The 234,071-nt window shown below is 39.3% G+C and overlaps 1 protein-coding gene across 1 annotated transcript; it reads left to right on the top strand.

Annotated features, from left to right (window-relative positions):
- Positions 1-1,058: 1,058 nt before the first annotated feature.
- On the top strand, positions 1,059-182,096 carry rxfp1 (relaxin family peptide receptor 1). Its single transcript, XM_055159625.1, has 18 exons — positions 1,059-1,107; positions 2,171-2,308; positions 80,522-80,605; positions 109,291-109,396; positions 117,826-117,897; positions 127,057-127,128; positions 132,605-132,676; positions 133,462-133,533; positions 133,659-133,727; positions 135,706-135,777; positions 135,927-135,998; positions 150,427-150,498; positions 153,502-153,573; positions 154,547-154,618; positions 161,251-161,480; positions 171,966-172,376; positions 173,445-173,663; positions 181,669-182,096. The coding sequence occupies exons 1-18, from the start codon at positions 1,059-1,061 to the stop codon at positions 182,094-182,096; spliced, it is 2,382 nt and encodes a 793-aa protein (XP_055015600.1).
- The last annotated feature ends 51,975 nt before the right edge of the window (positions 182,097-234,071 follow it).

Genomic DNA, 234,071 nt, shown 5'->3' with positions numbered 1-234,071 from the left:
ACATTATTATACACTGGTAAAATCAGCATATCGTGATTCACATTTTTTTCCAAGAAAGCAGCTGTATGCCCCAAAAAAAGGCATTTTCCTTGCCTACATCTCCTATTGGTCACCCTCAGAAATTCCCAGTGTGAGTGACAGGTGGATCTATCATCAATTGCAATATAGTATGATTTTTTTTTTTTAAGAATCTGATGACTTTAGTGACCTCTCCAAGGCAAAATAAATCAAAATCATGGACTGGCTCTAAGAAAATTTGAATTATTTTTGGTGCATCTCCCACCCCTGTAATAAATCCACCTATAATTCAATAAATACTTCTTAATTCTTAGGCAGAAACCATCACTAGTCCCACCCATTTCTTCTCTTGGCAACACGCTGGTGCCTTTTTGCTTTTATTTAAAGTGTATTGACAGCTAGCTGTGTTGAACTTTTGCTGGAGTTTGTGTGTTCACACTTGCACAAACGCCTCAATATAATTGCCACTAAATTAGGACTTCATCCTGAACTAAACCCAAACTAGTCTATACCAGGCCTAGAACAGGACCAAACCAAGTTTCCATCAGAATTAAGATGGGTTGAAACCAGGACCAAAAGCATGAATGCACCCTAACAACAAGAAATCAAAAAGAAGAATCAGATGCTATATTACTCTAGATTCTTTTTCAGACCAAAGTTTAGATTGTTTTCATACTTGACAGTTTCAACTGCTCACTTCTTCCTCAGAGTGGTCAACAAACACCGTTGCTGTCAATTGAAAGATGGAAATTTGCCCATGGTACTATAATCCGGGACAAGAGGGCTGTTTTACTCTCACACACCTGAAATACTGTATTAAAATAAATTATTGGACTAAGAATCAGATGCTTTCATTTGGATTTTTCATTGGGACTGAATTTGGAACTAATCCTACATAAAATTAGAACTAAACCAGAACAACTGAACGCACCCTAAAAATAATATGCTACAGGTTTGAACTCATGACCTCACTGAGCACAGAATGACTGAACCATGGGTTTACTCACCCTATGAACTGACACATACAATATGTGCGAAGTATGACTCATCCGCAGCTTGTCCAAAATGTGGCAGGCAGGTTTTTGACAGGTACAGATATCACATCACTCAATCTTCAATAATCATGACATCGCAAAGCCCAAGACAAATGGCCTGATTTAATTCGATCTCACCTTGCCTTACTTTATTTAGGGTCACTTTTATAAATAGTTGTAACTGTGCATCTAAAAGTCCCATGGGTAGTGTTTTCCACTGTTTGTAAATAATGCATTTTCTACATTGAAACATTTAACATATGTTGCTCAAAAAAATTAAAGGAACACTTTGAGAACACATCAGATCTCAGTGTGAAAAAATATGCTGGATATCTATACAAATATGGACAGGGCAATGTCTGAGGAACAAAAGGATGCTTTTAATGGAAAAAAAAAAAGTCAGCATACAGAGGGCTTAATTTTATGGACACCCTGAAAATCAAAGTGAAATAATGATGTGGAAGGCTAGTCCATTTTGCCAAATTATTTTCTACAACTCAAAATGCTTCTCAGTATTATGTGTGGCCCCCATGTGCTTATATGCATGTTGTCTGATGGACCAAAACATAATGTCCCAGAGGTGTTCTGTCGGGTTTCAGTCGGGTGATGATGATTGCCATCCAATATATATATATATATATATATATATATATATATATATATATATATATATATATATATATATATATATATATATATATATATATATATATATATTATTTATCTGGAATATAAAATAATGTGTTACATGTTGGTATAAACATACAACCATATAATGCTGTGCTGTTTCCACTGTTATTTATCAGTCTGTTTAAAAAGACATGACCCAACGGCACAGAGAACAGGGCAATAGGGCACTGAATATTGGTATTAAATATTGATATCAGCCAATACCGATACCGATACTGGAATCTATATATTGCTCATCCCCAGGTATTAACTATATACCTAACCAAGCACATCAAGGAATCTCCATTCAAACTGCAAATTACGCCATACCAATTTTGTCTGTCCTTCAGCTTCACTTTAAATTAGGCACTGATGACACATGAATGCAAATCTACTCTCATATTCACAGGCCTCTTACAACACCCTGTGTTGTGTTGTTGTGTCCACAGCACTCAACCTGACAGAGGAGAAGGTGCTGTGTCCTCTGGGGACCTTCCCATGTGGAAACCTGAGCGTGTGTCTGCCCCAGGTTCTGCACTGTAACGGCATCGACGACTGTGGGAACCAAGCGGACGAGGAGAACTGTGGTGAGGAGCTGGGACACTCGGAATCTGTGCTACTGTGTTACTGTGCATACAACAAGGAGGGCTACCTGATATTACAGAGTGAATCTTTTTAGTGCTCCACTGTGTTTTTATTATATTATATTATATATATATTTCACTCCATTTGTTAGAATAATTTGTATTATTTCAGAGCTGAAATGTTCAATCTCTTCTGAACTAAAGGTAAAAAGTACCTGATAACTTGAAATCCATTGCTTAATGACACCACAAGGTGGAAAAGAGCATTTTGAGTTTTAGAGATGCACTCAGTCCAGCTCCAGGCTTCAGTGTCGGATTGATTTTATTTTATTTTTGCGGTTTGACAGTTAGAGCAGGGCTCTTCTGTGCTGTTGTGTCACTGCCTTTGAAGCTGTACACACGACATCATGAGTTCCCCTGATAACTAACCATTTATTAGGGAAAAGGGAAGAACCCGGAGCTCTGCAGCACCTCCACTCATTTCCTTATTTCCTTATTACTTTTCCAGAACACTTCCAGCCACTGAACCAGCACTGTGCCATCTGAGCCTGGGGTCAGTGATACTGTGTTGATTAGTGGTGTGCAAACATATTGAAATATCAATATACTGTATTGTTTAATCATGGGCTGATGTATTGATATATTGACAACAGTACTTTTTTGTATATTTTATTAAATTATTTTATTATATTACTACAGTTTTATTACTTGTTTAGAGGAAGGAAACTCGTTTATGCAACACACTGTTTTGATTATTAAAATGGGCATGTTTCATATTAACTTTGCACAAGAAGTGGTTTAACAAAGACTTTTAATATCACAGCCATGATTTATCCATTATTTTTTTATTTGAACCCCATAGAATAGATTTAAAATATATCATATTGAATCAAAAACTAACTGTACTGAGATACGCTATCATGACCTATGTATCGAAGTATGTGTCACTTTTTAATGATACCCAGCTCTAGTGTTGATGGTTATTGACAAAATGTATTTTGAATGGGATAAAGTAGGATATATTGTATGTGTGTGTAACACTCTCCCCCTACGTACAGCCTAAAAGACAATTGTGCCCATTTTAATTTGCTTCAATACTGCTGAGAACCCCTGCCCCCCAAACAAGGCAAAAAAAAAAAACTCCCAAAAGGCCCTGTGTCCCAGGCCTTATTACTTAGTCCCCCAATAATAATTCTTTCAGCAGCTTGTGTAGCCTCTTAGATATTCCTTTGGCACAGCTAAATCATTCCCCAAAGTCCCCAAAAGTGGCAGATACAACGAGGCATGTAGTTGTGACTATGGTGTGAGGACTGTGCAGTTTCTCAAATTGAAATTGAGATTTAGTCATTTCTAATTATCCATGACGCTTGGTCTTTAATTGGAAGGTCCACAGGCAATCTTCTCTAAGTAAAAGCATGTGGTTTGGAGCAAAGATCAGGTTTTGGAGGAAAGAAATTCAACCATATTATAATACTGTTGGTAAGTTAATGCTACCCCCTACCCTATCAAACAGAAGTAATGTAGGTACTATCTATATATGTGTGAGAATCCAAGTCTAATCACATATGCTAGCTTTAGATCACAATGATTCAAATTCTGTGCTGCATTCAGTATGAGGAAGAAAATTATGTTGTCTTTTGAGATGTCCCCAAGCCTTAGAAAAAGGGTTTACAATAAAGTTTAAGCTCAGGATATCACAGCTGCATATATTATACAGTTGCTGAGCACTGCCCAACAAAACAGGTCTATATTATTCCTGTCTACTTTCAGTGAGCATGCATCTAACACCAGTGATTTGATCAGGTGTGGATACAATAGAATACAAAACAACACAATAGAAGCTGAAATACAAATTGCAGTATAATAGGGGAGGAGTTATACATGGCAGGCTGCTTTCAAGGTGCACTCCACATTAGGGATGGGCATGATTAGTCGATTAATCGATAATTGATCATTAAGAATTTCATCGATTACGTTCATTTTAATCGACAAACCGAATGTAGGTTGCTGTGCGTAGTGTGACCAAACGGGGCTTCGTACATGTCGCTCTCTGCACTCAGAAGGAGTGAGCAGACACAAACAGTAGGTCAGTCTTCAACGTAGCGAAGTGCATATACGTATTTAACTATGACTTGTACAAGAAATTCCACGCTTTTCGTTGTGTTCGGGACAAGTGTGAGGCCATGTGCACAGTGTACAAAGCAGCACATATGTTTCTGTGTCCAGTGGGAAAAAGTTTTGCCAGGTGAAAGTAGCACAATGTCGATGACGAGTCCCCACCTCCTGTCCTGGTTTTGACAAACGCAAATATGGTCACACTAACCTGTATTCCACTGAGTCATGTCTTTTAATCTGACAGAAGTTGAACCGCATCAGTGACACAAGAGCTGTAGTTTTTATCTTCGCTGAGTTTATGCAAATTAGTGATGCAGTTTTAAGTTTCGTTTCTGTGAGAGTTACGCAAACTGAATTAAACACATTATAATAAACGGGCTGATGTGGCTCTAGAGTCATTATGGTTTATATGTCGTAAAGTTGAATTTATTTATGCAGATTAGTAGTGCAGATAGTAATAATAATGATCATTTTAATATAAAAACATGAATGATTAATCGATAATCGATCGTTAATTCTTCCGACGATCGATTAAGAAAATTTCATTGAATGCCCATCCCTACTCCACATTCATAAGTGTAAAACTGGCACACAGAAGGATATTCAGACTGTGGTTCTTTGCTCACAAGTATTTTGATTGCAGTTATATTTGTGATTTATTTATAAAAAGTAGGCAAGGCAAGTTTATTTGTATAGCACAATTCGTACACAAAGTAATTCAAAGTGCTTTACAGAATAAGAAATACATTAAAATCATAATAAAAACAAATCAAAACATAAATAATCATGAAGATTTAAATTAAAAAAGAGAGACATGAATTGGAGAGAAGAATGCGGAATGAAAACCTTTCAGTTATATGCACAGTTAAACAGAAATGTTTTGAGCCTGGATTTAAACAGCGTCACAGAAGAGTCGGTCTCACATGTTCAGGAAGACTGTTCCAGGTTTTAGCTGCATGAACCTGAAACGCTGACTCCCCTTGTTTAGTCGTGATTCTGGGCACCAGCAGGAGGCCGGTCCCTGAGGTCCTCAGAGTGCGAGATGGTTCATATGACACTAACATGTCACAGATGTACTTTGGTGCTCGGCCATGGAGAGACTTGTACACAAGCAGAGCTGCTTTAAAGTCTATTCTCTGAGGCACAGGAAGCCAGTGCAGAGACCTGAGCACAGGACTTATGTGCTCGTACTTCCTAGTTCGAGTAAGGACCCGAGCTGCAGCGTTCTGGATGTTCTGGATGTTCTGGATGTTCTGCAGTTGTCTCACAGCTCGTTTGGAGAGACCAGTGAGCAGAACATTACAGTATCTAACCTACTGGAGACAAACGCATGGATAAGTTTCTCCAAGTCTGATTTAGACAGTAAACCTTTGATTTTTGCTATGTTTTTTAGATGGTAAAAGGCTGCAGATGTTATTGATTTGATGTGGCTGTTAAAGTTCAAGTCTGAGTCCATTATTACCCCGAGATTTCTTGCCTGATTTGAAGGTTTTAGAGAGAGAGACTGGAGGTGACTGCTGACACTGTCCCTTTGTTTTTGTGGACCAAAGACTATGACTTCAGTCTTGTCAAGTAGCATTCTCTTCAGAGTGCATGATGTAAACATCTCTAGGAGCATTAGATTTGAGAGAAGACTAACCACAGCCTAATCCAATACAAGAATCCCACATTTTGCAGGGGACATAATCTAAAAAAAATGATTTGCAATTCAATTTGTGGTTTTGAATACAGACTTAATGTAAAGTTGCTATCGCTGCAACCACACTCTTATTAGTTTATTAGTATACATTTCTAAAAGTATAAAAGACAATACATGTTAAAACATTTAAGGCAAAGCAATAACATTTCCAAAAGATGAAATGGTCAGAGCAAATTCTGTGAAGATCTGACTTTAAAAACAGAAATATGACATCATGTCTAATGTTTTTACAACTAAGAATATGTAATTAAAACATTAAAACTGTTATCAGTAAAAGCTATATTTGATTTGAACATGCCTACTTCATATCTGGGGTCACAGTTTGGCCATGTTTATGAAATTTAAAATAAAAATCATATAGTTTCCTTTGCAGAAAACACTGTGAATATGTTGTTGGTGACAATAAAACTATTCCAAATGTCTCCTTTCTGTCAGCCTGATCACCACTTTGAGAAGGTGATATCTTAAGCATGACTACACTTTTGTAAAAGGGTTCAGATGGATAATTTCTGCTTGGTACAAACCAGCAATTATGCCACTTTTTGACATTAAAACGTGACATTTTGCCAATTATCTATGTTGAATTCTTATTGAAATGGACAGGCATTCCGTCACATGTGCCCCCTTTTGTGCATGGACAACCTACATCCATCTTGCTCAAGGACAACCTGACTGATATTCAAAGTATTCTTTAAACATGTACATTACCGGCCATTCACAGCACTCTCAGTTCTATAGATTGTGTTCATGTGCTACATGTTTGATGGTGATGGCATATGGCAGATTTATAGTTTTTGGAAGAAACATAGTAAGTTATGATCCACAAATTCTGAATGTGATCATTAAAAGTCCTATATTATGCAAACTTGTAAGCTCTAAGCGATGTTATAATGCTGTTACATCCTCAAAAACATATCCAGAGTTGTGTTTTGTTTGAGAAACCTTCCATTATTAGTCTGTCTCTAGCTCCAAAGCTCAAAATGCTCTGTTCTACCTTGTGATGGCATGAAGCAATGCTCTTCATCTTAACAGCTACTTTTTATTTTTTGTTCAGTAGAGACAGACAGTTCCAGGGCTGAAATTATCCAAATAATTCTAGTGAAGGTGCATGGAGTTTAAAAATACAGCAGAGCACTTTCTGTATTCCTGGAACAAAGTGAGAAAAGAACCCAGTCTAAATATGCAGGATTTATGTGTTAAACGTGTTTTTGATGAGGAAACATTATAACATAGATCAGGAAATAATGTACTATAGGCGCTTTAATTGTTGATTGTGTTGTGATTGGTTCCACAAACTTGCTTTATAAATCTTATGCCTTAAAAATCTAACATACCCGAATTTGTGTTTCGTTTCATTCACCCATTTAACACATCAATCTTGCATATTTAGGCTGAGTTCTTCTCTCAAACAGGAAACACTCTCGATCATTGTGTTGATCTTGCGTTTAAACTCCATACACCCTCACTAGGATCATTTCGATAATTTCAGGAATTGCCAATCTCTATCCTTTAAAACTACCGCTTCATAACATCGCAAGGAGGTACGGAGAATTTTGAGCTTTGGAAATGTAGACAGATTAATAATAAAGGATTAAAGATTTGTTAATGAAACAAAACACAGTTTGAGGTTTGTTTTTGATGAGGTAACAATGTTCTAACATGGCTTAAATCTTACAAGAGTGAATATCTTTGAACCGCAACTTCTACCATAGAATTTTGACCTTTCCCAGCCTAAAGTTAAACCATAGTGATTTTAGAGTGTTGTGATGTGGTCTGAGTTTCAAATGGAGGGCAGGGGTTTATATAACTCAACAGACAAAGAAATATCAAAACTGAAATTCCACAAATGGGGGAATGATGGGGGCGCCACGTTCATCTTAGGTAATTTTGAAGTCATTTGTGTTTCTTTGTGCTGATAGAGAAGACACTGAACTTTGTTGCGCAATGGAATTCTGTTTCCTTGGGCAAGAACCTTCACCCACTTTATGACTGTAGCATGTGTGGGCAGGTATTGTCAACACTGTGAAGACCGAAATCTCCATGCACACTCACACAGGGAAGAAATAGGTGTTCATTCATTATTAGATTAATTATTAGTAGGGATGTAACAGTAACTGAAATATTGTGATATCGTGTTGTCAAAAGTCTCACAATAATATCGTGGCCTGTCACAATATATTGAATTACAAATTTCTTTGCTTAAATGCATGGCTTTATAGTAGCAATAGCTTATAAACATTGGGAACTACATATCCCATGATTCATTTCAGCGCAGACAAGGGATTATGACAGTAATAATTCACACCAAAATCTTGTCAGTGTATTTTAACAGCAAAAAAGTGTTTTATCTACAATTATATCAGCCTCTCCAAAATATCGCAATAAATATTGTCCTGTGAGATGCATATCGTGATAATATCATACTGACAGATTTGGATATCGTTACATCCCTGATTATGAGATTATCAACATGGTTTAAAGGCACACAGTGTATCCTCCCACAAGCTTGTCGCTATGGAGATCTCAAACTCATTTATGTTGTATTTACTCAATTATCAGTTCAATTTTACTTTAAAATACATGCTTCCCCACAGTGAGTGAGCTCACCTCTCCACAGATCTGACCTGTATCTTGGGCTGGAGGCACTGTGTCTCCATGGAAAAAGATAAGTGTAATGCCATACTGTGGGACATTCTAGACAAAGCAATAACATTTCCATGAACACAAGCAGGTGGAGGATAGCCAGGCTGGTGCCACCTAGTGCCTCCGCTCAATTTAATTTCTCTCCAGTGACTAGGTCAGGAATCGGAAAACACTAGACGGTTTGCAAGAACCCTAGAAGTTGTAGACCGCGCACTGGCCAATCAGCGAAGAGATGTGCGTGTGGTACAGCACAACAGAAAAGAAAGCAGTCGAGATGGATTTAGAGGAAGCCATACATTCTGTGTTGGCAACAATTCCCGAGATCGAGGATTTAAAGTCGGAAAAAAGAGAATGTTTGGTGAATTTCATCAAGGGGAAAGACGTTATTGCCCTTCTTTCTACGAGATTTGGGAAAAGCTTAATATACCAGTTAGCCCCGTTAGTGATGCATTACAAATGTCATGACCACATAGCAGTGACTGGTTAAATTAAAAAAAGTAAAAAAGTTAAAGTGCATGTTAGACTACACTTGTGTTAAATGAATGTTTAAAGTGCCAGAAAAAGTCCTTCCTTGTGCATTAATTGGTCCTGCATTTTGGATGGAATTTTGCATGTTGATTACATTAGTATAAAAGTATTTGATTTTTTTCAGGACTGAGCACTACTTCCTGTATTTTTGTCCTTTTGACACATTTATTTTGACTGACGTAAAACTGATATTTCCCACAGGTACTATCCCACCAAACCAATTCATTATTAGATAAACATGAAAACCATATGATTGATGTTAAAATATTGTTTCCTCATCCAAAACATACCTTCCTCAAAGCTCACAGAACTACATTTTTACGTTTGGGATAAGGTCAGGCATCTAGTAACGATGGTTAAGAGTAGGTTCAGTCTCCAGGAAATGCTTGTATCTTGAAAGTCGCTATCAGTAAGTCCAAGGTATTATTATTATTAATATAAACATCATGGGTTTGACTGTGTATAATGGTTTGTTACTCTAGCCAAGAGGAAGAGCCATCAATAATATACACTGCGACTTACTGTGCATCCTTTTCTTTTATTTATAGCAGATACTTGAGATTCACACAGTGACCTAAACATTCTACCTTACCTTACAGCTACGAGAAAAGATATTTTTGTTGATGTTTGTTTTTCCTCTTAAAGCTGCTCTAGGCTTTTTAAAAACTTTTTGTTACCTCTTATTTAAAGGGCCCATATTTTGCTATTTTCTTATCTATGGTTATAATGTTATTTCCTCATCGAAAACCTACCCTGGTTTAGTTGTTTTAGTTTTGTTTCAGTTCACAGGTTTAACCTGGTTTAGTTCACAAACCCTGCCTGGTTTATAGTTTTCTCAGGTTAATGATGGTTTTATGATGAAGGTGTGTGTTTGTGTTTGTGTGTGTTTGTGTGTGTTTGTGTGTGTGTGTGTGTTTGTGTGTGTTTGTGTGCGTGTCCCCTCATGTGGCAGGTCACTATAGGACAGTAGTGCAGACATCATGAGCCTATGCAGGTTGTTTTCACCAGTGACATTTAAGTTGTAGGCAATTTTATATTTGTTATTTTCTTTTCTATTTCACGTCGGGAGAATAATTTCCAAGACACGAATACGTTTTTACCTGTCGAGTCCAAGTCACGACTTGTAAATCCCCACCTCTATGTGGAGTGGGTAAAACTGTTTTTAGTGGCAGGATAACTATGGCCATTGACATGCACTAGTCTAGCACCAGCGACCTCTGCAAATACAAGGACTGGATGGAATATTTAAAAAAGTGTTTGCGCATGTCTACGAAACTACGAAATGAGACCCTATCTCCAAAATTCCTGCCCCTTTAACAGTGTTACTGGTTCCTCTGAGGATACAACACTTTATAATAAGATGCACACAGTGGTGTCATTTTGACACTAAGAACTGCTTTTACACTGTCTTTGTATTAGATCAAGACACTGTCACTTAATTACATAAAAGAATCTGGTAAAGCTCTCCATGATCCCTGACAGTTGAAATTAAGGATGGGAATAGGCAACGCAAGAGCCTTTTTTCTTCTTTCATTTCAATTCTTATTTCAAAGCATTTGCAGTTTGGAAACAAAATATCTGAACATAGGAAATTACATTCTCAAGTTTTAAGTTTCTCCATTTATTTGGTTCCTTTAAAGCACTAGTAAGTAGGCAGGAAGGGCATCTGGTATAAACGTTTTGTCACCAAAAACCACAATAAGAAGCCGATGGAGAAATGGCTTTATTCAACATGACATGTTCTGATAAAACAAAAAAAAAAGTTCCCACTATAAATATTTCGTGATTCAGTGAGCCAAGAATAGCTCTGCATGTCCCTGAAATCGTGTGTATAATATATTCAGTCCAGTGTGGTGAGAAAGGAACAGGCCCAGATAGAAAAAGAGATAAGCAGACTGGTCAAGCTCTGATTTAGTGCGTAACTTAATCAATCAAACTTTATTTGTATAGCACTTTTCATACGTTTGAAATGTAGCACAAAGTGCTTCACATACAACAGAAAAAATTACAATATTAAAAATAACAGCAACCCCCCCACCCCATTATTTCATGCATATATACAACAATAAAACATAAACATAAAGCTCCTAAAGGTTATAGTAAATATATAAATGGAGAGCTAAAAACAGATGGAAACTAAATAAAATATTAATGGTAATTTAATTAAAAGCAAAAAATAATAATAATAATTATTATTATTATAATGATAAAACAAGTAAAAGTTTCAGTTAAAAGCTAAATTACGTTTTGAGTTTATTTTTAAAAATATGAACACTCGCAGCGGACCTCAGATCCTCATTTAGACTGTTCCACAAACGGGGGCCGTAAAAGCTGAATGATGCCTCACTGTGAGTTTTAGTTTGAACTCTTGGGACAGTTAAAAGAAGACTACCTGAGGATCTGAGAGTCCGAGAGGGCTCATATGATAAAAGCAGATCAGATAAATAAATAGGACTAAGACCATTAAGAGCTTTATAAACCAATAAAAGAACTTTAAAATCTATCCTGAAGCTCACAGGAAGCCAGTGCAGAGACTTCAGTATTGGGGTGATGTGCTCTCTCTTCCTGGTCCTCGTCAGCAGCCGTCCTGCAGAGTTTTGAAGGAGCTGCAATGGAGCTGTAAAAGAGAGCATTACAGTAATCAACACGGTTTGTGATAAAAGCATGTATTAAAGTCTCTGCACTGGTTTGAGAGAGAAATGGTCTGACTCTGGCAATCAGTCTATTCAGTTTATTTGCAATTCAGTATTTGTAAATTATTCATTTTCATTATTACAGTCTTCAGAGTGGCCTTGTTCTGGGGCCTCATTTATAAAGGCTCACGTAGGAAGATGCGCGGAGATTCCATGCAAGGATTCACGTGGGTCGAAGGAACATACTCATGGCAGCCACCTTCACTATAAAGCGCTGCGGGAAACACTGTAATATGGTATTCTTATATATATATATATATATATATATATATATATATATATTTGGAGAAGTTAAGCAATTTCTTTGGCATTGTTAAAGCCTGTGTAATATTTATTCCTATCCTTCCAATTTGTTGAATATATCCATACAGTATATTATTCTATGGTACCCAACTGGTATTCTGATTCTGATTTCTCTCCAAAATGTAATTATGATTTTCATAATACGTGATTGAATATCTTTCATGCCAGCAAAATGAATTACGATCCAATGATGACTATGGCTTGATACCAAAAAGCATTTTTTTTTGCCAAGTGACCGTATGTGTGGGCACAGACTAGCGCTATCTATTCTCAAATTACTTCCGGATTAGAATTAATCTCATTCACATTTATTTTGCACCATAATAGAAGGAGCAACAGCTGCCTACAATGTTTTTTGCAGCTGCCATTCCAGAGCTTTCTGAAACTGAGAAATATTAAAGTGTTTTTTTTTTCATGTAGTTGAGCAAATTTTGTTGCCCCAGTAAAGCATGTATAATAGAGTACAGTATGTCTGCTGAGTGCTGGCTACATGTAATTGTAAAGTGTTTTATTGTCCGGTAGGCAGGAAGTGCATTGTCACCATGCTAGTTGTTGTTAGATTTACTGTGATGGCAAAACAGTTTGTGAAATGCACTTATAAACTCATTACTGTGAATAACTAGGATGCTTAGATAAGTGAAGAATAACTTGCAAAAAATAACCACTGCAAACTGTTTAAAATGAATTAGTTACATTTTTAAGATGGTAAAAATTAGGTACAGCACCTTAAATAATGCAAGTTGGATTTGGGAGACTGTGTAGCATGTGTACAGTGTTGGTGTGCTTTTGGAATACAGATTTAAAAGTTCCATGAAAGGCTTGAAATGAAGTTGCAATTTCTCTTTCGTTATTTCACGCTACAACTGTCCTGTCTAATAACGCCTTCGGGTGAGAACATTTTCAAAGAACAGAGATATTGCAATTTGAAGAACCCCACAACACTACTGTTCACATGTACGATGCCTAAGTTTGGTGACAACTGGCTTTACTAATGACCCAGAGAACTGGGTGGACACAGGGGGAGGAGTTACTTGGAGAACTATATGAGACATTGTAAGACATTGTTGGATCAGCATGGTTAGACGCTTGGTTGGGCTCTGAAAATGTTTTGTCACAATGCCACAAAGAGATAAGACAGCCACTGAGAAAAAGTATTATTAGGGCAAAAATGTGAAAGATCTTACACACATAAACGTGTAAACTTGCATTGCATTGCTTTGTAGTAATTAGTGATTTTAACTCATTTGATTTAAGATATTTGGTGCATTGTTTCAACTTTTCTGGTGGAATGTCGTCAAATGCTTTTCTCCATGGAGGTGTGATTGCTTTGTCTGGAACGTTTCAGTTACAGGTTAGATGTGTGGAGAGGTGACCCTGCTCACAGTCAGAATGCCTGTTTTTCTAGGTATTTTTGACCTACAAAATCACCTACAATTTAATAAATGTAAAGTAGAGCTGTTTGATGCCATACTGTGGAACATTCCAGGCAGAGCAATGGCATATCCATAGAAGCAAGAAGGTGACGAATAGCCAGGCTGGTGCCACCTACTGCCTCCGCTCAATTTCATTTGTCTCCAGTGACTAGGTCAGGAATCAGAATACACTAGACCAGGGGTGCTCACACTTTTTCAGCATGCGAGCTACTTACAAAATGACCAAGTCATAAAGATCTACCTAATACAAAGCCAAGCAAACTGCACTGAAACACTCTGTGGCCCTTTTTTTGGACCCTCACCCACAGTTTGAGAACCCCTTCTTTAAGAGAACTTCCTCTGGCACTTTACACAAAACTGTGAAAAAAGTGAAGGAAGACTGGAGTTGCATTCTTTTCTGGTTTTGCAGTGATATTTACCAGCCTCTGCACATTTACCAAACCAAATGCACATTGTGACAAACACAGATGCATTTGTGCACTTTCGTTAGGCAAACTTCAGCCAAATGTGGCAGTAGGTCTGTTCTGTAGGTCTGCTCTGTGCTGTAGACCTGCTTTGTGCCAACACTGTAACATAAATTTAGACTCGTTTTTGCTTCACGTTTCGTCTTGCTCTTCTAATCAGCGCGCACTGTGGAAGGAGCTTGTTTTTGCTGTACGCAGGAAGGAGCGAGAGAGTGAAAAAGGCGAGGGGCGGCGTGCTGACGTGAGGCAGATGGACAGGTAGGATGTTTAGGAAGTTTAACCTGCCCTGTGATGCACGCTGGTACACGAGGGCACACGCTGTTGCAGACGAGCCGTGCATAGGGAGCGTGTGTGTTTGTGATAGAGTCTCCGCGGGTTTCAAATGAGCGCACAGGCTGCCCTGAGATGCCCCACACGCTCCTGCACCCTGGTACAAGTTTATTACCAACAGCAGCGGCCGTAATGAAATATGATCGCACTTGTTGAGTGTCAGAGCTCGAGTGAGAGACAAGACCGAGTCCAAATGCAAGTCCGAGACGAGACACGGCGATCTACCCACACGACCTTGGCGATTGACTGGTAGATCGCAATTGACGTATTGAGCACCAAAGCACTAGACGGTTTGCAGGAACCCCGGAATTTGTCGGTGCACTGGGCCAATCAGCGAAGAGCTGTGAAGCCATGACGTCAAACTCAAGCGCCTGTCTGGGTCCCTTTTGTGGTACAGCACAACAGTAAACAAAGCGGTCGAGATGGATGTAGACAACGACATACATTCTGTGTTGGCAATGATTCCCGAGATCGAGGATTTAAAGCCGGAACAAAGGGAATGTTTGGTGAATTTCATGAAGGGGAAAGACTTTATTGCCCTTCTTCCTTGGGGATTTGGGAAAAGCTTAATATACCGGTTAGCCCTGTTAGTGGAGCATTACATACGTCACAACCAAAGCAGCGATTGGTTAAATAAAAAAATTACCCACCTACTGTTGAGCAAACGAATCCTAATGCCGGTTCAGGTCAGACAGTTTCCACAAAGTGAAATCAGCTGATGAATCCAGCTTGGTGATGAACCACCAACCAAAAAGTTACATCTTTAAGTAATGCAATTCTGTAAGCTCCCCCCTATTTCAGGGAAAGGCTTTGACACAACTGACTTAACAAAAGGTCTCAGAGAACCTGGGTCCACAGAGGAGTAGTTGAGAAAAAAGGAGAAAAAAAACAAAAAAAAAGATAAGATCTTTTCTCATTAAGGTGCAAAAAGATTATATGTCACTTACATGGTCCAATAGTGGATTGATGTTTCTTTACCAGTGAATTGATTTGGCTGTCGTCATCATTACAGTGGAATGTCATGCCATGTTTCCTGAGGGTAGAGCGCGGAGAATGGGAAAAAGCCAAAGCCCAAGTATTGATCTTTGTGCAACTCCATATGACAAGTAGCCTGAGGCGGAAACATAACAACCCAATTCAACATAAAGGTGGGTGAGGAATGATGGGAACCTTAACAGAACTGGACCACAAATCCCTTCACAGTGCTCCAAGCTGACAGGTCCAACAGCACCAGAACAAAAGAATCCCCAGCATATCATATCATGATGCAGTACTTCTGGTTTGGGGAGAGTGGATTTAACATGGTAAAACATGGTAGGATCTACAAGTTTCTTTTTGCATATTTACGCACATGTCCATTTCTTTATCACCTCAACTTCATTTTCCATAACCTCTCCAGATCACACTAAACCCAGACAAATCCTCCAGTTTTGTGGGTTCTGGTGGTCATGTGATCCACGAATAATTCGTGTGAGCAAGTATTCTCTGTGTATTTGAAGTGCTGTATGTGACTCATTGATTTTGCATTACTGTATTATATGTAATGTATATATAATACATTATAATGTTTTCAATGAATGTTATCTAATGTGGGAGGGGCAAACAGGGGTATACAGTAGGTGCTCTCTGGAGCTCTGCAGTCAGTATTGTCCAGGTTACAATGGAGGTAACTTGCGCTGAGTGGAAAGAGTGTGACTGACTTTTTTTTTTTTTACTCTAAATTGGATATTTTTAAGAAAGAACTACAACTATAAATAATTTTCATGCACATTTTGTACCTTTTTGCAATGTGGAAGAGCACGATAAACCACACAAAACACAGATCCCGACTGAGCCTGAGTTTCTTAAAGGATCCTGCCACAGTAACTTAGGCTCTAGAAAATCGATATGACATTTGGAGGCACAAGTTCCACTTGATGATATTTCCACTTGATGATATGAGATACATTTTTTTACATTACATTTTTACCTTATAGAAGTGAGGTAGTGAAGATTTGGTATTTTTATATATTTTTCGTAAAAACGCAGATTAAACTCAAAATTCATAAATTTAATTTGTCTTCACATTCTTTACATACATTATTATCGTGCAAGTGTAGGTTTGTGAGTACAGACTGGGTACTTAATCCTTTTGAGACCTTTTGCTCTGTCGTATTTTTACTTGACTAATCCATCTGCAGGATGTCTTTAGCTGACCAAGAATTTCTTTAGTTGACTACTACAGTACTTGTCTCTATCTTGTTAGGACTCTTTGTGGTGAACTCCTGACCCCAGGATGCTGAAGCTAAGTCACAGAGAGTACAGCAGTACAACATACAACATTGTTCCAAAGGTCAGGAGATATTTTGGGGAAGCCTGCTGTGTGGTGGCTACTTTCACTTTTGGCCTGAATAAGAAGAACTCACTCTCAAAGGTCAGCCGTGTCCTACAGCTGGTGACATTTGTACTTTTCAGCAATGGTGGTTTGATGGTTAGCTGACATGATCTTGGCATGATTTATGATATGCATGCATGCATCGTGTTATAAAGTATGGAGAATTTTATTTTGTGTTGTTTATATACTTTTAATTTTTTTTAATTAATTAATTTATTTGTTTAATTATGTAAAAAATAAAATCATGATTCAGGAACAATGGCATAGTGAAGACTGAAAAACTAACTATTAAAAAATTCAAGAGAACATGCTATTGATTTTCACTAGTGTCCGACCGATATATCGGTCGGGCACTTGGAGACATATCGGCTAACGGAGTAAATCTAGTTGATATGGGCCAATAGTCCATGTGGGCATGTTATACTTTGTTATACCTTGTTTGTCCATTTAACCCAATTTAAAGACAGATAAATGCCCCAGTGTGGCGCCGCATCAATATTTAGAATTTGTCTGTGTGTATAGCACCGTACTGCACCTGAATGCACCACCAGAGCCACATCACGTGATGCACAGGTTCTCAGCCTCCTCTTTGTGGCTGCACTGAGGCGCTGGCTTTAAATGCTCTTGTGTCTGATCTAAGATACTGACTATAAATAAAAGTTAATTTCCGTGCAGTTTAGGCCAGCAACAAAACTACAGCTTGTTTTTTTTTCAAAGTGCGAGTACTGAGCAGAGAGGACTGTCCCACAGACAGCAGACACACACAGCTGCTGTCAACATGTCAGGATTAAAAGGATATTTATTTGTGAAGACTTGTGATCTGAGAGGAGCCTGTATGAGTGGTGAGCGTTTGTCGGTTTTGAAGCCACTTTTCTTTCTCATTGGTTAGCACTTAGCTGCTATAAACTCCCACAGCCTGTTTTCTTACATTGGCCTCCTGTAAAGTGACTACAGTGGCTGTGCACATGTTACTGTACACACATTGATATGTAAATGAGCTGTGAATAGAGGTATGAATAGTCAGCATTTACTCTTATACTTAATTATTGCAGCGCTCACACATTTACGTTAGCTGCTAAAGGCTCAGTGTTTGCTGTTTGTGCACAATAATGTACCTACATTGAATGCTGAAATCAAAACTGTTGTATACAAATGTTTGAAGTGCCTTGAGGATTCACAAAATGAAATTATAAATGTTTTAATAATGCCTCAGCAGAGTAGTGTCAGGTTTACTTCCAAACTCTGGAGGCACTGGAGGAGCTGCTTATATGGACTATAGACCATTATTATTGTTTTGTATTGTGTGTCGATTTTGTTTTAAAATATTCTATATGGACCCATTGGAGTCTGAAATAAAGCTTGATTGATTGATTAAGCGATATTTTACTTAGACTACATTGTTTACAGGCTAGAATGACATGCAAAAATTCCATTAGGACTACCTACTGTCTTTAAATGTAAGTGTAAAAAGAAAAAATGTAACAGTAACAGTAAATTTAGCCTAAATAAACCCAATTTAAAATCCAATAAAGTAAAATCTAAGTTTTAAAATCAGTTGAAGAAATATATTGGCTGTTATACTGGCTATCGACAGCTCCAAATCCCCTTTTATCTGCATCATATCAGATCCAAAAAATCTATATCGGTGAGGCCCTAATTTGCATGAAATGTTCCAGTATGGCATTAAACTTATGTATCTCCATAGAGTCTGATGGTTACCTAATGTGATCCCATGATTTTACCTCTTTGATACAGATGCAGCCTGTGACAAAATGGGAAGAAAATTTGTTTTATTTTATTTATTTTTTTAAATGCTGTTTTTATACTTAGATTTTTTTAATATTGTAAAAAAAAAAAAAAAACCAAGATTCAGGAGCAGTGATATTAATGTTGGCTAAAAAACTAACTATTAAGCCCACGCAAGAGAAGATGCTCTGTGCTGACGATGAACCACCAGATGTTTCTGCTTCGTCTCCATACAGATGTTATTGATTTGCTGGTTCAGTAACATCTATATGAAGTTTAAATCTATACATTTTCAGTATGGATTTAAATGTAATGTTTAATGCCATACTGTGGAACATTCCAGGCAAAGAAATACCAACTCCACATAGAGACAAGCAGGTGGCAGATCCTCCACAATTAAGTGCGATAAATCTCCAATACCACCCTAATCAGATCAAATTGTACAATACCTCCAAGAAAATAACTGCGTATTATTATTATTTTTTTAATTTTTTCGATTTTTGAATTTTACAAAAGCGTAACCTCAACCAAGAAATTCCTACTTCCTGTCACCTGTCTCTATTAATCAAAAACGTTTCCATGCTGTGTTTCCTCAGGATAGAGCTCAGAGGGAGCATAGAACAGGAAAAAGCAAAAGCCCAAGTATTGATCCTTGGGGAACTTCATATGCCAAGTGGGCCGAGGAGGAAACATAACCAAATCCAACATAAATGTAGGTGAAGTATGATCAGAACCATAACAAAGCTGGACCACAAATCCCTACACAGTGCTCCAACTGAGAAAGAAGAATTTCATGGTTCATTGTGTCAAAAGCAGCTGTCTGGTACAACAGCCCCAGAACAAAACAATCCCCAGCATATCATGTCTCGATGCAGTACTTCTGGCTTGGAGAGAGTGGATTTAATGTGGTAAAACATAAACGTAGTAGGATCTGCAGATTGCTTCTTACAGACTGTCATTTCTCTCAACCAAAACAATCCTCTCTGAAGGTATTTTTATAATGCACATAAGCACCCTCTTGGCTCCAAGCGATGCAGCCCTTCTCCTCAGCCTCTCCATCGTCTCACCTCTGTAACAGCTGCAGGAGGGAAATTGTCCGTGATATATATGTCATTCTCCTGAGAGCATTGGTGACGTCAGCAAATTCACAACACAAAGGTAGTTTTCTTATCTGTTAATTGCCTTACAGTGCACACCAGCAATGATCATGATTCCTATATTGTTTCAGGTATGATTACCAGATTGTCACAAGGGTCCCTACAGGCATCATTACATAATTCCATAAGTAAGAGGTCGGTTCATCCACAGGGAGTGCAGTTACTATTCATAGCATTACCATTACTAGGTTACTTAGTCTAGTCTAATTGAAAAAATGGTATTGAGTCAGTTCTTTAACTACTTAGAAAGAGGAAGTACAATCACAGCAGAATCTGGGTTACGAGGGCCTTAACCTGCATATGAGGAAGCGTAGTTTGGAACCACTGTTTATGCCTGGATTTGCCTTTTTACATGCAAAAATGCACTGCTATCAATTGTTACTGGATACTGGCAGATATTATTGGCAGTCATAATATCGGAATTAAACACTGAAAGCTCAAAATAACTACCGCCATAATGTTCGGCAGGTATGTTACTCACAAATGCTTATCATTGATTAGCATTTTATGAATAACTGTGGCAGGGCTGTATTTAAAACTCAGGCAAGATAAAATTTTCCAAGTGCAGGTAGTTTTATTGTGCCAGTGTCCAAAGTGAAAAAATCCCAAAACAGTGCAAAGATATTTACATTGACCAAAAAATGTCCAATAAGTAGTGATGGCGAGATGAAGCCCAATGAAGCACTGAAGCGTTCCATCCATTTGCTCGACTCTTGAGCTGATGCTTCAAGGTGCTTCATTTGCTCCACTGCACCATCAAGTGGCCAAAAAATGTATAACAGGCAGAGTGATAATAATACAATCAACATGATCATTGTGGTTCTGATGGAAAGATTTATATTGAACAAATGAATGATTAATTATTTTTATTATGAATTTATATTATGATATAATGGTTGGGTTGTCAAATTTGTGTATTTAGTAATATTGTTTATTAAATGATGTCATTATTACTATATACCATATTAGGAGATATCAGCTCAAAATGTTCCCAAACAGGGGAAAAAATATTTTTTCTTGCTGGCTCCATCACAAAAAAAAACAAAAAAAAACAAAAAACAAATAGAATGTACCAAACTTGTAATAAGCCCAAACCACAAACTATGAGGGGGATTCCATTGCGTTTCACAGGTCCTTATGTTTTGAATCGCATGCCCGTTTTAATTCATGGAAAATCTATTCAAAAGCCTTGACATTTTTTGGCATTTCTCTCTACATTTGTGAACTTCTTGTGCCTATGGTCCTTATTCTGGCCACTTTTGTCTCTAAATGCTACTAAACCAAGCTTTCTTTATGGCAACACTTCTAATTAATAATTATTTAAAGATTTTATTGACACCATGTTAAAGGCTAAACAAATGAGGTAAATACTTCATCAGATAACACGTCAGTGTTTAGAAAGGGAGATGTTTGTGTGTCAGTGCTAACACTAATGCCAAGATTAGAGGATTTAAGGAAGCTACATATAAAAACAATCGTGTACTGTGCAATTTAATTAATTCAAATTTTAATACGCTGATCATTTTATAGTTCACGCTTTTTATAAAAGTTATCATTAGTTTTGAGTCACAGTGAGCCTGCTGCTCTGCACAGAGCCTATATCTGCCAGAGGTTGATATAGAGTGGAGTGTCCTTGTGCCAGTGTAATAAGAACATTTTGTGCTCATATTGTTATTATTTTGTGCTCATATTTGAACCTTGGGGGATAGTTGGAGTAGCTGTATTATAAATACACATTCACTTATTTAAAAAAAACAAAAAACTTTGTTTAATATTTTGCTGTCATTAGTGGTGCTTTCTCTCTGTGTCTCCATACTCCAAGTTGTGTTTCGATTCAGTGTTTGAGTAATCCTGAATTTTCAGTGCTCAGAAAAAAATACAGATAATGTGTCCTTGGATTTTGGATGGAATTTTGTGTATAATTATGAAATTATGAAAAAACAAAAAAACAAAAACAAAAAACAAAAACGGAAATCTGATTACACTGCTGTATACAGTGGAACCTGGGGGGGGGGGGGGGGGGGGTCACCTGCACGTTTCCATGGAGATAAGTAAAATATATTACTCAAAATTGACTCTTGTGAGCCTTAAGACATGTTATAATGTTAATGTTATAACCTCCCCAAAAATGGTTTTGTTTTGTTTCATTCATCCAGTTTCAGTAACCTAGCATTATTAGAGTTGACATCTCCAAAGCTCAGAATACTGTATTCCACCTTATGATGTCATGAAGTGGTAGTTTTCAAGTTAACAATCTTTTACCTTAAGATCAGTACTGATTGGAAATTCTACAGCTGAAATTATCCAAATGATTCTAGTGAAGGTGCATGGAGTTTAAAAACACAGAGTTGCACTTCCTGTATTACCACATGACATCACAAGTGTCAGCTCAGCCTAAATATGCAGGGTTTGTGTGTTAAACAAAATACAACTCCAGGTTTGTTTTTGATGAGGAAAACATTATAACATGGATCAGAAAACTGAGTAATACATGCCCTTTAAATGCCATACTGTGAAACATTTGAGGCAAAGCAGTAACTGTAGGAGAAAATTTGCACAGTGGACTTTTAAATGTGCACTTCTGTTGCTCATGGTACAAATAAAACTGTGCCGCTCCTCTGACTCAGCAGAGCCTCTACATTCACGCAATTAAGCACATTTGAAAACCATTAGCTACACCATTCTCCCTCTCAATGGATGCTCTTGAAGTCCAAATCCATTTCAGTACTACACTGTAACAAATTTCCTGTAAATTTTACAATAAACACCTGGCAATTTTGTTGCCAGGTGTTTATTGTATTATTTCAGTAAATTACTGTAAATTGTATTTACAGGTAAGAGCTGGGAACACTTTACAGGTTTTTGTTGGGGAATTTTTACAGTTATTCATTGGTTTGAAGTTTACAGTAAATAGTTGCTCTGCAGCTTACAGCAAAACCTTGTAAACCACATTTACAAGTATTACCTGGCAATTTTGTTGCCAGATGTTTTTTGTATTAATTTCAGTAAATTACTGTAAATCATATTTACAAGTATTACCTGGCAATTTTGTTGCCAGTAATTCCCTGTAATAAAAAAAAATACAGCTAATCAATATATTGTCATAAGAATAGACAGACTCAGAGCTAAAATGCATTCAAACATTTATTTAAAAAAAACAGTTACCACAAATACACATTAAAATACGTAAACAAAAGATGTAACAAAATATTTAACACATGTAACTGACAGTTGGACATGAGCTGATGTATAAAGTCCATAAAGAGCCTGAAGAGAAGAGACGTGAGGATCCTTCAGCTCTGTGTGGGCTGCACTCAAGTCCTTTAGGCACACAAAGGAACCAAAGGAATCAAAGGAGGTAACAGCAGTCTGTATTATTCTAATGTCATGCAGAAATGCTCACCTGTGAAGTGCAGTGGATGCAGTGAAGAAGTGAGTTGAGCTCAGACACAGAGCTGGAATGTGACCTGATCTTAACTGATCAGTGCTCAGTATAAACCAGGAGACCTAAACACAAACAATCACATTTTATTATTAGAATACACCTTTAATATTTACACTGAGAGGAGTGACAGAAAACAACTGAGCTTAATGTTATTAGAATGACCTCAACATCCCACCACTAAGTGTGTACATGAATGACATGTTCACCAGTCCAGTGTGCAGGAGGCTTCTAGTGAAGAATGCAGGCAGCTACAGAGATGAGGTCCTCAGTCTCCAGTGTCCACCTGGTCTGGTGACACCTAAACAAATAAATACATATTTTTTATTAAACATGGTGTTCATTATTACTCCTGCAATCACAGAACATTGTCTTCCATGTTTTTTGACATGTTTGGCCAATTCTTTAATTTAATCACAAGTTTACCTTTACTTTACTCCAGTGCACAATGGACTTTTATATCCGTGTAGAAGAGCCAGCTCAGCTCATGGTGAGATAAGACCTGGACCTGGTCTTCTTTCTTCAGTCCACCACCTGGTGTAGGCCGACTGCACTGACAACTTCACCTGAACAAACACATTCACATTTGTATCAAACATAGAAGTGTAAAGCCTGAACTGGCAATATGCTTTTGTAGCTCACATTCACAGTAAATAGGCCTAAACATATTCAAAACATTAATAGACTGACAAAGATTCCTTTGAAACACATCACGTGTGCACTGCTCCACTGCTCCTCCTGCCTGCTCCGGTGTGTCCGCGGCCCCGCCCCGCACACACCTCTTTCCCTCCATGACACATGTTCTACCGGGCTTGTACCAGAACCAGTGCCGCATTCACTGTTCACATGTAAAACAGCGGCTCAGTCCGCGCTCACCTCTGATAACCACTGACTCTAGTGCGATACGCCCCACAAACTCCTGTTCTCCCGGAGTTTTACGACGTCGCGGCCGGTGTCTGCGTTGTTCCCCGCACACTGTCGTATCATTCCGCGCTCTCCTCGGTTCACCGCGGCCTCTCGTGTGCGCCACACCCGCTCTACCGGAGTGTTCATGTGTCGCAGTGTTACCGCGGCGCGGCCTCGTCTGGACCCGGGTCCCTCCGGCTCAGCTCGGATCACCGACACCGCAGTGCCTCACGCGCCGCAGCAGCTCGAAAGATGAGCGGCACCGGGCTCGAGGGAGTCGGCCATTTTCCTCACGTGCTCATGTAAACAAGCCTATACCGGTCTAAATGCGCATGCGTGACCACAGATAACAGCGCGGTTCTGTTCCGTTTAATAGGCTACGTTTACGTGTAAGTGCTAAACTACTTACACAGACACAGAAACAAACAAATAAGCTATCCTACAAGCTGTATTACAACGGGGGGAAAAAATATAAAAATTACTTAAAAACAAACAAACAAGCAACAACAAAACAACAGGTTACTTACTCTTTTGTGGAGTGAATGGACCAGTGCATTATCCCGATGAGCTCCTCTTTGTCTCTGCTCTTCTTAACTGAATGTGTGCGGTGTAGAAACATTTGAAAATACAACATTTACATGTAATATCCTCCCATCTACAGTAAAGCACAAACTGATTTTAATTTACAACAGGCTGTTGTAGAAAAAATTCTTACTAACTGTATTATTTTTTTGTCCCACAGTGCATTGCAATCTACAGTTATGACATGTAATTTGTGAAAGCAAGAAGCAGTTGTAAAAGTTACTGTAGAAACTACAGAAATTTGTTAGAGTGTATTTATCAAAAAGTATGATGGTACTTCTATTCAGTTTGAAAAGCACTTGAAGGGCCCATATTACACTATTTTCTGATCTATCGATAATAACAGATTGACCCAGAGTTGTGTTTTGTTTCAGTTTAACAGGCACACCCTGCATATTAGGCTGATTTCATGTCTCAAACAAACAAACAAAACAAAACCAAAAAAATAAAACAGTCAATCTTGTTCTGTGTTTTTAAACTCCATATACCTTCACTCCACTCATTTGGATTGTTTCAGCCTCACGATTGCCAATCTCTTCTTAACAAAAGGTAAAAAGTACAGTAGATGTTGAAAATTACCATTTCATGACATCACACGGTGGAAGAGACTAATACTTAAAGTTTACTCAAACGTGCGAATGAAACAAAACAAAACTCTAGGTTTGTTTTTGACGTTCTCACATTCTTAAAGCTCACAAGAGTCAATTTTGTGTAATATAGAACCTTTAAAAATAGTTCTTCAGCTAAATAATACAGTCATCTTAAAAGGTTTTGGTGTAATTTATTATTAAATTCATTCTCTGCATATGAACTCTTCTTGAATGCCGCTAGGCCTGTCCGGAGCCGTGAGCATCTGCAGTTCAGCCTCAGCTCGACTTGGCTTTAGTTGGAGAATTTTATCGTTTGTTCTTGTGGTATGTGGTACCCCAGCTCTGATCGGTTTGTCCTTGGGTAAGACACATCATCCAAATTGCCTCTTGTATAATCGTAGAAAATTGTGGTTGTGATTGATGGTGGCCGGAGAAACCCTTGGCACAGTTTGATAGACTGGTATAAAACAGTGGATGAATATTGGCATACAGACAAGAGCACTTTATCTCTCCCAAATGAAATGTTAATTATGGTTATATATAATTTTTTGTCACAGTTCTGCCTTTTGTTTACATGCTTATTTCCCAGCCTATTCACATCCCTCTTTTACTACCTCCCTGATTTTTCTGCAGCTGCCACTCATTCTCCAGTCATCCCAGGGCAGTGTATATAAACGCCTCCTGCTCTTTGACTCTTTGCTAGATTGTTGACCAGTCAAGAGACACTCAAGCTCTGTGTCTGTTTGAATCCATTGTTTCCATTGTGCATTTCCGAACCTGTTTTCTGTGTTTGTACCCTGCTTATTTTCTATTCAAGGTTTTCCCAGTTTTGGAGGATATTTTAGTTCATATAATAAAAACACGTCTTTCTTACTTACATTTGCCTGTATTCTTTGTGTTGCATTTGAGTCCAGTTTACCTGTGTTATTTTTGTGCACCTTCTAAAAGGGGTGTCACAAATTACCTACTTATGTCAACATATTTCTTCCATAATCTGCTTCATCCTTTAGGTTAGTCAAATTACAGGTCAGATCTACTGTATAGAGAGCCTACCCTGCTCATTGTATGACTGTATGTTTTTCTAAGGTATTTTTGGGCTATTATAACAAAATAATTGAAATAATAATAATAAAGTTTAATGTCATACTGTGGATCATTCCTGGCAAATGAATACCATGGAGATACCATGAGCAAAGTTACAAAGTGCACCTTTAATGGTCCTAAAAGGTCCTATCTTACTCAAAATTGACTCTTGTGAGCTTTAAGCCATATTAAAATGTTGTTACCTCAAAAACATAGCTGGAGTGTTTTGTTTCATTCACACATGTTTGAATAATTCTATATTATTAGTCTGTCTACATCTCCAAAGCTCAAAATGCTCTGTTCCACCTTTTGATGTTCTGAAGAAGGAGTTTTCAAGTTAACAGCTACATTTTAATTCCAGAGCTTTTGCAGGTAAAAACAACAAAATATTTTATCGGAACTGCCTCTTGTTTAGACGGTGACAGCTTTTTTGGAGCTTAAAAACACAAAAATCTGAAACCAGTGTCCAGAGTGGAAAAGTTGAATACGCTCCACCGTAGTGTTTCTATCTACACTGCCTAAGACGCAAAACTCTGGTCAGATCTGCTCACGTCATGTGTGCGTTTACGTCACATACATACAGTACACAGAAACAAACATGTCAGATTATTTCCATTCGTCAGACCTTCAAGCTGCTCTGGCAGCTCTAATACACTTACAGGAGGCAACTCAATAAACGTACAGAATATGCAGAGATACTATTAGTGAGAATAGAACGATCTGCAATCACCTCTGTCAAATTCTGGATGCTCCAGTTCATCACAGGTGAGCCAGATGGTGATGGACGAGACCTGGGAGAACCAGTCGATGGTGGGACAACTTTATGGAAGGAGTAACTGATGAAAATGTGTGCCGTGAAAACTTCCGTATGTCCAAAGATGCCCTTGTCGCTTTAAGTACAAGCCAATCGAATTCCACACACTTTTGCTTCACCGTATGCATGTGGATTTCCTCCTGAAAACGCTTGTCTAAATACAGTATAAAAAGTGAAGACGCGATGCCAGTTTTGCATCTTCTGTTCAGTCATGATGTAAATGTAGCCTGATTCTAGTGAAGGTGCATCAAGTATAAAAACTCAATGACATCCCAGGGTGGAGCAGAGTGTTTTTGTTTGAGAGAAGAACTCATCCTATATATGCAGGGTTTGTGTGTTAAATGTGTAAATGAAACAAAACACAACTCCAGGTCTGTTTGTAATGAGGAAACAGTATTATAACATGAGTCAGAACACAGCTTAATATGGCCCATTTAAGGACATGGTCTTCCATTGGCATTTTGTTCTTGTACAAAACCTGGACTACTGTATAACAAAATATGTTTTATGCATTGAGAGCTAAGGCAGTCTATTTACTTGACAGAAGAAACAAAGGAGATGGCATCTCTGTGGCTGGTGGCTTTATTCCCTGTGAGGAGGTGTGTCTGAGCCACCCGTCACCACTCTGACAAATGGAGCCAAGCTGTCCCAGGGAGAAAGAAACACAGTAATAAAAGTGTCTACAGAAATGTGATCAGAGTGACACCTCCATCTGCCCATATGATCTTTACTTTTACACCTGGAAAGGAATATTGGCTCTCATTTACTAAACTGCCATAATGAATACACACATTTCAAACGTGAATATACATGAATTTCAAACAAAAGGCAAAATACACAGGAAAACGTTTAAACTGTACGAAATGTATTCATCAGTTGACACAATTTTTTAAAAGTGTGTTTTACTAGTTATATAGATTGTTAAGGCTACACTTTTAAAACCTTAAAACACATCCTGTTATCACCATAAACTCATTGCTTTAAATATAAAACAGTAGCAGCACAAATCTGGACACAAGTCTCTGCACATCAGCCTGGAGCAGAAGCACTGAGTTCAGGTAACAGCAGCAGTCAGCAGCACTAAAGACACGGTTGAGCTGCTCTCCGCTGGTTTAGGTGAGCCTATCATAGTGATTTGGAAGTTGAATTAATAAATAACAAATGTAGAATATTTTTAGGATTAAGATTTGTTTTATGCAAATCAGATTTTCTGCATTTTATGATGAGCAAAAACAAAATCACTTCTTTTTAATGTAATTCTTTGATTTCTCCTTCAGATAAAGGCAGCATTTTGCTGTATTATTCACCTTTTATGCTGTAAGTCCGGGGGGTGAGGTCACTTGAATGATGAATACTTTGGGGCGTTTCATTCAAATGATGCTGGTTTTCGCCCACCACATTTATCAGAATCAGAGCTCAGCACACAGATTGATAAATACCACGCGCCCTCTGCCATATGCCAAAGTATACACACAAATAAACACCCTTTTCACTGTAATGTTAGTAATTGGGGACCATAGATACACTGACCCAGAGGTCAGCAGTTTGATTCCAGCTACCAGATGTGAGAATGGGTGAGTGGATCCTTGATGTTAAGTGCTTTGATGTTAAACCTTGAAGGTGGAAAAGCTGTATATCAAAAAAATGTGACCATTTAGCATTTACCACCAGGACAAATAACGAGGCAGATGTGGAGAGGCAAGCCCACTCTCAGACATAAATACTGGAAAGATCACTGTGGAACACTGTGGAATATATTGGTAGATATTTTACTTACTGTTACATTTATTCTTAATTCAAGTAATTTAAACATAAGGTATTTAAATTCAGTTTCATTTATTCCCTTTCCTACTTAATTTGGTACAGTATAGTTAAACTGCATATGAAAGGTTAGACTATACATTTCATTAAATCATCTGACCAACACTCAGACACACACATTATTATATTTGTTAAAACAAAGCTCTCAGATTTAAAGTTTGAGAAATACAGCTTTGGATAGAGTAGGACCTTCAGTTAACGTCACACCCTCAGGAAATGTTGGGGGACATCAGCTGCAATGTATGCAAAGTTAAAAAAAAAAAATCACTTTTACTATGCAACACTTTATCTTAGCAATTGGCACTGCATTGACGCACAGGGGCTGAAGTGTCTTGCTCAAAGACACAGTAACAGCATGGACATGAACTGCACATCCTGAAGTTAATTTCTCTTTTATAGGATATGGATTTGTGTCCATGTTCACTGGTCCAAGTGTCAGTCGGACGTTGTTTTCCTCACTCGTCAAATGAAACCTCAAATTACAGCCTCTCCACTTCTGCAGCTCCAAAATGTCAGGATATTCCACTGCTCAAACTGAAGCAGGCTCATGCCGTCCCTGTGCATTTGTGCTATTGTGTGAAAAAACCCACATGTGTCAGTGGAGCTGTTTATGTGAAATCAATCTCTATGTTTTAAGTCAGGCATTTCACTTAAAAAATAACTTATGCCACACATTCTGTTTAGTTCTATTTATCCAAAACACATAATTCACTTGTCTTGCCAAATTGCTTCATACTTGATTACAACTTGATTACAACTGGATGTATCCACGTGTTACTGCTTTGCTGAGGCTGACCAGTAGGAGTGGGCAGTCACTTTTTATTATAAACACATATGAAATCCAACTTTACAAAACAGAAATTATACAAATTCTAAGTTTACAATTGTTTTTTTGAGAATAAGTATTTCTGCAGCGGATATGAATAATGAGATGTTTTGTGAATGGCTGTTGTGATTTCCAGCTGGGATTGTGCTTGACCAGATATGAGCTGAGAGGACATTGCTTTGAGGCCAACACCCTCTGGCTCCTCAGACATGTCGGATGTGTGTGGCAGCAGATCAGACACCCACACTCATGCATCCTTCAGCAGAGATGGGGATGAGGGCTATGGGGCTACGAGCTGGGGATAAGGGCTGGAGCTAAAGTTGATTCTGTTGGAAGTATCCTCTGCAGAGATGGCATGACATTTCCATTTCCAGGATGAAACGACATCAGTGTGCAGCTCCAATCTTCCAGTGACTCTATGGCACTCAGTGACCACCCACTCCAGTTTCAGAAGTAAATTTTACATACATTTTTCCCACAGATTTTTTGAAAAAATTAAATATTAATAATTCATTGACATCGTGGAGGCTAACCAGCTACATGGTAACCATATATGTATATAATATATATGCATATACGCAGATTTTTTTTGTCCAAAAAACACATTTAAAACAAACAACAAAAAAAAAAAAAGGAAAGTAAATTTGCTATTGTGTCCCTGATGCACTGGGGTTTGAATGTGTGGCATGTGTTGTATGTATTTGTTTTTCTTTTTACTTTATTATTTATAGATTGTGCAAGACCAGAGATGTGCGAACTAAATTGCCCTTTGGGATTAGTAAAGTTGTTGATTGATTGAAAATACTTTAACTAAGTGATTTATAAAGTTTGAGATTTTTTATAAAATTATGGGTCTTTTGGTCATTAGTCATCACAGAGCTGATTAGCCCTGAGCAAGCTTGCAAACTTTTAATATTATTTTTTGGAAAGTCTATGGAAAAAATGAATAAGAAATGTACTACTTTATTATTATTATCATCATTATTATTAACAACAACAACAACAAAAACAACTTAATGTATGCTTTTAATCACCTAGGAATCAGTATTTCACATTTTCTAACATAAAATTAAAAAAAAAATTAAAATTGAAAACGCAAGTTATAAACTACTCGTCCATTTCTAGTGATGTAGTTTGGTGTTAGAGCTCCCTCTGCTGTCAGCAACAGGAATTAACAGCTCTTTGGCAACATGAATGCTACGCTAATGGAGCCTTGCATTCGAGTGACTGGACTTTTTTACCTGTGACGTAACAATCTGGGCAAACAAGCGTGAATGAAGCAAAATACAACTGTAGGTATGTTTTTAAGGACAGCAATGCAAAAGTCAAATGTGCATAGTAGTCCCTTTTTAAAATGAACACAAACATTAGTAGTAAAAACAAAAGACAAAAATAAAAATAAAATAAAAAAACTAAGAAAATCGTTGTTCACCATAATGCATGCCTAAATCTAGCACCCATTTATCATTCAAATCTTCTCCACTTACAGCGACTTCTCATTGTAATTCAGCCATCCATCAAATTAACTGTTCCTCAATCTCAACGGATCATTTTTCTCCCATTTAACGCCCCTTTAAGCAGAAAATGGAACGCTCTGGAGGCTCCATTGTTGAATTTTATCAATACAGAAAATGACAACAAATTGCCCGCAGAATGATCCACACTCGGCCAGTCATTAATGCTAAAGTGGGCCGGTCAGCTGTCCAGGGGAAATGATGGACTTGTCACACTGGTGAAGGTCCAATCTAACAAGCTGTCTGAAAGCTCAAGTACTAGCCTCTGGGATTGACACGCAAACAAAAACCTGTTTCTCAGCAGGAACATGTACTTGGAAAACATTCATTGGAGGCTATAATGGGGGTTGGCAATAGGGTACAAAAAAAAAAAAAAAACTCATCCTCATCCCAAACATACCTGAAGGTGACTTATGTTTCATTCACATGTTTGAGTAATCCTGGTTTATTACTCTGTCTACATTGTCGAAGCTCAAAATTCCCTATTCCACCTTGTGATGTCATGAAGCGGTAGTTTTTAACTCAACAGCTACCACTTACCTTATGTTCACTAGAGATTGGGATTTATCCAAATGATTCCACTGACGATGTATGGAGTTTATAAACACAGTGGAGTCCTGTATTACCACATAACATCACAAGGTGGAGCAATGTTTTCTTTCTGTTTGAGAGAAGAACTCAGACTAAATGTGCAGGGTTTGTGTGTTAAACATGAAACAAATCACAACTCCAGGTATGTTTTTGATGAGGAAACAACATAACAGATCAGAAAATAATGTAATATAGTCCCTTTAAGTGGAACAAACACTAAATCCACTTTTTAAAACTGTAATCTTTTGGCAGCTTTAGTGCAAGTTTGGTAAATTTGCAGCTTTCTGTTTAAAAGAAAGTAAGTAGTTGGTGACATCACAAATGACTGCCTTGATTACAGGTGGGTGTTTCTGATTGCAAACTGCAAACCCTTGCCTGCAGAGGTGGGGTTTGACGTTTGGATACCCACCCATCCATCTTCTTCCGCTTACCTGGGGCCGGATCATCAGGACAGCAGCCTAAGCAGGGACTCCCAGACTTCCTTCACCCCAGACACAAGGCGTTCCCAGGTCAGCCGAGAGACATAGTCACTCCAGCGTGTCCTGGATCTTCCCTGGCGTGGATACCATTCGACCAATCACACAGTTCCTTATACCGCCCCTCCCCCCGTCACTCCAGGTACTCCCCAGTTTAGCAGTTACATGGTTGTGGGCAGAGTTTAGGTGTTTATGGTGCATTCTATTATCCATCCATCTTGGAGCTCCGATGACATTGCCTAGTGACACGCACTGACACACCCCTTTTCCTCGGACGGCGAACTTGCCGCTCAAAAGAACTCAGAGGAAACCTTGCAAGTATTCTCAGACAGAATCCAAAATGCCTGCGCTTAGTGTCATTTTTAAGTATGAACTGTTTTTATTGTTTGGACACTTTGGTGGTTTAAATGACAATTCCAGTCACTCGTATTACTGCATTACCTTTCTACATCCACATCACTGCCTCTGAATGTGGTAGTTGGTGTTGTGGTGAGGCCAATATTGAACAAAGACTTGTTTTAAACGGGTGTTGTTACACGTCCCTAGAGTCGCTAACAGAAGATAAACAACAAAAATACCAGCTTTCCAAGTGGCATCCATGTTTTTCACCAAACGGGACACTCAGAACATGATAAAACGCTTGAAGTGTGGATGTGACGTCAAATCCGAGATCTGAGTGGGTTTGCGGAGAATAATAGAATGCAGTATTAGTCCCACTTAAAGTCCATCCATATTCACCAGGTCCCAGAAAATTGCTGGATCCAAAATAGCAGAACACTCAACACCCCCATTGAACCATGCCCTCTGTTCACACTTAACTTGGCATTTTGCTCTCTGCACTCTCTGCCCTGCTGTATCATTAATGATAAAGGAGCTCAACAGTGATCACGAAGCCCTGGTCCAAGAAATACATTTGCCATTTATTTTTCAAACTATTATTATAAGTGTGAAGCTTGCTAAGGATTATTCAGCTCTGTGGTAACTAATAACCACAAGAACTGTAAATTACTTTAAAATCTGTTTCTGAAATTTTGCAAATCACTTAGTTATTAAAACATTTAGCCAAATCTTGAGCTTTAAATGCGCTTTTTGGACTTGAAACAATCGTCATATGGATATTATTTACCAAGCAGTTGATTAGCCAACATGATGCCTTTTATTTACTTATTGAATCGAAGCTTTCTTATTTTGTTAACACATCACCCTGTTCTGGCAAAATGCTGAGTAAAGCAAAGTCCTGGGTAAGGCTCCGTGTGTGAATATGAGTGTATAGTCTTTTATCAATTGATGTTTACAGAAAATCTTATCATTTATTTCAATGGAAAAAGCTCCCTTTATAGCAGGGGTGGGCAATTATTTTTTTTCCATGGGGCCAGATGAGAAATAGAAAATATTGTGGAGGGCCAGGCCAAAATGTGTAACTCAATTCTGCATAATATTAATTGTATTTTGTTATAAAAAGCAGTAAATAGCATTGTTTTGACAGGCTGGTCAGACTGGTAAGAGTATATGTTATGACTAAGCAATGAAAAATGTCATTTAAAAACACCTCTAAAATAAAAGCAATGCAGCATTGGTCCATGCATGAGGTAAAAATATAAAATATGTTTATTTTGTAGTTGCAATGAGCTAAAAAGAGCCAGTGTGAGATAGTATTTCGACTCCCATAGTATATTAACCCCCGGGGTCAACATACATACATAGTAAAGTGACCCCCCTATAGGATTTTGACTCCCCTTGTTTTTTTCTTTTATAGTTACTTATAGGATCATTATTTCTCATGTAATTTACTTTTATTATATATTGCTACATATTCACGATCTTTTAAGGTATTTTAAGGAATGTTTCGATGGATAATGACTTGGTATTTCGTGTAAATGTAACGTATTGTTAAAATTGCATATACATCGCAATCTTGTCACTTTTTATATTGTATTTTACATTGTTATGGTTTTTAACATAATAATTTAATTTAATTGTAATTTTTAACATTCAAAAGTTATAACTGACATAAAAAAATGCATCTGAGTTCTTCAAAAAAACACTTTTAAATATGTCAATATGTTTTAATTTGCAGATATAGTATTAATATTCAAAGTTTTTCTATAGATTTCAAGTTCTTTATTAATCAAATATCGATTTTCATAGAGGGGTCAATATTCTATGGGGGGTCAACATACCATAATAGGATTCTGACCGCAGGGTCAAAATACTATATGGTATGTTGACCCCGCAGTCACCTCACGGCAGGGTCAAAATCCTAGAGTCAATCAATGGGCTTTATGGGGCCCAGGAGCAATTTATACACATTTATTTATGACCAGCAGATGGTGCCAAAGTGCCTCTTACTCACATTTTCTTTCTTTACTCCTGTTTACTCTTTCAAGTTTTAAAGTTTTACCTATTTAACACAACACACTTTTGGTCAGATCTGATTGGTGTGATTTTATTGTTAATATATTTATTTACAAAATAGTTAAATACAAACTTTGAATCTTGATCAGTGTACAAAAACAAATAACAAAATAATATTGTGTCCTTCAAAACCCTTATAAACTTTAATTCTACGTTTAATGCTGTATTGTCAAGTTCAGGACTGAATGTGTTGTGCTTAGCCTTTGGCACACTCCAATTTCCACCTCCTCACCTCTCAGCCCGTACTCCATTTTATCCTTTGTTTTATTCACGCTCTGACCCCAGTCGAACAAATAATTTATAGCAAAAAGCCTGGGCGAATTAGATGTTAAAGTTAAATGGAAAGTACTGCGGCTCACATTGATCAAGTGTCTGTAGAGGTACTGTCACAGTGCGTGTTTGCAGCTGCGTTTATCATTGACTTCAAAATAAACAATGGGTCATGTACTTATGCTGTCTGGCTGTCTAGAAAAATAAATGTATGTACACCTATGTTGGTCAATGGGAATCAGATTATTGTGTTTGCATTGTCATATTAACTGTATCTTTTAAAAGTTTCTAAACAAATACATTCAAAATTTTGGAATAGAGGCAACATGAATGAAATTGGGATTAGTTTGAGAATATTATAACATGTGGAAAGTACAAACTAGGCCTATAAATTATTGTGATAAACGATAATATTGACATTTTGAGACCTTTTTCAACTAATATAATGACAATGGAATAAAAATGCAAATACACCCTTTTAAAGATCAATACACTTTCTAAAAAAAACATTTATCACAGGAACTGCAAAACAAGCAAAAACAACAGGCCTAAATTAAAATAGACTTGTTAACATAATAGAATAGCCTAATGACTCACAGCAAGGACTTGTTAACAAAAATGCAATGGAATAAATCATTGTTGAACCAAACACGACCAAAACAATAAATAAAATGGATTATTAAGTCTCTGTAACAAAATTGCCCTTAAAAGTGATTTTAGTCCTTGACTTACACTGGAATATTGTGTCTCCTCTCTCTGTGGCTGCTGCTGTGGCCTCATCATTTGTCTTGAAGTGTTCGTATTGACCTGCTCTACAGAATCCTATTTTGCTATGAGGGAGCCGCTGTCCTGTCTGGTATTGTGTCGGTGTCTTGTGGGATTTTGGGATTTCGGGCTCTCAGGGTCTAGGCTAGTTCTGTCGCTCGGGTGTATCTCGACTGCTGGAGTTGAGCCATTTCTTCTCGTCGTTTGCGCGCTCGTTGTATTTGATGCATGCGGCCGTTGAGACGTGCTGATTTGGCATCACGACTTGTTTTGTCACACGGAGATGAACTGTTTTGGTTCTGATTGCGGCACTAGCTTGTGTTGCGACTTCATGTAAACCTCTCAGACAGTGGCGCCTTCTGCACTCAGGCTGCGCAAGCATCCACTGTGTTGATAAACAAATACGCTGCATGGTCTACGCTGACACGTTCGTTCAAGCATCATTACGCACGGAAACGAGGAGTCAGTAGAAAGCGATAGACACCTTTTGAGAGAGCGAGAGAAACAAGCAAAACAAATAAGCATGCAAATAGAAATTATCGCAGCTAGAAAAGTTATCGGGCTTGTTAAAAGTTATCATATGATTAATTGATTTATTGATTATCGTTACAGGCCTTGTACAAACCTATCCTATCTCATTCATTTTAATGAGGCAGATAAAAAAAACCATTACATTTGCCAATGACTAATAAAAAGAGTGGTTAGAGCAGTGCAACTCAAAGGTCAGAGGGTCAGTTCCCACTGGGACCAAGTTCTGTCGTTCTGTCCTTACGCAAGACACTTCACCCACATTATCTAGTATGAATGTGTGTGAGTGTTGATCGCAGGGGATGCAGGTTGGCAGCCTCGCTTACACCAGACTACCCCAGGGCATTTGTGTCTACTATAGTAGCTTAACACCGAGTATGAAGTGAATGAATAATGACTGCAGTGTGCCACGTAACAGCCAACATTCTGACTCACATTAAACAACCACTTAAAGAGTTAAAACAGGTGGTCAGTTTGGATCATCTTCAGCGAGACATGTCTCCTCCTGCTCTTCTGCTCAGGTGCGCCTGGGTCTGTGTTAGTGTCGCTCAAAAATCTTTTTTCTGCTGTCACCAGCCCATGTAACCTTCACAGTGTATTTAGCCTCAGGTGGAAGACCAGCTTGTACAGCTCCAGTGAGCATGTGCTTGTTTGTTCATAGGGCTCTGTCCATGTTACTCGTGGTGTGTGTTTGGGGTGAATGATGAGCAGTGATGTAAACAAGGCCAACCCAAAAGTTAAGCAAACATAACTAAATTTAGTGTGCACTGGGAATGTGTGAAAAGAAAGTATTCTGTTTACAAACACTGGAAAACGAAATGTGTGTAGTGGTAGAAATAATCGCATTCATAGTAGATTCACATCTTTCTTGCACTGCTCTTGTGAGCATGTTGGAATTGAATAGATTTGTGGTGGAAATATTTGGGCATTAGTAGCTGTAGTACATCTGCAGTTGGAACAGTAATTGCAGTAGAAGTATAGTTTTACATCCATCAAATGCCTTACCCCTGAGTGCCCTCTCTGAGCTGCAGTTCAGACCATTTGCTGTGATGAGATTGAATACATCTCTCACTGCTACTTGCTCTTTGGCTCTGCTCTGGTCTTATTTTTGGTAAGGTGTCATCACACAGACTGAAGTGTTGAATTTGCATAGAGTGTGTTCCTTGTTCAGATGCCCTGTCATCACTACTGCCGCTGTAGTGCGAACATTACATGCAAAGTAACACTTCCAACAACAACAAAGATTTAAAATGTTCAGAACATTTGCATTGCTATTGGTGGCTTTCAGATTCTACCATGTGATGATTACATGCTGCTAGATGGGGGCAAAGGCGAAAGTGAGGACTGGGGCATGACGAGCATAATTTTACAAGGATTCACGTGTTTCAGAGGGTCAAAGCGGGGGGGCAGTTGTTGTCAAGGCGCCTGCCCTAACCATAAAGCGCTGTGGGAAACACTGTCACCCCAGTCACAGACAAGTTTCCTCGTGAATATTAAAGAGCTGAGCCTTCCATGCAGCTGCACATGTAGTGGTGGAATGTGAACACACACAAATTGATTGTATTGAAATGATTCGACACAAATACATGTACTGTTACTCCCCTAGTAAATAGTAAAGGCTGTTGTTTTTGAAGTACCATAATTTCCTCCAAAAACAACAAATTGTCCTGTCACATTTTGCATAAAATGTGAATGTTGTAGTAGTTTGTCAGTTCATATGTCAGTATTTTTGTCAATTCTTCAAGACGTGTTTAAAATGTGAAATTTGCACTGAATCCTATTATTAAAACATAAATAAAAATCGTTCATCAGCCATTCCTGATCATTTAGTGACTAGACTCAAGAACTATATTACAACAAAAATCTGTGTTTTAATAATTCATTTTAGCTGCTCCCCATCTGTCTTAAGCATTATTGGCCAACAGTGATGGAACTTAAAACCCAGCAATTTGGTGTAATGTAATTTTGTATCTATAAATCATAAATTACTCATTAGTTTGTTGATCTTGAGATAATTGTTATAGATTGGTATTATGCATTAATCTTTCACAGTGTTTTTCACCGGCTCAAAACTGCAACAGGTACCAGTGGAATCATTTGCAACTCTGCTTCACATAACTTTTAAAGGAACATTTACTAGTTTCATCTGAAATGGTTTGACAGCTGTCTGAAGTTATTCCTCACTTTTCTGATGAGTTCCTATCAATCAATCTTGTATTCCTAGCAACGTAAAATTTCACCGCAAGGATTCTATAAAAGCGTTTCACAAATTGCTAAAGCCAGAGGGGAGTTTTACAATCATAGTTATGCTAACAACAACCAGCATGCTAACAGTAGCCTTCCTGATTCACTGAGGACAAATTGCCTTGTAATTAACTGCACACAGTCGTCTCATTTCAATCTTAGGAGGTGCTCTTACAAAATATCTGTACTGTGGCAAGACCATTTTTATTACAAAAAAGATGTACAGCCTATTTAAATGTCTTTACTAATATGAGGCTGTAGTCTGTGTGGCCTTGTTTTCTGCTGTTGTCCAATTGTGCTTAGTGTGTGTAGCTAAGTAGTTTGTGTGTAGCTATACTACTCATTTCTAACAACCTGCAGGGGGTCTGCACTTGGAGATAAGATTTAGACTTTAATCTGGCAAATTTACATTTTGCCTTGAAATGTTGATTAATATGCATGGTTCAGCTTTTTATATAAATAAAGTAAACAATGGTTGTTGTGGTTCTGCTGTTCGGGCTGGAAAACATATCAGTGAGTTTGTAACTCTATTTGTATCTCCCTGTCTTACCTGACCAACCACACTTTGACAAAACTTTACAAGGATGAGTGAATCTGGAGTTTTATCCTCCTGTCTCCCTGATTTCAGAGGGCGTGACTGACAGGCAGATTAACCAATCAGAGATGCATGCTCCGTGTGTCAAAAACATGGCTGCTTACATGTTAAAATGGGAAAAAACAACATAAAAGACTGAAAAACAGTGCACATTTCTGCAGAATCGACAACTGAAGCACCAGTTATTTATCTCAGGTAAAATCTGTTTTATAAGTTCCAGTCCCTTCTGTATCCGAACAGAATGTAGAAGGGACTTACTGTTTTTCAAAATGAGGTCCAAAACATCTGACACAGCTCTCTGCAGCATAGGTGGTATTTATAAAAAAAAATAAAAAATTCGGAGTGAAACTTTGTGCACCTCCACCCAATGCAATACAGAGTAAGCGCACTTTTCAGAGACACCCTATGTGCTCTTTCAAGTTGAATTTTCTCTCTCTCCTTTTTGAATGAGGCTCCAGAACCGGGATAAAACCACTGACCTTAGAGTTAATTGGCAAACGCTCTGTCCCTGAGCCACTGCTGCCCTGAACGATGCCCTGTGGTGGCAACAATAGCTAATTCCGGATACATCAAATCAGAGCTCCTAGCTCTTAACTCCTAACTCCTCCTTTACCTTTGGAGCTACATCAGAGGGTCAAACATATGAGTATTAGGCAGAGAGAAGGAGCTTCAGCTGCGTTTGTAGAATCCAACCATCCTATCTAGTGGCAAGAACAACGGAGATGCCACGTGACCCTACAGCTGTTTAATAAAAAAACTACAATACCCACAAAACGGACCAATAAGGGCTCCTCATTCTCCTCTCTTGCTCTATTTGTACATTTCCTCATGACAGTGTACATAAATGACCGAGTGTTTGACCATGACAGATGATGATACTGTGGGTTTTTTCCGGAAGATTCAGTGCGTGTCCTAGAAAGAAGCACAAAAGATGGAAGGATCCGAGAAAGCAGGCCACTTTATTTCAGCATTTTCCATTGAGAGGGATTCAGTATTCATTACCAAGTACAACTGTCACCCCGGAACGACGCCTCTGCCCAACTCACAATGAGGGGTAGCTGTATACCACACATCTGACAAAACATTAACTTGTTGATTTAGCATATACAGCAAGAAAATGAACAATAATGCTGACCCGGTGCACTTTATCATGGGTGGGTACATGCCACGGGGTCCACATACATCAGTTTTCTGCTTCGTGGCATCTCAAAGTACAGAAAAACATGTCTTTTATAGAACTATAGATAGTCATACGTGTTTTTCACCCTGTTGTCATTCCAAGGTACAAGATATTGGGTGAATCAGCATGATCAACACGTAATATTTCCCACAGTACTGTTGAATAAAGTAGCTCTATATATTCTACACATATTCTAGTCAATATATTCTCCAGACTCACCATCAGCTGCAGCCTCTGCTCTGTTCTCTGCTCTGTCTTTTGTCCCAACAAATATTCCACCAAATCCTGTCCTTTGGTTCATTTGTGGCAAGAGCGTAGAGTGTGCACATCAGTAGACTTTATGCAAATGAGCCATGTGACTTTAAGTTTTGTTTCTATAAACATAAAAAATGTGTGCAGATCTCCTCTTATGTATTCTTAAACGCATGAAGCTGTGATGGCCCTAAAACCATTGTTATATAAAGTTGGGTTTATCGAGGTATTTATTTTGTACGATGGCAGAGACAATTAAACTTTTAACGCATTACAAACTCCCTTCGAGGAAAATGCACACTGGATTCCACGTTGTCTCAGCTCTGGAGGTTGCTCTGCTATAGGAGGTATGAAAAGAAGCATGCAGACTCCTTTTTCTAGCTCCTTAACTCAGCGGACTATTTGGACAGTCCTTATCATGACAGGTGTGACACACATCCGGTTTCGGCTTAAGGAGCCAGGAGCTTAGAGGTCATTTTGATGTATTCAGAACTACCCTCCTCCTCGGTTAAATTTAAGCCTCAGCGTCATAATCAAAAATTCTCTAAAACAAGTGTTCTGTAGTCGTAAATTATTACTATGATGGAGAATAGCACTGGCTGTGTTGATTCATGTGGAAAAAGAAATATTCTATCAACAAAAGCATAAGAGAACACCAGCATCAGTCGGCGAGATTGGCGCACAAAACGCCTATTGTTTCCCCTAATCATCCAGCCAGTCTGGTGTATTAGGCTGTGCTGTCTGCAGAGCTATCAGAAAGAATGGCGATTTCACATTGTTCTTGTCACAAATAGAAAATCACTTGAGAACATTAGTGTGGGAGAGAATGAGTGCGGTGTCTGATTTCCTCTGACTTGCATGTATCGGTGGAGAAGATGATAAAAATGGCATTTTATAGAACATAAGCAAAAGTTAGTGATGTTTTCCTGTGAAGAGAAATTAATGGTTAAAACTAGAGAGTGCCCCTATTAGGCTATTTTCTGATCTATTTTATAATGTTGCTTCCTCATCACAAACAGACCTGGAGTTGTGTTTTGTTTCATTCACATGTTTAACGCACAAACTCTGCATATTTCTTCTGAGTTCTTCTCTCAAACAGAAATAACAGAGGAAGCTCTAAAGTTCACCTTCACTTCACCTTAATTTGAATCTTTGATAATTTCAGACTTAGAATTGCCAATTTCTTCATGACATCAAAAGGTGGAACAGATTTTTGAGCTTTAGAAATGTAGTATAATGCAGGATTACTCAAACATGTGTGAATGAAACAAAACACAACAATAATTAATCTTGAACAATGTAAGACCTTTTTCTGATAAATATGGCTAATACTAAAAAGCTTAAACGCCAATTTATTTTATTTTAAGCACTAAATATGCTGTAATACTAACATAATTGCAGTCTCCTCATGGGTTTCAAGCATAAGAATTCCTTCTTGATTTGAAGGATTTGTGCAAAATGTTATATCTTTTGAATTAAGAAAATGTTTAAAATTAGGAAGGAATTACTTGCCTGAAACTAATAAACTAAACTAATATGATTTCTAGGGATGCACCGATACGATACTGTTATCAAATATCGGTGCTGACACTGAAAAATTGGCTGGCTCGCTTCCATAATATTGGTTAAGGCAATATTGTAATTGAGCTTTTAATTTGATGTATTTACATTGGAGTATTTACAGGCTTGAATTTGGTCCTAGAACACCTCATAATGTTTGAACTTTTATTCATACAAATCTGTTCTGTAGTTACTTGAAGGATAAATTGCAGTTTCAAACAATTGAACATGTTAATAACTGAACTGTGTTTTAAGTAGATGAGCGCAATTTTCCGTCCCTAAACTGGAATCGGTTAATATTGAGTATTGGCTGATACGTAACCCTTCTAGGCCTTTTTGACATATTTTCTTTGCCTGGATTTTTAACTTAATTTTGCTAGTAAAACACCCCTTTACTCCCTAATGAAGTGCGTCCTATTTTTCAATGCATGCTGTGGTTGTGTCATATGGTCGTAATAAAAGCTATGGAATCAGAAAAACTAATAAAAGAAAGAAAACTAAACAAAAAAGGAGAATAAATGTCACGCTCCTACTTTCACAATTCACATCTCTTTTTTTTTTTTTTTTTTACCTAGTTTGGGTCAATGAAAATGGATGGAGCGCACCATGTGGCCAAATATCCTTTTCACTACGTCATCACGTAGTTTGCATGTGACGTAGGATGATGCCGGAAATATGCTCAGAAAGCCGTAACTCTTTGTTTTTCGAAAAGTACGTTTCTATCTTTTATGGGTATATAAATATGCATGGTTATAAAACATATTCCCAAAACTACTACTAGATGCAGGGGTTCCCGAAGGTTAAAGTCAAAGCACCAATATCGGTATCGAACTGAAAAAGCTGGATCGGTGCATCCCTAATGATTTCCGGCTCTTCATATTGCAGTTATAATGTCCTCGGTCCCAATCATATCTGAAATTGGCACAACTACAGTTTTTGCTAAGGCATAATTTAAACTCATTACTCGTGGTGTGTGAGCCAGCGCTTGAATCAGCTATGCCACTGTCGCTCCACATAATTAGGTTATTGTTCGTGTGATGGTCTGTGTGAAGATGGGCATATGGCTTAGACAAATTCACAAATTCAATATTGGCATGATTTGAAAAATGACCCAACTGATCTGTGGTGAAATATGATATGTGGTGAAATGATTTTGAAATACTGTATGAAGGACTTCCAGCATGTTCCCACTTTCTTGGCACCTGTTGTGACAAATGACATGACCGAGGTGTCGGGGACATGCAGTTCTGGACAGCACATCCGTTAGAAGAGGTTTCGTTTCCATGTAAGCCTACAGCTACTACATACTTTTACCTTTCGAATTGATACTTTGCAGCCGATGGCCTCAATATTCCCTGGAGATGTGAAGCTAACTGAAAGCACTACTCTGTTAGAAGCTCAAGTTAATAACCTGAGCTTTATTTTAGTACAATCTGACCAGAAAGAGCAGATGTGTTTGGACCTTCAACACCTGCACACCTAAACAGGACCGTGAGCTCTCTGGATCACAGGCCCGAATGTGTTGTTTAATACTTTTTGTGTGTGTGTCTTCAGACTATCTTAAAACTTTTTTTTGCCAGTGTTTGCTAATGCGTCCAGTGTGCCATCATGGTAACTGCTACATGGATCTCTTATGGCGGAATGTGTAGAATACCCCCAGCATAATGTCACCGCAGTGTATCAATATAGAAAGGTTGGATGCTTTGCTCACCAGTGAAGTACTTCTTGTATAATCACATGACATCACAAGGTGGAACAGTGTTTTCTAGGGTGTAACAGTACATGTATTCGTGCCGAACTGTTTCAGTATGGGACATTCAGTTCGGTGCAGTGCTGTGCACGAGTGAATTAGCGCAATTTGTGTGTGTTTACATTCTGCCACTACATGTGCAGCTACACGGGGCTCGGCTCTTTAATATACGTGAGGGAACTCGTCTGTGATTGGGGTGACAGTGTTTCCCGCAGTGCTTTGCCGCCTTGACAACAATTGACTACCTTGACTACATCCCTCCGAACCACGTGAATCCTCACAAAACTGAGGTCGTCGCGCCATGGTCCGGAATGAAACAAACCATGACCTCAAAACTGAGGTGCGTACCGAACCCCTACTGTTTATTGACTGAGCGAAGAACTCAGCCTAAATCTTCAGGATTTCTATACTAAACATGTTTGAATGAACCAAATGTTGAGGAAACAACATTATAACATAGATCAGAAAATAGCGTAATATGGATCCTTTAAAGAATAAATCAAAAAGTAAACTGAGTTGCAATGTCCCAAGATGATTTTATAACTATTCACCATTTAGAAACATCCTAAAATTGATGAAAGATTATTGAAAGTTTTTCTTCCATACAGTAAGGCTTAAGGCGTTCTCAGTTTTTTAATCAGCAGTATGCATTTTATACTCTATGCTTGTGTGGGGGAAACACTTCAAATCCCTGCACAGAGAATTCCATTCTCCACAGTCAAAATGTTCTAAATTGTGTGCGATTGGCCCAGTTAAACCTCATATTTTTGGCCTTTTGATTTCAGCATCGCATGTGGTGCAGTGTTTCTCAAATGTAGTCTAGGTTTGAAATGTGTTTGACTTTAATCTAATGCCTGTTTGAAATCTTAGATTTTTTCAATTTAATCCTGATATAGACATGGTTTAGACTCTGTTATATTTAGGTTTAACTCAAAGCGAGGATTACTGTGTGTTCATATGTTTGCATTACCTTTTGTCATTTGGGTTCTGGAGGGGAGTTTAAAAGCCTATATCTGCTTTTATCGCCTCTGAAAGCTTTTGTCGTCTTTTTGCAGTGAGTCAGTTCGTCGTTGCCGTCGCCAACGTCTCACCGTCGACTCACTCATTCCGAGCTCACATGCAGCAGCTCTGTTTCCTTCTTCCACAGCCACATCAAATTGTCATTAACTTAAACGCTGCATCATTTTCATGTCTTCGTGTGTTTTCCATGAGGATGGTGTGTGTATGAAGCGTAAAAAAAACTGTTCAAAACACAATCAAATTAGAATTTTCCTCAGCTTGCCACCTCCGTCTCTCCCTGCGCTCTATCACGCATGTCTCCTGCAAGAGCTGCTGGTCTGTGTGGTATCATGTCAGTGTTATGCTCCAGATCCATGTGTCAGTGTCTTGTAGGATTTCAGCAGATTTCAGTCTCTCTCGGGGACAAGGTCAGTTGTATCGATCAGGTATGAGTGGATGTCCGGCTACTGAAGTTTGAGACGTTTCTTCTTGTCATTTACACACCCACCTACATTTAACGCATACGGGTAAGACGTATCACACTCACTATGTTAATTTAGGATCATAACTTATTTTATCACACGGCAATAAACTGTTTGAGTGCGTTGGCATCGCTAACAAACACTGCAACTTCTTTTTAACCCTAGATCCGTGTGTTAACTGCACAGACAGCGGCGTTTTCTGCTGCTCACATATCCGCTGTATTGCCAAAGCATAGACACCATATATATGAATGGATAATGTGATAATTAAATAATCCATCCATATATTCGCTGCATTATTGTATAAGACACGGGGTTCAAAGTGTGAGAAAAAAGTAGCGGCTTATAGTCCGAAAATTATGGTTCACAAAATTGACTCATGTTATAACATTGTAACATCCTTAAAAACATACCTGGAGTCTTTTGTTTCCTTCACACATGTTTGACTAACCCTTTATTATTAGCCCGTTTACATCTCCAAAGCTCAAAATGCTCTGTTCCACCTTGTGATGTCATGTAGTGGTAGTTTTCGAGTTATCAGCTACCTTTTACGTTTACTTCAGTTGAAATTGGCAATTCCAGGACTAACACTATCCAAATGATTCTAGTGAAGGTGTACAGGAGTTTAAAAACAAAGTGCTGCATTGCTTATATTACCACATGACATCACAAGGTGGAACTGAGTGTTTTTAGTTAGAGATAAGAATGCAAGAATGAAAGTAGGGAGGGTTTGTGAGTTTGAATGTTTGAATGAAACAAAACACAACTCCAGATATGTTTTTAATCCAAAAGAGTTGTAACCTTAGTTTTTATCTCTGGTACAGAGTTGTATTTTTGGATTCGGTGAGCCAGTAGAGCTTTCTGTGTTGACATGTGTTAGTCGTACACCTGCAGTTGGCTCCAGTATCGCTCTTTCCCTCTTTTCCACCTTTCATTATTTCAGAGCATCCATGTCACTCCTGTCTTCTCCTGTTCTCTTCTCCTCTTCCCTATGTGCATCAGGCATCTCACACATGTGCCTTCTAGCCCCACATCACATATTAATTCGCTTTATTTAACTTAACTGAGTTAATTATTTTGTCTGGAGAGAAAACAGAACACCACAGTGAATATGTTTAGTGTGCTGGGTCAGCTGTCAGTCATGTGTAGAGAGGGAGCAGCAAAAGTAGGACACACTCTAGGGGAAAAAATAAAAGTCTGTTTCAGTCTTCCTTCATCAGTTTCTTATATTTCCATAGTGAATGAGCTACATGAGAATGATCTTGGTAAATGGAGTCAAATTGGCAATAAAACACGACACTCTTTTTTTAACTCTGGACCAAGACTCAGTAATAAAAGTTTAATGATGATGATTTATGGATACAGTAGGTCAATCATAGGAGTTTTAAAACCTATGGTATATCGCAGACATTGTGCAACACAGTGTATTCACTCACAGGCTGTGTGTATGCGCGCGTGTGTGTGTATGTGTGTGGTGCAGCGTAGTGTTTCAGCTTACCGCTACAAGGAAAGGCAGAAGTTCAGTCCAGCTGTATCCACTCAAAAACAAACCCAATATGTAAATCCTATCATTGTAAAGCAGCCATAAGTCTCTTAATCATGCGATGTAACTGGATCCATTGTTTTTGTCCAAGTAAAAGTAAAAAACAGTGACCAATAAAGCGGTCCATAAAGCTTCACGAGTCTCATGGCACTAAACAAAGTAAATTGCTGTAAGTGCTGTATTTGATGTAACCTGCAGTCTGAAAGTGCACGCAGGAGAATTAGGCTATTTAACACTGAATCATAACAGGCCAATTCTCAAGACGTGGAGATGTGTCCCTGGGTGTTGCTGCATCGCCCTTTGCTCCTGACATGGCGCCCCTGTGCACTGAAGAATGGGTCAGATGCAGAGAACAGATTGCCCTGCAGCGACTATAAACTATACCTTAACCTTTATCAACACCTGGTTTAGTTTTGATTTACACCATGATGTGATCTGCTTTCACAGTTTAAAATTTCAGCCTGTGATTCTAGGCTCATTATGGTGCAGATTTCTTCCCTAAAAAAACAAAACATGGATCCACTTTGAAGGATTACCGTTGCTTGATAGCACTGGGTGGTTCAATTTTATATACAGGAGCAATGTAGGTCAATGCAATCGCTTTGCATATTTCTTTTATCTCGTTTTATAATGGTGAGTGCTTCTCATTTAGCATGCTCAGCACTCCAATCAAAGACTTGCAAGTGTTTTTTGTCTCCTTTAGGCCCTATTGGGTTTTACTGAGGGCAATCTTTGTGGAGGTTTTTTTTATTAGTAAGAACAAATAATTTGAACTGCTTATTACAGGTTAGATGAGTCACTAAAAATAATTATATTTAGAGGTCTCATATTATGCTATTTTCTGATCAGTGTTATGTTTCCTCATCACAAACGTACCATGAGTTGTGTTTTGTTTCATTCACACATGTTTAACACACAAATTCTGCATATTTATGTTGTGTACTTCTCTCAAAAACACACATTTGGATAATTTCAGCCCTGGTATTACCTGTCTCTGTTGAACAAAAGGTAAACCGTAGATGTAAGCTTGAAAACTACCACTACATGACAGCTTTGGAGATGTAGACAGACTAATAATAAAGGGTTACTGAAACATGTGTGAATGAAACAAAACACAACTCCGGATAAAAGGTATAAAATGCACATGAATCAGTACTGGAGCTTTAAAGATTTGACTAAAGTTGTTTCTAGTTGTTTCATTTTCCTAGTTTAGAATACACAATAGTTTTCATTAAAATAAAACATAAAGCAGCACTCTTTTATATATTATCTATATGAAGTGTCTCTCACTGAAAGCGATAAGGGCCTGAGTCACCGTGGAACATAATAGGCTGAAGTACGTCAGCCAGCATCTCCATGTTTGTTTTGTTTCACTTGGACGCTTGAACTTTGGCTTCACCCCAAACCGTAGCGCAGCTCTGTGATTGGTCCAGTCTCTGACCCACTGGCAGCCATTCCCAGTCGCACCAGCAGGACCCTAAAAGGACAGATTCTTGTGAGTTTGTGAGTTCAAACAACCAGAAAAAATTAGCTCTTTGTTCATAAATTGTCCCTGGAATTTTTGTTGTTGGTGACATAGGCTACCTTCAGACTGCAGGGCTTAATGCGCAATTCAGATTTATTTGAGAAATACGATTTTTTTGCGAGGTCATTCACATTTCTAATTAAATGTGACTTGTATGCGATCTCCAGTGTGAACTTTAAATGCCCCAAAAGACATGACGACGTCACACACAGCAAGTGTGCTCAGTGTTTACAGAAGTCACCTAAATGCCAGGCTTGTCTCCCAAAATACAGTCCAGTTCTTTGTAAAGTGGACAGGTTTGTTTGAGTCTTTAGCCTCCTTGTATTTGGCTCGCAGGCTCTTTTTCATTGACATTGGAGCCAAGATCTGCCATTTCTTTGGCAATCATTTCAAAAACCGCCCAATTCCGATAAGACTCCTCCAATTTGGCCTGAATACAGCGATCCCCCCCAAATATGAATGAACTCACTAACCTCGCTTTCCCTCCATTGACTAGACTCCGATCCTGAAGTGTAGGTGGGATGAATGTGACCTGGCCGCTCAGACTGAAGTCATAGTCAAAAGATCGGATATGTATCGGTTTTAGGAGCACATATCCAAGTGGCCTGGGTCACATTTGAAAAAATCTGATCTGTGTCATTCAGACTGTCATTAAAAGATCAGATACAAGTTGCATGGGGCAAAAAAATCAGATTTGGGTCACTTCAGGCTGCGGTCTGAACGTAGCCTTAGGTACATTTTACTTCCTGTGTTTTCGCACTTTTGTCTAAAGGTGCATTGTGTAACTTTTCTGGCGGAGGCTCAGTCAAATGCCTTTTTTCTGTGGAGATGTTGTTGTTTGTCTGGAATGTTTTACATTATGGTATTAAACACTTCAATCTTCATGGAGACTAAACCAAACCTAGTTACAGGTCAGATCTGTGGAGAGGCAACCTTGTTCACAGTCAGAATGCCTGGATTTTTAAGGTATTTTTGAGCTATAAAACCACATGTAATTTAATAAATGTAAGGTGGAGCTGTTTAATGTAGAACATTCCAGGCAGAGCAATGACATATCCTTAAAAACAAGCAGATGACAGACCCCCAAGCAAAAAGTTTTTCAACATCAAAAACGCTCATATGCACTTTAATATGAAAAACTTGAAAAAAGACTTTGACTTTGATAACAGCAATGTGGTTAACTGAGCTGTTTGCAAGATTGCTTTGGTAATGTTGCAGTTGTTGACGTCCTGACTGTACACTGGAAATTCTAAATTTGATTGACTTGCTGCTTTCTATTTACCATCACACTGATAATGAGGCGAGGGTTGGCCTTTGCCTTTGAAGGAAGTTCAAAGTGACTGTGAAATCTCCATCCTCACCCGGCCATGCTGTATCCAACCATAACATCATTGATGTATTACATTTGAATTGATTATAGTCTACACTGTAAAATTACATTCAACTCGCAGAACTCTGGCACATTGCTTAGACTTGTTTAAAGCTATGGACCTTTATTTTATTTGTTTGTTCCTCAGTGTGGACTTAAGGCATGAAAGTATAGATACTTTTAAAGTAGACTTACTATGCAAAATCGTTAAAAGTTTTTCAGAACTTTAAACCAAGCTATAGTCGTTTTCCCTTCGCATTTACCCTCGCGAAGTTGTTTCTGAAGTGATTTTAGCATCTTTAATCACTCATTATCAAGACGGCACTTTGCTGATCAACACCAGTTTTCACCGCCACCAGCATAGGCTCATTGCTCTCTACTTGTCCAATTTTATTTTCTTAGTGAAACACGCAGGATTCTGAAGAGTTGTGTAATCATTTTGGTTCAAATGGGGAACAAAAAAATCTGCTAATCCATGCAGGCTCTTTGTTCTGACAATGTTTACTGTGACATGTGCTCCCACTGGGCACTGCAGTTTTCTAACACAGAAACAGCAGACTTGTTTCCTTTATTAAGTTGTTTTAGAAGAATATTGTGAATTCAGAATATCCCAATGATAATATACTGACCCATTTGGAACCCATTTGTTCGGGTGGGGTGGGTCGGGTTGGATTTTATCTCGAGTCAGGCAGGATGGGTCATAAGAAAAAGCAGACCCACGCATCGCTACATACGCATGGCTCTGGTTCATTTGTTTGCACATTTGTCTTTAGTTATAACTGAATAGACGACATACCGTCACATAGCCTAGTAGATGTTTTAAAATAGGAATTAACATCATTGCGAGAGCGTGTGGTAGTGGAGGAGCGTGTGTTTATTTTCTATTAAGTTTAATATTCATCATAAGTTTACCTTTAGTTCAGTAGAGTTTGGCTGTTCCTGGGCAGAATTCATCCAAATGCCCTGACACCAGTGTTCATTTTGGCAGATAATTAATTTGTTATTTTGTTAGTTGTTTTAATAATTTCTGAAAAAAATAAAAATAAAAATTCTGAAAATCATTTCACAACTCCGCCACCCTCTCCCCGCGACCTCCACTTTGGGAGCCACTGTTGTAGATTATAAGTATTCAGTTGGCTCAAGCACAATAGTTGTTCTTTAACGCTCATGAATAGCATGGACAAGTGGACACTAAAAAATTATTCATATGTAAATCATTCATCATAAATTAAAGGGACAGTCTGGAATTTTGGACATAGGACCTCATTTCCTACTGAGCCAAAGTTTTGGAGACGTGTGGAGACACTTTTTTAACTATTCCATCCAGTCCTTGTATTTGCAGAGGTCACTGGTGCTAGGCTAGTGCATGTCAATGGTCATAGTTAACCTGCCACTAAAAACAATCTTACCCACTCCACAAAGCACCCAAAGCAAATCTTTTACACTGACAGTTTGTCGTAATAAATGTCTGTGTTGATAGAATAATGTTTGAAATAAAACTAACCTTGCATTGCATGAATCGTATCATGTTGAGGAACTATTTTCTCAGCAGCAGTGGAATTTTACTTTGCCGGAAAGATAGGTGCTAGGTGATATCAGTCCACCACAACTCACTGCCTCTGCTCAGACATAAATCCTTCAATCAAATGCAAGGTGGGTTTTACTTCTAAAATTATTCTATCGACACAGACATTCACATCGATAGTCTGGTGTAATAATAGATTTGCTTCGGGTGTTTTGTGGAGTGGGTAAGACTGTTTTTAGTGGCAGGATAACTATGACCATTGACATGCACTAGCCTAGCACCAGCGACCTCTGCAAATACAAGGACTGGATGGAATATTTTAAAAAAGTGTCTCCACATGTCTCCAACACTCTGGCTCACTAGAAAATGAGGCCCTAGGTCCAAAATTCTGAACTGTCCTTTTAAGGTTATGATTTGTAAACTGAACTTAAAACTCTTATTTGACTAAAATCTTTCCTAACACTAAAAATGGTCTGTTAATGAGACAAAACACTAGTGTCAGAGCATTTGGGGGAATTCTGCCGAAAACGTTACCGATGTAAAGGTAAAAGGAGCTGTTAACTTGAAACCTACCACTACGCGACGTCACAAGGTGGAACAGATCATTTTGAGCTTTGGAGATGCAGACAGACTAAAATAAAGGGATCCTCAAACAGGTGTGAATGAAACTAAACACAACTCCAGGTATGTTTTTGAGGAGGCAACAACATTCTAACATGCCTTGAAGCTCACAAGAGTCAATTCTGCATAATATAGGACCTTCAACTTGCAGTGTTTTTTTTGTTTTTTTTTTAAACTTGTATTGTTTTTGCACTTTAAACCATTGCAAACACTTTTATTTTCACAATCTTCAAATAATGCAACCCTCGTTTTGATTCACAGATACACCAATTTGTAGTTAAAAGTAGCTAAAGTGTAAGAAGTATTTGATTGTGTGGGATGCTGCTCTATGGGTCTGATCCACAAGGGAAATAATTTGGACACAGTAGCTCACACATCACAATTTATTATAATAACAGAGCAAAAAATATAAATGGCAGAAATATATTCTACATAAGTAGCAAGAGCGTGGTGTCAACGCGAGTGGGGTTGTTCAGAGGACTCGTTATAAAAGCCGTACGGTAAGGTCCTGTCAGCAGAATGAACAGCTCGTACATCTGTCACAAGCAATCTTTGTGTTGTCTCCTGGTGCTAGACAATGTACGCTAAGCACTTCTGAAACTGACAAGTCACTCACTGGACTATTTCAGACAGTGATGAAGACGATTAGGACTTTTTTTTCCTCAAATTTTTCAGATAAATCACGTCATAATATGTTTGGATTGAATATTTTTAACCTTGTTATAACTACAAAAGCATGATAACCATACACTGCTTTACAGACTTCACAAACCTGATCCGATGTGCAATGGTTTCAGCAGCGGCGTATTATGATAACGCTCTGAAGGAGGAGGAAATGGAGGGGATTACTTTACTAAATAAACATTTTAATTAACACGTTTTTATATTAAAATGATCATCATTATTATTACTATCTGCACTACTAATCTGCATAAATAAATTCAACTTTACGACATATAAACCGTAACGACTCTAGAGCCACATCAATCCGTTTGACATTATAATGTGTTTAATTCAGTTTTGCGCAACTCTCACAGAAACGAAACTTAAAACTGCATCGCTAATTTGCATCAACTCAGCGAAGATAAAACTACAGCTCTTGTGTCGCTGATGCAATCAATTTCTGTTGGATTAAAAGACATGACTCAGTGGAATACAGGTTAGTGTGACCAGATTTGCATTTGTCAAAACCAGGACACCGTACGGGAGGTGGGAGGTGGGGACTCGTCATCGACATTGCGCGAGTCTCACCTGGTAAAGCTTTTTCCCACTGGACGCCGAAACATGTTCCTGCTTTGTACACTGTGCACATGGACTCACACTTGTCCCGAACACAACGGAAAGCGTGGAATTTTTGTACAAATCATCGTTAAATACGCATTTGTGCTTCGGTACGCTACAGACTGACCGAGTGTGTTTGCTCGCTCCTTCTGAGTGCAGAGAGCTACATGTACAGACCCCTGTTTGGTCACACTACGCACAGCAACCTACATTCGGTTTGTCGATTAAAATGAACGTAATCGATGAAATTCTTAATGATCAATTATCGATTAATCGATTAATCATGCCCATCCCTAATTTTAATACTTTGTTTTCAGTGGCATTTTCAACATGATAAACATGATCAACATTATGATCTTATGTGTTATGTGTTAGCAGTAAATATCCCATAGAATACTCCCTCAATAATATTTATTAGATAGAGTTACCAAATTAGTTCACTTCAATTAAATTAGTTGGATGTTACTTCTGTCAATCAAAGTTGGGTAGTACTCAGTTACCTTTACTTACTTTTGCTTGAGTAACACTAGTAAAATTGTGCTTCTTGGAGTAATTTTTCGACATCATATTTTTACTCCTACTTGAGTAATATATTTGACAGTTTAACACTACTCTTACTCGAGTAAACATTTTGTTTAGTTATCAACAACGTGCTCCCCATATTTAATGATTTGAACATTTGAGTTTCTTGCACTGCACCTTCAGATAGTTTTTATTTTATTTTTGTGATCTATTTCTTTGAAAATACCAGATTTTGCACAGTTTTCAATGATTGTCCTTCTAATTACATTTATTTGAAATTTATTTTATAAAATCAGAGACCAGGAACAGACATTTCATCTTGAAAGTAAAGTTCTAGTAAAAACAATAGAACAGAGAGCAACAGTTCTTCAGATAATTATAACGTAAACAACAAGTTTACCAAGCTCTCCATTTCACTCCAAATCACTAAATCCATTGAATTCTTCATCCTCAGTGACACTTCTGAGCAACTCGACGATGTCTGGAGGTAAATGGAGCGCCGTTTTCTCTTCTGTGTAGCTGTCATCAGACTCAGCATCAGGTCCAGTTAGAATTATTCTAGCCTTTCTGAATCTCAACAGGATGGTTTCGGTGTCACTGAAGTTACTTAAATTTAAAATTTTTAGTGGTACAGAAGTTCAATCGACTGACATGATACAGACAGGACAGTGGCTCTTTGCACGAGACATGAGCAGTAGAGCGTGAAGAGCGCCCTCTAGCGGCTGTCAGTGTGAAAATTTTAATACAAAAGCCGCACGAATATAAGTCGCAGCACCGTCCAAACCATGAAAAAAGTGGGATTTATAGTCCAAAAAATACTGTATTCTTACAAGTACTTGAGTAGTAGTTTCCCTAAAGAGCTTTTAACCTAAATACATTTTCAAGCTATTCCAACTTCCTCTGGCACCAACACTGTGCTGAGAACCCATTTCCAAATGCAGTATTTAAAAATAGCAGTGCACCAAGGTTACAATGTGTAAAATCAAAAGCTGTTACCTCTGGGTCTCAGCCATTTTTATCTCTCCAGCATCTTTCCCTGGCTTTCTTGAGATACTGAGAGTTAAAATAATAGGATATAAAGCCAGTGGGCATGTTGTGAGAAAGATGATACAGATAGAGCCTTGGGCAAAAACTGTTTATAGAATAGTTAAATATTGTCTGTAAATTAAAAAAATGTAAATTGAACGGCCTCACAAGCTGCAATTACTTTAAGGTTAATGCGTGGGTGGGCAATAAATAATGGAGCCCCTGCACCCACATGACCAAATCCAGGTCGACAGTGGTGGATTAGCGGTAATGAATGGCACCAAGCTGCTTTTGTAGGTTTTTTGTCATTAAAAGGAATTCATAGACAATGATATATATTAAAACTAATTCGATTAAACATGTGTTACCTGGCAGGTGTGAATTTAAGTGTAGGTGGCAGAGATTTTGCCTTAATTCTGCAATTTCTGGACACAAAAGGTGCTTGGAGATGTGTGTGTGAAAAACAGACTGTATTATAAAACCCTGTACATATAACGTTATATATATACTGATACAGACAGTTTAAATGATGTGAAATTGATAAAATAGCAAAAGTATGATCTGCTCTGACTAATGTGCAGATGTTGTAGATACATAGCATGCTACATCACACAAAAATCATGAATTTACTGTAACTTAAGTTTGTGATTTTATTTTCTACAGCCCACATTTTAAAACAGTCAATTAACAATAAACATATGAACAGTGTTCAGCAAAAAGCATGTGGGATCATTTCTCTCTACCTCATTCATACAGTATTTAATCCTAATCGACAATAAACAAACTTACAGTTTTTGAATCGTTATGCCACTACGGTTGGATCATTCAAATAAAACCAAATAAAGAAAAACTAGCGATTGTAAACATACATTCATAGCTTAATTAAGGTCAGGTTCTATTTGCTGTTAGGCCGTTTAGCTGCAGAAATCCACTTCTACCGTCAATCTGGAGTTTTGTAAATCCAGAAAAAGGCTCAGGCTTTTCTCTCTTTGCTAATGTGTTCAGTCTGGTGTGCAACAATAATCCATAATCTCTGAAACTCCGATAAAGTTTGTTCTTTGAGGACCACTGCCAGGGTGGGATTTGGAGGTGCATGTCGGGACTGTGTGACGACAACTGCAGGAACTCTATAGTAATGAGACCTAACATGCATTCAGTGTGAATTTCAAGTATCACACAAAAAGTGAACTGATTTAAAAGATGCGTCTGGTTTATGTCTATTGAGACAATATTGCTTTGACTGGAATTGCCTGGGATTTTTACAGACTGCAGTCACCTGCATGGACTTTCTAATGTGTTTTGGTTAGAAACCTAATGGATTGCCATTCTGCAATATTCTTCCTCCTCTTTCTTCATCTTTTATATCATCATAGATAGTTGAAAGGAGACACAAATGACCCCATTATTAATTTTTATTTGCTCTGGTGGTATGTGTGTCAGTCTGTGGGCCATATTCACAAAGATTTATTCAGCATAACACTTCAAATAAACACAAATAAATGGCTTTGCCCTCCCACTGGGACTCTGGGTGATCTAAAGCTGCCTTGCTGCTCTCAGGTTCAATCTGATTACCCCGGCTGCAACTACCTGCTCTCGCTGGCAATCTTAAACACATTTGTAAATGCATTAGTCTTATATGGCACTCGAGTCGCCTTACAGTTTTGTGCATTATTCAGTTACTCACTCCACAAGTAAGGCTGCCACTTTCCAACATTTTGCCACTGGTCTCCCAACCAAGCATTGTATTACTATTATTGTGTTTATTGTTTTTTATTATTATTATTATTATTATTATTATTATTATTATTATTATTATTATTATTATTATTATTGTGTTATTGTTGTTGCCGAAAATGTGATTTCCTTCAGGATCAACAAAGTATCTATCTAACCAGGCCCAACCCTGCTGAGCTACTGAGAACAGGCTTTGACTAAGGCAAGGCAAGTTTATTTGTAGAGCACGATTTATACAGTAATTCAAAGTGCTATACAGAATAAGAAAAAATCACAATACAAACAAATCAAAAGATAAATAATCATCATACAATTAAAAAGGGAGAGAGAGAGTAAATGAGAGAGAAGAGTGCAGAGTGTTTGTTAAAAGAGTGTAGCATAACCTTGGTATCCAAATACTTTTGCTATTTTTTGCTATATTCTTTAAGGACACTACTAACTATTTCTCTTTTCAACACCTTTGAAAATTTGAACAAACCAGCTATTCTCTGGTAGTCGCAGTTAAAAACTCTTTTCCTTCAAGGCCATACGAGTTTGTTTTTGGCCATACCAGCTTGTCAAAGCCTGATCCCACCAGATCTCAGAAGCTAAGCAGGTTGGGTCTGGGTAGTACTTGGATGGGAGACTGCTAGGAATTCCAGGTGCCACAGTGGGGTGCCAGTGGCAAAAACTGTTGTTGTGTCCTTAGGCCAGACACTTCACCCACATTGCCTAGTATGAAAGTGGTGTGTATGTGAGTGATAGTGGTGATTGGCAGCCTCGCTTCTGTCAGTCTGCCCCAGGGCAGCTGTTGCTACAGTAGTAGTTTACCACCGTGGAGTGACTGAATAATGAACTGTAAAGTGCTTTGGGTATCTTGAAAGGCGCTATATAAATGCAATCAATATATAAGACTATAGAGGATTGTCTTACACTTAATGTAATGTGCTGTTGTGAACTTTTCAACTTTGACCTGAAATTGTCAAAATGCAGTGTGTGCATTCGACCTGTGGGGGTTTGGTCACTGTGAATGTTGTGTGTGTACTGATGTGTGTTAGCAAATAGATAAGTGGCAAGGAATTGGTCTCTTCTACATTTGTTTGAATCCAGAAGGGTCTGGAATTGGACTGTAGAGCATGAAGACATCATGTGGAAGACATCTCCTCTCGGAAAATTCTCATATAATCAGAACAAAATGTCAAAAAATTTTCAAAAATGTCAGTCACGCCCAACTCAAATCATTGAGATGGTGGAGGATACTGTTCCAGATGCAGACATCTTTGTAAAGTTTTGTCTAAGCCTGTGCTTTTGGATGGCCAGGTAAGAATTGGTCCAAGGTGCAATTTTGTATTGTATTGTGTGTGTTTAGATGACTTTACCTGGAATGTTGTTCTGTTAAACATTTTAATACATTGTTCTTGACAAATAGCATTTTCAATGATAATAGCACCTCAGGGTCCCCCCTGGAAGAGCTGGAGGAAGTGTCTGTGGTGAAGGAAGTCTGTGGAGTCCCTACTTAGACTGCTGCCCCCGCGACCCCGCCCCAGATAAGCAGAAGAAAATGATTGGATGGAATAATAAAACCTAACATAGTGATCTAAATATTAACTGTTATATGTAATGTCCCCTCTTTAAATTATTAATCATAACATGATCAATAATGTGTTCATTTTAAGAAATTATCTGATGACATACAAGTTAAGCTGTGTTCAGACTGCAGCATCAGAAAACCCACTGGGCACCTCTGGTTCGACTCCTTTGCATCTGAGTTCGGACACTCTCAACGCACATCTTGGACGCTGTGTTCAGAGCATCAGAGGAGGCGATCAGGCTCGGTGATTGTGGTGTATGTACAGTATATATTTATACTTTGCTAATGACATGGCATAGATTTTATATTTGTGGCTCCTGGATCTTTCTCTTTCTTCTCCTTATTCCGGATAATAACGTTGCAATGTCACTGGATAGTAGTCCCCGACTGGTTAATGCAGGGCACGTCCAGGGTGTTGACGCTTGAACACTTAAGACGTGACGCCCCGGTCTGAACGCAGTTTAACACTTACTAGTGCTAGTAAATGAATATTTATGGTGTTATAATTTATATTAAAATCATAGCACATAAAAAGATGTCTCTAATAAATAATCTAATGCCAAACTCTGAGAAAAGTCCCAGGACTCTGAACAGTTTTGTAAGCTCCATGTTGGGTGCAGATAGAACAGAACATGTGTGGGCCTTTGGAGATAAGCACAAATGGGTCTTTGTAGAGGCGCCTTTTACCACACTGACAGAGGCAGCATGTTTTAACTCAGAGCCAGTCTAACCTTTCATCTTTCTCATTGTATCTGACAGAGAAAAGATTCTGGTGCGTGCTGCTTTGTGTGTCACTTCAACGATGGACTAACAGAGTTAACCAAGGCAAACAGCAACAGTGACTTGCACCTGGGAACTGCTGCAGAAACAGCCTTTGGTTTAGACTTCAGCATGAGAAAACAGGTCTGTGTTTAAGAGTGTTTCACCCATATTACTGCGCTCTGTAGTTGCACTAGATTTAGTTCTATTTACAACTTTACTATTTGGTAAGATTAACACACCACCATGAAAGACGGGAGAGGCCATCAGCTAACCACCAACTAGGGATGGGCATTCAATGAAATTTTCTTAATCGATTGTCGGAAGAATTAACAATCGATTATCGATTAATCATTAACGTTTTTATATTAAAATGATCATCGTTATTATTACTATCTGCACTATTAATCTGCATAAATAAATTCAACTTTACGACATATAAACCGTAACCACTCTAGAGCCACATCAATCCGTTTGACATTATAATGTGTTTAATTCAGTTTTGCGCAACTCTCACAGAAACGAAACTTAAAACCGCATCGCTAATTTGCATAAACTCAGCGAAGATAAAACTACAGCTCTTGTGTCGCTGATGCAGTCAATTTCTGTCGAATTAAAAGACATGATTCAGTGGAATACAGGTTAGTGTGACCATATTTGCGTTTGTCAAAACCAGGACACCGTGGAAGGTGGGGACTCGTCATCGACATTGCGCGACTCTCACCTGGTAAATCTTTTTCCCACTGGACACCGAAACATATGTGCTGCTTTGTACACTGTGCACGTGGACTCACACTTGTCCCGAACGCAACGGAAAGCATGGAATTTCTTGTACAAGTCATCGTTAAATACACATTTGTGCTTCGGTACGCTGCAGACTGACCGACTGTTTGTGTTTGCTCGCTCCTTCTGAGTGCAGAGACACATGTACAGACCCCTGTTTGGTCACGCTATGGACAGCAACCTACATTCGGTTTGTCGATTAAAATTAACGTAATCGATGAAATTCTTAATGATCAATTATCGATTAATCGATTAATCATGCCCATCCCTACCACCAACCCATTTATTCTGTGTAACAGCATGTCTGTTCTGGTCTCATATAACAAGAACATAGCACATGTGATCTGCATGGTCTTCAGCACAACTTTTGACCAAGGTGCATGTGCACAGCAAGACCTGCAAACTGCCTGATTGGCTGTCAAAAGCGTTACAGAGCTTCCTGATTGGCTGTCAAATGCCATGCACATCTGCATGGATTTGGTGCTCAAGTATAAACCAGCCTTAACTCCCCTACCTTGTATGTCCTTTAAAAAGGACAAAAAGTTTGTTTGTTACAAGTTAGTGCATTTTCCTTCTCCAATTGAATGACCTGACATGAGACACCAGTGGAGGTGGCGAGGAAGGTGTTTTGTGTGACAGAAGAGCCTGAATACAGGCCAGATGAGATGATAAAAATCAAAGAAACTTGGAATCTGTAGCTTCAAAGGCAAGACAATATCCATGGTTTCAAAATGAGACACAGAAACTATTTTTGAATGGCAAAAAGTCCTTAAAAAATAGTTGTTTTGGACACATGCGCAATTAAAATTGACTTGCAGTCTCTTTTTATACCATAGAACTCTGACATGCTCTCCATCTCAATACTCAATACTTAATAGTAATAGTAATAGTGTATATTCAGTTCTTATACAACTCAATTTTGCTTCCATTTGCCTCGCACCATTCTGGCCTCTTTCCCACATTCTGTAATCAGAGCTGCATGTCCTCATTAGCTAGGCCTTCATCTTCTTTTGCATCTCAGAACACCAACATTTCAGCCCAGACCAGTGCAACCATCTCAGGGTGTTTGAAGTCCAGGAGAGGGGAGTGGTCTATGACATTGGTCCCTGCTCTGTTGGGTCCACTATAGAGCCTTTGATCGTAAAGCCAGTGCCCATGCTTTGTGCTGGAGGAAACTTTACATAGTACCTTATGCATAACCATATGGGTGAAGACTGTTGAAAAGAGATGGAAAGAAAGTTTGAAAAGAGAGTGGTGGACAGTAGCAAGTTTAACATGAGGAAGGTACTGACATTACTTGTGATGTGTTATTAAATTGCAAAAAATTATATAACTTTGGTTAAAATTTAGTAGTTTTGACTACGTTAGATCACTTATGAGATAGAATAATTAATGTGTTTAACAGGATTTGTGAAGGGAGCATAGATCTACCGAAAAGACAAGTGCAAATCCCCTTTACCTCATGTGCAAATACTTTATTTACAAGGAAGATTACTATGTGAATTCATTTGTCATATAGTGAAGTGAAGTTTGTTTGGCCTCAATGCAAATGAAACCCGAGTTTTATTCTCGACTGTGAAAGCTGGTGTGCTGTTGCAATGCAAATTGTAAAAGGCGGCGTGACACCCAAACATCTGAAAGTTGTTCACTGCTGTAAATTCATTGAAGGGAATAATTAATCCATTCTTAACTTTAATTAAAGGTTAAGAATGCATTCGGAAAGTGAGGAATAAGTTTGGACGACTGCAAAGTAGTGACAGTAAAAAGCAGGTAAAGGTCATTTAACTAATACCTTATTTGTATTTTTATGCAGAAATCTATGTTTAATAAACTGTTTAGTCTTCTGTACAGAAATCTAATACTGATTTTTTTTTTTTTTTTTTTACATCAAAGTCACAGATTGGTAGAATTCATACAAATAAGAAAATCTAAGAAAAAAAAAAAAAAATAAATAAATATACACACTACAAGTCCAGAAGTTTAGGCATTTAGGCAAGTGATAAGAGGTGTAAGTATCAGACCAATATAGAAGTGGGCCTACTCTAAAATGACACGCACAGTTTGTTCCAATTAATAACTGTAAAAGTTAAAAATGATCATAGTATTATATATAAATCAATATATATTGCCCACCTTTTAAATGTATTACTATTTACACTTACACATTTTATCCAAGAGACTAGTTTCCATCTGTGGTCTTTTGCCAGACCGGAGGTAAGAAATATTAGAAACAGACATAAGACAAATCATATATTATTTACAGACACTGATTAAAAGGATTTACAAAGGAGAGCAGACCCAAGAAGCACATGCACAATTAACCACAGCAGAGCAGCAGCAGGGGATTTTGTACAGGATGATTACAAACAAACAATCCTTATATTGTCAGTTTCCTTTTCTTGAGCAGTACATTCATAAAGCGCATTACACATGTCCCCTGCTGATAGGCTGATGTGTATAGGGGCTCAATGTAGCACGCTTTTCTTGAGTTGCCTCAGTCCACCTTCACGCATACACAGCTGCTCCGTATGTGGTATGAACAAATCTATGAAACCTGACATGCATTTAAAACAAGGCTAAAAAAAAAAGAAAAAAAGTAGATTGCGGCAAATAAAAAGGCAATAGGAATAAAAGGGAATTCATGTTTGAATTATAATGCATATTTAAGTGATCTCAATAGACGTACAATAGACGTACGTTGCTGTACTCTTATGCTGCTTTATGCTGCTTTGCTGTAATAAAAGCATGAGTAGTGCTCATTTAGAGGAAGGTAAGCTTTGATTTGAGTTAAGAGTCTCAATTGGAAATAGCTTCCCCTCACATCAGTTCCAATTTGAAATTTGAAGAAAGATTCAGAAATCACATCAAAGTTTTTTTTACATGGTGACTGCAATAAGGTGTAAGCGGCCCAATAACACTATCCTTATTTGTGTTAGCCAGGGGGGTTTGGCTGCCAAAGACCAATTTCAGATTTGTTTTTATTCACTAACAACAATGTGTTTTCTTCCAAGACTGTGTGTCACTCAGACAAAGTTTTTCATGACCATGCTGTTGTCAAGTAGCTTGACTCATCAGAAAGTTTCACTTCGAAGAAATTGTCTGACCTCACAGTGTAAGAATTCGTTTGCTCGTTGGTAGACGGGTACTTTTTATCATTTAATCAATCACTGCTATTTAGTAGTCACGTATGTAATGCACCACTAATGGTCCTAACTGGTATATTAAGCTTTTCCCAGATCCCGTAGGAAGAATGGCAAAAACGTCTTTCCCCTTGATGAAATTTACCAAACATTCTCTTTGTTCCGGCTTTAAATACTCGGGAATTGTTGCCAACACTGAATGTATGGCTTTTCGCTAATTGGCTGGCACCTGAACTCGCACCGAGGTTTTTGCAAACCATCTAGTGTAGTTTGATTCCTGACCTAGTTGCTGGAGAGAAATGAAATTGAGTGGGGGCACTAGGTGGCGCCTGCCTGGCTAGTTGTCAAGGGTTGTTGGTAAATAATCTACATCATCTGCAAAGTCGACATTTTTAACAGTTAGTTAAAATGAATCCCAATGGTAAAATATATATAGAAAAAAAGGATTGGACCAAGAGTGGACCCCTGGCGGACCCTCCCGCTTAAAGAAGCTACAGTGGAGCACTGGCCCATCTGCACAGAGAAGGTTCTACCTGTAAGATACGAGTGGAACCACAAAAGGACTGTGCCTCTGATTCCCACACGTTTTTAGAACTGATTAAAGAATGTCATTGTTGAAAGTATTGAACGCTGCCGTGAGGTCTAACGTCACAAGAAATATAGTTTTACCATAAACGGCTTAAAGCAGGTCATTAAACTTTTAAAAAGCTCAGTTTCAGGGCTATGTCACAGTTTAAAACCAGATAGAAATGTTTAAAGGCATCTTAGAGCCAGTGATCAAAGAAGAGTATTTTGGCAGTGAAGGGTCCAGTTGATTCAAAGACTTCTTCAAAGAGATGAGGTGGATTTTTTTTCCAGAGGACAGGATTGGCGCAACGTAAAGCAGTCATACACTAGAAACGTTTGTTTGCGATTAATCTAGGCTTGATTAGTGGAAGTGTCAAATCCAAAATCCACAACACGGGGTACTGAAACTGCTTAACCAAGGGATGGTGTGGCCACGCCTCCAGCGGCTGACAACACCCGCTCCCCACCTGAGCAACAAGTGGAATCCACTGGAGTTTAGATGGTCTCTCCATCACAAGACATCCAGGGTTGATGAGATGTGGATTATACCCATAAAAAGTCTTCAGCCTTACCAATATGTCTTCCCTCTTTCCACACTTTCTGTTGTGCTTTTTTCGCATTGGCACAGGTAAGGTGGGACTGTGGCTAGTTGAGGTGGGAAGTTACTCTCAAAACTGTTAAATCCATAATTCCTGTGACATTTTTATATCCAAAAGTGCTTAACGATCATAGACGATGATTCCAAAGGCATTTTATAATGCCATATAATGCATTGCAAAAGCACCATGGATCTAAGTAGAGCTGGCAAACGACAGCCTTCACACGCTGGCACCATCTTTCAGTTAATCATTAGAAACCATGGAGATGTAAACATTTTTACCTCAGAACATTGAACACAGTCAGTTCTTTTTCTTGATTTCCTGGAATTGCACCACCAGCTATTGAGAAGCAGCTGTTAGGTCTATTGTGTGTCATGGCGCGGTATATTTAATTCATTTTGACATCAGTAATAGACGTTAATGGGGTGCTCGCTGGAATCTCCAATAGCGAGTGTTAATTATAGATGATAGCTCCAACATAATGCAAGCCGCGTGGGATTTGAAGACGGCTGTGCCTAATAGAAGTTGTAAAGTAAGAAGCTAGAATTAGCATTAAAATGTACTTATTTCAGTTATATTTTTGAATGGACTCTAAATGCTCTTGGTTATAAAATTGATTAACATATCCTTTTTCTTTTCTTAAGCTTTCTACAGTTTTGTGTTTTACTTGCACTACTTTTGACTGTATCTTGCAAAAAACAGTAATATGTGTAGTAGAGCCCGACCGATATATCGGCTGGCCGATATTATCGGCCAATATGGGCACCTGGAGACATATCGGCTATCGGCCGATATGCTTGCTGATATGGGCCGATATTTCACGTGGGCATGTTATACCTCGTTATAAAGCTTAGACTCTCTACATTATGTTCATTTAATCCAATTTACAGACAGATAAATGTCCTCATATGTGGCTCCGCACCAGTATTTATCTATGGTGTAATTTGTCTGTGTGTGTGTCCGTACTGTCCCTGAACACACCACAGAGTCACGTCACTTCACTCGCGTGTGTTTGTTTACACCCGCAGTGGTGCGCAACACTGAGATTATTTTCTTTTTACGGACAATCTGAGTTTGGATTAAAAGGACATTTATTAGTGCAGACTTGTGATGTGAGGAGGAGCCTGTGTGAGCGGTGAGTGTTGGAAATACATCGACTTTGAAGCTAGTTTAGGTTTTGTTAGCGATTAGCTGCTGTAGCTCCCACACATAAACAGACTGTTTTCTATTGGTCTATTGTAAAGTGACTATATTGGCCGTATATTTGTTACTGGACCTGCATTGATATGTAAATGAGCTGTGAATAGACGTGTGAATGATCCACATTTATGCATATAATTAATTACCGCGGCGCGCTCGTTTTTACGGCTAAAGGCTAATAGCGGTAGTTTATTTACTAGCTAGGAGTTATGGGTCGGTCACGATCGAAGCGGCTCTTAGATCCGGCTCTTTGAAGCGAACAACGGGAGCATGTTTCTTATTGGGAACTGTGTTTTCTCTTTTCTCACTTTTTCTCTTCAAGCCGCATGTAGACCCGTAGTTTGACAGCAGCAGCGGCTGAAAACGAAACTTTCAGAAATCTGCGTGTGCACAGGATTTTTTAAAAAGTGCATATTTGGCTGCAGTTCAGCATAAAATGAATAAACCAGGACTAATCTTGGGCTTGAGAGAGAAATAGAAACGGAGTCCCGACACTCAGACCTGGTTCAGTTCTGGTTTAGTCCTGTTTCACACATGGTTTAAATCTGTTTTAGTCCTGGTTTAGTCCTTTTTCAGTCCTGGTTCAGTTCTGGTTTAGTCCTGCTTGCAACAAAACAATCTCAAGAGTCGCTTGGGAGCCGAAAGAGCCAGCTGCTTTAGTGAGCCGAGCCAAAAGAGCCGGTTTTCCAAAAAAAAAAACTGGAATACCCATCACTAGTAGCTAGAATGTGATGCAAAAATGCCATTAGGCCAAACTACTGTATGTAAATATGATGTAAGGAGGCAGAACAACAATAAATGTTGCCTAAATAAACCCAATTTAGAATCCACTAGAGCCAAACCTAAGTTTTTTAAACAATTCAAGATTTACAGTGAATTTTTACATCACTAAATATATCGGCGAATATATCGGCTATCGGCAGCTCCAACTCCCATTATATCCGTTTCATATCGGCCACAACAAAATCCATATCGGTCGGGCTCTAATGTGTAGTTTAATATAGGAAGTGTTAAGTTTGAGTCCAGACTCACTCAAACACACTGCTCTCTGAGTGAATGCTCTTTTACGTCACCTAAACCAGTGACTGTGTGAAAAAGAGCTAAAATTAAAATATTTCCTTTTCATTATGGATGTGTTTATTGCACTGAAAAAAAACAACAAAACACACACACACATTCAAAAAACTTGTGTCTTTACTGTAAGAGGTCTTATATTGCCACAAACCTGACTCATATTTTGTTATGAAGGACAACTGGCAGACCCAAATCTGCAGTCAAACAGTATTTATTTAACAAGGAACTGGGTCCCAGGGGAGCTTGACGGGTCCATGTCGGCAGCAGGTAAGTAGTGGCTTGGAATGACTAGAGGCTGACAGAACTGGAGGCAATGGAGATGAAGCTGGCTCCACCCAAAGGCACTGAATGATGGACAAGAAAAGGCAGGTAAGTCTGCAGAATCTTCAAAAACTCTCAAAAACATAGAATTAGCCTGAGCATAAGTTCACCACTTGAACGACAGACGACTTGGCACTGGAGAAGAGGTCAGCAGGACTTTGACAATCATCAGTGGAGCTCAGCAGGCGAGTATAATTAGAATCCACCCAGGAAACACCAAAGAAGGTAATAACATAGAGGGGGAAAGGGAGCAGACGAGGAGGGGTAGCAGCAGCAAGAGGAATCCTCACATATTTGGCCTGGAGGAGATGTGCCTTTAGCTGTAATATTCCACAGTACGGCATAAAACTGGTCTATCTCCATGGAGAATGCTCTGAAGTATGGTTTTAACTTTCTATTTCCATGGAATCATGCAGGTGAATTTTTACCACGAGAAAGTTACATACATATATGGATGACTTTCATACAACAAATCATCACGCTCTGTTTTCCAGACTATAACAACTAAAACCTTACTTCAAAGTGTCTGATCCCAGTACAGATCTGTTGTATGTGCTCTTAAGATAAATATGAGACTGCTGTGTTGTGTGTGCACCTAATTATAATGTTTTATGATGTGAGATCAATTGTTTAGTTCCTTGATTAAGGGAAAGATGGACTGCCGTGGGCACAGTTGCAAAAAAGAGGGAGTCACTGTCTGTGTGAATGTTCATGCATGTTAGAGTTTTTAGTACAAACAATGCTTTTCGAACAAAGATTACTTTCAAGTACAAGGTCTGACTCAAGGACATAATTAAAATGCCCACCCAGTGTCCATTGCAACGATACATACCCGCAGGGCCCTTTGTGAAGTGCAAAGTAATGACTTGAAAATAAACCAATACATTTTGTTCCATGCTAACCACTTAATGTTTTATTTATGCGTGTGTGATAGCAATTAAACCCCTGCCTGTTGTAATTAAAAATATTCAACGTAATGTTATTTGGCCTGCGTGAGAGTCCAGTAGTGCTCTGGCAATTTGATTAATGCATTAGGAGAAGAGGGCAATCGAAGCTGTGCACAATGTTACTGTTTACAAAGTGTACATTAGAGTTGATTTGTGAAGATCATTTCTGTGTGTAGAGCCTTCTCTGGCTCTGATTCATTTGTTGACAAATGGATGGAAGAACGTACTTGACTTGACTCTGTACCCTGTGTTCTTACTGTTTAAAAAAAGAACTACAATCACAACTGAACCTGTGTAGCCAATGTCTTCACCTTAAGTTTTTCCCATTTTCAGTATATGGACAGGCCATGCCTCATGTGAAAGCGTAGAACCTCCAGAATTCCCTCACTCATCTGCAGGGGCTGCACTAGCACTGACTCATGATTTGGTTTAGGGAGTGACCATTCAGATCAGAGTGTTTTTTTTTTTTTTTTAAGTCAGTTGGAATTCAGCATTGAACTTACAACCCAAATGAGAGATGTATGTGTAGGGCTTGGTGCTCTTAGATTTTTTTCAATACCAATACTTTAACGATCGCTGCTTTTAATACCGGTCCCTGACACAGTTCTTTTTTCTGCACCTGTATTTTTTGTAAATTAATGACCACTATTATTAAGAAAATATTCTCATACAGAGTAGAATACTGTATGATGTTCAACTCCAAACAAATGCACATACAAATGAAATGAGTGCACAGCTGATCCTCATGTGAACTGACACATGCTTAAGTTTCACTTTTATTTATTTCATACTTTGCACTTTATATCAAAGGCAGCACACCAAGCACATCTGGAATGAACTGCCTCCTCACCTACGCTCTCTCTATGGATGCTTTTAAAAAGCAACTAAAAATGTTCCTCTTTGAACAAGAGTTCCCACCCCCTTAGGCTTAGGGCTGCTGTAACTGATGTTGTTATGAATGTATCTTAAGCAGTTTTTTTTTTTTTTTTATCTTTGTGTGTGATGCATTTTGTGACCCATGTCTGTGAAAAGTGCTATATAAATAAACTTTACTTCTAGTTTTCAAGAACGGTGTCCACTATTTCTGGCTGATTTGAGTTGTGGAGGCTCAAAAATGTGGATCATAGACGTCACCAGCTGTTTTCAGGCCGGTCAGAATGGTGCCAGTGTTGGTAACTGCATCAGTTACACAGTGCTCACCGGTGAACGATCCACATTCACACCATTTAAGTGAACCCATGATGTGTCATTGACAGAGGGTGTGGATTTGTTACCAAATAAAAACAAGCCCATACGAAAGCGGATGTCATAGCAAGGAAAATAACAATCATGGATAGCATCATCGACACCAGTGAGTATTTTTACTCATACAAATCATTATTTATCTGTGCCAAGCTTTGCTCCAACCTCTGCTGTGGAGAAGGCAGCAGCAACGCCCAATCCAAAGATAGAACCTCACCAGGCGAACACGGATATAGCAAATATTTGGTCAAGTTTCAATATGACTAAAGGCGAGCTGTGACTGACATCAAGCAGTGCCTGATATTTTTGAATTTTAGTTGCAGAGTGAATGCTCCTGTCTCTTTCTCTACATCAGTCTTTGTCTAATGTAAATACAATAAGTCTGAGTGCTTTGTCAAAGTAACGTCAAAGACACGATGCCATGACTGAATGAACCATTTGCTGTCTTCCCATTTCCAATTCCTCACATCTTCGAGGTGTGATGTCCATAAATCTTTTAGAAAATTTGAATTTGAGGTAAATTTACTTCTGGAACAAGACTGGACTTTGAAGTGGGTGGGATCCAGTAGTACATCCATCCTCCAGGTCCACACAGCTTCAGCAGATCAGAGTCACTCAGCCCTACTAATAAACAAAAACTATGTCTGCCCCTGACGCTGAAGTTTATTTCAGAGTGAAGGCCACACAAGATACAAACTCAGGAAATAGCGAAAATAATGAGAAGACTTTATTTCTCACCTCTCTAATGAAGGTGAAGAATTTATCCTCCACAAATAATGACACCCAGTCCACAAAACAGTGCTATTAATCCAGTTTGAAGTGTGAAAGTAAAAGGTGAAAGTAGCTCCTCTCGTTTGTGATTGAGACTCTACTGTGTACTTTATCACCAATATGCATTAAAAAGCAAAGTATTAGCCTGATTCATCAGCCAGTTTCACGTTGTAGAAACCATCTGACCTTGCTGTGTTAGAATTCGTTTGCTCAACAGTAGGTGGGTACTTTTTTTCACTTTACCAATCGCTCCTATTTGGTCATGACGTCTGTAATGCGCTGCTAACGGGACTAACTGGTATATTAAGCTTTTCCCAAATCCCATAGGAAGAAGGGAAATAACGTCTTTCCCCTTGATGAAATTCACCAAACATTCTGTTTATTCTGACTTTAAATCCTCGATCTTTGGAATCATTGACAACACTGAATATATGTCTCTTCGCTGATTGGCTGGTGTTCGAACTTGCACTTCCAGGGTTTTTGTGAACCATCTATTGTGTTTTGATTCCTGACCTAGTGGACCTGCTGGAGAGAAATTAAATTGAGTTGAGGCAGTAGGTGGCACCAGATTTCACAAATAATAACAGTTTTGGCTTGCATCTAAACTAGAAGTGCACAACCCTGAACTTTTGAATGCTTAGGAGTCTCAAAGTGAATTGTTTTACTCTTCGGTGATCGGAAATATAAAAAAAATCACAAGATTCTCCTCGTGTCTGTGGTGTCCACTTTTTGTTTGCAAATTGTTTAAGCCTGAAAAATCCAGTAGTGTGTGATGGCCTTTAGTTTTATGCCTAATTTAAAACGTGTGATCATCTGCATTGATTCAGTTTCCAATAAAGTTTAATTCTGTCAATTGGACAAAAGTTTTGGAGTGAAGACGTTCACCACTCATCCAAATGGACTACGAGTGGTGAAATGTCTTCTCTCCAAAACTTTTATTAACAGAATCAACTTTTTTTTTTTTTTTTTAACACTAATTTGAAATTCTTCGTTTGATGTGCATAGATGATTATGCCTTTTGGTCAAGTTTTGAGCGGAAATGCAAGAAAGCTGCTTTTTGGAAACTAATCATAATGCCAAAGAAAGTTGAGAACTGAGTCTGGTCTATCATAATAAATGAAGATGAAGAAGTTAGTGTGAAAATGTGTGTGAAAACATTTTTTGGAGGACGTCGGATACTGTTGGAATATGGAGTTGTTTGTGTGGAGCGGTTCCTGGCAGAGGATACAGGTTTTATCAAAGTGGTTCTTGGAGACTTCTTCAAATACCGCATCACGCTCACCATTGAAGTCACTTTTTCACTGTCAAGGGAGCTGATGATTTCATGTGTCGAAGTTGGGTTACTTTAGGGCAAAAAGCAATGACCTCTCCCTTTTTGTTGTCAGATATGATCTCTGACAGTTTGGATGATGATGATGATTTACTTTTAAGATACACTGCGTAACTCTTCAGGTAAAGGGTTTTCTTTTTAGCTTTAGGGAATGTTCTGCAGTAGAGCTTTAAAGGTGACATCTGTGGAAAAGCAAGTGAGAACAGTTTGCACAGTAAAATGCAAGATATTTTTTAAAGGGCCCATAGTACACTATTTTCAGATCTATGTTATGATGTTTCCTTTTCCTTCCCAGAGTTGTGTTTCATTTCATTCAAACAAAAGTAACACACAAACACTGCATATTTAGGCATTTTTTGTGGTACTACAGGAAGTGCTCCACTGTGTTTTTACACTCCATACACCTTCACTTAAATCATTTGGATGATTTCAGTCCTGGAATTTCCAATCTTTACTGAAAAAAGGTAAAAAAAAGTAGCTGTTCACTTCAAAACTACTGCTTTTGCTATTTCATTACATGTATGTTTTATTTCTCTCAGAAACCATGCATTCTTATTGTGCACGGGCTTGCCTCTCCACAGACATGTTACTTGCCTGACATCACCAGTTTTGTCTCTATGGAGATAGTCATACTTAATGCCATACTGTAAGTCATTCAAGGCAAATAAATCTAAGTTCTGTCATTTTTTCTCTCATTTTCACAGGTTTTATTATTTAACTTCTTTCACTTTTGATGACGGCGCTGACAAAAACAGGATAATCGCCGTAATATACTAACCACTCTGCCATACCACTTTTATTTTCACACTTCACACTGGCCCACGTCTTCAAGTGTCACATATGTAAATCTACGGGCCCTTAGCCAGTGCATCTAATCCTCTGGCTTTACAACATGTTTTACAGTCTAATTAAAATTCTGAACATCTCATGGCATTATACACTTTTGTCTTTATCAACAGAGATTTGATAGTCTAATACACTGCAGCAGACGGACTGATAGTAATCTTACATTTCTGTTACAAACATTGCATCAGCTTGGCCCATTGCAGGTTTTCATATTTCACATGACATGGTTACACTGTATAACCTGGTGTAAAAAGCTCAAATAAAATGACGTGAATTGAAGTGGAGCTAAACGCTAAATCTGCTTTTTCGGTACTAAACTGTGCACATGAAGGTATATTTACTAAGAATGTGCTAAATCACGAGTGCAAACTATGTGGTATGTATATTATAGGCGTGTTGCACCTGATTTTCCATTTGAAACTACACCTCTTTTTCCTCCCGCAATTCTAAAATGTAAATGAGAGTTTAGCATTTGAAGAAAAGGCCTGTGCTGTGTCTGCTCTGGGCGTACACGCAGCCTACGTCACATGATAAATTTGCTCACTGATATGCCCTTATATCCGAGCAATTTTAATCATTTAGCCTAATGCAATTAAAGGCAGCTTAAATGTTCTTTCTTTAAATCATCAGCTTTACACCGTGCTCATTGCCAGGAGACTCGGACCTTTTTCCTCATGTGAGCTACTTTTACAAAATGAAAATTCACACACGGCAACCCTGTTTACAGTGTTTCTAATCACAAACACTTGCAGCAGGGGCGGAGTTGGAAGTGTGGACCCCCTGTTAGCCCAATCACGCTGTTCCTTATACGTCCAGACCCCACCCCTCCTCCTCTGCCGACTCTTTTCATTAATCCCTGAGGTGCTGCCTGGTTTAGCAGCTCTATTTGAAATGTGGTTGTGAGGACTTAAGGTGTTTAGTCCTTCTGTAAAATAAGAAAAGATGTCTTGGAGTAAAAACACACACACACACACAAAGACAACAACAGCTAAATCTTACTTCAGTTGCATTTGGGCCCGGTCAAGCAGAAGTATACAGCAAGGCCAAAAATCCAAGTTAATGCATCTTATATAAAAATGTATTCAACAGATACATATGTACTCTAGTTTCTGAAACTGTTTACCTTTTTTCTCTACCATTTTTGGTTCTAAAGTTACATACATTTTAAACAGACCATGTATGCAACATGGAACAAAAATTATTTCCCAAATTTCAAAGACCTACAAATCATGTAAATAAATTGATGTATTTCATCATATCTTGTGTTATTCGATCTTTGAACTGTTGATGAAGGAACATGATTTTTTTTTTTTTATGTATTTAAAATTATAAAAATTTGCTTGGAAGGACTGACATATTTTATAGAAATAGTTACCTTTCATTTTGAAGTAATATTAAAGTATTCGGAAGAAAAAAGCTGACAAATGATGCAAAATCATGCACCTTCTACTTGCTTGCACAATTTTCCCTCTGTTACTTTTCCCATGACCTTTCTTAATAAAAAATCTCATTACTCAAAAAGTAAGAGGTTTTTCAACCTAATCTTGTACCATATGGTAGAAAACTGTATGAAGCAAATATTCAAACCAGTTTGTTAAGGATATGTAAGTGAGAACCAAGAGTTATCACTGTTTGTATTTATTGCCCAAAAAGTGCTGTATATTTCATTCCCTCCGTTACCGACATGAGTTTTTAAATTTTTTGTCAACAACTTGAAAGAATATCACAGGGTTAACATTACCCTGTTGGAGTGTTAACTCTTTCCTACATTCTGATACTTTACTTATTTCAATAGGCCCTCTAGTTTCTGAATAAGAGACATTTGAATGTAAAAAATCTGCCCGTTTCCCTCCGTTACCACTTGACCTGACCCATTTGTAGATTATTTTACTTAAGTTATGTTTGCTCAAATCAATAAAAATGTTCTTAATTTGAGTCATTTTATCAAGAGTTTACCTAAATATTACTTTTTGTGGTGTACTATTTAACTGAGATGGTTACAATCTAAATGAAACAAGGGATCACGTTTACTTTGTAGATTTTCATACTAAAACTGAACTATGTTATAGTTGTTTCCCTTTCCGATTTACTCTTTCAAAGCTGTATTTGGAGTGATTCGTGCCTGTCTTACCTTTAATAATTTATTTTCAAAACTCCATATTGCTGATCAAAACCTGTTTTTTCAGTATACCCACTGCTGTCCATTCTTCATTCAATTGTGATACGTGTAGGTTTCGACAGCTGCTCTTGTATAGTTATGTAGTTAATTGCCAGATGCATGTGTGAGGTAGGCTTGTGGACTAGTCTTGGGTAGGATTGTATGCTAATTGTAAGGAGGGTTAAAATAGGGGCCAGGTGAGCTCACAAGATTACTCAAACATGCATAAATAACAGATAAAACCACTTCAGGTATAGTTTTGATGAGGGAACAATGTTATAACATGATAGAAAGCTGCAGAAAATACATTTTTGTCTAACTGGGTCTAGAAATGTAGCCAGGCTGGTGCCACTTTGTGCGTCCGCTCAATTTAATTTCTGTCCAGCGACTAGGTTAGGAATTGAAATACACTAGACGGTTCGCAAAAACCCCGGAAATGTGAATCCAGGCACCAGCCAATCAGCGAAGAGCCATATATTCTGTGTTTTCTGAATTTTATCAAGGGGAAAGGCGGTATTGCCCTTCTTCCTACGGGATTTGGGAAAAGATTAATATATCAGTTAACCCCGTTAGTGGCGCATTACATACGTCACGACCTAAGCAGCGATTGGTTAAATAAAAAAAAGTAAGTAAGTCTCTATTTATGTAGCGCTTTCACAGACATTTTCTGTCCCCAAAGACACTTTACACAGCGTTATTCATTCACTCTATACCCTGGTGATGGTAAGATACTATTGTAGCCACAGCTGCCCTGGGGCACACTGACAGAGGCACGGCTGCCATGCCACTCAGTGCCATCGGTCCCTCCCACCACCATCACTCACACACACCACTTTCATACTAGGCAATGTGGGAGAAGTGTCTTGCTTAAGGACACAATGACTGAATTGATTTTATTTAACTCACCATGACTATCAACTGTTTTATGGAGACCTGTAGCATGTTTTGGGTTGATGTGGGAAACCGGAGCACCCGGAGGAAACATGCAAACTCCACACAGAAAGGCCCGGGTGACCTGGGGATCGAACCTAGAACCTTCTTGCTGTGAGGCATGAGTGCTAGCCACTCAGCCACCGTGTTGCCGCACAAGTACCTGCCTACTATCGAGTAAATGAATTCTAATGCTGCAAGGTCAGACGATTTCTATGAAGTGGAATGAAGCTGATGAATCAGGCTACTGGAAATTCACCCAATAATCTTAAATCTGAAGTACCTGATTTAATCTTCTTTTCTCTCTTGCTGTCGGTGTCTTAGTGTAAAACATTTTATTGATTGAAAGCCCAAAAGAAAAGAGTCTAATACATTGTAGTTTATGATGAGGCTATAGGGCAGTCCATCTTCATTAGAGCCAGGAACAAAATAGTTGCTTTTACAGTTACCTATGTTTAGCTCTCGCTTTAATGTGCCATTTTGTACAGCTGTATAGCATGAGCAACCTCAAAAATCCTTTTTTCTCCAGCCAGGCTCAAATGCAGCTGTAGAAATTAAGTGCAATCATATTTATTTCAGTGCTGCATCTGACACAAAGGAAATGTTTTTCTGTAGAAATTTGTCATGTTCTTTCAGTTTCCTGTGATATTTTTTTCCTTTTCTTGGTTTCCTGTTGGGTCGGTTTTTGTTCACATGCACCGCACAACAGTTACCTCAAACCCCGCAACATGAGCTAAGTGAGAGCATGGTCTTTTCCTCTGAATTTACAGTTTACATGTAAATAAAATAATTTTAGAGCTTCAGAATTGGAGGTAGTCACTAATACTTTTCTCTTGTGAGTTCCTCCAGGTTGAAATAAGATTTGGTGTGCATGTAAACGTATCTATTGATTTTAAAGTGTGAAAACAACCTCAAATCTATTGGACTAAAGTTCTGGATAACAGGCAACCGTAATTACACAGCCAGGTCAAAACAGATACTATTAATAGCAGAATACAGGCTTCTGTCCTCCGGTGTGAGAGGGGAGGTTAGTCTAGAATTGAAAAACAACCATTCCTTCAGGGGTCATTGACCTGGCACCCTGTGGGACTTTCTCAGCTGCCTATGTAGACATTTTTCAAAAACAGAACCACTCATCCAGAGCTTCTTGCCTCACCAAAATCCAAAAAGCTTTTTATTTGAGGTCTAGACATGTCAAGGACATAGCCAGCCCCATGTCACTTTTTATTTTGAAAATGTTGTTAGCTGTGCAAACGCTCCACTGTACTGTAGCCTTTATTAATGTTCAAGCAGATTCCAATTAGACCTTTCGTTCTCTCTTGTCCACTCATGTTGCATAAGTCCACATCATGTTAACAAGCTGTGGGAAAACTTGGAGCGCTGGCTTGTCCAGTGCTCCCTGAAGTACCCGTCTTTCTTAATCAGTGATACACGTAGGTTTTGGCAGCTGCTCTTGTATAGTTGTGTAATTAATTGCCGTGTAGAAGCTTGTGGGAGGTAGGCTTGTCGGCTGGCCTTGGACAGGATTGTAATGTTAACTGTAAGGAAGGTTTGAATAGGGACCAGAGAAAGAGAAATCTTGCAGGGCTGACCTGTCCAGCGCTCCCTGAAGTACCCATCAACTGCTTTCCTCTGCGCACACATATATATGAAGATTACTATATAGGAGGACACAGACAGGCGCTGTGCTGTATTGTAACAACTACCAGTATTTCTGCTGGGCATCAATACATTCTTATTCCCATTGTTTTTTGGCCAATAAATGGAAAATGAATCTGTGAAGTCTAGCTCCTCCTGCCTATTACATTCAAATAGTTGTATATGATTTCAATACAAGTGCACTTCTTACTCCACTTGCAGATACACCGACTTAAAGTGCCTATAGTACAATACACTCTGATCTCTGTTATGTTGTTTACTCATCACAAACATACCTGAAGTTGTTTTGTCTCATTCACACATATTAAACGCACAAACCCTCCATATTTAGGCTGAGTTCTTCTCTGAAACAGGAAAACACCTTGTGATGTCATGTGGTAATACAGCAAGTGCTCTGTGCTCCACACACTTTCACTAGAATCATTTGGATGATTTCAGCCCTAGTCTTGCCAATCTCTACTAAAGAAAAGTTAAACAACTGATAACTTAAAAACTGCCACTGCATCACAAGGTGGAACTGAGCATTTTGATCTAGACTAGGCTGAGTATATTTATTATTACTCTGTCTTGATGTGCAAACGTGTGAATGAAACAGATCACAACTTCAGGTATGTTTTTGAGAAGTTAACAGCATTGTAACATGACAAATGTCACCTTTAAAGTTTGTGGCAGTTTATAGACGTTATTTGAGATATTCGGTTATGAAGCCTATTACAGTTATGTGTATTACTTCTTAGTAGTGATGGGCAGATGAAGCTTCATGAAGCATTGAAGCTTTTCGCTCCAGCACAAAGCTTCTTGAAGCTTGATTTGCTCTAGAAGGACATCTACTGGATGCAAAAATATCAATTGGCATGAATTTGAAGTGTGTGGCATTTTGCAGCCTTTGAATAAAACTGTCAGCAAAATAAAGAAGTATGCAAAACATGTATGGGAGTATACTGTGTATATACTCCCGGCAGTATGGAAAATGATTATTTGGAAATGATGAAAATGGAAATCGCGGCAAAATCCGAACCACTTCCTGAATCAGTCACGTGGTACAGCCAGGCAGCAGGGCTTTGGACGTCATCATTTTTAGCTCCTCCCCCAAATGAAGCAAGCCACGATACACGCATTGCGGAATTTGTGTTGCTATTGTGGTTTATACTGATATGACGTGTTTAAAATCCAAAGCAAGATCCCATAACTGCTAGAACCAGGTGTTTGGAGCAAAACTAGATTTATCTGAACAGAAATAAACTCAAAATAAATTTAGTGACATTTTGTGTTTAAATCACACTCATATTTTAATAAATGTAAATGTTCAACTGTGGCTAAAATAAACCTGACCTGTGAGCATTGAGCAGTAAGAGTGAGAGATCACACATTTTTGTTTTGTGCTGGACTTTTGGCAAAAGAACAAACAGGAAGAGGAACAAACAAGCAGTTCCTTAAAGTTTGGACTTTGCTGCCTGGACATGATTTGTACATGTAATACTTGGTTAAAACTAAATGTTTACATGCTGAAAAAAGAGAAACTGCAGGAAAAAAACAAAACATGTGTCTCTCTCACATTGGTACATTTATCTTTACCTGAGCAGGACAGCATTACAGTGAGTAAAACTGATTAAATTACATTAGGATGATTATGGGCTGGTTGTATGTGGTGTGAAGTAGAACAGGCTGTGCTGGGCAACATGGATGTGTTAGGTTCATGTGGTTACAAATGTGATCAGCAGTGACACACATGACATAAGGACAGTGTAGTCAGACTGATTAAGATCAACAGGCTTAAATGCAGTTTTCTAATGCGGAAGTCAGCAGATTTGTTTCATTTATTAAGTTATTGTAGACGAATATTACAATTTAAAATATCCAAATTATAACAAAATGATCCTCGGGTGTCATAAATTACAACTATAGCAGACACAACCACAATAGGTCTTCTTTAATAGCTATTAAACAAAGACTGACTTATTTAATTTGGGATCTGCCCTTTTGACCATTACCAAAAAAGTGGGGACATTATTTTCATTGCATGTGCAGGTAGTGAGCCAGAGTGCTGACGCTGTCCTCCTAAGCAGAGGCCCTGAATGCAGCGTGTTATTATGTTTTGTGCTATCATGTATCCCTTCATCACATGGTTCCAGGAGTTATATTGGTGTGGGTGGCAAAGGCTGACAGGCTATCAAGATTATGCTTTTCTTGAGAAACAACAAAAACAAAACTCAGCAAGCCCTTCCAAAATGACTTTCCCGCAGCTATGCAAGACCCCAAAAATTTATGTTAAGTTATAATGTAGTTCACAAATGAACTTTCTGCTTCTGTAATTTTTGGATTTAAAACAACTGCATTATGGATATTAGTTAGCACATAGATGATAACCCTCTGCGATGTCTTAATATTTGAATATTTCGAAAAATCTGGAAAATTTACTTTGGGAACTAGAGTAGACGGACTGTTACAGGGCTGCAAACTAGAGTATAGTGAAAAAAGTGACAGTCTAAGCGCCCATCCGCAGTGTATAATGAGTTGTCCACTGTGCTCAAAATTCTGGGTCTTTATTACAATTGCATCTTACAACAACTTTGCCTGAAAAGTGTGAATTTGATTAAAACACAATAAAACAATAAAACAAATACAGATTCACCCACTTGAATCTGTACTAACACACAAGCATCAATATGAGTCTCATATCAAATCTAGGTTTGGGGGAAATTTTGAACAAAATCAATGCTATTCTCTGCATTTTTTTTTAGCATTTTATAGGTACACAGCTGGTCAATAGTTTTAGAACACCCTAATTTTTCCAGTTATTTATTGCAATTCAAGTCGTGCAAGTCCAGTGAAGAGCTTGAAATGGTACAAAGGTAAGAACTGAACATCCAGAGGTTAAAAAAAAAGATAAAAAATAAAAAACACAAGTCCAAGCTTTGCCAAAACTACCTCAGGAAAAAAGAACAAGATGGTAAAGCTTGAAAACATGGAGTGTCCAGCACAGTGTGGAGACTTAAACCCCATCGAGCTGGTTTTGGGATGAACTGGACAGAAGAGTGAAAGTCAAGCAACCTACAAGTGCCACACATTTATAGGAACTTCTGCTACAGACTTGGGAAGAACTTTCTGAAGAATATTTGATTTCTATTGTAAAAAGAACGAGCCACGAGTGTGTTGAGCTGTTATATCTGCCAAAGGTGGACACTTTCATGAATCAAAAGTTTAGAAAAGGTTTTGGTCAACAGTACAGTAGTGTACATTAACTTTGTAGTTTGAACATGATTATCTTTTTACTTCCCTGTAAATAAAAAAAATGAAACTTCTAAGAGTAATCAGTTCTTCACAAGAGAATCACACAGGGCTGGGATCACCAGACTGTGCACCATGTCAGTACCTCACTTCCATCAAGCAGAACGTCCATGTCACTATGTTCCAGTCAGGTCTGTGTTACAGGTGACATACTGTACATCAGAAAAAATTAAAAATAAAAACATTGTACAATAACAAAGATTTATTATGACTAAGATCTCTTGAATTGGCTAAAACATTCTGAGCAGCCCATTACGTCCATTGGCACATATGACTTAACGCGCGCCTCTTTGCCTTGTTCATTATAATCTTGCTGTCTGAAATATTGCAGTACTTTATAGTGCTCTCACAAGAGTTCCTGTGGGACCTGCGCAGCATTACTTCCTTTTGACTTAACTTACAGAGATTCTGCACCCTGTAAGGGGGAAACGACTGTACTTTGAATGGACATGGACTCTTTTTTTGAACTTTTCTGAACCCAGTGTTTTCTTTCTTTTTTTTTCTTTTTTTTTTTCTGTTGTATTTGTGTCTTAGTGTGGAGGGGTAGGTTATATATAATAATAATAATAAAAAAAATCTGTATAGCTAGATAACATTTGTGATTATGAAAATACAACTGCCATTATTTTTATAGTCAACGAGTCACGATAAGTAGATTCCACTGACCACCCAGCCCTAAAACATGCATAATGACATTTTGTTCTGTTCTTTCCCAGGGGACAACAATGGATGGCCCCATTTATTCGACAAGTACTTCGGGATGCCAAGCAGCAACGTGGGCACCAGATCCAGTGTGTGCTGTAAGTAATGACTGTCCTCACTAACCCCCATGCAGTGGAACAGCCATTTGTGGCCATACTAGCTTGTTAAAGCCTGATCCCGTCAGATCAGAAGCTAAGCAAGACCTGGTTAGTACTTGGATGGGAGACCGCTGTGAAAATCAGGTGCTATAGTGGGGTGCCAGTTGTTATGTCCTTAGGCAAGGCACTTCACCTTGTATGCCTTGTATGAAAGCGGTGTGTGCGTGAGTGATGGTGGTGGTCGGAGGAGCTGATGGCGCAGATGGGCAGCCACCAAGTGTAGAGTGAATGAATAATGCTCTGTAAAGCATCTTTGAGTATCCAAAAAAGCGCTATATAAAACTAATATGTTATTATTATTATTATTATTATTATTCCAGCCTTGGTCTGATTTGATATGCCGCACTATACCTATGCATGTATTATTTTGAACTGTTTATGTAGAATAAGACTCAAGATTCCAATTAAACTATCGTGTAGGACAGGGGTGTCCAAATTTTTTTCATCAAGGGCCACATCTAAAAAGACTGGAGCTCAATACAGTGAATAACTGAAATATGTGCATGTTTAATACGTTATAATGAGCCATCAGTCTTTTTTCATGCTAAGATCCTTAAAAACCACACACTAAATATTAAATATTTGCTTTATCAAGGTAGATTTTCAAAAAAACTTGCAGTAAAATGCTCATTTTTAATTGATACAAGGTAATTCGGGCCAATTCACCTGGAAGCCTGAGGGCCAAGAAAAATTCATCTGAGGGCCGCATTTGGCCCCCGGGCCATAGATTGGACATGCCTGGTGTAGGAGGCCTGGCTGGTTTCAAGGATGCTAGAGGTATTTGCACAGACTGACTTCATGGCTTGGGAAGAAAACAAGATAGAAAATGATAGTGGATGACAACCAATCTGCTGTTTTTAATTTTATTCAAATATGTTCGAAAGGTTAAAATATCTTGAGTTTATGTGGTGGTTGCTATGCATCTTTATAGTGACTGGGTTTAATCATGAAACAAAATGTTCACTGTCCTCAAGTTCAGTGTATTTTTTTGTCAGCACAGACAAAGTCATTTCTTTCCCACAAACATTTCATGAAGCGGCATCGTCTGAACACCGAGTCAGTTGAAAGAACATTAAAATGAGGGATATTATACAAAATTCCCTTAAAACATTGGTGTTCCTTCATTGTTGGTTTGCTCACAGTTGTATTTACTGTTTCATGCACATTTGTGTTGTTGGGGCTGGTTGTGAGAGATGGATCAGGTTATGTTGTTGGGGCTGGTTGTGAGAGGTGGATCAGGTTGTGTTGTTGGGGCTGGTTGTGAGAGTGGATCAGGTTGTGTTGTTGGGGCTGGTTGTGAGAGATGGATCAGGTTGTGTTGTTGGGGCTGGTTGTGAGAGGTGGATGGTTGTGTTTTGTTGGGGCTGGTTGTGAGCGCTGGATCAGGTTGTGTTGTTGGAGCTGGTTGTGAGAGGTGGATCAGGTTGTGTTGTTGGGCTGGTTGTGAGAGTGGATCAGGTTGTGTTGTTGGGGCTGGTTGTGAGCGGGATCAGGTATGTTGTTTGGGGCTGGTTGTGAGAGTGGATCAGGTTGTGTTGTTGGGCTGGTTGTGAGAGATGGATCAGGTTGTGTTGTTGGGGCTGGTTGTGAGAGGTGGATCAGGTTGTGTTGTTGGGGCTGGTTGTGAGAGGTGGATCAGGTTGTGTTGTTGGGGCTGGTTGTGAGAGGTGGATCAGGTTGTGTTGTTGGGCTGGTTGTGAGAGATGGATCAGGTTGTGTTTGTTGGGGCTGGTTGTGAGCGCTGGATCAGGTTGTGTTGTTGGGCTGGTTGTGGAGAGATGGATCAGGTTGTGTTGTTGGGGCTGGTTGTGAGAGGTGGATCAAGGTTGTGTTGTTGGGGCTGGTTGTGAGAGATGGATCAGGTTGTGTTGTTGGGGCTGGTTGTGAGAGATGGATCAGGTTGTGTTGTTGGGGCTGGTTGTGAGAGGTGGATCAGGTTGTGTTGTTGGGGCTGGTTGTGAGCGCTGGATCAGGTTGTGTTGTTGGGGCTGGTTGTGAGAGGTGGATCAGGTTGTGTTGTTGGGGCTGGTTGTGAGAGATGGATCAGGTTGTGTTGTTGGGCTGGTTGTGAGAGATGGATCAGGTTGTGTTGTGTTGGGGCTGGTTGTGAGAGATGGATCAGTTGTGTTGTTGGGGCTGGTTGTGAGAGATGGATCAGGTTGTGTTGTTGGGGCTGGTTGTGAGAGGTGGATCAGGTTGTGTTGTTGGGGCTGGTTGTGAGAGGTGGATCAGGTTGTGTTGTTGGGGCTGGTTGTGAGCGCTGGATCAGGTTGTGTTGTTGGGGCTGGTTGTGAGAGGTGGATCAGGTTGTGTTGTTGGGGCTGGTTGTGAGAGGTGGATCAGGTTGTGTTGTTGGGGCTGGTTGTGAGAGGGGATCAGGTTGTGTTGTTGGGGCTGGTTGTGAGAGGTGGATCAGGTTGTGTTGTTGGGGCTGGTTGTGAGAGATGGATCAGGTTGTGTTGTTGGGGCTGGTTGTGAGAGGTGGATCAGGTTGTGTTGTTGGGGCTGGTTGTGAGAGGTGGATCAGGTTGTGTTGTTGGGGCTGGTTGTGAGAGATGGATCAGGTTGTGTTGTTGGGGCTGGTTGTGAGAGATGGATCAGGTTGTGTTGTTGGGGCTGGTTGTGAGAGATGGATCAGGTTGTGTTGTTGGGGCTGGTTGTGAGAGGTGGATCAGGTTGTGTTGTTGGGCTGGTTGTGAGAGGTGGATCAGGTTGTGTTGTTGGGGCTGGTTGTGAGAGGTGGATCAGGTTGTGTTGTTGGGGCTGGTTGTGAGAGGTGGATCAGGTTGTGTTGTTGGAGCTGGTTGTGAGAGGTGGATCAGGTTGTGTTGTTGGGGCTGGTTGTGAGAGATGGATCAGGTTGTGTTGTTGGGGCTGGTTGTGAGAGATGGATCAGGTTGTGTTGTTGGGCTGGTTGTGAGAGGTGGATCAGGTTGTGTTGTTGGGGCTGGTTGTGAGCGCTGGATCAGGTTGTGTTGTTGGGGCTGGTTGTGAGAGTGGATCAGGTTTGTGTGGTTGTGAGAGGTGGATCAGGTTGTGTTGTTGGGGCTGGTTGTGAGAGATGGATCAGGTTGTGTTGTTGGGGCTGGTTGTGAGAGGTGGATCAGGTTGTGTTGTTGGGGCTGGTTGTGAGAGGTGGATCAGGTTGTGTTGTTGGGGCTGGTTGTGAGATGGATCAGGTTGTGTTGTTGGGGCTGGTTGTGAGAGATGGATCAGGTTGTGTTGTTGGGGCTGGTTGTGAGAGGTGGATCAGGTTGTGTTGTTGGGGCTGGTTGTGAGAGGTGGATCAGGTTGTGTTGTTGGGGCTGGTTGTGAGGTGGATCAGGTTGTGTTGTTGGGGCTGGTTGTGAGCGCTGGATCAGGTTGTGTTGTTGGGGCTGGTTGTGAGTGGTTGTGTTGAGAGTGGATCAGGTTGTGTTGTTGGGGCTGGTTGTGAGAGGTGGATCAGGTTGTGTTGTTGGAGCTGGTTGTTGTTGCTGTTGCCTGTTTCATTCCTACGTTTGTGTAACCCTTTTAGTCTGTCTACATGTCCATGGTGTGTGAATGTATTCCACTAAATTGGCCCAGGTGGATCCAAAGTCAATACAAAAGGAAAATGATTCATACCACTTTTATTCAGCTCTAATGTAGAATGTGTAGGAGTTGCTAATGGGGATGTTCTGTAGGTGTCTGATTGATCAGGAGGATTTTATCAAAGAGTAATGAGATGCCGAGAGAGGGAAAGGGAATACTGCATAGGTTATGTTTAAGGCATTCTGAAAGATGAATTCAGATGAAGAGCTCTTGCCTGTGTAACAAGATTGTTTAGTTTATTTAATCTTGTCTACAAATGTATTATCTTGTGTTTTTAAAGGGCTCATATTACTCTATTTTCTGATATGTTATAATGTTTCCTCATCAGAATCATACCTGGAGTTGTGTTTTGTTTCACACACACACAAACCCTGCATATCTAAACTGAGTTAAGCTTCTCTCAGACCAGACAGAAAACACTAGTCTACCTTGTGATGTCATATGGTAATGCAGTAAGTAGTCCACTAATGTTGATAAAATCCACAACAATATTTCTGAAAATTTCAGACCAATCTATACAGGACTAAAGGTAAAGGGAGCTGTTAACGTGAAAACTACTGCTTCATGACAGCACAAGGTGGAGCAGACATGTCAGACTCAGGCATGGTGGCCAAATTTGGTATAATTGTATTTGGCCCATGAGACCATATCAAATATGTATTAGCGCTGGCCTGCTGGCTACAGATAGGCTATAGAGACATTATTTATTTAAAATGTTGTTCTTATTTTATATCATACTGTTCTGGTTTCAATGTTTAAGTGAAACTATTATTAAAAAATAAGAAAAGGTTTAACACTACATATCTCGAAAGAAGAGAAAACATGCAGATGTTGTTGAAATTTTTCAATAAAGATTTAGTATGGCCCACGACTTAGCCCTAGTTTTTAATTTTGGCCTTCTGTCAATTTGAGTTTGACACCGCTGAGGTGGAGCAAGGTCTTGAGCTTTGGAGATGTAGACAGACTAATAAATCAGGATTACGCAAATATGATATATATATATGTGAATGAAAAAAAAAATGTTTTTGATGAGGTAACAACATTCAACAACACAGCTTAAAGTGCACAACGGACAAAGTTTGGAGTCTGTTCAGAGTACACACATTGTAAACAACTTCAGCACCGTTCACATCTGAGAGAAGACTGAAATCTGAACTGATAAACTAATCCAAGAATCCCATGCATTTTAGAACAAGTCTGAAATCTAAACTACAAGTACAAAAAGATTTTTCAATAAAATATTTTACTCTTTGGCAGCAGTTATTTAGATAACAGAATGCAATGTGGCTTGACAATTGTGGCAACTCAAATTGTGATTTTGATTCAACTAAGATTAATTGCTCAGAAATACGCCATGATGGTTTGAGCTCAGTTCAGTCCTGATGTAGTCTTGGTTTGGACCTGTTCTAGTCTTGAGTTAGTCGTGGTCTACTATAGTTTTAGGTCAGGGTTTAGTCATAGTTTTGATGTGGTTTACTCGTTTTTTTTTTTTTTTTTTTGACTGACTATTCACATTGTAGATTCTTACTTGAAGGCATGAGAATTATAAATGGACATATATGGAATGTAGTAAACAAAAAATAAACTCAAAAGAACTCAAAACATGCTTTAGATTTTACAAAATGACCACCTTTTGCTTTGATCACTACTTTTTGGCATTTTGATTTAATAATGCACTATATTTGTTACAAAAAAGTATGTTTGTATAGTCCAGATAACGATTATTATTGATGCGACTGTGATTCATTTTCATAGTCAATTTGGCGTGATTAATCATTGCAGGCCTAATATCAAAATAAACTTCAGATGCCCTTTCAAAATAATTTGTTTCAGATGCACTTTCAAAATAAATTGTTCAAAATAATTTTACGGTCACATGAAATGATATCCAGGACTTTAGGGAATGACTCATGATGAACCACAGAAAGTTTATCATTGAAATGGAGAAATATAGTGTGAAACTAAATAATGCACTTTTGACCCTTCTTTGTGAATAATGAAAAAAATAAAAAATAAAAAATGCCAGTACATGCCTGAAGACTTACTGCCATTTTAATAACCCAGCCTTCTTCTCTTTCTCTTCTCCTCATTATGTTTCTGCTGATTGGGTCTGTAAACTCGAACTTCAAATGAGAATTGATTCCAGCTGTCTGCTTGGGTCAGCTCACTTTTGGTGGTCAGTTTCAATTTCAAAAAGTTTAGACTGCAGCTTTACAAACACCCACAGGGGTCATTTTACTGTACATGCATAAATCAGGCTAAAACAGTAGCTGCTAGCTGGGAAGGCAATAGAAAAGTTCTCAGTGAGTCTGTAAGATATATGGATTTGGGTGAAACAACATGATTTTTAATGTAATCTTCAACTTCATTTCATATTTTTTTGTTGATCCAAAACATTATTTCAGTGTGCCCTCCTTACAGGAGAGAAGATTATCGTTCATATCTATCCATCTATACTACCAGTCAAAAGTAGGGCAACTTTTTCATTGTTTCTTCTTTATTTTCGTTTACAGTGTTAGGTTTGAATGAACACCTAACCCTAAGAATGAACACATTTGTTTCACACTATTTTGTTTACTATGTGCCATAAGTCAAAACTTTAGATTTTTTTAATAGCCACCCTTGGCTTTAATCACTGCTTTGGACACTTAGCCCTGACATGGCACAACTGTGAAGTGAAAATCTTTTTAGGAGACTTCATCATGAAGCTCAAAGAGAGAAGGCCAAGGGTTTGCAGCACTGTCAACAAAACAAAAGGTGTCTACTTTGATGATCTGAATATAAAGATATATTTTGTTATTTATTAGTTAAACATTGAAAGAGAAGATGACTGGTAGTGTATATCTTATTCAGAATACAAATATGGTCTTTAATTACACACTGACATAATTCTGTTTGGAACATTCATGTCAATTCACAGTGACAATATTTTGTTACAAAACTATTTGTCTCTTAATTATTCATTATTCATTTCTTCAACTAAAAAGTGTAAAACAGGTCCACCTTCAGCTTGTCTCCATGGAGATGTTACTGCTTTGCCTGGTATTTTATTCTTCTCCTTTATAGGCCGACATTAACATCTGTCAGACTACAGATGAGAAATAGACTTTTTGGCAAATTCTGGCATATTCATAAACCCTGCATATTTATGCTGAGTTCTTCTCTCAAACAGAAAACACTCCTCTGATGTCATGTGGCAATACAGGAAGTGCTTCACTGTTTTTAAACTCCATACACCTTCACTAAAATAATTTGGATAATTTCAGCCCTGGAATTGTCACTCAACATACCCCCACAAGTGGGGGTATGTTGAGCTTTTTACAACAGCAAATGTGGCAGATGATCTTCCAGAGGAAACACTTTGAAGAAATGAACCATTTTGTCACCAATCGAAATACCTAGACTCTACCTGACCAGTCCTCCTGTTAAACTGCACTGAGACCTTTGACTGACAGACAAAGTTGACTGAGGCACACTGTGGAAATATTCGGGCAACAACAACTGCAAGAGTTTGCTGCAGCAAAATGTGAATTTCCCTCGGGATCAATAAAGTACCTTTTTCTTTCTCTCTATTTGTGTAACATAGGACCGTTTCTGCCACAAAGACAAAGCAATAACACCTACATGGAGACATGGCATTCATTCATCCAGATAAGTTACATCTTACATCTTCATCGTTTCTAAAAATCTCGCCTAGAAAAAATGTGTCAGTTTCCAAATTGTATAAAACTTTTGGTTGTAGATAACTTACTGTACCAACTCTAAAGATTCTAAAGTATGGGCAGAACAAAGAGTTCTCTGCTATCCCCCTTATCTGACCGTCCTGTTGTCCCTCCTGTCTACTGAGACTTGTGCCAGTGCTGCACTCTGTTGCTTGTCCTCCTCACTGTCAGCTTTCTCCTCTTAGGGGACACAAGTGTTTGGGCACACTCTTGTTTATGTGCTGTTCACAATCTAAAGAGCCAGAAAAGAAATCTGAGATAAGCCAAGACTTACAAGTTTAACTCTAGTAAATCATTTATGATGACGTCTTTGCACAATACCTCTGAAAACCTCTGCATTGGTGTGTTGCAGTTTATAAATGACATATAAAAGGTACTCTGTCGAAGCAGTGTACTTTTTATACATCATTTTATATATCAATGATATTTTACTGGGTTTAGGCTGTTCATAAATGGTATGCACGATGTCTAATGTCATGTCGCAACCTGTTGATTCCCACATCTTAGCTTTCACGTCTAGTTTCTTTGACCATGTTTTCCGTAATCATAGCGATTATTCTGTGTAAACGGGCACTCTGACCTTGTGCTCCGCATACGGGTCTATAGTTTATATCAATCCTAGTTTGTTATTTTACTGATTGTCGAGCCATCGTGTTGACGTGTTCTCAGACAAGAGAAGGTCTTATCTTGCGCACATGTATCATCCATGTGCTTATGCCTCCCTGTGGGTTATAAGAACTCTGTATGCATTGTTATGTTACAGTTTAAGGACAGACGGGGGACAGATAGTTTTGTGATTGTGTGCACAATTGCTTCAATAAATCAGACTCCTTGATTTAGAAGTTCTTTTTTTTCTTTTATGTTTGTAGTCTAGAAATTCCACACATAGCACTTTTCCAGAAGCTCAAAGTCACTTTACAATTTTATGCATTGGACGCCGTAGGACCCTTCGCCGCCACAAGCACACACCTTTATTATAGGCAATGTGGGTGAAGTGTTTTGCCTAAGGACACAACAACAGTTTTGGTACCCCACTGTGGCACTTGATATGATTATGATATGATTATTTGTTGACAGATAGTTTTGGTCAGCTAAGACACCATCAGCTGATTAATCCACTAAATGATGAAATGACTACAGCGCTACATAAAACTATATCATTATTTTACAAAGAATTACAAGGGGCAATGTTGAAGAGATGAAAAAAAGATCTGTTCTATTTTCTTGCTTTTGTTCCCTTTGCATTGTGAAAGGTCATAACCTTATATCCTTGAACAGAACTTATAAAAACTTCTCTCTAATGATGTTGAACATGTAATGTGAGATCCAGTCAAGGTTAGTTTTGAAAAGAGCTGCACAATATTTGTTCTTAAGGTTCCATCTGAAAATGTACAAAAATACCTCCTTCCTTCTCTTTATTGTTAACCTCTCAGAGCTGCATCTCAGAGCTGAGGCAGGGGTGTTGAAGAGAAGGAGCTATCTCTGCTTTAGGTGGATCCAGATCCCCCTAACCAGCCATTCAATCAAAACTACAACTCCCACAAAACGGACTACAACAAGCGCACTATCTCCAGTCTAATGAGAATTATTTAAACCTTTCAGTATTTACAGTCAATGTTTATCACAACAGTAGCCAACATAAATAAAGTGACTGTACACGAGTGAAAAAAGTTTAACATTAAACAACTTCAACGTGCTACAAGCATAAAACAGACTCAGCATCAGCAGCACATCCCTCTGTCACAAAAAGAAATGAAAGGAAGCACAATTGCGCCATTTCTTACTCCTTACTAACTTCACTGATCAATTCGGATGGTCCTTTTCATGGCTGACGATGATGCACATCCGGGTAAATGATTTATTTATTTATTTATTTATTTGAGACAGGGACAGCACACAATTTTTGCATTTTTACCTTAACAGGAGAGATGCATTGTACATCAGGTTGTAGCATCAGTGCTAATTTCCACCTGTCGTCCCTGGGCAGGTTCATTGATTGATTGTATTTAACTGACCTTGACTATCAACTGTTCTGGAGACCTATGTAGCATGTTTTGGGTTGATGATAAGGAAAGCAACTTCCTAAGTGCATTTAACTGATTTCGGATGCACCATAAGTAAGTCTAAAACATAATGTCTTGGGTCTATTTTCCTTGCACAAACTGAATTTAAATAATTTTGACTATGACTCACGGTACTGTGGTGATACCAGTCAAACAGTCTGAGTCACACCATTGAGCTCCTAAATTAGTAACACTCCTTCAAGTTGGATGCTTTTTCCTCAGGGTGCTATCCGTGGATGCTGACAGAATTCCAATGACTGTCGCGGCAAAGAAGTCATTCCAAAGAGAGGTATAAATCTCAAAGTTGCTTGGATGTGTGCCCGCTCTGGACTCTACAGTGGGATGTGCTCTGAGCTGATAACTACTGCAGTGTCATTTCAAAATCTTCCTGGAAAATATTTTAAGTATAGGGTTGCAAAATGAATTACAAACAAAACTAAACCTCAATTTGAATGGTCACCATTAGTTAAAGGGCTCATATTATCATTATTATTATTATTATTATTATTATTATTATTATTTTCTGATCGCCATAGAATCGCCTCTGAGCAACAGACATTGTCTTAGTGGATGTGTTTCATTTTGTCAAATCTGTACGAGGTGCGGGCCCATGAGTTAGTGAATTAAAAGTACTAAATTAATCACCATTTACTTTAAAATGGAAGTGCTAATAATTACTGTGTGAAATGAGATCTCTCTTTGCATCACCTCAGTTTGTTTTTCTCCTCACCAAAGGGAATAAGGCATTATACTGTTGTGTGAGCGAGTCCAATCAAGTTTTCACACCATAGTGTTTGAGTGACATAGTGAAAGTGAACAGTCTACAGGGCCCAATTATCAAAGCAACAACTCTTCACCGGTGCAAAGTTTCTGAACAGCAGTCAAGCATTTACCCATACTTGAGTAATTTCTTGTTTCACCACACTACTGCTGTATTTCTACGAATAATATTAATTTGAAGTAACAGTACTCTTACTTTAGTAAAATTTTTGGACACTCTACCCACCTCTGAGCAGTTGACAAAGAGCCAATCTGCTGCTATAGGTTGTCTTGGTACAGAGACTATTCACATCTTAAAGAATGCCCTTGCTCAAGCAGTCAATGGCAATGAAATCAGGATTGTATAATTTTATACAGTAGGAGTACGTAAGAGGGCTTACTTATGCTGCACATGTTGTGTCTACCAAGAACACATGGCAAATGTACAGCAGGTGTGAGTGGGTCAGGTCCCATCGTAGCCTCGCCTAAAGTGTGCTCTGTACCTCGAATTAACAAACAAGGGCACAGGACTTTTATGTTACCTGCACAATCTTTAGTCCTTATGCAGTTGAAGGTAACTTATACTTATGTACTCCAGGTACTGCCCCATTCAGCTGCTCTACTTGAAATGTGGCCATGGGCAGAATTTAGGTGTAACACTTGTCAGAAAATTGTTGCTTAGATAGCTTCTCAGTACGGCTCACCTGTAAAGTTACGGAAGTGATAATATCCTCGCTGACATCTCGATCACAGCAGTGGCCCTGAATGTTCTCAGACTTGTGTCAGTACTTCTCATCAGTAACCAGTGATACTATTTCCTGGAAGTTTATTAAAGCAGTATTATTTGACCTTAAAAGGTGCTGTACCTGATTTTTACGGTCTTAAAGATGTCAAAAGTAAAATTTGTTTATTTTAAATGGTTTGCATTGGTCCATCACTGTAACGTTAACATTAACATGTTAGATATATAAATATATTTTTTAATAAAATTGGAATGAGTTTTACTTCCTGTGAATTCATCAAATCCACTTGTCCCAAAAGCTGAGAGGGCCGAGTGTGTGCTTGTGATCTTCTCAAGTCCATTCTTGGAGTCTGCACCCACCAGTCTGGACCCTGGAGCACAAGAATACTGGGAACTGAGAAATGGCCCTAATCTCACTCTTGCCTATTTCTCTGCCCCTTAATCCCCTCACTCCCATTACTCCTCCCTGCTGCTCGCCACACCTCCTACTGTCCAATCAGCGCCCACTCTGCCCAGTTTAACCCCAGTTGCAGATGGACGGCCGCTTCGGTTTGTTCTGCACCCCTCTTCCTCCCCAGCACCCCCTCGGCTTCTCATTGTGCCATTCACTCTCCCCGGCCGCACCCCTACCGCCTCCAGTGTCCAGGCCCCAGGGGGAAGACATCTCCTGAGCATCATCTAATTGGCCACGCCTTTCATTGCCTTTCATGTCTCCTGCTGGGGTCTGAGCGACATTGTTAACTCATTCAATAAAACTACTAATACTTTCTCTTTGTGTCTATCTAAGTCTCTCCAGGTAGAAATGTCTTGTCACTCATTTAAGTAGCTTATGCAGTTCTGGCTGTCACTGTCTGACCATCTCAGAACTGAATCAGCTATACTTACATGAGTAGAGAAATGTATGCACTCTTAAAAACTTTTGTCCACTTGACACAATTCAGTTTTCTTTTGCTACTGTTACTACACTGACTATCGAAAGAAGAGTTCAGTTTGTATAAGCTCTGATGAATTTGGTCCCCGTTTTTATTCTTACTTGCAAATACAGCATTACTGTTTGGTGAGCAAGGATTTGTGTCCAGCCATAACTTTGGAACTCTTATGATGAACTAACCCCCCTTCCCACACACACACACACAATCCACAAGAGGTGTCAAATCAGCAGTGCTGGACAAGAACCTTCAAAACAGTAATTACAGTTTTCCCCCAAAGTTATTGTGTTAGTAACTGCATTAAAATGACCAAAAAAATAATAATTAATGGTCAAAAATGCACTTTCCAGCTGCTTTTTAAGTAAACATTTGCTAAGTTCAGCCATATTTGTCCTGCAAATGACCGAAAGCACAAAGAACCATCATTATAAAGTAGAGCCCGACCGATATGGATTTTGTTGTGGCCGATATGAAACTGAAATAATGGGAGTTGGAGCTGCCGATAGCCGATATAATCGCCGATATATTTAGTGATGTAAAAATTCACTGTAAATCTTGAATTGTTTAAAAAACTTAGGTTTGGCTCTAGTGGATTCTACATTGGGTTTATTTAGGCAACATTTATTGCTATTCTGACTCTTTACATCATATTTACATACAGTAGATTGGCCTAATGGCATTTTTGCATCACATTCTAGCTACTAGTGATGGGTATTCCATTTTTTTTTTTTGGAGAACCGGCTCTTTTGGCTCGGCTCACTAAAGCAACTGGCTCTTTCGGCTCCCAAGCGACTCTTGATTGTTTTGTTGCAAGCAGGACTAAACCAAAACTGAACCAGGACTGAAAAAGGACTAAACCAGGACTAAAACAGATTTAAACCATGTGTAAAACAGGACTAAACCAGAACTGAACCAGGACTGAGTGTCGGGACTCGGTCTCTATCTCTCTCTCAAGCCCAAGATTAGTCCTGCTTTATTCATTTTATGCTGAACTGCAGCCAAATATGCACCTTTTTTTTTAATCCTATGCACACGCAGATTTCTGAAAGTTTCGTTTTCAGCCGCTGCTGCTGTCAAACTACGGGTCTACATGCGGCTTGAAGAGACAAAGTGAGAAAAAGAGAAAACACGGCTCCCAATAAGAAACATGCTCCCGTCGTTCACTTCAAAGAGCCAGTTCTAAGAGCCGCTTCGATCGCGACCGACCCATAACTCCTAGCTAGAAAATAAACTACCGCTATTAGCCTTTAGCCGTAAAAACGTGCGCACCGCGGTAATTAATTATATGCATAAATGTGGATCATTCACACGTCTATTCACAGCTCATTTACATATCAATGCTGGTCCAGTAACAAATATACGGCCAATACAGTCACTTTACAATAGACCAATAGAAAACAGTCTGTTTATGTGCGGGAGCTACAGCAGCTAATTGCTAACAAAACCTAAACTAGCTTCAAAGTCGATGTATTTCCAACACTCACCGCTCACACAGGCTCCTCCTCACATCACAAGTCTGCACTAATAAATGTCCTTTTAATCCAGACTCAAGCCGATTGTGCGTAAAAAGAAAATAATCTCAGTGTTGCGCACGGCTGTGGGTGTAAACAAACACACGTGAGTGAAGTGACGTGACTCTGTGGTGTGTTCAGGGACAGTACGGACACAAATTACATTACATTACGCAAATAAATACTGATGCGGAGCCACATATTAGGACATTTATCTGTCTATAAATTGGATTAAATGAACATAATGTAGAGAGTCTAAGCTTTATAACGAGATATAACATGCCCACGTGAAATATCGGCCCATATCAGCAAGCATATCGGCCGATAGCCGATATGTCTCCAGGTGCCCATATTGGCCGATATATCGGTCGGGCTCTATTATAAAGTATTCTCCTCCACAGAGACATGAACACAAACTCACTGTACAGTCACAACAACACAGGCAAACAGCTGTCCATTTAGGCTGCAGACTGTGTCCAAACAGCTTTTACCAAATGCACTGATTATGTATTTGTTAAAATTAGCTGCACTTACTATAACTAGCCTGAGCAGAAAGCTGTGTCCAGTATTGCATTGCTGAAGTCTTTTTAGTGATCTGTAAACAAATTACATCACAAAAGAGTTGCCAAAGAATGATGTACATCCCTAAAATCCACAGGAAACCCAAAATTTCCTCATGTGCGTTGAAAAGAGCAAGTACTCGAATGCGGGTTAGTGATTGCTGATTGGTCACATTTACAGATGATTGATTTTTTTTTTTTTTTTAGACAGTCACAGTCTGTACTCCCTCATCTTGTTTACTTCCCAAAACAAAAGGAAGAACTTTGCAGCTCCTCTGAATGAGACGAGAGCGTGCAGTTTGATCTGTCACCACTGCAACAGCAAATCACAGTAAAATAACAAGTCATGTTACCCTGACGTAACTATACGCTGTTACTGCAGAGGAAAGAAATTCATTAGATTAGTTTTTACTGGTAAAAGTAATGCCATTACTAACACTGAGCATCATTGCTTCCAACACTGCAAACCAGTATTTTTGCATAGCCCAAAATAATTAAGATATTGCGAAGGAAAGTTCATCTGGTATAAAGCAAATACAATTCCAGTGTGTTTGTATTCATTTCTGTCATGTGGTCAGTGATGCCATATGAGCAAATTGAGTTATTTTGGAAAAGAAACCACTGAAGGTGTAAAAGTCCGACCTTGTCCCAACGCAGTAATTACTGTGTCGAACAAGACTGATTACCATTGTTGTGGCTTTGTGTCTCTTGGGAGAAAGGTGATTAAAGGTTGCAGACCGACAGACTTAATTGCAATAAATTATGTCACTTAGGACACACGGTAACTTGGCAAAAGATTTACACAATGCATTTAGTCAAAATTAGAAAGGTTTGTGAGTGGGTTTGAGGGTTTAATCATATTTAATTATTTCCACCTCAGTGTATGGCCTCATATGAATTGAGACTTTGATATCATTCCAGTAATGTTTATTGTGAATATTCGGCTAAACGTTGCATGAAACTTTACTTTAGTGTGTCGTAAGATATGCTGTTCAAAAGAGAATTGGTATATACACTACTGGTCAGAAGTTTTAGAACACCCTAATTTTTCCAGTTATTTATTGCAGTTCAAGTTGTGCAAGTCCAATGAAGAGGTAAGTACTGAACAGCCAGGGGTTAAAAAATAAGATAAAAGATAATGAAAGACAAGTCCAAGCTCTGCCAAAACTACCTCAAGAAATCATGAATCAAAAGTTTAGAATATGTTTTGGTCAACAGTAAACAGTAAAAAACTGGAAACAGCGTGGTGTCCTAAAAATTTTGATCGGTAGTGTATATAAAACAAAATGTGTTCCTCGGTTACACCCTTATCATCAGAAGGCCCCCTAGTCAGAAAGCCCATTAGTCAGAAGGCCCTTTAATCAGAAGGCCCACTAGTTAGAAAATCATTACCTCTTCTATTGGTTTGTCAGCAACATATCTCTTGGAACAATTGAATGTATATTTGATGAAAGCAACAGGGAATAATCCCTGGATATCAGGGAAGAATTAGTAAACTTTTGAATGTATAACAATTAAAAATGGCTGCAACATCAAAATTTTTAGAGATATTGACAGGAAAACGCATAATCATGCATAACAGCATTAGCTAAGGCCAGCATTACTTAATTTGTTGGTTTACAAACCCACCAATACTATATTAAAAGAAAAAAGATTTAAAATAAAATTGAAATGAAGGTTGTAGAGCTCGAATTACTGAACATTTTGCAAGTTGTTGCCTGAAAATCAGACAATTTTTAACCCTGTTACACTTAAGACAAACATTTCCACCCAAATCATTATTTCCTCAAACATTTTTGCTGTATTTTAAGGGTTTAATATATTTATTACTTTTAATATTTACTTTTTAAAATATTTAAAACTTGAAATACAGTTTCATTTGTAACAATTTGTAACACTACCTGAACATGGATTTTCTGACTAGAGGGTCTTCTGATGATAAGGCTGACCCCATGTTCCTCACCTTGCCTTGCCCCCTCGCCTGGGAGCTTGAGAGTTCTGTGCAGTATCTTTGCTGTTCCTAGTACTGCACTTTTCTGTATAGAGATGTCTGATGTCTCCTGCTTGGGGGGGTTACCATTCCTTGATATTGCAATGTTGCACAACTAGGGATGGGCATGATTAGTAGATTAATCGATAACTGATCATCAAGAATTTCATCAATTACGTTCATTTTAATCGACAAACCGAATGTAGGTTGCTGTGCGTAGCGTGACCAAACGGGTCTGTACATGTAGCTCTCTGCACTCAGAAGAAGCGAGCAAATAGAAACAGTCGGTCAGCCTGCAACGTGCTGAAGTTGAATTTATTTATGCCACCACCAGGATAGTGGTTCGTCACTATCCTGTCAGTCTCTATCTGAAGTCCCACAGGATCTTGGCTCGGTCATTCTCTACAAACTTTGGAGGTGTTTCCTACCTTGACATTGGGGTCTCCAGCCCATACTCTGCACAGATGTTTCTGTACAGTATGCTCGCCACTTGGTTATGTCGCTCCTTGTATGCTACTTTAATTTTGTTATATATGCAAAACCATTTTACATTATGTAGCTTTACTGATATATTCTATGTTTTGGTTGTCAGGCTTCAGAAATCAGAACAGGCGCTGTACTTTGGGTTTACTTGAGATTCCCATTATGTAACTTTTTGGTTTGAGGCCAGTTTTTGGTCTTCATGGATAAGTATGGCATTAAACACTATCTCAGTCTATCTCAGTGGAGACGGGAATTATTTCAACTGCCTCTGGTACCCACAAAGGATTAATGGTTAATTCCATGTTTTTGGTGCCGTAAGAAGTAGCTTAAGAGTAAATAGGGAACTGGTTTATCGTAACTTTTTTTCTGCATTTATTTCACCATTTCATCTATGCCTCTAGTTTTAATGTGTCGATATTGGAGCGAGTGCTGTGTCCATAAACAGAAAACACCTGTTGGTAATACAGGAAAGTTTTGTTTTTTACAGGAAAGTTACCTTCACTGAAAGGTTGTTTTTTTTGCACCTAACATAAGCACACACAGCACAGAGCAGGAGATATGAAGTGCAGAGAATGAACTGTATGTAATGCGTTTGTTGCACTTGGCCTCACTGTGACTATGATGGGAAACAAGGAAAGACGCTGTGTATACTGTTGAAAAATGTTGGCAGCGGACAGCATGAAGCCACAATAAATTACGGCGTTGCTTAAAGACATTACACCCTAATCACGCTGGTAAGCCACTTAAGTTTTTTCAGCGAAAAAGTGCTGAATATTGCCAACAATCATCTCGCTTTGTGAATGCTACTTCAATAAGCTCGGTTAGCATCATATGGTGGTCTACCAAATAGCAAAGGACCTGATACTGCCTGCAGCATTAGACATGGTTTCTGTCATGCTGGATGATGCAAGTGCCCTGAACTATAACATGGACATCATCTCTAAAGACGACACACAGGAGCAGAGCGCCTTATGATGCAGGTGAGCGCATCATAAGGCGGATACATGCTGCGTGTGTCCTTGGAGTTGCTTTGGAGACGCGACTAAAACGCTTGCTCGTGTATGTAGGCGAGGGTGCGATTTATCCATGTTTTTCTTCTTCCTGGGGGGAAACCTTCTGAAGCTAGTCTGCTTTGGACCCTTCACAGGTGCAGACAGTGGAGACACTTGAACCAAAGTGAAAACAATTGAAGCAAGACTAAGGTGGAGACACAGCAGGCCATGTTACAGTTAATGTCCAAGAAAAGAAAATGTCCAAGAATCACTGATGCTGATCTGCTTTGTAAGTTTCCAAATGACAGCATTAAGTTCATGGACGCGGTCATATTAGCATTTATAAACTGCGGGGTTGTATGCTAGTTTACATGGTGCGCTACGGGTGACTTAACAAGTGCTTTGAAACTTGGCTACCTGCTGCTTTTTATTGCTGTTCATTCAGCATTCTGAAAGCCGTGATCAGAGTGATGGAACCTTTCATGTCCTCCCATCTCCCTTGCTGTTCCCTAATTCCTCTTGAACGCTGGTGCCGTTTGGAGTTGCCTGTGAGCTAATGATTCTAATGTGAGACAGATCCTGTATTAAAGCAGCTAATTAATATTTAAAGCACAAAACTGTTGTGCAGTTTCTAATCAACCATGATAATATGACGATAATCGGAACAATTTTGGATGCAACAATTCGGCCGTGATTGCTGGTGCTTGGATTAATTTGTTAATTAAAAAAACCTTTTAGTTTGTCAGCAAAGGCGGGTAATATAATTTCTAAGACTATACGGTTGTCAAGTTTGTTACAATCAAGTCATTGGACGCCTTTTGTTTGTGAATGAGACTGCGTGTTATTTCAGCAGATGAAAAGACGTATTCAATTTGCAATGTAATTCCACACTGATGCAATTTTCTGATGTGCTTTAGTCAACACACAACTTTCAGGCAGTTTCCATTCAGTTTTTACATGTGACTATATATGTTTGACAAATTGCATCTGGAGAGCCATTTATCATTTTTTGTAGTGTGGGACAGATTTGCCAACTAAAGAAAAAAGCAACAATGGAAGAAGTTTGCAGTCCCAGTCCAGTTGGAATGTTGTTACCTTATTGAAAACATACCCAGAGCTGTGTTTTGTTTCATTCACATATATTTGAGTAACCCTTTAATCTGTTGATATTTCCAGAGCTCAAAATACACATTTCCACCTTGTGATGTCATCAAGTGGTAGTTTTAAAGTTAACAGCTATTTTTTTAACCTCAGTTGAACTGATTTACGTCACACTAGACCAGGGGTGTCAAACTCAAATTCACAGAGGGCCAAAATTAAAAACTGGAACTAAGTCGTGGGCCAAACTAAATATTTATTGAAAAATGTCAACAACATCTGCATGTTTTCTCGTCTTTTGGGATATGTAATGTTAAGCCTTTTCATATTAAAATAAATGTTTAATAGTAGTTTTGCTTAAAACATAATATAAAAGTAATAAACTAATTTTAAATAAATAATGTCTCTGTAGCCCATCTGTAGCCAGTGGGTCAGCTCTAATACATATTTCAGATGATCTTGCGAGCCAAATGTAATTATATCATGGACCAAATTAGGCCTCTGGGCCTGAGCTTGGCATGTGTGCACTAGAACAGACATGTCAAACTCATTTTCTTATTTTAATAGGAAAAAGTTTAACATTACATATCTCAAAAAAAGAGAAAATATGCAGATGTTGAAATTTTTCAATAAATATTTAGTTTGGCCCACGACCAGTTTTAAATTTTGGCTCTCTGTGAATTTGAATTTAACACCCCTGCACTATAATAACCATAAGTTGCTGTCTTTTAACAAACATTGTAGTTTTACACAAGATGAGATTTTGATAGAAAGTCTGCGATATCTGCAGGTGAACTGAGAAATGAAGAAGTTCCAACACAATAGATGTACCTTTAACGTTTGGCTGCAAATTATTCAAATGATTCCAGTGAAGGTTTAAAAATACAGTAGAGCGCTTCCTATATAGTTCCACTCAGTGGAACAAGGTGGAGTGTTTTCTGTTTGAGAGAAGTGATGTGTGAAATTATAATTATACTGTACGTGAGACTAGGGTTAGCACTAATTGTATTGCATCATAAATGTCCCATAATTTGTCTGTCTGACTCGCTCTCTGGAAGCTGCCGTGGGCACCTCAGTCATCATTTGGGTTGGATTATTTTGCATAGGGCTGCTGATCCTGACAGAGTATAATAAGCCATTTTAAAGCTCCCCAGAGAATCAGTGCAGTGTTGCTGGTACCGTGAACAATGAATATTTACACCAATGAACCAACCTTATGTCATATTTAATTGGCAAAACTTTTCTCAAAATAGGCACTGACATTAAATCGTAAGTGCCACCACAAGAAAGTGAGGTTTAGCAGCATTTAGAGACAAAAGTGGGCGGGGCTGAATAAAGTGAATATATTATGTTATAGCCCGTGTCCTCTGTGCATGTAAACAAAGTGGGGGTTGTCAAATAAAACATACAATATACTCAGGTACTAATCACTACTAAAATTTGTATACTCTTTGAATAATGATCAATATTGGGAAAAAAACACCAAAATGACATCATTAGGGCAAAATTGGACCATGCGTTGTATTACTCAGATACTACATATATGTGTTAAAAAGATCTTATTTTAATAGAGTATTGAGGTTTACATTTTAGTATTTATAAAGACTAAACATGTATTATTGTCCATACAGCAAGAAGATGAGTCATGTTTCTACTTATTATCAGAAAAGTGACTAGATTCAAACAGTGTAGAGTACAGTGCCAAATTGACTGCGGTTTAAGTACTTCTCCTTTCTCTTTGCGGTCCCCATGTGACAAAGTTAAGACTAATTAATGGACTCGCTCTCTCCTGTTCCTCCAGCTCCAAGTCAAGTCCCACTTAAGGCTGATTGAAGAGAACGATTGGTCTTCAAAGGTCATGGCGGTGAATAGCTGTATTGACCACTGTCTTTCACGCTCGTCTTTACAGTACCAAAGTATGGCAATGTCGTAGATCTGACATACATACTGTAGAATTCAGTTATGGCTGTTGAAAGGAATAGGTTAGGTTTCTCCAACTCTGCTTTTAAATGCTGCCAAGTACAAAGAATCTAGCTGTGTTTTATTCTGGGGTTCCACAGGGCTCAATCCTTGTCCCCACTGCATAATATTTCCATACTTTCCGAATGCTAATTACTACTTTTACATAATCAGACATCACAAACGTATTCCACTAAATCCCAAAATGACTAATTTGGATTTCTTTTTACATATAATTAATGGCTGAGTGTTGTTTTCGCATTTTATAGCTAAAGCTGTTTTGACAGATGTATTTCAGGTTCCAATAGAAATTGTCCTGTACCTGATTGCAGACCATGAGTGAAATAAAGGAGCTCATTGGTCACCCATCATTGACAAAAGAGCTGAGTGCTTTGCGCATTGTCTGGAAAATTACTTGTTTAGATTTTGAATTTTAAATACTGCTGAATTTCTCGCTTTGAATGTTTTAAATCTGAAAAAAAAAATTGAATTATTTTTTAATAGCATACTTTTTCAATATATTTCAAATAAAAAAAAAAAAAAAAAAACACCTTTTAAATACTCAGCACAGATATTTTCAAGCCCTCAAATTCAAAAGTTAAAATTCAGTGTCCAAGATGCCAAGGTACAAGATGCCAAGGCAGAAGCAATCGATCATACATGAGTGAGGAGGAGAGAGGTTATTTCCTATTGGCCGTTCTCATCTGTGGGACACTACGCCATTTTCTGCTTGTTACTAAGTTAGATTGGATGACTTTGGATCGATTGCTTCGACCTTGGCATCTTGGATCTTTCCTGCAAATTTTTTTCACTCTAAAATTCAAAATAAAAAATTCACCTTTTAAATTTTCAGCACAAATATATTCAAGCCCTCATAGCTCATATTCAACAGTCACAATTCTAACACTTTAAAAATGTACACTTGAAATCTCACCAACTAAAATTCAGAATAAAGATAATTCAAACATGTTTTTTCAGAGTTAAAACATTCAAAGGGACAAATTCAGTGGCATCTGATGAAACAAATTATCTTCTATATAATTGATTCTGCATAAATCTGTGTTGTTTTTCAGCGCCTTGTTGCATTTCATCCTATCTTTTTTTCCCCTCTTAAGCAGCCATATTTGTTTTGATACTGATGGACCATGTGTGTCCCTGAATCCACCTATCAATCATGTCCATCTGAAAATGAAGAGATTCACTGGTGATCTTCATAAGGTGTTGAAGAAGTGCGTATTCTGAATCCCAAGCAATGTCGCCTTACATGTTGAAACCCATGCTACTTTTACAATATACTACAATGATTCAGGTAGTTCCTTTGAAACTTGAAAAGTGTGTTTCAGTTCCAGACTTCCAAACAACTATTCTCTCGGGACTCTAGATATCCTAGTTTTTCAAAAACTTTTGAGCAAAACCCAATTTCAAAATAAGAACAATGAGTGAATGCTTTGCTAAATGACTGTTGACACTGTTCAACTTCTGGCCACTATCTAGGGCAAAGTTCATTCAAATTCATTTGAAAGTGACAAATGAGGGTTAATTGTAATTTGTAATGTAATTTATCCATCAATCTTATCTGGTCACTAGCACCTCTTGTTACATAAGCAAACAGGGATTAAATCAAAGACTTGTATTAACTGAGGAATAGTAGATAAGAAATCTATGGAGACCGGAATCCTTGTATAACTTATTCCAAATTGACTCCCAGTCAGTCTTAATCAAAAGGCAGTTTGTTTACTTCTCTTTCCTCTTTCAACACAACCGTTCACAACTAAGTTAACGCAATGATTCTAAATATTTACCATTTTAGAGCCCACCACAGCACTGAGACTGATCTTATCAAGGTGACAAATGACATCCGCCTGAACACTGATGCAGGCAAAGTCTCAGTCTTGATCCTGTTAGATCTGAGTGCTGCTTTTGACACTGTCGATCATGGGATCCTCTTACAGAGACTGGAGGACTGGGTGGGCATCTCTGGTTCTGTACTAAACTGGTTCAAGTCCTATCTAGAAGACAGGAAGTATTTTGTTGAAATTGGAAACTGTGTCTCAGATGACATGGCCCTGACCTGTGGGGTGCATCAGGGGTCAATCCTGGGCCCCCTGTTGTTCAATCTCTACATGCTGCCATTAGGCCAGTTAATAAGCAGCAATAATGTGTCCTACCACAATTATGCAGATGACACTCAGATCTACGTCTCTCTGGCAGCAGGAGACTATGGACCAGTGGACTCACTTGGTCACTGCATCCAACAGATCAGTGTGTGGATGCAAAACAACTTTCTCCAGCTAAACTCTGACAAGACTGAAGTCATAGTGTTTGGTCCACAGAAACAAAGGGACAGTGTCAGCAGTCACCTCCAGTCTCTCTCTCTAAAACCTTCAAATCAGGCAAGAAATCTCGGGGTAATAATGGACTCAGACTTGAACTTGAACTTTAACAGCCACATCAAATAATATCAATAACATCTGCAGCCTTTTACCATCTAAAAAACATAGCAAAAATCAAAGGTTTACTGTCTAAAGCAGACTTGGAGAAACTTATCCATGCGTTTGTCTCCAGTAGGTTAGATACTGTAATGGTCTGCTCACTGGTCTCTCCAAACGAGCTGTGAGACGCTGCAGAACATCCAGAACACTGCAGCTCGGGTCCTTACTCGAACTAGGAAGTACGAGCACATAAGTCCTGTGCTCAGGTCTCTGCACTGGCTTCCTGTGCCTTAGAGAATAGACTTTAAAGCAGCTCTGCTTGTGTACAAGTCTCTCCATGGCCGAGCACCAAAGTACATCTGTGACATGTTAGTGTCATATGAACCATCTCGCACTCTGAGGACCTCAGGGACCGGCCTCCTGCTGGTGCCCAGAGTCACGACTAAACAAGGGGAGTCAGCGTTTCAGGTTCATGCAGCTAAAACCTGGAACAGTCTTCCTGAACATGTGAGACAGACTCTTCTGTGACGCTGTTTAAATCCAGGCTCAAAATATTTCTGTTTAACTGTGCATATAACTGAAAGGTTTTCATTCCGCACTCTTCTCTCCAATTTATGTCTCTCTTGTTTAATTTTAATCTTCATGATTATTTATGTTTTGATTTGTTTTTATTATGATTTTAATGTATTTCTTATTCTGTAAAGCACTTTGAATTACTTTGTGTACGAATTGTGCTATACAAATAAACTTGCCTTGCCTTACCATGTTATTACAAAAAATATCTTGAAAAATTGATTTTAGATCAGTATACAGTGTGATGTAACTGAGCTATACCCATAGTGGTAGAAATACTGTAAAAACTGCCAATAAATTGGGTCAGGATTAGCAGAAGCCAATAAAACTGATCTGTGGGCCACAAAAACGGCACTTCACCCACATTGCTTAACATGATGGTGGTGCAGATTGGCAGCCTCGCTTCCGTTAGTCTGCCCCAGGGCAGCTGTGGCTACTATAGCAGCTTACCACCACTGAATGTGGAGTGAATGCACTGTAAAGTGTCTTTGAGTGTCCAGAAATTTCCTATATAAAACGAATCCATCATTATCATCATCATTATCAAGATATTTTTATTGCTCAAAAATACATTGTGAAATATGCACAGGCGTCCTTGTGTCTATATAGATCCTTATTTTTCCTTTTATACATTGCAAAATTGTCAGTAAGTACAGGGCTGTGATGTGAACTGTGATTTTTTAACTTGAACCTCAATTGCGGCGTAAGGTCGACTTAGTGTCATCTCAGACCTGTTAACTGGTTCCATCAGGGACCAAAAGTTGTTGAAACATTGTTGTTGCAGTTTTATTTGGTGCTGATCATGTCCTCAGTACACTTCAGGTCAAAGGAAACCAAAAGAAAACAGAATATACCCCCTGGCCAGGCTAATGCTGCACTGAAAAAGCCTGAAGAAAGTGCTTGAACAAACCATGTTTGCCTGTTGGTCAGAGCAAAGGCCATACCCGATCTGTCACTTATCAAGGCAAGGCAAGGGCAAGGCAAGGCAAGTTTATTTGTATAGCACAATTCGTACACAAAGTAATTCAAAGTGCTTTACAGAATAAGAAATACATTAAAATCACAATAAAAACAAATCAAAACATAAATAATCATGAAGATTAAAATAAAAAAAAGAGAGACATAAATTGGAGAGAAGAGTGCGGATTGAAAACCTTTCAGTTATATGCAGAAGCTGAGAAGCTTCAGAATTTATAGATATTGCTTGTGTGTCTGTCCTGCATATGGCCTCCAGAAAAAAACTTGTTTAAATCAAATAGTGCTATTAGGCCAAATGGAGGCGAGTGGTTAGCATTCACATTATAAGCACACCACGCTGGAGTATGTATAAACCACCCTCTGGAGTTGGGTGATATGACGTTAATTTTGTATACTGCAGTATTGAATAAAGCCTCTCTCTGTCACCTTCAATGCCATCTGTCAAAAAACATTCACTCTGGAATGTGCAATGTTTATATTTAACACTGTAGCAAATAATTTACTCCATTAAATATATATTCTCAGCCTTTTGACATATATTAAACTTCTATTTTGCTATTAAAATAGCTTATTTATTTATGTACACTTAGTCCATACAGTCTGAAAACATATAAGTGCTGCTGCAAGAAAATTATGGCTCGTGTCTGAACTCATCATCATGCCAATAGCCCACTTGGCTCCTCAAAACAACAGTTTTGAAAGAGTGCTGTCTGCAAAAAAGAGAAATATCACTTTTTACTCCGGGGACTTGGAGCACTGTATAGGACAGGGATTGGCAAACCTAGACACGCGTGCCATGCAGGGCACGCGCAAGCATTTTGAGTGGCACGCGGCCCAAGGCCAGACAAAAAATAAATAAAAAATGAAATAATTGTATGTTGGGTTGTTTGGGCCGGTTACAGAAGGCGCGTGATCGAGTTGGTGCTGCATTCATTTATCAGAGCCCATAACATGCTGTGCGCGTTCACGCTCTTCCCGCGGCGCACCGTCATGTCTTCATTTGACCTGATTTGTTCCTTCAGAAGATGCAGTCATGGCTGAGTTGTCCAAAGCTAAAACCAGGACATTTCAGTCTGGGTGGACAGAAGAGTTTGGTTTAGTTTTTAAAAAAGGCCGCGCTGTGTGCACTTTGTGTTGTGAAACTGTTGTGTGTCTGAGATCAAGTGTTAAACGACACTTTGAGACAAAACACGAGAAGACTTTCAAAGATGATTCAGATAAGGCAGAGGATATAAAACGTGCAGTGTCGAGGTACGGAAAACAAGCTAGCGCTCTTAAACTTTTAGTCACGGCTAATAATCATTCCACTCAAGCTATTGCATCTCTAACTGCATCGCTAAACGGGGCAAGCCGTTCACGGACGGGGAGTACATCAAGGAGGCCTTTCTCAGTTGCTCCGATGCATTATCTGAGGGTTTGCCAAACAAAGAGACAATTAAATCAAGAATACGGGACATTCCTCTGTCTGCAAGAACAGTCGAGCGACGTGTAGCTGATCTGGCTGAAAATGTGAGAGAGCAGCAGACAACGGGTCTCAAGGATGCTTCGGTTTTTAGCGTCGCACTGGATGAGAGTGTGGATATTAATGACATTCCGCGTTTGGCAGTTGTGGCAAGATACTGCGACACCACGATCAGAGAGGAATTGTGCTGCTTAAGACCAATGAATGCCACAACAAAGGGTGAGGACATAGCCACAGAATTTCTGAAACATTTTGATGAGCGGGGAGTTGACGTCAGGAAAATATTTGCCGTGACAACAGATGGCGCACCTGCTATGGTAGGAAAGCAGAGAGGGGCAGTCAGGTTAATTGAGGAGAAAGTTGGCCACCCCGTTATGAAACTCCACTGCATAATACACCAAGAAAATCTGTGCGCAAAGATGTCAAACTCTGATCTTAACGGTGTTATGGCTACGGTGGCAAAGATGGTGAACTTTATAGTGAAGCACTCAGCACTGACCCACCGTGAGTTCCGCACGCTGCTGGAAGAGCTGGACTGCACATACGGTGACCTACCGCTTCACTCATCAGTGAGGTGGTTAAGCTGTGGAAAGCTGCTTTGACTGCATTAAGACTTTTTTGACACAAAAGGGGCAGCAATACCCAGAGGTGAATGATAAGACATGGACTGTAAAACTCATGTTCCTCACGGACATCACGGGACATTTAAATGAACTTAATGTGCACCTACAAGGTGGAGGAAAGACAGTTTTGGCGCTGTTTGAAACATGGACTGCCTTTATTTCTAAACTGGAAATATTCTCAAACGACGTGGCTACTTCCAACTTTCGCTACTTCAAACACCTGAGGCAGCTGGCTTCACTGGACAGCATCCCCGCTGCGGCTGCAGGCCTTTTGCATGAATATATGCGCGAACTGATTTCTGAGTTCTCCACCCGCTTTGAGGACTTTAGAAGGTACGGCCCCATGTTTTCTTTTCTTATTAAACCCGACTGCTGTAATGTTGGTGATTTTGATCTCTCACTATTTGAGTGGATGGACATAACTGACTTTGAAATGCAGTTGATAGATCTGAAAAGCTCTGCATTGTGGGTGACAAAATTTAGTGAGCTGCGTAAAGAACTCGAAAGCACAGATGCGCAGTATCAACCAGCCTGCGTTTTTTCATGTTGGTCATCACTTCCTGACAAGTTTTCCTGTTTGCATAACGTTGCACTGGCCCTCCTCTCTGTATTTGGCTCCACTTACATATGTGAGCAAATATTCTCACAGATGAAAAACGTGATCTCTCCCATTCGCAGCCGTTTAACGATAGACCACTCTGAGGCATGTGTGCAAGTTAAAAGTCACAAACTATGATGCGCAAATTATAAAGCTAAGCAAAGACATGCAGTGTCATGGTTCTCATTGAATATTTTCTAGTTCTATTGTTAAGTTTTAAAGTTCCACTCTGTGCAGTTTCATTTTAACCTATTTTTTACATGCTGTTTATTGTTTGTTTTGAATAAGAGAGTAATGGATGTTCTTCAATCTTTATTGTAGCCTACCTTGTTTCTGGTATCTTTGTAATACAAGTTAGGTATGATAGGCATATGGCACCGATTTTCTTTGAATATGCAAAGTTGCAAATATTGAGTTGAGTCACACATTCAGAAGCACAATTTCAACAAAATGTGTTAATAAAGCACAAAATTATTCATATTAAAATGTTTTTGCATCATATTTATACCCCATATTGGACCAGGTATTTAGTGGTGGCACTCTCAGAGGCTTATACTTTTTCAGTCGGCACTCCATGGTAAAAAGTTTGCCGACCCCTGGTATAGGACATATGGAGCAATGTGGACCGTGTTGAACTGGACTCAGGACGTGGATCGAATCAGATTTTATGAACTGGTGCATCATTGATAAGCACTCACTATGTACTGTCTGGATGTTATTTTCTTATATCTGTGAAGGACAGAGTCTCTTGATTAGGACACATAGGTGAGTGAACCAGCATCATAAATTGCCCAAACACTGAGAGAAGTCTAATGTTTCCTTTGTTCCACGCACGGAGACATGTGTGCATGCATCAGCAGCGGGCCACTGGTAAAACATTACACATTACAAACATGCTGTATTTGATTTCATGAACAGCCTACGTGTGTACTCGCGGTTACTAGAGGCTGATAACTGAAAATGCAGTAAAGAAACGGCTTCTTCAATGTGTATCTGAGCATTACATTTCACATCTCAAACCTCCAACGTTATATGCCGTCACTATTTCACACATGTACTTGTTATCTGGAGCTTCAAATGGTAAAAAAGAAAAAAAGCAAAGTGAGGTATCAATAGGGCTGGAGCAGACAGGTGTGCGGCTAGAGTGGAGGCTTGTTGGACATTTAATTATGTATTTTGCATTTAAATCAGCTAAATTCATATTGTTCCTTAATAAATGTGCAGTATTTAATCTATTTTACCCACTGTGTATGTGCCATTTAAGGAAAAATCTAAATTTACTATTAGATTTGCCTCAAGTAGGTAGGCAGGAGGTAATTAAAAAAAAAAAAAAGATCACCCAACACTACTCCAGAGGTGTTTCTTTCTCCGTCTTTAACTTGGAACAAATAAATCTTACTGCCGGTGTTCAGACCTCAAATTCGCTTGAGGCATACCAAAAGGTGTAGGCGGGAAAGCCCCCTCAAACATACAGGAATGATGAGGGCAAAAGCAGCTTCAAAGCTCTTAAAAGAATATAAATTATCTGAGCCACTACTTGCCTGCCTGATCCCCCCTCTCTCCCCTTTCTCCTCTCAGTGCTGGGCGTGTTCCCGGAGCAATGCCAGTGTCGGGACCTGGAGCTGGACTGTGATGGGACTAAACTCCGCGATATTCCACCAGTGTCCACAAACGTCACCATGATGTGAGTGCACAACTAAACCTCACGGCATATTTTCACATAATGTAATTGTGTATGGAAGCCTGTTTATCACGCAGAGTCATTGTTAAGTCTTCAAAGGGGCTGGGTAAGGGTAAGATTGGTAATTAAGGTGAAGGTAAATTAAGGTGACTATTGTTCGTGCACGCCTCTTAGCTTGATAATGTGAATGTAGTCATACAATGCAACTAATATCAATATTATAATTTTCCAGGCATATATATTCCAGGAAGATAAACTGTTTATTCCTGTCAGAGAATAAGGAGACTGGTTAAAGGACTCATATTACGCAATTTTCTGATCTATATTATGTTATTTCCTCATTTAAAATATGCATATTTAGGCTGAGTTCTCTCAAACAGAAAACACTCTACTCCACTTGTGTCATGTGGTAATGCATCAAGGGCTTCACTGTGTTTTTAAACTCATACTCATAATGTACACCTTCTGTCACAACTCAACAAGGAAAGAACCCAAATGCAGAGAAATTCTAGGAGAAGGTTTAACATTGATTTATTTCAGGAATTGTGAGATCTTGCAGAGATTGGAGGCAGGTCTGGGAGCAGCAGGTACTGTAGTGTGGATTAGGCAGGGTTGAAATGGCTGGAGGTGGAGCAGGAGCAGGGAACAGACAGGAGGTAAGTAAATATGCAAAAAAAACAAACAAACAAACAAACAAAAAACACACACATTTCGCAAAGATTCAAAAAAGGCCAGAGCAAATATTCACTACGTACGATAACTGACGATCTGGTAGAGATGGTGTGGGGTGCTTGGTTTTCCGAGGACGTTGCTGAAGGACACGTGTGACAGGCCCCTTTTCCTGGGACGGCGCGACTCGGACATCGGAGGAGGAAAAAGTAGACCGAGCAAGGATTCTGAGTCAGAATCTGAGATGGCTCCTCCCACTGTTTTCATTGTGTTTGGACACTTTGGTGGTTTAAATGACAATTTCGGTCACTCGTATTACTCCAGTACCGTACCACGGCCGTATCACTGCCTGTGGGTTTGGTAGTCGGTGTTGTGGTGAGGCTACACGCTACTCTCCGAGTTCGACACACGAAACATAATAATACTGCTTCAAGCTCGGATGTGACATCAAATCCGAGGTCCAAGTGGAAGTCAGAAGATAATCGAACGCAGAGTGAGACACAGGTGTACATGGCCAGCTCCGGAGCAGGAGGAGGAGCCATGGTCACGCCCAGCCACTTCCAGAGGAGAAACAGAGAGTCCAGAGTGTACCATGACACCTTCACTAGAATCATTTGGATAATTTCAGCCCTGGAATTCGCAGTTTCTACTGAACTAAAGGTAAAAAGGAGCTGTTAACTTGAAAACTACCGCTACATGACATCACAAGGTTTTTGAAACGGAGCATTCTGAATTTTGTTGATGTAGACAACTAATAATAAAGGGTTAATCAAACAAGTGTGATTGAGACAAAACACAACTCCTCCAACAACACTTTTGATGAGGAAACAACATTATAACATTTCTAAAAGCTCATAAGAGTAAATTATGCGGAATATAGGACCTATATTGGAGAATGGTCTTTAATGATGGCAGCAGATAATAGTATGTGTACTTATATACATACATCAGCATTAATATTAATGTAAAAGAAAAACATGAAAGGCATCACATTGTACTATTTTGTATTTATAGATACAGGGTTACATTTAGTAATTCATATACGTCCCATAACAGCACTGTGCTATTTTTATTGCTACTTTAATTGACAGCAAACCAGCAAAACAATAACATAAAACTGGGTCAGCAATATATACTTGAAGTTGAATCTGCAACATTGTACACTATGAAACACTCCACACAACACACACCAAAGATGTGCTCAAGGATTCTCAGACACTGCTTTGTCATTCCACGAACTAACCTCTGGATGTCCACCATCTCAAAAGAAACTTGCATCCTCAATCAAACCAGAAAAATAACTCAACCGAAAAGATCCATCTGCACGATAAAAAGCATTCAAATCAGTCAAAGCTCTAAACCAGTGGTTGCCTTCTATGGTCCACAAAAGCTTCAGATGTTGAATAGAGTCATGGCTTATACCCGCAGGGACTTGTCCCAGAGTGAGATACCCCGCACACAAACTGGAAAAGTTCAACAATTACCTATACCGTACCACCTTCACAGTTCAACAGTAATCCTCTGACTTACCTCCTCACTTCTAATGGGCCACATGGGCATTGAGCACACCTTGGATCTGGTCCAGAACCATTTGTGGTCTAGTTTTGCGGTCCAGTTTTCTGGCATACCTGTTGCCCTCAGGAGCACAAAGCAAGGCTACCTGTCTGAGGTTATGACCACCCACAGTCACTTGCATAGGTATTCTAGGAGAGCTGTAGTGTCCAAAGGCACAATAGCAATATGCACCAGAGTCCTGCATGGGTCTATTTTTGGAGACCCACCCCTGCCACACCCGTGCAGTACAGCACCACATCCGCCTGGACCTGTTAAAATCCCCATCCATTACCCACCTGTGCCCGTGATAAATCACACAAATTAAAAGCATTTTAACTGAAACACTTTATTTTTTTCGATGCACCTCTCAATGAACAACAACGCCAAATGAGGAGTGAATAGGCGGTTTGAATAGGCAATAGTATGGAGTAAGAAAGCTTTCAGAAATATTCGTGTGCATAGGATAGACATCCCTGCATATTTGGCTATAGTTGAGCATAAAATAAATAGTCATACATGAGTCCAGTCGTATATAAAATGTGTTGTGTGTATTTTATCCATCAGAATACAAATTGAAAAGTTATGACATCAAGAATCGAGATGCCGGACTTTTGTGCCACACACAAACTGAGCCAGGACTGAACCAAGACTAAATCAGGACTAAACCAGGAGAACTAAACCAGGACTAATCTAGGACTAAAACAGGCCTAAACTAGGACTAAATTAGAACTGAACAAGGACTGAGTGTCGGGACAGGCCCAGAGGTGCGCCTGTGTAAACTGTCGGGTGACCGCAGAAGAAAGGACTGGCGCAGGACTCCACGCCCACGGAGCTAAGCGCAGCCGTTGCCCGATCACGCTTTGTGGACACCCTGCTCTGCTCTCTCACTCTCAAGTTCAAGATTAGTCCTGGTTTAGACCTGATTTAGACCTGGTTTAGTCCTGGTTTAGACCTGGTTTAGACCTGGCTTAGGCCTGGTATAGTCCTGGTTTAGACCTGGTGTAGTCTTGGTGTAGTCCTGGTTAAGATCTGGTTTAGACCTGGTTTAGTCCTGGTGTAGTCTTGGTGTTGTCCTGGTTAAGATCTGGTTTAGACCTGGTTTAGTCCTGGTGTAGTCTTGGTGTAGTCCTGGTTTAGACCTGTTTTAGTCCTGGTTTAGACCTGGTGTAATCCTGGTGTAGTTCTGATGTAGTCTTGGTGTAGTCCTGGTTTAGACCTGGTTTAGTCCTGGTTTAGACCTGGTGTAATCCTGGTGTAGTTCTGATGTAGTCCTGGTTTAGTCCTGGTGTAGTCCTGGTTTAGACCTGGTTTAGTCCTGATTTAGACCTAGTGTAATCCTGGTGTAGTTCTGATGTAGTCCTGGTTTAGTCCTGGTGTAGTCCTGGTGTAGTCCTAGTTAAGATCTGGTTTAGTCCTGGTATAGTCCTGGTGTAGTCTTGGTGTAGTCCTGGTTTAGATCTGGTTTAGACCTGGTTTAGTCCTGGTGTAGTCTTGTTGTAGTCCTGGTTTAGACCTGGTTTAGTCCTGATCCACCCATATATAATCCCTACCCGCCCATTAAGTTTCAGAACGTTAAAACCCACCCGGTTCAGCAACTATTTGCGGGTACCCGTCAGTGCAGGACTCTAATATGCACTGACCGGAGCGGGGATTGAATTTCCGACCACTGAACATAGGACAAAGGTCTAACCACAATTAATAACCACATATTTTTCTTCTGTGCTGAAGTAGTAACCTTTTTACACAGCCTGGTGAGTGAGTGGTCAAAATGTATAACCTCTTTAAAAACACTACTAATTGAAGCATATAACAACACATCAGTGGCGGTAAACTTCCTCTGCCCAGACTGACTGAAGCGACACAAAGAAAAGTTCCATGCAACTTTGTGAAATTGTCTTTTTTGTTAATTAGCCAAACAAGATGTCTTCATTTTTCTGGTGAGCTATCCATTCTCCTACACCTTTTATTTTCTCAGGTTATTAGTCACAGTTTTACAGAGCTCATTAAGAAACCACATCCCACACTGTTTAAACGGAGCAAAATATTGCAAGGAGTTACAGCCTCCATGCGAGTGATCATGTGATTGTAGAATTTAATTTAGACAAATGGTTGTTTACAATATTTATATTAACTTAAAAATAAAAGGATAGGGAGGGGAGGGGGGTATTAATTGTTAACATCATAACGTATTTAGATCACCATGTACTGGAAACTGTGGGAGGGTTCGAGTAGAAACTGGGAGAGATTGCAAAATTAGTCAAACGTGCCACTTCATGCATGCTATTTTTGGATAATTTTGAGCACAGTAATAACAAAATAAACAAAGACAATAAAATAAAGCGAACACACATACAAACAGTGTAGAATAAAATAAAATATCTTGCATCTTTTGCCTCCTTAAATTGAGAAATAAAACCATGACTAGCTGTTATATAACCATTTCCTGTGTGTAGTATCATGAAGCCAGTGTAATCAGAAAACGCAGGAAGTCCCCCACCAACAGCATCAAGTTGCTATTTGGTTTGAAGAAAAGAAAAGGAAAAAAGCGAACATTCAGAATCCCTCTGCCCATACTTCCTTTGTGCATACATACTCCTGTAGTGATCTCTAAAGCTAAGTCCTGTAGCAAGTTTCTCCAAAGAATATCCACAGATTCGATTTGACACCCCATGATACACACGGCTATTGTTCCTGCTATGGACTGTTACTGTACTTTGAATATTAAGCCGTAATATTATGCCCATTTGCCGCTGAAACATATCTCAAATTCAACTCAAATTACATTTCTAGCTTGAAACGGCGACACTGGGACTACTCATTTGTGCAGCCTATGACTTTTCGCTTCTACAAAATGAACGTGTGCATATGACACCATTTCAGTACATGGTACATCATATAAATGTCTCAGTGAATACACTTACCTCACGCTGTAAAGCAATTACAAACCAGAGTGACAATTATTCTGTTTGAAAGAAAGGACTAAATCCATTTTAGCAAATTATCTGTTCCCAGAATAGGCACTTGCATAGTTACATCATTTTTCATTTGAAAGACTCTGCGGGATTCCAGCTGAGTGGCAGAACTATGGACAGACCAAATGTGAAAAATTGACTTTCTTTGTGTTTCTAGCTTTAGAGGGTAATTTTCATCATTGGTGCTATTGCCTTTCTCAAATTACTCAAATACTTTCACTTTCAGTACAGCACGATAGTCACTGGAAACCCTTTCTTAAATTCACAATGTTGTTCAAAACAATTCAAAAGTATTAATTTTGTCTTTTCATTTCTGCCCTGGAACTCTGAAAGTTGCTGAAATGCTGATGAAAATACTGCAATAAAGTAATACAAAAGAGAGAAGCAAGTTTAATAGCTTGTTAGACTGTGGCTATGGGTTTAGCTGTTTAGTGCCACTACGAAGGTCCTATGAGCAGTCCAACAAAAATCTCACTATTCTATTATGATGTGAAAAATAATTACCGTATTTTTCGGACTATAAGGCGCACTTGAAATCCTTTAATTTTCTCAAAAATCAACAGTGCGCCTTATAATCCAATGCTCCTTATGTATTAATTCAGGTTGTGTTTACTGACCTCAAACCGATTTTATGTGGTACACAGGCGCTCAAAAACCTGTCAGAATGTTTTAGTACGACTTTGGTAAGCTATGAAGCCACACTGCTTGATGGATTGGTGAAGCATTATGGCTAACGTAGTCAGGAGCCTCATAGTTTATGCAAATTAGCCATCAGGTTTTAAATTTCTTTTCTGTAAAATGCAAACAAATGTGAGCAAAGCTGCATTAAACACATTATTACTCAGCACATTTGTGAGACCCTAAAAACAAACTTAAATGATCCACCCACATTCACATTCATAATACACATTTATCAAGACAGGGAGCCAACGCCGGACGAATTACACGGCGATCTGCCAATGGATCGTGGATGCCTGGGCTAAGGGATCAGTCTCAAGTGTCGTCTGTTATAATCCGGTGCGCCTTATGTATGAAAATAGATGAGAGAATTCAACATTATTGATATTGATATAATCTGGTTTGCCTTGTAGTCTGAAAAATACAGTAAATTATCCTGTCATTATTAAGACTTTGACATAATTAATTAATGTTGGTAATTAAAAGACAGATATCCTCCATTAGATTTATTACAGAGGTTCACAATGCACCACTTTAACCAGATTTGGCATCTAAATCTAGACATGTTTCAATATTAATAATATAATATAACAACTGCTATATTACGTTTTTGTAAACAATAAAATTAAAAGGCTTCACCAACATCGCTCTGCAAAATCCAGTACTGAACCAGTAGGCTATAAATGGTCCTATATTTTGCTATTATCCTGCATATTTTTCTCTCTCAAACTGAAAATACTCTGTTCCAACTCTGTTCCAGTTGTGAGGTTATGCGATAATACAGGAAGTGCTCCACTGTGTTTTTCGTGCTCCATGCACTTTTGGTAGAATCATTTGGATCATTCTAGCCCTGGAACTGTCAAGCTCTAGTCAAAAGGCAAAAGGCTCTTAATTTACCCTGCTTCAGTGCACTGTCATCAACATTCTTAACAAGCAAGATAGAACCAAATGGCTTTTATTTGCTTTGCTAATGAGAACACATTTACACAAAGATACCTGAAGCGAAACATTTGACAGACTCATTAAACAGAACCAATATTTAAGTGTGTATGGTGTTGTAGGAGAAACTAATCAGCTAAAAGCTTTCTAATCTACAGCCTAATCACCTGGATAATCCCCTTTCCCATTTGTACTGAAGTGTGCAGGAGGGCAATTTGAAAATAAACCATAGAAAGGATTAACTTCAAGAATATTTAACTGAATAAAACATGTAATTAATGAATGGAGTTTGTTAATGCTTATTCAGTCATTTTTTAAGCTGTAAAATTATATATACAGAAGTGGGTGGTTCTCGGTTACATGTACATCACAATAGGCCCTACACCACCCATGGCGCTCGATCCCAATAATGCATTAGTCATAATGCATTATATAGTGCTTTTCCAGACATTCAAAGTCACTTTACAATTTGGTGCATTATTCATTCACTCCATACTTGGTAGTGGTAAACTACTATTGTAGCCACAGCTGCCCTTGGGCACCATCAGCCCCTCGGACCACCACCATCACTTTCACATACACCACTTTCTTCCTAAGCAACGTGAGTAAAGTGTCTTGCCTAAGGACACTGTAGTTTTTTTGCTATTGGTGCTCAACTGTGGCACTTGGAATTCCCAGCAGTCTCCCATCCAAGTACCAGGCCCAGCCCTGTTTAGCTTCTTTACTTTTCTTTACTCATACTCGAGTCATTTCTTGGACCAATACAGTTTACCTCTACTTGAGTATTATTATTTTTAAGTAATGTTACTTAAGTAAAACTTGGCTACTTTACCCACCTCTGACATTTAGTTGCAGCAGTTATCTGTCTGTCTGTATGAAGTAGCTATCTTTTAAATTGTTTAATATGTGCACTATGTAATTTTCCCAGTGGAGAGTGTGCCACCTGGCTTGTCTCCATAGAGACTGATCAAACCCAGTCCCCATCCTGATTTAAAGTTATAAAAACTAAGAGAATACCTGAATTCTTTTGTGTTTTCATATATTTGCTACTTTCATTCTAATTTTAAATGCTCCTATATTAAGCAAAACTGACTCTTAACCATGTTTAATGCGGTTACATCCTCAAAAACACAAGGTTGTCTCCATCTCCAAAGGCTGTCTGCATCTCCAAAGTTCACAATGCTCTGTTCGCCCTGGTGATTCCACCAAGTGAAAGTTTTAATGTTAACAGCTATTTTTAGCCTTTACTCTTCAGTACACCTTCAGTTCAATACTTTTTCAGTTGTTGCTTTTATTTTTGAATATTTTTGTTTTAGCTTTTGTACAATTGAGATGGTTAATAGAAAGTCTCTATTATCTAGTGCAAATTATTGTAGTAAAGGCAAATAGAGTTTAAAAACACAGTGAAGCATTTCCTGTTAACACTTAATGTCATCACAAGGAGGAACATAGTGTTTTCAGTTTGACAGAAGCACACAGCCTAAATATGCACGATTTGTGTGTTAAATATGTGTACATGTAACAAAACACAACTCAAGGTATGTTTGACAACATTATAACATATAATGTTGTGTAATTAATAGTGCAATATAAGCCCTTTAACTTTTCTCTTCTTCACAGGTCACTACAGAGAAACCAACTTGAAAAACTGAAAGCCAACACATTTGTGAAGCTCCAGAACCTGCGCAAACTGTAAGTGTTTTTTTTTTTATTTTATTTTTTTATTAAACTAAATATAGCATATATGATTTATCACTCTGCAACACTAATTATTCTCTTCATATCACACTGCATTAAGGTGCATTAAGATTATGTTTAGGTGTACAAGAACAAAACAAACAAAAAGGTTTGCTGGGCTAACTTTTGAAGAGTTCGAGATTCTTCAGTCCAACAGATATAACTTGCTTACATGTGAGCTCTTCACCCTACTTATTTAAAGTTGGACTAAACACCTAAGCTCAGTCCACAAATACATTGCAAACAAAGCTGATAAACTGGGCAGTACCTTGAGACTAAAGAAAAGAGTGAGAGAGGGGCAGGGTCTGGATGTATAAAGCTGCGTTCAGACTGCGGTGTCGAAAAATGTGCTGAACGCCTGTAGTTGGACGCCTTTGTAATCGAGGGCACATTCGTCCGATGCACATCTTGGACGCCATGGACAAATGTTTTGCATGTGCAGGGCATCTGTTGCAATCTGCGAGTGTTTTGTTTTTCCAGTCTATTTGCGAATGATGGCAGACCAGGTTAAGGGAGTGGCTTTAGTGTATTTGTTACATAAAACCCATCTGTGGAAGTGATCGGTGGCATTGCTCGGTGGCAGCATGTATATATATTTATAATCCGCTAATGACACAATGTAGAGTTTCTTGTTATGATGTTCTGGCACACATTTCTATTTCTATTCCTTCTTCCGGATAATGACATTGCTATGTCACTGGAGTCCCTGACTGGTTTACGCTGCACGTCTAACCCCAAAAGTTCAGCTTTTTCAACTCTAGAGTTAGATGAAAACACAGGACTCCCTTCTGCAGCTCCCAGGAGCTTGCGTCCAGAAAGAATTCTCCCATAGAGGAATTCAAACTGCCCATGTTTGGCTGACATTGACAACTTTCACAAAGGTCAGATTTTGAAGGGATTCTTGTCTTTTTTCTAGATTTCATTATTCTTCTATGATTAAAACTTGCTTTGCCTGGAAAGTTCAGTAATGGAACTGAACTAACTTTGTGAAGACAAGGAGATGAAATCATCAGTTACAGGTTTGGGGTCCCATTCATAAAATTTGACATGGCATTCTTACTAAAAGTGTACAGACAGACAGACAAAACACAAATTAAAAAAAAAAAAAAATCCTCAAATCTGTTCAATTTTTGTCTCTGAGCACATACGGCTTCAGAATATTATCTTCGAAATATTATTTTGTGAGATTTTTTTTCACATATTTTTACATTTGGATACATGTTTGAGAGGCTTTAGCCCTCCTTGAACCGTCACCTTATCGTGGTGGAGGGGTTTGAGTGCCCGAATGATCCCGGGAGCTATGTTGTCGGGGGCTTCATGCCCCTGGTAGGGTCACCCAAGGCAAACAGGTCCGGGGGGACGGGTCAGACGAAGAACGGTTCAGAAGCCCCACATGATGAGTCACACACAGAGGCCAGTTACGTCGCCCGGATTGGCGTCACCGGGGCCTCACCCTGGAGCCAGGCCTGGGGTGGGTGCTCGTCAGCGAGCGCCTGGTGGCCGGGCCTTCCCCCACGGGGCCCGGCCGGGCTCAGCCCGAAGGAGCGACGTGGGGCCGTCCTCACGTGGGCCCACCACCCGCGGGAGGAGCCATATGGGGCCGGTGCAGAGAGATCTGGGCGGCAGTCGACGGCGGGGGCCTCGACGACCAGATCTCCGGACATGGAGACTAGCTCTGGGACATGGAATGTCACCTCACTGGGGGGGAAGGAGCCTGAGCTTGTGCGGGAGGTTGAGCGTTACCGACTAGATATAGTCGGCCTCACCTCCACGCACAGTTTGGGCTCTGGAACCAAACTCCTTGAGAGGGGCTGGACTCTCCATTTCTCTGGCGTTGGCCGCGGGGAGCGGCGGCGGGCTGGTGTGGGCCTGCTCATTGCCCCACAGCTCAGTCCGCTGTGTGTTGGAGTTCACCCGGTGAACGAGAGGGTCGCGTCCCTGCGCCTTCGGGTCGGGGACAGGTCTCTCACTGTGGTGTCGGCCTACGGGCCGAACAGCAGTGCTGAGTACCCGGCCTTCTTGGAGTCCTTGGGAGGGGTACTAGACAGTGCACCGACCGGGGACTCCGTTGTTCTCCTGGGGGACTTCAACGCCCACGTGGGCAACGACAGTGACACTTGGAGAGGGGTGATTGGGAGGAACGGCCTCCCCGATCTGAACCCGAGTGGTGTTTTGTTATTGGACTTCTGTGCTAGTCACGGTTTGTCCATAACAAACACCATGTTCGAGCACAAGGGTGTCCATAAGTGCACGTGGCACCAGGACACCCTAGGCCGGAGGTCGATGATCGACTTTGTAGTCGTGTCATCTGATCTCCGGCCGCGTGTCTTGGACACTCGGGTGAAGAGAGGGGCTGAGCTGTCAACTGATCACCACCTGGTTGTGAGTTGGGTTCGCTGGCGGAGGAGGAAGCCGGAAAGACCTGGCAGGCCCAAGCGTGTAGTGAGGGTCTGTTGGGAACGTCTGGCGGAGCCCTCTGTCAGAGGGACTTTCAACTCGCACCTCCGGGAGGACTTCTCCCGGATTCCGGGGGAGGCTGGAGATATGGAGTCCGAGTGGGCTTCATTCTCGGCCTCTATTGTCGATGCGGCTGCTCGGAGCTGTGGGCGTAAGGTCTGTGGTGCCTGTCGCGGCGGCAACCCCAGAACCCGGTGGTGGACACCGGAAGTAAGGGATGCCGTCAAGCTGAAGAAGGAGTCCTATCGGGCCTTGCTGGCTCGGGGGACTCCTGAAGCAGCGACGGTACCGGCGGGCCAAGCGTGCTGCAGCCCGTGCGGTTGCGGAGGCAAAAACTCGGAGCTGGAGGAGTTCGGGGAGGCCATGGAGAAGGACTATCGGACGGCCTCAAAGAGATTCTGGCAAACCGTCCGGCGCCTCAGGAGGGGGAAGAAGTTCTTCGCCAACACTGTTTACAGTGCGGGGGAGAGCTGCTGACCTCGACTGGGGACGTTGTCCGGCGGTGGAAGGAATACTTTGAGGATCTCCTCAATCCCACCGTCACGTCTTCCGAGGAGGAAGCCGAGGCTGGGACTCGGAGGCGGACTCATCCATCACCCTGGCCGAAGTCACTGAGGTGGTTGGAAAGCTCCTTGGTGGCAAGGCTCCGGGATTGGATGAGATCCGTCCTGAGTACCTTAAGTCTCTGGATGTTGTGGGGCTGTCTTGGCTGACACGCCTCTTCAACATCGCGTGGCGGTCGGGGACAGTACCTCTGGACTGGCAAACCGGGGTGGTGGTCCCTCTGTATAAGAAGGGGGGACCGGAGGGTGTGTTCCAACTATAGGGGGATCACACTCCTCAGCCTTCCCGGTAAGGTCTATGCCAGGGTACTGGAGAGGAGAATCCGGCCGATAGTCGAACCTCGGATCCAGGAAGAGCAGTGTGGTTTTTCGTCCTGGCCGTGGAACACTGGACCAGCTCTACACTCTCCATCGGGTGCTCGAGGGTTCATGGGAGTTTGCCCAACCAGTCCACATGTGCTTTTGTGGACTTGGAGAAGGCATTCGACCGTGTCCCTCGTGGTGTCCTGTGGGGGGTGCTCTGGGAGTATGGGGTCCGGGGCCCTTTGCTAAGGGCTGTCCGGTCCCTGTATAACCGGAGCAGGAGCTGTGTTCGCATTGCCGGCAGTAAGTCAGACCTGTTCCCGGTGCATGTTGGACTCCGCCAGGGCTGCCCTTTGTCACCGGTTCTGTTCATTGTATTTATGGACAGAATTTCTAGGCGCAGTCAGGGGCCGGAGGGGGTCCGGTTTGGGGACCACAGGATCTCATCTCTGCTGTTTGCGGATGATGTTGTCCTGTTGGCTTCATCGAACCAGGACCTGCAATGTGCACTGGGGCGGTTTGCAGCCGAGTGTGAAGCGGCTGGGATGAAGATCAGCTCTTCTAAGTCTGAGGCCATGGTTCTCGACCGGAAAAAGGTGGCTTGCCCTCTCCGGGTGGGTGGGGAGTCTTTGCCTCAAGTGGAGGAGTTCAAGTATCTCGGGGTCTTGTTCACGAGTGAGGGAAGGACGGAACGGGAGATTGACAGGCGGATCGGTGCAGCTTCGGCAGTGATGCGGTCGCTGTATCGGACCGTTGTGGTGAAGAGGGAGCTGAGCCGAAAGGCGAAGCTCTCGATTTACCGGTCAGTCTTCGTTCCTACTCTCACCTATGGTCATGAGCTCTGGGTAGTGACCGAAAGGACGAGATCGCGGATACAAGCGCTCGAAATGAGTTTCCTCCGTAGGGTGGCTGGGCGCTCCCTTAGAGATAGGGTGAGGAGCTCAGTCACACGGGAGGAGCTCGGAGTAGAGCCGCTGCTCCTCCACATCGAGAGGAGCCAGTTGAGGTGGCTCGGGCATCTGTTCCGGATGCCTCCTGGGCGCCTCCCTCAGGAGGTGTTCCGGGCATGTCCCACCGGGAGGAGGCCCCGGGGAAGACCCAGGACACGCTGGAGGGACTATGTCTCTCGGCTGGCCTGGGAACGCCTCGGGGTCCCCCCGGAGGAGCTGGAGGACGTGTCTGGGGTGAAGGAAGTCTGGGAGTCCCTGCTTAGGCTGCTGCCCCCGCGACCCGGTCCCGGATAAGCGGACGAAAATGGATGGATGGATAGTCCCAAAAAGCAGTGCTACTATGGCAGCAGAAATGTTAAATAAAGTAAAATAAAAACGGTGAGGCCATCTTAAAACCATACCGTGGAACATTTCCGGCAAAGCAATAACATAACATCTCCACTGAGACAAGCAGGCGACAAACCCCCCAACAGAAGATTTATAGTTCACCTTTGAGAAGTTTCATTAGTTGAGAGTCTCCTGCTGAACAAACAGAAACACTCCAGCTATTAACAGCACTATGTCTTGGGAATGTGTGGCTAAAACAGTGCAGGGGGTCAAACCACTACTGAATTGACCCTAATGATTCACCTTATCCTGTGGCATCCTTAATAATTGGAGACAGACTGTAAAACTACAAAGCCATTTTAAAAGGGTCCATATTACACTATTTTCTGGTCTGTTATAATGTTGTTATCTCATCAAAAACATACCTGGAGTTGTGTTTTGTTTCATTTATACTTGTTAGACACACAAATCCTGCATATTTAGGCTGAGGTTCTGTCCCACCTTGTGATGTTACATGGTAATGTTTTTAAACTCCACATACCATCACTAGAATCATTTGGGTGATTTTAGCCCTGAATTTAGTCTCTATTGAATGACACATACAAGGTAGCTGACTTGAAAACTACCACTACATGACATCACAAGGTAGAACAGAGCATTTTGAGCTTTGGAGATGTAGGACAGTAAAGGATTACTCACAAAACACAACTCCAGGTATGTTTCTGGTGAGAAAACAACACTCTAGCATGGCTTAAAGCTCACAAGAGTACATTTAAGAGTACATTTTTCTATAATACATATTTGCAGAAAAATGCATCGGACCTTTAAAGTTAGTGCACTGAACATTTTACACAAATCAAGCCTTATTAAAAGGTATGAAGGCCTTGAAGGCCAAAGCTACTGTATGTAAAATGCATCTATCTGATTCTCTGTTCACCGGTCTCTCCACTTCATATGTTTCAGTATGCAGCCATGGAGACCCTAGCCTCTAGCACTGAGATGTTTAGTAGTGAAGACAAATCGTGCTAGATGGGCTCAAGTGAAAATAGATTCACTTTAAAAATACAAAGATTTATGAATGAACCACAACACAGCTCAAGGCAGGTTTTTGATTAGCTGTCTGTCCAGAGCTAGCTTATCATATCAGTCATTATTATTCATTTGATTGTTTATTTATTTGTTTGCATTTTATTCCTTCATGTGTGTAGAATCCCTCAGTCATCCAGATAGAATCCATGGCAAAGGAGAAATTCAATTTGTCAACTGGACAAATGTTTATTTAGGTTGAAAACGTTTTGTAGCTCATCCAAGCTGCTTCTTCAGGTTTGGTCAGATTGCCTTATATCTGTGTGAAGAGTAGGAGCTAACTACACTGAAACTACTCCAAAACAATCCTATTTGTTTACAGTTTCTGTTTGTTAGCTAGGCCTATTCACCTATACTGAGTGAGGGGACATATTAGCAGATTCTTTCAGACTCCTGATGGGTGCTTTCACACCTCTGGACCTGACCTGGCTACCCATGCTGTTCTCTTAGTTTTAGATTTGAGGATGGAGTTGTAGATGGGAGACAGATGATGTCTGAGGCCTTCATTTCTGTTCAAGGATGGATTCTCTTTCTTAACAAAAATAGCTTCTTTAGCTCCCCTCTGAAACCAGTTCTTTTGTCTGGCTAAGATCTGTACCTCACTGTCCTCAAAGGAGTGGCCTGAGGCATTTAGGTGGAAATGCACAGCAGACTGAGGTCCTGTGCTTCTCTCTCATCTGTGCTGGTTCATCCTCTTGAGAAGTGGCTGTTTCGTTTCTCCAGTGTAGCGCTCACTGCAGTCTTCACTACACTGAATGAGCAGACCACATGGCTTTGTTTGTGGTTTGGTGTTTTGTCCTTTGGGTGGACCAGTTTCTGTCTTAAAGTGTTTGTAGGTTTGAAATAGACTGGGATCTCATGTTTGAAAATCCTCTGTAGTTTTTCAGAAACACCAGCCATGTAAGGAATAGTTACACCCTTTCTCCTGGGTTTTGATTCTCGGATTCTCGGTTGTCTTGTTTTTTTAGCTTTCTTTGAGAAAGGGCTTTTTGCAAATGTTCTTCTTCTCCTTTCCCTCTGTGATGTAGGAACCCCTTGGTCCCTGTGTCGTAATGCTCACATAACTCCAAGTTTGTGCTCCGTTTTCAGCCTAAATAAGCATTTGTCCAGTTGACAAATGCTTGACAGTTGACATTTATTCCTTCATAACATCTTTCTGGGACTGTTCCTCAGTTTTTTGGTCAGAAGTGCACTTGAGGACACTTTTTAGACAGAAACTTTGTGCTGTCTGGAGCCTCTGATTCTTCATTGGATCTCTCTGTTGATATGCAATGAGCCAGGGCTTGACTGGCCATCTGGAGTATCAGGAGTTTTCCCAAAGAGACAAGACACTTTTTGGGCAGGTCACTGTGTGACCTGTGCACAACACCACACACATACTGATGTAATGCTTCAGTGGCCCACTTTTATTCAGCTTTCACCATATACGCTCTCCTCTGAAGACTCTGAGGAGCACCAGCCCCTGTCCTGAAATCACATTGAAATCTGCATTTGTGAACACTAGGAATGTTTCCAAGCCCATAAATCACATTTCTGTTTTTGTTTCATAAAGAAGCATTTTATGGAGCAAAATTATTCCCCGACTGGGAAAGATGGACTGGCGTGGGTAGTGCTGTGTGCTGTTTAGGGCCTGTTTACACGAGAACACTTGCGGGTAAAAACGACAAAATATTTTATTGGAAGTGCCTTTCGCTGTGACTACATTTTTAAAAATGCAAAAATCTGAAACCACCTTCCAGAGTGGAAAAGTTGAATATGCTCCACTGTAGCGTTTCCGTCCACACTGCCCAAGATGCAAAACTCTGCTCACATTGCATACACTTTTACGTCACATACACGTTTACGTCACGTACACGTTTACGTCACATACACTTTTACGTCACATACACGTTTACGTCACATACACGTTTACGTCACATACACGTTTACGTCACATACACGTTTACGTCACGTACACATTTACGTCACATACACGTTTACGTCACATACACGTTTACGTCACATACACGTTTACGTCACATACACGTTTACGTCACATACACGTTTACGTCACATACACTTTTACGTCACATACACTTTTACGTCACATACACTTTTACGTCACATACACGTTTACGTCACATACACGTTTACGACACATACATCACCACCTAGCCGCCACCCAATCCAGTTCCACACACTTTTGCGCCACAGTATGCACGCAGATATCCTCACGAAAAATTCTCATCTAAACGCAGAATAAAAAGTGAAGACGCGACGCCACTTTTGTGTCTTTTGTCCTGTCATCCTATAAACGTAGCATTAGTATTTGTTTTTCCTTGAGTGATGCAGAAAAGAGGGAGCCACCTTCTGTGTAAATGTTCATGTATGTTAGTCTCCACTCTTCAGTCTTCACGTTTTTATTTTACATCTACATATACACATTGTTCAGGTCAGCCATACCAAATTATACACAAATATTAAATGAGTAAGGTTGGCCTATTGATAATCTCATCTGGCAGAACATATTGTGTCGGTCCAGACCAAAAGGTTCAGCGCATTTCTTCTGCAGTGAGCCATTCTACTGGGCACCTTTATTGCAAAAAGACTACTATTAAAAGACTGGAAAACACTAACAGGGCCAAAGTTTGAAAAGTGGTTTAATGAACTGATTTCTGTCTTGCACTTGGAAAAATTGGGCTTTTTGAACAAGACGGGAGGCAGATGGAAAAACAAAATGTGGGAAACCTTACTGCTCAGTTTGGACTAAATAAACCATGAACTGATTTGGACTAGGTATATTTTCAAGGTCACCAAGTACAAGTTTTTTATGACAATTCTGAAAGAACTGAAGGTGCACTGTGCTCGTCGGTCCAGGATGCGTGTGGTTGATTGGGTGTGAACAGAAGAGTACACGTTACACATTTGCATTTTCTCAATAATGAGGGAAGTCAGCATTCAAAAAATGAATAAAAAAACAAAACAATTATATAATCTTGCACACAAGGGAGCCGATATTTAGAGCAAACAAACTGATATGACAACAGAACAAAACGCCGTGTGGTGAGGGGGACAAAGCCGCAGACTGTTGACATAAGTGATTTTTGTTTCTCTGCATATGGATCCATTCTCCACGCATACACAAGCCCATGTTGTCTCTGATCCTCCACCCGCCTCCAAAACAAAGAGCACAAAAACACCCCAGTGCTATTTACAATGTGCATGGCATACATAAGCAACAAAACACGCTAAAGGATTTGTTAGTTATAGCATATTGTTGGCTAGCGGACACCCTCTCGCTCTCACCCGTGGTGCGCAGTTTGCATCGAACATTTTTGGGATAAACAGATTTGCAGCGAGCTTGACGCGCTGCATGACACTGATATGTAGCGTGCTAAATGTGTATGATTTATACCGGCCTCACGGTGCATTTGGTTTTGTCTCCGCAGGTATCTTCAGTACAACAGGATCCATGATGTAAGCCCAGATGCCTTCAGAGGGTTGTACAATCTGACAAGGCTGTGAGTAAAGTCCGAGTAAAGGTCCGAGCTTTAAGTCATGTCATAATGTTATCGCCTCTTCAAAAACATACCTGGAGTTGTGTTTTGTTTCATTCCTACATGTTTGAATAACGCTTTATTTTTAGAGACATTTCCAAAGATCAAAATGCTCTGTTCCACCTTGTTATGTCCTTTTACCTTTGTCCAGTTAAGTTTGGTAATTCCAAGACTGAAACTATCCAAACGATTCTAGTGAAGCACTTCCTGTATTACCACATGATATCACAAGGTGGGAGTGTTTTCTACTTGAGAAACTCAAATTGTGTGACTGTGAATGTGAATGTGGGAAACTAAACTCAACTCCAGCTAAGTTTTTGATAAGGAAACAACAATATCAGAAGACAGTATAATATGGGCCCTCTAAATATTACTCTTATGAAATTAAAAGTAAGTTAGTAAGTTTTTATTTATATTTTCACAGACATATGTCATAAAGACACTTTACAAAGCATTATTCAGTCACTCCATACCTGGTGGTGGTAAACTACTACAACAGCTGCCCTGAGGCAGACTGACGGAAGCGTGGCTGCCAATCTGCACCATCAGCTCCACTGACACTCACTCACACACCACTTTCATACTAGGCAATGTGGGTGAAGTGCCTTGCCTAAGGACACAACAACAGTTTTTGTGACTGGCGCCTGTGGCACCTGATTTTCCCAGTGGTCTCCCATCCAAGTACTACCCAGGCACGGCCTTGCTTAGCTTCTAAGATCTGACGAGATCAGACTTTGACAAGCTGGTATGGTCAAAAGAAATGAAAAATGGAAAAAATATATAGAATATAGTTTTCAAGTAATAGTTTGCAGTGAGATCTATTTCCAGATTTTGAGCTAGTTTTGGCCAAGACTACCTTAGCCAGAGGATTTAACTTCCAAAACCTGTGTGGAACCACAAGGGGAGAGACATGTAAACTCTATACAGAAAGGACCAGGCGATCTGGGAGTCTAACCTGGTAGTTTTTTGATATAAGGAGAAAGTGTTAGCCACTCAGCCACTGTGACATTGTTTCAAAATTATTCATCACCAGATGTTAAAGCTAAAAAGTCTTTTTCAACTGCATCAAAAGTAAAAAAAAACAAACAAAAAACAACCAAACAAAAAACAATTAAACATTTACTATATACATTTTATACATCATATGAATTAAAACACATTTTGATGAGACATGTACAATGCACACAAAGCAATTTGACATGCTATAACTATTGGTATATAGTTACGTTAAGATTAAATCAGTCTACTTTTTTTCTATATTTGGACAAAACACTTGTTTTATCAACAAGTGTATCAACACACACACACACACACTCTCTCTTCTTCTAAATTTGCACAATGTGAATACAAGTGAATACACAAGGGTGGCAAAACAATTTAAAGTGGACTTCAAATCAAATCTTATTTCCTAATCATTATTTGGTAAGGCAAAATATATGAACATCTTTTTAATAAGCTGAAGCCTCCAGCTATGTTCAGAGGCTAATGATAGTGTCATCAAAATAGTGGAACTTATTTGGATTTTTTTCACCAAAATGAAGCCTACTTTGTATTCATTGTCTTTCAAAATGGGAACATTTTCAACAGGTACACCTCCACGGGGATGTTATTGCTTTGCTGACCAAGTTTGGTGAGGATGGCGAGTGAATATCAATCTCTAGGCTTCGTGTGGTAAATTTCCTCCACTGGTTAGCTGAGACTAGTGCTTCATGCAGTTTTTTATGTTTGTAAAAGTAATTGAAAGGGGAGTATGAGAGATATGGTATGTTACTTTGACAGAGCACTTGTGTTTACTGTTAGTCACACGTTTGACAAAGATTGATCACAGATGCAACGAGAGGAGGGCTCACTCTGCAGCCAAGACTCTAAAATATCACACACTGTACATTCGTTATGAGTTTAATCTTTTTCGTACACGATCTATAACCTTTCAAGACAGACATGCAAAGTCATGCAGTGGATTCTCGTGTTTAGGGAGAGAATCAAACTGATGTAAACATATTTGTTGTTGTTAGCAATTTTATATGTTTTTAGTAGGATGCCAGAATATGTTAATGAATTCAGGAATAATTTTGGACTAGTTTGAAATGAACTAGCTCTGTTTCCATCTTTGGTTGCAGGTGTTTCAAAATATAACATAAAACATGCGTCCTTTTGTATATAAAACATAGAAGGTAGTAAAAAAAGCAAAAAAAAAAAAAAAACTGATGGGGTGTCCAAACTTTTACTACATTTACAGCTACTACTACTACAAATCCTTACACAGTCAATAAGCAGTTTTCTTTTTTTTTTTTTTTTTCCTTTTTCACTTTAAGACACCTATAGAAACCTAAAGCAGTGAAAAAATATTGCTTGGTGATACAGACTTTTTTCACAATGGCTGGAAGTGCAGCAATGTAGGGTAAATGTCACTCACATTAATGCTTTTCTATAGCAAAATATCTGTGGAAATGTCTTGTGTATTTTCCACCAGCTTCATAAATCTGCCCCATCACCAAATCGTCAATGTCCACAAAGGACATATTCTGTTCATGAAGAATTTATCCACAACAATCAAAGCTAAGTTGTTGTTCGCCTTTAATTTTTTGTCTTTCTTACCTTGCTAAGAAGTTGTGGATCAATTCTTCATGGACAGAATATGTCCTTTGTCGATCTTGTTGGACGAAGACTTGGTGATGGAGCAGATTTATGAAGCTGGTGGAAAATACGTGAGACATTTCCACAGATATTTTGTCATAGAAAACCATTAACATAAGTGATGTTTGCCCTACATCGCGGCACTTCCAGACATTGTGAAAAAAGTCTGTTCTTCTTTAGAAAATGAAGATGATCTTTTTCCTTTTGAATTGTGTCTTTCTGTTATACAGTAGCGCACATCCACCTTGCCCTATACATCTCCTGTTTGTACGCTGTTAGCATTGCTTTGTGGTTTAGCTTCAGATTACAATGGGAAGTGCCGTCTGGTAGCATTGACCTTAACAACATTGCACTGCACCAGTCGGAGTCATGTCAAGTCAAGTCAACTTTTATATTTGTTGAACTCTAATTACCAAAGAGACACAACAAATAACTGGATCTTACAGTAGGTGGCAGAATGGTTAGCCTTGTATCTCACAAGAAAAAGGAAGAAATCAGAAGTATAACTCAGTGGTGAATCTACGGGAAAGTACTCCAGACTAAAATCATGTGTCTGTTTGGAGATGAGTCCCCATTCGGTGCAGTGTGGTTCCCTGGAAAATGAAATATCACCATATAACATTCTTTCCCATTCCTATTTCCAATTTTACTTATTAGTTTGAATCTGTATTGATATTGGAAACTGAAACAGGTATATCTCCCTTCCCTATCTGCTGCCTGTTTGTCTTAGTAGAGTTATTTCTTCACCTGGGATGTTTCACAGTATGGTATTTATGAGGACAAGCAAGTGATACCAGGCCAAATTACAGGTCAGATCTGTGGAGAGACGGGACTGAAAAAAAAAAGTGTTTTTGAGCAACAAAAAATGACTGAATAAATTCAAGAATTATAATGTCACTGTGGAACATTTAAGGCAAAGCAACAGCATCACCATGGGAGCAAACTGGTAATGGACCATCGACTAGAAAAGTTACAAAGTGCATCTTTAAAGCTACTAGGGGTGCAATGGTACATGAAAACATGAGTTTTCCTAATGTCACCATATCAATTAACACTTGAAAACAAAATATTATGGCAGATGCTATTTGCACCCTGGGTGTAAATAGCTAACATTGTTATTCACACATAGGGCAAATAGCCATTGTTGCTATTTGCACCCGGGTGTATTTAGCGTGGCACATGGAAGGGCACCCGTGTGTTCCAAGACAAAAATGCTATTTACACCCAAGTTATTTATTTAAAAAAAACAAAAACTCACTGACAGTACAAACAAAAAGGCACCAGCCCAGTGAAAATCAGTAATATTTGATGTTTTTTGGGTTTTTTTTACTCAAAATGATGCGGAATCATCAATCAATTATTTGCAGTCTGCACCTAATGGTTTAGTCCCGGTTAAATCCTGTTTTAGTCCTGGTTTAGACTTGGTTTAGACTTGGTTTTAGTCCTGGTTTAAAACTGGTTTTAGTTCTGGTTTAGTTCTGATTTAAGTCCTGGTTTTAGTTCTGGTTTTAGTTCTGATTTAGTCCTGATTTTAGTTCTGGTTTAGTCCTGGTTTTACTTCTGGTTTAGTTCTTGTTTAGTTCTGGTTTAGTCCTGTTTTTAGTTCAGCAAAACACGGCTTACGGGAGTAGCAGGAGACGGTCTATGGGTCCACGCAGCGTATGCGAGAAGGGATAACGCCAAGGTAAGGGGCCTCTATTGGTTTACGGGGCCCTACTCAATGTGCGTACTGTGCGTATTGGGTGAACCGGTACTGACACTGTATCATGCATTGTGACAGTGTGGGGCCATGTGAAAAAATCCACGATAACCAACGGGTTTGGAAAGGCTGGACTGCTGCATGATAAAGAGGACAGCACACGAGCAAGGGAGAATTTGCCTGGAGACGAAAGTGACACAGGAGCCGACGTAAATAAAGTGACTGTACATGAATGAAATGACTGCTGTTGAATAAAGAGACGCACTGAACCTGCACACGTACGATCTGCACATTTATGATCTCTGTAAAGTTTAACATGAACCATCTCCAGAACAGACTTACCACTGTCCGACAGAAGCTCCGCATCAGGGCACAGAGCGAACTTTTTTTTTCGGCGGGTATTTTATGCAAATTAGTCTTGTGGCGTTATAATCTCAAATGGGCTGATGTCGCTTTATAGTAGTTATGGTGCTTACGGGGACCAAATGCTTACATTTGAACCACTTTTAATGTTACCATTAACTTGAACTGCTAAATAAACAGATCAACTAACATAAACGCTAGCTATACATCACACAAGCTAAATAAACTGTCCATGATGCTGTGATGCTTTCAACTTAATTACCCAAATATTATTGGTCGGACAGGCATTGCAAATATATTTTGTAGCAACGCTGTTTTACCTTTTACCTTGCCTTACCCTACCTTCGTTTTAAATTGTATTTCTTTGGATCACAGTTCCCTTTTTTCTTGAGATGGGTGTAAATAGAAGAATCATGTCCATTGAACTATTAACACCCAGGGTGCAAATAGACATTCAGAAATATTATAACTTTGAACAAGAAAAACTCCTCAGGGTATTGCATATAACAGGAAGCTGAAAAACAGAAATAGACAGAATCTTGTCAGTCTTGTCTTGCATTTTGCTTTAGAGTATTCCCTCAAATAGACCACGCAGAAAATACCTGGAGTTGGTTATTGATTTTCCATTTTAAGTCGTACAGTTGGTCGATGCCATTTGTTTTATTATTGGAGCTCCCTGGTGCTTTGTTTCCAGTGAAGTAACATTTCTGTGGTATTGACAGATATGTGTATGTCTTGCAGATACCTGAGCCACAACCGGATCTCAGTGCTGATGCCCGGAGTGTTTCGAGATCTGCATAAGCTGGAGTGGCTGTAAGCAGCTACAAGTTTGTCTATACATCAACTGTTTATGTAACTAATTGATGAATAATGAATATACACATGCACTTCAAGATAAAAGTTTTGACACACTTTTTTATTTATGTTTTTTTTATTTCCATGTCTATTTACATTGTAGATTGTATCTGACAGCATGAAAACCATCAGTGAACGCACATGTAACACAGTAAACACAAATGAACTCAGAATAACAGATTTTAGATGTTTTAAAATAGCCACACTTTTCTTTTTTTGCTACTCAGTTATATATATCTCGCACCTTATATCCAAAGTCTTCTGTATGTATGTAAAAAGAAAGTAGTAAACATAAGTGTGTATGTATGTTCAAACTTTTGACTGGTAGTGTATATATTTAAAGTCCCACCAAAAAACAAGACTACTGCCTGTTTTTTTTTTGTTTTTTGTTTCTTTCTTTTTTCATTTTGGATATTTTTATTACAATGGAAAATGTCTGTGTAACCCGTCATCTTCCTGGTAGGTTCCATCGCAAAAGCAAATTGAATTCTGTCAAAAGGATGAAAGTGTGAATATGTTCAGCCACTCATCCATGAAGCATTGAAAAACTTTTGTACAACTGACAGAATTCAATTTACTTTTGTGACGCACTGAAAAATGTAGAAAAACATGCATCCCTACTGTGTATCCTTAATGTTAGCGGGTTTGTTGTGCAAACGCAGAAAGCCTTTATTCTTAAATCTATCTGTCTATCTATCTATGTACAGTATATAAAAGTATTCACAATTGCATTCTTTTTGCAGGATTCTGGAAAATAACAATATCCATCAAATGTCATCTTTGACCTTCTCTGGCTTGCACTCGCTGGTTATGCTGTAAGTTATTTTCATTTCAATGTTTCTTTTCTATTATGTCTACAAGGGAACTTCATTGTACATGCCTTTGTTGGAAATAAATTCCCAACATTTTGAACGACCTGTTATGTTTTTCTGGTTCACAGGGTTTTACTTAACAACTCGCTTATCAAACTGGATGACATCTGCCGGGAGATGCCTCGCCTCAACTGGCTGTAAGTCATGAAAAAGTTAAAAAAGAAAGATAAAATAAACAAAAACATCTAAATAAACGACTACTATTACCGCTACTACTTCTTAAACTGCTACTACATTTACAAGTATTTCTACTGCTACATGCCCCAATTGGTTGTAGAGTCGTTTGCACACTGAATAAGCTCGAAATAAAAGAGCATGTATATGTACTAGTCGTCAGCTTCCTTTATTACGGCTCGTGCACAGTCTCAAGATGCTGGATTTAGGATGGAACCCTCCATGAGGAGCTTTTGTGTTTTAACATCTTATGATTCCTGCTGGGTATCTGTTCACTGGTAGGACATAGCTATACTTGTAATTGTTCTCAGTATCTGCTATTGTTCCCTCTGGGAGTGAGACCTCTTCTTTGTGGAGTACCTTCCTTCTCTTTGGCACCATCCAACTACGCTTCTCATGCCTGAATGACTTTCCAGTGTCTGTGCTGTAGATCCTGGTGGTGTAGATCAGTTAGTCGATGCATCGTGTGCTTTTAGCCTACAGCTTGATGTCATTCATCCATGTACAGGAGGTGACTAATGATGGCCCCATTCCTGAGTCGGTATCCATAGCCAGTGCTGTTGATATTTAACTGAGGGGGTTCAGACCTATGCGAAATATGCTGGAGGGTGATTTTCCACAACACAACCACATTGAGTTAGGCAGATTTTATATATATACGCTCAGGTGTATATACCGTATTTTCTGGACTATAAGTTGCTCCGGAGTATAAGTTGCACCAGCCAAAAATGCGCAATGAAGAAGAAAAAAAAAACATATATAAGTCACACAGGACTATAAGTCACACTTTTTGGGGAAATGTATTTTGTAAAATCAGAGACCAAGAACCGACATTTCATCTTGAAAGGCAAGTTATAGTAATAACAATATAATAGAATAGAATACAGGCTGAATAGGCGTTAATATATTATTGTAACATATTAACAGTTATTCATATAATTATAGCATAAACAACATAACATATATAACACATAACAAACTCACAATCTCACTCCAAATCACTAAATGAAACATTAGATCCATGATATAAACAGTGCGCCTCTTCCTCTTCTGCATAGCTGTCGTCAGACTCAGCATCAGTTCCAGTTAGAATTACTCTGACCTGATGGTTTCGGTTGTCATTGAAGTTCAGGCTTTGTCAAGTCATCCAGTGACTTCCAGGAAAGTTTCATGGCGCACCTGCCCGGTTCCCGTGAAGCTGTGTTCTCCATCCCTGCTTTCCGCCAGTCCCTTGCAAGTTTCTCGCTCACTCCAAACTTTCTTTCAGCTGCTCGATTACAGTTTTTGACTGAATATTTCACTATTTGCAGCGAGACAACGGCTATTTCTACAGGAGTCATGTGCAGTAGAGTGCGAAGTGACAGTGGTACAGGAGTAAAAGTAGTACTAGATACTGGCACACGAGCCTAGAGCGCCCTTTCGTCGCTGTCAGTCTGAAAATTTGAATATGTAAGTCGCTCCGGAGTATAAGTCGCAGGGCCACCCAAACCATGAAAAAAAGTGCGACTTATAGTCCAAAAAATACAGTAGGTATGCTGTCTGTGTGTCATTCAAAAACATTTTCTCTGCAGTCACCTTCTCAGTGTATTTAGCAATAGGTGAAAGTAAAGAATGCTGTGTATGGCACCAGGGAAATGTGTGTGTGTGTGTGTATTCCCATGGTTCTCTTCGCTTAAAGTCTGTCATCATGGAAATAAGTTCAGTTGATCAGATAATGGGGTCTCACGTGGTTCATGGTGGGTGTTTGGGGTGAATGAGGCGCAGTGTATGTGAACAAGAATGTCCCAGGACAGTAAAGCAAACACACAGAGCGCAGTAACCTGTGAAAACGAACTTAGTTACCACAAAAAAATAAATAAAACCAAGTGCGACAATAAGAAATGTCAACTAAAACAACTAAATCTACAATGACATGTTTTTATGCACATCTTTTCATTGCAGGGATTTAGAGGGGAATCTTCTTGAGACAATTGGAAATGCGTCGTTCCACTCCTGCCATATGCTCACAGTCCTGTAAGTGCATCTGTGTGATACGGCCCATAACATGTAGGCCTCAGATTCCCTGTTGGAAGATTAGCTAAATCGACACTGACACCTGATGTTAATACGGTGTGAAAGCAGTCACAGTCTGTACCTTTGTGAATACCTGTCTGTCTTCTCAGAGTGCTCCAGAGAAACTGCATCAGCCACATCCACGACCAGGCCTTCTCTGTGCTGCAGAAACTCGGAGAACTGTGAGTGAGCTACTGTGTAAAGGAATTAGATAAAGTCTGTTTGTTGAGATTTTCATCATTTAGAGGTGCGCTATTGGGCTGTAGGTTTTCAGTCAACTAACAGAGTTCTTCTCTCGAACAGAAAATATTCCATTCCACCTTGTGATGCCATGTGTACCATTACAGGAAGTGCTCCATATTACTTCACTAGAATCATTTGAATAATTTCAGCTTTGGAATTTCCAGTCTTGATTGAACTAAAGGTAAAAAGTAACTTGAAAACTACCACTACATGACATCACAAGGTGGAACAGAGCACTTTGAGCTTTGGAGATGTGGACAGGATGACTCAACATGTGTGAATGAAACAAAACACAATCTTGTGAGTACAGTTTGGGTCAGATACATAGTCATCTCTATAGTTTTAATTGTTTTGTTTTGTAGACATCTAACCAATTGACAGGACATTTCTATAGTCGACCAAGAAATTTCTTTAGTCGACTGCAGCCCTAATACTCTATGTAATGTTTGAGTGGAGTGTCTGCTACAGCTTACATACATGGAGATGGAGATTTTAAAAATTATTATAAAAGGACATCAATTAACAAAATATGTAACAGAAGAAATCAATACATACAGACTGTTGTTCTTTTACAAATTAACAATATAGATAAAACAAACAAATAAATAAATTATTTCAGCATCATATGGGATCAAACATATATACGTATATGGGCCCAGTCAAGCAGAAGTAAACAGCAAGGCCAAAAATTCAAGTTAATGCATCTGATATAAAAATGTATTGAACATATAGCATATGTACTCTAGTTTATGAAACTGTTTACCTTTTTTCTGTACCATTTTTGGTTCTAAAGTTACATACGTTTAAACAGACCATGTATGAATCATGGAACAAAAATTATACCTGCAAATCATGTAAATAAATTGATGTTTTCATCATATCTTCTGTTATTTGATCTTTGAACTGTTGATGAAGGTACATGATAAAAATTAGCTTGGAAGGACTGACATATTTTATAGAAATAGTTTCCTTTCATTTTGAAGTAATATTAAAGTATTTGGAAGAAAAAAGCTGACAAATGATGTAAAATCATGCACCTTCTACTTGCTTGCACAATTTCCCCTCTGTTACTTTTCCCTCCGTTACCATGACCTTTCTTAATAAAAAATCTCATTACTCAAAAAGTAAGAGGTTTTTCAACCTAATCTTGTACCATATGGTAGAAAACTATATGAAGTAAATATTCAAACCAGTTTGTTAAGGATGTGTAAGTGAGAACTGCTAGTTATCACTGTTTGTATTTACTGCCCAAAAAGTGCTGCATATTTCATTCCCTCCGTTACTGACATGAGTTTTTTAAATTTTTTGTCAACAACTTGAAAGAATATCACAGGTTTAACTTTACCCTGTTGGAGTATTAACTCTTTCCTACATTCTGATACCTTACTTATGTCAATAGTCCCTCTAGTTTCTGAATAAGAGCTATTTGAATGTAAAAAATCTGCCCCTGTTTCCCTCCGTTACCACTTGACCTGACCCATATCTCCAACAGACAAGTAGGTCACTTCACCAGGCCAGGTTAGTTACAGGTCAGATCTGTGGAGAGATGATCCCGCTAATACTAAAAATTCTCTATGGAAACAAGCAGCAGATCTCCCATCAGAAAAGTTACATAGTGCACCTTTCAAAAGTCAGTGTATGCTGTTTTTAATATAATAACATAATATTTAATACTTTAAAAGCAACAATATTTTTATTGCATTTTATAACACAAGATTCATAAAGCACTGGTCATAATTTACTCACTACACATTTAGTGATGGAAAACTGTTTCTTCCATCTGCCCCTCTGACCAACACCAGCCTCTCACTGTCTCCACACTGGACCATGATGAATGAGAGAGTATTCCAAGTACATAAGTAGCAGGATATTAAAATTGGGGCTGAGCAATATGACAAAAAAAAAAAGAGAGGAAGTTTTCAAGCTTAGTTTAATATGAACATTAATGACAAACAAATCAGCTGCCTTCGTTCCCTTAGGTCACTCCATCTAGTGTTACCAAGAGGTTTGATTGAAGTGCCACTCCTTGCTAAACCAGATTGGAGAGGACGTAACCTTCAACAATTTCGCTCCTGGTTGGCTCTTTGGTTGCTCTTATACTGTGGTCAGAATTCCAAATATTTAATTTGATGAGCTTCATTTGGCTCGGGCTAAACACTATGGGTGACGTCACACTCCCTCAGTCCACCTCTTTATACAGTCTATGATAAAGGACACAAGGTTTTTACTGAGGCTTTAACACATCAGATTTCTTGAGCTCTTCTCCAAACCACATGCTTTTAACTGACAGAGGATTTTAACTCCATTAAAAAGACCAAAGTCCCAATGAAAACTTTATCTGTCCCTCATTTTATAGAGATTCAGAATTCCATAGTGTGGCTTCATCTTCTGCAAAATTTAAATTGGAAAATTGCACAACAATCTCCCAAGATGCATGGACCGATGAAAGAACTTTGATTATGCACAGCAAAACGGATGGAAAATAATACAAGCAATAAATAATACGAGCAACGCGTAGCTTCTTTCAACAAACTGTGATCTGAGAATCATGTCTTTCTAAAAACCCAGGGCTTTGAAGTTTGATTAAGTTCCCTCATAATAAAAGTTCAAACATGACTGCAGGCTGTCTCTGACCCACTTTGGGAAATGGCTTGGTTGGTTTTGCATATTCCACAAAAGCTCCATTGAGTAAATATGAAAGGTTCTGCTAATGGCGTCCATTTTGACTCCTCATCCAGGGATATTGTGCTTGGAGTTTTACTCTGATGCTGAATAAGCTGTTCTAGAAAGTTGGATCTTAAATTTAGTCAGTTGTCAGGATAGAAGCTATAGATTGTGTCTAGATTTTATCTATTTGAAGCATTTTCAGCAAGAAAAAGCACAACTATGGTTTTATGAGTGTATTAGTGTTTAGAATACCACAGTTGTCCTGTCGTGGTCAGTCCTTTTAAAAAATACATTTTGGTTTAGATTATTAGTTATTATTAGGCTACTTTTCATCTAATAGTAGAACTTTTAACGTGAGGTCAGAGGAGGTTTTATCCTATCTGGGAGTCTCTTCCATTCTTTAATACATTTTAGTGAGAAGTTTAGTTAGTGTTTGATTCCCCAGAGACTGAAAAAGGCCTAAACTTTATTATTTCACAAATCCAAAATATCTCTCTGTACTTTTTGAACAGATGGATTTCAATCTGGGCCCCACTCCTGGGCCTCAAGTCTGACCAAATGTGATTGTCCAGTTTTTTCAGTGATGCACGTGAAACAAAGGAGCTCATTGGTCCAAACAAAATTGCATTTCTTTTACCTTAGATTAAGAGAGTTTACAATTTCAAAATCTGCAATGTTTTTCAGTCCCCTGTGATTTACCTTTCTTTTATACGCTTTTTTACATTCTTACTTTGTTTTGATACAGACAGACCACGCATATCCCTGATACACCTGTCAATCATGCAAACTATGAAAACTCTCATCTTCATAGTTGTATCTATTCTGGATCCCACGCAAAAACAAAGATCCATTCATTCACATAGAGCTGGTGTTGAATGTCTTACCCAAGGACTAAAATATGAGACATGAATTGAAAGTTTTTAGCAATGTAGTAGTTAATTCCACAAGTTTCCGTAAATTTTTTTCTGTTAAAAATAATAATATAAATACATAAAATAAAAGACAATAATAATAATAGACACCTCTATCTTTAAGCGCTCATGATAGGGGCCGTCGTGATGTAAGGGTGGCGAGGGTCTTTAACACTGCATGCAACTTAAATTTTATTTCAAGTCTGTTAGTGAAACTTTATAAACCACAAAGTTGTTAAAACATTTTGACAAATATTGCATTTTAAAAGTGCTTATTGGACTTAAAACAACCACGTTTTGCATATTAATTAGCATGTAGCTGCTTAGCCTCCACAATGTCTGTGAACTCTTATTATTTTAAAATTTCTATGGGAGTCTATGGGAAAAATGAAGGGAACGTGTACTTCCGGAACTAGAACAAGGACTGTTGAGCTCCATAGTAGCATTTTTGTAGTGAGTTATTTTAGTTTATCTGTTTTTTCCACATTTGGGTTTCTATTTGTATAAGTTAGTCAGTTGGATTGTATCCTGTAAAACCCACGTGTGAAATATATGTTAATGAATGACTTCCAAGAGCATTAAAAAGGTCTAGTGACGGCACATGAAAATAAATATGAGCGGTAACTGGCAGGTCCCCACAGACACTAATGAGCATGTTAATGTAATTGCTAACTGCCTTTCACATTTCCTTATAATTTCCACCCACTAAAAGGAGCAATTTGTAGCTCAAAGAATGTGAATGGGAATCCGGCAATGAACAAAATGATCAGCCTCAGGTGAACTGCCCCTTTGAATGGGAGGGCACAGAGGGCACTCATTAGCCCTGAGAAGTAAATTTGAGCATGTTTGGCTACTTACAGAGATTTAGCAAAATTCAGATCCTAGAACACAATAGAGCCTTAGTGTCCTCATTTGAAATTCCATAAATATAAAATACATTCAAGGTTATGAAGTGCAATATAATGCAGAAATCTTCAACCTAAACTTTATAACTTATCTCACCTTTTCCTGCTGTTGAATGTCAAAAACAAAACATATTAGTGTATTACAATTCTAAAATCCTTTTAATTCATCCACACTTTACAAAATTTATGAAGTTATTATGAAACTGGTCTTCAGAAGCTGAACCATATAACATGTAACTAGTAATTTTATAATGAAGTTTTTGGAGAATCAGATAATAATCAATATTCAAACTAGTATTGAAGCTAGATACTTATTTGAGCAGGTATCTATACTAAAAAAGTCACATTCACAAGATAGAAATGAACCTTTCCTGAATAGCTTTAGAATCATGTTGAGCTTCATCAGAACAATTATAAGAGCACGTAAACCGTTTTCACACACCACCACTGGACAAGGAACAGAGAATCCTAGCAGGATCATGTCCCAACCATCAGACAATGTCCCATAGCAGGCTGCTGGGTGTCCACAGAATCATACACCTGAGGAAATAAGCTGCGCAGCACCACGCTGCAACTGAGGCTCACACAGATACACTATATGCATAAATGTTAGGCAAGTTGTGTTCATCAGGGTTCATTTTATAGAAATGTTAATAAACTTCAAACCTGAATAATTAAGAAAGTAAAAAAGAGAAAATATATCTGTGCACAATTATTAGGCAACTACGATATTAGAATTATTATGCAACTATATGAAAAATGAACATTCTTCATTCTTAAATGTGTATTTTCATTTGTCAGAATAGTAAACAACTCAAAATTTAGTAATAAACATTTTTGATGAAAAAAAAAAAACAGTGACCAATAGAGCCACCCTTGTTCATAAGCCTTCCATGCAAGAAATCTTGATCTGTTGATGATCAACTTATTGTGCAGCAGCAACCACAGCCTCCTAGACACTGTTCAGAGAGGTGTATGTTTTTCCTTCACCACAAATCTCCATTTTAAGAAGGACCCAAATTCTCAATAGGGCTTAGGACAGGTGAGGAAGGGGGCCATGTAATAGTTTTTTTTTTTCATCTTTAAATAGCCACTAAACACCAAAACCACTTTTTTTTCCTACCGATTAGCTGTGTAAATGGGTCTAAAATAGAAATGTATACCTCCCTCTGGCCTTATTTTGGAATTTTAGTGCATATTTGTTACAAATCTGACTTTTGGGTCAAAGTCATGTCTGTAACAGCCTCTTTAGGATCAACTATGGCCAGAACATTTGAATTTCTGAGTTGGACCAACAGCTGCTAATGAGTCAGATGCAGCGTTATTACATGATGAGCACAGCCCATACCTGGCGTAGCCACAGTGGAGTGTGGGGGAAGCGGAGAGCAGCTTGTATTTCCCTCTGGAGATGTTAGCATTGTTGGTAGCACTGGGATTCTACAGCTTTGATAAAAGGAACACTATTTGAAGGTGAGTGTGTTACTGCTTAATAATTTAACTTACACTACACATCATTTGCTAGAAGATTGTAAGGGCTTAAAATGTGGTATAAGTTTGGTCGATAAGAGAAAGGTCTTTGAATGTGTTCCCTTTTTAAAAAAAAAATATATATTAGAGTACTGTGTATGTCGCGGCCATTTGATTCTGAGGGGAGCTGAGCACCGTGAGATTGTGGATATACTGTATCGATAAACTGCATGACCGTTCTCGGGTGTCTGGTCCAGTCAAGGCTCCTGAGCGCACATCTCGTCCCCCTGCACATGATGTGCAGTAGTGGTATCCGCCCGTCCCTGCTGAGAGCACTGCTCACCCCATGGAGAACATGGGGCTTCAGGCTGCAGTGCTGCACACAACCCCGGTAACACTGGGCTTATGCTGGGGCAAGCACATCAATTTGCATTCTATTTTAGTCACGTTAGGATAACATGTATAAATTATAGCGTAAAGACGATTTGTATTAACCAAGCATGAAAACGATTTTGTTTGCATTTACAGATGAACAAATTGCTTCAGTCCACTGCAAATTACAGAATGTGAAGATGCAGAGCTACAGGAGAGCAGAGCCACAGAAACAAATCAGACATATTTCAGATCCATCCCCCTCAGGTAAATGAATAAATTACTGTGTAATGTGTCTGTTAAAATGTGATTATTATACATTACTTACCTACCCGAGTATATGTGGTTGCCATGCAACTCATATCTTTACAAACACTTATTAAGACTGCTAAATACCATCTTGACATGATATACACCAATGCTTTTGGCTCTCTAGTTCAATGGCAAAATTTGCTGCTAATGTCACAAAATGATAATCTGTTTCAGAGTACAAACTGTGGAGGAACCATCTTTCCTGTGTCCTCCTCCTGTACCATTGGCTGCACTTTCAGCACAGGCCCTCAATTCATCTGGCATCTTTGGAGCATCTTCTACAAAAATGGCTTAACTCTTCACATGATTACACAATATTACATTTGATGCATAGTTCTATTCACCAGTAGTAGTTACTTATATTTGATACATATAGAAAACTTTAATAAAGATGACAGATAAACATGTTGGCATGAATGTACAATGTCTGTGGGTGTCAGTGTAGCCTCAGAGCAGTTGTATAGTGATTTAATCATTGTATTCAAGTGGTCAAACTTGAAAATCAGTAGGTACTTATGGAATATTTAGCATTTTAGAGGGTTACTGTATAATACTGGGCTAATTTAAACATCACAGCTTAGACGACTTTATTTATTATCGTGCATACTGGTGTTTTTTTTATTATTCTGCTGTGTCATTCTCTTTAAGACTAAACTGACTTACTACTATTCTGTTAAAAAAAAAAAAAAGTAGTATTACACAAATCTATATAGAGAGATTGCAGGACCACAGATCCATTTTATTATCTTCCCTTGTGTAACAGACTAAGACTTGCTTGTGTGAAATTAATGTTGTAATGTAACAGTAATCCTGAATCATCAACCCAATAAATGTGTCCCTTGGCTAGTATAATTATTTGGTGTTTTTACATTTTATTATTTAAAAAGAATAGTGAACTCATACGTGAAACTGCATAATCGCAATATCCTTCCTGATCTGGTGATCCCAGTGAACTCACGATTCTGTCTGTCTCTGATTGATAACCGCACCCGTCAATTTGTCCACCCATCAATATGAGAGGCTCTTTATTTGTAATGGCTAAGGTCTTGGCTGATCCGACTCTAACTGACCCTTCTTTAACCTTTCTGGACACTCTGCAATCAATACCTTTTTACCTTGTCTCATTTGGCTGTGCATTGGTCTAGCATTCCCAGGTACTCGCTTTAGAGACTCATTAAGTCATCAATGTTCTTATACGATTTGGCTGCAATGTAACAAACCTGTACCTACAGAGAGGTTTTTAAAGGGGCAGTACTTCTGTGAGCTGTCTCTCTCCGGCCCTTTTGATGCCATTATGCCTCTGGGGAGAAGATAAGATGTTTTTTTTTCTTTTTCTTTTTCTCTTTCTTTTTGAAGTCTTCTGAGTTGAAGTGCACACACAGGCTTTCATAACAGTAAAAGCATCATAAAGCCTAATAGCAAAGATGGGCAGTTTTATTTAGTTGAGCTTTTTAGTACATTGTGTTTCCTGAAATATGTAATATATTTATCAATGTAGCAGCACTCTCTATTGCTTTATGTTGAAAGAGGGTATTATGCAGAAGAGATTTTCTATGATATTATAACACTGTTCCCTCCCTCCGCAAACATATGCCTGAAGAATTTTTTATATCATCCATCTTGTAATTAATTTTGCGATCTCTCCCAGGGTGATACAAAACAATACACTACAACTTTACAAACCTGATGCGATGTGCAGAAGTGTTGTGATGGCACTCTGCAGAGGTGGGAATTTGCTGTGACTTGGGACTAGACTCGGACTTGAGGCCGGTGACTTAAGAAGACTTGGGAAGCACTTTTAAATCTGAATTCTTTGTATTCTGACTGTAATGATTCACGCTCAGATCTTGTCAAGACATTTAAACAGGAAAAATTAAAACTAGGGGTGTCAAATTATCGTGTTAATTGCGATTAATTAATTACAGTCATATTTAGCGCGTTATGTTTTTTAATCGCGTTAATCTAATTTTTAATCTGTAACTTTATTGTTTCTGTATGCGAGTTGCTTTATTATAAAACCTGTTTTTATGTGTTGTTGGGACACACACACAAAAAAAACACATTTATAATATTTTTTTATTTCAGGCAATTCCACTCATTGCCGGAAACCCACACTAAACGTGCGCAGTAAGAGCGATGTAAACGTCATGTTAAAGTTGGCGGCGTCAGTCGCACAATGGACGATGTCGAAGAGCCAGTAGAACAGAGGCAGCAGTGCACAGGTAAAAACGCATTCGTGTCTTGGAAATTATTCTCCCGACGTGAAATAGAAAAGAAAATAACAAATATAAAATCGCCTACAAGTTAAATGTCACTGGTGAAAACAACCTGCATAGGCTCATGATGTCTGCACTACTGTCCTATAGTGACCTGCCACATGAGGGGACACGCACACAAACACACACAAACACAAACACAAACACAAACACACACCTTCATCATCGTCATTAATCTGAGAACGCGCAGACAACGTTTCCTTCCGTATTTACTGCGCGGACACCGCTGTTCTCCCGTGTGCCGCGTACGTTTTCTCGCGTACGCTGCGTAAACCGCGCTTCCTCCTGTGCGCCTCTAAACCAGAACTAACACCAAGACTAAAACCGGGACTAACCCAGTCCAGGACTAAACCAGGACTAAACCAGGTCTAAACCAGGACTAAACCAGGACTAAATTAGGACTAAAGCAGGTCTAAACAAGGACTAAAACCAGTGATCCCATATATAAAGCATTTCTCTATCAATAATATTTTTAATATGGTTAAGGAAAGACTGGACTTTTTATTGTCTTTAAGTAGACAAAAGTTATTATGTTCAGATTTCCTAGTCTTTGCTACTTTACAGCAAACAGTTTCTTATTCATGGAGACTTGGGCTCAACAGACAATTTGGAGAGATTTGTTAAACAATAAATGACTTTATAAAGTAACTTTTTTTTGTTCTATATCAGTCTTTTGATCTGCCACAATAATGTAATATTGAATTTAAATGAAAATACCTCAAATTGAAGCTTTTCTCAGCCATTTTTAGATGAGATTAAAATGAGATTAATTAGATAATTAATTACAGGTCATAATTAATTAATCTATCAATTTTTTTAATCGCATGACAGCACTAATTAAAATACCACATATATCTCAAATTACCCTTCAAGTATGTTCATGTACACTGTTATATAATGCTGACGTATGTACAAGTTAAGGCTTTAAGAGCGAGGGTGGTCCTTCACAGGCTTTGTAATGACAAGGTTTAACACTGCAGATACCGCCACTGATTATATATAAAAAGTGCTGTATATATTTTTTTTATGATTATGATTGATTACCACCATTGTATTAAAAAAGAAAAATGACATCATCAGCTCCTGGATCACCCAGACAGAATCCAAATCAGAACAGCTTATGTCTTGACCAGTTCTCCTTTAATACATTTGCAAACCTTACACAATGTCTAAGCTGTTATATCATCTCTATATAACTCCTTAAAGCTGACACTCCCTACAGCAGAATTTGCCTGATTTTGACTGCGATTTGCTTCTCCTCGAGCTCGACCCGAATTTTCTGTCTTTGTATGCGATTTTGAAGCCACTTTGAAGCCAACTTGTGTGTGTAGTGTCTGTGTGACTCTGAGCTGCTATGTCATATATATCGTAACCACAATGCAACACCACAGACAGCATAGGAACATAGGTGCAAGATACAAACAGGAAATAGCAAAAACAATGAGAACACTTTACTCCTCACCTCTCGTAAAGTTGTAAATATAAACTGCAGCATCTCATCCACATTATCCATAGAATTTGCGCTCTGCAAATAATGACACCCAGTTCACAAAACAGCGCTGTTAATCCATTTTGAAAAATACTTTAAAAATAAAAAGGCAAAAGTAGTTCCTCTGTTTGTCTGTTTACATCCACGCAGTGTGTGGATCAGGGTGAAGCTGCAGATTAGCGATAGTGACAACTACTTATGCTTTAAAAATCATGCATCTGAAGTATAGAGGCTTTGCACCGTCACGTGACCCCTATAGCAACGGTACCTACGTCGCCATGACACCGGGCACGCTATGCCATTGACTTCAGTAGCATCGAAGAAACATGGGCAGGTTTTGTTGTGTATTTGGTTGTTCTAGACGCTCTGAAAGGGATAAAATTAATCGTTTCTTCACTGTTCCTCTGGAAATTACTTATCAGGAGCTCAAACAAGGGAATTATCGAAAAAAGACGCGGATTATGGCTAGCAAAAATAAACCGCAAAGAGATTTTCTCTGGTACCATCAAGACACCCGAAGTTTCATCAAGGTATTTGCTATTTAAATTGTTTTATAGCTTATTTAATGAGAGAAGCACATTTACTGAACTAAAATTTCATTTATTTATCCAGGAAAACCTGCACTAGTTTACAATTCAACGAACCCACATTGGGCTCCTATGATCAACATGACGCACGAGTCCAAGAGTCTGTGAGCCGAACCTCGAAAGGATCAGCCATGAAAAGATCCTCGTCAACGTTAGAAAGATCCTCTTGCAAAAAGTGATTAATTCTAGAAGACATAGTTGTGGATAAGCAAGGCAATAAAGAAAACATCAGTCCTACGACGAGTGACATGTTTATATGTGCATTGGAACATACAGTTTCTACTGCCACTCACACTGCAAATGTTTTCTTTTTTAAATTTTAGTTCAGTAAATGTGCTTCTCTCATTAAATAAGCTGTGAAACAATTTAAATAGAAAATACCTTGATGAAAGTGACGTGAGTGTGTCTTGATGGTACCATAGGAAATCTCTTTGAGGTTTATGTTCTCTAGCCATAATTACCGTTTTTTTTTTTTTTTTCGATAATTCCCTTGTTTGAGCTCCTGATGAGTAATTTCCAGAGGAACAGTGAAGAAACGAATCGTTTTATCCCGTTCAGAGCGTCTAGAACAACCAAATACACAACAAAACCTGCCCATGTTTCTCCGATGCTACTGAAGTCAATGGCATAGCGTGCCCGGTGTCATGGCGGCGTAGGTACCGTTGCTTAGGGGTCACACGACGGTGCAAAGCCTATATTGCACCACATTTCACAAATAGTAATAACACAGTTTTGTCTTGTATCTAAACTCAAAGTTCAGTGCTATTATCATTTGAACACTTAAAAGTCTCAAAGTGAGTGGTTTTACTCAGACAGGAAACAGCAGCCATGAGGTGCACTCACAACTGTGTAGCCTGTGGTCTGCAGCCGTATCCCACTGCAGTCTTTATGATCAGAGATTTACAAATCTCATAAGATTCTCCTCGTGTCTGTGGTGTGCAATTTTTGTTGCACGTTTAAAAATCTTTCAAGACTGAAAATTCTGTAGTGTGTGGCGGCCTTTAGTATGAGCACCTGTGGGCACAATCTCTCAGTAAGTCAGGTGAAGTGTGTGGATCTTCTCAAACTGCTCTGACAATGGATCTGATAACCGAATGAGCTGCACGGATACTTTTGTCTGAGACTTCTGTTATTATTATAATTGTATTTTATTGCCCTGTGTTGTTGTTAGCGCCTCTCTAAAGACAAATATAAGGCGTTGACTAACCAGAACCCCATCAGAACTGAAGAAGCCTCTTGCATGAGTTGTGAGACTAACTTGACCAGCAAGATTAATTCTAAAAATATTTGTGAGTTCACATCTGATCACTGATGCAGTTTCCTGGTTAACCATCAGTTCAAACCAATCACAGAGCAGCTTTGTGGTTTGGGTGAAGCTAAAGGTGAAGCAGGAATGCTTTTTGTTCAGATGCATGGAACAAAAGTTAGATTACTCACATGTTCTGCTGTTAGCATGTTCGGCTAGACCTGTCATGATAATTAATTTATCCACTAATTGTTTAGAATATGACAGATTATCATGGGTACATTGTCCTTCTACTAGTAGGAATCTTTGGATATTTTTCTGCAGTACGATAAGATTTGAGCTGTTGAAGGTTAATTTAGGAGCTGAAATTATAAGATAAATTCATTATTTAACAATATTATACATTTAAAGTACCTTTTGGGGGATAATTCTAATTTATGGTTTGGTTTCAGTATGATAATGATAATTTATCATCTGTATTTACTTCAGCAATATTTCAGACTTCAAAAAATATTATCATGACAAGCCTATGTGTCATTTCACCCAATCAGATTCAAATATTTGTCGGGATGCTCTCTCTTTTTCCAACTACTTTCCGCAAGAAAATTTCCCTTTGATTTGTAGCACACAGCTTTTGACAATATGTATTCACTCCAACAACTTTTGACCAATTGACACAATTTTATTTCTTTTGCAATGGAACCAAACCAACCATGAAGATTAAGGGATAATTCTTTCCACATTCTTTATAGCACACCCTTGAAAGCAATCAATAAGTTGCAATACATCCAAACATCCCCATCCTCACTTTATTTTCAGTCCGCGGGGCGCCAGCAGGGGGATCTCACCCAGGGTGCCAATCAGTGTAGAATTGCTACTGCATCTGAAACTACACTGGCCACATCCTCATGCCCTCATCCATTACAAAGTCCTCCTTATCACCTTCATCTCCCTCTGCAACCAGGCCCCATCCTACCTCCCAGACCTGCTGCACCCCCACACTCCATCCCTCTCCCTCCGCTCCTGCGACACCAACCTCCTGCTCCTTCCCGTTAGGACCAAGCTCCGAACCTGCAAAGACAGAGACTTCTTCATCATCACCCTCACCATCCCTAAATCCATGTATCATTCATTCAGTTGTGTTTCAAAATAAAACCAAAATGACGAAAAACAGATAACAATATATACAGTATTTTTATTTTTTTTTTCAAGTTTTTGATTTTGTGTTTAAATGAATAATGAAAAAAATGGATAACGTTTCCCATTTGCTGGACTTTCTTGCCATATACAGACTGAACCAGGACTGATCCAGGACTAAATTGGTCTCAGTCCCGGTCTCGGTCCCGGTCAGGTCCCCTCAACATTCTACGCAGGCACACCTCTGGGCCTGTCCTGACACTCGGTCCTGGTTCAGTCCTGGTTCAGTCCTGGTTCAGTCCGGCATCGCAGTTTAAGTCACAGAAATGGGAAACAGGCCGTTATCCGTTTTTTACCATTATTCATTTAAACACAAAATTGAAAACTGAAAAAATTAATAGTTATCCGTTATCTTTTTTTTTGTTTTGGTTTTTTCATTTTGGTTTTGGAGACAAATAATGATGAAAATATATATATTTTTTTTCATTTTCTTATTTTTGATTTAATTTTGAAAAACAAATGATTGAATGATACACGAATATCCCTCCCCCAGCAACTCTATAAATGTACCGATCTGTTTACAGTGGCTTTTAATGTTTCATATTTCTCGATATGATTCTGTTTTTTTATCTTTATGGTATTATTTGTCTATTGCTCTTTTGACTGTTTTAATATTTGTTTTGTAAAGTGTCTAAAACATAAATAAAATGTATTATTATTACATACACTGCTGCTCCAAAAGCTCTTAGCACACACGGATTCACTATGTAACAACATGCATATGACAACAAACTAGTGCCAAGAGTGCCCATGGCTCTGTCTCTCAGTCCGTACACCCTGCAGGTTATGAGCTAAGTCTGTTTGCATTTGAATGGGTTTTATTTTTCACATCTGTTATCCAGTTGAGTCATTATCCAATACACAGCAGCTTTCATTTGATTAAACTGTAAGAATCTTACGCTTTGAAGACCTCCTCACGTGTTCTCTTTTCCACACAGGGATTTATCCAACAACAAACTGATGTCGATCCCTCCTAATCTCTTTGTCTTACTGGGGGACCTGCTCCAACTGTGAGTACTGATCAAATATACAGTACAGCATGCGCAGTGTGTACTCTGGCCCAGATACTTCATGAATATGAAATAGGCCCCAATGCTAACATAGACTACAGTACAGTACTGCTAATTCGAGAGCAGAATACGTCATCTTGTAAAATAAATTGTAATCTAAGTTTAATGGATGTAGTCTCTAGGATGTAGTCTTCAAGACAAGCTCAATTATGAAAAGAAAACATCGTATAATTATTTCATTTTGTCACTGTGATCAGAGTCAAATGCATTATGGTTTATGAATGATTGAAATACTTTTTGTGTTTACAACGCCACATTTAGATTGTCTAGATATGTCTGAAAGTACATTTTTATGTATTTTGTTCTATACATATTTAACTAGAGCAGGGATCTCCAACCTGTAGCTCAGGAGCTACCAGTAACTCACCACCCCCTTCCACGCAGCTCGCTAAGGGATTTCTGAATTATACATATTGTGCTTAATGACTCAAATTTGATGAACTACCATGGAAAATGTAACATTTTGAGGCCTACCTTTGTGTACTAATAAATGGGTAAAGTTTTATGTTTTATAGGCATCTAACTGTTCAACATCTAAGGCTTTTGTATGCTCAATTTCTTGTGGCCGCTAAAATGAGTAGCTCTTTGGCATTTTCTTTTTGTAAAATATAACTCACCAGAAGAAAAAGGCCCCTGAACTAAAGGCTATAGTTAACACAACTTTTCTGTGGGAGGGTCCCCACCTGCTTGATGTTCTTGCTTTGCCTGGAATGTCCCATGTTATGACTTTAAACATTTCCTTCTATCATTTATTCATTGCGGCTGTTTCTCTTGCTCAAAAATATTATCATTCCTTCTGTGAATAGGGCCAACTCCACAAATCTGAACTGTAATGTAGCGTAGTGCTGTAACAATAACATTTCCATGGAGACAAGTAGGTGGTGGACCCTCCACTAGAAATGTTTCGCAGTGCACCTTTAACTGTTAACACAAACATGTCAGTTTGATAGTAACTCTTCATGTTAATATTGAAGCTATTGAATTAAACATTTTTTTGAGGAAAATATTATTATAGTATTGCTAGTTTTTCATCAGTTCCTGTTTCATTTAAAGGTGCACTGCGTAACATTTCTAGTGGAGGGTCTGCCACCTGCTTGTCTCCATGGAAATGTTATTGCTTTGTTCCACAGTATGGATTAAACCTGCCTATCACAATGGAGACAAGCAGGTTACAGCACTCTGCTACATTACAGTTCAGATCTGTGGAGAGTCACTTGTATTTTTGAGCAATACAAACATCTGTAATGAATAAATATTTGATGTAGCCCATGTGGTTAATGTCATACCATGGAACATTTCAGGCAAAACAATAACATCTGCATGGAGACAAATTGGTAGCAGACCCTCCACCAGAAAAGTTGCACAATGCACCTTTAAAAATAAGGCATTTTATGTGTAAAACTGCTAAGAATGACTGTGAAATGTATTTCTGATACATACACTTGAATAAATTTAAAATGATTTGTTCATTTTGTAGACATATTAGACTATAAAATATATACAGAAGGGGTTTTGGACATCTTGTTTGGTTTTACATATACTAAATACTTGTTACCTATCCAGCCAGAAGCACACACTTTAAAGGGCCCATCTCATGAAAAATCAACTTTTCAGAGCTTTCTACCTTCTAAGAGTGATGTGTGGGCCTTGTATATGTCGCTGAAGTTGTTTTTAGATTGATTTGGCATTTTTTTAAACAAACTGCAGCGTATTTCTGCCACCCTCCCACGTGCCAAGGAACTAAAGCTGCTGCAACAATGACACGGCCAGCTACACCTGTGACGCGTTTGACATAGCAGAACACGCTTCGCACCCACCCCCTCCCCTGCTCCACCTCCTCCGCCCCGCCTCCGCTCCACCTCCGCTCCACCTCCACCCCGCATCGACTAACAATTCCCACATGAACACCTAAACAAAAGCGACAGCATAAGCTCATTGTTCTACACTGCAGTGAACACGATATAATAAGTTTATCTACTAGTGTTTATTAATACTTTATTGATCAGTAATGTTCAACTGATGCCGACGCGGTGCTTGCGCTTCGTGCACCTCCAAGTCGTCGTCCGATTCCGGGTCCAACACATGCGGCTGAACATGCTGTATCGCCATGATGAATAAAAGTTTATTCCTACCACTATCAAGGTGCACGTCTGTCTCCCCCTCCCTCCCTGAGATGGACGGAGGAAGGGCGGCTCACTCAGAGCCTACGTCACGTTTGGAGGGCGGAGCCTGTGCTTTCTCAGGACGGGCAGGGGGATGAGCAATAGTCGGCCTTTCATAGTTCCTGGTCTGTGACTGCCTCCAAGAAATCAGTAAGATTTCATAATTATTGTGTAATGGATGTTCCAAAACCCAAATTGTGCTTGTATTTGTGCAGAAGATACAATGTGAAAAGAGATATTTTGCATGAGATGGGCCCTTTAACAAAAATGTACAAAGATGAGTGGGTCTGGAAACAAATCCTATCTCCTCGATTTTATAAAAATGATTGACAGGCAAATTAACCAATCAGAGTGACACATGATCCATTTGTGTCAGTGTGCAAAAAAACAAAAAAAATTACGCTGAGGACTAAGAAAAAGCACAGATTTCTTAACTATTATCAAGTAAAGTCAGGTAACTCAGATAGTTATATATTTAGTTCTGAATGTTGAAGAATGTTTTGAGAGGAAACGTCTCTTGTTCTGAACTTGAAATGAATGTTGAAGGGACTGGCTGGTCAGGCATAGATAATAGTACTAAATATTGCTGAAAAAAAGATTTGCTTACATTTTTGGAATCAATAAATGCTTTAATTAAACAAGTGTAATTAGAAACATGTAAATCTCTGAATATAAATGATTGGTGTTTGTGTTACGCATGTGCCCACTAACACCAAGAATCTGCACTGTTTTGAAGTATTATATATTGTGTAAGAATATAAATTCACCTTTCTCTTTTTAGTAATATCTCATACAACCCCATTTTGGAGCTGAAGGACAACCACTTCGACAAGCTGCATAAACTTAAATCATTGTAAGTGCACGGTTCATTATCATATTCTTTTTTTTATAAACCGTAAATTAGTACAGTGATCTATAATGAAGTGACCTTCTTTGTACTGGCTTCTCCTCTTTGAATGTACTCAGTGTTTTATCTGTATAGCAGGTGGTACTGTAATGCATCTACTGTGATTTTCTCTGTGCGAGGTTGTTTTTCTTTGTTTACAACTTTCTACATTGCAGCTATTGAAAAGTGAAGCAAAATATATGGAATGATGTAGAAAGAAAACAAGTGAAAAAAAAAAGTATTTTTCATGTTTTAGCTTCATAATCCTCAAGTAGCAGTAGTGGTAAGCGTACTGCAAATTTGTACTCAAGTAAAAGTTTCTTGGCTAATAATGTTCATGTTTATCTAAGTAAAAGTACTAGATTGCATGAAAAACACTACTCAGAGTAAACTAGTTTCCTTTTACACTCTATTTCACAAGCATTTTAGATCACGCTTTTACACAAAACTTGATCAGTCATCACAATTCCCACAAGACGAGATAATAAACTGGTTCCACGAGCTCCAGTTCAGAACGTATTTATTTCATTTATTTTAAATTTTTGATCTCTCTTTAACTCACCCATCAATCAGAACATGAAACAATCTCCTTACATGAGATTAAAGATGTAAAAGGGTTAAAAGTATGTGCAAGTACGGGTTTAAAAGTCTACAACAAAAAGTACAATTATCCTAAAAATGTACTAATTTACAATTACGTGAGTATTTGTATTTAAAGTAATGAATGAGTGGCCATTTAAAAGAAAAAAATCTAAAACAAGAGTCAAGTTATTTTGAGTTAATTTTTTGTTCCATATGTGTTCATTCATAGTTCTAATGATTCAGTGAGCATGTACAGTGTAAATAGTCATGAAAATAAACCAAAAAGATAAATGAATGAAAATCTGTATGTGTCCATTTGCTTCATTAGACCAAATCAATGTGCCTTTTTTTCCTGCAGGAGCATCGAAGGCATTGAGATAGACAACATTCAGAGGAGGATGTTCGAGCCGCTCAAATACCTGACTCACATGTAAGTCAACTCATTTTTAAAGACTTTTTATTAAATGTGCACTATGTAACCTGCTAGTTTAATCTATTACCATGGAGACCAGCAGGTGATGCATGCAAACAGGCCAAGTTACAGGTCAGATCTGTGGTGAGTAGGGGTGTAACCGTACACAATACTCACAGTTCGGTACGTACTTCAGTTTTGAGGTCACAGTTCAGTTCATTTTAAGTAATATTAAAAAAATTAAAAAATAATTCCTTGTAAACAACATTTTTCATAAAGTAAAGCGCAGCACTAACAGTTTCAGGATGAAGTGTTACTCAATCTTCATATTTTTGGTCAGAAAAAACAAAGTAATAAAAAGTAAACACACTCAAATTGCACGAATACACTCATGCACAGCTCTGCAACGAACCAAACATGCCGTACAGAAACAGTTCAGCACGAATACATGTACCGTTACACTCCTAGTGGAGTTAAGTTACTGGCATACTGTGGAATATTCACACAATAATATATCTCCATGGGGACAAGTACATTGTGGACTACCCACAAAAGTTACTTTTAAAGGAGATATATTGTACAAATGTTTTTAATTTGAGATGATCCGATATGGATTTCTTCTCTTTCTCTGTCTCTCTTTTACTTTTTTTTTTCTTTAAGCTGATACTAATATTTGCAATACTGATATAAGCTTTTAAAATCCATTGCAAGGACAAAAATGTGATGTTCACAAATGAACAAACTAGGACAGATACATGGGCTACAGAGACTGAGGCAGTGCAGAAATTGTTTTTTGCCAAATATCAGCAAAATTTTCAATATCGGACCAACATTGATATCTGTGAAAATCCTCCAATATCACTGATAACTGATAAATCATCCCTACTTTTAATGTTATAGTGAATTTTCCTTATCATTTAAACTTGTGTTTTTTAGTGAGAATACATGTTTGAACAGTGGCGAACCCTGGACCTGGACCCTGGGCCTTTACTAGGACCAATTGCTGGCTATTGTGACATCATTTATTAAAAAATAAATAAATAAAATAAATGAAGCGATCACACATTCACTTACTTCGTATATTTGTTTAATAATCATTAGCTGGTGTTCAACAACTACAAGCGGATGGATCCGTGGCCAAGCTCTGCGGGCTCTGAGCTCTTGTTCTCAGGTCTTTCTCTTTCTTCTCCTTCTTTCAGCCACCTCCGATGCTTCCAAATAGTCTCATTTATATACAGTCCCTGACAAAAGTCTTGTCGCTTATCCATTTTGTAGAAACAAAAGCTTATAACCTGACTTTAAATTAATCGATTGGTTTTAGAAATGTCTCATATGAAAGCTAAAACCCTCCCAAATTATGCTCAATATACTAAAATAAATTTGCTTCACTGAAGAAAGATTGATCATTTAATGAACACAGAAAGGTCAGATTTTGGCAAGACAAAAGTTTTGTCGCCTACAGTAAACTGAACAAATAATTTACTTCAAATACAAAAATATGTTGCATAACGTCAGTGAATGAAGTAGTGGTGCTGTGAGATCCATATTTAATATCTTGTATGACTTCCATGAGCTTGAAGGACGCATCCATGCGGTTCAACAATGATTCATACAATTTGTTGATGAAGTCATCAGGAATAGCAAAGAAAGCGTCTTACATGCCTCCCAGAGTTCATCAAGATTCTTTGGTTTTGCCTTCCATGCTTCCTCTTTCATTCTACCCCAGACATGCTCAATGATGTTCATGTCTGGTGACTGGGCTGGCCAGTCCTGGAGCACCTTGATCTTCTTCGCCTTGAGAAAACTTTTGATGTAGAGATAGAAGTATGCGATGGAGCACCATCCTGCTGCAAAATTTGACCCCTTTTTATGGTTGGGAATGTAAGAGGGAGCTAATACTTCTTGATATTTTAGGTTATTGATATTGCCTTCCACCCTGCAAATGTCTCGCACACCCCCATACTGGATGGAACCCCAGACCATGATTTTTCCACCACCAAACTTAACTGTTTTCTGGGTGAATCTTGGATCCATGCGGGCTCCAGTAGGTCTCCTGCAATATTTGCGGCGGCTGTGATGTAATTCAACCGAGGATTCATCTGAGAAATCCACCTTCTGCCACTTTTCCAGTGTCCATCCTTTTAGCAGGCTGTGGGCCTTGGCAAATGCCACACGGTTTTTTAATTGCCTTTTGTTTAGTGCTGGTTTCTGTGCACTGATTCGACCATGGAGGCCATTTCGAGACAGAATTCTACAAACTGTTGTGGTTGACACAGGGACTTGAGGTGACCAGGCCTGGTGGAGTCTGCTGCAGTGGAAAAGGGGCCTTGGATTTTCGAATCAACAAACGGTCCTCCTGAGCAGTTGTCTTGCGGGGTCTGCCGGACCTGGGCTTGTCAAAAACATCTCCAGTCATTTCAGATCTTTTTCTTATTCTTTGTACTTGACGCTGAGACACATTGAAGGTGTCACCACCTCAGCAGTGGATCTGGTCTTCAGCCTCTTGATAATTAACGCTTTGGTCTCAGGGTGGATCTTAGGCATGTTGTCAGAGGTCAAGTTGCAGTTGATGTGAAGGTCTGGTGTGCTGGGCTTCTTTTTATACACACCCACTAATTGATTGATCAGTAACTGATCACAGGTGAGGCTGTAATCTAGGATTGGGTGCATCATATGACAAGGCGACAAGACTTTTGTCTTGCCAAAATCTGACCTTTCTGTGTTCATTAAATGATCAATCTTTCTTCAGTGAAGCAAATAAATTTTAGTATATTGAGCATAATTTGGGAGGGTTTTAGCTTTCATATGAGACATTTCTAAAACCAATCGATTAATTTAAAGTCAGGTTATAAGCTTTTGTTTCTACAAAATGGATAAGCGACAAGACTTTTGTCAGGGACTGTGCGCTATCACCAGGGTATTCACAAAGGCCAGAAAGATGTCACGATATGATCCCGCCCATAACTCAATGAAATATGATTGGCTAAGACAACTGTCAAATTCAAGCTCATCCCCACATTGACTTGAACTGAACGGGCCTTCGTTCCAGCCATCAAAGGCCCTGTAGGTGTTTCTTTAGTTCAGTGCTGGAGGAGCAGTCACTGATTTACCCAGATACCATTGGAAGAAAAACTGTGATTGGTCCATTTCCATCCCATTATGTTAACCCTTTGTTTCCCCAAGAAATATTTGTCCAAGTTTATAACAATGATCTAGAAATTATTACTAGTGTAGTGTTTATTACTCACGGAATACAAAATATTGAAAAAATATATTAGTAGTACAAAAATTCTTTCAATATTTTTTCTTGGGCCTGAGGGTTCACCTCTGTGTTTGAATATACAGTCTTACGTTTGAGGCTGGAGTACTGAAAAAAATCACATATCCTGCTCATAGATTTGTACTTACTTGAGATTCTATGACGAATGCAGTCTATGGGTCATACGTGGAGGTCCAAAGAATAAAAGTTTGAAACCGAATGTCATACTGGTAAAGGTTAGTGACTTTGTTTCCTTGCACTGTCTGAGAATGGAACTCTTCCCAAAGCAAGATTGTATTATTGACTAGTCTTTTTAAAATACTTATGAACACCCTGGCACCTTGTATTGATTTTGCAGTTCATTTAAGGAAAAAAGAAGCTAAAATTATCACAACGACTCTGGAAAAATCGATATGGTCTTTAAAACATGAATAAACACTGGACCTGGAGGAACATGAAGTGAAAATGCAGGTTTACTTTTGTGTTTTGTTTTATTCACTGATGTTTAATACAAAAAGCCTGCATATTTAGCCAGAGTTCTTCTCTCAAACAGAAAACACTCTGTTCCACTTTGTGATGCCGTGTGGTGATACAGGAAGAGCTCCACTGTGTTTTTCACAAGAACCATTTGGATAATTTTAGCCCTGGAATTGCCTATATCGGTACTAAACTAAAGATAAAAGTTAGCTGGTAACATGAAAACTACCACCATATGACATCACAAGGTGCAACAGAGCATTTTGAGCTTTGGAGATAAAGTAATAATAAATAATATATAAATGTTACTCAAACATGTGTAAGTGAAACAAAACACAACTCCAGGTATGTTTTTGATGAGGGAACAGCATTACAACATGGCTTAAAGTTCGTCGCTTAAAGAGTTGATTTTGTATAACATAGAAAACGAATAAACATTCAAAACATTAATGATTCCACGACATCCTTAACAAACACATAATAATAATAATACATAACCAAGAGTTCAATGTTGCATGGTACATGGTCAACAGGTTCACAAGCCATGGCATCCAGAGTTCATCAGTTTTGACAGCACATCAGTTCCACGAGAGAAATACAGTAGCACCAGGTCATGTTCAGACATGGCCTATGTTTTGACAGCCTTTTACATCAGTACGACACATCCAGCCTCGTGGTAATGGCACAGGGACAGTCCGAGGTCAAAGAGGTTTTATGAGAGAAGTTAATGCACCAGGGGTCTCCAACCTCCTCCACAGACATATTCTTCACATACAAAAACGTGAGAGAGTTAGTCCTCTTAGTGGTTGAGAAATCAGTATAGTAGATATAACACTGAAACCTACTGTTACATGATTATAAACCAAAAAATATTATCCATGAAGTGTACTGTATTTTTTGGACTATAAGTCACTCCGGAGTATAAGTCGCACCAGCCAAAAAATGTGTAATGAAGAAGAAAAAAAACATATAAGTCACACTTTTTGGGGGAAATTTATTGTATAGAATCAGAGACCAGGAATCGACATTTTAGTAAGTAAGCATTTCATCTTGAGAGGTAAAAACAATAGAACAACAGGTTGTTAACGTAACAAATGAACAGTTATTCAGATAACTATAGCATAAACAACAGAACAGAACAAGTTTACCAAACTCTCCATCTCACTCCAAATCACTAAATCTATTAAATTCTTCATGCTCGGTGTCACTTCTGAGCAACTCCATGACCTCCGGAGGTAAACGGAGCACCAGTTCCTCTTGTGTGTGTAGTTCAGCATCAGTTCCAGTTAGAATTATTTCGGCCTTTCTGAATCCTGACAGGATGGCTTCTGTTGTCACTGAAGTCCAGGCTTTGTCAATCCATTCAGTGACTTCCAGGAAAGTTGCACTCTCCCAGTTGCTGTGAAGCTGTGTTCTCCATCACCGCTTTTCGCCAGTCCCTCACAAGTTTCTCGCTCACTCCAAACTTTCTTTCTGCTGCTCAATTACCATTTTTGGCTGAATATTTCACTACTTGCAGCAGGACAGAGTTTTTTTTTTTTTTTCTGCAGGAGACATGTGCAGTAGGAGTAGCAGATACTTGCACACAAGTCTAGAGCCTTTCACAGCTTCAGTGTGAACATTTTAATATAGAAGTTGCACCGGATTATAAGTCACAGGACCACCCAAACCATGAAAAAAACTGTGACTTATAGTCTGAAAAATATGGTCTTAGTGCATAAAGTATACATTTACAATCATAATAGGCATGCAATTAATCAAATTTGGCTTATTTAGCTTAATATGTGCAATTTATTAATCTTTTGGGGAGTTACAGGTGATTTTAAAGGTCATGTTATAATGTTGTTACCTCCTCAAAAACATACTTGGAGTTGTGTTTTGTTTCATTCACACATTTGAGTAACCCTTTATTTATTATTATTGGTCTGTCTACATCTCCAAAACTCAAAATGCTCTTTTCCACCTTGAGCTGTTATGAAGTAGTTCACAGTTAATAACTCAAGGTCTGTTTTTGATCAGGAAACAACATTATAACATAGATCAGAAAATAGTGTAATACAGGCCATTTAAAAGTACAATTTTTAGTCTCAGAATAATTCATTTTACATTCTGAAGTCTTTCTTAATTTAGCAAATAGGATTCTGGCTGGAATTTGGAGTCAGAACATCTAAATAATTACATTTAAATCATACTGGCCTCATGGTATAACTATCAAATTGAGTTTTTTGCCTCGTTTGTCATTGGTTCTGTCCTTAGAGTTTAGATCGGGCCCAGAAAATCCAACCTGACTCAGCTCGAGCTAATACTGTCTGAACACAACAAGGACCCAAAGCCCATGCACTCATAGAACCAGGGTTATGTTAAGTAAATTGAGTTTTTACCTTTCCTGCCGAGTTTTAATAGCAGACCCGCTCTGTTGTCTGAACGGGCTTGCGCAAAGAACCTAAATTCTGTCTGTCCTCGACCAATCAGAACCATTTTTACAGCCAAATAAACACAAACTTCCCAAACCATTCTACTGACAAAAGCTGTTTCTTTTTATATTTTCAAAAAATTCTTGAACTTCTTGGAGGCTGATGCTTTGTTTGTATGCAGCACTTCTGGTATTCAGTCACATAGGTCCTCTGTACTTGACATTGTGTTCAGATTAAGTTAACAAAAAAATCACGATGAAGTTGCCTCATTAACTCATGCAACAAAGGTTAAATTTAGTGACGCTAAGGACCTTATACTTCAAATAGTCCCTCACTTATCCCTCTCTTTATAATATTATAAAAGCAATTCCTTCTAATGTTATAAAGTTCTCTACACATCTAAGCTTTTCTGATCTTGTTTCTTATTTCAGCTTTAAAGTGTCTTTACTGTGCAACCTTTAAAAACATCAAGTAACCCTTCCTCTTCTTTCATGTTGTAGATACTTTAAGAAGTTCCAGTACTGTGGATACGCCCCCCATGTGCGCAGCTGTAAGCCCAACACAGATGGCATCTCTTCGTTTGAGGACCTGCTTGCTAACATCGTCCTCCGAGTGTTTGTTTGGGTCGTATCTGCAACCACGTGCTTCGGGAACATCTTTGTGATCTGCATGAGGTCCTACATCCGCTCTGAGAACAAGCTCCATGCCATGTGCATCATCTCCCTCTGCTGTGAGTGTGTCTGTAGGAATTCTAATAACATTAATATAACATTCAGGGTCCCCTGTGAGCTGTGGACACTGGGACCCTCTGTCAGGAGAATGGACCCAGTGCCCAAAAATGTCCATAAACTGTTGTTGGAAATTGTTGGAGAACTACAGTACATAATAGCCTTAATAGGATTCTATGGTGTTGTAAAGATTTTATCAGGTGAGCACTTGGAGTAGTTGCGGCAGTTCCAAACCTATGAAATATACTGATGAAAATGTGTTTTTAAGAAAGAAAGAAAGAAAGAAACTTTAAGAAATTTTATTGATATCAACATTTTGTGATGCTCAGCGACTACAACATGACTAGACACACAACAATTTCTTTATCTAGTAAGATTGTGAAACCTATAATGTGTATGTGTTTTAACCCTCTCAGGCTCAAATTAATTTTTAGTATCAGGAAAAATCTGATATTTGGGGAAAATTATAATATGGGGTAGTAATATACAATTCTGACTTTTTTATCCTTTGTAAACAAAAAAAGTATTTTGCACTTCTGGCAGGCCGTTTGCATGTAGCCATTCTTGCACAGTCTGCATTGCCCACGTTTATCAGCATGGATGGGAAAAAAGGTTCCTGAGTAAAACAAGCTCATATAATATGGATGTGGAGTAAGTAGGTAATTGGAATTTAGCTGTTGCAAATCTGCAACGCCTGCCTGGAGAGGGTTAACTTTCAGTTGTATACGTGCACTATTTAACTTTTCTGATGAAGTGTCCGCCTTTTTTCCCACATTTCTTCACATTATCAAATCAAACTGTAATGAAAGAACTGTCAGTGGTGTCCATAATTATTAACATGGCTTGTTCTCTCCAAGCAATTTTCATCTGTCTCGCCAGAACTTTATAAGTCATTTTAACCTTTTTTATAGTTTGCTCCAGTAGGTTTCATATCATCTTGATTTGCTTATGCAGTGTTTGTTTGCGCAAGATACATATTTATATCAGAATGGAAATTATTTGCTTATCTACACACAGTGTGAAATATACTTAAAGAACAGATATTATGCATTTTGTGGCTTTAAAGATATTGGTAGTCACATTGGTACCACATTTTCTAACTTAAAATATTGTCCGCATATGGAAAATATTCTTTATAAACTTCACCTCCATGTCCAATGAGGTACTTAGACATTGGAGCTCCCTCTGCTGTCACCAATGGGAATTAACAAAAGTAATTTAAGCCTGAATGATGCTGTTCTAATACAGCCGTGCATTCATGTTATTAGTTTCTTTTCTCAGACCAAGAGTTTGTTTTCATACCTGACAGTTTTGACAGTTTCGTCTTCCTCAGAGTGGTCACGCGATGTTGCTGTGACATGTCCGGTCAGCTGATTTATGCAGGTTTTGGCGCTGTCTTTCTACCGGTGGAGACAGGAGGACAGTAACCTAATAACATAAATTATTGGAAGACCAAATGAACTTATTGGACTATTGAGCCATGTGTTCATTGTGAGCACAAATTGACCACAGAATGAGTTTAGTGATAGACTATGGGTTTTATCTATGGCAGCGCACCTAAAAGGCCTTTTTCACAAATTATATCAGGTGGTGATTCCAATATCGACCCATTCCCTCTATGCCCATGTGTTGTTCCCATGATTGTCCTTGAAAGTAAAATGAAAATCGAATTAGAAACCTCAGTTATCAGTCATAGGGGGACACGCTGTTGGACTTGGTGTTGTCAATTGTATTGCAGTTTATAAACCAATAATGCCGAATTTTACAGCTATTACTTTAATATTTAAGTGCATACAACCCAGCTTCATAAATATACATACATTCACTAAAGGTGCACTGTGTCACCTTTATCATGGTGGGTCTGCCTGCTTGTTTCCATGGAGAAGTTATTACTTTGCTTGTAATGCTCCACAACATGGCAATAAAAGCATCTATCCACATTAGAGTATGGATTGGGTCAAAATTTTTTGTCCAAGCCTGGCCCACATCCGACAGAAGAATGATCGAATCCTACCCGAGCCTGACACAGTTAAAAATCGCACTATTTTCATAGGCCTTCTAATGGACACAGAGACTCAAAATACAAACTCTGGATATAGCGATCCTTTTCCAGAGATATCCATAGAAATTGTCCTCCGCAAATAATAACATCCAGTCCACAAAACTGCACAGTAAATTCAGTTTGGAGCGTTAAAAGTAAAAAGGTGAGAGTAGTTCCACATGTATGTCTGTTTACATCCACACAGCGCATAGGCTGTGTTGAAGCTGCAGATTAGCAATAGTGACTCTGCTGGCTTATGCTTTAAAAATCCTGTATCTGAAGTATCGCGCCACAATTCACAAATAATAATACACAGTTTTGAATTGTATCTACACTAGAAGTGCAGTGCTGTGGTCTTTTGAATAGTTTAGGGTCGTATTACTGTAAACAGCGGACGCTCTGATGTGTCCGAGTTTGACCTGAGCCTGAACATAAGTTCTAAATATATGTCCAAACCCATTGGGTTCTAGCGGGTCAGACTTCGATTGGGTTTCCATGCTCTAATCCACATGTAGACAAGCAGGTGAGACTCCAAAGCCAAGTTACAGGTCAGATCTTTGGAGAGGCAAGTCCACTCACAGTGAGAATGCATGTTTTTTCAAAATACTTTAAGACGTTTTATATATACTAGTATTGAGCACACCAGAATATAATTTGCGTCAACAAAATTTTTACAAAATTTTAAAATTGTACATATATAGGCCACACCTGAATATAAGCCACTGGTGTCCACGTCGTCAAGGACGTTTTCAAGTTCAGGCCATCTGCTTCTATCGCCCCTGAAAGTTTTTGTCGTCTTTTGGCATTGAGTCAGTTCGTCACGCTGCCGTCGCCAAAATCTCACCATCGACTCACTGAGCTCGCGTGCAGTAGCTCTGTTTCCTTCTTCTACAGCCACTTCAGTTGTCGTTAACTTAAAAGCTGCATCATTTGCATTTCTTCCTGTGTTTTCCATGAGGAGGGTGTGTGTATGAAGCGCAAAATAACTAAAATCTTCCTCGGCGCATCACCTCCGTCTCTCCCTGCACTCTATGACACATGTCTCCTGCAGAAAGAGCCGCTGTCCTGTTTTGTCTTCATGTCAGTGTTTTGTAGAATTTCAGCAGATTTCAGTCTCTCCTGGGGGCAGGGCTAATTCTATCAATCAGGTATGAGTGGATGTCTGGCTACTGAAGTTTGAGACCTTTCTTCTTGTCATTTATGCACTCACCTGCATTTACGCATACGGGTAAGACGTATGTCCCTCACTAGTGTTAATTTTGCATCACAACTTATTTTATCACTCGGCGATAAACTATTTGACTGCGCTGACAACATCACTAGCTAATGCTGCACCTTCATGTTAACCCTAGATCCATGTGTGACTGCACAGACAGCGGCTTTTTCTGCACTCACGCTGCTCGCACATCTGCTTTGTTGCCAAACCATAGAGCGTAAATATGAATGGAAAGTGTGCCAAACAAAGAATCCATCCATATATTCGCTGCATTGTTTTATAAGCCGCAGGGTTTAAAGTGTGAGAAAAAGTAGCTGCTTATAGTCCGGAAATGATGGTATATAAACAGGTGAATGAAACAAAACACAACTACGGGTATGTTTTTGATGAGGAAAGAACATTATAACACAGATCAGAAGCATAATATGGACCCTTTTAACATATTTCTTCTCTGCATTCACTGGCATAGCAGCTAATAGTTCACGACAATGGAATACCAATACATATTCAACAGAGCTCTACTACAGGTTAAAAATGCATGGCACATTGAATGAATATCAGCACTGGAGAGGCGATAAGCCAGTCTCTCAATAAGGCTACCAGGTGGAGCAAGTATGTTGTTATGAATATGCAAAAGCATTATTACTGCTATCAGCTTTGTTTCCATTATATTCACAAGTGAGTAGGTGTAGTCATTATCATCACATTATCACTTTATGACCTTTATGATATTATAGTTTGAATACCACGGAGTTTTTTGTTCGGATAAAGATCTGTGAAAACTATACAAAAACACATTCTGCTCAAATGGAAATTCTTGGATGGCATTTAAAGACAATGGTTGGTACAGTTTTCAAATTAAGTTATACAAATGCAAAAAAAAAGTGAGGCGTGCTTCGAACAAGAGAAGAATGTTATGGTGATTTGAATGGCTTTGGTGAATATAGTATACATTTTTATCTTCTTCAAAGGTTATTTTCTATGTTAATGTTTCCTCATAATAAACATACCTGGAGTTGTATTTTGTTTCATTCACACATATTTAATACACAAGCCCTGCATATTTAGACATTTTATTTTTATTTTAAAGTCCATACACCTTGATTCTTCTCTGTATTTTTTAAACTCCATACATGTTCACTGTGATAATTTTGATAATTTCAGTCCTAAAATGGCCAGTCTTTACTGAACAAAAGGTGAAAAGTAACTTGAAAACAACCGCAGCATCACAAGGTGGAACGTAATGTTTTGAGCTTTGGAGATGTAGACAGACTAATAATAAGGGGTTATTGCAACATGTATGAAAACATGAGTCTTACCTAGACTTTTTGATGAAGTAACAACATTATAACATGTCTTAAAGCTCAAAAGAATCCATGTGGTGTAATATAGGACCTTTAAAAAAAATAAAAAAAATAACCCATGTTCTTTTTGGTTTTTGGTTTTTGAACAGACCCCATGATAGACTAGTGTTTAGCTTAATGTATTTATTTATGGTTACTGTGGTAGTTAGGTATTGTGTTATTTGTTGTGCCTGTACACTTTAATGTTTGTCCTGTCTTGTCTAGGCAAGGCAAGGCAAGTTTATTTGTATAGCACAATTCGTACACAAAGTAATTCAAAGTGCTTTACAGAATAAGAAATACATTAAAATCATAATAAAAACAAATCAAAACATAAATAATCATGAAGATTAAAATTAAAAAAGAGAGACATAAATTGGAGAGAAGAGTGCGGAATGAAAACCTTTCAGTTATATGCACAGTTAAACAGAAATGTTTTGAGTCTGGATTTAAACAGCGTCACAGAAGAGTCTGTCTCACATGTTCAGGAAGACTGTTCCAGGTTTTAGCTGCATGAACCTGAAACGCTGACTCCCCTTGTTTAGTTCTGACTCTGGGCACCAGCAGGAGGCCGGTCCCTGAGCTCCTCAGAGTGCGAGATGGTTCATATGACACTAACATGTCACAGATGTACTTTGGTGCTCGGCCATGGAGAGACTTGTACACAAGCAGAGCTGCTTTAAAGTCTATTCTCTGAGGCACAGGAAGCCAGTGCAGAGACCTGAGCACAGGACTTATGTGCTCGTACTTCCTAGTTCGAGTAAGGACCCGAGCTGCAGCGTTCTGGATGTTCTGCAGCGTCTCACAGCTCGTTTGGAGAGACCAGTGAGCAGACCATTACAGTAGTCTAACCTACTGGAGACAAATGCATGGATAAGTTTCTCCAAGTCTGCTTTAGACAGTAAACCTTTGATTTTTGCTATGTTTTTTAGATGGTAAAAGGCTGCAGATGTTATTGATTTTATGTGACTGTTAAAGTTCAAGTCTGAGTCCATTATTACCCCTAGATTTCTTGCCTGATTTGAAGGTTTTAGAGCGAGAGACTGGAGGTGACTGCTGACACTGTCCCTTTGTTTCTGTGGACCAAACACTATGACTTCAGTCTTGTCAGAGTTTAGCTGGAGAAAGTTGTTTTGCATCCACACACTGATCTGTTGGATGCAGTGACCAAGTGAGTCCACTGGTCCATAGTCTCCTGCTGCCAGAGAGACGTAGATCTGAGTGTCATCTGCATAATTGTGGTAGGACACATTATTGCTGCTTATTAACTGGCCTAATGGCAGCATGTAGAGATTGAACAACAGGGGGCCCAGGATTGACCCCTGAGGCACCCCACAGGTCAGGGCCATGTGATCTGAGACACAGTTTCCAATTTCAACAAAATACTTCCTGTCTTCTAGATAGGACTTGAACCAGTTTAGTACAGAACCAGAGATGCCCACCCAGTCCTCTAGTCTCTGTAAGAGGATCCCATGATCGACAGTGTCAAAAGCAGCACTCAGATCTAACAGGATCAAGACTGAGACTTTGCCTGCATCAGTGTTCAGGCGGATGTCATTTGTCACCTTGATAAGCGCAGTCTCAGTGCTGTGGTGGGCTCTAAAACCTGACTGGAAAACATCAAAGGAGTTGTTCATTTGGAGAAAGTTCGTAAGCTGTTGGTAAACAGCTTTTTCAAGGACTTTGCCAAAAAACGGCAGATTTAAGATGGGTCGGAAATTGTTCAGTACTGTGGCATCAAGACTGCTCTTCTTTAGGAGAGGCTTAATGACCGCAGTTTTCAACGCGTTTGGGAATGTTCCAGATTGAAGTGACATGTTAACTATGTGAGTGAGTGGTGAAAGTAAACTGTTGAGGACGGACTTTAGAAATCTAGTGGGTAACATGTCCAGGCAGCAAGTAGATGAACTCAGACTGGTAACGATCTCTAAAACAGTTTTGTCAGTTACAGGTGCAAAGTGACTTCAGCTCTAAGTGTCTCTGTGGTTTCATGCTTGTTATTTGTGTTGTGGAATTGATGGCATTTTTGATGCCCTGAACTTTGTCATTAAAGAAAACTGCAAACTCATTACATTTAGATGTGGAAATTAGTTCTAGTGGCAGTGGAGCTGGAGGGTTTGTTAATCTGTTCACTGTTGCAAACAGGACACGAGAGTTGTTACTGCAATTACCAATAATGTCCGAAAAATACTTCTCTCTTGTTTTACTCAAAGTGTAGTTGTACATATGCATTGTTCCTCTGTAAATCTCATAATGAACCTGGAGGTTTGACTTGCGCCATTTCCGCTCAGCCTTCCGGCACTCCCTTTTCTGAGTCATCATTCCTCCACGGAGCTTTTTGCCTATCTTTAACCACTTTAACCTTTATCGGGGCGATGGCATCCAGAACATTCAAAACACTCAAAGTCACAGAGTTCAACACATCATCAACATTAGAACATGAGGCAATTTCAAAATGTATCATTTCCATGAACAGTGCACCTGTGTTATCATTTATGTGTCTCCTTCGAACAACTGTAGGAGCAGCCGGTGGTTTGGGAATAACAGACAGGTCAAAGAAGACACAGAAATGATCAGACAGAGCAACATCAACCACATTGACATTTGAAATATTTACACCCTTTGTAATGAGCAGGTCCAGAGTGTGCCCTCTGTTGTGAGTGGGCTCACTGACATGCTGAGTCAGACCAAAAGTTTCAAGGACAACACTAAGCTCTTTGGCATTTTTGTCACACACACATTATCCACATGTACATTAAAATCACCTGTAATGACTAAACCATCAAAGTCTGTGCAAACAACTGAAAGCATCTCAGTAAAATCATCAATAAAACTTTGACAGTGCTGAGGAGGTTTGTATATGACTATGTAGAGTATGGACGGTGATTGTTTTAGCTCCATTTTGAAGGAAACATACTCAAATGATGAAAACACCCCAAATGACAACCTGTGTGTAACCAAATGATCTCTAAAAAATGCACACACTCCTCCACCCTTTTTATTTGCTCGTGTTTCAGATTCAAATTTGAAGTTGGGAGGGGTTGATTCCACTAGCACTGCATGACCTGTGTTTTTGTCAAGCCATGTTTCAGTTAAAAACATAAAGTCAAGATTAAAAGAAGAAATAAAATCATGAATTAGAAATGATTTGTTACATAAAGATCTGACATTGAGCACAGCAAGTTTCTGATTAGTTTCAGTAGGACTGGATGTTATCTTCTTACAGGGAACGTGAACTAAATTTCTCTGATTAGACAGTCTAACTGTCCTTCTTTTAATCTGTCTACGTGTTGTAACTGGAGAGATATGGCTCCATCGCAGGGCCCCAGCCTGATATTACCTTTATCATGACTGTATGTCCTGGGACAGCAGAGGCCCTGTGCGTCCTAGCTCTTGGTGATAACAGCTCTGGGGAAAGGCGGGGGAGGGCGAGCAGGGGAGAGTTTGGGTAGTGACCAGGTGAGGGACCAGGTGAGGGCCGAGGAGGTGGCCGAGGAGGTGGAATACAGGGAGGTTTGGGTGAGGACCAGGTGAGGGCCGAGGAGGTAAGGAGTAGGGACCGAGGACCGAGGAGGTGGAGTAGGGGGAGGTTTGGGTGAGGGGAGAGCTGAGAGAGTCTCTGGTGGTGAAACAGGCACAGTTTTGTATGGGGGAGAGTTCAGCATAGTTGATGTCAGAACCCTTGACCGTGCTATATTAGGTGTGAGAGGAACCATCTTGATTCCCGATCTGATGAGGCTTTCTAGATGGTTGGGCAGTGCCATGGGTGAAGGTGGGGAGGAGAAGGAGAGTGAAGAGTCCGTTGATGGAGTAGATGTAGCAATGGGGACTCCAGGCTGGTCTGTGGGCAGCGGAGGTGATGGGTGTGCTGTCTACACACCAGACAGTGAGAAATGTAATTTTGATTCCTTTTTATGTCTAGTACAGTGGTCTCCAACCTTTTTCCTCTGATGAGCTACCTTTACAAAACGAAAATGCCAGAGAGCTATTCATTTTAACAATCGCAGAAAATAACTTGTACATAAGAGCCATGGCAAGACTTCAGTGGGGTACAGTTCAGTAAAACATAAAACATAAACCATAATTTATTTATGAGTACACCAAATCAGGCATCAAAATGATAGTTTTACAATAATAATGGGCAACAGAGATTTAATTCATCAAATTTGAGTTATTCAGGACAATATGTGTAATTCAAAAATCCCTTGGCAAGCTACTTGAAAAGGGGTGGAAAGCGACTATTTGCTCCTGAGCTACAGGTTGGTGATGCCTGGTCAATAAAGCTGACTTTGACTTTTGACTTCGTGATGTCTCCTATAGCTTGAAGCCTGTAGAGTTACTCATGATACTAACACGTGTCTAACTGTCACGGCTTAAAAACAGTTGATCAATTGTACAGTAGAGTGCACACGCTGGTTCTATCAAACAAAATAAATGTAACACTGACTGCCCATCTTCTGGTTCCAGAAGTACATTTCCTATTCATTTTTCCCATAGACTTTCCATAGACAGTTTTACTTGTGTCAAAAAACATTTTACCTTCCAAGAATCGCTTTCCAACATCATTTGTCAATCTGTAAAAATAATGATAAGGGGCAATATTTGTGGATTTGTATTTTGGTCTAAATCTCCCATAGCGTTCTATATAATAGGCCCTTGTCCACCATCTGACCATCTGAGGTTGTAGCGTCATCAAAATCTAGAACATGAACACAACCTATACTATCCTTATTGGAGAGGCCAAAGTGGAAAAGTCAAGCCATAGCTTCCTCACATTCTGAACATACAGCGTATACTTGTTACCTTAAGAACCACAGGTGTGCACTTTCCTGGGCTGACAGCACTGTTGCATCCATTATAAAACTGCGAGCAACAGAGCACATGCTGTGAATGTACAACCTGTCTGCACAAGAACAAGTGTGAAAAAGCATGAGATACAAGGAACGGCTTTTTATACAATATTCACAAGCAGTCAAAAAGTTGGACACATTTATATATATATATATTTTTTTTTTTGTGTGTGTGTAATGCACTTACTACACAAAATGTGAAAGTTAAGCTTTTGTTTTTTGTATTAGTTTTTCGTTACCAGTACTTACTGAATTGTTTATCGGTTCCAACTTTGAACCAAATTTTGGTACCCAGCCTATCCGCGCAGCCTATAGGCCTTCTGTGTAGCTCCACTTATATGGTGTACAACACTAAAATATTTGAATGTATCTGATATATTTTTAAATCTTAAATTATAAGCCTAAATTTCTTTTACCAAACAGAAAGTAAATCAGAAGTAATGCAAAAAAATGTAACTCTGTCACATATGTGGGACAATATTGCATTACATAATATTACACTGCAACTGGCAATAGGTATTACTATTTTAAAGTAACTTGCCCATTGGTCCCAGTTGAGGACAGAGAGGGAATCCCAGAAAGTCCTTAAAATTCTCACAACACATTTCATCTGAGACAAACTGCTGTTGATTGGAACTGTAGTAAAAGTAAAAGCAGGCCTGTGAATGTATTATTGTGAGTGTCATGGCACTACAATACTTCAAATGCTGTTTGCTGTAATGCTAGTTTAGGTTTAATCCTCATCTAGTCCAGGACTACTTCTAACTACTTTCTTCTTGGTCCCCGTTTAGTCCCAATTTTGATGTGATGTATTTGCCCAAGACTCATATTATCTTAAGCCCAGTTCCACCAGTGATGTTTGGGATTGATTAAAAACAGCAACCCTTCACTGAGATAAATGCTTAACCAACTTTGCTACAGTCTCCACATTAACTGTTATCGGTCACCATTTGTCTGCCATTTCTCATATTGTGTTTTTTTTTTTTCTTACCTCAGCTTTTAACTTCCTTGAAATGATCTCACGCTCTGCTTTTTAGGCGCAGACGGACTGATGGGCATCTACCTGTTTATGATTGGTGCTTACGATCTGAAGTTCCGTGGGGAGTACAACCGGCATGCCCAGGCTTGGATGGACAGCAGCCAGTGCCAGGTGATTGGCTCCCTGGCCATGCTGTCTACTGAAGTATCGGTCCTGCTCCTCACCTACCTCACCCTGGAGAAGTACATCTGCATCGTGTACCCATTCCAGTACCTGACACCCGGCTGGAGGCGCACAGTCACCATCCTCTTTGGGATATGGGTCTTTGGGTTCATGATAGCCTTCTTCCCGTTGGTGTGTAAAGGGCTTTTCCGGAACTTCTACGGGACGAACGGGGTGTGCTTTCCGCTACATGCAGAGCAGCCGGAGACTCTATGGGCTCATGTGTACTCCATTGTGATATTTCTTGGTAAGTAAAGGGCAAGTTTATTGTCATCTTTGTATAGTGATATTGAATGGTAAAACATTTTAAATAACTTGGTGTACTTACAAAACATTTCAAGTGGAGGGTTCACCATCTACTTGGAAAAAAAAGAAAGAAAAGATATCACAGGGGAATGAAAAACATCACAGGTTTCTGTAGAATGATCAAATCACTTAAAAGGTTAGATTAAATTAATTTTGTTATAAATCGTAGGTGACCAGTGAGATCTGTGTAAAAAAAGAAAGATATCATTCTGGATTTCCAGGCAACTTGTATTTCTCAATTAATTCTCAATACTCCCTTAATAATATATGTCTTACACAAACTTATTACAATTTAGAAGAGAGATTGATATGGGAGCTATGGAATGTTTATATCTTTTCAACTTTTTCTTTTTAAAGTTTGGCATTCTGTATCATTTGCTGGAAGGTAACTCACACTGAGTCAGCAAAATATGAAACTGACATCCATTTAGCCATCCATTTTCTTCCACTTATCCTCTTGCCGGGTCACGGGGGCAGCAGTGTGAACAGGGACTCCCAGACTTCCTTCACTCCGGACACTTCACCTCCAGCTCCTCTGAGGGAACCCCAAGGCGTTCCCAGGCCAATCGAGAAACATAGTCCCTCCAGCATGTCCTAGGTCTCCTCGGAACACCCTCCGCAAGAGGCGCCCAGGAGGCATCTGGAACAGATGGAACAGATGCATCTGGAACAGATGCCTCCTGAGCCACCTCTGCTGGCTCCTCTCGACGTGGAGGAGCAGCGGCTCTACTCCGACCTCCTCCTGTGTGACTGAGCTCCTCACCCTATCTCTAAGGGAATGCCCAGCAATCCTGCAGAGGAAATTCATTTCAGCCTATTGGATCTGCACTCTTGTCCTTTCGGTCATTACCGAAAGGACAAGGGCGCAGAAACTCTTTCATACAGAAACTCTTTCATACAGAAACTCTTTCATACAGAAACTCTTTCATACAGAAACTCTTTCTTCATACTTTATTGTGACTAATTTAAGTATAGTTATTTTAAAATGTTACCCACTTTATTTTTGCAGGTCTGAACTTGGCTGCATTCCTCATCATCGTGCTCTCCTATGCCAGTATGTTCTACAACATCCAGAGGACAGGAACACAGACCACCAAGTACAGCAATCACATCAAGAAGGAGGTGACCATTGCCAAGCGCTTCTTCTCTATCGTCATCACAGACTCACTCTGCTGGATCCCCATCTTCATCCTCAAGATCCTGTCCCTGCTCCAAGTGGACATTCCAGGTACTGCACTCCTTCATTTTACAGGAAGAAATGGTAGTCGGATGTGACTGGGTTTTAGTTGGTGTTGATTGGTGGATCTATAGTTTCTAAATCAAAATATCGTTATTAGGACTAGAGAAGCTGCATTTTAAACTACCTTATTTTTTGAACTATAAGGCCCACCTGATTATGAGGCGCAATATCAATAATGTAGGATTCTCTCATCTGTTTTCATACATAAGGTGCACTGGATTATAAGGTGCATTAAGCAAAACAAACGGACGACACTTGAGCCTGATCCCTTAGCCCAGGCATCCACGATCCATTGGCAGATCGGGATGTAATTCGCCCGGCATTGCCTCCCTGTCTTGGTGAATGTGGATTATGAATGTGAATGTGGGTGGATAATTTACGTTTGTTTTTTTATTTCCTACGAGGAGGACTCAAATATACATTGAGTAATAATGTGTTTGATGCAGGTTTGTTTACTGAAACAAAACTTAAAACCACATGACTAATTTGCCTAAACCACATCTTCAGAGCACACAACTCAGTGAAATATGAGTGTTCTCTCTGTGACAGAAGATGTGCTGCAGTGGATGAGTCTGTTCTGTGCTTGGAGATGGTATATGTGAAATTCTTCAGACATTATAAGTCTGCAGGTCACACACATAGACCATATAGTGCGGCTTCGCTTACCAAAGTTGTACTAAAACATTTTGACAGATTTTTGAGCTCCCTGTACCACATAAATTCAATTCATGGTCAGTAAGCACAACCAGAATTAATACATAAGGCGCACTGGATTATAAGGCACGCTGTCGATTTTTGAGAAAATTAAAGGATTTTAAGTATACCTTATAATCTGAAAAATACAGTAATTTATTCAATATAATCTTTTCATTTTAATGGACAAACTGACATGGTTTAGATTTGGAGGAGGTACTAACTACAAACCCCAAATTTTCTATCTATATGAAGGTTAAGCTACTGGAAAACCTGTTCAGTTATGATATTAGTAGCTTTTTCTTAGCAGCAAGACTACAGGCTACATGCAGTTCCTTTAACAACTGTTTTTTAGAGATAGAAATTGCCTTGTCCCTTAAAGGTTGTATAGAGGATTTTCCAAGGAACGAGAAATCCAGCGACTGTTTGTCCTTTTTCAAATGTTGCGCATGCGTGAAACCACCCCCCCTCCCCTACAGCTCCTACGTAGAAACGCCTCCTCCCGCCTCCTCTTTACGCCAGAAACAGGTTTGTTTACAGCCGGTGAGCTGCACATGATTTGTAAACAACTAACTACAGTGTTGGTTAGGCAAGACGGAGAAGTGAGGAGCGGGGGGAAGAGCGGAACGGGCAGCGGGGACAGGAGCAGGAAAGGGGTTCAGAGAAGAGTGCGCGGAGATTCAGTGCGAATGAACTAGCTACAACACGCAGCAGCAAGCGGACTCTTTCTTTGCCTTGAAAATTACGTTTTCAGACATAGGATATCGCTTTCGTGTCCTGAAAAACGTTTGACTAGCTCTTGGAAATAAAGTACGTTTTCATAATAAGCAGAAGTGACCTGTCCAGGAGTAATTTGGCGACCAGTGCGTCAGTCTTTAGACCCTGCGTCTGCTTCAGTCGCGCCATCGCTGGAATGAATCTATAAGAATCCCCTTGTCTTCTTCTTTCAGCAATCTGAAAAACTGACTTTCTTTTGCGGCTAACTGCTCCTGGATTCTTGTCTGCCATTGCAACAAACTTTGTGCTAACTGCGAGGAAGATATAGGTAAAAAAAAGCTGCTAAGAACTGTTGCGTTGGTGGAGTAAACAGCGTCTGTGCGGCTTGCGTCTGTGGACTGCGTGACAGTCGTACGTAAACCACGTACCTGCGGCGCGCAGGCAAGTCAGTTACACTAGAAACGTAGGGAGTTTGATTGACAGCCTGTCAGCTCACAGATAACGAGGCAGTGTCGTTATCTATTGGCAAATGTTTAGCCCCACCACGTCCAGAGTTGATGAATTTTTATTCTCTTTTTTTTGGTCATCATAATTACAAGGCTACTGCACCTCTATAATGCTATCATTGACAACTTGAAACAAAAAAAATCCTCCATACAACCTTTAAGAGCAGAAGTGTAGCAAAATACAGTTTTAACGTGGACACTTGAAAGTTGCACTGGGATTGAAGAATCCACCCGAGGACTTTAAAACCAGACTGACTTTCTGTGTTTGAATGTCATGGCTGGAAAAGCGAACACCGCTGGAATAAATGGAAAACAGCAAGAAGGGCATCTGGAGAAATATAAGCATCATTTCAATTATTTGCTGAAATTACACCGTTTTCCTCCAGTATTGTTTCTTAACTTTCATTCACGCCTTGATTAAGCTTGGTGGAAATGATCACGTTATCCCAGCGGAAATCAAAATTATACCACATCTTTTAATGAGAGTTCAAAAGTTTTAATTATTGTAATGCGTGAAAGATTCAAACTTAAATAATTAAACTGTAGCAACTTTGGAACAATTTGCCCTTGAGGATAACTGAGCAATATCTGTTAAAATGATATACTGGTGGATCTAATCTATTAACGCAGGTTTTTCTAATTGGCTTCCCAGTTGAGTTCTGAATGTTGCTCATTTATTGCCTAATTGCCTTGGAAGGATGTTTTGGTTTAGAAAAAAATGACTGTACGATCTTGCTTCTACTACCCATCCCCTCACCCTGCACCTCCACAGGCCGCCTCATCTGAAATAATACGGTTTGAGGGAGTCGGTTTCCTTCAGCGAGAAGTCTATTCTGTTGTATAAAGAAGTAGTTAAGGTTTCATGAGGAGCTATAGAAAATCAATACGCTTTGCTACAATTTATAATCCTGCTCTTAAGTTGAAATCTATTACGAGTGCTTCCATTGTCTTTTTATTGGCTTTTCAAGACAAAGAAAACAACACATTGGACTGCGTTTTATGTGAGAAGATTCCAAGTTTGTGCTAAAGAACAAAGAGTATCTGGTATGTTTATAGAATGACATAAAAACACTGGTTTGACTAGAATAAATATTTTTTACCAGCAACTTTTTTTCTTGCAACGGGTAATGACGTCCAGTGTTGGGAAGGTTACTTTTAAAATGTATTCCCCTGCAGATTACAGATTACATACCCCAAAATGTAGTTTGTAACGTAATCCATTAAATTACTTAAAGTGAGTAACGTAATCTGAATACTTGATTTGCTGTAGAGAAGCAAAGACGAGGATACTTAACCGTATTAAAAATATTATTGATAGAAAAGGAGGAGACACGTCAGCACAGCATGATTTAGTCCTGTTTAGACCTGGTTTTTAGTCCTGTTTAGATCTAGTTTAGACCTGGTTTTAGCTCTGGTTTAAACCTGGTTTTAGTCCTGGTTTAGTCCTGGTTTAGACCTGGTTTAGATCTAGTTTAGACCTGGTTTGGACCTGGTTTTAGTCCTGATTTAGTCCTGGTTTAGATCTAGTTTAGACCTGGTTTTAGTCCTGGTTTAGGTCTAGTTTAGACCTGGTTTTAGTCCTGGTTTAGATCTAGTTTAGACCTGGTTTAGCTCTAGTTTAGACCTGGTTTAGATCTAGTTTAGACCTGGTTTTAGTCCTGGTTTAACCTGGTTTTAGTTTAGACCTGGTTTTAGTCCTGGTTTAGATCTAGTTTAGACCTGGTTTGGACCTGGTTTTAGTCCTGATTTAGTCCTGGTTTAGATCTAGTTTAGACCTGGTTTTAGTCCTGGTTTAGATCTAGTTTAGACCTGGTTTTAGTCCTGGTTTAGATCTAGTTTAGACCTGGTTTAGCTCTGGTTTAAACCTGGTTTTAGTCCTGGTTTAGACCTGGTTTTAGTCCTGGTTTAGATCTAGTTTAGACCTGGTTTGGACCTGGTTTTAGTCCTGATTTAGTCCTGGTTTAGATCTAGTTTAGACCTGGTTTTAGTCCTGGTTTAGTCCTGGTTTAGACCTGGTTTAGATCTAGTTTAGACCTGGTTTTAGTCCTGGTTTAGACCTGGTTTTAGTCCTGGTTTAGATCTAGTTTAGACCTGGTTTGGACCTGGTTTTAGTCCTGATTTAGTCCTGGTTTAGATCTAGTTTAGACCTGGTTTTAGTCCTGGTTTAGATCTAGTTTAGACCTGGTTTAGCTCTGGTTTAAACCTGGTTTTAGTCCTGGTTTAGTCCTGGTTTAGACCTGGTTTAGACCTGGTTTTAGTCCTGGTTTAGATCTAGTTTAGACCTGGTTTTAGTCCTGGTTTAGATCTAGTTTAGACCTGGTTTAGCTCTAGTTTAGACCTGGATTTAGTCCTGATTTAGTCCTGGTTTAGACCTGGTTTAGATCTAGTTTAGACCTGGTTTGGACCTGGTTTTAGTCCTGATTTAGTCCTGGTTTAGATCTAGTTTAGACCTGGTTTTAGTCCTGGTTTAGATCTAGTTTAGACCTGGTTTTAGTCCTGGTTTAGATCTAGTTTAGACCTGGTTTTAGTCCTGGTTTAGATCTAGTTTAGACCTGGTTTGGACCTGGTTTTAGTCCTGATTTACTCCTGGTTTAGATCTAGTTTAGACCTGGTTTTAGTCCTGGTTTAGATCTAGTTTAGACCTGGTTTAGCTCTGGTTTAAACCTGGTTTTAGTCCTGGTTTAGACCTGGTTTAGATCTAGTTTAGACCTGGTTTGGACCTGGTTTTAGCCCTGATTTAGTCCTGGTTTAGACCTGGTTTATTTTCCAGCAATGAGTGGAATTCCAAAAAATAAATAAATAAATGAAAATGATGTGAAAACAGGAAAATATCGCCGTGTAATCCATTTATTTCAACAAAGTAACTGTAATCCAATTACCACTCATTGAAACTGTAACTGTAACCGAATACAGTTACTCATAAGTTGTACTCTGATTACGTAACTCCAGTACATGTAATCCGTTACTCCCCGACACTGGTGACATCGCAATACCAACATTTCAAGCTGGATTTCAATACTACTCATATACTGAATACCACTTTCGATACCTCAATGATAGTGAAAAAATACTCCGTTCTTTAGACAATGGAGCGTAAATTTCAACACAAAATAATATCATCTGTACCATGGGGTCTGATAAAATTCAAGATCATTCTAAACCTGTTCAAGAAGGTCAGATTTTGTCCTGTTAATGTGTTTTCGAGTATCGATACTTCCTCAAATGAGTATCTAGTTTAAGTCTTGATTAGTATGTCGTTTTTGATACTTTTGACAACACTGCTTGCTTATTTCTTTTATTACTTTTTCATAATTGGCTTTAAAAAGATGTGACAGTGGTGATATTAATGCCCAAATATCTAAAGTCCTCACCAGTCCATTAAAATTCAACATTTTATTTTGTTTCAGAAGAACATTTACTTAATATGATCGTAGCCACCAATTTGGATTTATTAATTACGTAACCGGTAATTTCCCCATAATCCGTGTATCATTTGTTTTTTCAAAATAAAAAAAAAAAATAAAAAAAAATAAAAAACACACGAAAAAACAACTAATTTCTTCATTATTTTTCACCAAAACCAAAATGATAAGATAACGATTAGTTTTTTTCCATTTTTGATTTTTTTGTTAAAATGAATAATGGGAAAAACAGATAACAGTCGTTTCCCGTTTCCATGACTTAAACTGGAATACCGGACTTTTGCACCGCATATGGACTGAACCAGGACTGAACTGGGACTAAACCGGTCTCAGTCCTGGTCTCAGTCCTGGTCTCAGTCCCGGTCTGGTCCCAGTCTGGTCCCAATCTGGTCCTGGTTTCAGTCCTGATCAACCGACAGTCTACGTGGGCGTACCTCCGGACCCGTCCCAACACTCCTGGTTCGGTCCTGGTTTAGTTTTGGTTTAGTCCTGGTTTAGGACTGAGACCGGGACCAGACCAGGATCAGGACAGAGACCGGGAATAAGGCTGGGACGGAGACCGTGACCAGACTGAGACCAGACCGGGACTGAGACCGGGACCAGACCGGCACAAGATCAGGACTGAGAGTGAGACTAGACCGGGACCATACCAGGACTGAGACCGGTTTAGTCCTGGTTTAGTCCTGGTTTAGACCTGGTAGACCTGGTTTAGTTCCGGTTTAGTCCTGGGTTAGATCTGTTTTAGTCCTTTGTGTTTTTGTTGCTTGTTTTTCTTGGTCTGTTTTTCTTTCTCTCTGACCTGTTGTTTTCCTTTGTTTTTTTTGTTTTTTTGGGGGGGTATTGATGTTGCTTCAGAGTGTTGTGAATGTGTCTCTCTTCTTCCTGTTTGTCTTATTAATCTGTTTTAATGCTATTTCTGTCAAATAATGACGGAGAGTTTGTGGGCTGTGGGATGTTCCGATGTCCATAAGAGGCATTGGTCAGTGTGGGTTTGTTTTCTGTGTATTTTTATTACATATATTGTGTTCATATATTTATATTTATTACATATATTCTGCTAAAATGGATACAGCAAGTCTCTAGTACTTGAAGTTCATATCCAATTCTCTTGTGAGTTGAACAGGTACATGATCGCTTTGTTGAGTTAAGTTTCACTGCTTAATACTCTATAAGTATCTTGCTGGGAAAAAAGAAAAACAAGTCTTCCTTGAGTAGCTATTGTGTGGATTAGAGTATAATGTACATTCTTTTTCTCTTGTATTATTACTTCTCAATGGGTCTATTAATCCAAGGACCATTATTGTACTGTATTATTCAACACTCAAGATCGATTTGTTGGTGGTCCTTTTTCTAATGGTAATCTATCCAATTTCCTCCTTTTTCTTCTACAAAAGGTTTTCATTTTCTCTCTAATATTGCCACTCCCCTTCTTTTCCCAGAAGACATGATTTTTCCAAACCCAATGCAATTTTTTATGTTCCTCTTTGCTTAAATTTGTTCCTTGAATCAACGCTTATGAGTAGTGTAATCGTTTTAATTTTCTTTTAATTGGATTAATCATTGAGAGACGTGACCAAGGTTCAGATTTGGTACAAACTGAGAGTGGGAGTGTGTTTACCCTTTGAAATGATGCATAATCTAAAAAAATAAAAAAATAATTTAAAACAAACTGTTGATTAGATGCAAAATATATGTTTTTGTGTAATAAGCTCTTATTCATGTTGCCTAGTGTGTTTGGTGTTGATTCTTGGGTTGGTTCAGAATTGATCAGTTTATCTGTCAGTACTTGGATGGGAGACGACTGGGAAAATCAGGTGCCACAGGGGGCGCCAGTCTCAAAAATTGTTGTAGTGTCCTTTGGCAAGGCACTTCACCCACACAGCCTAGTATGAAAGCGGTGTGTGTGTGTGTGTGTGTGTGTGATGGTGGAGATCGGAGGGGCCGATGGTGCAGACTGGCAGCCTCACCTCCGTCAGTCTGCCCCAGGGCAGCTGTGGCTACAGTATTATCTTAGCACCACCGAGTGTGGCGTGAATGAACATAAAACTACATAAAACTGATGCATTATTATTAGGATGCATTATTAAAATGCATTTTTAAAAATATCTAAATCTTTGTCTTTCTAGTTTTGATGCATTTTTACACTGATTAACACTGAACCAACACAATAATCAGCACAGAAACAGAGCAGAGAATATTAATGAGAGCTTTCTGCACAAAAAAACATTTGGCATCATAGTAATTACTTAAAAAATTATTAGATTTGTAGTACAACGATTTCAAAGGGAAAACACACTCCCACTCTCATTTTGAGCCAATCTTAGAGTGAATAATTTCTCTCTGTGACTGGTTTGTAGAAAAAAAAAAAAAAATAAAAATGTCATAAAAGTCATAAAAATGTCTTCTGTCATAAAAATAATTATAAAACTAGCCAGTCTTTTGAATGTCTCTTTGAAATGAACAGATCTAAAAGATTATCTAGAAGATTATAGAAAAGACGAAAAATCCCATAACTAAAAATAATAAGAAAGAAAAAGATTCAGTTCTTTAACAGTTTTGCTTTTAGTGCTTAGCCAACTAAAAACTTTCAGATATTTTCAACATACAGGTGTATTATTTTCTGGCCCTTTTTTAAACTTAATTCTTCTCCCACAGGCACCATCTGCTCTTGGGTGGTCATCTTCATCCTCCCCATCAACAGCGCCCTGAACCCCATCCTGTACACCCTGACCACCCGACCCTTCAAGGAGACCATCCTGCAGGTGTGGGAAAACTACAGGCAGCGCCGACCCCTCCTCAGCCGGCCCCCCGCCCACCACCCCTCCCTCACCTGGCAGGAGATGTGGCCCCTCCAGGAGAACGGCAACAGCCTGAACCAAGGGGCCCTGCTAGAGACCAAACCCGCTCCGGCCAACAATCTCACCCCGGTTGAGAACCCCAATGATGAGTACAATGACGTGAGCAGCTCCCTCAAGCAACCGGCGCCTCAGCAGCTCCCCAAGGAACATCCAGTGCTCTCGGTGTCCTCGGCCGCGCAAAAGCCACAAGTGCTAACACCTACGCAGATTCAGAAGTCCAGCTGAACTTTTTCCGAAGAGAAATAATGGGAATATAAAACAAGAAAAAAAAACAAAAAACTGCCAGGGCTTTTTTACTGTACAGTGTAAAGATATGTCTACATGTAAGATTTGTTTTCATGTCTGCTTGTTTTGTTACAGAAAAAAGAGAAGTTGCATGCAACAGAGGTGGAGTCAAAACAGATGATATGTGTTGTGTGACATTCAAAGTTGTATGGAGTTTAAGGACGAGAAATCACAAGCCAAGTTACATTTAACTCTAAAATTTCGAGTGTTTTTGTATTTAAAGCTGTTGAATTGTTATCTGTTATGCTGTTCTCGTTATGTGTTGTGTTCATACCCACGGTAATGTTTAAAGAACACATATTATGATAAATTATGCTAAATTTAATAATGTCACAAATGGCAAATGGTCATTTATATAGCACTTTTTCTCAAAGAACTCATCAGGGAAGCACTCGCCCAATCAATCACACATTAATACATCAGTGTTCACAGACAGTGGGGGCAGATTAAGTCTTGCCCAAGGACACAGTACCAACTGAGCCATGGTTATAATAGTAATATATAATAACCCTTATCAAAAAGACACCTGGAGTTGTATTTTGCTTTGCTGATGCTTGTTTCATGAATCCTGTTTACGAGTTTGTCTTCTTTGAGCACTCAAAATCACTCAGTTAAATTTTCCCCAGATAGTTACGCAACAGATCTGAAACCAAAAATCAGTCCAGCGCTTTTATTTGTTTTTGTCATGATAAACCAGCATTTGTTTTGCTATGGATGACATTTCTCTAATTGGTTAGACTGCCTGTCAATCACGCTCATCAAACTTTACTCTTTGAATAATAATGAGAACGGTATTATCACATGAAAACAGAATAAGCCTGTGGAATGAGTGGAAGCCTCTCATTACTTTGACTGAAATGGATGATATTTTGCTTAAGGCCCTCAATTACTTTTATAATGCCATGCAGAGTTGATTATTAATTAATCATTGCTTGTAAAGCCACCCAAAGTTCTTTACAGAGCATTATTCATTTTTTCCACAGTCCATGGTGGTAAGCTGCTATTGTAACCACAGCTGCCCCGGGGCAGACTGACGGAAGCAAGGCTGCCAATCAGTGACATCAGCCTCTTCAACCACTTCCATCCAGTGTCCTGCACGGGTTCATTTTTGCCTGCAGTACAGCACCACATCCGCCAGTTAACCCATGATTATATCAAAGTTAAATCCACACTCAGGGTCAGCCCATTAGCCTGACAGCCCAATAGTCCAGGACTTAACCAGGACTAAACCAGGACTAAACCAGGACTAAACCAGGACTTAACCAGGACTAAACCAGGACTAAACCTACACCGTGTCATTAGCGGTTTATAGCTGAGCCAATTGCCAGGACTACACCAGGACTGGACCAGGACTGAACCAGGACTTAACTAGGTCTAAAGCAGGTCTAAACAGGAGCGCAGGGGTTCACCTCCGCTGATGTGTTTTATGTACTAAATACACTAAAGTCTCTCTGTCAGCCTGGTCTGTTATTGTTCCATGAAAAGCCTGGCAAATGACACTTGCTTCCAGGACAACGGATGTCCTGAACACACGTCAAGTACCTGTACCTGACCTGGTGTAGGACTCTGCACACCACAAACTTACTTACTACTACACTTGCCTAAGGACACCACAAATGTTTTTTGCCACTGGCACCCCTGCTGGCCCTGCTTAGCCTCGGAGAACTGACAAGATCAGGCTCTGAGAACCTGGTATGACCACAACCAGTATTTCACCACATCTTCAAACTGTTTCACCATATTTCAAGTCTTCACAATACAAATAAACAGTTGTAGTAGAAACATGCATTTGTCCAGTAAAGGTTAGCACTTCAGTCGCCATTACCACACATTATTTTGACCATAAGCAAGACACTTCACCTAACCACTCAAGAATGTGTTCTTATTTTGAATATATTATTACCAATGTAGCGTATGTATTTATATTGTAGTCTTAACACTGTTAAATATTCATGTATTGACTGCTAGCATGTTTGGAACACCACTGAAACTTATTATCGGATTATCCCATTTTCCTGGCTCTGTGGTTTATAAATTTAAAATGACCAAACGAAAAAAAATTCTAGCCTAGGTTTAAGTCACTGTGACAAAGTGGCCATCTTGGGACGACATCCATTTGGCTCCCGACAACCAATATGTGGGTTATTATTTCTGAGGTGATCATAGAGGGGCCACTCTAGAGCACCATTAATCCACTTTTATATATTTATCTTCCCATTCCACCCGCTGATATGGCCCTGACTGTGCCTCGGGTTTTCGAGGCCAACAATCACAGGAGACAGAGGGGGACAGGGGCACACAGAACCAACCCCGGAACATTACGTAATCTGATCTCTCTCTGACATCAGCTTTATACGCCAAACTGTCATCACATCACCGCACACTCGATCGACTCAGAGAGGGTTATTCCAGGGGACAAAGCCAAACTCTGAACTGAAAAATATAGTAAAATTATTCATATAAATTCTATTGTCAGTTTCAATCTTAAGAAAAATGCTTAAAATGCTACTGCAGTATTTGAACAAAACGAAAAGTCAGAGGTTCTGTTAAATGTAGAATAATTGAACCATTGAACCTTTGGACAATCATATTAGTCATATTTATAGACTTTCAATCACTCAAAATGTATAAATGATTAATTCAATATGTAAATAATCTAATCTCTTACAAAAATCTGTGGAAAAGTGGACCATAGCTGATGAAAAGCATTAAATTTTGCAAAATTTGTGCACTGGAAAGTCATGACATATTGAAAAATGTAAAATTTTGTCATAACTATAGACAAAAAAATACAAAAATATGTATATAATGCTGTTGGCAGTGATTTCACAATGAACCAAATGCTACTGCAGCCAAAACCTTGGAATTTGGTGTAGGAATCCTGCCACAATCTTCACTGAGATTATAACACAGAGAGCATGCACAATCATATATATTTTCTTTAATGAGTCTGTTATTTTTGTATGAAACCTATTAAAGACATCAGCTATTAGTCCTTGAAAAAATGAATTGGAAAAGGAATGTTTTTGCTGCAACTGAAGAACCATTAACTCAGTCTTTATAAGTAATCTTTCCATACAGATTTTTTTTTTGGCAAGGCAAGACGAGTTCATTTGTTCATCACAATTCGTACACAAACTAATTCAAAATGCTTTACAGAAAAAGAAAAACATTAAAATCACAATAAAAACAAATCAAAACATAAATAATCATCATAAAATTAAAGAGTAAAATTTAAAAAGAGTTTGTTTTTGTTCTGATAGTGACGAGCTCGCTTGTTGATTAAGCAGTGGAGTTAATTTCTCAATCTCGCTGCTTCATCTCAGAATGTGAATCACCTCTTTACTCTCTGTGTTTTCCTAATTGGTTTGTGTCGAATGGTCACAGTGACTTAATGAGACATGGAAGAGCGAGCTGGGTCTAAATCAAAGAGAAGCAGGAACTATAGCATGTGCCAGCACGGAGAGGCTCTTCAGATGGGCACTCCACAGCAGCGCTGGCACAGAAAACCACATTCAGAATGCTTCCCAAATTCCCAGCAGAACATACCCAGAACCCCCTAATTGGGCATATATGCTTGACTTTGATGTCTGTTTATGTTGGAATCTTGGAGTTTTATACGATTGTTTCAAAAATGTATCTGCCTTATGTTTTTGTTCTCACAACTTCATGCACTTAACATATATAGCACTTAACTCATGTATAAATATAAAAATTAGAATTTATATAAAGACCAACTCCTTACCAAGCCTTGTTCAAGCTGCTCCTCACAGGTTGCCTCAGTAGCACTGTAAAAGTAAAAGTAACCACTTACTTTTTAATGTTTCCTCATCACAAACATACCTGGAGTTGTGTTTTGTTTCATTCACACATTAAACATTTAACACACAAACCCTGCACATGTTGCACTCCAATAGATGCATCAAGAATCTCGGACTTCCGGTCATTGTGCACTGCATACTGGGAAGGATTTTCTGAAAAAGTGAGCATCAAACCGCCATGTTTGTTTTCCCAGTGGGATGTGTCTACTGACAAAGCCAGTCTTTTCTAGTCTTTTGAACCATATCGCTTTTGTTTCTGGTTCTGATATTGTCATATTTTAGTTTTGGGATTCGAACATCATAATTGTGTGGTTGTTGGATGTCCAAACACCAGAAAACATCTCGAGAATTTTTTGCGAACTCCATAAATGCATAAGGGAATCGGATCTGTGTGACTGCAAACCACTGTTCAAACTGTTTCCCTTGCCAACGGAATTGAAAAATAGTGAAAGGCGAAGGTGATGAGCAGTATTGATCCACAGGAAGGACGAAAAAGGAAACCTTTCACTGCCTAAATCATCCAGAGTTTGCAGCAAACATTTTGTATGTGCAGCACCAACAAAGTGGGATCCCATTTATTAAGTGAGAGGTGCAGAAGACAAACAGGCTGAGCTCGCATTTTCTTGTTCTTGTGGTTTTACAGTTACATCACGTCTTGGTCACTTTGTAGTGGAAGTTGTTTCTTGGCGACGGGATTTTGCTTTGATGGCGCTCTACATACAAAATGTTCGTTGCAAACTCGGAGTAATTTCGGCAGTCAAAGGTTTCCTTTTTCGTCCTTCCCGTGGATCAGTACTGCCCATCGCCTTCGCTTTTCACTATTTTTCAATTCCGTTGGGAAGGGAAACAGTTTGAACAGAGGTTTGCAGTCACACAGATCTGATTCCCTTTTGCATTTATGGAGTTTGCAAACAAATTTCTCGAGCCATTTTCCACTGATAGGACATCCAACAACCACACAATTATGATGTTCGAATCCCAAAACTAAAATATGACAATATCAGAACCAGAAACAAAAGCGATATGGTTCAAAAGACTAGAAAAGACTGGTTTTGTCATTAGACGTATCCCACTGGGAAAACAAACATGATGGTTTGATGCTCACTTTTTCAGAAAATCCTTCCAAGTATGCATTGCGTAATGACGGGAAGTCCGAGATTCTTGATGCATCTATTGTCATGTGATAGTGCTCTGAAGGGGGAGGGACTTAGCACTTATGAAACATGTCAGTACGTTTGTGGTTTTCGGCAAACACTGCACTTTCAAAACAATGAAAGTTAAAACTGTGATCTAAATATGTGATGTGTCAGCAAATAATACCCCACTGAAGTCAAATATCCCCTCTTCATTCATTCCATAAAATCATATGTGGTGTGCCCCAGGGCTCCATTTTAGGCCCTGTGCTTTTTAATTTGTACATGCTCCCTCTTGGTGGTGTCATCAGGAGACATGGAATTAACTTCCACAGCTACGCAGATGATACGCAGCTTTACATCTCCATGTCTCCTGATGACACCAGACCAATGGATGCTCTTTTTAACTGCATTCTAGAAATCAAAACCTGGATGGCAGAAAACTTTCTCCAGCTTAACCAGGACAAAAACTGAGGTTTTAGTCATTGGTCCTGAGGCCCAGAGAGAGAAGCTTTTACCCAAACTACAAGCACAGTCTTTTAACCCTTCACCTCAAGTGAAAAACCTGGGCGTCATTTTTGACTCTGAGCTGACTTTTATTCCACACATTAAGAACATTACAAAAATTGGTTTCTATCACCTAAAAAACATAGCCAGAGTCCGCCCCATTCTCTCTCTGGCCAACACAGAGACGCTGATGCATGCTTTTATCACCAGTCGAATAGACTACTGTAATGCCCTGCTCTCTGGTCTTCCCAAAAAGAGTATTTCGGGTTTGCAATTATTACAAAATTCAGCAGCACGTGTCCTGACGAGGACCAGAGGGCGGGACCACATTACACCGGTTTTTAAAATCACTGCATTGGCTCCCTGTGAGTTTCAGGATCGATTTTAAAGTTCTTTTACTGGTTTTTAAATGTCTTAATGGTCTTGGGCCTTCTTATCTTTCAGAACTGCTTTTACCCTACGAACCCTCGCGGACCCTGCGCTCCTCCGGCAGCAGGCTCCTGCTCATTCCCAAAGTCAGGACACACACTCACGGAGAGGCGTCTTTTCAGTATTATGGTCCCCGTCTATGGAACTGCCTGCCGGAGGAGCTCAGGGCTGCAGAGAACGTTCATGTTTTTAAGAGCAGGCTCAAGACCCACTTTTTTAGCTTAGCTTTTGATTAAATTCTTATACTTTTACCTGTTTCTATTCTACACATTTTAGTATATTTATTTATTTTAGGCATATTTTTTAGGATTTCCAGTGTTTCCTCTGTAGGAGCCCTCTGCATCGGGAGCGGAGGTCGGCTGTGGCTGCCGGGTTCTGTCCCGTGGGCTCCTGGTGGAGAGTTGGTGCTTGGGCTTCATCTCTCCCCTGGCTCCGGTGGTGGTTCCTGGTGGTGGTGGACGTCTCTCTGCTCCTGGTGTAGACGGCTCCTCTGATGGTGCTTTCTCAACTGGTTCGCCTGTACTCAGCCTCACATTTTACTATAGGGGATTTTATGTATTTTACTATCTTAGGGTGTGTGTGCGCGCGTGCGTGTGTGTGTGTGTGTGTGTGTGTGTGTGTGTGCGCGTGCGTGCGTGTGTGCTTGTGTGTGTGCGTATGTGTGCGAGTGGGTGTGTGTGTCTGGGTTGTTTGGTTGTGTGGAGTTGGGCAGGTGTGGGGTTGGATAAGTGGGTGGGTGGATGGAAATGTGGGATTGTTTTTAATCACTGTAAAGCACTTTGTGTTACGTTTTTGTATGAAAAGCGCTTTATAAATAAAGTTTGATTGATTGATTGATTCATTCACACATTTAACTCTGTTCCACCTTGTGATGTCATGTGGTGATACAGGAAGTGCTCCACTGTGTTTTTAAACTTCACACACCTTAACAAGAATCATTTGGATAATTTCAGCACTGGGATTACCAATAATGAAGAGTTACTCAAACATGTGTGACTGAAACAAAACACAACTCCAGGTCTGTTTTTGAGGAGGTAACAACATTCTAGCATGACTTAAAGGTTGCAAAAGAGTTGATTTTGTGTAATAAAGGACCTTTAATCCAATGAAAAGACTTAAATTTACTTAGGGATGCAACACTTTGATTCATTCAGCTTACTTTTTGCTTTATTAAGGCTGGAATATTTTGAACCAGCTTTGGTGTTTCTATTTCACCTTTTCACCTCACATACTTTACATGAATGCAAAAACAGGTCGAACTAATTCAGTCTTTACGTCTCAGCATTGAAAATTGTTTTGTTCAGACAAAAAGCTAGCAGCTATTGTTTGTAAAACTATAGAGGAAAGGTTAATACATAAATAAACAGGATGCCCCAAATCCCAAATACATTATAACCCACACAACTCCAGTTATATTCTAATAAGGAAACAAAAAAGTGTCATAGGTTGAAACTTTGAATTGAATTTTGTTGCATGCAGTTGTATTTTGGCCACCCAAGATTATAGCTTTTTGTAGCGTTAAAACATTTTGCTCAGTATGTAAGTGCTGAACAAAATGGGTAGTGGTACTGATTTTTATTTTTATTTTTTTGGAAAATGTTGGACATTGTGTTTTAACTTGTTATTCTATGTATTGTATTCTATGCAACTGTATTTTGAATCAATTTGTATTTATTTTGTCTGTGTTCTTTTTGTTTCTCAGTGTTTACATGGCATTTTACATACAATTACCTCATTCTATAAAAAGCTCAGTCTGGTTCTCTGCAGCGATTTCAGAACCATAAAGCACTTAATGGAACTCAAATTCACACATCATGGACATTTTTATGCAATGGACACTCAAGGTCAAGAGGGGGTATTATGCAAAATAGACTTTTCTTTTGAGCTTTCTAGCATTTTATGGTAGAACTGGCATGTTATTAATAACCCCTCATCAAAAACATGCCAGAAAAGATTGTATATGTCCTCCATGCATGTTTGAGCAATTTAGCGATCTCTCCCGCGCACTATTCGAATCCTCTTTATGGTTGGCAGCACGATCCTATCCAAAACTCAGCCCACAAGCCATGCGCTCTCCATTTTCCATGAATATACAAAAGCACGATACAAAACAATGCGCTACAACTTCACAAACCTGATGCGACGTGCAGTAGTTTCTTTAGCGAAATGCACTTCAGTTGTAATGTGATAGTGCTCTGAAGGGGGAGTGACTTAGCACTTATGAAACATGGCAATACGTTTGTTGTTTTCGGCAAATATTGCACTTTCAAAACAATAAATGTTAACATAGTGATCTAAATATGTTATGTGCCAGCATAAAAGTGTAATACCCCCTCTTTAAAATGTGAAGGGAACGTGAATGAAACTGTGTGGTTAAAATGGCTTCTAAGTGAGGCAAAATAAGGGGTGTGCAGTGGATTAATTTTGTTTATATATGTCTGTTGTGTTACCCCCGGGAGCCATTTTGTGCCTTGTCGCCGTGGAGAGGGGAGGGGGTAAAGTCTTGTACTTTGTTTTAACGGCACTCAAGTTCATTAATGCAGTGTTGTGTTTGTGGAGATTATGGGGTACTGAGTGGTATGGTACAGGTGGAGTGGAGACGTGGGTATACACTTAAGGCTAAGTCACTATGCTTAACTTTATCGGTGTTTTGCTATTGCTGTCTCAAGATGGGATTTAAATTAAATTTACGATGGGTCATGTATTCTATGAATAAACAGGGAAAGGGGAAAAGTAGATCTATTTTAGTTTAGACAATTGCTTCAGTATTATAGCCAAAAAAAAGGCAAACTGAAAATCTATAAAGAGTCCATCTGATCACATTAATCTCAATCGTGAAAATTCGCACTAAAGCTTGAAATTTAAAGTCCATCTGACAGGTTTTCAAGTTTTTCTAATTATGATATGGATTTGTGTGTTTTGTGGGATAGTACCTGCGATATAAAATCTGATCATAGTTTTACAACAGTACAGTTACAGTTTGTGGAAAAAAAAATATACTATGTAACATGCAGGTACAATTTACACGCAAGGAACACATCTTTCTGACATTTCAAACCTTCACTTGAAAAGATAAAAGGTGTTGTCACTTATTTTTATTAATCTAATCATAACTATTGCCCAATTTAGCCACGTATGTAGACACGTGTAATTTCTTCAGAACGGTGTGAGAGAGTAGTTATGGTCCCTTATCCCGACTGACAGTTTCCTGGGTGTATTTACAGATCTTTATGGCCTCTCTGTGCCTCTAACTTTTGCGATGTCCCAATCCATACGGTGCTTGAAAATAGCAGACTGAAGGTGAAAGCCTAATTAACCCAACTGTTTTGGATCAACTCAAAAATTACCTCACTTGGCTTTCTGTATATTGCTTCTATTTGAGTTGTTTGTCCTAATTATCTGATCGACTATTCCACCTATTTTGCATGTAGATTCTTGAGATAGACTGATATACAGTATTGGCTGGCCGTTATTTGGCGTTTTCAGCGTATTGGTTATCGGTCTTAAATCTTTGGGTGACCTGCAGCCTAAATATACCCATAGAGCTTTATTAATGCAAGTCGATAACTGCTGAAAATGTGACTACTACTACTACTACTACTACTACTTTGTTCAGTTTAGTCACCACTTTTTTTTTATCCTTTAATCCTTTTAGTCTTTTGGATTCTAAGTCCTAGATTTTCTGCTGGAACCAAAGCTAACTGTATATTTATATACAGAAACAGTTTTTGTACCATACCTCTTCAGTACAATTATTTGAATGAGATATTATCAGATGCACAAAGTATATTTAAGAATGTTAATTTTGTACTTCTAACATTATTCTTCACAGAGAACTAGAAACTAGAAATATCATAACTTGGACACGCTACACACAACTCACTACACACTACACAGAACACACTACACATGACACTACACACTACACATGACTCACTACACACTACACAGAACACACAACTCACTACACAATACACATGACACACGACTCACTACACACTACACATGACACACAACTCACTACACATGACACACAACTCACTACACACTACACATGACACACAACTCACTACACATGACACACGACTCCACTACACACTACACACAACTCACTACACACTACACATGCCACACGACTCACTACACACTACACATGACACACAACTCACTACACACTACACATGACACACGACTCACTACACACTACTCACTCCACATAACCAACTACACGCTACACATGACACACGACTCACTACACACTACACATGACACACTACACATGACACACGACTCACTACACACTACACATGACACACGACTCACTACACACTACACAGAACACACTACACATGACACTACACACTACACATGACTCACTACACACTACACAGAACACACAACTCACTACACACTGCACATGACACACGACTCACTACACACTACACATGACACACACTCACTACACACTGACACACACACTCACTACACACACTACACATGACACACAACTCACTACACATGACACACGACTCACACTACACACTACACACAACTCACTACACACACTACACATGCCACACGACTCACTACACACACACACATGACACACAACTCACTACACACTACACATGACACACGACTCACTACACACTACTCACTCCACATAACCAACTACACGCTACACACATGACACACGACTCACTACACACTACACATGACACACATACACACTGACACACACGACTCACTACACACTACACATGCCACATGACTCACTACACACTACACATGACACACTACTCACTACACATGACACACAACTCACTACACATGACACACGACTCCACTACACATGCCACACGACTCACTACACACTACACATGACACACGACTCACTACACATGACACACAACTCACTACACATGACACACGACTCCACTACACATGCCACACGACTCACTACACACTACACATGACACACGACTCACTACACACTACACATGACACACTACACACAACTCACTCCACATAACCAACTACACGCTACACATGACACACGACTCACTACACACTACACAGAACACACTACACACAACTCACTACACACTACACACAACTCACTACACACTACACATGACACCCTACACATGACACATGACTCACTAAACACTACACATGACACACGACTCACTACACACTACACAGAACACACTACACACAACTCACTACACATGACACACGACTCACTACACACTACACATGACACACAACTCACTACACATGACACACGACTCCACTACACATGACACACGACTCACGACACACTACACATGACACACAACTCACTACACACTACACAGAACACACTACACACAACTCACTACACATGACACACGACTCACTACACACTACACATGACACACGACTCATTACACACTACACACGACTCACTACACACTACACACAACTCATTACACACAACTCACAACGCACGACACACGACACACAACTCACTACACACAATTCACGACAAACAACTCACTACACGTACACAACTCACGACACAAAACTCACTACACGACACACAACTCACGGCACATGATACACTACACACTTCTCTCTACACATGACACACAACTCACTACACACAACTCGCTACACACGACACACATCTCACTACACACAGTAATTATTCAGCCCATACCTGTTCTCCAGCTGGCCTGGGGCTCCGGACTGAACAAAACAAAACACAAACGGCACTAATAGCAGCACAATGGGTTTACACGCGATGCTAATCAAATGTCTGAATGTATAAAACAAAATGTACTTGGAAAGATGTAAATAGCTTTGTGCTATTTGTAATGTTGAGTAATTTCTGTGAAGGCTAAAGGAGAGATATATGGGCCTGGTTCATGTTCATGTCTGTACTTTGTGTTGAGTTGTTGGCTGTGTCCAATAATAAAAGAATTGGAATATAAATAAAATGTGTGTGCGTTTTTTCGATGCAGTAAAACTGACAGTATACATTGTTATTGTTAGCTTCATGGTCGTGATGTCCACTATTCACATGGGACCAAGTATAATCTTTATAAATTGATTTAACAATATTCGACATAACTCATCGCTACATTTATTTATATACCACATTGGACAATAACTTAAGGCCCATGAGGATGACAAGATAATAAAAAGAAGGAAAAAAAAGTCAAAGCAAAGTCGGTAAGAGCTGGTAAGTAAAATATTTGAGATACTAAGGCAATGTTCAGACTGCAGGGCTTAATGCTCAGTCCAGATTTTTTGGGGAAATCAGATTTTTTTGTGAGATCATTCACATTTCCAATTAAATGTGAGTGCGAACTTTAAACACCCGAAAAGCGCCCCGCATGCACATTGAAGGACACAATGACGTTACACACAGCCAGCGTGCTCAGTGTTTACGGAAGTCGCCTAAACATGGACACTCGTATTGAGCACCTGGAGATTTTAAAGATGCTGTTGTACCGGAGCCAGAACATGTACATCTTACATCAGGAGGAGATTGGGAAGGAAAAGGACGAGGTTTTTGGCCATTTTTTTGTGGGGCAGTGGTTGTAGAAAGGAACGTGTGGGTGCGGAGTCGCAGCCAAGACTGGTGAGATTGACATGTGCTTCGCTGCTTCACTGATACGGAGTTCAGACACAATTTTCGTATGACTAGAAGAACGTTTGTGTACATTTGTGACATGTAGGTGGGATGAATGCGACCTGGCCGTTCAGACTGAAGTTACATGTCAAAAGATCGGATATGTATCGGTTTTAGGAGCACATATCCAAGTGGCCTGGGTTCATTCGGTCGTTCAGGCTGCAGTCTGAACATAGCCTAAAACTAATAACACTGCCACATTCAAGAGGGAACTTCATTTTTGCAATCTTAAAAGTTGAAATTAGAACTAGTTCATTTTGAACTATTTGCAGCTGGTCAGAGTTTGTTGTCATATTCTTAAAGATTACACAAAATGGACTCTTGTGAGTTTTAAGTCGTATATTGTTAGACAGGCTGAAGCCACCTAGTGCCTCCTCTCAATTTCATTTCTCTCCAGCGACTAGGCCAGGAATTGGAAAACACTAGGGGGGCACCAGCCAATCGGCAAAGAGCCATACATTCTGTGTTGGCAACGATTCCCAAGATTGAGGATTTAAAGCTGGAACAAAGAGAATGTTTGGTGAATATTATCAAGGGGAAAGACGTTATTGTCCTTCTTCCTACGGGATTTGGGAAAAGCTTAATATACCAGTTAGCCCCGTTAGCAGCGCATTACATACATCACAACTAAATAGCAGCGATTGGTTAAATAAAAAAAAGTACCCACCTTATGTCGAGCGAACGAATTCTAATGCTGCGTGGTCAGACGGTTTCCATGAAGTGAAACTGTCTGATGAATCAGGCTAGTATATTGTTGTTACCTCCTCAAAAACAGACCTGGGGTTAAGTTTTGTTTCATTCACACATGTGAGTTATTCTTTATTATTTGTCTGTCTACAACTTCAAAGCTCAAAATGATCTGTTCCACGTGTTGTGATGTCATGAAGGGTTAGTTTTCCAGTAAACTGCCTCTTTTTACCTTTTGTTTAGTAAAGATTTTAAATTCCAGGATTGAAATTATCGAATGATTCTATTGAAGGTGTATGGAGTTTAAAAACACAGCAGAGCAAGAGAAGAACTAAGCCTAAATAAGCAGAGTTTGTGTGTTAAACTACTGTGAATGAAACAAAACACAACTCTGGCAGTGTTTGTGATGAAGATTATAACAAAGATCAGGAAATAGAGCGCTCATTAACACATTCCTGGCAACCGAATTATTCAGTCCACCGAGAGCGTTTTGCAGTCACGGTAATGCTAACAACGACTAACTTTCTAACAGCTCATTTCCTTATTCTTGGGGATTAAAGCGCTTCATAATTAGATGCAGACAACATAAAGCAGTCTCATTTTGAAAGCTGCTTGTGCATCTTTACTGAGGTAAATAGTCACTTTGAATTACATGATATAAACTGTACAGAACCATCTCTTTCCCATTCCATATCTTTTAATGGGTTTTCAATAGGCACACTGACTGCATATCTAACAGACAGAGGCATAGTGTCCCCTGCCTCTGGGAACTTCCACCACTATTTGCGATGAATCATGGCTCTGGTGGAAGACAGGACTTTAACATTCACAGAAAAACACAACTAAAGACACAACACAGAATCTGTGTATCATTCGTTCATTCATTTTTCAATATAAAACCAACAATAAGAAAACAAAAAAACAACAGTTTTCTTTATAATTCGTCTCCAAAACCAAAATGAAAAAAAAAAAAACAGATAACGATTTGTTTTTTTTCAGTTTTTCGATTTTGTGTTTAAATGAAGAATGGAAAAAATTTATAACGGCAGTTTCCTGTTTATGTGCCTTAAACTGCGATGCCGAACTGAACCAGGACTAAACCAAGACTAAACCAGGACTAAACCAGGTCTGGAATCAGACAGAGACTGAGACCAGGACTTAGACCGGGACCAAGGACTGAGTCCAGGTCCAGGACCGGAACTGAGACCGGGACTGAGACCAGAATTGAGATCAGGATTGAGACCGAGACCAAACCGGGACTGGGACCGAGACTAGGACCGAGACTGGGACTGAGACCGGGACCAGACCAAGACTGAGACCAGGACTGAGACCAGGACTGAGATTGGGACCAGACTAGGGCTGAGAACGGTTTAGTCCTGGTTCAATCCGGCATCGCAGTTTAGGTCACGTAAACGGGAAACGACCGTTATCCATTTCTTCCATTTTTCATTTAAACACAAAATCAAAAACTGAAAAAAAGAACTCTTTATCCTTTTTTTTCATTTTGGTTTTGGAGACAAATAATGAAGAAAACAGTTGTTTTTTTTTTTTCATTTTCTTATTTTTGGTTTTATATTGAAAAACGAATGAACGAATGATACCTGGATTACACAGAATCAGAGAATCAGTATTAGAATTTATTTGTCATTTCAGTATAAAAAATACATAGAAATGAAATACTGCACTTAAGTCCAGGTGAGCAGCAGCACAGATAATAATAAGAATAAATAGTTTAAAATATTGTATGTCAAATCCAGTCTTTAAAAACAGCCCCCACCCTCCCCCATTTTCTAAAGTGCGTTCCAAGTCAGTGCTGTTTTCTAAGGTGTATTAGTGTCTGGGCTTTCTGACAGAACTGATCTGTCTCATGGCATGTTCCTTAGTCTGGTGGTCCTGGCCTGTAGGTGGTGCAATCTTCTGCCTGATGGAAGAGCTGTATAAAGTCTGTGTGCTGGATGGGTGGAGTCTTACATGATGTGATAGGCTTTTGTCCTGCACCTGCTGATGTAAATGTCTTCAATGCAGGGCAGACTACAGCCGCAAATGTGCTCAGCAGCTCTAATTACCCTCTGCAGAGCTTTCCCCTCTGCCACGATGCTGCTGCTGAACCACACATGTCATGTTGGATGTGAGGCTCTCCACCGCACACCTGTAAGAGGTCTTCAGTACAGAGGGGCTGAGATCTGCTTTTTTGAGGTGCCTAAGAAAGTATAGGTGTTGGTGTCCCTTTTTCACTATGTGACTGGTGTTGTTATGCCGGGCGTACACTGTGCGATATTTTCGGTCGTGTCACTCAGCTCCAACTTAAACTGTACGACCAAATCGCAGGGTTTAAAAGTTCACAGCTCACGAATCATGTTCTCACACTGTACGAACCAATGCTCGGATGTGACCTGCCTGCGCACACTGTACGTTCACATAACGACTGGAGTTGTTGTTCCAGAAGTGGAAAACCACGAAGAAGAAAACCACAGAATTAGAAAACCACAGATGCGCGGAGACACAATGCTGATCCAGGCAAAAAACAGATGCGCTGCCTTGGCAATTTGTGTCACTCTCTGCGCAGACAAGCCCAAAAAGAAGAGGCGATGAATCTGGTCAAAGAAATGTCTGGGCAGACGTGGGCAGTACGGGTTGTCAGTTCATCAGAAGGAACTGGAGGTAAGTAGCATCAAGTTTTTCACCAAACTTCTGTTCTGTGTTGCTCGATTAGCTGCGCCTTCATGTCCTGGGTCCAAAACAGTCGCTGGCGTCCTCCACAATCTCATATCCTGCTTCCGCTTCTGTGTCTGGCAGATTCTGGCAAATCAGCTCATGGAACAACTTCAACAGAGCAAAACCCTCACGAGAGGCGAACTGGATTTCAAATAAGTATGATATTCTTGCGACCTATGAATGCCGATCAGGAGCTGGTCGTGAGGTATTAATCGGATCTCTTTACCCCATGTAAACTACACGAAGCACAACACACGATGAAGCCAAAATTCGGCCCAATCCCCAAAATAGTCGCAGTGAAAAATCTGCTCAAAAAGGGTCAAAAATTGCACCAGCTGAGATTGTTCATGATTTGGATTCCCAGGGTATTTAAAACATGAAACAATCTCCACTGCATCTCCCTTGATGTGCAGAGGAGAAGGAGCATTAGGTTCCCTGCAGAAATCCACGATCATCTTTGTTTTCTTCACATTAGATTGTTAGTTTTGTACCAGGCCCCCAGCTGACAGACCTGCCTTCTGTAGTTGGACTCATCGTTGTTCATGACGAGCCCCACCACTGTTGTGTCATCAGCAAACTTCACTACACGACTGGATGAATAGTGAGCGACACAGTCATAAGTCAGCAGCGTGGACAGAAGGGGGCTTAGAACACTTTGAGAAATACTTTGAGAAATTAAACTTTTAAGAAGTGATTCAAATGAAAAGCCTGCAGAAAATCTGATCGAGGTTAATTTGCAGTGTAATCTCGTTAAGATTTGTCAGCACTTTTTAAACTTTTAAACATTTTTATATGTACAGGCCTTTTTTTTTTTTTTTTTGCAGTTTTCTGGCAGATTGAAAAAAATATAGTTTGGGGTCATTGGGATGAGTCAAAAAAGATCACATTTTACGAGCTGTAACTTGCCTTGACCCCTGCTAGTGAAGTTCAGATTTTTGTTTTATTTTACAGATGATATTACAACCTTAGACAAACAGGCACACTTCATGCATGTTTTATTCATAATGCTTTGCGATGTGATGTCACAAACTATTTTTTTATTTTTAGCAATTGTGAAAACAGCTTTTTTTTTCTTGAGTTTAGTCCCATTGAGTGCTGCATTTTTCAATGTTTGTTTTTATTTTAATTTTTTTATTGTTTAGATATTTAATTTTCTTCATATATTGTTTTAGGTTTTTCTAGAAATGGATTTGGTTCTGAATCACTCCTTTTAACATAATGTTTATAATATTTTGTCTCTGTAATCCCTCAGTCATCCAGGTTGGATCCATAGCAAAAGGAAAATTTGAACCAAGACGTTTGAATGAGCAAACCTAAGATGGATTCTTGTAATGTTTGTGAGTTCACAAAAGTCATGTGTCTCCATCTTGGCCCCCGCTGGTGCCACAGAGCCCGACAGGTGGTGGGCGACCAATCACAGAGCAGCACTGAGGTTTGTACGGAAGCCAACGAACCAAAGCAAACATAATGATGCTGACAGACGTACTTCAGCCTGTTTTACCCCGGCTCAGACTGCACCCGGTCCAGCTGCAGCTCGGTGTGGGGCCGGTCTTATTGCTGTGACACTCACACGAGGACTGGAATGCTGTGTGGAGTTGTGTCAGTGCCTTTGAAGGCTGCACAGAGGCCTCATGTTTGTGCCATAACTATTTATTTATGTATTTATTAAGGGAAAAGGTTTGCGGTGGGTTGCAAAAATATATTTCCAGCTGAACTGATCTGGAGCGTTCTCTGGCACCACCAGACCGCCCGGCCCGCAGTCTGGGCTCCTCTGCTACTTTTTAATTGGACCAGAGCTGCACCTCATGCCATCTGAGCCCATCAATCCAGACTATTATGTTTGTGAAAAACATGCAGAAGGGAAACACTATGTGCATCTGTGGACAGGGAAGATGTCTGTGCTTTTGGATTTTACAGGAGTTTGACTTTTTGTCATGATGTGTAGAACTTATTCAGAGTGACGCACAAACTGTATCAGTCTGGTGTGAGCCAGGTTATGACAGAGCTGTGAAAAGTCTGTGGAAAAAAAAAAAAAAAGAATGGAAAAAACTTTTGTCCTTTTGACATAATTTAATATTTCTTTTGCTATATAGTATTTTCTGAACTTTATTACAAGTTACAGTAGGATGGCGACTGTCACTTTCCTGGAGGCAGACTGTATCAGTTTTAAAGGTGAGTAATTGCTGAATTTTAATCCAAAGATTTTGCTATACTTGCATTGAAAAAGAGTATACCATATCTAATTTAAACACTTGTAATGTTTTCTTACAGCTACCTTGTTTTGTTAGCTTGATTACGTTAGCATGACATCAGACTAAAAGCGATGCAGTGATAGTTGATAGAAACTGTCTCTGTACCTGAGATGTCGGTGTAGAACACTTCCAGCTCTGCACTGTCTTCCATCACTAATAGATTCCTGCAGGACTTGGTATCATGCACACAGCGGAGGATGTGAAACTTGTGTACCTTACCTTTGACCCTGGAGGAGCAGCTGGAGAGGAGGGACTGTGGATCTAAACAACAATAACCCAGCTAACAGGATCAAACAGGTGAGTTATTACTTGTGAGAAATGTGAGAGAAAAATACACTTAAAGCTTAAAGAAAAACATACTGTGCAAAATGGCATTGTAAGAGCTTGAACAATGTTGTGTTTGTTGTGTTTCGTTTCATTCACACATGTTTGAGTAATCCTGCGTTAATACATCTCCAAAGCTCAAAATGCTCTGTTCTGCGTTGTGATGTCATGCAGTGGTAGTTTTCAAATTAACAGTGAGTTTTTACCTTGATTTCAGTAGAGATTGTCAACTCCAGGGCTGAAATTATCCAAATGATTCTGGTGAAGGTGTAATAGGACACAGTGGAGCACTTCCTGTTTTACCGCATGACATCACACGGTGGTGTAGAGTGTTTTCTTTTTACAAAACACAACTCCACGTATGTTTGTGATGAGGAAATAACATTATAACAGAAAACCCTATCCCCGTCCTCCCTTTCTCTACTTACTAGTGATTATTAAAAACTGCACCCTGGGTTATATCAAAAAACTCTGTTAATTCTGTTAATAGACTGGATTTAGTCTTTTTTACATCTGTAGCTCAAAGGGATATGAAAAGGAGTTTTTTGAGTCTTTTTGCGACCTGTTCATTATTTAAAGAGCCTGCTCAAATAATAATAATCTATATTTCAAATACATTTTGTCCAAAACCCATTCACTGAGAGGACTGAACAAGCCTGATGAAACATTTATGAGGTTCTACACCTGTATTCATTTTCTCTTTTGCTTAATGTGATTCAAACTTCATGTTGTGTTGATTTCAGTTAATTTGCTTGGTTTGAGATGCCAGGTGGGGTTGGAGGTTGTGAAAAATGCCAGTCAGAACAAGTATGATTACTGAAAAACACGCAGTCATATTAAAGTACCCATATTACGCTATTTTCTAATCTATGTTATAATGTTGTTTCCTCATCACAAACAGACCTGGAGTTGTGTTTTATTTCATTCACAGATGTTTAAAACACAAACTCTGCATACACTGTGTGCATAATTAGGCAAGTTGTAATTATGAAAATGATTTTATAATTGAACAGCTACAGTGCTTGCGGTGAAAACAAAATGTGAATAAACCTCAAACCTGAATTTTTTATAAAATAAAAGAAAAGTTTTGGCTTCATTAAGAGAAAATCTATGTGTGCACAATTATTGGGCAACCATTAAAGGTTGTATGGAGGATTTTTAAAAATATTTTTTCAAATTGTCAATGAAAGTTCAAAATAGAATTATAAAGAAGAAGCAGCCTTGTAATTATGATGACCAAAAAAAAAAGAAAAATCCATCAACTGTGAATGTAGTAAGGGCAGATAAACATCAGCCAATAGATAACAAGGCTACCTCTTTATCTATTGGCTGTTAGGTTGTCAATCAAATTCCCTACGTTTCTAGCGTCGCTGACTTGCCGACGCGTTGGGATTGTGTGGTTTATGTTCGTGGTTCATGTTTAGCGGTTCTTGGCGTCTTTTTTGAACTGTAGCTCTCAGTTTGCACAAATTTTGTTTTAATGGCAGAGAAGAATTCACGACCGGTTCGCCGCAAAAGAAAGTCAGTTTTTGACGTTGCTGAAAGAAGAAGAGAAGGGGAAAAGGTGCGAAGCGCAACATTTAAAAAAGGACAAACAGTCGCTGCATTTCTCTTTCCTTGGAAAATCTTCTATACAACCTTTAATGTGCAGAAATATTATACAGCTAAAGGAAAATGTACATTTTCCATTCTCACGTGTTTATTTTCATCAGTTAGAATAGTAAACAATTCAAAATTTACAAATAAACATTTTTGACATAAAAAAAAAAAAAAAAATCAGTGACCAATATGGAGAGCCTTCTTCTCAATAACAGTCCTAAGCCTTTCATTAACAGGAGTCTGTCAGTTTCTTGATCTGTTGACAATCAACTTTTTGTGCAGCCTCCCAGACACTGTTCAAAAGAGGTGGACTATTTTCCAGTGATTTTTCACTGTAAATCTCATTCATTGTTTAAGAAGTGCCCACAAGTTCTCAATAAGAAGTAGGAAAAAACTGAGGCACTCAAAAGTACAAAATAATTAAAAGCCTTTAATACCACATGGCAGATAAAGTTAAAATCATGCCAATGTGTTTCAGCCCTTCGGCCTTAATCAGAGCAAACTTGAGTTTGCCCTGATGTATTAAAGGCTTTAATATATATATGTGTGTGTGTGTGTGTGTGTGTGTGTGTGTGCGTGTGTGTGTGTGTGCGTGTGCGTGTGTGTGTGTGCGTGTGCGTGTGTGTGTGTGTGCTGTGTGTGTGTGTGTGTGTGTGTGCCTCCTGTCTCCCACCTGAGCTTTCTTTCTCTCCCTTGTGCTTCTTGCTTCATGTGCTTCCAGGCTTCAGTCTTTCCAGTCTTCACGTTTTCACTTTTACAATTCTGTTTGTTGTTTTTCCGAGACAGGCCACAGTCTGATCTACTGCAATGCATTTGAGCTGATAAATCATTGCTTACATCACACTACTTCACCTTCTGGCTATAGTGTTCCTGTGAAAATAGGATCAGCGTGATTTCACATGGACGACTTAATCCTGTTGCGGTTTATAAACTTCGGTTCTGACAGGAGCACTGGATTTGTAAACGAGAATGCCCAGCCCAACTACAGTTCCTTACCATCTCTTGCATATTACTATATTTCTATATATTTTTTCTTCTACATATACAATAATCATGTCTTATTTTACAGCGGTCTCTTATAAAATGTAAAATCTTCTATGTATGTGACCGAGAATCAGGAAGAACGTGATTAGCATGTTAGTGGATTACGAATTATAAACTCATCACCATAAATAATTAAAATGCTAGAAATGTGTTAGGAAAGTGAGTAGAAACTTTGAATTACTGCAAACCATTTAAAATAAAAACATTGCGTTCAAATGTTATTAAATCATTCAGATTAAATTAGAAATGCATAGACAGTTAATGGACTAAATGTTCAATTTTAAATGAAATACTGAAATCTTGAGTCAAGGATTTGTGCAAGTGCACCCCTCATTCGTTCAGGAGTGGTCCATAGTAGAAAAAATGTCAAAGTCATCTGAAATTAAATCATTTTCAGTCGGAAGGTAGTGGACTGAGAAGCTAGAAATGTAGACTGTCCAAGATAGATTAGCCCTGCCCTAGTGAAGAAACATTTAAAGCTCCTTCCATTTAAACCTTTAACCTAAGAATTAGTATAATGCTCTTCCTCAGCTCACAAGATGGATGCCACATTTGCCATGGCAACAAAACCCAAATCCCTCTAGCCTTTATTAAAACCTCAGTGGAGGCTCTAAAAGCATCTTAAAACTAGTGTGACTGAGAGAGGGTTGGTTTCGTTAAGATTGGATTTGGACATCTACAAGAACATGTATCTACCTTAAACACATTTTATATTTAACTAACTCTCACAATATTAAAATTTCAAAGTCTGGGATCAGTCTATGTCCCCATAGTTCTTTGTTCTCACATTTGGTTGTAGAGTTATGGTAAAGGTTCAAGCCTTCTTGTGCATTAATGATGGTTTAGGACTTTGTTGTAGGGTTATGTATGATTATGAATTTGTATTCCCCAGTACAGATATTTTGTACTCATAAATATGCAGCTCTTGAGGTCCAAATAAGATTGCTGTGTCCTGGCTGCATCCTGTCTCATTTATTGTCCAAGAATCATGAAGTGCACTATTAGCATGCGTATTACTGTTCTGTTCATCCTCTGAAAGTTGTGAAAAGCTCTTATAAACTCACAATGCTTAAGGTAAGTGAGGAATAAATTTGGACTACTGCAAACCATTTTTTTTTCATGTTTTTAGTCATATCTTTAAGTCGTCTAGGTATATTCCACAGTGACCCATGAGTGTATACTAGCCTATGCAGTGTACACTAGTATTGAAACCTGCTCAAATGAGTATATTGTTTCAATACAAATTTTATTGTCATTATTTTATTAGGATTTGTTTTTCAGTACTTTACTTTTCCATTGGGGCGCCTGATGTTGTCATTACTCTGCCTATAGAATGTTCCACAGTATATTAAAGAGACAGTTTGGAATTTTGGACATAGCGCCTCATTTCCTAGTGAGCCAGAGTGTTGGAGACGTGTGGAGACACTTTTTAAAATATTCCATCCAGTTCTTTTTTTTTTTGCAGAGGTCGTTGGTGCTAGGCTAGTGCATGTCAATGGCCATAGTTATCCTGCCACTAAAACCAGTCTTACCCACTCCACAAAACACTCAAAGCAAATCTATTATTACGCCACACTGTCCATGTAAATGTCTGTGTTGATAGGATAATGTTTGTAATAAAAATCTTTGCATTGCATGAATTGCATGTTGAGGGACTATTTTCTCATATATCAGTCTGCCGTTGCCAAGCTTTCTATCAAGAAGTACAACTTGCTGCTGCTTCTCAGAGATAAATCCTTCAAATGCAAGGTTGTTTTTACTTCTAAAATTATTCTATCGACACAGAAATTCACATCAACAGTCTGGTGTAATAATAGTTTTGCTTCGGGTGTTTCGTGAAGTGGGTAAGACTGTTTTTAGTGGCAGGATAACTATGGCCATTGACATGCACTAGCCTAGGACCAGCGACCTCTGCAAATACAAGGACTGGATGGAATATTTAAAAAAAAAAAGTGTCTCCACATGTCTCCAACACTCTGGCTCACTATGAGGCCCTATGTCCAAAATCTCGAACTGCCCCTTTAAACTTGAGCAAGATGGCACAATTTGGCCAAGTAACAAGTCAGATCTATTGAAGACAAGCCCAAGCACAGTAAGAAAACATGTTTTTAAAGTATTTTTTTAGCAGAATAAACCCCAACCCAAAACTTGACAAATACTAATCTTATATATTTTTGATGCCATACTGTGGAACATTCCAGACAAAACAATAAAATCTGCTAACTCTTCTTCAGAAAAGTAACGCAGTTCACCTTTAAGGAAAATCATAAGTGTATAAAATGTGTAATTGATTCTTGGTGTGTTTTGTGTGGTTTCACATGTACACCAATGATAACGTGGACAGGAGCAGATTAAACCGTGTATCCTTGCTACAGACCATCCCCTGTAATGGAACGGATATAGGGAGGATGTGGCTCACTGGACCATTACATAGTTCGATTATAGGAGGACTTGTTCTCAACACTGGAACAGCCAAGCCACAACATTGGAGAGAGGATCAGATAGTCAATGAGAGCAAAGGACACTCAGTTCATCAGATACAAGTGCAAAGTCAGTACTTCACATTATCCAGTCCAATCCAACTGTATTTGTATAGCACATTTTACTAAATGTGCTATACAATGCCTCCAAAGTGCTGCACAGAGTACACACAATATAAATTAACACATAAAATAAAATAAAGCATAAAATAAATGAATAAGCAAGTCAATAAAAACATAAAAAATACAAAAATTAGCTAATACAATCAATAAAAAACAATCAAAGGGCCACACAATTCTCGCGCCGTGTTAAAAATCAGTGAGTAAAAGTGTGTTTTTAAATTAGACTTAAAAGACTGAAGGAGCACTCTTCATGTGAGAGGGGAGAGTGTCCCAAAGTTTGGGGACAACCACAGAAAAGGCCTGGTCACCATAGAGTCACCCCAGAGTCACCCCAGAGTCACCCCAGAGTCACCCCAGAGTCACCCCAGAGTCACCCCGGCTTTTGAGTCTCATAGTTTAAAGCAGTCCCATACGCACTGCACATACACCAGTGCCAGTGCTATGGTACAGGCCAATGGCTACATTCATTGCTAATAATAATAATAATAATAAAAACTTTATGGGGAACACTGCCAGGTCCAGTATATAATGACACCAGGCTGCTGTACACACGGGTGGAAAGATCAGACTTGAGTTTTAATGGCTATTTATAATGCAGAGAAAAACAAGAATAAAACTGAGGACTGTATAGCTAAAGACGATGCTATAATGGGGGTAAACTCTTCTTGTACCACTGTAATCCACCTTGTTCTTCAAAAAGTATGAAGGTGAATCAAAACAGGCTACACAAATTTTGGAGTGAAATTAAAGTATAAAAAGGTGCCTTTGTTTTACATGAGTGCATTAGAATTTAAAATCAGACATTTGGAGTTGATTGTTTTAACAAGGTTAAAATATTTTAAAGGTCTAACCTTGTCTCTTAACTTAATTATCCAAGTTTCTTTTATTCAGAACCATGTATTGAATTCAAACTTGAAAACGCACATTATTGCTCTTTAGTGTGTTTAGGTGGTTGGAAAGCTCCTTGGTGGCAAGGCTCCGGGGTTGGATGAGATCCGTCCTGAGTACCTTAAGTCTCTGGATGTTGTGGGGCTGTCTTGGCTGACATGCCTCTTCAACATCGCGTGGCGGTCGGGGACAGTGCCCTTGGACTGGCAAACCGGGGTGGTGGTCCCTCTGTATAAGAAGGGGGACCGGAGGGTGTGCTCCAACTATAGGGGGATCACACTCCTCAGCCTTCCCGGTCTGTGTCAGGGACTGGAGAGGAGAATCGGGCCGATAGTCGAACCTCGGATCCAGGAGGAGCAGTGTGGTTTTCGTCCTGGCCGTGGAACACTGGACCAGCTCTACACTCTCCATCGGGTGCTCGAGGGTTCATGGGAGTTTGCCCAACCAGTCCACATGTGTTTTGTGGATCTGGAGAAGGCATTCGACTGTGTCCCTCATGGTGTCCTGTGGGGGGTGCTCTGGGAGTATGGAGGAGCTCAGTCACACGGGAGGAGCTCAGAGTAGAACCGCTGCTCCTCCACGTCGAGAGGAGCCAGTTGAGGTGGCTCGGGCATCTGTTCCGGATGCCTCCTGGGCGCCTCCCTCGGGAGGTGTTCTGGGCATGTCCCACCGGGAGGAGGCCCCCGGGGAAGACCCAGGACATGCTGGAGGGACTATGTCTCTCGGCTGGCCTGGGAATGCCTCGGGGTCCCCCCGGAGGAGCTGGAGGACGTGTCTGGGTTGAAGGAAGTCTGGGAGTCCCTGCTTAGGCTGCTGCCCCCGTGACCCGATACTCAATATAGTCAGTGCTGTTGACAGTGCCCACATGTGCATTAAAGCTTCCACACCCTTAACCTAAACCCTATCCATAACCTAAACAGAAAGTTGTTTGATTCAATAAATGTCCAAGTCATCATTGACTCCTGATGTGTTATCCTCAGTGTAGTAGTGTGTTTCCCAGGTGCACACACGATTCTTTCATGCTGCAAAATTCATCTGTTGGCAGGAGCCTGAGGCACGCAGCAGCTGAGAATGGATGGCTCATAGGCACGAACAAAACGTACAGTAGCCTACTTTTTCAACTTGACAAAAATATTTCTAGGCAATTATAATTGCTTGTTGTGTGCTGCACAACATGGACAGATTATGGGCCAGAACACAGAGCTGCTGTCCTAATTAGGCAGCGGATTTTAATTCATGATGCTTTTTAAAGTGTCAGATTTAACAAGTGTATCAGAATTTTTATCCTGAGTGACAGATATTTAAGTTAGTGTACTTAAAATGCGTCCCTTTGTGACGTATGTTATTTACTCTGCAGTGAAATAACAAATCAATCATTTTTTATTACATTGTCTGCATACACAGAATGCACTAGTAATATTTTAAAAGAATAAATTCACGACCAGGGTTAGAACACACAGAATACCTAACTTTAATTATGATAAAAATACTATATATGTGATGTGTATATCAGGGATATCCAAACTTTTTTTCACTGAGGGACACATCTTGAAACATATTTGAAATGGAGAGCTACAGTCCGCTGAGGATACAGTGGATCATTCACATTGGTGTAGTTTACACAGCTTTGACAGAGCTGCCATACCTTGAATATTCATTTAATATTTGATATGTAATATTATTTAATAGGCTTCAAACATTCATGTATCACAATGTCATGTGATGTTTTTGAGGTTTTAGTTGTAGAATTACTTCAATTTGACTTTAAAAGTTCTGCCTATGATCAATTGAGCTACTTCAGCAGAAGGCCTGAGGGCCAATAAAAATTTGTCTGAGGGCCACATTTGGTCCCCAGGCCATAGTTTGGACATCTCTGGGCAATATGGTCTATGTTGCATTCACCTCCTGCCTTATTTTATCCCATGCAACCTGTATATATATCATGGTGTGGCCAGAGGACATTGCTGAATATTATGTTTCTGTTTTCATTTGCTCCATGGATGAGGTCCTCGGTGTCTGTACAGTAGATTTTTTTTTTTTTTTCTGCTTGGCATCCGCTTTGTCATCTTCTTAAATCTTGTGCTTTGGTATTGTGTGGTCTAAATGTCTTCCCTGTTGTGCATGGCACATTTCTGTCCTTATATGGTGAATGAGAGGAGGAAACTTATGCAAATGTGTTATAACCTTCCAGCCTGTATGTTTTTTAGGAATATGTGTGTCTGAATGAAGATGAAAACCAAATCGATGTCACCAACACCGATGACAGTTCTGAAGATGGCTCAAAACTACTAGTCCAAATATTTCAACAAGGTAAATACATTTTATTGTATTGTCTTTTAAAAAAGAACCCAAGAAGTTAAAATGAAAGTAATTCAAACTAACTTGATAAAGTCTTACATGCAGCACACCGTTTATTGAGTCGAGCTTAGCTGTGTGTATGAAAATGACTGCTGTTAAAGTGTTTTGTTTCCTGAGGTATAGATGGATCACCACAGACTTCTATTCAGTTTAATAAGCACTCTGGTAAACAAGAACATGTTTTTCACTTCTTTCCCTCATGCAGTGGAGAGGGATGCAACAGAGCTGATACCAAAATAACATTAGCATATCAATGTACGGCATGTATAGACTAGTCCTATGTTCATGCAGTCTTTACAAAATATATAGGGCCTTAACGGGAGGGTTTGTACAGTAAAATCTGTCAACCAACATGAAGTAAGCCTAGACATGTTCAAATCAAATACAGCTCCTTTGTAATGAGTTATATTTGCAATTTTTAACATCATATCATGGGATTTTAACCAACTAAAACATGCAGCAGATACAGTCCAAAGGACACAAGTGAAGGACTGTTGGATTTTGTGAAATGGGCTGTTTGTTTTTCTATTCTTGGAGACCATCCAAGAGGCTAGCTAAGGAGCTAGCTATGGACATTTGAGATGCTACAGGCCTTTTACACCATAAGTGGCAGAAGACATTTGAAGTAAACACTTCGAGGGAATGAACCATTCTGTCACCAATCGAAACACCAGGAGCAAGAACGAAGCCTTTCCTGTTTTCACCTAGCGCCTCCTGAACACTGCTGTGATGCTGCAGGACACAGAGGAGGGACACTTTGGGCCCTTCCACAGGATCTGCTCACCCTCCCTGATCAGTCCTCCTGTTCAACTGCACTGAAACCTTTGACTGCGACATGTGAATCAGTGCTAGTGCAGCCTCTGCAACTGCAGTACATACTGTCCATATTCTGAGACTGAGGACGTGCATACATTTTTTTCTTTTTTTTAAGAAGGTTGGCAGTTCGAATCCTGCTGTCGAGATAAACATTATTGGAAGAGCGGTCAGATCCACTGGCCCACAGGTTGGCTGGTGTGATTCCAGCTCCCACAGATGAATGCTGTCATCGTGTGTTACGGCCCCAGGCCTTGGATTGTCATTTGTTCTGTGTGTTCTAAATAAGTTTGCTGACACACCTGGATTCCTGCTGTGGGAGCCCTCGTTTGTGATTGGTGGGGCAGATCGACGCCCACCTCACCTCCAGCCACTGCCCCCTATTTAAGGAGATTGCCAGCACCTGTTTGGGGCTGCTGGCCTTGGTGGCCAGTATTCCATTTTGTGTTCGTGTGTAGTTTAGTTTAGTTCTGTTTTGTGCCTTTTTTGATTTGGTCACTCGATTCTGTTTGTGGGTTTATATGGTTTAACTTGGGGAACTTGTGTTTTAGTTTAGTGTCAAACATCGTGTCCTTGGGCAAGACACTTAACACACCTCGCCCCCAGTGTCTGTGTACACTGGTGTATGAATCTGTGTGAGTGGGTGTGTAGTTCTTTGTTGTGAAGTGCTTTGAGTGCCTTGAAGGTGGAAAAGCGCTGTATAAAAATGTGATCAGTTACCATTTAAGACACTTCCTTTTTTAAACCAGTAAAAGTGCAATATTTTTAGACGACCGCAATCTCTGTGCCACAATTCATTATATTGCTGGCCAAATCTAGTCTCCAGAGTTTATCAATTTATGTATGAAGTCATTCCAGGCTGAATTATTGGCAAATGTACAAAGTTAGCACCATATAAAGTCAGTGTCTTGTGAGCAACAAGAGAAGCAAATTGTGCCAACATCCTCAGCCTTGTAGAGAGACTCCAGGTCATCGTCACATTGGATCATTCTCAACTTGATGAAGAGCAAATGTGCTCTATTGATCGGTGCCTGTTTTAAGTTGTCGAAGACATGGCCTGGATCAATACAGACAGTAGAGTAAATATGTCCTCATGCCCGCAGGGTGACTTGGGTACTACGCATGACGATTTTTAGAATATTTTCAACTACTTTTGAAAACTGTTGCTTAAAGCCTCACCCTTTTAACAAAAAATACTTAAAGGTCTTACAATATGCAACACAACAATACCCTTTACAGTACAGGAAGTGTCCCACAGTGTTTTTAAATTCTATACACTTTCAATGGAGCTCCTGCACCCACGTGACTAAATCTGAAAGTTTTTTCTGTCATTAAACGAAATCATAGTGTGGCTAAGAATGGCTATTAGGGAGGCTAAAATTTGTTAAAACCAATTAAATGTATTTTAAAACCAGCAACACCACTTAGACTATGGGGCCTGGGACCCAAAAACTAAAACCACAGGTTAAAACCAAGGGGTGAGCAGTGGACTAAAAACAAAGAGAATGAAAATTGAAGTGGATTTTTTACTATTATATAAATATTAAAATCACAAAATAAAAATGCCCACAACTGATTAAAAGATTGTGGGTAAAATAGTAGGTCAATAAAAACGAGGTGGGTTAAAAACTTTCTAGGTCAAAGTGCAGTGCAGACTTCTCCAGCAACTATCAGCTCCTCTCTGTGGCCCCGGGGGGCCCCCTCAGTCACACCTCAGCCACACCCACCAGGCCAGCACAACAGAGTATGGGACATTCAAGCCTTAGGTTATGTTGCTGGAGTGTTGCTACATCACTTTCATGGCAGGTGGAGTTATCCTCTGCCTCTTTGCGTATTCGACATCACAACACTCCTTCATCCCAATACTCCTCTCACGTTCACATTAACAAACTACTGAGCAAAACTAACATTATGGTAATAAATAAAACATAAGAAAGTTGTTAACTCAGACTGGTTCTACAATTAAAATAAAAAATTGATTTCATGATGTCGATATTAACATAGAAAGATAGACTTCTCCAGGACACCATAACATTAGTATTGCTCAGTAGTTCACTAATGCTAGTTGTTTCTCACCTTTAAGTTTTCGTGTTTCTTACCTTAATAGTCGTGGATAAAATCTAGTCCTGTTTTAGTCTAGTTTTAGTTCTGGTATTTACTGTGCTATAATCTTTAAAGGTCCTATATTATGCAAAATTGACCTGTGACCTTTAAAGGTTGTATAGAGGATTTTCCAAGGAACGAGAAATCCAGCGACTGTTTGTCCTTTTTCAAATGTTGCACATGCGTGAAACCACCCCCCCCTCCCCTACAGCTCCTACGTAGAAACACCTCCTCCTCCTTATGCCAGAAACAGGTTTGTTTCTAGAAAACAAGTACTCATCGCTGCACATGACTTGTAAACAACTAACTACAGTGTTGGTTAGGCAAGGTGGAGAAGTGAGGAGTGGGGGGAGGGGTGAGCGGACATTTCGTGCACGGAGAAGAAATGAGGAGCAGGGAGAAGAGTGGAGCGGGAGGAGAGGGGAGCGGTGTGCGGAGATTTGAGGAGCAGGGGGAAGAGCGGAAAGGGCAGCGGGGAGAGGAGCAGGAAGGGGTGCAGAGAAGGGTACGCGGAGATTCTGTGCGAATGAACTAGCTACAACACGCAGCAGCAAGTGGACTCTTTCATTCGTGTCCTGAAATACGTTTGTCTAGCTCTTGGAAATAAAGTACGTTTTCATAATAAGCAGAAGTGACCTGTCCAGAAGTAATTTGGTGACCAATGCGTCAGTCTTTAGACCTTGCATCTGCTTCAGTTGCGCCATCGCTGGAATGAATCTCCAAGAATCACCTTAGTTTGGCTTTGCTGCTTTTCCCCTTGTCTTCTTCTTTCAGCAACCTCAAAAACGGACTTTCTTTTGCGGCTAACTGCTCCTGGATTCTTGTCGCCATTGCAACAAACTTTGTGCTAACTGCGAGGAAGATATAGGTCAAAAAAGCCGCTAAGAACTGTTGCATTTGGTGGAGTAAACAGCGTCTGTGCGTCTTGCGTCTGCGTGACAGGCGAACGTAAACCACGTAATGGCAGCACGCAGGCAAGTCAGTTACGCTAGAAACATAGGGAGTTTGATTGACAGCCTATCCGCTCACAGATAACGAGGCAGTGTCGTTATCTATTGGCAAATGTTTAGCCCCACCACGTCCAGAGTTGATGAATTTTTATTCTTTTTTTTTGGTCATCATAATTACAAGGCTACTGCACCTCTATAATGCTATCATTGACAATTTGAAACAAAAAAAATCCTCCATACAACCTTTAAGTCAGGTTTAGTTAACAGTTCAGTAGATATTGACAATTCCAGGGCTGAAATCATTCAAATGATTCTAGTGAAGGCATATGAAGTTTAAAAACATGGTGGAGCATTTTCTGTATTACCACATGACATCACAAAGTGGAACAGAGTGTTTTCAGTTTGAGAGAAGAACTGAGTCTAAATATGCAGGGTTTGTGTGTTAAACATGTGTGAATGAAACAAAACACAAAGTAATTGGACACGAGAGAATTGTAATTAATCATTTGTTTAGTTACTGTGAAATTGCTCCTGTTTTAGCAACAGCAAGACAAGACAAATCTAATTAATTATTGCCAAAATTGCTACTGAGTCCTCAAAAGGTGCTGGTTTCCTCATTTTTCTTATATGTTAATTAATATGTTAATGAAATGGAAACATGGACAATATGTTTTTACTAAAATGAGTATAAATAATAATTATAATTAATAAATAATACATATAAGATCTTGAAATACAATCATGTTAACAGTGTTTTAGTGTAATTGTGATGTGATACCGCTCTAAAGGGGGAATGACACTAAGCGAAGGGAGGGAACGAGGTCGGTGGATTTTCAAAAGAGTTAAAGACCTAAATATGTTACCCCATAGAAGTACCCCCTGTTTGTGCAGTAGGAATGCTAGACATGTAATCTGTGAACATGTCTGGCATTTGAACTGCACAAATCTATGCTAATATCTACATCAAATAGATTTTTAAATTCTAGAATCAGTGAGTTAACAAGTTACTTTTGTTTTATTCATGATAATGTTAGTTTTGCTCAGGAGTAGTTCAATAATACTAGTCGTCGTTCGCCTTTTAAGTACGTCTTTCTTACTTTGATAGTTGTGGATAAATCTTTCATGGAAGAATGTTTATCCTTTGTGGACCTTGTTGGTTGAAGAGCAGCTCTACGATCTGCTGGGCAACATCTGCTGGAGGTCCCTCGGTCCCGGTGCAAACAGTGGGGTGATCGGTCTTTTGCAGTGTCTGGTCCAACACTCTGGAACTCTTTGCCCATTAAGTTACAGTCCATCCCTGACCTGCCTTTGTTCAAAGCCAAACTTAAAACCTATATTTATGCTACGTTCAGACTGCAGAGCTTAATGCTCAATTTCGATTTTTTTGTGAAATCCGATGTTTTTGCGAGGTCGTTCACATTTCCAATTAAATACGACCTGTATGTGAACTAGAGTGTGAACAGTAAACGGCCCGAAAGTGTCCTTGTCAGGGAATTTCCCCCGACCTCAAACACAGTGGTTGGTTTTACTTGCGCAAGGAGTAGGAGAGAGCTGCCTGTCTCATAGTAACTGAAGCTCTCTTCTCTCCATCGGCCTTTTATTGTAGAGCACACAATTAGCATACAGTAAGTTACTTTGAATACAGTACCTATTGTTCACATGTTGTCTCATGACTGACAAGCTTCCACTGACACAGCCCCCATTATACACAGATTTCCCATTCCAGGTGGTAGATAGCCTCTAGCAATTCCCCAGAGTTCTGTGTTAACCTCATGATGTTTACCATTACTATTTGTTTCTCCCGGTACATTATCTTTAATGAGTCTGCCGAGTCATCACCCATATCACCTGATACAACTTGAACACAACAAAACAAGACAAAACAAAAAGCCAATGTTGATAACTTATATTACATCATGATTACCTTTACATGAATCGGCCTTTAAATGATTTACACTTTAAATGAGAAATGCTTATAACATAAAAATTCTCTAACAGTCCTGCATGCGCACTGGAGGACACGATGACGTCAACCGTAGTGAGCGTGCTCTCTGTTTACTGAAGTTGTCCAAACATGGACGCGAGCATTGAGCACCTGGCGATTTTAAAGTTTCTCTCGTACCGGAGCCAGAACATGAACAACTTAATTGTTTTAAGGAGGAGATTGAGAAGGAGAAGGACGAGGTTTTTTTGCTGTGGTGTTTTGTGGGATAGTCCGTTGAAAGGAACGTGTGGATGCAGAGACGTAGCCAAGAGTGGTGAGTGGTGATGTGCTTCGCTTCAGTGAAACAAGTTTGTTAACAATTTTCGCCTACTTCAGCGCAGAATAGTAACGTTTGTGGCTTGTTGATAATGTGTAGGTGGGATGAATGCGCTTTAGCCGTTCAGACTGAAGTCGCATGTCAAAAGATCGGCTATGTATCGGTTTCTGGACCACATTTCGAAGTGGCCTGGGTCGCATTTGAAAAAATCGGATCTGTGTCGTTCAGACTGTCATTAAAAGATCGGATACAGGTCACATAGGGGCCAAAAAATTGGATTTGGGTCACTTCAGGCTGCAGTCTGAACGCAGCCTTCCAATGGCTTTTAACACTTAGTGGCCCTGTGACACTTTCTTTATTTTAATGGTGTAATGTGCTTTATTGACCTATTTGTATGATGTTTATTGTTTTTTTTAATCTTGTTTTAATGTTGTACAGCACTTTGGTCAGCTTTGGTTGTTGGAAGGTGCTATAGAAATAAAGTTTGACTGATTGATTGATTGAAGATTTGGTGATGGGGCAGGCACATTTTAGCCAGGCTGGCGCCACTTACTGCCTCTGCTGAATTTCATTTCTCTCCACCGACTAAGTCAGGAATTGGAATACACTAGATGGTTTGCAAGAATCACGGAATTTGTAGACCGCGCACCGGCCAAATAGCGAAGAGCTGGGGAGGCACGATGTCAAACTCAAGCGCCACTTTGGATCCCTTTTGTGGTACAGCACAACAGTAAACAAAAGCGGTCGAGATGGATGTAGACGAAGCCAGACATTCTGTGTTGGCAACGATTCCTGAGATTGAGGATTTTCACTCTCTGCTAGTTTGCAGTTGTGCCGGCAATTACTTGGACACCACTGAGCATTCCGGCGCATTACATACGTCACGACCAAATAGCAGTGATTGGTTAAATAAAAAAGTACCCGCCTACCGTTAAGTGAACAAATCCTTATGCTGCCAGGTCAGACGGTTTCCATGAAGTGAAACCGGCTGATGAATCAGGCTAGGCAGATTTATGAAGCGGGTGGAAAATATGCGAGACATTTCCACAGACATTTTGCCATAGAAAACAATTAACCGGAAGTTCAGCAGCCCTACAAGGCGAGACTTCCGGCCGTTATGAAAAAGGTCTATTCCCCAATTTGAGCCATTTGCCAAATTTGCGTCCATCATGCTAGTTGTGAGCTTGACTACATTTTCATGATTTCACTCACCAGAAACAGTTTAAACTTTTATCCATTCACTGTTCATTTAAGTTCGAGTTTACAAAGAAAGTTTCATAAGGTTTATTAAAAAAAAATACAAATCAAATATTATACTCATCTGTTTGCTTGAGCAGTTAAATGTTGGGGTCAGATTTAACTTAAAATAAACATATTTAAAGAATAGAATCTTCTCTGTGATCGGCCCTGAGCTCTTGAACACTGCCTCCCCACGTCTGAACAGCCCCCACAGTGGAGTGTTTTAAATCTTGTTTTAAGACCCACTTTTATTCTCTGGGTTTTAACACCATGTGAGTTGTGTGGTCCTTTGTGTTTTTTATTTATTTATCATATTTATTGCTATATTATTGATTAGATTTTTACTGGTTTTATTGTTTTAAGACTGATAAGATGGAATTTTTAGCAATTTACCTTTTGTTGTCTTCATTTTATGATCTCTGTGCAGCACTTTGGAAAATACTTGTGCTATAAAAGTAAAGTGGACTTGGATATTGCATGTAGTTTCTCTGTGTATGTGTCATAATAAGTGACATTTGTGGGCATGGGCAGATGAAATGCCTCAGTCTTTGAGGACCATGTTGGTGCATAACCTCTATATTTAATTACAGATATTGTTATGGCCATAAATAAATAACTAAACTTAAGAATATATATTAGGTACATCAAATACACAGTGGTAAGTAAAAAGTAGGCTGAGCTAAAACTACAGTTAGACAATTTGTATAAAATGCTGCCTAACAATCTATGTCATTATTATAATCTCTGCCCAAGACTCACACATCTAACCCACCATACATTACACAACGCAGCAATTACCAGAAAAACGCTCAGTTTCTGTATGTCACTTGCGGGTTCAAAGTTTTAACTCTTTTGAACAGTATGTATACAGTGTCTAATCATAGTTTAACAAAGCGATAGCAACAGGGATATTTGTTGCAGTCTAGGCTTTGTGGCATGTCCAGATGGTAAATAGTCAAATTGTTTACAGCGCTTTCCCGCCTCCTACCCACGTAAAAGTTCAATTTTACAAGACTTTTCATAGAATTAAATGTATGAACTATTTTAAATGTTGCTCAATTGGTTCCTAAATAAATAAATACATCAATAAATTTAAGAGCACAAGGATGCAGCTTGTCACCACTTGTGTTCACTATATTGTATGTTTTCTTGGTATAATGAATTGGCATAAATCGTAGGAAATGCCAGTATCACAAACATGCAGTTCTGATTTGTAAAGTATGCAGTTCAGGCATACTTCAGTCTTTTATGCTGCGTTCCGCCTGGGCAGGGATTAACTTGACCTGCTACACTGGTATGTTTCAGATAGAAATGAAAGTTCTGACTCTCTTTTGCTAGAAAATGTATATTAATTTAAAGGTCGACTGTGTAACCTTTTGGTTGGGGGTCCGTCACCTATGGATATATCATTGCTCTGCCTGGAATGTTCCACAGTATGACATTAAACAGCTGTGCATTACATTTGTTAAATTACAGATGGTTTCAAAGCTCAAAAATATCTAGAAAAACAGGCATTCTGACTGTGACTGGGGTCTCCTCTCCCCAGATCTGACCCTTAATTTGGTCTGGTTTGGTCTCCATGAAGATAGAAAGTTTTAATACCATACTGTGAAACATTCCAGACAAAGCAATAACATCTCCATAGAGAAAAACATTTGATGGACCCGCCACCAGAAAAGTTACACAATGCACCTTTAAGCGCTTACTTATACATTCTTCTTTATGATCAGAATGTATGAATTACTCCATGTACTTATGTTCCTGGTAAGTTCTGCTTTAGACTTTCATGTAAGGCTGGATGATTTTCTTTTTAAAGAATATTATGTTAAATTACTACTCGGTTGGCAGACTTGATGTTCCTGCGGCATCGTTTAGTTGAGTTTCTCAGAATCTCAGTTTAAATTCTTGTAACTGACAACAAAAAAGGAAGGCGTCCTTGTGTGTGTGCTCTGAAATACATGTGATTCTTGCAGTATTTCAGGATGTACTCATTTCTGTACATCTGCTATTGACATTTACAGCAAAAACTACATTCTACATTATTGCATTATTATTATTTTTAAAGCCTTATCACTCAAGTGAAGAAAATAAACCTTAACCACATCCACACAAAGACAGTAATTGCTTCAATTTTTAAAGGTCTTATATTACACAAAACTGTGAGCTTTAAGCCATGTTTGAATGTTATTACCTCCCCAAAACTCATACCTTTTACTTTTTGATCAGAAGAGATTCCAGGGCTAAAATGATCCAAATAATTGTTGTGAAGGTGTAAGGACTTTAAGTTCGAGTAAAGAGCTGAGCCTAAATCTGTGGGGTTTATTAAACATGTGGAAATGAAACAAAACAACACAAGGTATGTTTGTGATGAGAGAACAATAGTATAACATAGATCGGGAAATAGTGTAATATTTTATTTAGCACTGTGAATGTAAAAATCCACGAGACTACCTGCACCGGAGTAGACACAAGTTTATGTTAATGTTTATTTATTAAATATGGGACAGTGCACATTAATCAACATGCGTTAAGTTGACGGCAAAACAAAAAAATAAAAAAAAACAAAAAAAAAACAGGACATAGGCCCGAAACATTCACTCCATATACATGACAAAGACATTAAGATCAGTGATGGAGGTCATGTACCTTAATTCCATGTGGACCAGATCCCAGGAGTGTGTAAGCAGATAGAAAAGTCCGACTGTCCGAATAGTCTTTCTAAATGGGATATCGCCATCTCCTCTGCTCAGTGCTCGAGTGTTTGTATTTAAATTCAAATGTATGAATTTGTTTAATGGGGCTGGAGCAAGATCATGGAGGGTTTTGGTTTTACAGACCAGAATAATGCCTGAGAAAATAATTTCCCAGTTTAAAAATGTAGATTTGTTCAATATTTTACAGTGATGATAAGCATTTGATTTTTGATCTAGTGTTTTCAAACTCTGCTTGTAGAGTGTTTCTTTGGGAGCAGAGTGGTCTTGTTTGTCTGGCTTCAGCTTGTCAGACAGTAATTTATATGAGGCAGAATAGTGGCATGTAAATAAATATTTGAACCCACTGTATTTGAATCTCTTCTAATGTATTTAAAATTTACCAAACTAAATTTAATTAGTTTGAAAGTGAAAGAAACAAAGGCAAAATTCTAACATTTTTCAAGTTGTTTTGCCCAAAATCTTCCAGACGAGCAGAGCTAAACAAACATTGTTGCAACACTGAAGCTCAGGCTAAAATCAAAACGCAGGCCAAGTAATAAGTTGCCTAGAAATGCCCTATTTAACCTTCAGTAGAGGAGAAATTCATATGCTGTTGTTCTTTTCAACTTCACCGTAGTGTTTTGGCAAAGTCAGAGGCAGTAGTCTTTAGCTTGGTGGTAATATAATCTAGCATCTGGCCAGACTTTGTTTTCTTTTTAAATTGACATATTTGTACTGTTTACTGTGTCTTTCTTATCGTGAATTTGAGTTACACCTTCCCAGTCTGTGAGTCTCTCGCCCAATCCCCTGCACCAGTACACTCGTGGCATGAGGTCAGAGGAGCAGCTCAAACTCACTCTGGAGGACAGCCCTCCAGGTACATACAGGGAAAACCACTGTGAGGCCTGTTACACACAGAGAAAAGTGCCTAGTATGTGAGCTTCCCCGGAGCTGTAGTGATGCTCTAAAACACAGGGAAGCCCAACGGAACCAACTGAACCCAGGACCCAAGACGCAGCTGTATAATTGTCACTGCAGCCCTTGTATATCATCACTGCGACATCTGAGTTATGCTGGCTCTATGTGTAACCTAAAGGGACTGCTTAAAACACAAGGAAGGACTGACCTGAGACATAAAAAAAAAAAAAAAAAAAAAACCCACAACACTTACAATATTTATTACAAAAATATGTATATGTATTCAGGTTATGCTTAAAACAGGATACAGTCAGTGTTCAATGATAAAATATGCCCAGGGACTAGGAGTCAGAGTACCCACTGGAGCTCTGTGAACCACAGACACACACATAAAATAATAAATCTTAAAGGTAATTTAAAACGTGCAAAGTGAGGACATGCAAAATATACCACAGCACATGAAACTCTGAAACCAACCCTTCATCAGGTAGGAAGGCTGCACTGCACTAAACCCTCCCGAAACAAAAATTGGTTTAAAATATGCACAGTGAAACAAAGCTGACCAACACAGGAAAACTAGGGTGACTACGTACGGCTAAATCGGAACTGAGGCAAATAAGTACCCAAACCAATGAGAACCCTTAAATGAAAGAAAACTAACTTTATTAAACCCACACAAACAGCAGTGGACAGCAGCGTCTATAAGACAAACACTCATGATAAAATGAACCCCTTTTAGAATCTCATTTAAAAACTACCTAAAACCGAAGCTTGTCAGGGGCCAGGGAAACATGGAAAGCATCTAAAAACACACAATAAAACCAACACACAAACATCCCAATTAACCACCGATACACAGTCAAATATAGATATTGGGACTTACCAGGCAGCTATTCTGTATTGGTGTACCAAGTGAAGCCAAGCAGCAGCTTATCGATACACCCTGCGCACCATGGGGGGACTTGATGTGCCTACCTGTACTGCCTAGCTTGCACTATGCATACAGCGCCCTCTACATGATTAACGGTGTCATGACACAGAGCTGACAAACTAGTGTAAGCAGGTAACCAATGCCGGGTTATGTGCCCTAACACTTGGGTCAATGGTCACATTTTATACAGAGCTTTTCTACCTTCCCGGCACTCAAAGTGCTTTACATCAAGGAACCGTTCACCCATTCACACACACATTCACACACCGGTGTACACAGACACTGAGGGCAAGATGGCTTAAGTGTCTTGCCCGAGGACATAACAGCAGCATTCATCTTTCATCTATGGGAGCTGGAATTGCACCAACCTGTGGGTTAGTGGATCTGACCACTCGACCAATGATCTTTTATGTCAAGAGAAGTATTCGAACTTCAGATCAGTGGACAAACACTCTACCAGATGAATTACTGCCGTCCTCACTTTGATGAAAGCAAGCTAAACTCACATGAACTTATGCATTGTGTGTCTATTTTAAAGGTGGAAAATTTAATCACCCTGATGGTAAAGAATGCATGTTGACGGCAAAGAACTTTTGTAGTTCAAGTATATCAAACATAGTCCAGGCATTATCACATACCAAAATATCATTAGAAACCCATTATCTAAGAATGTTATCTGTAATGATGAATACTTTAGCACGTAGGCGGCCTTGACATCCGCTTGAGTCCCATTTACGTAAGCATGTGCTATCAGAGGGAAAATAGCTCATACAGACTTCTCCTCTGAGTTAATCTGCATCAAACAAATGTGAGATTTGACCTTGTTGGAATGAAGGCTTGGGTAACCCAAAACACTGAAGTTTTGGAAGTGAGATGCGAGTGCAAACACACACGGCAACTGTATTTAGGAAAACTGTGCAAAACCTAAAATGCATAAAAAGTAGTTACACAGAAATTCCAGTGAAACGTTGACACCAATGACACCAATGTGAAAAGAAAATTGCATCAACGCAGCAGTGAAACTTTTTAAAGAATTTGTACTTTTAAGAGTACTTTTCTAGCAGTATACTTTCACTTCCACTTGAGTAATACTGAAGTGACAGTACTCGTATTTGATTAAAAGAGTACTGTTACATTGTCAAATATAAAGGAAGAAGTCCAATTTTATATATAAAAACGTCACAGTTCATTCTTCATTGAGTGGGGATATTCCATCACAGTCTTTTGCTCCAGGATACATCCGTTTCAATCCATGGAGCTATATTTAGACTGGTGTGTTTCTATGGAAGACCTAAGCTCGTAAGCTGGTCTTCAGTTATGAAACATGATGACACAATATACCTTTAGCACCATTAGCTTTGCTGTAGCCTGGATTCGGTGTGTTGCCTCATCTTTGTGTTGTGTGTTACAAAGCACAAGCGGGGCTGAGTGAGCTGCTTTTGTGTTTTTAGATTGTTGTTGTTTATTATTATTTTTAACTTCAGTCCCAGTGGCTTGTAATCACTGCAGGTGATGGTCTGGGTCATGATCAGGAATAAGCTCTATTCATGCTTACACCAAAAACCAGGAAGATGTTTAGAAAGGTGCCATGACAACTTCCGGCGGGCTCTGTTCACAATAGTCTGACAAAATCTAGAAAAATGTGAAAATGGCCCAGTGTTCTACATTTCATTGTCATATTCTGATGTTTTGCTATTTATTTACAAAATTTACAAACATTTTTTTTTAAAGTTTGTGTCATGTGGTGTTCCCCCACTGGTTGTGGACGGTTGGTGCTCCTGTGCTCCGTGCCACTGGCCCATATGGATAACCCGGCCTTGGCTCTCAGTGTGAGTACTAAGTACACTGTGTGAGGCTCACGTGCAGTTGGCTTAGGGCCCAACGGTCGTGTTCATTGCAGGGATGTGCTGGTTGATTTTCTGTGTGTGGTTACAGCTAGGTTTACCCGAAATCAGTGTTCTGTGGAAAAACAACAGCAACAGGTCTGTAACTGGACACAACACGACTGAATGAAAGTAAATCTAAACTCTGTTTTCAATGGGGATGCACTGATCTGATACTAGTATTGGATATTTGTGCAGATACAGAAAAATTAGCATTCAACTTTTCTGTCTTCATAAAGACAAGAACATTCAATGTATTTTTGAGCGATTAAAAACACATGTAATTGGATAAATATTTGATAGACAAGTTTAATGCCTTAGTGTGCAGCATTCCTGACAACCCGAGCCCAGGCACAGTAACATCAGGCAGTGGTGTAATCTCAACCAGAAAAGTTGTGCAATGCACCTTTAAGGAAATAGATGCTATTTTCAGTCTCTGCATTGCTCACAGGATTGGAAGTGTATGTTTAAACTAATGACAATCAGTCTGGACTCAAAAAGGGACATGGACCTGATATGTGTGCTTATGCATTGAAAGAAATAGTTGGAAAGCATCTTGGTTTGAATTAATCTATATTTCTGTGTTTTATTGATGCCACCACAGTGTATGACAGAGTAAACCACAACAAATTATTTTGAAATTAGTCAAAATATCTGATATCTGATTGGTATGCTAAACAACTAATGAGTGTAAAAAGGACAAAGCTGTATCAGAGCCTATTGTACTTCACTGTACTCAGCCTCTGTGTGGTGTAATTTTAGATGTGAATCCTTCTGCAAGCTCACTGTGAGTTACAATGACAGCTTTAGGTTTCTTCTGCAGGTGCCCAAGTGGCACAGTGCCAGTTTGTGGACGCTCACATCCCCACGTGAGGCACTGCTTAGACATTTAATGTACACATTTATGCAGAGCCTGGAGGTGTCTGAAAACTCCATCATAAAGACTTTATGTGTGCATGAGCTCATTTGAGGATTAAGTTAACGTTACAGTATCCAAATCAAAATGACAAAACTGACTCCTGTGAGCTGTAAGTAATGTTATAATGATGTTACCTCATCAAAAGCAAACCTGAAGTTGTGTTTTGTTGATCATTTCCTAAAATTGAGATAACAAATACTTTCTTTCTGTGCCTTCTTTAGCCTGGTATCTCCCATAGCCATTTTTATGAAAATTAGGAACTGAACCCATTACCACTGGATTCACTATTCCTGTCTCAGAACATGGTGGTTTTGTAACACATTCCACAACACATTCTTGCTGCTTTCTATCCGTCTTTGTCACAGTCCATTAAAAGGCCCATTACACTGTTTTCTGATGTTATAAAGTTGTTTCCTCGTCAAAAACAGACCTGTGTTTTGTTTCATTCATGCATGTTTAACACACAAACTGCGTATTTAAGTTGAGTTCTTCTCGCAAACGGAAAACACTCGTGTGGAAATACAGAATGTGCTCTACAGTGTTTTTAAACTCCATACACCTTCACTAGAATAATTTGGATGATTTCAGCTCTGGAACTGCTGATCTCTACTGAACTAAAGGAAGAAAGTCATTAAGGTAGATTAATAATAAAGGGTTGCTCAAACATGTGTGAATGAAACAAAACACTAAAGACTGTACCTGCTGTAAAAACCAAAATGAATGTCTTAAATTATTTAGCTTTGTGTTGTCATGCACGTGGGTGGACGTCTGTGGGATCTGAAACAGCACTAATCCGTTCTTATGTGGGTCTCTCAACATCAGCAGGGGGCGCTCTTTTGGTGTCTGCTTTGAATTCAGCCCACTGCAGGAGGGGAAGTCATTTCAATCACAAAGTCGACATAGTTACAGGGATTCTGAGAAACATTTTCATAACAGTTGGAGATGCTAAATCATGGTACAATGTGTAGAAACCCCGCTGTCTCCGCAACAAGAAATGTGAAGCGTCAGAACACTTCATGATATTCAACATGTGTCACTATGTCTTCATGCACTCTTACTGAATTTGCTTACTGACACTTTGCAGTGACATCACACTGGGGGTGTTCTACATGTATGTCTATGGTGGAATGTTCAGCAGTTACTATGGTGACACAATGTGCACTGCTGGTTTAGATAAACACAAAATAGGTTTAAACAGCACATTTTCTGGAGTTTCATGGTCCTCTCTAGGTGTTGTGTTATATGACTGTAATCATCTTTTGTAATTCTTTTGTAAATCAGTTCTTCCAGGTTAGATTGTGTTAAAACAAAGCTATAAGATTAAATTCTAACTTGAGTAACAGAGCTTCAGACTGAGCACAGCCTCCAGTTAACATCACACCCCCAGGAAATGTTGATGGCATCAGCTGCAAAATATCCATTGGAGCAAAATATTAGTTTCATTATCCCCAGTGTTTGGAAGAAACTAAATGCATCAAAAATACATTTGCAAACAAAACATTTTGAGTAAATATATTACGGAATAGTTACTCTTTCATTTGGTGCTATTTAGAATATAGATAACAAAAGCTATTTTTAATGATATATTTGGTTTTAACGCACTAAACCTTTGCTGTCATGGTAATGTCAGCATTACCGTGCTCTTAAAGTGTGTGGTATTAGATTAGATTCAACTTTATTGTCATTAAACATGTAGAAATACAAGGTAACGAAATGAGTGATCACATCTGTCTGCCATCAATAAACATCTTTAAAAAGGGGGGTGAAAAAAAAAAAAAAAAAGAAAAGGAAATGCCTTAAAATTGTGCTTTGAGATTGTAATAAATATAAAAGCTGGTGAAAGGAAATGATGATGGTGAAAGTAAGTAAGCAAGATTAGTAAGTATCAATGAAGGGGGCCTGGCAGTGTGTTTAAGCTTCACTACCACATTATTTTTGTTTTATTTAACAAAATTAGTTTGATTTGTATTTTGTATTTGTTGTGAGTGTTGCTCTATGTTTTTGTGTTTTACTCTTATGTTGATTATTGTATTTTGTTAAAGGTTGTATGGAGGATTTTTTTTGTTTCAAGTTGTCAATGATAGCATTATAGAGGTGCAGTAGCCTTGTAATTATGATGACCAAAAAAAAGAGAATAAAAATTCATCAACTCTGGACGTGGTGGGGCTAAACATTTGCCAATAGATAACGACACTGCCTCGTTATCTGTTAGCTGACAGGCTGTCAATCAAACTCCCTACATTTCTAGCGTAACTGACTTGCCTGCGCGCCGCCGGTACGTGGTTTACGTACGCCTGTCACGCAGTCCACAGACGCAAGACGCACAGACGCTGTTTACTCCACCAACGCAACGGTTCTTAGCGGCTTTTTTTGACCTATATCTTCCTCGCAGTTAGCACAAAGTTTGTTGCAATGGCGACAAGAATCCAGGAGCAGTTAGCCGCAAAAGAAAGTCCGTTTTTGAGGTCGCTGAAAGAAGAAGACAAGGGGAAAAGCAGCGAAGCCAAACTAAGGTGATTCTTGAAGATTCATTCCAGCGATGGCGCGACTGAAGCAGACGCAGGGTCTAAAGACTGACGCACTGGTCGCCAAATTACTCCTGGACAGGAAACTTCTGCTTATTATGAAAACGTACTTTATTTCCAAGAGCTAGACAAACGTTTTTCAGGACACGAAAGCGATATCCTATGTATCCTATGTCTGAAAACGTAATTTTCAAGGCAAAGAAAGAGTCCGCTTGCTGCTGCGTGTTGTAGCTAGTTCATTCGCACTGAATCTCCGCGCAACCTTCTCTGCACCCCTTTCCTGCTCCTGTCCCCGCTGCCCTTTCCGCTCTTCCCCCTGCTCCTCACTTCAAACAAAAAAAAAAACAAAACAAAAACATCTTTGTCATATTCCATTTACCATGCTAACAGAGCACTTCATAGTTGAAAGTTCTTGAATGTTAAAATGCTTTTAATTAGATGAAGGCAGAGGTGCTTTTTCAGTATATCTGTATTGAGGAAAAAAGTTCTGAGCTTCGGGCTGAACCATACACTTTTACACACACAGGATTGGCTGTAGACCTCTCTATTAAAACACCTAATCTGATCACTGATAATTAGAATACTCTGAATCTCAATCTTGATTAAAATGTGATTAACTGCACATCCCAAATAATGGTACTATCCAACTTTCAAATATAACACAGCTGTAAGGACGAAAGCTGCAAAAATCTGACTCTAACTGCCTGATCCACATGGACACACTGCTCCTCTCAGACACATTTAGCTTGTTTAGCCCTCCATTGATCTGGAGATTAAATCAAATGTTCCAATCACATAATCATATCTTCTATTCAGCTACACGTCTGATCACCATCTATTTGTGGCCAAATTTATGCAGTCTACGCTTCCATAGAAGTGGAAAAGCTTATCAGGTTAAGGTAGGGAAAAGTGTCCTCTTCAATACAACTCCCCAAAAACTGGCTAATGTAGAGGACAGAGGGGAAGGCACTACTGAAACAACATAAATAAATAAAAATAAAAACCATTGCATTGTTTTGGAAATTTGTAAAAGTTGAAAATAGAGTTTGAGTTAATAGTTATTCAAATCTGATGGCACGGTATTGTCACAATATTCACAGCACAATATTTATTGCAGTTTTCTGGAATTGATAAGAACTGATTGATACCTTTTCCTTTTAAAAAGCCTTGGCAAGCTTTTGGTACAAACAAATTTACATTATTATTATTATTTCTTCATACTACCTGGATTGAAATGGAACAAAAGATAATGGTCTACTAGTGTGTAGCGAATATAGCATTTTCAAAACAATAAAAGTTAACATGGTGATCTACATACAGTATGTTGTGTGTTAACAGTGAATACCCCTGTTAAAAGATCACGTGACGGTCGGTGCCCTATGTTTCCAGGCCCCGTAGCTGAAGCCAGAGGTGAGATCAAGTCCTTGTTTTGCAAGTCTCAAGTCTTTGACCTCAAGTCTGAGTCAATTCTCAAGTCAAATACAGCCAAGTCCAAGTCGTCTGCTTTGAGCTTCAACTCATTTAAAGTCTTTAAAACAAAGCAGATTTTTGCAATGTATATGATTTTTAAGATCAGTTGTACTTAAATTATATTTATAGAGTATATGAATACTAAAAGTAATATCTAGGTTAGTTAAAGTGACTTAAATTAAGAATATTTGACTTTATTTCAGTCGATTCTACCAGTGGAATAAGTGTGTTTTTCTTAATTCAAGCAACATTTGATTTTGTTTGCTATTTTAAGTGCAAAAAGTTTTTCTTATTTTAAGTGTAGCAAGACACATTTTCATATTTTAAGTTCTAAAAGTCTTGTTCCACTGGCAGATCATTTTACTTGTCAAGTGAAATTTACTCAAATCATAAAACTTTCTTAATTCAAGTCATCTTAACTTGACTAGATTTAATTTTTTGCCGTGAAATTCCTTGACAAAATCTTGCCTGTATCGTTACAGTCAGAATAGAAAGAATTCAGATTTAAAAGTGCTTTTCAAGTCACACCAAGTCACAGGCCTCAAGTCCGAGTAAAGTCCCAAGTCAATGAGCTTCAAGTCCAAGTCGAGTCTCAAGTCTTAGTCCATTTTATCAAGTCAAGTCTCAAGTCCTAAAAATAGTGACTCAAGTCTGACTCCATTTTCTCCGCATGACGCTGTAGGAGCGTCCCTCTTTTACTGAGTATGTTTTTATCTTGTTGGTTAATTGGGTCCTTGTTTTGTTCACCTCTTAGTTGTATCTTTTTGGTTTGTGTTGACTTTTGTTTTTCTTGCTCCAGGGCTGGTTGGAATGTTGATAGTTGCACGGAGCGTGAGTGCTCAGTTTCCTAAAGTTTGGGCCTCTGCCCTATGCGCTAAAAACAAAACTAATATTGTGCACTGTGGTCAGTCCAGACAAAGCAATAATGCTTTAAAGTCATCTAACACGCAAATCCTGCATATTTAGGTTTAGGTCTAGGTTTTTAAACCTTATACACGCTCATGGCTTAATGTCACAAGGGTAAATTTCATGTAATATAGGACCTTTTAAAAATACCATTCATGACAAATATTTTTGTTCTGCCACAGTAAAAGTGTGTTTCAGTGAAGAGTTAAAAAGGTTTATAATAATTTAGTAATAAATATGTTCTAATTCATCTGTTATAATTTCATGCTAAAAACTTGCCATTTGTTAAAAATAATCGCTATGCACTCTAGGTTTGGTTTACCTGCATCTTATTTTGAAGGCCTCAGGAAGTGATCACAATGCATTATGGGTAACAGAGGCAGAAGTCAGTTAGAGAAAAACGAGTTACAGAAAACCTGTTTGTTGATATCCAAACTGCTCATCCTGTGTGTTAAATCTTATCTACCTTCGAAAGCAATGGCTTTTCACTCAAGCTTTTCACACCACAATTGTAAAGAATTGTAAACTGTCTAGAAGACTGTATTAAAGGAGCAAGACGCTCAGTTTCCTGGCTCGTGAAAACCGAGTTTGGCTTGCTGTTGATCTGCGTTCACATACACGGTGTATCCAACACGTAGTGATAACAGTACAATTTTTAAATTGATTAATTCATATTGTGGCCCTGTTTTTACTGTAATTTCATTTAGGTTAGAATAAGTTTTGAGACACAGTTTACAAAACCACTGCTGTATCCTCTGGTGAAGTATCTACATTGTACCTAAAATCCTTAACATGCTGAGAGTGATTATCCCTCTGTGACTCACTGTCCGACATGTGATCTTTAAATATAGATTGTTTTGACGTGACTCAGAAGAAAAGAGGATTGTTGGGTCAACCAAAGCTAGCAATGTGGTGCAAAGAGCCCAGTACAACTGAATGCGGAATTCATTACTTTGTTTTTGGTCAGTACCAGAAAAAAAAGAAAAAAGAAAAAAAGCTGAATCGGACGAAGTACAGCCACAACTTGACCATTGGTAGAACTTGTACTTGAGCCAAACACATTCTTCAATATTATGCGTTAAGAATTCAATTTGAATCTGGTTGTTAGCAGCTCCAGGTCGAGAGAGCTGACATGGATGGTGTTGTTGGGACAGGCCGTATAAATAGGGCTTCTGTGTAATTTGAAGGTGTGGTTGAGATAACCTGTGGTTGGCTGGACAGGAAGTTGAGGCGTGGTCCAGCTCCTGAATCTAAGTTAATCATATTAACTCCATGTGTACTGTGTGCATCTAATTTTAAAGCACTTTATTCTTTCAATAAAACATATCTTGTGGTCATTACTACTACTTAAATTTTGTTTCGTTTTCTTCTCCTACAAAATCAATGTGAAAATTGAATGGTAAATGTAAAAGCACTGTTTAAATAAATAAAACATTGCTGTGTAAAATTGTGTGAGATAGCGAGAATCAGCAAAGAGCTGTGAAACCATGACGTCAAACTCAAGCGCCTGTCTGGGTCCCTATTGTAGTACAACACAACAGTAAACAAAGCGGTGAGATGGCTGTAGACGAAGACATACATTCTGTGTTGGCAACTATTCCCAAGATTGAGGATTTAAAGCCGGAACAAAGAGAATGTTTGGTGAATTTTATCAAGGGGAAAGACGTTATTGCACTTCTTCCTATGGGATTTGGCGCATTACATATGTCGCGGCCAAATAGCAGCGATTGGTTAAATAAAGAAAGTACCCACCTACCATTGAGCGAACGAATCCTAATGCTGCAAGGTCAAACGGTTTCCATGAAGTGAAACTGGCTGATGAATCTGGCTACCTTATCTTATCTTAGAACGAGCTGTTAAAAGTTTGTGAACGGGACATCCAACTTGACAGCATCTTGTATGATTACTATGATGGCTGAAGGGCATCCATAAAGAGCCGCGCTTCCGTCAATCTGCCCCAGGTATGGAGTGAATGAATAATGATCTGTAATGATTATTTGTGATATATGTCTTGGTGCAAGACCTAAACAAGCTTTAAAAGTGTGAAGGGAAGCTAAAACAGGGGCAATGTGTTGATGTCTGTTAAACCCAGTGAGGAGCCGAGCCGCTGCGTTCTGAACCAGTTGGAGATGGATTTGGAGTCGAGGCGGGAGAGGTCTAGTCCAGGTAGGAGAAGATGAGCTTGTGGATGACTTTTTCAAGATCAGGGCAGGAGAGAATAGTTTTGATTTTGTTAATTGTGCGGAGGTGGAGAAAACAGGATTGGGTGACTATTTTGATGCGAAGGTGGAAGTTGAGGCGAGCTTTCTGGCAGCAGGGGGTGATGTTGGAAGCGCGAGAGCCGAGGCTGTTGCTGATAAGGGAGGTGGGTTGATTAAAATGATTTCAGATTCGGAGCTGTTGAGTTGTAGGAAGTTCTGTGCCATCCAACTGTTCACGTTTTTGAAGCAGTTTAACACAACGGCCAACCTGGGGTCGTTTGGTCTCGGCGGGAGGTAGATCTGTGTGTCGTCGGCATAGCGGTGGAAGGACACGTTATGGCAGGCTATAACATGTCCAAAGGGGAGCATATAAATAGAAAATAAAATGGGACATAAAATAGAACCCTGCGGCACATTACTGGCAGAAGAGGGCAGAGGAAGAGTTGCCCCTATTGCCTATAGTGATCTGTCTAAAAGATAGGAATAAAACCAATCAAACCAATCAAAGCACTTACTTATAATTTGTAAGTAAGTAAGTGATTTGTCCAATAGTCCAATTTGATCATTATTTATTGCAGAAATCAAAGTCTACCAGAGTTTAGTGGACAGGTCTATGCACTGGCTGAGGGGTTAGGGTGGATTGTGTCTATGTAGTATTTGCCTGGATTTAGACTACAGACTATGAGGTGATGGAAAATGTGATTAAGTTGAATTGTTGAGCATTCTTACATTTCTTTTTGTAAACAGAGGTCTATGCCATGGTTATAACCACAAAAAATCTATCCAGGCTGTTGCCTTCACTCAATTTCATTTCTCTCCAGCGACTAGGTCAGGAATCAGAATACACTAGATGACTTGCAAGAACCCCGGAAGTGCAAGTTCGGGCACCAGCCAATCAGCGAAGAGCCATACATTCTATGTTGGCAACGATTCCCGAGATCAAGGATTTAAAGCCGGAACAAAGAGAATGTTTGTTGAATTTTATCAAGGAGAAAGACGTTATTGCCCTTCTTCCTACGGGATTTGGGAACAGCTTAATATACCAGTTAGCGGCGCATTACATACGCCACAATAAAATAGCAATGATTGGTTAAATAAAAAAGTGCATGCCTACTGTCGAGCGAACAAATTCTAATGCTGCGAGGTCAGACGGTTTCCACAAAGTGAAACCGGCAGATGAATCAGACTACAAAGAATCAACAACCACAAGTAAACAAAGCAAAAAGAATGAGACTAACTAACATCCTACATCAGGGGTGGGCAAACTTTCTGGCTCGCGGGCCACATAGGGTCCTAAAGTTTGACTGAAGGGCCGGACAGAAGACAGGACATAACGTGTTAAGAGCTCAGATTCATTACGTTCTTATTCACATTTATCTAGGACTTCAGACGCGGGCTACACGTTTCATCACTGCTGTGAAAGATTCAGAACACATAAAACTGTTGAGACCTGTTCCACTGCACACCACGAGTGAATGTATATCGTGAGTTCACCGTTTCCGAATATGACTGGTAACAGCTCAAAAACAAAGCTCACGCCAAACAACCACAGATATACACCTGTGAGTGTGGTAAAACCTGACTCCAAAATGTTGTACACATTAATAATTTCAACTCAGAGACCACAGGTTTCCTTGACTTGATCTTTACCGACTCAAAATGGAAGCAGTGCAGTCTTGTATCTTAAGCACCAACTACTTCACTCATGGTCCAATAACTCCTGTAAGAACACTTTCCCATAAAGCATTGCGGCCAACATAATACGCCGCAACTCAATGTACATATAGTGCACCATCTACTGGGAAACGCTGGAAATGCATGACAAATAAAACATCAACAAGGTTTATTATTGTAATTTCCAGTTCGGCGGGCTGGATTAAAAGGTTTAAAGGGACGCATACGACCCCCGGGCCGTAGTTTGCCCACCCCTGTCCTACATCCTCTTTAATGTATTTCTCTAGAACAAATAAGAAATGAACGCATACTTAATCCTTGTACGACTCCATATGTAAATGTTGCAGAGATATGGTGAACTTTGTTAAGGTCATGGACAATGAAGAAACCTGAATCTTATCTAATGAACACACATTTTGTGCAGTGATCTGTGGTCTTTTATCTGTGCCGTGAAGCAGCTAGTGCAGTTACAGAGCAGTGTGCAGAGAGAGGGGGGATTGGATTTTAACAGCTTCCCAGAATTTTCCATTGAAAGACTGCTTCACTTGAACAATATTACACAAAATTGACTTTGAGCTTTAAGCCATGTTACAATGTTGTTACCTCATCAAAAACAGACCTGGATTTGTGTTTTGTTTCATTCATACATGTTTGAGTAATCCTTTATTCACTAGCAAGGACCATGCCAACAATGACACAGGGCGAAGAAGAAGTTTATTGATAATGTAAAAGGCGGGGCAGAGATGGCCGGGTTGAGACTCTGGGTGGGGGCTCCGTGTCAATCTTCAATTGGTCCAGCCGAAACGGGACCCCCCTCGTAGGCGTCTAATGGCTGAAAGACAAACATGATAGGGGGTGGGAGGGTGGGGTCGAGTTAGCCGAGACAAACTGGGATAATGGGAACGGCTGCTACAAATAGGCTTCTGGGGAATTAGAAGTGGTCGAAGAGAGTTGTGGTTCGCTGATGAGGAGGAGAGGGCGGTCGGAGCATGGTCCTGCTCCTGAATCTCAATTTGTCTATATCTCCAAAACTCAAAATACTCTGTTTCACCTTGTGATGTCATGAAGTGGTAGTTTACGGTTACTGTTTAACTTTTGTTCCATTGAGATAAGGCAATTCCTGGGATGAAATAATCTAAATGATTCTAGTGAAGGTGTATGGAGTTTAAAAACACAGTGGGGCACTTCTTGTGTTACCACATGACATCACAAGGTGGAACAGAGTGTTTTCTGTTTTAGAGAAGATCTTATTCTAAATATGTTAGGTTCTCACTTTGAGCAGGGTCTCCTCTACACAAACCTTAACTGTAACTTAGCCTAGTGATATCACCTGTTTGTCTCCATGGAGATAGACAAGATTATAGAGACGCTCATAGAGACAAGCAGG

This window comes from Boleophthalmus pectinirostris, unplaced genomic scaffold (assembly GCF_026225935.1).
Source record: "Boleophthalmus pectinirostris isolate CB_2022bp ecotype Guang Dong unplaced genomic scaffold, ASM2622593v1 HiC_scaffold_23, whole genome shotgun sequence".
Taxonomy (NCBI): Eukaryota; Metazoa; Chordata; class Actinopteri; order Gobiiformes; family Gobiidae; genus Boleophthalmus; species Boleophthalmus pectinirostris.
Note: the sequence above shows the minus strand (reverse complement) of the source record. Positions and strands in the feature narration are given on the sequence as shown.

What these genes read in the sequence shown, in the direction of transcription:
- rxfp1 (XM_055159625.1), top strand. Translation starts at nt 1,059, where the DNA reads ATGACTCATCCGCAGCTTGTCCAAAATGTGGCAGGCAGGTTTTTGACA. An exon ending in TCCACAAACGTCACCATGAT is followed by an intron (nt 109,397 to 117,825) that starts GTGAGTGCACAA and finishes TCTTCTTCACAG; the next exon opens with GTCACTACAGAGAAACCAAC. An exon ending in GCTCCAAGTGGACATTCCAG is followed by an intron (nt 173,664 to 181,668) that starts GTACTGCACTCC and finishes CTTCTCCCACAG; the next exon opens with GCACCATCTGCTCTTGGGTG.